We start from the raw sequence: 282,142 nt of genomic DNA on the forward strand, positions 1-282,142 counted from the left end.
CCCCGGCACAGCTCCAGCCCTGCTCCCCTGGGAACAGCCTCTCCCCCCCCCCCACCCCGCCCTCCTTCCCCCATGCAGACCCACCATGTACATCCACATCAGCCTCCAGACTTGGCTCCGGGCTTGAGATCTCGTGGACCTCGCTGTCTTGCTAACGAGTCTCCCCTGTGGCCTGGGAAATAAAGCCTCAGCTCCTCCAGAGGGTGGACCCCACAGCGCATGGGGAAAGAGCTTCTGGCGTCTGTGAAGGAGCCGCAGAAGCCGCCGCCCGAGAGAGCCGGCGGGAGAGGAAGAAAGCGGGGTCCGGACACCCCAGGGGTGGATCCACACCTGCAGTGGATGCCTGAGCCAGCAGAATCCTTTGGTGATTTAACTCCGTTGAAGTTGGGTTTTGTCATGGCAGGAATAGTCGCAAACCACACTGAAACACAAACTCCAAAAGGAGGGACGTTGTCAGTCCTGGTTGCCCCGTAACCCCGGCACCTATGTGGGAGGAGCATAGAGGAGGCAGAGGTGAGAGAGGCCCGCGGCCAGGAACAGGTGAGGGACAGCTGAGGGACACGTCGGGGGGAGAGGCAGCCTGAGCCACGAGCTGCCAGGCGTGGCCCCGCCTGGGCCACCAGGCAGCCCTGATGTACCCCGAGACCTGGCCCATCTCCAGCCCCCCAGATACACCTCCCAGTTCCCGGGCACCGGCCTGATAACGGGGCCTTCCAGACACTTCGCCACAGTGGAGCTCAAGTCAGAATCCGCATTTGAGGGCGATGCCTCGGGACATCTGCCTGAGCGGTCCGAGACGTTCCGCCACGATTTTACCACGAACGGCGTTCTTTGCCCGAACGGGCAGCTGGGGGAGCAGCCGAGCCTCCCTCCCGCCCCCGCTCAGCTCCTCGGCCTCTGCTGGGGTGTCGGGCACCACGCTCATCCGTCCCGGGGCTCCGCCACTGGCCCAGGTCGGGCAGCTCCCGTCCCTGACCCACTGCGCTGAGCTGAGGGGGCCCCAACACTTCAGGCTGAGACAGCCAGAGGCCCGTCCCGACCTGCTGGGGATGCGGGGGCCGGGGACCCACTGGGGTGGAGGACTGTGCCTGGCCCGGCCCTGCTCGCGCCCTTCTCCCCTCGGCTGCCCCTGCCCAATTCGGGCCCCAAGAGTCCTGCCTCCTGGTGGGTCCCTGGCCCCTGCCCTCTTCCCATTCCCGGCTGCTGTGCTCCAGGCTGCTGGAGGAAGCGCCCTCCTGACCCCCCCCCTCCCCTGCTCTGAAACCTTCAGTGGCTCCCACTGACCCCGGGATAGGGGCACCGGCTTGTCAGCCTGCAATCTGCAGCTCAGAGCCCTGCCCTGGGCCACAATCCATCCCACCTCCTGTCCGGTCCCTCTGGGGAACCAGCATGACCCCTTGGGGCGGTGGTGAGCTCACAGCTTCCTGGGCAGCACAGAGACTCTGGGGCCCTCCGAGGGCCACAAGCTCACAGTGTGGCCTCTGCCAGGTGCCCCCAGCCGCCCAAGGTTTAAGGGGGACCATCCACGAGTGATCTGGGTGGCTGCAGCTCGTGCAGGAGAACTCAGCCCCACAAGGACACCACCCCCCCCCCCACACACACACACACATGAGCACAAACACAGCACTGGAGTCTGCAGTTTCTCCCCTGACACAGTCAGTCCTTTGTTTACATTTTCAGACCCTTTCTTAAAAAAAAATTTTGAGGGGCGCCTGGGTGGCGCAGTCGGTTAAGCGCCCGACTTCAGCCAGGTCACGATCTCACGGTCCGTGAGTTCGAGCCCCGCGTCGGGCTCTGGGCTGATGGCTCATGATGGCTCAGAGCCTGGAGCCTGTTTCCGATTCTGTGTCTCCCTCTCTCTCTGCCCCTCCCCCGTTCATGCTCTGTCTCTCTCTGTCCCAAAAATAAATAAACGTTGAAAAAAAAAATTTTTTTTTTTTTTTAAATTTTTTTGAACGTTTATTTTTGAGAGAGAGAGAGAGGGAGAGAGCATGAGTGGGGGAGGGGCACAAAGAGAGGGAGACACAGAATCCGAGGCAGGCTCCAGGCTCTGAGCTGTCGGCACAGAGCCCGACGCGGGGCTCGAACCCATGGGCTGCGAGATCATGACCTGAGCCGAAGTCGGACACTTAACGGACCGAGCCACCCAGGCCCGGACATGCATTTCTTTTCTTTTTTTTTTTTTTTTTTCGGACATGCATTTCTTAAGTAACAAGACTCGAAAGTCAAAGCGCCTCCTCGATCCACGGGCTGGGGGACGGATGCTGTGCATCAGCGATGGACGCAACATTGCTCTCCATCCATCTCCATCAGAGCTCTCGGGCGCCCGGGGGCTTTGTCCACGGGCAGTAACTTTTTGGAAGAAATCTTTCTCTTTCTGAGCAGCAGGTCTCCACAGCGGGCTTCAGATATTCAGTAAACCGCGTTGTGAACAGACGCGCTGCCGTCCGGGCTTCGTGTTCCTTCGAAAGAACGGCCAGTGCGAGGAGCCGTCGGAGCGCACGCGACGTTTATCAAGGCCACCGTCTCTCACCCGGGTGGGGTTCGCGGGGGCCCGAAACAATCACAACGGTAACCTCGAAGAGCGCCGGCCACAGGTCACCGCAACGGATAAAACAATCGTGAGAACGTTTGAAATACTGGGGGAATCGGCCAAACGCGACACAGAGACACGAAGCGAGCCAATGGGGTTGGGAAATTGGTGCCGATTGACTTGCTCGGTGTGGGGTCGTCACGACCCTTCGAGCGGCAAAAGCCAGGCACCTGCAAAGCCCCACGAGGGGCGGCTGCGATGCTCCATCGGGTGGTTGCCTACCACACGCCAGGCCAACGCTTCCTCTGTGATGCTGCAGACAGCCCCCTGACGACGCTTTGGGGACACATTGGCGTGCAGACGGAGGCGAGCGATGGCGCAAGAGGGAACCGCGCTCAGCCTCCAGTCCCAGAAGGATGGCGGCTTCGAGAACAGTCCAGCCCCTCCCCCGGCTAGCGGCCCAGGGCGTGGGGTCTCGAGAGAGCCTCGCACGGTAACAAAAGTGACCACACTGCAAGTAGCCCTGATAAGACACTCCTCCTGCCACCCGCCCCGGGGGTACGAAAGCGTCAGGTTAGAAGCGAGAGGCAGGGTTTGGTTCTCTCTGTCCTCAGTTACCTTCCGCTTGACAGATCTCCGTGCTGTCACGGCAGAAACTGCCCCTTGGGGACAGGCGGTGCCCTAACGCGGTTCTCGGAGCTTCACAGCACAGGAGGCGGCTGCAGCCTCCCCAGCGCAGACTGCTGGCCCCGCGGTCAGACCCCGACCCCCGGCCCGTGCACTTGACCTCTCTGGCCGCCTCCTCCTCTGCAGGATGGAGGCTACTTGCCTCGGACAGTAAGTTGTGAAGGAGACACCCGCTGGAAAGCACTGGGCAGGGCTGGGAAATACGGGCCGTTGCTCCACAGGCACACGCGGCCGCCGGGAATGTGGCGAGGATAGCACAGGCCTCGTCACAGGTCTGGTGGGCGCGGAAAGGCTGCAGAAGGGCTCGGGACCTCCGCACGTCCCCACCTGGGGCCCCCCCAGAAGGCCCAGCGCTCAGAAGAGACCCAGAGATGTCCCTGTGGAGCCGGACGGCCTAGGTCAGCGCTCGGCAGGTGCCCACGGCACCGCCCGTCTCCCCCGACCAGAACCTAAGCCCGGTGCAGGAGCTGGTTCTGCAAAGTCCAGGACTCGGTGGGAGAGAAGACGCCGTTCCAGCCAAACCCTCTTCTTTCATGAGGAGGCTGCCGCTTCCGGGGGTCAAGGGGCTGAAATGGGGCAAGAGGGGCACGTGGGCGGCAGAGGCGCCAAGGCCGCGGGCGCAAAATTACCCACCTGCGCGCAATCTCGGGTGTAATTCCAGACTTTCACCACCAGATGGCGGGCAACGACCATTTTTGCTTTTCGCTCGCGGAACAATGTGCGTTATCTACGCTGCTGCGCGGGAGAGGACGCACAGACTTACACTGTCTTTCCGCGTGTGCCGGACACTAGTGCGAGTGTGTTTCTTTATTGACTCAGGCCTCGCAAACACCCTACGAGGTGTTAGTTGTGGCCATTTTACAGATGAAGCATCCAAGGCTGAGAGAGCCTGAGAAAGCTGCCTGAGGTCACCGGGCAGGGACTCATGGGAGCGGGACCAAACCCAGGCCTTGCGTCCCCAGTCTGCACTCTCCACCCGCTGCTGCTTCCCATTTGACCTCTATGATTTCTCGAGCGTTCAAGTTCATGCTCTAGCAAATTCTGTCCCTAGGATGCCAAGCTGTCGCTTGACATGCTAGGGGGCAAGCTTCGTGCACCAAAGGTAGGACCCCTGTGCTCCCCTGGCTCCCTCTCCCCTCCGGCCTCTTGCCTCCTCCCTCCATCCTCCTCCCTCCTCCTGGCTAGTGCTTATGGGCTCCTGGACTGGGAATGGGGGGGGGGGGGCAGGCCGTCTCAGACACTGGGCTGCAGCAGCAAAGGTCATTTTGGCGACCTGTGCATGGTTCTGGGGAGCTGGCGTGAGGCATGGTCAGTGCCCAGGAGGGTGAGCCCCCGGGAAGGAGGAGGAGTCCGGGAGTGCCCTGCGGTCGTGTGCTGCCCCCATCGCAAGAGCTCTTAGGTTTCCAGGAATTTCACAGGCTAGTTGGTAACACAGCCGTTATGAAAACTTAACAGTTACGCAAACTTAAACTGTATTAAAAAGAGAGCTAATAAATACTCAACATTTATCACTTCCTTCATATTTCGCCGCCACTCACTACGGTCTCTGCTCATCTGTAGGGCGGAAATACTAAGCAACGGTGTCCTACCGTGTGCCTTCCCCGCCCCACCCTCAGGGACCTCAGGTCCGTCCCCTGAAACTGGCCACACTGGCAGATTTACGTCAGGGAGACGGGTGGACGCGGCAGGTCGGGCTTTTTATCCGGAGCTCATCATTTTCCCGTTAGCACACGCTGCCTGGAGGCTCAGGCGGTGAGATGTGCCCTTCGAAAAGGTCTTGAGACCAGAGGGGTCAGGAGGAGACAGCCAAGGAGGCTGGGTGGGCTTAGCCGGGGCGCCGGGGGCAGGCTCTTCGGGAAATCGCCGGCTGACGCCCACACCTGGGGCCTCAGCCACCTCAGATCGGGTCCTCTCCCGCCACCAAGGCAGGCTGACAGCTGCTCTGCTGTCACACACCACACACGGGTCCCTGTCCGCTCTGGTGTCTGCTGCTTCAGCACCCCGGCCGGCAGCCTGGGAAAGGGGCCCTGGGCCGCCGTCCCCCCACCCCGGGCGCCAGCAGCCACATTTGGGGGCAAAGTCACGGAGAGGTCAGCGAACGCTTCCTCTTGTTACCCAGATGCTGGTGGGCAGCTCAGTGTGGGAGGCTAGGTCTCCGTCCACCCCCCCCCCCCAGGACACCAGTCAGGGGCCACACAGGTCAGGCACCCCACCCTGCCCGCAACCCGAGTCCTACCTTCGACCTCTTGACCCCGCTGTGACTCCTCTCTCAGCCTCAGATTCCTCCTATAAAATGAGAAGAGTGTGGTTTTTACATTTGTATTTGCTAATTTTGTGTTTTGGGGTTTTTTTGTTTGTTTTTGTTTTGGCCGGACAATGTTATCAGGAGTTCGAGACACATGGGGTGGCATTTGATGCTATGTGGCCGGGGGACCCCACAGTGCCTGGGTCCTGCCCCCTCGACCATGCTGGGCCTTCCCGGGAGGATGTCCTTGGGCCAAGGGCAAACAGGACACGGACAGCTACCGGTCCCTGGTGGCCAGTGTCTGCAGGGCCTTCCGGGGAGGCTGAGCAGAAGGGCGCTGCTCGGGCCAAGCACGTGCTGGCCTAGGATCTGGGGGCGGCCACCGCGTGGAACCGAGGGAACAAAGACACTTAGGGGCATTCGCTGGGTTCCCTTGTCCACCTGCCTCATGGAGGCCAGACATGACCCCTTCAAGAGAGAGCCGAGAGGGGGGAGGGGATGGCATCTTCCCGACTTTTGTCAGGTTGATTTTTGGACTTTTTTTTTTTTTTTTAAGAGAGAGAGAGCGTGAGCCGGGGCAGGTGGGAGGGGCAGAGAGAGAGTGGGAGAGAGAGGATCCCAGGCAGGTTCCACACTCAGCCCAGAACCCAACACGCGGGGCTTGAGCCACGACCCTGGGATCGTGAGCAAGCGGAAATCAAGAGTCAGACGCTTAACCGACTGAGCCACCCAGGCGCCCCGATTTTTAGACTGTTTTTTACAGCAGTTTTAGATTCACAGCAAAATTGAGCAAAAGTTACAGAAATTTTCCAGATAGCCCCGGTCTCCCCACGTGCACAGCCTCCCCTATTATCAGCATTCCCACCAGAGTGGGACGTTTGTTACCATTAATGAATCTACACTGATATCACCCAGAGCCCACAGTTTGCTCTTGCTTTCGTGCAGTCTATGGGTTTGGACACACGTACAATGACATGTATCCATCAGTATAGTATCATACAGAGTAGTGGCACCGCCTTAAAAATCCCCTGTCCCCTGCCCATTTACCCCTTTCCTCCCCCACCATCCCATGACAACTACTGATCTTTTTACTGTCTTCATAGTCTTTTCCCCTTTTCCAGAATGCCACAGTCGGAACAATGCAGGATACAGCCTTTTCAGATTTTTTTTTCACTTGGAAATATGCATTTAAGATTCCTTTACGTCTTTTCGTGGTTTGATAGCTCACTTCCTTTTAGCACTGAGTAACATTCCCTTGTGTAGTTGGACCACAGTTTATTTATCCAGTCACTTACGGAAGGAGATCTTGGTTGCTTCTAAGTTTGAGCAATTATGAATAAAGCTATTATAAAAATCTGGTGCAGATTTTGTGCAGATGTGAGTTTTCAACTCCTTTGGGTAAACGCCCAGGAGTGCAATGGCTGTATCATACGTGAGAGTATGTTTAGTTTTGTAAGAAGCCACCCAAGTGCCTTCCAGAGTGACTGCATGGTTCCACATTCCCACCAGTGATGGATGGGAGTCCCTGCAGCGCCACGGCCTCACCAGCACTCAGTGTTGTCAGCGTTCCAGATTTCAGCCATTCTAATGGGCGTGTGGTGGTATCTCCCTATTTTTGTAATCTGCATTTCCGTGCTGACATTGGATATGGAGCAGCTTCTCATACATTTATTTGCCATCTGTATATCTTCTCTGATAGGGTGTGTGTTAAGATCCTTGCGCCAATTTTTAAACTGGATTGTTTGCTTTTTTATTGTTGAGTTTCAAGAGTTCTTTTATATTTCGGATAATCCTTTATCAGATGTGTCTTTTGCAAATATATTCCCCCAGATTGTGGCTTGTCTTTTCATTCTCTTGAGAGTGTCTTTCACAGAGCAGAAATTTTTAGTTTTAATGAATCCAGCTCGTCAGTGATTTCTTTCATGGATCAAGCCTTTGATGTTATATCCAAAGTGCGATCAAACCCGAGATCATCTAGATTTTCTCCTATTCTATCTTCTAGTTTTATAGTTTTGCATTTTACATTTTGGTTCATGATCCATTTTGAGTTACATTTTGCGAAGAATGTAAGGTCTGTGTTTAGATTCATGTGTATGTCAATTGGTCGAGCACCATTTGTTGAAGACACTGTCTTTGCTCCGTTGTATCTACTTTGCTGCTTTGTCAAAGATCAGTAGACTATCTTCATGAGGGTCTATTTCTGGGCTCTCTATTCTGTTTTACTGACCTATTTGTCCATTCTTTTGCCAATACCACATTGTCTTGATTACTGTAGCTTTACAGAAAGTCTTGAAGTCAGATGGTGTCAGTCCTCCAACTCTGTTGTCTTTTGATATTGTCTTGACTATTCTGAGTCTTTTGCCTCTCCATAGAAACTTTAGAATCAGTTTTTCAATACCCACACAATAACCTGCATTGAATCCATATATCAAGTTAGGAAGAATCGACATCTTAAAAATATTGAATCTTTCTATCTATGAACATGGACTATCTCTCCATTTATTTAGTTCTTTTTTTTTTTAATTTCTGTCATCCGAGTTCTGTAGTTTTCTTCATATAGGTCTTGTACATATTTTGTTACTTATAAACTTAAGTATTTCATTTTGGGGGAGGTGCTAATGTAAATAGCATTATGCTTTTATCTTCAAATGCCACTTACTCACTGCTGGCATATAGGAAAGCAATTGACTTTTGTATATTAATCTTACATCCTACAATATTGCTATAATTGTCTATTAGTTCCAGTTTTTGTCAATTTTTTTATATATTCTGTATAGACAACCATGTCATCAGTGAACAAAGACAGCTTTATTTCTTCCTTCCCAATCTATATACCTTTTATCTCCTTTTCTTGTCTTATTGCATCATCCAGGACTTCCAGTACTATATTGAAAAGGAGTGGTGAGAAGAGGCATCCTTGCCTTGTTTCTGATCTTAGTGGGAAAGCTCCTAGCTTTTCACCTTTAAATATGATGTTGGCTCTAGGTTTTTTGTAGACATTCTTTATCAAGTTGAGGAAGTTCTTTCTCTATTCCTTGTTTACTGAGAGTTTTTATAAAGAATGAGTGTTGGATTTTATCCAATAATATTTATGCAAACTTTGAAATGATCATGTGATTTTTCTTCTTTAGCCTGTTGGTGTGATGGATTGCATTAGTTGATTTTCAAATGTTGAAACAGCCTTGCATACCTATGACAAATCCCACTTAGTTAGGGTCCGTAACTCTTTTTATACATTGTTGGATTTGATTCGCTAATATTTTTTGGAGGATTTTTATATCTATGTTCATGTGAGATATTGGTCTGTAGTTTCCTTATAACATCTTTGTCTGGTTTTGGCCTTCCCGTCATTCTAGTCTCATAGAATGAGTTAGGAAATAGTCCTTCTGTTTCCATATTCTGAAAGATAATGTGGAGAATTGGTATATTTTTTTCCTTAAATGTCTGGTAGAATTCATCAGTGAATTTATCTGGACTTGGGTTTTTGAAGGCTATTAATTATTGATTCAATCACTTTAATAGATATAGGCTAATTCAGATTGTCTATTTCTTCTTGTGTGAGTTTTGGCAGATTGTGTCTTTTGAGAAATAGGTCCATGTTTATAAAGGTTATCAAAGTTGTGAGCACAGAGCTAGTACCATTCCTTTGTCATTCTTTTAATGTCAATGGAATCTGTAGTGATGTCCCCTTTTTCATTTCTGATATTAGTAACTTGTCTTCTCTCTTTTTTTCTTGGTTAGTCTGAGTACTAGCTAGTGATCAATTTTATTAGTAGTTTTTTTTTCTCAAATTCTAAATATTTCACTCCTCTCTGTTCTCACTTGCATGATTTCTGAAGAGAAGCTGGATATATTTTTTAATTAAAGAATAATTGACATACAATATTGTATTAGTTTCAGGTATACAACATAGTGATTCAATATTCATATACATTACAAAACGATTCACCACAATAAGTCTAGTTACCATCTTTCACCATACAGGGTTGTTACAAAATTATTGACTGTATTCCCTATGCTGTACATTACAACCCCATGTTTTATTCAACTTGAGGATGTAAATCTCATCTTTGCTCCTCTATACATAATGTATTTTTTTCTTTGGCTTCTTTTAGGATTATTTTCTTTATCTTTGATTTTCTGTATTTTGAAAATAAAATGCCTAAGTGCAGCTTTGTGGGCAATTACCCTGTTTAGTACTCTCTCAGCTTCCTGGACCTGTGATTTGGGGTCTGACATTGACTGGGGGGAAATTCTCAGTCATTATTGTTTCAAATGTTCCTTCTGTTCCCGCCTGTCTCTTTCCTCTCCTTCTGACCTGCCCATTAACACTATGTCACACCTTTGTAGTTGTCCCACAGTCCTGGGATATTCTGTTCTATGTTTTTCAGTCCTTGTTCTCTTTGCTCTTCAGGTTTTCAGGTCTCTACTGAGATGTCCTGAAGCTCCGAGATTCTTTCCTCAGTCATGTCCAGTCTACAAATGAGCCCATCAAAGGCATCCTTCATTTCTCTTGCAGTGTGTTTGATCTCTCGCATTTCTTTTTGGTTCTTTCTCAGGGTTTCCATCTCTGCTTCCACGGCACACCTGTATCTGCACACTGTCTGCTTTATCCATGAAAGCCTGTAGCGTATTCATCATTGTTTTAAATTTCCTGCCTGAGAATTCCAACATCCCTGCCATACCCGAGTCTGGTTCTGATCTTTGCTCTATCTCTTCAAACTGTGTGTGTGGTTTTGTTTGGCTTTGTTTTCTTTGGCCTTTTAGTATGTCTTGCCACTTTTTAGTATGGCCTTTTTAGTATGGCCACTTTTCTTTGGCCTTTTTAGTATGTCTTGCTGGCAGGACATAATGCACTGGGTAAAAGGAACCTCTGTACGCAGACTCTAGCGATGTGGTGCAGTGTGGGCAGGAGAGAAGAGTTCTGTAGTCCCGCGAGTAGATCCTGGGTTTTTAGCGAGCCTGTGCCTCTGGACTGGGAGCTCCCTTAGGTGGACCGGGCTGGCCAGAGTGGGCTGGAGCTGGGTATTTCCCTGCCCCCAGGTCAGTCAGGCTCTGCTAAAGCCCCAGGGGTTTAGGCTCTGGGGAACTGGTTCCCCCTGAGGGCAGACGTTGTTGAGAAGAACAGAGTCATCTGGGGTACTTCACGATGCTTCCAGAAATGGGAGGGGAATTTTCTCTGCTATTCCCTGTGAGAACCTACAGGTGAAAACCCACAAAAGTGTGAGGGCCCTCTGGGACGGGTCCCCCTGGAGTTTTGACTCAGACCCGTCCACACTGAGCCTCCAGCAACGCCCAAGCTCCAGTCTTCCTACCTCAGCACTGGCTCCCCCAGAGGTTTCTGCTGGTGGATTCCTGTCCAGTAAGGGGTGGTTCTCTGTATCAGCTGTCAGCCTCCCCGACACCAGGGGCAGCAGTCTGTCCCATGACCTCACTTCTCTCACAGATCTAAGAGCGGCTGCTTTGCAGTTTATTCAACTGTTTAGTTGTTAGGACAGAGTGGCAACTTCAAGCTCCTTATATGCTGGGCCAGAAACCAGGACTATTCACCCACTTCCAAGGCATCCTGACTGCTCTTTGTCATGGAGTCAACTAGAGGTGTGGCCTCTCTGAAAGATCCTCTCTTGAAAGAATCCATTCCCACCATCTTATCCACACCCCCTGCCCCATATTCACCTTGGTATTCTTCTGGAACCACCGAAAGGTCCAATTCTGATGTCCCCAGAAAGCCTCTGAAGTGGATCAAAATAGGACACCCATTATCTTAACTCCAAACCACACCAAAACCAAACAACCCCAATCTTCTCTCCTGCTTTTCTCACTTCTCATTTCAATGATGCCCAGTGTTGGAGCCAGGCAAGCTCACAGAGCAGGCAGGGGACAGCCCGGCCAAAATTGTCCCAATGCCAAAACCATGCAAGACAAACCCCTGTGAAGCCCGTCCCACTAGTCAGTTACCATAAAGAAGTTAAAATTCAAAAATTCCCCACAGAAATTAAGTTCCCGTGGAATGAAGGCCTCCCCCACAATCTGGCACAGAGACAAATCTGTCAGGATCCACATGTGGTTCACTGAAGCCCCGCGGGGGCTGGGGCTGAGTCATCGTTCGCTAACCAGGTCATTTCAGGAGCAATTCTACAGGAGAAATTAATCCAACCTGAGTGCCCCAACGTGGTCAAGACAATAAGGATGGGCTCCCCCCCACACCCCAGACTCAGCCCAAGGGAAGGCAGGGTCTCCCCTCTGCCCTTCACAGGGCAGGGGAGGAACCGAGAGCCACCTGGGTGGAAACAGGAAGCCACCCGGGTGGAAACAGGAAGTCACCTGCGTGGAAACAGGAAGTCAGGAGAAGGGAACCCCTGGCTCTTTGGCGCCAAAATGCTAGTTGTTCTTAGTTCACACTTTGCCAGCTTAAAACGTGGTGGGGGGGGGGGGGGGGGATCTCCTACCAGGAAGCAAACTGTGGACACCTTTCTACTTGGTGCATTCTCACAGAGGACCCTCCTTCATGTGGCTGCTCCTTCCAGAAAACAGGATCCAAAACATCCCTTCTTCCTTCAAAGTTGGGGATTTTGTCCTTGTGGGGGCTACCTCATGAGTGATTTCACCTCAAGTCCTCTGAGGTGGGGGGTGTCTGCTGCTTTGATGCCCTGGCGTCTGTCCTCACAGCAACTAGACCCCACTGTACCCTCGCAGCCATGCCTGTGGTGAAGCCACTGGACTAAAAAGGAGGTGATAACCCACACACAATCTAGAACATTCCATCAGATCAGGAAGGGACACAGGACCCTGGACTTCAATTTACAGGAGTCTGAAACCATAGAACCACACTCAAGTGGCCTAAAGAAGCCCAGCTGAGATCCCTGCTAACCTCCCTGGAGCCCCAGTCAAGCTGCACCTGAAGCTGGATCTAGACTTTTCCAGCTTTTGTGAACAAATAGATTCCCTTTTCACTTAAGCAAGGCTGAGTCAGATTTTCTGTGGCTCAAACAACTAAAGAAGCCTTTCTCCTCCTAGAGTCCTCGGTGTTTTTTTATTTATAAAATAAACTATTTTTTTATAAAATAAAAAGTTTATTTTATTTTATTTATAAAATATTTATTTATAAAATATTTGTTTATTTATTTATTTATAAAATAAACTCTTTTATTTATAAAATAAACTCTTCTTATTTCCCCTTCAAAACCCCACCCCCACCCCCACACAGTGCCCCACATACATACATACCCACGACAAGAAAGTCTCCAAGGGAAGTTCTAGACCTCATGGTCCCTGAGCCAAAGGCCTGCTGTGCCCCTGTTCTGCCCTGGGCCTGGCGTTGCTGCCCCCTCCTCTTCTAGAATATTCCTTCATAGATGAGGCAGCCCCGAGGCAGAGTTCTCTTGCAGCCCAAACTCATCCTCGTTGGAAAGTGACCCCCTGTGTATTGGCTGCTCCTGCAACCTGGCTCATTCTGAGCTCCTGAATTTCCCTTGAATTTCTGGGGGCAACAGAAGTGTCCTCCGTCCCCGTCCTCTTCCTGCAGACCTGGGCTTCCCTACAGTTTCCCTTCACCCGCCGCTCAGGGTGTCTCCTTCTGCTCCTGTGCCGGCCACGTGGATGACAGGTTGGAGGGAACAGCCTTGCCCCTCTGTTCCCCATCTGTGTTTTGCCTGCAGGACCCATTGCTGCTTTTAACTCAGACCAAGTGCCCCCGGAGACACTGGTGTCCTGCACCCCGTGGCCGGATGACAGTTTGTGCGTGATCTGCTTTCCCACTTTCGCTTGGCCGTCTTCCCCTGGCCTCTCTTGGTGCACCTGATCTGAAGCTGACGGCTCCAGCTTTAAGCCTTTTTAATTCCCTCCCTCTGCCTTGGGTTCGCTAACGTTCCCTGACGTGTTCCTCTGCCTCACCCCAACAAGCGGACGAAGGGTCAATGCTGTCCTTTCCCTTTTCCTGGTCACTAGTCAAACACCGACCACCCCACTAGGGCTGCGCCCACAGCCCGCATCCCTGAAACTTACCCGAGACTAGTGACTCTTCAGTCAACAAATATTTATTGAGGGCCTACTGTGTGCGAGGCGCCGTGGTGGGCACCAGAACTGCATCTGTGAACAAGGCAGATAAGAAACCCCCACATGCATGGAACCATAGACAATAGACAGTAACCATAATTAACCCATTACCTATCTGATGTGTTAGGTGCTGTGACAAAAAGGAGGGAGGCAGGACTCAAGAGGGGACATGGGCCAGCAGCAGGTCTGGTTGGACAGCTGAGGTGGGGGCACGATTTTCAGGAGGTGGTATTTGCAGGAACAGAAGACCCTGCCTTGGGAGCCCTCGGACTATGGGGTGAGGGGCTGGAGGCCAGCGTGGCTGGAGCCCAGGGGGACAGAGTTCTTCAGGGGGGTTAAAGGATTTAGGGAGGTGCCTGGGTGGGTTAGTCGGTTAAGCATTCAATTCCAACTCAGGTTATAATCTCATGGTTTGTGCGTTCAAGCCCCATGTTGGGCTCTATGCTGACAGCTCAGGGCCTGGAGCCCGCTTCGAGTTCTGTGTCTCCCTCTCTCTGCCCCTCCTCGGCTCCCACTCTCTCTCTTTCTCTCTCAAAAATAAACATTAAAAAAAATTTTTTTGAGGATTTTGGCTTTTACTTGGAGTGAAGAGGGGAGCCACTGAAGGGTTTTGAGTACAAAAGTATGTGATCTGACTTGCGATTTAACAGAACCACCCCAACGGACAGGCAATGAGTACAGAGAGGCCAATGCGGGAGGGATCCAGAGCAGAGACCACAGAGGCAGGACCCCGGATTTCCTGGTGGCTCTCACAAGGGATTTGAGGAGGGAGAGGAGGCAAGGATGGGTGGGGGTTGGGGCCTGAGCACTGGAGGGGTGGAGTCGCCATCCATTGTCCTTCATTGTCAAAGAGGCAGGCTGCAGGAGAAATGGGGGGGGGGGTGCAGAAGACAGGGCTGAGTCTGGGGTGTGAAGTTTGGAACACCATCAGCCATAGCTGGAAGTGGACGCGAGCTGCAAATGTGGGCGTGGCTGCCTATAGGCGAGGCCTCCAAGGGGTGAGTGTAGATAAGTAAAGTCAGGGACCAAGGATTGAGGACGAGGAGGAGCTGAGAGCGAGGGGGGGGGGGGCATTGGTAGGAGCCGAGGACCCTCCTCAGAACGGCTCCATCCCCGGCTGGGGACGTGCACGAGCAGAAGGGGGGACTTAAATGAGAGGCACGTCCTGCGTGTTCGTGGGGGCCATAGGCCGCAGCCCCGGGTGGGACGGGGTGTGGGGATAAAAAGACAAGCCTCTGTGACAGTCAAGTTCACATACCTGAGCTCCGCCCTTATTGAATTGAGGTCTCCCTGCCCCCCTAGTCTGACCTGGGCCGACCGACCGCTCCCAGCCGCCACGCCCCACCGTCCCCGCTGTCCCCGCTGCCCTTGCCCAGCAGCAAGGCCGCCGCGGCGGGGTGACAGGGGGAGGACGACCCGCCCAGTGCGGAGCGCTGAACCGGCCCGGCCACCTGGGGTCACCGACACGGGGGGAGAGGCCAGCCCGGCAGCCCGGCAGCCCGGGACCTGTCCCTCCTCCCGGGACCTGCGGTGCCGGCCTCCTGCAGGTGGGAGCTGAGAGGCGGACTTTCCTGGCCACGCCCACCGGTCACGCCCACTCCCTGCCTCCCGTCCAATCAGCGTTGGTCCCCCCCAGGGCTCTGGAGGAGCGGGCGTCCAGACCCGTTTCCCCACGAACAGCGCAGGTCAGGCGGCCCCGCACACGCAAGCCGGGGGGCCCCCCGGGGCCCTCGCGCCTCTCTGGGAACATCGAGCCTGCTCAGCCCTTGAACCCACGCTGTGAGGTGGTGCTATCACTGCACAGAGAGGAGGAGACCAAGGCCCAGAGAGGTCGACTGTCGCAGGGCCCTTGAGTAGCAGGCGTGGCGGTCTCCGAGGCCGGGCTTGGTTTTTCTCGGCTCTTCTGGGTGCCCCGCTCCCGGCACAGGCGGTCTTCTGGGAAGCTCACGCTTGGTTTCGTCTAATTATTCGTTGTTTTATTTCATTTTTGCTGTTTCTATTGCGTTGTGTTATTCTGAGCACCAAGAGCTTGCAGCCGCTTCCTGTGCCTGAAGTTACCGCCCAGCCTGGGGACACCAGGGTGGGCCTGGGATAGGAGCCCCAGTGGGTCGGTTCTACTTGCCTCCTAATGGCTCACCAGTCGTTGGATTTCTGCCATCGGGACCTGTCCCTGAGCCCCACATTGGGTATAAAATACAACAGATAACAAGTGTAGGTCCCCAATCAAAATGATGCCAGCAACTCACGGGAAGGGGGGCTCTCACACCTGCAGGGAAGCTGCGGGGAGCCCCTCGGCCTGGTTCTCGGGACTTCCATGAACAAAGGGAGGGAGAGCAGACCCCAGGGCCCCAGGGGTCTTGTTAGGATCTTCATTAGCTGCCTCAGAGGAGGATCCAGAGGCCCTAACCTCCCCAGCATCCTTCCTCCAGAGTGATGGGCCTGGAATCCCAAAGACCATGTCCCTCTGGGGCTGCACACCCCTCCCTGGCCCTCAACGCACCCCTCAGAGGAGGAAATGTCCTGGCCCCCGCCTGCCCTCAGAGCCCAGTCTGGTCATCTGTGATCAGGAGCAAGGGAAGGGTCTTCGCTGGCACAGTCTCCTACCCGTGAAACTCACCTGGCCGTGCCCTTGAGCACACCGGTCCTCCCCCTCCCAGGCCTCCACCCGCTGCCCCTTACGGTCCTCAGCCCCAGGAAACCACACGTCTCCTCTCGCATTGCCTCCGTCCCCCTCCAGGCCCTTTTGAGCCCTTTTGAGCATTTTCTGCACTACTGTGTCCCCCCATAATTGGGCCCTCACTTACTATTTCCAGAAGAAAGAGGGAGGGGAGGAAGAGAGAAGGGCGGGGGCAAATGGATGAAGGAACCGAGGAGAACGAAAGCTAATCTGAGCGAGGTGTCCGGGGCCACAGGTGGGAGAAACTCCTCTGTTTGGGGAGCTGTGGCAGCCAGGACCTCTCACGGGGGAGCAGAAGCTGGGACCAGAAGCTTCCTTGTGTCTGGGACGGCCCCTCCCCCTCTGGCCCCCAGGGGCGCAGCGAGGGGGAGGGGCGGAGGGAGCAGGCCGGCTCAGCCAGGTGGCCCCACAGGTAGTCTCACAAGCCACCACGTTTCCTTCCCGCCTCTTTGAACAAGTCTGTGAGAAGACGCCGGGGATCCCCGGGCACCACTTCTGGGGCTGAGGAGCTTGGTTCTGGTCTCAGGTCGTCCGCCCACCGCCTCCTGGGTGGTGTTTGTGAGCCCCTTCCTCTACCCAGGACGGCCCAGGGCCGCGCTGTCCTCACGCTGCCACTGAACCCCTTTGAGCTGAGCTGCCTTGTAAACGCACAGGAGTGGGGGAAGGGAACGTGAAAAGTTAGCAGGAATCAGAGTACGCGTCCCATGGATCGCGTGTGAAATGGTGTCTGGGATTTTGGGGTTAAATCAAAGATATATTACAATTAATGTCACCTGTTTCTCTTTACTTTTTCAGTGTGACTGCTAGAACATTTTCAGTTACCTATGTGGCTCTCATTCTGTTTCTGCCAGATGGTGCTGGTCTGGAGAGTTCCAAGGCCTTCTGATGTGAGAGCTGTATGAGCTACGATACCCCCCCCCCCACACACACACACACACAGAGTGAGGAGAAACCTGATCTCGTTGGCTAGTAGTCTGATGAGTGAGGAAAGGTGATATTACGGTGGGAAGGGCCAGGCAGCCTGGGTGAGGCAGGGCTGTGAAGGAAGCTTCTGGAGGTTCTTGCTTGGACAGGATAGGGGAGAGGCTACCTGCTTTCCTCTCTTCCGGGTCTTCCAGAGCTCTCTGGAAAGCAAGGCGAGGGGCTGGGAATACCAGGAAGGGCTAGAGCAGAGAGAAGCATCCACTTCTGGGCAGGTCGTGGCCCTCAGTTCTTCTCATGGGGGGTCAAATGGTTTAACCTTCCAGAGAAGTTTCCCAAGAAAGTCACTTCCTTCCGTAAGTCCTAGAGCAGGGCCCTGTCTACCCACAGCCTGGCCAGTGCCAGCCTAACAGGGGCTGGAGGTCATGGCCTCTCAGCCCCAAGGTTCATTCATCCCAAAGGAGGCTGGTGGCCCAGCTTGACGGATGCAGGTCCCCAGGTCACCGTAACACGAGAGTGGTCTTTCCCTGGGATAAAGCGCAGTGCAGAGATTCAGGGGTCGGGGCCAGGTACCTGGGTGCGTGGGGGGGGATGTCGGCGAAACAGGACTGGCTGGGGACAGGGTCCAGGGAGAGAGCAGGGGCAGAGGGCCTCCCTAGCAGGAAGCTAATCAAGCCCTTCCCGGGGTCAGAGCAGGTGCCCTCCTGCCAAGCCAGCCCTGCAGACGCACCTTCCCACACACGCTGGCCACGATTTGTCCTCTCCACGCAAGTGTCGTGTGAGATTTTGGTCCTCCCCATCTGCCGCCCGGTGGCCGCTGCTGGGGAGCCTCCGGAGTGCCCGCCCCACCCCCTCCTCAGCTGGCCCCCAGGAGGCACCGTGCCAAGTAGGGGGAGGCGCGTGGAAGGTTGCCGGGCTCGGACGCGGAGGGAGCGGGGCTGGGCGTCAAGCCACCGGTGCAGGGCGCACCACGCTGTCCGAGGTCTGACTTCCCTGTCAGACCGTGGCGTCTGCCACCGCAGAGACGGGTCTGCCGTACTCACCCCCGGCCCCGCGGGGGCTCGGCAACGCTCCTTTCATCACAGAAGCAGCCGGGGCCCCGGGGCTGGTGGACAGGAACGGGCCCGCGCAGTCCCACACCCCCCGAGCGGGCCAGCCTGGGAGATGCTGCCGGGTGGCCGGGTGCAGAGAGAAGCTGGGAGGAACCGAGGGGGTGACTGCCATGTGGAGACAGGCTGCACAGCCCCCCGGAGCCCCTGATAGAAGGCACGACCGGGGCAATATTGCTGGGACTGTGCAGAGCTGGGACAAGCGGCCGCGTAGAAAGGAGTATGTCAGAAGGGCCCCTGGGCGGCTCAGCCGGCTGAGTGCTGGTCTCTTGATTCCGGCTCAGGTCATGATCCCAAGGTCAAGGGATCAAGCCTCCAGTCGGGCTCTGCACTGAGCATGGGGCCTGGTCAAGATTCTCTCTCTCTCTCTCTCTCTCTCTCTCCCCCCACCCCCGCCCTCTCTCCAGCTCGTGCTCGCCCTCTCTCTCTCTCTCTAAAATAAAAAATAAAGAGGGGCGCCTGGGTGGCGCAGTCGGTTAAGCGTCCGACTTCAGCCAGGTCACGATCTCGCGGTCCATGAGTTCGAGCCCTGCGTCGGGCTCTGGGCTGATGGCTCAGAGCCTGGAGCCTGTTTCCGATTCTGTGTCTCCCTCTCTCTCTGCCCCTCCCCCGTTCATGCTTTGTCTCTCTCTGTCCCAAAAATAAACGTTGAAAAAAAAAATAAATAAAGACATCAATCATATTGGAGAAGGGCCCACCATAATGACCTCATCTTAATTACATCTGCAAAGACCGTATTTCCAATAAGATCACATGCTGGGGTGCTGGGGGTTAGGACTTTCGCTCATAATTTTGGGGGGGGGGACACACTCAGCCCATTATGGACTGACTTGTGCCTCCCCAAGTTCATATGTTGGATCCCCAGCCCCCAAGGTGGCTATGTTTGGAGTTAGGGCCTTTAAGGAGGCCTTTAAGGATAAATGAGGTCATGAGAGTGAGGCCCTGATCCTATAGGGCCCATGTCCTACTAAAAAAATAAAAGAGACACCAGAGATCTCTTTTTCCACACACACACGGAGGAGGTGAGGTCACAGCAAGAGGGTGGTGTCTGCGAGCCGGGAAGAGAGTTCTCTCTGACAGCACCTTCCTCTCGGACTTCTGGCCTCCAGGGCTCTGAGAAAATCGCTCTGTTGTTGATGTCACCCAGTCTGTGGCGTTCTGCTCTGCCTCCCGAGCAGGTTAAAACAGAAACCATAACAGAGGCTTGTCTGTTAAATCGTCTGTTTCCAGCGACAGAATCTCAGCTTAAATCCCCTTAAGCAAAAAGAAAAACTGAACAGTCCGAGATCCGGTAACACAAGACCCAGGATTTCCTCTGGCTCTTTCTCTCTCTTCTGCGTGTGCCCCTCCTGGCTCCTCTCCCTTCCTGGTGGTTCTGTCCCGGGATAAGTCTCCTCAACGGCGCCTTCCATAGGAGGTCAGGCCCGAGGCACCGAGAGACTCAGGCTTCACGGCAACACCCTGGGGGAGGGCAGGGTTGTCCCCCTAGAACACAGGGACTGACGGTGAAGTGCAGAGCTCAAAAAACAAAAGATTGCAACAAGGATGACAAAGGGACCCCGGAGTGACAGAAAGAGCTCCCAATGCCAGCGGTGGATCAATCTGAACAACAAAGTAAATAGCCTCATATTGGATTATAACCCAAAGTGAAAAAAAAAAAAGAAAGATTCACAAGTTCACATCGACATAGATGATGGAATAAATAAACGAATGTGGGAAAAGAGACAGATGTCCCGTGCAGAAGAGTTCCAGATACTGGCTGCAGATGTTCCACATTGAAGGGGACGACTCCCCACACAAGTATGGGGCTTCAAGTGACTCCCTTCTGGAGGTGACAGTGTGGATGCAGCGAGGTAAGAGGTGATGCGGTTTTGTTTTGGTTTTTGGTTTTTTTTTTTTTTGGTCAGGAGAAACCTGACACACGTTGTCTCAGCCAAGTGCTCAAAGTCAGCGTCCACAGTGATGCGTCACGTTGATAGGACGTCCCTTGAAAGATGTGATGGAAATAAAACTTGACTTCTGTGCTCTCCTCCCCAGATCCCGTAACCCCAGCATAATCGCGAGAAAGACACCCGGGAAAAACGCAGTTGGGGGACGTCTTACGCAACATTCAACCAGTCGTCGTCAAAACGTCACGGTCAGAACAACAAGGAAAGTCTAAGAAACTGTCACCACCAAGAGAAGCCTAAAGAGACAAGATGACTGAATGTAATGTGGGTCCCGGAAGGTGTCCTGGAACAGGAAAAGGACAATAGGGAAAAACTAACGGAATCTGAATGAAGTATGGAATTTGGTCCATGATAATATATCAACACAGGCTCGATAAATTTGACAAATGTACCATAACATTAATAGCAAGGGACACCGCGTGGAGTATATAGGAACTCTCTGTACTATCTTCATAATAATTGAGTAGCTGTAAAAGTGTCCTCAAATAAAAGGTTTATTGAAAACTAAATAAAATTGGGAGGCACCTGGGTGGTTGAGTCAGTTAAGCTTCCAACTCTTGACTTCAGCTCAGGTCATGGTCTCATGATCTCATGCGTTGGGCTCCACACTGAGCGTGGAGCCTGCTTAAGATTCTCTCTCTGTCTCCCTCTTTCTCAAAATAAAATAAATAAGTAAACATTAATCCTGAATAAAATTGGAACCAGGTCCTGTAATGAATGGTTAATTCCATGTCAACTTGACTGGCCACATTAAACATTATTTCGTAGGGCGTCTGTGAGGGTGTTTCGGGATGAGACCAGCACTTGACTCAGTGGACTCAGTTCAGCAGATTGCTACCTGCCCCCAGTGTGGATGGGCACTGATGAAGCTGGACACATCGAGCCCCTACATTCTGATGAGTCTTTTGTACCAGTAGAAGGGGTCTCCCCACCCCGCAGCGGTATTGGCCTCTCCACCTATAGAGGTATCGGACTTTCCACCCGCATCCGAGGGGATTAACCAAATATTTTGACAGGTGCTCACGAAGCAGAAATTCTGTACTGAATGTTGCAGCTTGAGATGTTAGCAAGGGCCATCATGGTTTGGACGGTTAATGGGCTGAAACATGGGCCAAAACGTGGCCAAAAACACGAAGTTATTTGTGTCTCCTGTGAATGCTCACCGAAAGTGACCTCAGCACTGGAGAATTTTAATAAGCAAGTACCTAGCTTTTGATAATGAAGGGGTGGTCGTTTTCCCCAGCCACCTCTGTCATCACCAATGGGTTTGCGAACAGAGTGGCCGTGGTGGCAGGGACGGAGATGATGCATGGTCTGAGCAGCATGGACTTCCACTCACCAAAGCTGATCTGGCTACAGTCTGGCAGGGTGCCCAATCTGCCAGCAACAGAGACCAACGCTGAGCCCCCGGTATGGCACCATTTCCTGGGATGTTCAGCCAGCTGCTACCTGGTGGCAGGTTCATTAATTGGACCGCTTTCACTGTGGAAGAGGCAGAGTTTCATTCTTACTGGAAAAGATGTTTACTCTGGGTATGGATTTTCCTTCTTGGCACACATCGCTTTAGCCAAAACCACCATCTGTGGACTTACGAAATGCCTTCTCCACTGTCATGGTACTCCACGCATCATTGCTTCTGGTCAAGGAATTCCCTTCATAGCAAAAAAACGTGCTGCAATGGGCCCATGTTCATGGAATCCATTGGTCTTTCCATGTTCCCCACTATCCTGAGGCAGCCGGCTTGAGAGTGGGGTAGAAAGGCCCTGGGAATACTTAGTTACAAGGCAACTAGGTGGTCGTACCTCACAGGGTTGGAACAAGGCTCTCCAGAAGGTTGTCTGTGCTCTGAAGAGCACCCACTATATGGTGCCAGTTCTCCCATAGCCAGGATCCGCAGATCCGGGAATCACGGTGTAGAAGTGGGAATGGAACCACTCGCTATTACCCCTAGTGACCCACAAACAAAAGTTTTACTTCCTGTTGCCTCAACTTGATGTTCTGCTGGCCTAGAGGTCTTACTTCCAGAGGAAAGAATCCTTCCACCGGCAGACACCACAATGATCCTGTTGAACCGGAAGTGAAGTCTGCTATCCGGGCACTTTGGGCTCCTCATGCCTCTGAAACAGCAGGCAAGGAAGGGCGATATGGTGTTGGCTGGGGTGACTGATCCTGATCTCAAGGGGAAATGAGGCTACTCCTCCACAGCGGAGGGAGGGAAGAGTATGTTTGGAAAACAGGAGATCCCTAATGGTGTCTCCTAGTATCACATGCCCCGTGGTTAGTGTTCACGAGACTGCCACCACCCAATCCAGGCAAGACTACGAGTGGCCCAGACCCTTCAGGAATGAAGGTTTGGGTCACCCCACCATATAACAGACCATGACCAGCTAAGGTGCTTGCTAAGGCAAAGGGAATGAGAACGGGTAGTAGAAGGAAGTTGTTGTAAATACCAGCCATGACCACATGACCAGTTACAGAGGCAAGGACTGTGATTGCCATGAGTATTTCCTCCTTATTTTTCTATGAATGTGTATGTGTGCGTACGTGTGTTCTTTCCTCTCTTATTTCCTTGTCATGTAACATAAGACGTGTTGACTTTATATCATAGTATTTAAGTATTGTTAATTTTACATCATGGTATTTATGTCACAGAAGATCAAGGAGAAGTGTAAACATCACTCAAGGACTTTACCCCGTCTTCTGGGGAGGGAGTGGGAGTGTTTTCTGTTGTATGCACAATAGCTGTATCGCGTGGGCGGAGTCACGACCTTGTTCGTGTTTATTTGGAGATAAGTATGGTTTAGGAGATAGGTGCCAATTCGACAAAGGATAGACTTGTGAAGGTTAGTTTTATGTGTCAGCTTGCCTGACCATGGGGTGCCCAGATGAAACATTATTTCTGAGTGTCCTAAGAGGGTGTTTTGGGGTGAGATTAGCATCTGAATCAGTGGACTCAGTAAATTGCCCTCCATAATGTGGGTGCCCACCACTCGATCCATTGATGGCCTGAATAGAACAAAAGGTGGGAAAGGGAGGAATTTCTCCCTTTTCTCCCGCTTCTTTGAGCCGAGACATCTCCCCTCACCTCCTCTTGCCCTCAGACTGGGATTTATACCACTGGCTCGCCACGTTTTCAGGCCTTCAGACTCTGAACCACACCACCAGCTTTTCGGGGTCTCCAGCTTGCAGACAGCAAACCGTGGGGTTTCTCAGCCTCCAAAACTGTGCCAACCAATTCTTCATAATAAATCTCCCTTTATATCCATAAGTATCCTCTTGCTTCCATGTTGCTGGAGAACGCTGGGTGATTCAGCTCCTTGAAGTAATGTTGGGCCTTCGAGAAACGTGTCCCTACTAAACAAGCCTAAACTGCACACCGAAATAAATTCTGGATTCTGGATAGGTGGGGGATTCAAATATATATGTATATTAAATGAAACCATAAAAGTACTAAATGAAAAATGGTGGTGAATGTTTATATAATCTTGAAATCAAGAAGTTTTTCCTGAATATAACTCCAAAGGCAAAACCCATGAAAGATAGCTTTTTTTTTTTTTTTTTTTTAAGTAGGCTTCGCATCCAGCGTGGAGCCCCATCACACCCAGCGTGGAGCCCAACATGGGGCTTGAACTCACGGCGCTGAGATCAGGGCCTGAGCCGAGACCAAGAGTCAAACGCTCAACCGACGGAGCCACCCAGAAGCCCCAAAAAAGATAGCTTTGAGTACATGAGATGTAATCTCTGTATGGCTGATAAGAGAAAATAATACAGATGCTAATAAAAAAAAAAGCAAATAATTATCTCATATTCACTCTATTGAATAGAGTTGTTGTAAACAACTATTGTTGTAAACCTTTTATTAAATCATTCAGTCCCCATAATGAGCCTACAAAGTGTTAATACTAATCCTAGCTATAGATGAAAAAACCAAGACTCTGGTAGGTGAAGGAACGTACCCAAAGTCACACAGCTAGGAAGTGATAGGGCATTGTGGCCGCGCATGTGCTCTTAACCACAACAGAGGCCTACACCGGAAAACCTGAGAACATTTCTTGAACCAGATACAAAAAGCAAAGATGAATATCTTTATGACGGTAATACATATATGCGCTCTTACCAACGAGAAAAAGACAAACACCTCAATAGAAAAACAGGCAAAGGAAGTAATGAAAAAAGGCAATCCACACAGGAAATAATTCAGTCAATGCCTGTTAAAAAAAAAAAAAAATCAACCCCACCAGTTATCAAAGCGAGGCAAATTGAAACAAGGCACCTTTCTGCTCTATCCAACTGGCTCAGCTCCTAAAGAATTCACCTCCACCGGCAGTAAGCCTTGTAAAAGTCGGGTTCTTCTAGAAGCAGAGTCTGAAATGGAGTTAGTGAGTGATGGGGTGTTTATCAGGGACTGGCCTTAGAGTCAATACCTGTGGAAGGAAGGAGAGGGAAGGGCAGGTCAGAAGCGGAAGGAAAGTTTGAAACAGACCCAGCAATAGCTCCCACAGGGAGACCTGGAGCTGGGGTGCTATCCTGAGTTGGGCAGAGTTGGATGACTTTTACGCCCCCACATCGATATGTCACTGGAGGAGCCTGGCCCGGAGAAGGGAAACTGGCCATGACTTTGGGCAAGGAGGCCCTGCAGGGGCTCACAGCTGAAGGCACTCCCAGCAGCGGGGGTGACAGGTCTTGCCTGGAAGAGGAATCTGGGCAACTCATCACAGAGATACAGAAAAATACATATTAAGACCATTTAAATCTGCAACCCGTTTCTCTTTGCTCCATGACAGAAGTCAAAGGGGGGTTAGAGTTCTCATTCTAGGAAGAGCTGCATGCCTAACCCCCGCCCCCACCTCCGCCCCTCCTCTGACATCCCACCGGGTCTGCCTTGGAGACCATCAGGGCCTCTCCCAAGATGCCCTGTACCCATTGCTCTGCCCTTGGGAACAGCTTGTACGTGAGAGCCGATTGTTCAATTTCCAGGCATTCTGTAAGCTGGTTGTAAAACCACTAGTAGCTTGAAATGAGCCATCGTGGGAGGATTTATACCATGGAAATGGGCAAATGCTACAAGTTAGGCCAAAAGAGAGCCATTAACTGTGCATCCTTGTTCTCTTCATCCATCAAGGATGCCCAGGCTCCCAGGCCATCCCTGGGGACCTTACTCCCCAGGAGGTTCTGCCCCATCTTCCAGCCCTTCTCCACTCCCAAAGGCCTTCTCTGTGCCCTTGGAACTTAAGCACCATGAGCGAGAGCACCTCTCTCCTGCCAGTTCTCTCCATGGTCTTGCTCTGTCTGCAACCCAGATCTCTGTGGCTCCCTCTTGCTCCTTATGTTTACTTCCAGATTACCATTCCTCCCACCTGCCCCAAACCCTCCAGCTCCCAGTTGCGGCTGTCTACTAATCCCTAGTCCCTCTTGCTTGTTCCTAGATTTCCACTCCTGGCTCACTGTCACTCACCTTAAACCACTCCTGTCCTAATTCTTGGTGATTTGAATATCCACAGAGATGACCTTTCTATTCTTTGACCTCCACTCCCCCAATGACCTTGTCTTTCACGCTTCCTCAGCCACCCCTCCCCATGATCATTCTCTAGTTGTGCACTGTCCAGGCAGTGGCCACAAGCCCCTTGAAATGTTCCTGGCCCAAAATGAGATGTGCTGTCAGGCGAAATAGAGATTTCAAAGACTTAGCATAGAAAAACTATTTTAACTATCTCATTAATAATTTGGGAGGGGGGTTTCAATTAGTCTTAAGATTTTTTTTAACTTTTTTTCCAGCTTTATGGAGGTCTAATCGACAAATAAGAATTATATATATTCACAGGGTACAATGTGATGTTTTCACGTATGAGTACATTGTGAAATAATTACTACGATCAAGCTAATTAACATATCCATCACCTCACATAGCTCTGCGTGTGTGTGTGTGTGTGTGTGTGTGTGTGATGAATGAGAACATTTAAGATCTACTCTTAGCAAATTTCAAGTACACGGTGCAGTATTATTAACCATAATCAAGTCACCATGCTGTACATCAGAACTCTAGGACTTATTCATCCTGCATAACTGAAACTTTGTACCCTTTGACAAACATCCCTATTTCCCCCACCCTCCAGCCCCTGGTACCTACCAGTCTACTCTCTGCTTCTATGACTTCCACCCTCTCAGATTCCACAGGTAGGTGAGGTCATGCAGTAAGGCCTTTGGGTGCCTGGCTTATTTCACTCAGCATAACGTCCTCCGGGTTCATCCATGTTGTCGCGAATGAGAGAATTTCTTTCTTTTATATGGTTGAGTAATATTCCATTATATTTATATCCTATTTTCTCTATCCATTAATCCTTTGATGGGCACTTTATGTTGCAGCGAGCACGGGGGTGCGGATGTCTCTCTGAGATACGGAGCTCATTAACTTTGGACACACACGCGGAGGGCGATTGGCGGATCTTAAGGTGGTTCTATTTTTTAGTTTTTTGAGGAACCTCCATACTGTTTCCCACAGGGGCTGCACCAGTTTACATTCCCGCCAACGGTGTACAGGGTTGCCTTTCCTCCACATCCTCGCCAACCCTTGTATCTTTTGTCTTTTTGGCAATTCTAACTAGTGTCAGGTGGTATCTCATTATGGCTTTAATTTGCATTCCCCTGATGATTAGCGTTGTTGACCGTCATATACGTGTCCGCCATTTGTGTGTCTTCTTTTGGAAATGTCTGTTCATGTCCCTTGCCCGTTTTTCCAGCAGGTTATTTGGTTTGTTTGTTATATTGGACTGCTTGAGTTCCTTACCCATTTTGGATCGGAACCCTCATCAGATGAATGGCTTGCAAATGTTTCCTCCTGTGCTGTCGATTGTCCCTTTACTCTGTTGATGGTTTCCTTGGCTGGGCAGGAGATTTCAGCTCGATGCAACCCCCATTTATCTATTTTTTGCTTTTGTTGTCTGTGCTTTTGGGGCTCAAAAAAATATTGCCCAAACCAATGTCAAGAAGCTTCCCCCCTATGCCTTCTTCATTAATAATTCATAAAATTTAATTGCATATGGGAATGATTATCTCTGGGATGCATCGACTCAAATAAAATATATTGTTTAAATTCTTTTTGCCCACTTCTTTTTACTTTTTAAAAAAATTTTTTTTAATGTTTATTTACTTTTGAGAGAGACAGAGACAGAATGTGAGTGGGTTAGGGCCAGAGAGAGAGGGAGACACAGAATCCGAAGCAGGCTCCAGGCTCCGAGCTGTCAGCACAGAGCCCGACGCGGGGCTAGAACTCAAGAGCGGTGAGATCATGACCTGAGCCGAAGTCGGCCGCTCAACCGACCGAGCCCCCAGGCACCCCTCTTTTTACTTGTTTAACGTGGCTTCTAGAGAATGTTCAGCTGCCTGCGTGGCTCCCATGTGCACCTCCCACGGGATCTCCGTCAGACCACACTGCCCTAGACCTTGCCTTCTACCCACCCTGTGTTCCTCCCATAACCTCGGTTTCAAGCATGCCACCCCCGGACCGCCACCCCTCCTCTTCCCAACTCATGCCAACTAGTGCCCTCACGCCAACAACTTTCAAGCCCACCGAGATCTACAAGTCACCAGCTAGCCTCTCCAATCGTTCCTTCCCCTTCCACCTTCTGTCCTCGCTCCCCTTCTTCCCCAGCTGGAGTTCCATGGTCCTTCATCGCAGCCCTGTCTCATGTGCATCTTCGGGGTACTCCTCTCTCTCTCACTACACGGTGTGCACTTGGGAAAACCTCCGACCTGGTTAGTGATAATGCCATGCCCGCACCTGTTCGGCTGAACGAGGCTGAAGGAAAACTGGCAAACATGGTGACTGGTCTCGTTTTAGATCTCACGTGCAGAAATCGATTGCTCCCTCAGTGCAGATTGGCCACCCTACTACCTTTCCACTCCTTTCTCCCCCAGAGCCCGGCATCGCTTTCCCTGTTTCAAGTCATGGCGCTCAGCTGATGACTTATTTCCTCTTTCACCAAGACGGGGAAGTGTGCCAAGGAGAACGAGGGCAGGCTCCCACCACCTCCGCCCAGCCACCCACCCCGTCATACCCTGGCTGTGCCCCAACGCCGACCCCCCACTTACGAGCCAGCTCTCCCCACTTCAGCAACTTTCACCCACCCACCCCCCAATCCCCCTCTCTATTGGATAATGCCCATTATTTCCCATCTAAAAAACTCTTGATTTCTCCTTCCATTTCCCTGCTCTTTTCAGGAGTCTGAAAGTGTCAATCCTTGCTCTCTGCAATTCCTCTCTTCCTATTTTCCCTTGAACCCACTTCAGGCAGGCTTCTGCCTCTCACCAGTGCAAGGAAACTCTTCAATGGCTCCTCTGTTTCGCTGGGGACAAAAGCTAAAGTCCTTAGGATGCCCCCAAACCCTATATGATCCCTGCATGGTCTGGTCCCCTGTCACCATCGTCCACTAGCAGCCGCCATGCTATGGCAACAGCCAGGCCAACTATTTTACCGCCAAATTCAGAGGGCACCATCAGAATATGTGTGGACCAGATGACCCCTTCTTGCTGGCTACCAAAAAGGATCCAGAAATCCTACAGCCCACCCCCTACACTCCCACAATCTCCAGCAGAGGGTAGAGAACAGGGCCTGTAACAAATCTGATTGACCATGCATTTCAGCCTAAGAACCATGAGTTTGTCAAAGAACTGTTGGGATTTTTGTATTACATTAAGGCTACGACACTGCACTCTTTTTCTGCCCTTCTTATCACCCAACAGATGGTACCTCTCAAGAAATATCAGATTAAGTAGGAAGATAAAGAGGCTCTGTTTTCTTTGCACATCTGATGTATTTTGAGTGACTTTGTGACCCTGCTACATGCACACATATGCACAGAAAATAAAGATGACAAAATACAGACCAAAATGTTAACGGTGGTTATAAACGAGTAGTTTTTATTTTCTTCTTTATATTTTTGTTATCTTATGATTTTTTTAACATTTATTTATTATTGAGAGACAGAGCATGAGCATGGGAGGGGCAGAGGAGAGGAGACACAGAATCTGAAGCAGGCTCCAGGCTCCAAGCTGTCAGCACAGAGCCTGATGCAGGGCTCGAACTCACAAACCGTGAGATCGTGACCTGAGCCGAAGTCAGATGCTTAACTGACTGAGCCAACCAGGTGCCCCTGTTATTTTGTGATTTTTTTTACAGCGAACATAAGCCAACTTTACAATTGGAAGAGTATTTTCCATTTTCAAAGAAGATGGAGAAACGCCTGTATGTCTTATAGTTCATGAGTTTGAGCCCGACATCAGACTCTCTACTCTCAGCACAGAGCCTTCTTCAGATCCCATGCCTCCCTCTCTCTCTCTCTCTCTGCCCCTCCCCTGCTCTCTCGCTCTCTCTCTCTCTCTCTCTCAAAAATAAATAACATTAGGGGCGCCTGAGTGGCTCAGTCGGTTAAGCGTCCGACTTCAGCTCAGGTCACGATCTCGCCATCCATGAGTTCAAGCCCCGCATCGGGCTCTGGGCTGATGGCTCGGAGCCTGGAGCCTGCTTCCGATTCTGTGTCTCCCTCTCTCTCTGACCCTCCCCCATTCATGCTCTATCTCTCTGTCTCAAAAATAAATAAACGTTAAAAAAAATTTTTAATAAATAAATAAATAACATTAAAAAAAATTTTTTTAAGAAAATTGAAACTTTCACTCACAAACCAAATAAATAGACTAGATTCACCCTCTTTCCTGATGCAACCAAAATAAGTTGACCAAATATATGAAATAAAAGTTCTCAACTCATTGGGTATCAAGCAACAAAACATAATAATCTTTGAGAATGGGGAAATAAATGACATGAACCCCACAATTACCTAACATTACATCCTTGAGAGGATTTCCGAGCACAGCACAGAAAGGGGTACCCAGGTGGAATTTGGCAGACTTCTTGAGTTGAGGAGAGAGAGTGGAGAGTCCAGGGAGAACAAGACAGCTAGAACTCTTAGGGTAGACGATCAGAGGAAGGAGAGCTGCACAGAGACAGAACCTAGAGATCTGCAGAGCTCTCCTAGAATATTCTGCAGAGAACTGATCAGCCCATGCCCCTGAGAAAATGGAGGGGTGATGGCGAAAACCATCTGAAAGGATTAGAGGTGACAGTGCCTGGTATTCACATAGGGTTGAGGATAGTATATGTTCCAACTAACCAGACTGGAAAACTCATAATCCATAAGGCATCGGGTAAAGTACTCAGAAAGGCCTTGCCTCAGTAGTGGGAAATAGTCCTAGAATAAAAGCTATTATGTGCCCACTTAACATATCATAAAGCAAGCCCAGAGAGGCTCAAACTGTGTCTAAGCAACTTAATTGTATTCTAAAACCGAGTTCAAGAATATATAGAGCAACACAAAATGTCCAACACCCAACAAGATAAAATGGACAACACCTGATATCCAATCAAAAATTTCCACACGTAAGGGGTACCTGGGTGGCTTAGTCAGTTGGGTGTCCGACTTTGGCTCGGGTCATGATCTCACGATTCATGGGTTTGAGCCCCACATCAGGCTCTGTGCTGACAGCTCGGAGCCTGGAGCCTGCTTTGGATTCTGTGTCTCCCTCTCTCTGCCCTTCCCCCACTCATGCTTTGTGTCCCTCTGTCTCAAAAATAAATACACATAAAAAATTAAAGAAAAAGCACTATGTTGTGTGAAATGAAAAGAACACTGGATGAAATTAATGGCAGATTGACATTGAAGAAAAAAGATTAGTTAATTCAAAGACAGCACTAGAAACTCCCAAATAAGACACGAAGAGAAAAACAACACCAACAGCAACAACAAAATTAATGAGAAGAACGTCAGAAAGCTGTGAGACAACTTCAGGTGATCTAACTTACATATAATTAGAATCCCCAAGTAAGAGGAGAGAACGGTTCAGAAAAATTCAAAGAAATAATGGCCCAAGTCTGCCAACTGGTTGATAACTACAAACCTGCAGACCCAGGGGTCTCAACAAATCCAAAATCCAAAGAACAGGATAAAAACTCCATCGAGGCACATCATAATCAAATTGCTCAAAACCAGTAATAAAGAGAGAAATCTGAAAAGGAAGCAGAGGAAAACCAACACATCACGTACAGAAGGACAGAGAGAAGAAGGAAACAGAACAAATGCATGCACTGAAGGCAACAAAGCAACATCTTTCAAATACTGCAAGAAAAAAAACTGCCAACCTAGTCGATACCCAGCAAAAATAATTTGTTCATGAAAGCAAGATAAAGATAATCTCAGACATACACAAGCTTAAAGAATTTACTAATAGATGTGCACAATGCAGAATGTTAAAGGATGTTATTTACATAAAGGAAAATAAGGATCTCCACAAAGCAATGAAGAGCACTGGAAATGTTCACCGCATGAATTAATAGCTAAGTGCTTTTCTGATTATTTACGAGTCTTTATTTTTTTTTTATGTTTATTTATTCCTGAGACAGAGAGAGACAGAGCATGAGCGGGGGAGGGGGAGGGGCAGAGAGAGAGGGAGACGCTGTCAGCACAGAGCCCAATGCGGGGCTCGAACTTGTCACCGCGAGACCATGACCTGAGCCGAAGTCAGCTGCTCGACTGACTGAGCCACCCAGACGCCCCTATTTACGATTCTTTAAAATATAATTTATTATCTAAACAAAACAAAAATGAGGGTTGTGGGATTTATAGCATATATATAAATAGAATGTATGACAACAACAACATCAAGGCCATGAGGAGAGCTATGGAAGTATATTATTATACAGTTATTATACTTTAAGTGAATATACGTGACATAGTGTCACATGGAGATTAACTGTGATAAATTAAATATGTATACTGTAAGCCCTAAAGCAGCCACTAAAATAACAAAGCAAAGGCTCATAGCTAAAAAACCAACAAAGAATTAAAATAGAAACATAAAAACTACTCAGTTAAGGGACACCTGGGTGGCTCAGTCAGTTAAGTGTCTGACTCTTGATTTCAGCTCAGGTCATGAACTCATGGTTCATGGGGTCAAGCCCTGCATTGGGCTCTGCACTGGCGGTGCAGAGACTGCTTGGAATTCTTTCTCTCCCTTTCTCTCTGCCCCTCCCCTGCTCACGCACATGCTCACTCTCTCTCGCTCTCTTTCTCTCTTTCTCAAAAACAAATAAATAAGCATTTTAAAAAATTACTCAGTTAATAGAAGGCAGAGAAAGAGGAGAAACAAAGAATAGGTGGAAAAACAGAAAAACATAGCAAGATTGTAGACGTAAACCGAACCATACCAATAATCACACTATATGTAAATGGTCTAGACACCCTAATTTAAAGGCAGAGATGGATGGGTTGAATTAAAAAGCAACACCCAACTGTTTGTTGCCTACAAGAAATGCAGTTTAAATACAAAGAAATTATGGGACGCCTGGGTGGCTCAGTCGGTTAAGCATCCGACTTCGGCTCAGGTCATGATCTCACAGTCCGTGAGTTCGAGCCCCACATCGGGCTCTGTGCTGACAGCTCAGAGCCTGGAGCCTGCTTCCGATTCTGTGTCTCCCTCTCTCTCTGACCCTCCCCCATTCATGCTCTGTCTCTCTCTGTCTCAAAAATAAATAAACATTAAAAAGAATAAAAAAATACAAAGAAATTAATAGGCTAAAGATAAAAGGAAGAAAATACAGACACCATGCTAACACTGGTCAAAAGAAAACTGAAGTGGCTCTCTTAATATCGAAGCAAATTTCAGAGAAGTAGTATTTCCAGTGATAAAAGAGCTCATGTTCTAATGATAAAGGTGCGAGCTCATCAAAAGGACATTGATGCACGTAATAGCAGAGGTTCAAATACAACAAGAAAAACTGTTAGAATGGCAAGGAGAAATAGACAAGTACACAATTATAACTGGAGATTCCAATTCTTTTCCAATAATTGATAGAATAAGTGAACAGAAAATCAGCAAGAATACATCAGCCTTGAGCAACATTATCAACCAACTTGACCTAACTGACATTCATTGAGCATTTCACCCAACAGCCGGAAAAGTACACATTCGTTGCAAGAGTGCACAGAACATTTATCAGGATAACTCATATTCTTGGCCAGAAAACAAGTCTCGATAAGTTTTAAAAGGATTCATATAATTCAGAGTATGTGCTCTGGCTACAACGGAGTTAAATGACAAGTCAATAACAGAAAGATATCTGGAAAATCTCCAGTTATTTGGAAACTACATATACTTCTAAGTAACCATGGATCAAAGAAGAAGTCGAGGGGGAAATTAGAATGTTTTCTGAACTGAAGGAAAATGAAGACAGAATGTATGAGAATTTGGGGGAGATGTCATTCATTACGACTGATTGTGTTTCTCCAAAGTTCATAGGCCGAAGCCCTGACCCCCCAAAGTGGCCTATTTGGACATAGGGCCTTTAGGGAGGTGATTAAGGATAGACGAGGTCAGTGTGGAGCCCTAACCTGATAGGGCTGGTGTCCTTATAAGAAGAGGGAGAAACATCACAGATCTCTCTCTCCCTCCCTCCACACATACAGAAAAAAGGCCACGTGAGAACCCAGCACGTAGCTCGTTGCCTACAAGCCAGTAACAGAGATCTCCTCAGAAACCAACGCTGAAGTCACCTCGATCTGGGTTGTCTAGCCTCAGGACTGTGAGAAAATTAATTTCTGTTTTTAATCCACCCAGTCTGTGGTATCTTGTTATGAAAGTGAGCTGACAAATATACTATCAAAACCGTGCACATATTACAAATGTGCATATGTACACATATTACAAATATGCACAATATATACAAATTACAAATGTACAAATGTACCTAGGTACAAATGTAACCCAGAAGAAAGGAAATAATGATGATTAAAGTGGAAATCATCGAAATAGAAAACAGAGAAAAACAATAGATTAAAATCAATGAAACCAAAAGCTGATTATTTGAGAAGATCAGCGAAATGAATAAACCTCTCACAGGACTGATGAGAAGGGGGGGAAAAAAAGACACAAATTACCAAACTCAGGAACAAGAGAGGCGATATCACCAAAGACTCTGAAAATATTTTAAAAAATAGTAAAAGAATATTACGAACAAGTTTATGTCCACAAAATAGACAATTCGGATTAAATACACAAATGCCTTGCTTGACACAGACCACTAAAGTTGTCCAAAAAAGAAATCGATAACCTGAATAGATTCATTTATTATCTATTTAGCTATCTATTCTCCACTCTTCACCTAGCATTGATAGAAAAAAAAAAAAAAAAAAAAACCTTCCTTTAGAGAAAACCAGTGAATTCCACCAAGGAGGAGATAATACTCATTCTACAAAAATTCTTCCAGAAAAATGAAAAAGAGTGACTATTTCCCAACTTATATGAAACGAGTATGACCTTGATACAAAAATCAAAGGTATTGCCAAAAAGAAAGAAAGAAAGAAAGGAGCAGAGGAAGGAAGGAAGGTCATGATCTCACAGTCCATGAGTTCAAGCCCCACGTCGGGCTCTGTGCTGACAGCTCAGAGCCTGGAGCCTGCTTCCGATTCTGTGTCTCCTTCTCTCTCTCTGCCCCTCCCCCACTCATGCTCTGTCTGTCTCTCAAAAATAAATAAATGTTTAAAAAAAATGTTTGTCAACTGTAACAAATGGAATTCAACCACCTGCTGAAGAGGACAGTAGGTCCTGGCTAGGTGTGGCTCAGCCCAGAATACAAGATGAACCTCACTGTCACGATGCCAAGGGGAAGGAAGCAGACAATGAGTATACACTGTATGCTTCCATTTATGTGAAATTCTAGGAAATTCTATGTAAAATATAAAACGGGAAGCACATCGCTGGTTGCCTGGGGTAGGAGGAACAGAAGGACAAGGGAGGACTCCAAACATGAGGAAGCTCTGGGTAGCCCGATCTGTTTATCTTGACAATGGTAAAGGCTTCACGGGTGCGTGTTGATGTCAAAACTTAGTGAACTGGGAGCGCCTGGCTGGCTCAGCTGGGAGAGCATGCCACTTTGGGTCTTAGGGTCGTGAGTTGAAGCCCCAGGCTGGGTGTAGGGATTACTTAGTGAATTGTACACTTCATTTTTTTAATGTTAACTTATTTATTTTGAGAGAGAGAGAGAGAGAGAGAGAGAGAGAGAGAGAGAAAGAGCGTGAGCAGGGGAGGGGCAGAGAGCGGGGCCGGGTGGGGGGACAGAGAATCTTAAGCAAGCTCTGTGCTATCAGCACAGAGCCCGACGCGGGGCTCGAACTCACAAACCGTGAGATCATGACCTGAGCCAAAGCCAGACGCTTAACCGACTGAGCCACCCAGGCCCCCCTGTGAATTGTGCACTTTAAACATGTGGAGTTGTTTTGTGGACGAAATCACGGTAAAGCTGTTTGTAAACATAAGATGGAGAAACCCACAAGGGAACGTTTTCTCTTGTCCAAAACCTGCCTTCCCAACTACCTACCCGCCAAGGATGCCTGCCCTCCACCAGAGTTCCCAGGACTCTGGGGATGGGGCAGGAGGCACTTGGGGCCCAGCTACAATTTGGTTGAAAAAGCCAAAGTCACTTATATCTAAGAGGCCCTGAGGCTGACACCGCCCACAGCTGGGGCCAAACTCTTTTCTCCTTATACTTTGTGCATTTTTCTTCGGGAACTCCTGGTGGCTTTGCACCTCCTCCCAGGGACACTGATTTTGGTGTCACTCCAAAAGACCCCCATACCTGGGGTGCCTGGGTGGCTCAGTAGGTTAAGCATCTGGCTCTTGACTTCGGCTCAGGTCATGATCTCACGGTCTGTGGGTTCGAACCCTAGGTAGGGCTCTGTGCTGAGAGTGCAGAGCCTGCCTGGGATTCTCTGTCTCCGTCTCTCTCTGCCCCTTCCCTGCTCCTGTGCTCTCTCTCTCCTTCAAAATAAATAAATAAACTTAAAAAAACAAGGAGCCCATGGGGCGCCTGGGTGGCGCAGTCGGTTAAGCGTCCGACTTCAGCCAGGTCACGATCTCGCGGTCCGTGAGTTCGAGCCCCGCGTCGGGCTCTGGGCTGATGGCTCAGAGCCTGGAGCCTGTTTCCGATTCTGTGTCTCCCTCTCTCTCTGCCCCTCCCCCGTTCATGCTCTGTCTCTCTCTGTCCCAAAAAAATAAATAAACGTTGAAAAAAAAAAAAACAAAAACAAGGAGCCCACGCCTGGTTTTTGTGCTCTGGTGACGGGCCCGGGGCCTGTCAAAACTTGGTGCCCATTGGCATCAGAGGCAGGGGGCCTGTTGAAAAAAAGCTCTGCACTAAGCTCAGAAATCTGTGTTTTCATAAGGTCCCCCCGAGAGATTCTGTTTGCACACGCCTCGCTTGGGACCCAGGTGACCAAAACGGTGGTCACAGCTCGGTCCCTGAGTACAGTGTGGAAATAGACTCGGTTTCCCAGAATTTTTCCCCAACTGGAGACCTAGAGGGGGAGCCAGAGGAGGCCCCTGTCCAACAATAAAAGGAGGAACTGCTTCAGTGGAAGCATCTCGGGCATGAGCCACGGGCCAGGGGTGTGGAGGGTGCGGGAGGAAGACGGGCTTCCCGGAAGTGCCTCAGCACACAGCAGGGACCTTTCAGTTTTTACCTTTCAGATGGGAGACAAGGCCACCTGGCGACAGCAGAACCACCGTTCTCCCGCCTTCCTCGTTTACATGCTTTTGACACATGCACGAGGGAGCTACGGGCTGGAGCACACCCTTTGCCACCTGTGACACGAAAGGCGAGCAGCCTGGCAGAGACAAGAAGGCAGCGGATGGAGCAGTCCCCGGGCGGCAGCGACCCGCCAGTGGGTTCTCACCGCGGGGCCCGTGCCCCAGCCACCCTGCAGCGGGCTCCCTGACAGCGCAGGACGCCCCCACCGCCCGGCCCGCAGACCGGCCTCCCCGGAAGGTCATGCATCGGCCACGTGGACTCGGCCGCCTGCGGCCACCCATCACACGGGAAGGCGGTGGTGTCACAGAAGGACCTTGGACTCCGCCTCCGACGGTCTCGGCCTCAAATTCCAGTGTCATCATTTACAGGCACAAGGTGCATTCACTGAGAAGTTACACAGGTTCACTTGTGGGGCCCCTGCCCTACACCGCCCTCCCCCGGGCCCTGGACCTCACCTTGTAATAGGCATGTTCTCCCTTCGAGGACCTTCCCCAACTTAAAAGCTCTAGGACTCACAAAATCGGATCCACTCCTAAGAGGCTCCTGGGTCTACAGCATGGGGATAGTAATTACCAGCTTGCCACCTTGGAGGACTGTTCTAGGGAGAAACCAGAGGGCCCCGAGCGCTGGTGCCCAGTGGCATCACCGTGACCACAGGGACCTGCGTCCTCTGGGCTTCTCTGGGGAACCGGGGCTCTGGAGAGCGCGTCACCTTGCACGGGGACCTGTGCCAGCACCTCTTAGCAGCTTTGGGAGGCAAAGCGTTTCAATATTTGGATGCTGTGGTTCTCCGATTGGTGCCAGGATCCAAACAACAAGAATTCGGTTTGCGAAGGGAGAAGAGAAATCAGCCGATCTGTCATTTCACAGATTGTTCCTCTCAGGTAGACATGCCTGAGAATACCTGCTTAGCTAATGAACACCACATCCACATTGTCTCCGGGGCCTGGGCTCCGCGATGCCCCTCGTGTCCGTGCCACCCCACAGCCACCCATCGCAGAGCGCTGCTGCTAATGCCGTGGGGCAGGTGCGATCATGCATCTAATACGTGACATCACGCGTGAGCGCTAAGGCGCGTCCTGTGGAAACAACTGGACAAAATCGGCACGTTCATGTGGTCGGCCTGCATCCCACTGGCCCCGTTTCCACCTATTCCAGTGACTTATGGCAGCCTCACGAATCACCCCAACACTGAGCAGCTGAAGACAGCAGTAAGCACCTCACAATGGTGTTGGGTCATCTCCCCGGCGCGGGGCAGGGGACGGGGAGGGAGGCTGGGATCAGCTAGGCGGTTCTCGCTCGGGCTTCTCGGCGAGGCTGGGGTCTGGGGCCTGGGTTAGAGCCACCGGGAGCCTCCCTCCCTCGCACAGCTGGTCTCGCTGCAGCTGCTGCAAATGGGCTGAGGTCTCAGCTGGGGGTGCTCCTCGTGGGGAAGGCAGGAACTCGGGGAGCTCCGGGGGGAAACTGCCCATGGTCTCCTTAAGGGGCTGGACAGGGGTGTGGAGCGGGGTGGGGGTGAGAGGAGGCTGAAAAAGCCAGCGGGAGCCAGCTGCCCAGGGGCCTCAGAAGCCCAGCCGGGGGGTTAGCTTCGTCCTGAAGGCAGAGGCAGTTACTGAAGGGGTCTCGGTGGAGAACTGACACGAGCAGATTCGGGCTTTTGACGGGTGGTTCTGGCTGCAGGTGCGGTGGGACCGCAGGAGAAAGTGGCGGGTTTGGGGGAGGGCGCCGTGGGTACCCAGAAGCCGCAGGGGTTCTGGTTTGGGACCGTCGGATCCAATGTGTTGGAACACGCCCACAAGCTCCACCTGAAATGTAATTCCGCCGTGCCATAAAACGGATCTGAAAGGTCGTTTATTTTATTATTTGCTTTGAGATTCTTTGCAGGTAACACACTTCATGGAGTCTTGGCTGTAACTTGCTGACGGATTCCTGTGCCTCGTGTCTGTGAGGTTGGGGCAAGAGCGTGGGTGGAGACAGATTCATGTCTGTCAGGCCCTCATGCCCACACCCCCTCCACCAGCCTGCCCCTTAAACGGCTCTCCCTTGACCCTCTGACCGAGGCTTGTGTACCCAGTAGTGGGATAGCCTTTGGGGGAGGGGGGTCTGGAAGGAGACTTTGGGCTTGAGGGCAAGGAATCGTAGGCTCCCAGATACCCAAAGTGTGGTCTGGAAGGATGCGGCGTATGGGCTCCAGGCGGGCTTGTGTCCCTGGCCCTCCCAGCCAGGTAGGTCTGCTGGAGGTGCTGGGCCAGTGTGGAGCCCTCAAAAGCACAGGGCCCTGGGCGTGGGCCTCCAAATGCCCCCAATGCCGTCAGGTTTCAAGGTGGTAATGTTTCCCAGAGAATCCTTGTAAAGTAGGGAAATCTAACCCAGCAACCATTTTCAAGATAGCTTTGTGTTACCATGCAACGTAATCAACTCATGAAACTGACATCGTACCAACAGAGCCTATAGGTATTGCCTGGTCTCAGACTGCTGTGGAGGCCCCCAAAATACTCAGGCCCTGTGCCTAATGTTGTGGTGGCCTGGCTGGGACACCAGCTGGGAGGCGGGTGCAGTGAGCCCGGAGACGGGTGAGCCAGCCACGCTAGGGATTCACCAAATGGTGCCCACAACACTGCCTGCCTCTAAACCCCGTCGGCTTTCCTAATGGGTCACAAGCACTTTGCAGAGAAGATGCGATCCGTCATCCCCTTCTGTTTGCGGTCCCTGCCTGCTGATGGGTGGAGACAGGGAGGTAGGGCCACTTGGGCTCCCACCTGGGGCAGTGGAGGACAGGAGGCCTCTCCTGTCCGGATGCTACTCTGGACGCCGTTGGGCACATCCGGCTCTCTCTGAGCTTAGAATGCCCTTCCTGGAGGGACAGCTCCTGATTCCTTCCTCCCCGGAGCTCATCACACAGAAGTCCTCCTGTCCCTTATTCATCAGCTCCAGAAAAACCCCTCTCAGCCCTATTTGTGACTTTGAACTCTTCCTAGACTTGCCCTGCTTGGGATTCAGGGCGTGATCTTCTCATAAACTAACCCTCACCTCCACCTTTGGACGCCAAGTCAATCCCTCCCCACCTTTCCCCCACTTACCGTCACTGCCTGGGTTTCCTCCCCCACCCCCCACCCCAGCATTTAGAACCTGATTACACAGGAGTTGGTACCTGAAAGAAACCATTCCCACAGCCTCAGTTTCAACAGGAGCTCACCTCGAAGAAATCCTGGGGGTGTCATGTGGACCCCACTGCTGGAGCTTCCTCTCCACAAGGGCTCACGTGCCCTCGGGGCACAGCCTTCTCTCTGCTCTGCATTTCCACAACACTTACTGTCCCTCCGCCCCACGGTCGGTGGGAAAGTGTGGGATCCTGAAGCAACAGACTCTGATGTGAGCTCATCTCAATCATGTGGCCTGGACAAGCTGTTAACTCTCTGTGATGCCACAGCCACCAGGTCACCTCTCCTGCTGTTACCATCGAATTGTGTCCCCCTCCCCAAAAGAGCCATGCTGGAGTCTTAACATCCAGTACCTCAGAATGTGACCTTATTTGGCGATAGGGTATTTACTGACAGAGATGATCAAGTTAAAATGAGGTCATTAGGGTGGGTCCTAATCCGATAGGACTGGTGTCCTCATAAGAAGGAGAAGCTGGGACCCAGGTACCATGGACAGCGGGCAGCGGGAAGACACAGGGAGAAGACGGCCGCCCATAAACCAAGGAGAGAGGCCTGGGACCACCCTTCCCTCCTAGCCCTCCCACGGAGGTAGTCCTCTCTCTTTCTGCCCCTCCCCGGCTCACTTGCTCTCTTTCTCTTTCAAAATAAATAAATAAATACACTTTAAAAGGGGGGAGGGGCTCCTGGGTGGCTCACTCGCTTAAGCATCCGACTCTTGACTTCAGCTCAGGTCATGATCTCACAGTTCATGAGTTTGAGCCTCACGTTGACAGTGCGGAACCTGCTTGGGATTCTCTTTCTCCCTCTCTCTCTGCCCCTTCCCTGCTCTCTCTCTCTTTCTCTCTCTCTCTCTCAAATAAATAAATAAATAAATAAATTTTTTAAAAAATAAAGAAGGAGGCAGTCCTGCTGATATCTTGATTTCAGACCCCAGGCTCTGGAACCGTGAGCCGATACATTCCTGTTGTGTGAGACCCCCACTTTGTGGTACCTTGTTATGGCAGCATCGGAACACTAATACCCCTGCCCCGATGACCTCCCAGAATAGATAACCATGCACAGGTGCTGCGTAAAGGGCGAGTCCTGCCAATTCATTCATGTCCTGAGCCACCATGGAGCGCCTACTGTGTGCCGGGGATGGGGTCTGGGCGCCTGGGTCTGCAGGACCAACTCTGATGTCTGCGCGTTGCTTCCGCCACAAGAGTCCCTCTCCCAGCCACCTGTGGGGTCCATCTCAGTCCTCACAGCTCCCGGTTCGCCATTAAGCACAGAGTGGGTACTTAATAAACGCCGACGGAATTGACTTAGCATGGATTTGTAAGCGCTGCCGGTGATTGAACACGCAAGCCTGTGTGTGGCTGTGCTGAGTATGGATAGTCTTCAACAACAGCCAGAAAGATGAATCACAGTTTAGGTCCAAAATAGCCTCGTTCACTTCACACCGCAAAAGGCCCGCCTTGTTTTGTGGGGCATAGGATACTGAGCCCCAAGTGACAGTATCTCGTTTGCTCTCATGGCCTCACCCCACCTTGCAAGGGTGCAGACCATGGCTTCGGAGAGTGTTCTGAAGCGTGCTTATGTTTTCTTGGTGTAGCCAACTGCAGACCAAAGGCGTTTCATGCGATGCTTCATGCAGAATCTTTGGAAGTCATTTTAAACTGGCCTATTGAGAGCTCTGCTTTATTCTTCAACAAGAAGAAAGGAAAGGAAAGGAAAGGAAAGGAAAGGAAAGGAAAGGAAAGGAAAGGAGGGGAGGGGAGGGGAGGGGAGGGGAAGGGAGGGGAAGGGAAGGGAAGGGAGAGGAGAGGAAAGAAAGGGCAACACATTTGGGGACAAAACAGTCCTGCGTTTGTGTGCACGTTGGGTGACGCTGGGCAGAAGGGCTTTGCGCACGACAGGAACGAGAATGCCAAGTGCATAAATTAGAATGCCATCTTTTTCTGCAAACAGTGAATAATTATAGATGCCAAGTGTCGCGGGGAAGATCTGCTGGGCACATGGCCCCTCTTTCCCTTCATGCCACTTTTCTTGGCTCATCCAGGGCGCCAGGAAACCAGTGTGAATCAGCAGTTGGCCACAGCATGCTGACCCATAAGGAATAAATGAGGACGTGTTTTCAAGCACCAGGAGAAGGCACTCCCATATTCAATCCAAATCACATTTACTGGGGCGCCTGGGTGGCTCAGTCAGTTAAGCGGCTGATTTCGGCTCAGGTCATGATCTCACAGTCTGTGAGTTCGAGCCCCGCATCAGGCTCTGTGTTGACAGCTCGGAGCCTGGAGCCTGTTTCCGATTCTGTGTCTCCCTCTCTCTCTGCCCCTCCCCCGTTCATGCTCTGTCTCTCTCTGTCTCAAAGATAAATAAATGTTAAAAAAAAAATTAAAAAAAAAACAACAACAAAACACATTTACTGAGTGGCTAAAATACGCCAGGTCCCATGGGAATACTAGAAGGGTCTTTCATGCAAGGAGCGCACAACCTTGCCTGACAACCCAGTTCCACAACCGTTTATTGAGTGACTTCTGCATACCAAGCACGGTCGTCAATTGGGGGGTGGGGGTGGGGAGGCCAAGACAAATCTGCCATGATTCCTGCCCCCACGGGAGTTATATAGATTCACGAGGGAGAGAGATCCGTTGAAGAGTCACATTTTTCTTTTTCATTCTCTAAAGGATTCTCTTTGGTCTCCGAAAGAGGCACAATTATTATGCCCATTTTACAGATGTGGCAACTGTGGCATAGAGGTTCAGCTGCTTCCCTGAGGTGGGGGCTAGGAAATAGAGGGGTGGAGTGTGGCTCTGCATACCGGGCTGGAGTGGCGACCCCAGCCTAGGAGAGCCGAGAGATCCCAGGTAAGAGATGAGGGGTAGACAGGTAAACAGACCAGGAGAATGCAGGAGAGGGCTTAGAAAATGCTTCCCCAGAGGCGCTGAGAGGGTGTCCTTGAAACCCAGAGAAGAGAGTGAACTCCCAGAGGAGCCCGGGGGAGGAGGCAGGGGTGGGGTGGACTTTGGGCTGAGTTTGAAAACCAGGGAGGATTTCAACAGGTGAGGAGGCCGTAGAAGCACAGGGCAGGTGGAGGCAGGGGCAGACCCTGTGGGGTGGGGGCACGCTGCGAGATAGATTTATTTCGAGAGAGACAGAGACAGCATGAGGAGGGTAGGGGCACAGGGAGAGGGGGAGAGAGAGAGAGAGAGAGAGAGAGAGAGAGAGAGAGAGAGAGAGAATCCCAAGCAGGCTTCATGCTCAGTAGAGCCCAATGCGGGGCTCGATCCCATGACCTCGAGATCATGACATGAGCCCAGACCAAGAGTCAGACACTTCACCTCCTGAGCCACCCAGGCGCCCCAGAACTGCAGGTTTAGTGTGATCCCATTTATGTTAGTGAAAAAAAAAGAACATGTATACACACAAGAAAAAACTGGAAACGTACACAAAACATGGACAGCGGTCCTTAGAAGATGGGTTTGCAAATTCTTTGAACTTTTCTTTCTCTTGTTTACCTGAGCTTGCCAAAACCTGTGCGTTTAATATTTTTCTTTCGGAGTGAGTTGGATTTTGAGGAAAAAGGCACACCGCTGTAACCAGGCCTTCCCCACCACGTCAAAGCCGATCTGAGCAGCAGTCTGTGAAACCCTCACTGTATTACCATGCTGGTCAGTGTCACCTCAGCCGCGAGTGAGCCCCAAAATAATGAGGACATGAAATTACCCTTTCAATACCAGCAGCAATTTGTGATGGAAAAAATGGCCCACGTCAACTTTAAGTCCAGCCACGTAAAGTTCGCTGTGAAAGCTCCCAAGTAGCATTCCAGATTCTTCCACCCACGCTTGTACCCATCCACCCTTATTCTTCAGCCAGAGTGACCCTTTTATGGTCTAAGTCAGACTGCACTGCCCATGTCAAATTATGCCTCAGGGCCTTTGCACCAGTTGGTCTTTAGGCTGCAATGCTCTTTCCTGATAACTGACATGGCTGACTCCCTCGTTAGATCCCGATTCAAACTCTACCTTCTCAGAGAATCTCCCCCTCTCGTTGCAGGCCAAGTAGCCACCGTCCCCCACCAGGAACCCTGTAGAGTCTAACCTTGCACTGTCCATAGAACTCTCTGTGATCACGGGAATGTTCTGTATCTAACACTGTCCAATGCAGAAGCCACTGGAAACTGGCTACTGACTTCTTGAAATATGGCTAGGGTGACCGAATAATCGACTTACATTTTATTTCATTTTCATTAACTTAAATGTAAATGTCCATGTGGCAGGTGAGTGGCCCCTGTATCGGGCAGCACAGGCCAGCTCGTTACCCACCTTGTTTTGTTTTTGCTTTTTTTGTAGTTGTCAACATCCAAAATGATCTCACTCATGTGTTTGCTTACAAATGCATTGCCTGCTTTCCCCCACCAGGATGTCAGTTCTAGACAGGAAAGGGCTTGTCTGTCTTCTGCACCACTGTAATCCAACTCCAGATACGCACAGCAGTGCAGTGAATGATGAGAAAACACAAGCTTTCTTATTCTGATGGTTTGGCTCGATCTTGTACCAAACAACTATTGCCAAATGTGCTGTGTAACAAAAACATCCCAAAATTCGACGACCTAAATAAACATCCTTTCATCTTGCAGATCCGTGGGTCATGGAATGGTCAGCAGGTCCAGACCGGACTTGGAGCGTGCTCCCACATCTATGGCTGCCTAGGGGTGGCTCACGTATGTTCAGCTGGGATGGCGCTGCTCCAAGAGCCATCTTCCTCCAAGGACCAGCGGCTGGCCTGAGTAACTTCTTTCCCATGACAATGGCGGATGCAGCGGGAGCAAAGGGAAACACTCAAGGCCTGTTGAGGCTCAGGCCTGGGACTGAAATGCCTTCACTCCTGCCTCATCCTACTGGCCAGCGCAGATCCGGGGGAGACCCAAAGTCATAAGGCAGGGAAGCATGCTCTGCCCACAGTGGGAGAAGGGTATGTGTACGGGAGGAGTAAAGAACTGGGGCCATTAAAGCAATCTACCTGTATTACTATTCTAGCGGTCTGGGCTGCTATCAGAGAATACCATTGACTGAGAAGCTTAAACAACAAACATGTACTTTCATGGGTCTGGAAAGCTGGGAAACCCAAGATCAAGGCACCGGCAGGTCTGGTGTCTGGCCAGAGTCCTCTTCATGGTTTTCTGTGTCCTCACAGGCAGGGAAGGGAAGAGAAAACAACAGAGACAGAGACAGAGACAGAGACAGAGAGGAAGCAAGCTTTCCAGGGTCTCTGATAAAGGCACTAAGGCCATCACGAGGGCCCCATCACCCTCATGGCCTAATCACCTCTCAAAGCCTCCACCTCCAGATGCCATTATGTTGGGGATTAGAGTCTGAACATATGAATTTGGGAGGGGCCACACACCTCCTGCCCACAGCACTACCGTTAGGCACTGCGGTTGCAAGGACAGACAGTCAGACGAGCGCAAGGAACGAGGGGACACCGTGAAGATCCACAGAGGAGGGACTCACAGGGAAAGCCAAGGACAGAGGCTGTGGCAGGCCTGGCCTCAGGGAACCAGGCGCTAGGGGACAGGTGCCACTCTACACCAGCTCTGGGGCCTCTGCAGCTGCGATAAGTAAGAGGGATGACTCATTTTTTAGAAATACCAAATAAAAGCCGTGCTAGTTAACTACGCGTGCTAGTTAACAGTAGGCTTACAACCTGTTGGAAATACGTACGAACCCCGCCCCCCACAATGGAGTCCCAAACCCTTAGACACTTCACTTCCTGGTTCTTCTCCCCACCCCCGCCCCCCCCTCAACCCCCCACCCCCCACCTCACCCCCGCTCTGTTTCGTGGGCTTATTGTTGGGAGCTTATTTTCATGGGCTTTGCAATGAGCATATGCCAAAGAACAAATGGAGGAGGGACAGAAAGTCTCTTCGACACCTCAGGGAATGTACGTTTGTTCCAATCAGACTACTTCCTGTTTTACGTGGGCGTAGGCGACTTCCGGGTAGGGCTGTGACCTCTGTAGTGCTCAGCCAATGAGGAACCAGGGGAGGGACTTACCTCTGTAGTGCTCAGCCAGTGAGGAACCAGGGAAGGGACCTACCTCTGTAGTGCTCAGCCAGTGAAGAACCAGGGGAGGGACTTACCTCTGTAGTTCTCAGCCAGTGAGGAACCAGGGGAGGGACTTAAGTGCTCAGCCAGTGAGGAACCAGGGGAGGGCTTCACTCTAGGAGATAAATTGTCTGCTGTAACTGCCCCAGTGAGCCTGTCTACCAGACACTGGCTCTTGTGAGAACGTTGATTAAAGCCTCGATCCACTGTGTTCCCAGTGCTCCCAGTCTCCACATCCCTCCTTTGATTGGGTCTGTGGGCTCATTTCTCCCACAGCCATGACTGTTTCCAACATGTATGGAGGTTTCCAGTACCTGTTCCATCTGGCTTTCTTGCCCCCTAATCTCCGTATCTTCCCTCTTACCTCGGGACCCTGCCCACAAATCTCCAGTTTTTATTTAAATTAGCTTAGAGAGGTCCCTGTTCCTGCACTGAGGAAACCTGAGCACTATTGTGTGCCTGCCTGGGACAGAGCTCGTGCAGACAGGAAGACATAAAGCATGGAAAGACAGTCTAAACAGTCATATTTCTATCCTAATATGAATGAGTTATATGAATGAGTTACATACCCTTCTCATAGATCAGGTTTGCATTAGGGCTACACAGGCAGGAAAGAGAGGCACAAAGAGACATCAGGGTCGCCTAAAGAAAACTTACTCTTGCTTGAAAATTTTGACTCAGGCCAGCATGTGGAGTCATCATTTAAAAGCCGAGGTCATTGCTGGCTCCAGAAGCGTTACCTCGAGAAAGACACAATCACCTCAAGCAAATCAAAGGAAACATCAGACAACAAAAATTAGGAATGTTCAATTTTAAAATGGGAGGAGGAACTACACTCTTTAAGAATGCCAATATCAGGGCCTGAGTGGCTCAGTTGGTTGAGTGTCTGACTTCGGCCCAGGTCATGATCTCATGGCTTGTGAGTTCAAGCCCCGCATCAGGCTCTGTGCTGACAGCTCGGAGCCTGGAGCCTGCTTTGGATTCTGTGTCTCCCTCTCTCTGTGCTCCTCCCCTGCTCATGCTCTGTCTCTCTCTTCTCAAAAATAAATAAACGTTTAAAAAAATTTCTTAAAGAAACATTAAAAAATATATTAATAATTTCAAGATGATAATGTCTGACAATTAAAGCATAGGGCCAAACCAATTTGACAATAAACTTCATATATTGAAAAAAAATAAAAATAATAAAAATAAAAAAATAATAAAGCATAGGGCCTTCTGAGCATGGCCCAGGGTGGCCACACAGGTCACAGACCACACCCTGTGCTGGGAACTTTACATAAGCTATTTCTCATCTTACAAAGATCTTCGAGGGGGCATTTTTTTGTTTTCATTTTAATTCCAGTTAGTTAACATACAGTGTTATATTAGTTTCAGGGGTACGATATAGTGATTCAACACTTCTGTACATCACCGGGTGCTCATAAGGACAAGTGACCTCCTTCATCCCTGTCACCTATTTAGCCCATCCCCCTCCCAGCCTTCAAAGGGGCATTTTTACTGTCCACTGAGTTGATGAGGAAGCTGAGCCCCGAGGTGTGTAAGTGAACAAGACATAGCTAGGAGGGCTCAGTAAAGAATGAGTGGCTAAATACATGAATGGATGGGTGAATGAATGAATGAAAGTGGTTAGTGGCGAATGGCTCTGACTTCAAGGCCAGTGTGGTTTCAGTACACTATAAGTTCACTGAAGAACACCCCCGAGGATTCTAGAAGCCAGCTGGGCTGAGTTAGCAGAATCCTGGGTCTGACTGTTTTTCTGACCTGGCTTTACGTGCAGGTTATCACAGCTCTGAGAAACCACAGAAACTCAGCCCTGCAAACTTGCACAAGATGTGACAACACCAAGTGGCAGCACTTGGGACCCTCCGTACCAATTCTCTCGGTCTCCCATGAAGTCACAGCTGCCAGGGCCTGTAGACTTCCTTACCTCGGAACTTACCATATGAAAGGTCCGTCTGTCATTAGTCCCAAACCAGTCTACTGTGAGTCAGAACTCATGGTGTTATAAGCCTCCAGCACCTTCTATATCCTATTACACACTTTATACGGTGGCAACTTTTTAAATTTCTTTTTAATGTTCATATTTGAGAGAAATAGAGCACAAGCTGGGGAGGGGCAGAGAGGTGAAAACAGAATGTGAAGCAGCTCCAGGCTCCGAGCTGCGAGCTGTCAGCACAGAGCCCGATGTGGGGCTCGAACTCACAGACCGCGAGATCATGACCTGAGCCGAAGTTGGACTCAACTGACTGAGCCACCCAGGCACCCCCTGGTGGCAACTCTTCTCTACCTTCTGAGTGTAGGTTTGGTATCTGGAAAAGCCAAAAGTCCTTGTATGCCAAGCTGAGTAAAGTTGAGAATGTTGTCTAGATCTGCTTGTTTTTTCCTACATAAGAAGAAAATGTATATGGTAATAAAGTAATGGCTTCAGAGCTTATCCTTCCAAAAACATGTTCTAACACTCTTCTGAGGAAAGTGCATGGTTATAAAAGGTGCATAATCTTTGGACGTGAAGGACTAGTCCTCTGGGAGCAGGGAGGCGGGAATTCATTTAGAGGTAAAAGTCAAAACATTCATTCTAAAAAGACAGTCTCATTGAATCAGTAATCCAAAACCTCTCAACAAAGAAAAGCCCAGGACCAGATGTTTTCACTGGTGAATTCTACCAAACATTTGAAGAAGAATTAACACCGGTTAGTTCTTCCAAACTCTTCCAAAAAATTGCAGAGGAAAGAACACTTTCAAACTCATTCTGTGAAATGAGCATGATACCAAAGCCAGATAAACACTCTATAATAAAAGAAGATTATAGGCCAATATCCCTGACAAATATCAATGCAACAATCCTCCACAAAATACTAGCAAAAAGATTTCAACAGCACATTACAAAGATTATACACCATGACCAATTGGAATTTATTTCTGGAATGCAAAGATAGTTCAATGTATGAAAATCAATCAACATAATACATCACTTAACAGAATGTAAAGAAAAAAAACACATGGTCATCTCAATTGATGCAGAAAAAGCATTTGACAAAATTTAACACTCCTTCTTGATAAAAACAACAAACTAAGAATAGAAGGAAACTGCTTGACTATAATAATGGATGTGTGTGTGTGTGTGTGTGCGCGCGCGCCTAGGTAGCTCAGTCAGTTAAGTGTCTGCCTCCTGATTTTGGCTCAGGTCATGATCTCACGATACATGGGATCGAGCCCCGCATTGGGCTCTGCACTGTCAGATTCTTTCTCTCCCCCTCTCTCTGCCCCAACCCCACTCATGTTCTCTCTCTCTGTGTCTCAAAATAAATAAACATTTTCTAAAATGGCTGTTTACACAAAGCCAACGGTTCACTTTATACTCAATGGTGAACAACTGAAAGATTTTCCTTTAAGATCAGGAACAAGACCCGTATGACTGCTTTTACCACTTCTGTTCAACACAGCACTTCTTCCAGGGGGTCTGGGTGGCTCAGTCAGTTGAGTGTCCAAGTCTTGATTTCAGCTTAGGTCATGATCGAGCTGCCCCTCTCCCCTGCTTGTGCTCTCTCTCTCCAAAATAAAAAAAAAAATTTTTTTTAACGTTTTTATTTATTTTTGAGACAGAGAGAGACAGAGCATGAACGGGGGAGGGTCAGAGAGAGAGGGAGACACAGAATCGGAAGCAGGCTCCAGGCTCTGGGCCATCAGCCCAGAGCCCGACGTGGGGCTCGAACTCACGGACCGCGAGATCGTGACCTGGCTGAAGTCGGACACTTAACCGACTGCGCCACCCAGGCGCCCCCAAAAAAAAAAAATTTTTTTAATTAAAAAAAAAAATCTGTGAACTCACTCGAGTTCCAGAATATGCAAATCAACACATAAAAAATAAGTTGTTTATATGGACTAAAACTGAACGTTCCAAAAAGGAAGTTAAGAAAACAATTCCATTTACAATGGCATCAAGAAAAATAAAATACTTAAAATAAACTTAACCAAAGACGTAAAAGATTTGTACACTAGAGACTGCAAAACATTGCTGACAGAAATTAAAGGCAACACAAATCAATTGGGAAACATCCTGTGTTTGTGGGTTGGGAGGCTTAATGTTATTAAGATACCAAAACTACCCAAAGCCATCTACAGATTTAATGCAATCCCCATCAGAATCCCAATGGAATTTTTTGAAGAAATAGAAAAATTCATCTTAAAATTCATGTGGAATCTCAAGGGATCTTGAATAGTCAAAGTGACCTTGAAAAAGAAGAACAAAGTTGAGGCCTCACGCTTCCTTCTTGTTTCAAAACATTATGCAAAGCTGCAGTAATCAAAACAGGATGCTACTGTCATCAAGACAGGCTTAAAGGACGATGAACGGAACGAGGAGCCCCAAAATAAACCCTGGAATGGTTAAATGGCTTTCAACAAAGGTGCCAAGAACATTCATGGGGAATGGACAGTCTCTTGAAGAAATGGTTTTGGGAAAACTGGACATCCACGTGCAAAATGAAGCTGGACCCTCATCTCACATCGCATAGAAAAACTAACTCAAAATGGATCAAAGATCTAAACAGAAGAGTTAAAACCATAAAACTCTCAGAAAAAATACAGAAGAAAAACCTCTTGACATTGGAATTGTCAATGGTTCCTTGGACACGGCAGCAAGGACACAGGCAACAAAAGAAAAGATGAGGGACATCAAAATTTAAAACTTCTGTGCAGCATGGGAAGGCAGGCTGGGGCAGCCGCTCTGGAAAACAGCACACAGGGTCCTCAAAACACTAAAAATAGAACCACCCTATGGTCCAGCAATTGCACTACTAGGCATTTATCCAAGGGATACAGGTGTGCTGTTTCGAAGGGACACATGCACCCCCATGTTTATAGCAGCACTATCAACAATAGCCAAAGTACGGAAAGAGCCCAAATGTCCATTGATGGATGAATGGATAAAGAAGATGTGGTATATATATATATACAGCGGAGTATTACTCAGGAATCAAAAAGAATGAAATCTGGCCATTTGCAACTACGTGGATGGAACTGGAGGGTATTATGCTAAGCGAAATTAGTCAGAGAAAGACAAATATCATATGACTTCACTCATACCAGGACTTTAAGAGACAAAACTGATGAACATGAGGGAAGGGGAAAAAATAATATAAAAACAGGGAGGGGGACAAAACATCAGAGACTCATAAATATGGAGAACAAACAGAGGGTTGTTGGAGGGGTTGTGGGAGGGGGGATGGGTTAAATGGGTAAGGGGCACTAAGGAATGCACTCCTGAAATCACTGTTGCACCATATGCTAACTAATTTGGATGTAAATTTTTAAAAATAAAATTTAAATAAATAAATAAAGTGCTACTCCAGAAAAATCAATAAATAAAAATAAGAATAGCCAACAAGCATATGAAAAGATGCTCAATATCACTGAGAATTAGGGAAATGCAAATCAAAACCACACTGAGATATCACCTCTTACTAGTTAAGTTGGCTACCATCAAAAAAGAAAAAAACAGGGGCGTCTGGGCGGCTCAGTCGGTTAAGCATCCGACTCTTGATTTCAGCTCAGGTCATGATCTTGCGGTTCATGGAATCAAGCCCCACACTGACAGCATAGAGCCTGCTTGGGATTCTCTCTCTCTTCCTTTCTCTCTCTGCCCCTTCCCCGCTCACGGGTACACAAGCGCTCTCTCACGCTCTCTCAAAATAAATAAATAAACTTTTAAAAAGGAAAGAAAGAACAGGAAAAAAAAAAAAAACCAAGCGTTGATGAGGATTTGGAGAAACTGGAACCCTTGTGCGCTGTTGGTGGGAATGCAAAATGGTGTAGCCTCTCTGGTAACCAATATGTTTATTCAAATAATTAAAAACAAAATTGCCATGTGACCCAGCAATTCCACTTCTGGATACACCCCAATGAACTGCAAGCAGGGTCTCAAAGAGATATTTACACACCCAAGTTCATAGCAACACCGTTCACAATAGCCAAGAAGTAGAAGCCACCCAAGTGTTCATCAAACCATGGGGGATAAACAAAACGTGGTCTATCCATACAATGGAATGTTATTCAGCTTTAAAAAGGACGAAACCTTGTCACAGGCGGTAGCATGGATGAACCTTGAGGACTTTATGCTGAGTGAAACAAGCCAGACCCAGAAGGACAAGTTCTGTGTGATTCCACTTAACATTTAGGTACTTAGAGTCGTCAGAGCCACAGAGACAGAAGGTAGAGTGCTGGGTTCCAGGGCCGGCCGAAGAGGGGAATGGGAAGTGGTTTCCGTTTTGCAAGATGAACAAAGTCTGGATGTGCATGTGTGAATATACTTAACAGCACTAAACTGTACATTTCAGTGGTTAACGTAGCAAATTTCAAGTTCTGTGTACTTGGTAACAACTCCGAATTGTTTCTGGAAAGGTGGTGACATCACCTTTCAGCTCTAACGCGGACAGTGGTTTGCGCCGGTCTCCCAGGATGGGGTCGCTGCCTGGAAGGGAATTCTGTTCACTACATCAGCATGGTGTTCTCATCTTTCTAAGGCACGGTGGAGCTGTTCTCTCTCTGGGTTTTCTGTGGCAGAAAGAGGATGACATGTGTGGTGTGTGTGTGTGTGCGTGTGTGTGCGCGTGTGTGCGTGTGGTGCATTCAGCAAACTGTAGAGTTCCACCCAGATGGACAATTTCTTCTTAAATGAAGTTCTGGCTTTCGTACCCATCACCTTCTGCGGCGCTCACGGTAACCACGAAGGGGAAAGGGTGGGTTGTGTCATATCCGTTTTTACGTGGGTTTAGACCGGGGTTTCTCCACCTCGGCGCTGTTGACATTTGGGATGGGAGCGTGCTTTCTTGTGGAAGCTGCCCTGTGCGCTGGAGGGTGTTCAGGAGCCTCCCTGGCCTCTAATCACTAGGTGCAGGTCGCACCCTCCACCCAGCTGTGACAAACAAAACTGTCTAGACATTGCCAGGTGTCCCCTGGGGAACAAAATCACCCCTGTTTTAAGAACCATCTGTTTAGAGGGCTTGAGTGAGGTGGGGGAATAGGGACAGCTCCCAGAATATCAGCCCCAGCGTGTTTTGTTTGTTCGCTCCCTCTCGCTTGCTTGACCGCCGCATGCCTCTCTACGCACATCTTTCATTAGTTTATTTCCAGCTAGAACTTCGTGACGGGGCCATGTTTCCTGCCTGTTAAAACCAATAACCCACAACTTAGGACAAGAACTCAAACTCAACACTTGAGCGGCCTGCAGCTACTTATCAACACCTTGCCTTCCAGCAAGCTCTCTGCTCCCTGGCAGCCGCTGAACGTTCCCTCCTCTCTCCCAAACCTCCTAACCCGGGGTCTCTAATGCTCTTGTGGTATCCTTGTCTTCATCTCGGGTTATTTCCATCCTGCCTTATCTCTTTCGCTGGACTTGGGGATTTAAGAGGGAGAAAGAAAGGGACTGTATTTCACCCTAGTCACATGAAAATGAAATTATATTTTGTGTTGTTTCCCTTTTTAATACCTTGGATGTGAAATTCATTAAAATATTTAGAACGCTTTTTTTAGAACTTTCATAGATGGTTTTAGAACCACCCGTGAAACTTGATGGTTTCCAAACCTTCCTAGATGGTTCACCTTTTTGTGTCCCCGGGGGGAGGACCCCAGACACGCGCTGCAGGATTGGGTGGCTAGTGGGACCAGCTAGGGGGACAGACTGGCTCGTGGCACTTTTCAAAGCTCTTCAAGAGCCAAGCAAAAGGCTTTACTTCATTTAACAGAGCTCTCTGGGTGCCCTTGAGCCTAGAGGTGGTGTTTTGGGGGGTGTCGTTGGGTCCTTGAAACTGAATAGCGCTTCGCATCAAACCGTTGCCCATTCGGTGGCACCTACACTTACCAAGCGCCCGCCGTGCACCCGGCACCGTGGTCGGCACTCCACATGGGCACATACGTGGGTATTTCATTTCAATGCAAGCCAACTTATATTTACTCCCTATGGCTCCACGCCAAATCTGCAGGCAAATGTGTAGTGAGTGAATAAATAGGTCCAACTTCAATAAGAAATGAGTTCTTTAATGACGTGTCAGTGGAAATCAAGTCAGGAAAAGGGGTGGGGGGGTGAGTAAATGAGTTGAACTTCTACAGTGGGGAAGTGTCAGGGGTGGCCCTGAAGAAGTTACTATCCAGCCCAGGCCCTAGGCACCTCCCCCGACTACCCCGCCAGCAGAAGGTGGGGGAGGGCTGGTGACATGGACACATTGGAGGGGGTTGCCAGCATGTCCCAGGCTCTGGGGGAGGACGGCCAATGAGAGCAGCAGGAGGAAAGAGAACAGTCTGAGAGGCGGGGCTAGGCCACAGCAGCAGTGGGATCTGTGAACAAACGGTAGGCCCTGGGAAACACAGGGTGCCTAGGACGTGATTGCTGCCTCGGGAGGCTCAGCCGAAAATTCAAACGTACGAGACCACCTCGGTGCTCAGACGGCCCAGCGGGGCAGGACCGAAGCCGCCGGGGCTGGTGTCCAGCGAGCCAAGAGAAGGGGCTTTCTGGGTCGAGGAGATCAAAACTGCAGCATGGCAGACACGGCCGGGTTGGGACCGGCGTCAGAGGAGGACGTGAGGGCAGGGCCACTGTGTCATAGGCATCCTTGAAGATAAGAGCTTCTAAAAGTGGAGGTATGAAGGGGCAGCTCTGATTCTGAACCAAGGGCCTTCTCTCTGCCCTGCTTTTACGCACCCCTTCTGCTCTCCAGAGTGAAGCAGCAGGCCTCTCTGCGGGTCGATGGCTGGTGGCGGCAGGGCAGCCGGAAAACTAGATCCTCTGGGGCCCTCTCTGCTCCTCCAGAGAGACCTCAGGGGCCTAACTGAAGCAATCCATCCTCTGGGGAAGGCAGACGCGGGAAAAGCATTTCTAGGTTACTAAAGGCCATCGCAGAAACGTGTCCCAGAAGTGTCAGGGTCTGAAGAAGAGAGGTTTTTCTGTGATATGGGCAGCGCCCTGATGAACATAGAAGATGGGGGCACTCAGAAGAGGTAACCCCAGGCACACGTGCACACACACGCGCGCGCACACACACGAGGATGAAGGTGTACACAATCTCTGTATCTCATTGATAGCGGCTTTTGAATCCCTTTTTTTTTTTTTTTTTTTTTTTTTTGAGAGGGGCTACATCTATCTCTAGTGTTTCTGTAAATGCCACAGCAGCCAGGACACTGTGCCATACCTAGCGTCCCCTGTGACTGTCCCATAAACTAACTGCTGGCTGACATTGGTTGTGGGATGGCCCCCTAGTGGGGGCAAAGGAAACCCAGTTCAATGGCCAGGGAGGAACACGTGGGTCAGGCAACGGTGCTGATCCCAGTGCCTCTGGCCACTGTGATTTCAAGGTCACTAGGCAGCTTCCCGGGTGTCCCGCAAACTGAAACTGACCTGATGAATACCTAACCTGAAACATGTTGACACTCTATCCTGAATGTCAGGTCTGGATTTCCGTGCCAGCGAAGACACCTCTATCAGCGTGTTGCAGACACAGCTCAAACTCGGTGGGCCCCACGACTGCAACCGTGTTCCCTGGAAAACCGCTTCCCTGCTTGTGTCCCTTTCTTGCCACCGCCTTGTCCAAGCTACAAAAGGGGGCGTGAGCCTTACTGTGGCTCTCTCCTGCCTGCGCAAGTCTACCTCCGGGGTATTTGTGATCCTTCCTCCTGTTCTTGCCATGGAGACGCCTCACCAGCACACACCTTGGACCCCAGATCCCAGTTGCTCTCTGACCTCCTACCTTTACCCTTTACGCCCAACATTCCTGCCAGAGAGGTCTTCTGGGTGCACATGTTGAGTCTGTCACTCCCCAGTTTAACATCCTCCGGGGACCCCAAATCCCATTCAAAAAGAAGTCCAGCTCCTTGGCAAGGCTTACCAGAGTCTGAATCGGGAGACTCTTTCCTTCATTCCCATCTCTCGCCATGACAAAATACTCTGGTGAAGGGCTCTTGGGTGCTTCTGAGCCAGACTCTCGCGCCCCAGTCCCCGTAGACTTGCTGAGCGCCACATCCTTCTGACTGCTGGCTTTCTTCCATTTCTGCCTCAAGGACGTGGAGTGGGGGACAAGGGTAGTGCCTTGTTCACAGCGCAATCCCTTGCCCTGTGCTTTGCACACAGTGGGCGTCAAACATCCCTTGAGTGAATGAATGATGTGCAACACTGCACCAGGGGCTATGATCCAAGGATATCAGCAGCACAGACTTGTCTTGGAAAAGTCCCTCAGCTCCCTTAGAGCTCCATGGTCATAAACTAATAGTTTTAGAACTACTCCTGTTAGACATGGGTATATACTGGGTTTGTTAAATTGACAGCATGTTTATTTTTAAAAATGAAACGTTGGGGCGCCTGGATGGCTCAGTTGGTTAAGCGCCCGACTTGGGGACTTGGGCTCAGGTCATGAACTCACTGTTTGTGGGTTCCGGCCCCACATCCGGCCCTGTGCTGACAGCTCGGAGCCTGGAGGCTGCTGCGGATTCTGTGTCTCCCTCTCTCTCTGCCCTTCCCCCGCTCATGCTCCGTCTCTTTCAAAAATAAAATAAACATAAAATTTTTTTAATGAAACGTTATTAAATTAACGAGTGGCATTGTTCTACCCCCTCCCCCATGTTCTTTATTTGTTTGGATAAACTACTGACCCACTCAGAACCGTTTCTTCTGCACCACCAGCCGTTTGAGGCTGTGCCGTTTACCTGCAGCTATATTCGTCTGAAGGCGAAGGCGTACATTCAGACACCTGCAGGCAGAACTTAACTTTCAGGACCTCCCACGACACTCCTCACTTTAGATCTTTTTTTTTTTTTTTTCTTCCTCTTCTTTTAGCTTTCTCATCGCAGAGCAGAACAGAATAACCGAAAACGCTTTGCCTAGCAACTTTCAAGAGCGAAAACCGGGGCGTAAGAAAACGCAATGTGTCTAAGCGCCGGGTTAAGATCCAGCCCCTCCATCATGACGTGTGAGGCAACGCTTCTCACGCGTGCATCCGTTCACTCCCGGAGGCTTATTACCTAACGCTTTTCTGCAGGCTCCGTGCCTGTCATTAGTGCTCTCCACTGGTTTTTGCCACCAGACAGGCTGCGGAAGTAGTATGTTAACAAGCTAACCTTCTTCCTTCGCAAAACTCATCTCCCCAGAGCTGTTAGCGAGCTGAGACAAACCACGTGACCGCCCGGTCACAATGCAGCGGTCTCCTCACGTGGTTTAAGATCGGGCCAAATTGAAGAATAAAATAAAATCCCATTGGCGCAGCTGAAGCCTGACCAGTGGGGCGGGGCCGACACGGAAGGAGGAGGGAGGGCCTCGGGGGCGGGGCCTGGGACCTGGGGCGGGGCCCAGTGGGGCCCAGCGAAACTGCCGCTCGCGCGGCCCCGGGCCTCCTCGGCCGGCCCTGCGCTCCCGCGCGCTGGCGCCTTAGAGCCTGGGGAGCGCCGCGGGGGCGGCGAGGAGGCGAGGCCGAGAGGTTGCCGTTCACGCCAGGCCACGTCCCGCCGGCTGCAGAAGTTGTTGCCATCCGTTTCAAACGTGGCTTTTCCACGCCGGACTTGTCCCCTGCTCGCTCCGTCCTGCACCTGCGCCGCGTGTGCCGGCCAGTCGCCGCCGATGCAGCCCCACGCCCCCTCCCAGACTGGGCTCGGCTCACCCGACCGGCCCCTCGCCGCCGCCGCCGCCGAGGAGATCCCCGGGAGCCGGAGCGCTTCAGGGAACGAGGGGGTGGGACCGGTGCCGCGTGCAGGGGCGGGGCTGCGGGGGAAGAGCGTTAGAGGGCACGTGAGGGCGCCTCGACCAATGGCAGGACTCCTGGGGGCCAGCGGGGCGGGGACGTCGCGGGGGCGGGGCGGGGCGGGGCGGGAGCGGCGGGCCGGGCCGGGCCAGGCCGGCGGTGGGGGGGGGGGCTGAGGGGGTGACTGGGGGAGGGGTGGGGCGGGGCGGGCCGGGGGAGGGGCGGGGAGACGCCGCCGCCGCTGCCGCCGCCGCCGCCGCCGCCGCCGCCGCGGCTGCCGCAGCCTGTGGGAGCCTGGAAAAGGGGAAGTGCGAACGAGCGAGCGTCTCAGTCCCCGAGCGGCGGCGGCAGCGGCGGCGGCGGCGGCGGCGGGGGTCGCGACGGCCGGGGCGGGGACGCTGCTGCTGCTGCTGCTGCTGCTGCTGCTGCGGGGGGCAGGCGGCGGCGGCCCGCACCAGCCATGCCGAATAAAAACAAGAAGGAGAAAGTGAGTCCGGGCTCGGGCCGCCGGACCGGCCGGGGCGGGGAGGGCAAGGGGCAGCGCGGAAGGCGGGAGGGAACTGGCCGGGAGCGGGGTGCGGCGGGCTCCGGGCTCCGGCGGGCGCAGAAGCGCCGCTCCGGGGTGGGGGTGGGGGCGGGGGCGCCGGGGCCGCGGGGCCCAGGACGGGCGGGGGTCCCGACGAGCCAGGGCGGGCGGGCGGGCTTGCGGGGGCGCGACCGCCGTGAGGGCGGCGTGGGCGTCGGGCCCCAGGTGGCGCGCGCGGTGGGCGTGAGGGGGCAGGTGCGGCCGCGGAGGTGGTTGACCCAGCCTCGCAGACGCGCAGGAGGGACCCCCGGACCGGCGAAGGGGAGCGAATGGCTCTGGCTGGCTGTTGGTGAAGAGGGACGCTCTGGGGCTCTGAAATACTATTATTATCCTGGGTGGCGGCGGGGATGGCCGTGAGTGCGCTGCGTTGCATTTGGGAGTCGGGGGGGGGGGGGGTACGCTTCTGCTCCAGGTGGAGCTTGGTAGCGTCTCAGAGTCACCCCAGAAATCCCCGCTCAGGTGGGAGGCAAGAAAGGGATGCGGTGTGGCTCTGTCGAAACACGGAGAGCACCTTACATGTGGGTTTATCTATTTCTGCCTGAAGTTTTCAACGCCAAATACACATCAGGAAAACGAGGAGAGTCTGAACTGGGGGGTGGGGGTGTCGCATCGCAATATTCTATGGTAACTAAGTGACGTGAGGCAGAATTTCTTGGTGGTATTGATTAAAATTAGCGGAAGTTCTGGTTAAATGGTATAAATCGGGTTTTAAACTGCATTTGGGGTTGTCTGATGTTTGGCAGTCTAAAAATTGAGAAGTCTAATTGACTCTGCTTGATATTTCCCAGGAATCACCAAAAGCAGGGAAAAGTGGAAAAAGTTCCAAAGAAGGACAAGACCTAATAGAATCAGAGGTAACTGCTCTCAAATATTTCCTTTCTGTTTTGTCGTGAACACCTTTTAACTAAGGGCAGAAAAACAGCGTGGGCGAGAAAACACCAGGGTCTTCTAGAGTGTTTTCCTGCATGAGATTTTCTCTTAGTCTCCTTCGTAACCTGAAATTTTGGTTCTGTAGGTTTTACTGTTTCCGTCTGGGAAAATGTGGATGTGTTTCTGGAAGCTGTATCTGCAGCTGGTAGTTTAAGTTCATAACCCCCACCCCAAATCTAGCAGCTCTCACTGTTGTTCGGGCTCCATTTAGCTCTCAGATTCTCCCCTCCCGTCCTTCCCCAGCAACCTGGTCCCTCTCAGCGTCTCCTCCTCTTCCTTCCATCACCTTTCCTTTCTCTGACCAGGCCTGTGCCGCCCGTGTCCCACACGACCTCTCCTGTTGACGTCTGATTCCTTTAGCCTCTTTCTCCCAGAGCATCGGTACCATTCAGTTTATCTAGTTCGGGCATTTTTATACGACCTTCTCTCTTCTACTTGTGTTCTCTGTCTGCGTGGGCCAGTTGTGACGACTTCTGCTTCTCACCTGCGGGCTCATTGAGGAACAACCCAAATGCTCACGGAGGCCTGTGTCTACCTGGCGGGGTTGGGGTCATTCCTTTGACACCATTGAGAGCGTGTGCAGAGCCAGCACTCTGCCTGGTCTTGTCTTGCCTGCGACGAGTGCTTGGACTGGAGCACCCCAGGCTAAGGACCCAGGAGCTGACTCCACCCAGGCAGAGCTAACTGGCCCTTGTGGATCATTGGTGGCCGAGAAACTGCTTGATTCAGTGTCGCAGTCTCTAGAGCTGGGTCATCGAGGTCCCTGGTCTTATCACAGATGACATTAGTTTGTAAGTGTCAGCCCCCTTCCTGTAAGCCAAGTTAGAATGAGTTCAGTTCTGTCTGGAAAACAGTTAACTGGCAATTATCAGCAGTGGGCTTTTTTTTTTTTTTTTTAAGTCCCAGCGTTATCTTTTCCTTACAATTTGGTGCATCCTAAGCCTCCCTCCTCTTCAGCAGGTGGTTTATTCCAGCAAATCTGTCGCCTTCCCCAAAGCAAAAAGGAGAAATCCCAAAAAGTTTCTTAAATAGTTAGGGATTATTTATGCCAGCCTTTCCCTGCCCTTTGTTTATAGCCGACAATCAAGTTTTACTGTGGCATTCTTGCTTTTGACCTGCCTATTTCCGTGTCACTCTTTGGACTAAATTGATTTAAGTGCAGTGCAATCACTCTGCAAGGTGGATGCTTTTTCTATCATTTACGGAGCTTTTATTGCAGCCGCAAAGGCTTCTGGTGCTCCCCAAACCTTTCTTGCTCCCATACCTGTCTCTCTCACTGTTAGTGTGTCAGAGGACATCGGTGTGTATCACTCGTTTATTCCTGTTCGATCAGAAAGAACTGGTTAGAAGGGCGGATAATGTTAAGTTTGAACCTGAACCATCCCTCAGCAGCTCAAAGACAACCAGAACCACTAGTAAGTCAAATGCGTGTTTTTAAGGTGGACTGAGTTCCTAGACTGTCAGTTGCTTAAGACTCTTGAGGTGTGGCCTGCAGTGCCCGAGTGTGATGCCCCACTTGTCTTTTTGTATTTTTTCTAGTGCTACTAAGAGCTGGAGCCACAGAGCTTGAATTACCACCGACAAATACTGAAATGGTGGGCCCTTCACTCCTCATAAGGACACCAGAGGCAACATGGCACACTAATCACGACACTTGGGAGACCCCTGTGTCCGTTATTTTGCAGGAATGCAGATTGGGGCACTGCAGTGCACCTGAACTTTGCGTTGAGCCTGACTTTTTTTTTTTTTTTTTTTTTTTTTTTAATCGTTGCTTTCCCTCCTCCGTCTTCGTCTTCGTGTTGTGCCTTCACCTCTGGTTCCGCCCACTTACCAAACATGATTGACTCAGGCGCATTAAACCCTCATTCTTTTCCTCTCCTGTCAACGCTGCTCCGAACTTGAACGTTTTAACCTGAACGATTCAGATAGGACTGCCGTGCCGTGCCGCTTTTCAGACCTGTTCAGTGTCACGTCGCCTTCACGGCCAGGCCAGCCTGTGAACTCACCTGTGTTCGGGCAGCTACCGCAGTCAAGGCTTCACAGCCTGAGAGGCGGGCAGAACAGGCCGCCCGCCCAGAGCAGGGTAGCCAGGCTTGGGAAGTAATCCCGGCAGAGAAAACCTAAAAGAACTTGGCCTACTGTTGATTGACTTAATACACCACTGCGAGACTGGAAAGGGTCCTCATACTAAAATCCTGGCTGCCTGTAACCCAGCCTCATAGAAGACAGAGAAGCAAGTGACATACACTGCAGAACACTTTTGGGTTAAACAAAGGAACATTTGATGGCGTGGGGTCTTTAGGAAGGAAGATGAAGTCCCGCCTTAACAGATTGTAAGGGATAGAGCGGTGTAGGGGAAAGTATTTTAGCCTGGGGGTTATTAGATAGTAACACTGCTGACTCCTGGTTGCCATAAATGATGTCACCTGACTTCTGTGGCCCTGTTTCCTCACCCCTGAAAACACTTGGTGAGTTTCCAGCGTGGCCGTTTTTAACTCTGTGGGACAGATTAGGCATGACCCACAACTTCTCGAAAGAACTTTTCCCTGCGAGATGTATGGCAGAATATATCTTCCAATGTAACAAGATACCGTTAAAGGTTCTAACTGATGCTGTGCACATTTTGCTTTTTCTAGAAACTACTCCTTGAATGGTGTGTGTTGGTACTTTTGTTTTACTCGCTTTCAAATACGATGTTTAAGTTTGACTTCTCCACATGTGTCCTGGGAACCAGAGCTTCTGCCCAGTACCTACGGGTTTATTTCATGGCACACTTTGAAGGAGTGAGGCCGCAGATGGGCTCCCGGGGAACCGGAAGTTGGAGAACTCAGGAGATGGGCCGAGGGAACTCAGCTTGGAGCAGCCGTTCCCAGTGTGACCTTCAGAGCTGTGGAAACCTCACGAGGCACACTTGATGAATATCCAGAGTCTTAATAAATCGCTCAGAGGTTCTTAAAGTCCATTTTAGAAGACTGAGACCATGCCGTGGTAGTAGTTGTTGATAGTAGTTGCCTTAATTTGTACACTGCGTCCAAAGTTCTGTTTTCGCAAGTGTCTGTGCTCTTTGTAAAGTGACTTGTTTTAAGCATATTAAAGGTTGTTTCCGTGTTGTTCTCTGGCCGTGTATTTCGCATGTCCTGCTTCGGCTCAGTTTTGTTTGAAAGTCTCTACAGCATCGCTTATGTAATATGTGTTGCTGAAAAGAAAGCGCAACAGTCCTCTCTCCAACCTGTTAGCTTATTCTGACACCTTCTGCCTTTAGTAACAAGTCTTCTCTCTCTCTCATCTGTCCCTTTATATCCTCTCCCGCCCCCCTTGGTGTTGCAGAGACAGGGAGCCAGATATGCTGGGGTCCCGTAGGTGTAGCTGGGGGAGTCACGTCTTAGAAATTAAAACTGAAATTTCAAAAATATCGATTCATCTAATAGTAACAATACCCATTACACGGTAACGTAAATTCACATTTTTATGAAAAGTATCTTTTCAAGAAAATTTGACTTTCTAGTCCCTCGGCTGTGTTTTAACCCGAGTGCTGGAGGACAGTGAAAATAGTTTGTTGGTAGGTGTGCTTTCCGGGAAAGGCGGCTGTGATCATCACCCTTGCGAGGAGAGTCCCCAGCTCCTCCCCCGGAACATCAGAGCCACTGTCTGGGGGCCGAATTCTGAGCTTGAGCTGCAGCTGGGAGCCTCCGTGCCACATTCCCCATTGTTCTCCTCCCACTTTTTTTCCACACAACCCTAAACGGGACTCCAGTGACACTCAGGACCCAAAAGACTGGTACTTTATTTTTATTTTTATTCTTTTTTTGGAAATGCACATGCAACTATTAGTTCAGAGTGGGGTTCCCTACTTTTAATCGCCGCCCCTCGGCCCACTTCCCAAGCCACTCTGCAGCCCGTTTGCTTAGAGCCTGGTGTTCAGGAAAGAGAGGATCTGCAAAGCGGGTGATCAGCCGTGGGCTGGAGGGCATGTGAGTTAGGGGGAGGTGCCATGAGCTTCCCATCGCAGTGCCCACCTCTTCTCTGGGACCGAGTGACAAGCTGGACGCTCGGCAGACCCTGGGTGCCTCCACCCCACGCTCACCAGTGTTGACGGGTGGACCAGATGCTTCCCCGCGGGGCTGCCCTGTGCACCGTGGGATGTCCCCCAGCACCCTTGGCTTTCCCCACCAGGTGCTGCTAGCCCCGCACCCCCTCCACTTTTGACAACCAAAAGTTCCTCCAGACGTGGCCAGATGTCTCCTGGAGGGCGGAATGGCCCCTGGTGAGACCACTGCTCTAGAAAGACCCTCCCCAAAGGGTGAAGTGTGTATGTTTGCTCGTAAATCATGCCAAACACGTAGGCTTCCTTTAGAATGGCAATGCTCAAACCAAAGGAGCATCAGCACGCCTTTACAGTCCTAAAAATTACAATCCCCAAGAGCTTTTATTTAGGTCAGTTCTGGCCGATACTTTTATGAGAAATTAAAAGTGAAATGTTTAAAGTATTCATTAATTCATCTAATAGTAACACACCCGATACGTGTTAACGTAAGTAGCAGGTTTTTATGGGAAATAACTATCCACAAAAATTCACTGAGAAAAATGGCATCGCATCCTGCTTTTACAAATTTCTTTAATGTCTGGCTTAACAAGCTCACTGGCTCCTGGAGTCTGTTCCTGCATTCCGTCTGTTTTGATGTCACGTGTCTTGTGGCCTGTGAAAAAGTGACATAATGGTAGTTACAAAGGCAAATCGTGTCTTCGTATTCTCATAAAAGCACAGACCCCGGGAAGTGTCTATGGGACCTTCAGGGGTCCCCAGGCCTCACTTTGCGTGGTGCCCTTCCTATGCCCCTCACTGTCCGTCTGAGTCTCTTGGTCTTGTAAGTTCCCAGTCAGGCTCATTGACTCTGAACTTGAAGGGAAGCTGTCCTCACCCTCTTGGCCCGCATTTTTCCCATCTTTGACATTCGAGTAGCAATTATCGGCTCCACCGGTTATTTATCATTGACACTGACTTGTACGACGTTTGTGTACCCTGGTTTGCCTCCCTAACTAGATTAAGTACTCGAGGACAGCAACTTAACTTGATTCTCCCTTGTACTTGCCACATATGTGAGAACCTGGAGGCAAGAAATGTTTGTTTGTGGATTTTAAAAGTGCTCAGGAAGAAGGGGAGCTTCAAATCAATCAGCTTGCTGGGTTTTCCAGTTCGGTAAATTAGAGGGGAAAAATTGCTTCTCAAGAGGCTTGTTTCTTTATCATCTTTTGTTCCTCTAAGGAAATTTCAATGCAGAGAAATTTTCTCGCGGCATCATTTGTTTTAAATAAATAGCAGCGTCCTAAAGCAGAAGATTATGGTACTTAGGTCTTTTTCTAACGTCTTATGAAAGTTTTAAGAAGAGTTTTTTGTTTTGGGTTTTAGTTTTCTTTTATATAGCACCAGAGGCCAGGGGTAAGATGTATAGTCTCTGAGACCTTATGTTAATTAAAACAGTTCAGGGTAGGATTTCCTTTTATTTTTATTATTTTTTTTTTAACTTTTTTTTTTTTTAACGTTTATTTATTTTTGGGACAGAGAGAGACAGAGTATGAACGGGGGAGGGGCAGAGAGAGAGGGAGACACAGAATCGGAAACAGGCTCCAGGCTCTGAGCCATCAGCCCAGAGCCCGATGCAGGGCTCGAACTCACGGACCGGACCGCGAGATCGTGACCTGGCTGAAGTTGGACGCTTAACCCATTGCGCCACCCAGGCGCCCCTAGGATTTCCTTTTAAATAAGCTTTCCAATATGATCTTCTGTGCTTTGTATGTTTTATTTTGAGTTTATTTTGGTAATTTTTCTCAGTAGAACACACCTGCGTAGTTGACCCTTAAACAACATGGGGATTAGGGGTGCCAATACCCTCCCCCCCGAGACACACACACACAGTGAAAAATCTGTTGCATAACCATTGACTCCCCCAGAATTTACCTACTCATAGCCTACTGTTGACTGGAAGCCTTGCTGATCACATGAGCAGTCAATCAACACACATTTGGTATGTTACCGTTATTGTGTTCTAGATTCTTCTTTTTTTTTTTTTTAATGTTTGTTTACTTTTGAGAGAGAGACAGGCAGGTAAAGCAGCAGGTAGGAGCGGTCAGCACCCCTCTCCCTCTCCAGCAGAAACTCCATTACACGATAAGTAAGTAATTCCAGAAAGAGTTCGGCTGAATTACACGAAGCAATTGATAAAGTTTGCCGGGTCACGGCAGAAGCAGGGTGTCCGTGTTAAAGCAGTTGCGGGTGAGTGCAGGCCCGTAGCCCCGCGTGTAAGGGCGGAGAGCCTTCCGCCTGCATCTGCTGCGTGAGCCCGGCTGCCACCGGCGGGAATCACGTGATACGTCCCCAAGTCACAGGGAAAACTTCATGTGAAAGATGTCAGCTGTAAAAAGTCTCCCTAAAACATCGGGTGCCCGCTGAGGGGGGTCGGGGCTCAATGGCACCTGGCCCGGCGCCATCCGTACATCGTGGGCAGCCAAGATCTCCCGGGGCCCTGATCCCCGTCGGGTTTCAGAAGGGCCCCTGCGGGGAAGTGCTGCTGCCCACGCCCAGGCGGGGCGCTGTCATCTCCGTGTTCTCCACGTGGGGGAGCGAAGGCCAAGCCCAGAAACTGGGAGGGGGGAGGGGGAGTAATTAGTTTGAAGACCTTGGATTTTCCTTCGTCTTAAATATTTTATTAAGGTGAGACTTAGCCTGGCTCTAAAGGGATGGGAGCTGTGACCTCATGCTGTTTCTGCCCAGTGGCGACGTCACAGTACCCGGAGGGTGCTAGGCATTAGCCACATGTGGTTCTCTAAATTGCTGAAAATCAAATTAATTTAAAAATTCAGTTCCTCCATCACCCTAGCAGCACTTCGAGTGTGCGGGACCCGCACGTGGCTGGTAGCTACTCCATCGGACGGCAGATAAAGGACATTTCCTGCTTCACGGCAAGTTCTGATGGATAGAGTAGCCTTAGACCCTGCCAGTGTTTTCCAAAATAATTCCATTTGAGTGTGTGTATCTTACTTGACATTCGTCAGCTATTATCCTTTTTTTTTTTTTTTTTTTTTTTTATTTTACATTTTTATTCATTTTTAAGAGAGTGCTGCGGGGGAGGGAGGGACAGAGAGAGAGGGAGACACAGAACCCGAATCAGGCTCCAGGCTCCCTGCCGTCAGCACAGAGCCTGACGCAGGGCTGGAACCCACGAGCCACGAGATCATGACCTGAGCCGAAGTCGGTCGCTTAACCGACTGAGCCCCCCAGGGGCCCCATGTCGGCTATTACTCTTGATATAAAATGTCAAATGAGAAGGAAGTGGATGAAGGTAGGCAAAAGAGGAGAGTGGAAGAGAAGGGGATCGAGGGACGAGCAGAGGAGGCCTTGCCACCACTGCTCCGCGGCTGCCTGTGTTCTAGACCTGCGCCTGATACCCCCACGAGGCCGCGCGCTCCCCCGTAGGCTGGGCCTAGGGGAAACAACGTCCTTCTCATCTTCCTTTTCAGATCGTCTGTCTTTACTTGTTTTGGAGGTCAAAGCACACACGGTTAGCAAATAAAATAGCACAGAAACTACCCTCTCATTCCATCTGATCCACTTTCAGGAGCGGAGCTCTCTCCCCCGCTCTGCTGATTAGCCCCACGGTCCAGATCTTACAGGAACAAGTATTGCATGGCAGAGGGCGGGCTCTGGAGGAGGGCGCCCTGGCCGTGACGGGGGTGACCTTTCTCTCTCCCCAAGTTGTTTTCCTCCCTTCAGGCCATGCTCCTCCACCTCGTAGACCTCCCTCCGGGTGGCTCACTCATCCACAGTCACCCGGCAGGCGCAGCCTGAGACGCTCCTGAGTGCTGAGCGCCATCCTGGGTGCTGGGGGCGGGGGCAGCATGAGACACAGCAGGACACACGCACTCGGGCAGTTTGCTTTCAGCGAGTGCCAGGTGCGCTGGTGGTTGTAAGGGCACTGGCAGCGTTTGGTTCGAGTGCATCTCACACTTTGCAGAGTGGTGGTCCTGGGGCTCTCAACATCAGTAGCGCCCTCTGGTCACTGCGCTATCAAAACTGCACTTACGTGTTTCCAGAGGCTGCTTCACGTGGTCAGCAATGGTCTCACCAAGGAGATAATGTTAAAGGTGACACCTGAATGTGAAGAAGGAGCCAATAGTACAGAGATCCGGGAAGGGGCGTTCCAGCCAGAGGAAGTAGCTAGTGCAAAGGCCCTGAGGCAGCAGCGAGCTTGTGTGTCCACTGGAAAGAAGGCCAGTGTCTGTTCGGAAGGCTGAAGAGAAATGAGGGTGACTTGAGCAGGAGGGATAAAGTCAAAGAGATAGGCAAAGGCAAAGATCTTGTTGGCAGCCCGTGGCAGGATTTGATGGGAAGCCATTGAGGTGGTTTGAGCCAGGGAAGGGGGATGATCTAACTTAAGTTTGGTTTTTTTTTGTTTTTTTTTTTTAAGTTTATTTGTTTTGAGAGAGAGCGCATGCACGCCGGGCAGGGGCAGAGAGAGAGGGACGGGAGAATCCCCGGCAGGCTCCTCATGTCAGCACAGAGCCCGACACCAGGGTTGAACTCACGAACCATGAGGTCATGAGTTGAGCTGAAATCAAGGGTCAGATGCTTAACTGACTGAGCCACCCGGGCGCCCCTGACTTAAGTATTTAAAAAGCTCCCTGCTGTTGCTCTGCCATTGCTGGGTAGGAAACCGAAAGGCAAGAATTGGAACCAGGGACCCCTGGAAACATGCCCATCAGATGCCCGGTTTACACACAGGCAGGGGTGAGGCCCCAGCACAGCTGGCCATGGGCGCTGGACTCCGGTGGGCTTGTCAGCTGACCGCTCACTGGACAGGCCCAAGCTGAGAGCGTGCTCTTGTGGCTTCCAGCCCCGAAAGGCCGGAATGTAGAGAGCTTTGCTCTGAGCGGCGAGCTCCTACACTAGCAGCCTGAGTTTTTTCTACACAGTCTGGTTTCTCTGGAGACCACTTTTCTTGCCGCCATAAAAGCTAGAGGCTGACTGTCACAAACAGCAGGGTTGTCCCAGGACCACCTGTTGAAGAGACTGTTCTCCTGTTGAGAGGCCTTGGCTCCCAGTTCTGTCCCACTGATCTAAGTGGCTGTCCTTATGGTAGTACCATGCTCTTTAGATGAATATTCTTTTTTTTTTTTTTTAATTTTTGAGAGAGAAAGAGTACAAGCAGCAGAGGGGCAGAGAGAGAGAGTGAGGGAGACGGAGAATCCAAAGCAGGCTCCAGGCTCTGAGCTGTCAGCAGAGAGCCCGATGCGGGGCTCGAACTCACCACAACATCATGACCTGAGCTGAAATCAGGCGCTTAACCGACTGAGCCACCCAGGTGCCCCATAGATGACTATTCTTTGAAAAGATCTTAAAAGGCATGCAAATATGGGTTTCTTAGGCTGTGTATCCCATGGTGTCTGACACATAGTGGTGGTAGTTTGTCATAACATTGCAGAAGGGGAGAATTTGGGAAGATGCTGGAGGGTGGAATTGCTTGGCTGTGGGACACAAGGGAGGTGACGTCCGAAGTCCAGGGAGCGAGCAAGGTGCAAGTCTGCTTCCGCTGCTCCCTGCCTGATCCCAGGAGGTCGCCCTGCACCCTGGCTGGGGAAGGGCCCTGGTTCCGGCCCAGGACCGTATCTGGCTGTGATTAGCTTGGGGAGGGGGTTCCACACGCTGTCGGGGACGCCAGGAGAATTCTGTGGAGGGCGGTGCCCTCCCCCCCAGGTGCTGACCATTACATGTCCCTCTGGCTGCTGACGTTTGGAGCTGAGGAGAACGATGTGCTCAGAGCATCTCTGTTTCTCCAGGCCCCGCCTTTCTCTGTGGCTCAGGGATCCCTTCAGGCCACCCTCACCTCCTCAGGCCTCGCCTCCTTTCAGAATGCTTCTCACAGGGGACCTCATACGTCTGTGCACGGGGGGAGGCCATCAGATCTCTCCCTTCCAGCCGTCCTGTCCTGTGCATCCTCTGTTCTGTTGTCCCTGCACGTCAGGGCCCAGATCCTGCTCTTGGCTCAGCTGTCCCTCAGCCCGGCCTCCCCTCGGTGCTCTGCCCCCCGCAGGCACAGATCACGGTCAAGCCCCCCACCCCCGACAGCCCGATGTCTCTCCGGTGGCGCTTTTCCTCCCGGCCACCTCTCCAAAGCTGTTACGGACACTCCGGGCCTCCCCACCTGCCCTCACCGCCCTCAACAGCCTCCACCAGCCCCAAGGTGCTGAGGCCACCGCGTCGGACGGGTTGACCTCCTCCTTCCTGAAAGGCTTTCTTCCCCCAGCCCCATCCTGCCTCCTCCACCTCTTCCCACTCCGTGCTCCTCTGCTGGGCATCCTGGCTCATTCAGTGACTTCAGTGACCACGCAGATGGTGGCTTCCAAGTTCACATCCCAGCTCACGTGAGGTGTCCGAGGGCCGGCCGCGCAGCTGCACCGCCGGGCAGAGAGGGCAGCCAAGGGTGGGCAGGTGGCGGCCAGGACACCGAGGACAGGACTCAGCCGTTGTCCTCGGCAGAAAGAGAGCGTCTTGGGGGCACGAGGACAGGTGTCACCATGTCCTTTCAGACCCAGCATGCTCACGACCGGGCTTCCCCGCCCATTTCTCCTTCTCATCCCAGTGACCGGTGCCCCCAGCTGCTGGTCACCGTCCTGGGGTGGCTGACACCCCCGTGCACGGCCCAGATGACTAGCCTAGTCTGCCTTCTCCCCTCCTGCCCGGTCCACACTGCAGCCTGCGGAGCCTTTCCAACAGGAAGATGGGTTCGTGCTGTCGGCCCTTCCCCATCCCCTGCATGGCTTCGGGGTGCCCCGTCAGGTGAAGGTCAGACTCTGGGCTAGTCGGCTCTGTGGGCGCCCGCGGCCCCCAGCTGTCCACCCTGAGCCCTGCCCGAAGGCGGTCCCCTCATGACACGGCCTCAGGGGGCCTCCCTACCTGGTTGGTACGGGACACTGCAGTGTCCATGCCCTCCTGGAGTAGACATCCCGTGAGGGAGAAGACGAAACGGCCACCTTGTAATGGAGCCCGGCCAGGCGGGCAGCAGCCCACGTTGCCGACTGCACTGCACGAAGGCCTCAGGGAGCCGACTCAGGGTGGGGCAGTGGGAGGTGCGGGGCCGGCCGGAGCGAGAGCTGGTGACCCGAGCATGGGGCTCTTAGGCCACGTTAAGCCCACGGGCTGAGAGTCTTGGGAAGTGGCTGCGGCAGGTTGGCCTGGGTGGCAGAACCAGGGCCTCCTTCTAGAAGCTAACTCTGCCTGCCCCGAGGACAGTGCTCCGGGGCAGGGAGACCGGCAGGGCCCACAGCCAGGAGCCACGGCTCGGAGTCAGCAGGTCCGAGGGGGCCCTTCCTGCTCTCGCAGTCGTGAGAAGCCTCACGGGGCGTGTGTCCCGCACACAATGTCGGTGTGCGTGGAGTTCGTTCCGTTTTATGAGTTCACCCGGCGCCTGTGTGCCCGGCTCGTTGCAGGAGGTGCCAGCCCACTCCTGGCCCGGTGGTGGCAGCCACGTGCCCAGTTGTCCCCAGGGTCACCGTGTGTGCAGCACGGGATTCGGCCCGGTAAACAGGAGTTGTCACCTTTAACCTACTGGACGTATGTATAACTTAACGTTTAAAACAAGTACGTGGCTGAGGAGGAGCTGTTGGTGACGGTGGGGGGGCTGGGGGGGGTGGGGAGGTGGGGGCAGCTGCAGAGGCCGAGCCGAACCGTTTTAACCTGGGGAATCCCGGGGAGGAAGAGGGGTCTGGACGGGGTTTAAGGAAGACCCGGCTTTCGTGATCAGGTGGAAAGAGTGACCCGTCGAGGACAATGTCCAGGAAAGCCCACTGTGAGGAAGAAGCTGCTGACTGGGGGGGCGGGGCGCCCAGGCCCTCGCCCCCCGGTCTGAGTCCTACGTGCACAGGCATCCCGCATCCCGGAAAACGCTCCCCAAGGATTCTTCCGCGCCTTGTCTAAAAATACAGCTTCTCATGGGGTTGTGGGAGGGGGGATGGGCTAAATGGGTCAGGGGCATTAAGGAATCTACCCCTGAAATCGTTGTTTCACTATATGCTAATTTGGATGTAAATTTTTAAAAATAAAATTAAGAAAAAAATAGAATAGAAAAAATACAGCGTCTTGGGGCGCCTGCGTGGCTCAGTCGGTTAAGCGTCCAACGTCGGCCTGGGTCATGATCTCCCCGTTCTTGAGTTGAGCCCCACTTTGGGCTCTGTGCTGACAGCTCAGAGCCTGGAGCCTGCTTCGGATTCTGTGTCTCCCTCTCTCTCTCTGCCCCTCCCCTGCTCGTGCTCTGTCTCTCTCTCTCAAAAAGAAACATTAAAAAAATTTTTTAATGAAAAATAAATAAAAATAAAGCTGCTCTTAACTTCTTAGTAAAAATTCCATTCAAGAGCGAGAGCCGATCGTTGGACGCCTAAGTTGGCGTGAGCTCTCCCAGCCCAGTGTGATTGGAAGACCCTTAGTGGGCTCCTGCTTCCAGGGCGAGTTGGGTCGGCTTTTTACAGCCGCACACGGGCACCTCCGAGCTCCATCCCTTCGGGCAGACCGGAGGCTCGGGAGGGGTGAACAGGCTGCACAGAGAATCGTGACGGTCGATGGCCCGGTACGCCCCGGCACTGCTGCAGGGGGCCATGCACGTGCGTGCACCTTTGAGCTCCCCCCACCACCATGGGCCTGTGCAGGCGTAGGGACCCCCGGCTGTGCCGCACGCGCCCCCGTCACCCTCCAGCCTCCCCTCGGGTGTTTGCACAGCTGCTCCTGTCGTTGCACGCGTCCTGGGACGTCCCAGGTTGCCGCAGTGCAGTGTGGAGCTGCACGGAGGGGGTGGCGAGAGGGAGGAGCGCTTCCTGAGGCTCCAGGGACAGGTGCTTTCACGTGGCTCTCACACATCGCCGAGGGCGGAGTGGTGCGCAGGCAGAGGGGCGAGGTGCCTGCTCTGTGAGTTTCCTGTGGCTGCTGTGCCCATGACCACAGACTCCTTATCTTACACTACTGGAGGTCAGAAGTCTACAGTGGGGCCCACGTGAAGATGTCGGCGTGGCGGGTGCTTCTGGGAAGCCGAGAGGAGAATCTGCCTCCTGGCCTTTTCCAGCTTCTAGAGGCCTCGGGCGCTACTTGGCTCGTGGCGCCTTCCTCTGACTTCTTCCAGTGCCTCTGACGCTCTCACCTCTGCTTTGTCATCTGCTTCTGTTTTGCCTTGTCTTGTCTGGTAAAGCCCTGTGATGACTTGGGCCCCCACCCTGATAATCCAGGATCCTTACCTCATGGCATCTCCAAAGTCCCTTTTGCCAAGTAGGGAGACCTCCGGGTTCCAGGGATCGGGACGTGAACATCTTTGGAAGGTCACTGTCATCAGCCTGTATATATCCATCAGCCTGGATGGCAAATGCATAAGAGAAAGGTTTGAAACAGGAGAATCTCTAGAAACCCAGCATTACTAGGGGCGGGATAGGGCACGGACTCCAGCCACTGTAAGGAGGGACGTTTAGGGCAGAGTGGAGTAAAAACTGTCCCGGAGTAAAAAACTTGTGTATATTTTCCAGATTCTAATTGTGCTACAAGATACAACCGTTTGACGTATGCGTCTGTTTTTGTTTTGGAAACAGATTTCCGGTAGGAAAAACAACCTTCCTGCTACCCCGTCTACCGTATCCAACAAAATAAAAGTGCCCGCCGCTCAGCCCGTAGTGAGGAGGGACAAGCGGCAAAACTCTTCGAGGTTCAGCGCCAGCAACAACAGAGAGCTTCAGAAACTACCGTCTTTGAAAGGTAATTTTTATCATTTGCCTTTTAAAAGTTCGAGCGAGCCCATTCAGGGGAGGAGTAACGTTCTTGTGGTTTGCCAGCTGCTGCTTCCTCTGCTGCGTTGATAGTCCACTAGGGTCGTCTTGTGTGTTACGTTTCGTTTTGTTTTGTTTCCATTTAATGCCACTAACTGATCTACCCAAGGGGTACTTCAAACCCCAGAGCTGTTCAAGGTGAACGTCTCATGCGTAGTCCAGGTGTAATACACTAAGTGTCTTCGTGTGAGTCGTAGGCAGGCCGGCTGGCGTTCCCTGCGAGGACTTCTCTCCTGCATTTGTCGCCTTTGAACTCTAGCGATTCAGAAAGGAGGTGCTGCAAAGAGAGCACTCGTAAAAACTGCGGTGGGGCCTCCTCGTTTTCCTGGTCTCAGAGAAGCGAGAATTTAGCCATAATCCTTTGTGGGCTGTCTTCGTATGAATCGTTTGGGGCTTACTCTGCCCAGGGGGTTCTGCCAGGGAATGGTGCCCTTTGCTTTGAACTTCCCCCAAGATGGCATAGTCCCCCCTTTCCACCTAAAAGTGCTCCTCTAGGAGATGTTGAGGTCGAAGTAAAGAAAACCAAGGAAAATAGGGTAAGGACCCCAGAAGTCAAGTGCAAGCCTCTGAACACCTTTATATTTACTAAAATAGAAGACCGGTGTAGTAAACCATCAGACATTTTTCATGCCATACGTTGACAACAATGGGTCTTTTTACAAGACGTATGAACCCAGAGCACCCTTACAGGCATATTCTAGTGCCTTCCACGCTGCGGGGCGGATAGCAAGGGCTCACTGCACATGCGCCAGATACGTCGGGCAGGGGCAGGGATGGAGGGAGGGAAGAATGTAAGGATTCATCGATGCCTTTCCTGCCCCTCGCCTGCTAGGAATCTGGGCTGTCCGCTCACTGCAGCCTGCAGAGCGCGAATCTGGCTTAAATAACGTGTAGCTTCATCTTAGATAGTACGCATGCTAAGTCATTTTTGGGAGGGATGAATCCACAGGGCACAGGAGATTTTCAGGACAGTGGGACTACTCTGTATGATACATGGCATTTTGCATTTGTCCAAACCCACAGAATACACAGCCCAAGGAGTGAGCCCTGACGTGAACCGTGGTATTTAGTGAGTAATACTGTATCAGTATTGGCTCATCAGTTGTAACCAACGCACCCACACTAATGCACAATGTTCATAATAGGGGAAACAGGTGGGGGATAGTGTGAAACCTCTGCATTCAATGTTTCTGTAAGTCTCAAAGTTAAAGTCTAGTAATTAAAAAAAAAAAAGAAAAGAAAAAAGTGCTGCTGTTGCCATCTTCTGAGAACCCCCGGCTGTTGGATCTTTGAACTTTTAAGCCAGCCCTTTAAAATCCTTCACGACAGGGGCGCCTGGGTGGCGCAGTCGGTTAGGCGTCCGACTTCAGCCAGGTCACGATCTCGTGGTCTGTGAGTTCGAGCCCCGCATCAGGCTCTGGGCTGATGGCTCGGAGCCTGGAGCCTGTTTCCGATTCTGTGTCTCCCTCTCTCTCTGCCCCTCCCCCGTTCATGCTCTGTCTCTCTCTGTCCCAAAAATGAATAAACGTTGAAAAAAAAAAAATTAAAAAAAAAAAATCCTTCACGACAGTGTTACTGTCTTCTTCGGTTGGTGATCATTTGGATTTATCCACTAATTTATCGCTTTATTCTTCATTCTTGTTTGTATCTCAGACTTCTCTCCTGGGATCATCTTCCTTCTATTTGAATATGTCGTGTAGAATTTTCTTTCATGAGAGTCTACTGGTGGCAAAGTCTTTATTTATGTAGAAAATATCTTTATTCTGCCCCATTCTTGAAAGGTGTTCACTGAGTATTGAATTTCAGGTTATTTTCCTTCAGTACAATGAAGATCAGCATTTCACTGCCTTTGACTTCCATTAGGATTGAGAAACCAAAAAGGAATTGTGATTCTTGGCCACTTTTCTGATTTTTGTCTTTAACATTTGAGTTTTCAATAGTTCACTGCCGGGTGTCCAAACGTGGGTTTCTTTTTTCATCCGTCCTTTTGGGGATTCATCTTGCACCCCTATGTTATTGGACTTCCTCAGTGGTGGAAAGTTCTCAGCCGTTGTTTCTTCTACATTTATCTCTCTTTTTTCTGTGGCTTTAATCAAGACGTATTAGACTTTTTCATTACTGTCTTTCTTTTGATCTTCATCTGTATTTTTCAAATGTTTTGTGACTTACCATGTCCTATTCACGATGAGAGAGTCTCACGTTATCTATGGTGAAGGACCGGTTTTCTTTTTCTTAATTCTCAACCCCATCGTGGACTAATGCTTTCATAAAACACAGTAAAAGTAAATAACTATAAAAGCAAAATATCAAATGCAGCCTTTTTTGTTATTATAGCCAGTGGACCTAAAGTTGCCTCGCTAAAGTGCTACCAGAATCTTTAAACACCATGCCTCATTTCTGTTGCTCAGAATCTTCAGGTCTGCCTAGTATGTGCTGAACTCGCTTTGTTCAGCTTTTAACCTGAGATAAACTTCTTCGTTTATGGGAGTTATGTTTCTAACCTGCAGCATGACTTTTTCATACTTTCCGTTCTATCTCGGGTCACCCTCGTCGTTTCCGTGGGTGCGGTAAGCATAGCTCCTTTGTGGTCTGTGTCAGGTAATAACGTCATCTGAAGTCCTTGTCACATGTTGTTCGTGATGCCTTACTTTCTTGAGTACCTGACTATTTTCCACTGTGTGCTGGTCATTGTACTCAAGTATTTAAGATGAATTAAAACCTAAGACAAAAGTGCTTTCTTCCATAGGGATTTGGTTTTTCTGGTCTTTGCTGCTTTTGCCACACACCTGGGTCACCACCGGTGTGGGAGTGTTGTAAATCACAGCACTCATTTTTTATGACTTGTTAAATCCGTCAGGCTGGTTGTCCGGTAAAATATCCCACTTACTCCCTGTCGTTCTTGTACATAGAGACTTTTATTGGATGGAATGCCGCGTAACGCGGGAGATACTGGAGTTAGTGCCAGATACGCATTCGATCTGGTGACTGTCCTAAGTGATGCCACATTTTACAGTGTGTTAGGGTGCTGACAGGTTGACCTCTCCGTCAGACGATGACACTTCCCTCTGCATCTGCACTGTCCAGAAGTACTGGTGGTGATTTGCAAGGTATATGTTGGCATCCTGCCAGCGTCTGTTTGCCACCAACCGTATGCTAATGCTGTATACACCATGCGACCGTGCTTCTTAGGACAGCAGTGGCTCTAGAGACTTAACACGTAATCTGGCATTCTTCCTCAAGCAGAGCCGTCTCCTACCAACTGGAGATACTTGGTTACCTTGACGTATAGTTCCTACTGGAAGTCAGGACGGGCTTGATGTTCTGCCTTTTAGTTACCGATTGCCCTCAAACGGTGAAAACCTAAAGATTTTTTTCTGGTTTTCTCTTTTTTGAATATCGTTATGAACTTAGAGATCCCATTGATTTCAGTGTGCTTCAACCTACTAAAATTGTTATCCTTTCTGATGTGCAGATACATAATTTTAAGCATTGGGTATCCTTCGGGCTAACTCCCGTGTGTGTTTTTTGACATGGATGCATTTATTTTTGATTCCTTGACTTCTGAGACAGTAAGATGTCCCCCAGCCTCATTTCGTACCTTCCTTGTCCCAGACCTGGAATCGGCCATTTTCAGAGAGTCCTGATTTCTTTCAGTGGGGATTGGTTTTAGGGATCAAAATCTGGCTGCCGGGGGTGATTGTTGCTATTGGACTGCTGTTGCTTTTAAGTGCTGTCAGTGGAGGGAGTTGGTATATAAATACATGTATATTTTAGTCGTGCTTTCTTATTGACATTTTCAGTTCAACTCTAATAGTATGGTATTTTCACACATTTCTTGAATTTTCAATTTTATCTCTTTTACACTGAAAATCTTGGTTTCTAACATCGTTGACGTAATTATTGCTATATCCTATTAAAATCATTCACAGCAACAATACTGATATTATTACAAACAGTAGGCACTTTGAATTCGCTCATTTCATTGCAGAAAAAGCAGTTGTGTTTTTATTGGGATCTCATCACCTTTTTTAAATGTCCAGGAAGGATGGCATCTTTAGGAAATTTGCATCCTCTTACGTAAGAGTGTGCTCTGTGAAGGCCACTTTCATTTCCTTTTAGGTTTTTTAAAGTTCCCCTTTCTTATTAGGTTTGTACCTAGATATTCTATTATTGTTGCTATTGTGAGTGTCTTCTAAATAGTTGTTAATTATTTACGTGAAGGCTGTTGATTTCTGGGTCTTGCTTTCACATCCTGCTTTCTTGCTGAATTGTCTTACTGTTTGGGGTAGTTTTTCAGCTGATTCTTTTGGATGTTCCAGGTCCCTGATTAGATCTGCATGTGAAGATAACCTCACCTCTGGGGCAGGGCACCTGGCTGGCTCAGTCAGCATGCAGCTCTTGATCTCAGGGTCGTGAGTTCAAGCCCTACACTGGGCATAGAGCCTACTAAAAGGAAAAAAAAAAAAAAAAAGATAACCTCACCTTTTTGTTCCTAATTCTTATACCTCTAGTGTCTTCCTCTTGAGTTGGCTGAAAAGTCCCATAAGACGTTACATGTGGTGGTGCAGGTGGGCACGTCTGTCTTGTTCCTGACTTTAATGGAAATAGAAGCAGGATTTTTTTTCAATGTTTCTTTATTTAGAGAGAGAGGACGCACACAGGGGAGGGGCAGAGAGAAAGAGAGAGAGAGAGAATCCTAAGCAGGCTCACACTGTCAGCACAGAGCCCGACATGGGGCTCACTCACACGAACTGTGAGATCATGACCTGAGCTGAAATCGAGAGTCCGACGCTCAGCCAACTGAGGCGCCCAGGCATACCAAGGAAGTGGGATTTTTTAAAAACCATTTATTATTCTGCGGTGATCCTAGGTTTTCAGCCATTACAGGTTTTGCGCTGTAATATAAATTTTTCATTGTTCGCGTCTTTGAAACTTTTCTGAAGCTGGACGCAGAGAAGGGAGTCCATTGGATCGAAGCCTATGTGATACCGCCCAGATGCTGTGGCCCCAGACACGCTCTACCCAGAGCGGATGAGATGTCTGTCCCATTGCACCTTTTCAGTACTGGGGTCGTTTAAAATCTTGAGTCATTTGTTACGTGGAGAATAGTATTTCCTGTTTTTATTCATTTAACAGTGAGGCTGAATTTAGACTTCGGGCCTTTCCATTCAGAGATTTCCCTGACTTAGTCCCTTCCTTGACCATTTTTGGTCTGGAAGGTAAAAGTGTTCAGATGCCAAGTGAAGGGAGATGTTTTGACTGCCGTGTGGGAGGAGTAAATCCATCAAGCAGCTTGTAAGAGCCTGGGAGAAGTAGTCAAGTCCTAGAGAAGCAACTGGGACTTCACCGCAATTGAGACCTTGGGGCAGAAATTTTGAGTTGCTAAGGGCTTGGCCTTTTGTGAAAGAAGCTGTTACACTATTGTTGGGAGAATTTACGTTAAATCTTAAAACTTGGCTTTTGAACTGCAGTGAAAATCTTCTATTTCTTGCCTTCCTTGTGTGAAAATTCAATACTTCAGCCGTATTCAAAGCAGTTCAGTTTCTGATACAACTGAAAACTTTGCCATACAGGCGGGTCGCTTTTACTGCCTAGAGATGAACCGTGCGTGTATTTAGAGGGAGCTTGCCTCGTGGCCATTAGTCGAAGAACACGACCATGGAGCGTGAGAAGGTGCCAGAGTGCCTGCCCTAATTCTGGTGGGTTGAGAAACTGCCCCCATCAGTCCTGTCTCCTGCCACGTGCTTGGATTTCTGCGTCTGCTCCTGGTGGCCCACAGTAACAGAGGAGATGGCCCAGGCGCGGCGAGGCAGATGCCAGTTCGCAGCAAATATCTCCTGACCGTCTGGGTTGTCCGGAGCACGGGGAGGTGGTCAGGGAAATGACAATGACCAAAGGCGGCCCTGGCCCTCAGGGAGCCAGCCGACCCACAATCCACCACGCTTTTCGCACTCAGGCCCCGCGTGGCCACATTCCGTCAGCGGCTGGGCCGCAGACACGCCACCACGGCCACCCTCGCGCGTGACCGAGAGCTGGTGCCACGTCAGCCGGCCCGGCCCTTCTCAGACACCCCGCTGTCCGCCCTCCTCGGGCCACGGGCCTGGCTGTCGCTGCCGGGGTCAGTCTGGCCTCTGCCCCCTGTGCTCTGGCCACCCCCTCGGAGAAGAGCCTGGGAGTCTTTTTCCAGCTGTCACCTCCCACTTAGTCTGGCTCAGGCCTTCCCCGCCCGGGTTTCCCACAGCACCTCACACTCAGCTCACGACCAACGCGCACACACACACATACGTGCGCACACGCACACGCCATTCCCTGGGTGTTCCCATCCTCCGTCCGGTCCCTCGCGGCCCTAGACGCTGGCTCTCCTCCGTCTCTGCCTTCCCCAGAGGCAGCCACCGCGCCCCGCCGTGTCTTCCTGCTCCGTTGTGTCCTGAACCACCCTGGCCCAGGCCTCTGCCTTCTCTCTTTTTTTATTAATTGTGGCAAAATAGTCATAGCATGGTATTTGTCGTTTTAACCACTCACAAGTGACCCTCTCAGTGGCATTAAATATGCCCGTGGTGCTGTGCGCCCACACCTCCCTCTCCTCATCCCCGTCTGGACCTGCCCCTGCTCACCCGTGCCTCCCACCGCCCTCCCCCAGCCCCGCAACTGCCTTCTACTTCTGGCCCTAGGATTTCAACCCCTCCGGGAAGTGAATCATACAGAATTGGTCCTGCTGGGTCTGGCTTCTCTCTCTCAGCCTAGTGTCCTCAGGGGTCATCCACGTTGTAGCCTGTGACAGGGTTTCTCCTCCTATTTCTTGGGTTTGTTTTTTTGTTTGTTTTTTTAATTTTTTTTTTAACGTTTATTTATTTTTGAGACAGAGACAGAGCATGAACGGGGGAGGGGCAGAGAGAGAGGGAGACACAGAATCGGAAACAGGCTCCAGGCTCTGCGCCATCAGCCCAGAGCCCGACGCAGGGCTCGAACTCACGGACCGCGAGATCGTGACCTGAGCTGAAGTCGGACGCTTAACCGACTGAGCCACCCAGGTGCCCCTCTTGGGGTTTTTTTCTAAAGTTTATTTATTTTGAGGGAGAGAGAGAGAGAATCCCAAGCAGGCTCCATGCCGTCAGCACACAGCCCGACGCGGGGCTCGATCTCACGCGTCGTGAGATCATGACCTGAGCTGAAATCATCGGACCCTTACCCGACCGAGCCACCCAGGCTCAGTCTTCCTTTTCAAGGCTGAATATGTTCCGTCGAACGGCTAGACCACAGTTTGTGCGTCCATCTGTCCGCTGGTGGACACTCGGGTTGCAGAACACGCTGCACGTGTTAACTTCACTGTCCACCCGTGTTCCTCTCGTGCCGCGTGTCACCAAGGGCAGAGCTGTGCTGCTGCCCAGGCCAGCGTCTGCCAAGGATGCAGGAGACACACTTTACGGAAGGAACGGAAGGGCCTTCGAGCCCTCTGCCCGCTCCTTCCTCGCTTCTTCAGTTTCCAGAGAGCTGCGGTGACGTCCCCTCTCATGAGGAGACCAGTCCAGGCTCACACACACACACCCCAACTCCCCGCCGGCTCTTCCGTGTACAAGGAGGTTTGCTCTTAAGAGCTGACGTGAGAGCACCTTAATCTATCGTGCATGCTGGAGGCACCCGGGGTGGGTGTCCTGCCTTCTGTGACCACCTGTTCTGGCTCTAAAGGTTCCCGGCCCAGCTGTGGGGACAGTGACAGCAGGTGCTCGGGGTGAGCTTTCCCTGGGCTCCTCCACGTCCCCCTGCTGGCCGTGCCCGGGGACCAGCCCGTCCACGCTGTCCACTCACAGCACTCGCTCCCATGGACAGGGCGACCGGCGCCTGCCCCTTTGTCCTTGCTGTTGGCAAGCAGAAGTTCCCTGGCAACCTTTGAACACAGCTGAATGCTAGGTATCTTTGATCTGCCTAAGGAAAAAGTCTATTTTAAACTCTAAGTGAAGCCAACTGTTTTAGGTTAGCTCTCTTGCCCAACGAAACGTACATCATCCGCACTCCTACAGCTTCCAGTTAAAAAAAAAAAAAAAAAAAAAGATAGTGCCGGCCAGCACAACGGCCACGCCGTGCGACACCGCCGTGCTCGAGGTTCAAAAACAACTTGCTTTTCAATGAAAGAAAACTGCAAAACTTCTTGACTAAAATATGAGCATATTTAATTTGCCTGCAAAATTGCCTGGGAGATGAAAAATAAAACCTTAAGCTAAATTTAGAAATGAAAACTGGAAAGTTTTATTCAGAATTGCTAAAGCAGAAATAAAATCAGTGGGATGTATTTACAGGCAGTTTGTTTTTAAATAAAGACCAAAACAAAGCGACAGAGGGACCAGAGAATAAAAAGAGTAATTCGGGTTGTTGTTGTTTTTTTTAACCTTCATTTCTGTACCGCACAAAGATGTTTGCACTGGCATCTCTGATGGGAGGGCGCACAGAGGAGGGCTGTGTGCACCCAGAAAGGTGCCCTTCCCCCCCCCCCGGGGCTGTAGCAGCAGGGAGGGCGGGGTTGGGTGGTCGAGGGAGAGTTAGAGACCAGTAGGGAGGCCATCGTGGGGGGCATGGAGGGCAGGTCGACCGCTCACAGGTGCTGCAGGAGGGGGCAGCGGGAGACCCCGGATGGTGCCCCCGGGGGATGGGAAGTGTTACCATCCGGGCGGGCGACTAGATGGCATGCCCCTCCTAGTTATGTACTACAGGGAAGAGGTCCAAAGAGCAGGAAAGGGGTTTATAGGATCAGAACAGAATTGGTGTTACTGCTTGAGTCATCCGTCATTTGGGGTGTTCGCTGATGCACCTGCCGTTTGCCAGGCACCGTCCAGGGGCTGGCGGGGGGAGGGAGCCTGTGGCCCAGGGAGGGGGTAGGAAGGCTTCTGGAGCGGGGGTGGGCAGTGTCGCAGAGATCCCCTCTCGGCTCTGCTGCGCTGTCCTCCTGCAGCCCGGGGATCTTTCCGAAGCATTGTTGGTAAAGGCCATGATCTTGGAGTGCTGCGGTGTGCACGGCTTTCAGGCCGAATGGCTGGAGCCAGTCCCTCCCGAGCCCAGCACGTAGTCTACTCCGTCTGTGACATTGGCACCTCCTGACACCCGAGGAGGTAGAGGGTCACGTACACCCCCTTTTCCGGGTGAGATGAGAACCATCCTGGGGTAGTCAGGGTGGCGACAACTTGGTCGCGGTGCCAGGGGCGTGGCTGCATTCGGAGCCTCTCCTGGGCTGGTCTCCGCAGCGAAGATGGTGCTCCAGAGACAGGCTGAACCCTGGTAGTTGTAGTGAGCGTATAGATTCGGTGCAGAAGTGGCAGAGATGGTGGTAAAATTAACTAGTCCGTGACTCATTCTTTGAGACCGGGAGGGAGTCCACAGCCTCTAGTTTGTCGGTTCAGTTTGTCTTGCCTGATTTAGGCCAATTTTTGTTTGTGTGCTTTATGTACAGGAGCTCCTTTACACAGCACAAGGAAGAAACCTCCAGGATCGTATTTCCTGGGTGCTCATCACAGCCCATTCTCTGTTCTTAGCCTACAAGCCAACGAGCGGCATTCATTAAGGGTTTCCCCCTGTGCTAACTTAACCTATGCGTCTTTTTAAAAACCATCATGTTTAACATTTATCATAGTAGTATGTGCTTATTTCATCAATGCTGAGAGAGATACACTTCAGAAAGAAAAGCCACCCACTGTCGTAACACTCAACAGTGACTGTGGTTCATATTTTGGGAGTGTTTCATTTTATGATCATACTATTTCTGAAAAGTTATACACTCCCCTATTCACTTATTTTCATTTTACATATTTATAACTATTTTTGATGGATGTCTAATGTTTCATTGCGTGGCAAAATCCCTTTGATGTTAAGGTAGTTTCTAGTATCTTAGAATCACAAAAATGTGATGCTCTCAAAACAAGTTATTAGGAATTAACCAAGGAGATAAACTAGTACACTGAAAACAACAAGACGTTGCCAAAAGGCACTGATGACAACACAAGTAGATGGAAAGACCCCTGTGTTCATAGGTTGGAAGGCAGCATTGTTAGGACATCAGTACTGACCAAGGAGACCTACAGATTCAGTGCAATCCTTATCAAAATCCTAATCGTATTTTTCTCCAGAAAAAATCCATTCTAAAATTTGCGTGGAATCTGCAGGGACCCCCCCCAATGGCCAAAGCAGTCTTGAGAAAGGAGAACACACTTGGACGTCTTAAATTTCCTGATTTCAAAACTTTCTGCAAAGTAACCAGAACAGTGTGGTACCAGCATAAAGACAGGTATATTCACCAATATCGAGGAGACTGGAGAGCCTGGAGACCAACCCTCCCATAGATGGTTGAATGGTTTTCCCTATTGAGTGGGGAAAGGACAGTCTTTCCAACAAATGGCCCTAGATAAACTGGATATCCAAATGCAAAGAATGAAGTTAGACCCTTACCTCACACCATGCACAAAAGGTAACTCAAAGTGGATCAGAGACCTAAATAGAAGAGCTAAGACCATAAACCATTAGAGGAAAACATAGAGGAAAAGCTTCATGCCCTTGAACTTGCTACTGATTTCTTCTAAATGACGCCAGAAGCACAGGCAACAAAAATAAAAGTTAAGTTGGACTACATCAAAATTTAGTGGGGAATCTTTTGTGGTCGGTTCCACGCTGTCAAGTGCATTTTTTTTTTTCAACGTTTATTTATTTTTGGTACAGAGAGAGACAGAGCATGAACGGGGGAGGGGCAGAGAGAGAGGGAGACACAGAATCGGAAACAGGCTCCAGGCTCTGAGCCATCAGCCCAGAGCCTGACGCGGGGCTCGAACTCACGGACCGCGAGATCGTGACCTGGCTGAAGTCGGACGCTTAACCGACTGCGCCACCCAGGCGCCCCATGTCAAGTGCATTTTGAGCGTCGCACCCGGGAGGCTGGGCCCACAGGACACGATGGAGTTCTCGTGGGTCCTGAAACACAGGCTGCAGCAGGTCAGCGGCCACGGCAGCCTCCACGGCTATCTAGAATTTTCTTCAGGACAAATGATGTGAGGGTTGGTACGTTAGTGGGGGAGACAAATATGGAAACAAATACTCTGAGGACAACAATTGTTTTTTGGCCGTCACCAGTGGGTTACGTATACTACTGAAATGAACGGCCAGAACACATTTCGGGATGTGGACGGGTGTCTCCTGAATGGCATTGTTGGCCTCGCTCTGTGACCGATGATCCTCCAACAACAGAACCGCCTACTGCTCGTAAATTCATTTAGACAAACCATAAGTTGAATGTGAGCGGCGCTCTAGACAACGTACCTTATTCTGCCACTAGAAAGAAGATTCGAGAATGGGTCCCACGTTCAACACCTAACAAGTAAAGACCATGGAAAATAATTTAAACGTGTGTAATATGGGCTCTTCATGCAATTGCACGTTTACAGCTTACCATTAACTTGATTAAAATTGTTTGATGAAGCAAAAAATAAAATTTCTGTGCCTCAAAAAATAGTCAACAAAGTGAAAAGGCAACCCACAGGATGGGAAAAAAGTTGGAAATCGTTTATCTGATAAGAGATTAACATCCAAAATTCACAAAGAATCCCTCCAACTTAACAACAAGCAAACCCGATTTAAAAACGGAAAAAGGACTCGAATAGACAGATCTCCGGAAAAGATACACAAATGGTCAGTAAACACGTGAAAACATGATCATCACTAATCGTTAGGAAAACGCTAATCAGAATCACAGTGAGATACTAGTCCACATCTGTTAGTGTGGCTGCTGTCAAAGGAACAAAACAAACAACAGAAAATAACAAGTGCTGGTGAGGATGTGGAGAAACTGGAGCCCTCGTGCACTTTTGGTGGGAATGTAACAGGCTTGGTGCCGCTGCTGTGAGAAAAAGCATGGAGGTTCCTCAGAAAGTTAAATGCAGAAACACCGTAAGTTCCAGCAATCCCACTTCTGGGTGTGCACCCCAAGGAACTGAAAGCAGCGACTTAAGATAGATCCTTGCACACCCGCGTTGCAGCGGCTTTATTCACACTAGCCCGGAGGCAGAGGCAGCCCAGCGTGTCCATCCATGGATGGACGGGACGACACGCGGTCCGGTCACGCAGCGGAATATCATCCAGCCGTACAAAGGGGGGAGGCGCTGACGCCCGCCGCCACGTGGATGGACCTCAAGGACGTTACAGAGCGAAGTACGCCCATCACAGAAGGACACACGTGCATGATCCCGCTTGGAGGAGGTGCCTGGGGTAGTCAGAGTCACAGAGGCTAGGACGGGGGTGCCGGGGGTGGGGGCGGGAGTTAGTGTTTACTGCAGACAGTACCAGTTTTGCAGGATGAAGCTCTGTGGATGGACGGTGGCGATGGCTGCAAAACGGTGTAAATGTGCTTAAAACCACACGAGCTGAATGCCGGGAGTGAAAATGGTTAAGACGGTAAATTTCACATCATGTGCGTTTTAGCAGTTTTTTAAAAATTTTGACATGTGATGCGCACCCCGCTACGACATGTCTGGAATAGACACATCTCTAGAATAGATTCCCAGGGGCAAAATTACCTGAAGACTCTTGATCCATATTGCCAGGTTATTTTCCAAAAGGATCAAAACAGTGTATAGATTTGTTGGCAGGGTCACACCATGCCTCTACCAGTATTGAGTAGTTATCATTTTTTAAAATGATTCCTGATTTAATAGGCAAGGAAATACTTTTTCATACAATTATTGATCAGTTGTGGTTCTTTACAGCATCGAGGCCCTGGTTTTTTGTTTTGTTTTTTTAATAATTAACTGTAGTTGATTATTAACTCCCCGTGTTTATGGCATTTATATTTCCTCTGGTTTTTTGAGGGGAACATACAGAAATTTGTAAATTTTTTTTTTAATTTTTTTTTTAACGTTTATTTATTTTTGAGACAGAGAGAGACAGAGCATGAACGGGGGAGGGGCAGAGAGAGAGGGAGACACAGAATCTGAAACAGGCTCCAGGCTCTGAGCGGTCAGCACAGAGCCCGACGCGGGGCTCAAACTCACGGACCGCGAGATCATGACCTGAGCCGAAGTCGGACGCTTAACCGACTGAGCCACCCAGGCACCCCAGAAATTTGTAAATTTTTTAATGTGAACAGTATCCATTCAGGGTTTGCCCATTGTTTTTAAATGTCCTTTTTTAAATGTATTTTCTTTATTTTGAGCAAGAGAGTGGGCGTGTGTGGGGGAGGGGCAGAGAGAGAGAATCTTAAGCAGGCTCCACATTCAGCATGGAGCCTGACATGGCTCGATCCTACAACCCTGGGATCATGACCTAAGCTGAAATCAAGAGTCAGATGCTCAACCAACTGAGCCACCCAGGTGCCCCTAAATGTCCTTTTCTTTTCATATTCACTTCCTTTCTGAAAGCTTTGGGGGTTGGGGAGAGGGAAGGATTTGGGTTTGTTTCTTATTGAACTGACCTCAGATTTTATTTTATTTATGACAAGACTTAAACGGACTGATCCCCACATAGCCAACCCGTCATGCAGCTAATCTTCCCCTTCCCGCTGACTCGAGATTCATCTTTGTCACCGGATACACTGGGGTGTCTGTGCTTACTGCCTTGGGGGCTGTTGCCTCCGCCTCTCTGACCTCTTAGGCCCCCATCACACCAGCATTAATTCCCAAGCTTTACAGTGGGTAAGACTAGCCGTCCTCAGAAGTAATCTCATCCTCTTGCTTTTTATGTTTCAACTGTAGAATCGCTTCGTCAAGAAAAAATGTGTCAGAAAAATAGAGACCCAACCAAATGCTGACTGGAATTGCTTTAAACCTATAAATCAGCCTGGGGAAAAATTAACACCAGCATGTGTATAGTATTTAGGCTTCCGGCCCAGGACATGCCCTCTGGATACTTACTCAGGTGTTTTTTCCTCTCCCCGTATTACATACTTGTTTGCTTGTTCGTATTTAGGGTGTGTTTGCTTGGTGATTTCCAGATCACAGTCCTGGCGTTCTTTAAGGAATTACTTCATGTGTACCAGGCTTCAAAAGAGCATGGGGGGAAATCACTAATAGAGCTGAGATCCTTTGATCTGAGATCATTAAGAAAACTACATCAAGGAAATGTCTTCCCTTTTTCATTGACGTCTCATCTGTATACTTTATGTAAAGATTCTAGGAGTCTTTCCCCCTTATTTCTTCACTTTAGCTCATCAGCACCGTCTTGGGACGGGCACATTTCCCCTTCTCGTCTCATATTAAAGAAATTATTTAGCTCTCTTTTTTTAATTTTTTAAATTTATTTTGAGGGTCTGTGCATGTGCAGGGGAGGGGCAGGGAGAGAGAATCCCAAGCAGATTCCGTGCCGTCAGCGCAGAACCCCACTCAGGGCTCAGACCCATGAACCATGAGATCACGACCTGAGCCAAGATCGATTCGGACGCTTAACTGACCGAGCCCCCCAGGCGCCCCTGTCTGGTTTTAAAGTGCAGATCCGCAGGAAGCATCTGCTTCTGGACCCCTTTACCAAGCACACCTCGTTCCTAATTGCACACATGTCTGAGTTCATCCGGCATCGCTCCCTGGGTGAGAAGGTGGTGGTGATCCCGGGAGAGCCATCCCTCCGGTGATCTGACAACCCAGAGGGTCTGCAGTCAGAATTTAAATTCCACATTAACCTGACTCAAAGCACAGGCAGCTTTTGCTAAAGCGTGTCTGCTGTTCAGCAGCAGAGGAACCAGGCAGGTGTGCGGCTGTCTGCACAGGGGGTGAAGGCCTGGACCCATCGCTTGTTATAAATAATCGCATGGCCAGCTCTGGAGGCTAGCAGCATCCTTCAGCTCCAGGGAAGAGGGAGGCAGGGGTGGGATCTGATTTGCCTTTACTTACTTAGTTTTGTGATCGATATCGACGCACATTGTAAAGACTGCATTCTTGCTGGTGAGGGGGCCTTACTAAACACTCCCGGAGGATCATAGCTGTTCACTCACTCGTTGAAATGGACCGAGGGCCGGCCCACAGATGTAACTGCTAACCCCACCTGTGTCTCGGGGTTTCTTACTATTGTGAATTATGTTTAGGAACCAAAGGGCTTTTGCGTTCTTGTTCACAAGTGGGGCAGGTGGGCGGAGGGAGTTGTGCGAGAGGACATGGGTGTGGTTTGGACAGACTTGGTTGTGTGTGAAGAAGTGAGGAGGTTTTTTTTCAGTCGTACCTGCCAGAGATTTTTTTTTTAAGTTTATTTATTTTGAGAGAGAGAGTATGAGCAGGGGAGGGAGGCAGAGAGAGAGAGAGAGAGAGAGAGAGAGAGAACCCCAAGCAGGCTCCGTGCCACCAGCGCAGAACCCGACACCGGGCTCAAATTCACGAACCGTGAGATCATGACCTGAGTTGAAATCAAGAGCTGGACACTCTTGGTTGAGCCCCTGAGGCACCCCTGCCAGATATTTCTCTTATAGCTTGTTTTTACTTGGAGCTGGTAGTAATATTTCTTGTTGTTAGGGAATCATGTCTTCAGTCGCCTCATACTCCAGAGACGATGTCTTTCTCCTTGGAACAGCTTTTTACATTAACTCTTTTTGAAGCCAAGAAACTAAGATCTAAATAATAGCCTCTGAAATTAGTCCCATAAAAATAAGTGAAATATCCTTTTTAGTTAAAAATTTTTAAACTTGAATCTCTAAAAATATAAGGGGTGCCTGGGTGGCTCAGTCGGTTGAGCATCCAACTTTGGCTTAGGTCATGATTTCCAGGTTTGTGAGTTCGAGCCCCACGTGTGGAGGCTGCTCAGGAGTCTCTCTCTCTCTCTCTCTCTCTCTCTCTCTCTCTCTCTCTCTCTCTGCCCCTCTCCCACTTATCCTCCTGCATCCTCTCTCTCTCTCAAAATAATAAATTAACTTTAAAAAATTAAAAACTTAAAAGTACCTACTGTGTTGACCTCTTCAGCATACATAAATGGAGAGTGCATTTCATTTTCTGGCTTTCTCTTTTTAACCCCCTTAATTTGTAGCACTTCCTAGCTGTTCAATTTAAGGAGGCTTTCCTTGTCCATATGATTTTTTTTTCACTGAATTTTCCCAGTAAGAGAGCTCGATCTGGAGAGAAGCGGGCGTCCGGGGATCAGCTCGCCTCGTAACTTGGTAGGACAGGCTGAGCGCCAGCCCACACTGGCAACAGGGGGGTTGCATAATGTTGGCCCAGCCCCTGGCTGGAACATCACGGAGCCGGGTGCCGGCGCGGGAACCGTGGGCCGGAGCCGGGAGCGCCGGAGCGCGGGGAGCCGGGAGCAGAGGCGGCCGCGCACCTCTGACCCCCGGGGGCGGCGGGCACCGGGGCTCCCGCGCCCCCCTCCCCCGCCCCGCCCGCCCGCTCGCCCTCCCCGCTCGCAGAACGTCGGCCCCCGGGCCGGTGGGGCTGGCGGCCTCGGAGCCCGGCCCCGGGGGCCGAAGGTCCGCGGGGAGCGAGGCCGCGGGAGCCCGGAGCCGCGCCGGGTCCGCGCACACTGACAGCCGAGCAGGGCGCTCTCTCCAATTGCAGTTTTTTTAGTGTCATTTTAAGTTGCAGCTTCCGGCCAATCAGCGCGCGCCGAGCCCGCTGACATCACGGGGCGGCCAGTTCCCTCCAGCTGCAGAGCTTCAGTTTGTCTTTTTTTTTAAACTAAAATGGAGGCTGCTTTCTTGCCTTAAGGAGTACACTGCCTCTCCCGCTGGAGTCTAGATGTGGACATGTAATAAAGCGGGCAGCAGGATGGTGGTGGACGCGGCGAACTCCAACGGGCCCTTCCAGCCCGTGGCCCTGCTCCACATTCGGGGTAAGTTATTGTGTGTCTCGCCGAATCGGAACCTTCCGGGGCTAGTTAATAAATGGCTATTGTGCCTCGGATCAGAGGAGCAGGAAGTCCCCGCCGGCAGAGCCGCTGCGTCTGGCCGCCGACCCCGCGGGGGGCGAGAGGGGGGGGGGCTCGGCTGTGTCACCGCGGCTCCGTTCAGCGTCGCACCAACTACTCCCGGAATCCGAGTCTCGACCGAGGCCTGGCACGCAGAGTTCGAAGCTGGTTTTTCTGCCGTCTGCTGGCCCTCCCCTCCCCCTCCCCGAGCCGTGCTGATGTCAAAGGATGTGAAGTCACTGCCCGGGGAAGGTATTGGGTGGAGGTGGGAAGGAGAGGCGGGCGGCAGCGCGGGGCCAACTTGCCCGGCCGCGGAGTTGCCGCTGCCTCGGTGTTGCCGGGCGCTGCGAGGGGTTCTCGGGGGTTCGGCGTGGAGGGGGGGGGGCTCGGCTAAAATCAACACGAGCTGCAAATATGCAGCAGCGATCGCAGAAAGAACTTCCTTTGAAAGGGCTGTGTTCATTCTTGCGGTGCAGTGCAAGCCTCAGCGAGAAACCCGCTCGCTCATGCTTTGAGATGCCGAGATCTATTGTGGGGTCATAATTCCTGAGATGTTAGCAGGTCCGTGGGACAGTAGGAAATATTTTGCATTTCAACAGGCTCTGTGTTGACATTTGGCTTTAAGATTTAAAATGGCAACAAGTTTTCCGTGTGTACTGAGATCTCACTTTTAATAATTAGTGTGCTGCTTGTGGTTTACACAAAACTGGGGGGGGCCGAATTTAGCAGAAAAACACCATTACCATGGTAATTAATAATAATTTCATTAAAATAGAAGCATCAGGGTAGCAGTATACTTACTCTTAGTTGGCATTTTAAAACATTTGTTATATAAGTTTTTTTGTTCATAATTGAGAGAACAGAAAATGGATGTTAAGCTTTACCAGAACACTTTAAATTAAAATGTATATTGTCACAGCTACGCCCTAACAAAACAGTTGTAACTGTCACAGTCTCCTCCGGGGACCCGTGTCAAGAAAGGGTGGGGGCAATATTTCTAGGTGACTAATAGTCCGTATGACTAAAATGCTGGGCAAGATTTTTCAGATCCTAGGGTGTATCCAGGGCAGATAAACCGCACGAACACTCAATCGGTTGGAATAAAATGGGTGTTGCTTTTCTCTGCAAACCCTCTTTAATAAAGCCGGTGAAAATTCATACCCACAGCGCCCAACCTGTAGGTTGGGCTACACATTCATTGTTTTACAGCGTGTGCCCAGAAAAGAGCCAGTGTTGACCACAGACAGCATTTAGACACGTTAATACAGGAACCAAACGGGTAAAAACAAAACGTAGTTGTGTTTAGATTTAAGTTAGTCCTTTAAATACCGACTCATTAGCAGTAAGATAATTTTATTGCATCTAAAAGACGTTTTTTATAGTTTTAAGATACAAATAACAGATTTTTTTTGGTTTGTGAGCTTTTCCTGATTTTATTAGATACTTAATACTTAATATCCTAGTCATTTTCTGTACTGAGATAACTCTGAAATGGAATCATTTGATTTTATGTATTATACCACACTGATTTCTTTTTATTATTATTATTATTATTATTATTATTATTATTACTATTACTATTATTATTTTTATTCCTAGAGTTTATTATAGTCAGGTTGGATTTTTTGCTGTTGGTCAAATAGCTGGTTGGTTATTTTCTGATTGTGGGAGGAAAAGGTAGTGAAATGTATTAAGAGACCTGAGTTTTTAAGAAGGGATAACCTTTAGGGACCTAAAACTAACTTTTAATTCAAACAGTGGAATGATTTGTAATTTCAAAACTTGAAGAACACTTTGTTGACTCATAGTTTTTAGGGCAAGCATGTTCGTGTGCTGCTCAGCAAGATTTGTTTTACTTCTGCTGGTTTTCAGATTCTCCACCCCTTAAACATCCGATCAGCCGGTCTCTTGTGTGTAACCCGTGCTGAGGGTCAGGAAACGAGACAGAAAGGCACGGCCCCACCCCAGAGCCACCAGTTTTGTGGGAGACCCACGCAGGGGCCCTGGTGCAGGACGGATGCTGGGCCAGGGGCTGGCAGGAGGATGCTGGGGAGAGGTAGCCACCAGGAGGGGGTGGTGCCGAGGGCCGCTTCCCCTCTCTGGGTGCCCCTCTCCCCCTCCCCCCCATTCCCATTTAGGGAAGAGGGGTCTTCCACACAGAAAGGAAAATGACCTTCCAAGGTCACAAGACCCACATGTGGTCGGGCCAGAATCCAAATGCAGGCAGCTGTTTTGTTTTGTTTGTCATCGTTTTTTAAAAAACAAACTTATTTTAAAATAGAAATTTTGGGGGCGCCTGGGTGGCTCAGTCAGTGAAGCGTCCGACTTTGGCTCAGGTCATGATCTCACAGTTTGTGGGTTCGAGCCCCGCTTCGGGCTCTGTGCAGACAGCTCAGAGCCTGGAGCCTGCGTCGGGTTCTGTGTCTCCCTCTCTCTCTGCTCCTCCCCCTCTGACGCTCTGTCTCTCTCTCAAAATTAAAAAATAAACGTTGAAAAAAATTTCTTTAAATACAAATCTCGGCAGTTTGCAAACCTTTTGCCACAGGATTACGCGTGTGCTTTTTCCCAGTGCCTTATCGACATTCATCTGTCCCTGTGGCCTCTTGTATATGGCAGCTTTGTGCCCAGGGTTCATTTCTTCATTTATCTTACGAATATTTATCAGTTCCCCACCACCACATGCCAAGCAGGTCCCTAACTCAGAACCTGAAGCCAGCACTGTTCCAGCTTTGCGAGTTTACAGTCCCCTGCGGGGTGGGGCAGTCAAGTAAACAAATAAATCAACAGGATCCCAAACTGATTAGTAGTCCCAGTGGGTGTGATGGTTACCTTCTGTTAAGTAACCTGGAGTTTGCAATTAATACGGTGAATTCGCATACCCTAAAAAGTTCAAGTGGGCGAGGAACATATTATTGGAACTTATATAAACTTGTCTGTCTGTAGAAGGAGAGAGCGTCACCTGAACTTGATGGCTGTAAATTTAGCTCGATGACTTAAATCCTGTGCTTCCAGCGCCGTCCAAGAGGACTGCCCGCAAGCGGTGCCCTCCATGGTGGCCGCTGCCGTGGCCCCTGCCATGTGTTGGCTGTGGGGCGCTCCGGATGTGGCTCGTGCAACTCAGAAACTGGATTTTTAATGTCATTTCATTATCGTTCCCTCAGATTTAAATAGACTCTTGTGTCCAGCGTATTGAAAGCCCAGCTGTAGCCTGGGATCGGCACTTTCTCAGCGAAGGGCCGGACAGCACAGGTGCACCTCAGCGTCACTGCGGTTCCCTCCCAGACCGCTGCTGCCGTAAAGCTCTTGTGGCGTTCGGTCAAGTCAGATGAATTGTTTGGTTTTCCAGTGCACGTAAAAGTTACGTTGCTTTCAGGGCGCCTGGGTGGCTCGGTCTGTTAAGCGTCCGACTTCGGCTCAGGTCATGATCTCGCGGTCCGTGAGTTTGAGCCCCGCGTCGGGCTCTGTGCTGACCGCTCAGAGCCTGGAGCCTGTTTCAGATTCTGTGTCTCCCTCTCTCTCTGACCTTCCCCCGTTCATGCTCTGTCTCTCTCTGTCTCAAAAATAAAGAAACATTAAAAAAAAATTAAAGAAAATAAAGTTACGTTGCTTTTATGTTCTGTTACTGTCAGAAAAAACAACAGTGCGTGCTCGTGCGTTCGTTTGAAAGTACTTTGGTGCTTACACAAAACACTGCATCCAGGGATCCACCCCAAGTCCAAATCCTTTTTGGGATCTTTTCTTGGAATGGGGAATCTATAGCCCCAGAGTGTCTTTGGGCACATTTCCTCCAAAGGCTCATTTTCTTTCCTTCCAAAAGAACAGTAATACGAATACTGGAAAATGACAAAATTGAGGATGGAGCTACCAAACCAAAAAAAAAAAAAAAAAAACAAAAACCTTTATTTCTGAAAAGCGCTGACCATCACCTGAGGTTTCTGCAGATGATAATCACTGAGCACAATCACCAGAACAATTATAGTGATAAGAAGTTTGACGGACTGCACAAATCACCAGCGACAGAGTCAGCCGCGTGCTGAAATGGCACCCAGAGACCTGCCTAACACGGGGTGGCCACAAACCCTCAATTTGTAAAAATCACAGGATCTGTGAGGCGCAGTAAAACGAGGCGTGCCCGTAAATATTTCTGGCTGCGAAAGCAGCCATGGGCAGTAAGTAAGTGAATAGGCGTGTCTGTGCTCCAGTAAAGCTTTATTCGCATAAGCAGGTGGCGAGCCACATCTGGCCCACGGAACCTAGTTTGCCGACCCCTGTTGCAGACCATCCCTTGAGTTTCTCAATGGCCTGTTAGTGTGGTAAAACATGTGTCACTCCCAGAGCCAGGTTTGAGGCAGGAATAGCCAAGAAGATGTTCGTGGCCAGAGAGTCCGTCTTTGAAGGACTGAGAAGTAGCCGCGGCCTGTGGGGAGCTCAGGAGCAAATTATTCCTTCACGTAAACCCATTGTTCCTGGCAAGTTGAGGTCTGACTGCGGAAAAGTTTGTATTCTCACGAGTAAAATGTGCAGGGGCAGCATGGAAGTCTCCTTTCCTGCCCCGCTCTGTCCGGTGACTTAGCACGGCCAGAGACACCCGCGGCCGATGCAGGTGGCTGGCCAGGCGTCCAGCACTCCTGTGTCATGTGACAATACCCGGCAGTATCCACCTTCCCCACGGTGAGGCAGGAAAACGCTTCAGTGGTGACCAAAAATGAAAGACCCCTCAAAAGATCAGACCATGCACCTGTCTCTGGATGGTGTATCTGGCCAGCTCAGGGTTTTTGCTTCACAGACATCATGTGCCCTGTGCCTGTCGTTCTCTCTGAAGTGGCTTTTTAGAGCTTGCCTGCAGTGACCTGAGTGTGGAGTTGTTTCGTATTTGTGAGACCGTGTGGAAGGTAAGCACAGAGACAGCTCTCTTGGGGTGGTGGGGGAGGGAGGGGGATCTGCATCAAGGCTGCACACCTTTTGTTAATGAGTCTTCCCTTGAACTCGGGTGTGGCAAGAGCTTTCTGGTCACGACTCCTGCTTTGCAGCAGAAGCTAAACTCCCAGAAGGTTTTTCCCTAAAATATGTCGACGTTGAGAAAACAACGAAACATAAAGACAGGAGGTGGACAGTCAGGAAGAGTGTGCGTGTTTTTAAACCTCGGAAAGGGACAGACTCCTCACGGGCAGAGTGGTCTGGGTACCTCGTCCTTCTCGCCTGACTTCTGGTCGCACACGTCAGATCCGGCTGCCCAGTGGCTGTCTTCTGACCGTGCAGCACCTTCCCGGCACTTTCGTGAACACCCGACTGACCGGTTCCCGCCTGGGAGGTGAGCCGGACACGGGCTGGTGTCTCCCCTCCCCAAGGTCACCAGCCGGTAAGGCCGAGTCCAAGGCCCCTGTCCCTGGCACCAGCTGCACAGTCCCCAAGCTGTCGCCAGTGGCTGTCCCAGGAGCGGCAGTGTTTATGGAGCGCGTGAGGTCAGGGCCACATCCTCACGGAATCCGCCCAGCATCGTGCGTTCTAGAAGAGGGGACCCTCTCGCCCCAGGCCACGGAGAATGAAGGAGCCAGAGTCTGAGCTCAAGCTCGCTCCTCTGCCCCACGTCAGGGTGTCAAGAGACGAGTGTAAAGCTTGCACATCACGCGTACCTTCTGATTGTCCCTGTTTTCTGTAGTGTGATATCTTTGTGCGTCCGTCCCCTGACCTGCCGTCCCATTTCACCACCTCATCTGCCAGCTGTTGATCGGGGGCTTCGTTTTCTTACCTCCTCCGCGAAACCTCAGCACCCTGAGGAAGGTCACGGTCAATCGGGTATTTCTCATGACGTCCGGCGTCATCCCTAGGGTGTGAGCACTCAGCCAGTGTAGGTGGATTGGAAATAAAAAGTTGTCTCTCTGAAGGACCGTTCAGATGATACGTATTTGGTGCTCCATCGGTCAGATAGTACCTGTCAGGCTCATGAGAAGCTGTACGAGGTAACTGCCTAAAAGGGTGGACACAGGGAGCCACTCTGCTGGGCCCGGCTTCAGACTGAATCTCTTCCCCATCAGATGGGAATAGCACCCCTAAGGATATGGAGATACGGAGAACTCCAAAACAGGGGGCGTGGGGTGCCTAGGGGGCTCAGGTCATGATCCCACGGTCCGTGGGTTTGAGCCCCGCATCGGGCTCTGTGCTGACAGCTTGGGGCCTGGAGCTGCCTCAGATTCTGTGTCTCCCCTTCTCTCTGTGCCCCTCCCTCCCCTGCTTATGTTCTCTCTCCATCTCTCAAAAATGAATAAACATTAAAAAAAATTAAGTTAAATTAATAAAAAAAAAAAAAGGGCAATCAGTTTCTCTCATGAATGTACTTAAAGGAAAGTCATTTCTTTTTGATCCTGGAAAGACACTGGCTAGAGTCCATAAGGGCAGAGTATTATAGCAGGTAAAGTGTGGTTTGGGCCCTAGAATTGTTCATAAATCAAAAGCCCTTGTATTTAAAAAAACAAAAAAACAAAAACTAAAGGCACATAACAAATACAGTGAGTGAATCTCTAGATCAGGTCTTCGTTCTAAAACGAAACCAAATCAAATCTATACCAGACGTTCTTGGGGCGGTTGGAGAAGGTTGAGTGTGCAGTGATATGGGCTGCTGTGGAATTAACTGTTTTCTGGGTGCAGTAAGGGGGTGGTGATGTCATAAGGACTGTCCTTCCTCTTAGGGACCAGCGGTGGAATTATTTAGGTGTGCAGAGTGATGAGCTCTGCTGCCTTCTTGAGACAATAAAGGGAAAAATTACCGTAAAGCGAATACACTAAGATGGGAGCAGCTGGTGAATCTGGTTCCCTGCAGGTGTATATTGACCTGTGTAGGTTTAAACTTTTCCGTAGTGCTGGAGAGAAGTATCTTAAAGATGTTCTGCTACGGGGCACCTGGGTGGCGCAGTCGGTTAAGCGTCCGACTTCAGCCAGGTCACGATCTCGCGGTCCGTGAGTTCGGGCCCCGCGTCGGGCTCTGGGCTGATGGCTCAGAGCCTGGAGCCTGTTTCCGATTCTGTGTCTCCCTCTCTCTCTGCCCCTCCCCCGTTCATGCTCTGTCTCTCTCTGTCCCAAAAATAAATAAACGTTGAAAAAAAAAAAAAAATTTAAAAAAAAAAAAAAAAAAAAAAAAAAAAAAAAGATGTTCTGCTTTAGGGGGCGCCTGGGTGGCTCCGTCGGTTGAGCGTCTGACTTCAGCTCAGGCCATGATCTCACCGTTCATGAGCTGGAGCCCCGCGTCGGGCTCTGTGTGGACAGCTCGGAGCCTGGAGCCGGCTTCGGGTTCTGTGTCTCCCTCTCTCTCTCTCTGCCCCTCCCCGGCTTACACTCTGTCTCTCCGTCTCTCAAAAATAAATAAACATTAAAAAAAAAAAAAGATGTTCTGCTTTAGAAAAAAATGCACCAAGGAAACGTAATTATTCAGAAACTGTTTCCAAAATGGCGAGCTTTGGTCTTTTACGTTCAGGTCGGCCGTTCCCCTTTGTGCCGCTGCGGGCAGAGCGGTGTCTCTGGCGAAGTCATCAGGCGAGGGCCGGGCCGTCCCGGGCAGGGCAGCGTTGAGGCGCTGCGGCCAGCGCCCGGTGCCAGCGGGCACAGACGGTAACACCGCCTTCCCAAATGGTGTTTTTGGGGTTTACACCCTTTTTTGACGTTTATGGGCATCTTTATTGGTCTCTTAAAGTGTCGTAACAGCCTTTAAGGCACACTCTGAGATGAAACCAAGGTTCCTCTGAATGAGAGAGGTGGGGAGCTCGGTGCTCAAGGGTGGGGGATCCCTGCGTCCCACCCCCACCCCAGCACTGGCTGGGCAGAGCCGTCCCGGGCAAGCTGACTCACCCCGGGCCCGGAAATGGGAGCAAGATGCCCCGCCAGCCTGCGTTTCACGAGGGTAAACGGAGCGAGTGCACGTAAGTGCTGAAGGCGGTGCCTGCACATCGGAAGGCCCCCCACACGTGGTCCGCCTTGCCCACAGGGCGCTTCGGAGCCCAGCCTCTTAACCACGGCTTGGTTTTTTTCTTTTCTTCCACGGTAACCTCTGTCGGTTCATCTGGAAGCACATCTGTCTGTCTCCCTCCCCCACTTACCAAGCCTTTTCTCCTCTTGCAGTTTGCAGGCCATTTCACCGCCCCAGAGAAAGTAGCGTCATCAGTAATCCTGGAGTGTGTCCTGTGTCCTGCTTATATAGACCGCGTGTCATAAAGTGCCTAGTGAGACGACCACAGGCACCATCTCGGTGGCTCTCTGGTCCCTGTGCTCAGCCCTGCGGCTCTCTTGGGTCCAGACTGCTCGGTGAAACGGGAGATCAGCGTTTGCTTCCGCCCCTCCCCTCCTCGCTGTTCTTAAGGCTTTGGAAGGTCTTCCCAATTATGTTCAGGAAGAATGCTCTTTTCAGAGTTAGAGATACGTTATCTGTGATCGGTCCCAAGTAGGGTGACCCGGCTTCTCGTTCCCCTGCAGTTGTGTTCCAGTGCAAGTGCGGCTTGTGGCACTCCAGAAATTGCCTTGTTGTCAAATCCCATTACGTTAAATTCCACTGCGTTCCTGTGTGTGCTGGGAGTTTTTCATTGCGACAGCATGTGAACTCAGTGGGATCTCCACGATCTCCTTAGATCTTCTTGCTTTAAGTGTTGATGCTGAGGTGTTTGCCATAGAGCTTGAACCATTTAACACTGGCCCAGCGGGTTCTGTGGACGCTCCCTTGTCTTGGATGCCCGTGAACTTCCGTGCTCCTTTAGGATTTTTGTCTGCTGCTTGTGTTGTTCACGAGCAGTGTGTTCTGATTTCAGCGTTTTGACTCACGAAGTTGTAAGAACAGTAATGTTTCACTGTAGGGAATAAGCCCAATCCTTCCTCACTGCGGGTCCCTTATCCTCGGTGGGCATCAGGGACAACGAGGTGGGGAGGGTGTGTGCGTGCTTGTGTGTTTGCTTTTGCAGACGATTTGGGTACATACACAGCTAGCAGTTGGTCTTTTCACCTTTAAGTAGTAGACCCACCTGATCCAGGGTTAGCATTGGGGACCACGTTTTCTGAACTCTGAAACCGTGAAGGTGTCGTCCCTGCGCAGGGCAGCTGGCGTTCACAGACGTGGTCTGGGGGCTCCTGGAGTCCCAGTGATGCTTTCGAGGGATCTGCAAGGCCAGAACAGTCTTCCCAAGAGCACCAAGGACCCGTGTGTCTCCATCATGGTGTGGCGGTCTACCCTAATGGTGCAGCGGCAGTGGTGGGTGAGACCGCCCCTTCCACGCAGCAGGCCACGGTGTGCGTTCCGGCACGTGCACGCCAGCCTGACCTAGAAATGTCCTTGAGGAAGCCTGACATGGTTAGTTTTATTACCTTTCGACCTTGCCCCCTGCCTCATAATGTTTTGGGCGATGGAGTGTGGAGCTCTCAGAAAGCCCTCTGGCAGGCTCGCCTCAAACACTGAACTGTTGTGTGAGTTGCAAGCTGAACTAGCCACTTTTTTCAGGATCAGCGTTTTTACTCGAAGGAACAGAAGGCAGACAAACTGCCTTGAAAAGTGACGAAGCGAGCCCGTCGATTCAAGGGAAACAACAGTGATGCTATTTGTTCATGATAAAAATCAGAGTTGCGGACAAAAATTTGAATTTTGGGAAACTTGCATCTGCCAGCGTGAGCTCGACAACTCCCGGTGCTGAAGAGCCTGGTGCTGTTAACTAGCAGAGCTTCGTGGACGCGTCTGTGGAAGGTCTTCGGAGCCCCGCACACCGGCACGTTCCAAGCGAGCGAGAAATGATGCTGCCAGCACGTGTGGGCAGAAGGGACGGTCAAAGTGCAGGAAATACCACAGGGTTTTGACGTAAAATGTTCATCAGCACAGTTTCGATCTGTGTTGCAACTAATTTTTAAGAAACTACCTCTTGTTGAATGTTAGTGTAGAATCAAAGAAGAATATTTTGAAACATTTTTGAAAAAGCCATTGAATTGCCTCCTTTCTTCAAATAAACATGCCTGTGTGAGGCTTGGCCTTTTTTTTTTTTTTTTTTTTCCATGTACTTCAACCAAAACAACATATCGAACAAATTGAGTGCAGAAGCAGAAACGTGAATCTTCCTATCCTTTGCTAAGTCAGACATTAAAGACATCTGTGGAAATGTAAAACAGTTACATTTTTGCTAATTTTGAGGGGGGTAGGCGGGTGGTAAAGTTATTTTCATAATATTTAAGTTCACACAAAAATGAACCTTTATGGGGCGCCTGGGTGGCGCAGTCGGTTAAGCATCCGACTTCAGCCAGGTCATGATCTCGCGGTCCGTGAGTTCGAGCCCCGTGTCAGGCTCTGGGCTGATGGCTCAGAGCCTGGAGCCTGTTTCCGATTCTGTGTCTTCCTCTCTCTCTGCCCCTCCCCCGTTCATGCTCTGTCTCTCTCTGTCCCCCAAAAAAATAAATAAAACGTTGAAAAAAAAAATGAACCTTTAATTGTTTTAAACGAATGAATGAATAAATATGTGAAACCTTCTCTTACCTGCTGGGTATCAGTAGGTGTAACCCTTGCAATGCAAGCTCTCCACGGCCTTGCAGACCTTTAGAGTGCCCATGAGTCCTGACCACAAAAATTGGAGGCCACTGTCCTAGGAAGCCTCTATAGCTTGGGCTGGACGTGACCCTGACCCTATTTTTACCACGCCTCTGTATTTTTTTTCTTCCCCTCCCCCTCAAAAAATAAACGAAAATCCCAAATTACAGTCGGCCAATAATGTGACCAGGTCTCTCAGGCCACAGTGACAGGTGATACCTGTGCCCAGCTGCTGCACTGCTGGTGGTAAGGTCACCCTACGACCCAGAACCTCCCTTTCCGCCTTAGTCCCCTTCCTTCTGTCTTTTATTAATCTTTTTAAGAAATCCATATGTGAATATAGCCACTTAATTTTTTTTTTCCTTACAAATCTGAAATTCTCGCTGGCCTTATCCCCCTGAATCAGCCTCTTACCTTTCCTGTCATTTCTGAGTGAATTGCTTGGGTTTACTGTGTATCATCCCAGACTGTGTGTGTGTGCGTGCACGTGTGTGTGTGCGCGCGTGCACGCGCACGCTTGTGTGTGTGTTTTCACATAATATATATACTTATTTATTCACAGAAAGTATATAGTATTTAAAAAAATTTTTTTTAATGTTTATTTTTGAGAAAGAGAGCATGAGCAGGGGAGGGGCAGAGAGAGACACAGAATCGGAAGCAGGCTCCAGGCTCTGAGCGGTCAGCACAGAGCCCGATGCGGGGCTCGAACCCACGAACCGTGAGATCATGACCTGAGCCCAAGTTGGTCACTTAATCGACTGAGCCACGCAGGCACCCCTCGTTTCTTTATTTCTTAAGAAAAAGACTGACATGAGAGCAGTTTTAGAAATGTAAACGTTTTACAGGTTTTTACCATCTGGTTACTCTCTAAAATGACCTGACGCCCCGAGGTAACGTTACGTTATCTTGTGTCCTGTATCATACTGTATACGAGTACGTTGTGTGAACCGAGATGTGCTCCCCTGCATCTTTCTGCTAATTGGGCTCCAACTCTTGGACCAGGTGGGCCTCTGGGAGGAGCACCCGAGGAGCACCTGCCACATGCTGGGACCGGCCTGGGGGCCTTCACAGACACTTAACGCCCACAGCCTGGCGGAACAGAAGCTCCGTGTTCATTTTACAGGCGTCACAAACGATCCCGCCAGCGCACCTAACCAAACAGTGAGCGACAAGGCCACTAGAACTCAGGCCCCTTGTACGACACTGGGCTGCCAGAAACATGGATTTTTGTGTCTCCACTCTTGAGACCTGGTCCTGAGGAGACATTTTACTTCAGAAAGCATCGCTGGGGCTCCTGGCTGGCTCAGTCAGTTAAGCGTCCAACTCTTGGTTTCAGCCTGGGTTGTGATTTCGCAGTTGGTGGGATCGAGCCCCAAGTCGGGCTCTGCGCTGACAGCATGGAGCCTGCTTGGGATTCTCTCTCCCTCTCTCTCTCTCTCTCTCTCTCTCTCTCTCTCTCTCCCCCTCTCCCTCTCCCTCTCCCTCTCTCCCTCCCTCCCTCCTTCTCTGCCCCTACCCCACTCGTGCTGTCTCTGTGTCTCTCAAAATAAATAAATAAAAATTCAGAGAGCATCGCTGACCCTTCCGTGCCTGCTCTGAGAATGTTTCACTGGATGTTGGAAACACTGAGGTCTTGTTAATTCACTCACTGCCCCGTCCTCCCCATACACTTCTTCTGGAAGTCAGACCCAGTCCTCCCAGAGCCCCGAGCTCTGTGATCCAGGGTAAGGGACTGACGGTCACGTCCTGGGGTCCTTGACTAAGTCTCCATACCTTCCTGAACCTGCAAATGCCTTAGTTTAAAGATGCACTAGAGGGGCACCTGGCTGGCTCAGTCGGAAGTGCGTGGGGCTCTTGATCTCGGGTTCCTGAGTTCAAGCCCCATGTTGAATATAGAGATTACTTAAAAATGCATAAATAGATACCTACGTAGGTAGGTAGGTAGGTAGGTAGGAAGATACGGATGCTTTTGATTAAATTACGTATTTTCGAGGGCATTAAAAGGAAGGTGCTTAGATTCATGTTTGTCTGGTGTCCCTGAGGACAAAAGCACGTGATGCGAATGAGCAAGTCCCCCCTTTAATTTTGTCCCTAAGAGAAATGCTTTGCAGTAGGAAACTTGAGTGACTGCCCAATGAGTAAGGGTTCTTTCAAACTCTAATAAATCCAGAAACTTTTTCTCTTTGCAGTAAAGTCACAAATTATATTATATTGAAAAGGTATTAATCTTAAAGGTTAACTGAAATTGGTACTTCAAGCCAAATTGAAATGTCTTACCTCCTCTTTCCTTCCCCGCCCCCACACCCCTTCCTCCCCGAAAACACTCCTTTGTGGATTGTGTCCTTTGTTTTCCAGATGAGGCCTTCACAGGTTGACCCTGACCTCTGTAAGGCAAGCTTCCTTCGGGTTGACTTGTCTAATTCAGATATTACAACATCAGTAGCTATGAATCCTGCACTTTTTACTTCTAAGTTTGTGCATCGATGAAGTGCAAACGTGTATCAGAATCTTAATCTGGAAAATTTTTGCATTTAATTTTGATACGAGTTCTAATGACCTGTGTTGGAACCAAGACTGCCCTGCCTGCATAGGTTGGGAAAACACCTGGTGCCGGGTGTGTGTGTGTGTGTGTGTGTGTGTGTGTGTGTGTGTGTTTGAGCGCGTGTGTGCGTGCACGCATGCTTATTTAAAGCCGAATATCCTCTTCTAAAAACCAGTTCAGTCTATGGTCTTGTTATGGTCTGCTAGTGTCCGGGCTCAGTCATTTGCCTATTTGAGCAGGGCGGAGAGCCTCCTTTTGCGTGAAATATAAGCTAAACTTGGAGGCCCTCCCCCCCCCCCCCCCCCCGCCGATAACTTTCTGTAGTTCTCTTTTTGAAGTATTAAAAAAATAATAACAATGACAAAGGGAAGCTTAAGAAGCCTGTTCAGGAACACACTCTCTGGCAGAAAACAGGGCCTTCTCAGCCAGTTCGCAGCCTTAACCCTGGCGCCCGTAGAAACCGAAACACGCCGCCCACATCAATATTTACACCAGTCGGGGGCTTGCGGACGCGCAGCGGGGCCGCCCAGGAGCTGGTGCAGGCCACGTGGCCGCGGTCTGCGTGTGCTTTCTCGCCTGTCGTCTGGTGTCCCGGCGTTACCGTCACCCACTTGTTCCAGAGATTTTTCAGACTTGCGTAGCCGCAAGACCGAATTGTTTTGGGAGCCCGGTCTGCCGGGAGCAGCTCGGTACCCCCTCTGCAGCCGGCAGGCGCCCAGAGGGGAAGGCGTACCTGTTCTTGTTTGTCATTAGCACCCAGGAGACTTCCTGATCTTCAAAGGTCCTCACATGCATTCATTAGCCATCCTCTTTCCTGGGAGGCAGCAATCAGGTGGTGTCAGCCCCACCTTCCGGGGCCGTGGCTCGGGCGAGCGAGGTTCCCCGACTTGCCTGCCGTCCCACGAGGAGCTGGTCGGGGCTGGTGACAGACCGGATGAGCGCCTGGGTTTTCTGACTCACCGCTCTGGGCTCACACCCCTCGGAGTGTGCACCGGGACTGCTCTCGCTGGTCCCTTTATCACCGAGATCCATCTACGCGGTACTTTGTGCTCTCGGTTTCTCACGGTGGCGCGGGGTGCGGGGCCGCCGCGGGCCAGGCGAGCTGGGCTTTCGGCGTCTTCGAGAAAAGAGGTGCAGACTCTGGCTCCCGAAAGTGAGGCTGTGCCTCGGAAGTGTGCGGTTCTGAATGAAATCTGACTCGGGGGGGGGGGGCCTCAGATCGCGCCCACCTCCCCTTGCCCGCTTGTCCCCCAGCGCACATGGCCCGAAACTCCTGTGGGAGAAACGCCACCTGGTTTCCCTTTGGTTTCGGGACCCCGCCCCTCCCGAGAGACCTCCAGGTGACGTGGCATTTTCAACAAAGCCGACAAGAGTAGGCCAGTGCTAAACGTAGACTTACTACTGGTGTGCATTCCTCCCGAGTAATGCTTACAAGCGAGTGCGAAATTAGTGTTCTAGCGACAGTAGTTCGGCCTGAAGGTCTAGATGGGGAGAGGCCGGTTTTAGCTGAAAGCTTAGTATAGGCGTCTGTCCGAGGGGAAACAGTAGGAAAGACAGCGACTTCTTGGTGATGTATACAATTGAGGGGATGTTTACGTTGGAGGAGAAAAACAGTCTGTGGGGCTCCTGTTCCTCATTTTCATAAAGCCCCGCAAACGTTTCCTTCCTCATTCTTGGCTTTCAACTACCCCGTGTGTGTGCTCTCGTTGGCGGAAACATTGGCGGTCTGGCAAGCCCGCCCTTTGTCGTGCCGAATAAGGTTAAAGTTAAGACTAGAAATGTTTGGTTAAACGAGCTCATTTCAGAGGGAAGGAGAGCTTTTTGGAAGATACCAAACACAGAAAGAAGAATAAAACTGAGTTTTGACCTTCTGCCTTGCGGCCACCCAAAGCTTTGTTTCATTCCTTGGGCAAATATTTAGAGATCACGCCCTCGCTTGGCGGTACCGAAGGGGCATGTCTGCACCTGCTTGGGCCAGGCACACGGAGAGTCAAGAGGCCCTGTGGGCAGGGCCGGGCCTCCCGGGAGAAGTGACACCTGTAAGCCCACCGGTGGTCCCCACACAGTGTCGGGGGCCGAGAGATTGAGCGGCACAGCAGAGAACGTGTTAGGCTGGGGTGTGGCCATGTATGTGGGGAGAGAAATCTGAGAAGGGGGTCTACATCAATAGGATCACTTGCTGGACCGTAAGGTGGAGAGTGGCAGAGCGATGGAGTAAAAAGGCAGGACGGTCGCAGTGGTGTGGCCGCCACCCTTGTCATTACATGAGGGAGGGCAGGCTCAAGACGCGTTGCTGTGGTCCCATAGCGAAACTCGAAAGTTAGACCAAAAGTGATACCTTGGGTGGGGTGTGTGTGTGTGTGTGTGTACATACGTGTACCATGTGAACGTCTTAAGTTCAAAAAGTCAAGAAGAGGCGTCACGTTAGACGTGGGGGCCGTGTGCTGATGACTGACCTTCACGCTCCAAATCAGGGCTGCTATTTTTCTGTGTCTTTGAAGTTGCTGTTGTGCTTCTAGTCAGTTCACTGCCTCAAGGCCAAGATCATGCATTTGTGTCGAGACTCGGCCAGACTGTAACTCTGCTGGCCCCTGTCCTGTTGTGCACGCGCCCCGCCCTCGCCCAGCCCGTCGGCGTGCGCACCCTTGCTGGCGAGGGCGGCAGAGCGCGAGGATGCGGGCGGCGCGGGCAGGTCAGTCACCCCTGGGCTTCCCGGCCAGGGCCTCACTCACATTGTGTCGTGGTGGTTGACCTGACTGTTCCTTACTGTGTTTCGTTGGGTGAGTGAACCAGTTTTGCCGTATTTCGGACCTTGTCCCTGTGTCGCCGGCCCTGCTCCTTTCTTCGGTGTGACGCGGTAGGGCTGTCAAAGCCAGCGGTGCTTCAGACCAGATGCCCGCTGTCATCTTTCGCACACCGGGGTGGGGGCGGGGGGAGTTTGAGAAGGAAGTTGGGGAAGGTAGGGCCTGGCGGCTCCGGCTTTCCTGGTGGCACAAGACAGGAGGGGGAGGCCTCTGCAAAACGTCAAGGCGGAAGCAGCGAGGTGGGAGGTGCAAGGAGCGGAGAGGGACCCGAAGGGCACGGTGAAGGGTGGCAGCCATGACTTGGTCGCCGCAGAGCCTTTGTGTATCTGGACGGTGGTCCCTTGTCCCAGATGCACTCACAAGTACTTCCTCCCGGCCTGTCTGTTGTCCGTCCGCTTCCGCGAGGGCATCGTCGGGAGCACAGGAATCTCTCATTTGGGTGAAGTCCAGTTTATCTGATTTGTCTTGTGCCGCTTGTGGTTTTGGTGCTAAGATCTAAGAAGCCACCGCCGAATCCAAAGATCTCCTATGTTTTCTTCTAAGAGTTTTGTCATCTTGGTTGGTCTTTGATCCATTTTGAGTTAGTTTTTGCAGATGGTGTCAGGTGAGGGTCCAACTTCATTCTTTTTCAAGTAGACGTCCGATTTTCCCGGCATCGTTTGTTGAAAAGACTGTCCTTTCCCCCACTGAATGGACTTGGCACGCTCGTGAAAACTCACTGGGCCATAACGTGAGGGTTTATTTCTGGGCTCTCTTCCATTCCCCTGCTCTACGTGTCTGCAGCACAGCCTCGATTGCTGTAGCTTTTTGGGGAGGTTTAAAAGCAGGAAGCGTGAGGGGCGCCTGGGGGACTCGGTCAGTTAAGTGTCCGACTTCGGCTCGGGTCATGATCTCACGGTTTGCGAGTTCGAGCCCCACGTCGGGCTCGGTGCTGACAGCCTGGAGCCTGCTTCAGATTCTGTGTCTCCCTCTCTCTCTGCCCCTCCCCTGCTCATACTCCGTCTCTCTCTGTCTCTCAAAAATAAATGTTAAAAAAAAAATTTAAAGTCAGGAAGCGTGAGTCCTCCAGTTCTGTTCTTTTTCAGAACTGTTTTGTATTCAGGGTCGCCTGTGTTTCCATGTAAATCTCAGAACCAGTTTGTTCCCACTCCTGCCCTCTCCGCAGCTCTGTCTGGGCTAGAGTCGGGTAGATCAGGCTAGTGCAGCCCAGATTCTCCCTGGCAGTACCTCTGAGCCTGAGCGGGGAGAGCCCACTCCTGTCGGGAGTCTGGGGCCTGGGCCCGACTCATGACTCAGTCCACCGAGGTGTTTAAGTTTCCGAAGGCTCCGGTTTTGTTCTAAAAAGCTACTTGAATTTTGTATTCTATTTCATACTTATTATAGTTGACGTAAAAGCGGTTAGCGTGATTTAACTGTGTTATAAAACTGATACTCCAGGACATGTGCCATGTTTATCCTGTGGCTTTCTCCACCCCCCAGAACACACACCCCAGTTTAGAAGGCCAAGCTGGGGAGAGCCTGCCCGTCAGAGCTCTCCTTTTATTTGTAAACGTCGTCGGTTTGGCTGCGTGCTGTGTAACCTCTCCGGACCGAAGGCTGGCCTCCGTCCACACTGAGTGCAGCGGCACTCCCTCCCTGATTTGCATTACGTTGGTGTCTCCTGCGAAGCCGCCATTCTTTTCTGTTGATTCTTGAGCTGGATTTAGATCTTGTCAGTCTTAGCCATCGAAAAGATTTCATTCTTAAGAGGAGGAAATCCATTTCCCTTTTGGGGGTGGGGGGGTGGGGGGGACTCCCTTTGGCCAGAGGGCTCACGTCCTTAGTTTACCTACGTTCAGATGTACGGAGGATGGTGGTCCAGGATCAGTCATTTCCAAAGGCCTTTGCTGCCCTGTGCCAAGCAAGGCGTTTACCTGTCCAAGGCAAAAATCGAGGTGATGTCGAGTGGGTTTTTTATAAAGCTGGATTTATTAAGTTTACAGGACTGTCCTTCATTCCAAGATTGTCCTTTGTGCTCTGAAAATGTCTTTTCTGTGATTCTTTTTGTAATGTTCTTATTTGTCAGGGTGGTACGCCAGTGTTGTCCACTGGCAAGATTCGTAGTGAAATTTTACTGGTCTGTGAAACCCTAACTCCAGAACATCATTTGAAGCCACAAATCTCAGATTTGTACCTGGTTTACATTTGGAATTGCCACATAATATTAAGCAATTTGTGCAACTTAAATGCTCGTTTTTTATATTTCTTTTATATGAAATGTCCAGACTGGGCAAATCCACAGGGGCGGAAAGCAGGGTAGAGGTTGCCGGGGCCGGGGGGAGGGGAATGAGGCAGGATTACTGGAATGAAAACGTGTGGAAAGTGGGGTGACTGCCCAACACTGAGAACTCTACAGGCCGGGTTGAGTTGTGTGCTTTAAAACGGTTAATCGGTCCGTCGCTTACACAGAACACCCAGTGCTCACGTGATGAATCACTAAATTCTACTCCTGAAACCATTATTACACTGTATGTTCGCTAACTTGGATTTAAATTAAACAATCAATCAATAATCAATCAGCAAAAAAATAAATGGTTAATTGGATGCCATGTGATTTCACCCCCAGCTTTTAAAAGCCCATCATCCTCGAAATGGGAACCCTCATGCACCGTTGGTGGGGATGGAAACTGGGGCAGCCGCTCTGGAAAACAGTGTGGAGGTTCCTCAAAAAATTAAAAATAGAACTACGTATGACCCAGCAATCGCACTGCTAGGAATTTATTCAAAGGGTGCAGGAGTGCTGATGCACAGGGGCACTGGTACCCCAGTGTTTATAGCAGCACTATCAACGATAGCCTAATTAGGGAAAGAGCCTAAATGTCCACCAACTGACGAATGGATAAAGAAGATGTGGTTTATGTATACAATGGAATACTGCTTGGCAATGAGAAAGAATAAAATCTGGACATTTGCAGCAACGTGGACGGAACTGGAAGGTATTCTGCTGAGTGAAATAAGTCATTCAGGGAAGGCAGATACCATATGTTTTCATTCATATGTGGATCTTGAGAAACTTAACAGAAGACCATGGGGGGAGGGAAGGGGAAAAAAATAGTTACAGAGGGAGGGAGACAAACCACAAGAGACTCTTGAATACTGAGAACAAACAGGGTTGGTGGGGGGCAGGGGAGAGGGGGAAATGGGTGATGGGCGTTGAGGAGGGCACCTGTTGGGACAAGCACCGGGTGTTGTATGGAAGCCAAGTTGACAATAAATTGTACTCATTAAAAAAATAAAGATCTGATACCTGAAAAAAATAAAAGCCCATCCTCATTGGTGTCGATACATGGAAGGCCAGAGGGTGGGAGGGGTGTCTATCCAGGTTCTGTGATTCCAGCTGAGCACGGGATCCGCGCATTGGCGCGTGTACACACGGTTTATTTGTGTCTCCGAGCATAATCATCAGAGGCTGACGAGGTAGACAAACCTCCTGCTTTGGGACGGCAGAAAGGTTTGTTCTAACACTGCCCTGAGACTCCAAGGTCATCTTTATTGTCACCTCAGAAACAGCCTGCAAAAGCTGAAGTTTTGAAACCCCCTTCGGGAGAATCCAGTTAAGTGTCTCGTGTTGCTCTGTTTAGTTGCTGTGCTCTCAGTGGTGACTGGGACGCCGGCCACCATGCTGACAGCAGGCAGTTGACTTGTGTCCCATAAAGCTTGAAAGGGGAGCATGAGGCTTGGCCTCCCCTCCAAAAAAAAGAAAGGAGGGGAGAAGGAAAGCCCTACATTATTTGTAAGTGAGGAAGAATCCTTGTTATGAATCTAAGTATAGTACTGTTTTAAGACTTTCTCTGCTTGCTGCTTCCAGAAGGAAATTCCGCACAGCCAGGAACTGCTGGGCTAGGGCCCCCCTGCCCTGGGGGATCTGGGGCAACCCCAACACTCACTGCTGTTCCGGTGTCTTCTTTCCCGAAAGAAAGCCTGTCGCCTGAACCTCTGTTAAAATACTGACTGTGCTTTACTTGGAACAGAACAGCTGATCTCATCTAATGTGCCAGAAAGTGGGATTTTTTTTTCAGGGAAGATGATTTTTCCACTGAACTTTGACTTTGTGAATGTCTGTGCTTTGTTGGCATGTCAGTGGTTTTCCGTTCATGGAGCCTGATGACAGAGGGACGATCCCGGGCACCTAAGTTCTGCGGGGGGGGGGGGGGGGGGTGGCTCCGCATGGCGACAGCTCCTCCCCCGCGGCACCCTTGCAGGGACCTGCGGACGGCATTGTTGCAGGCGTTGTGTCCTCGCTGCGGTGCTCCCAGAAGCCCAGCGCTGCCTTGACGTCCACGGTGACAGAAGCGGAGAGATGTCGGGGGCTGTTTGTGGTCTGCCCTCGAGGGGCGCTCCTGCCTCGGATGCTGGACCCCACTTGGCTGTGTCGGAGCCGCAAAGGCCATGAGCACCCGCCTTAGGCCTGTCGTTGATGCAGAAGGTCTGGTCACTCCGCTCTCTGCCCCAGAGTGTAACCCCTCTGCATGCCACGTGTTCTCTCCCGCTACTTCGGGGCTCCGTCCCCGCCGTCCGCAGGACAGAGGGCTTCCAAATCCATTCATTCACATTTTACACCCCCTGTAATGCTTCTCTCCACGAAACCTCCCATTGTCACTGGTGGAAGCACGTGGAACTCGAGAGCCACAGGCCACTCTCTCAGCGTGAGGCCAGGGACGACACTGACAAGGGACAATCGAGCCCAGAACTGTAAACAGATCCTCAGTGTAGCTTTGAAAGTTCTGACCTGATTCGGTCCTGCTTTGAGGCCGACGAGAGCCGCGGGTTGGCCCAGATCCGAGTAACCCAGAGCTGCAGAAAATCCACCCGCGTCCTGGGTCAGGGCCGGGGTCTGAGAGGGAGGCGGGCAGTGGGCTCTGTGCCCCGAGCACACGTCCTGGCAGATACCCGGCAAAGGTGTGTAGTCGAAACGTAACCTAATCGTGTTATTCTGTTAAAACAAACCCGATTTCTTCTGAGTTGGGTCAGGTTATAGCTGTCGTACCAGATGCTGTGTTCAGAGGTGTAATTGGAAAATTCAAGTCCGTAAAGCAGGTACATGAGGATAAGAAAGCCTGCCCTCGGGGGGTTTGCTGTAGAAGGAAGATGAGAAGAGAACGTGAACCTCTAGGCTGGCAGGTCAAATGAAAGCGTCGCTAGAGCCACGGGAGCCGTGGGGAGAGGGGAGCGAGCCGCTGACCAAGTGACAGGGATGGGGGTCGGGAGTGCGGGGGGCCTGGCGGAGCAGACCGCGTGGAGGGTGAAGGGAGGGCCGGGGGTGGCAGGTGGGTGTATGGCCGTCCTGCTCTTGACGTATTCACCCAGCACACACTTCTGAGCACTTCTGTGCCCGTGCCCATTGCACACCAGTGAAGTACGTAAAGGCCAGCAGTCCATGTACAGATAACTGTGCTCCGCGTTGTGCAGGAAGAACACCGCGCTCCACGTTGGGCAAGAGATGTGCGGCGGCCGTGGTTCTGTTCGTCTTGCCACAGACGAAATAGGGACCTTCTTGCTGGTATCTGTGATGTCTTGACGGAGAAGACGCGCTTGCAGATTTCTTAGGGTGCTATTTATATTCTGGCTACTTCCAAAAAAAGACGGTGATGTGGCCTAAAGTATTAGAAAATATGCAGCAGCCTGTTCAGGGAAAAAGGGACTAGAAGCCACCGTGGAAGGCTAGTCCCCTTTCTGAGTGGAGCTGTTCAGCAGTTTCGGAAGAATTTTCTATGACTCTTTTTAAGCTTCCTTCTGGTTCGTGCTGCCAAAACCCTTGCGAGGCGCACGAGGGGAGGTGCTCACCTTCCTGTCCCGTGTGTAAGACAGAACGCACCTCCTGATACGGAGAAGTAGCTGAGGCTGTGTACACGGGTTGAAGTGGAGTTTAATTTGTGCAAGGACAGTCTCATTGTCACGGCGGTATCAGGATGGGACTTTGAAGGCAGACCTCAAAAGAACTAACTACTTGGTAGCTGGGGCCGACGGGGAGGCCCTCACCCGGGTCCTCAGCAGTTTCCCGTTGTAGAACCAGAGCCTGGCAGGAGGTCCGTGCAGACCAGGAGGCATCGTCCCGCCGGCTGGCCTCCCAGTGACAGCAACAACAGCGAGGACAGAATGACCTCCTTGCCCCTCGTTCAGGACAGCAGGTGGAGGCCTCAAAGCCTGCGCTGTACAGAGCAGTGATAGTCAACTCGGAAATCCATAAATAAGGTGAAATGAAATTTTGTCCTTTATGTTTTGCCCTTTATGCTGTGGGGCGGCCCCAGTCCCTCCGAGTGTGGCGGGTCCACGCCGCCGGTGGCACAAGAGATGATTTCAAGTGGTGCAGCATTGCCCGTCGCTTCCACATAGGTAGCGTGTCAAATCCGTGATTTCCTGGGTGCTTATCGCTCCGGACAGAGCCTAGTCAAAAGTATGTCCACTTAAAGAAAAGCACCAAGTGGGAGCACGACTCTGCATGGATGTGGCCAAATCGAGAAGGCGGCCGTGAGGCCCAAGCCCGGGGAGGCGTGCAGTGGGCCCCCTCCAAGCTCACCACAAAACTGTAACGTGGAGCCCTCCGGTCTCTCCCGTTTGGTTTCGAGCACAGTGACCCTGGTGGACTGGACCTTGGAGGCCGCAGGGTGGCCTCCATCCTGGCCCAGGCCTTGTTGTGTGCCCCCACGCCCCAGGCTCTGCTGTCACAGCCCCCCGGGGCCCACACTCATGGATAATAGCCCTGTGTATCCCAACTCCCGCTCGGTGGTAAAGCTCCAGTGAGTTACGTAACCTGATGAGTAACTGTTTCTTCACTTGCAAAGTGGGAATAATAAATCTCCCTTGCAGAAGCGCCACGGGCATTCGGTGACGGCAGGAATGAGTGCATTTGGCACCGAGTCTGGGGCAAAGTGACATCGGTTGTGTCCGAGTGATGGTGATTAGATCTGCCCCACTCTTCCCCATGTTTGCCAATCCAGATTCCACTTGGGGAAAACCGATGGATGGTAGCTTCAGTGTTCAGGAGAAAGGCTTCATCCTGACCAAAGCCTCATCCCTGGGTCGGAAGTGTTTACTCCTGGCCCAGGTACCACAAGAACCTTCAGCCTAGGTGGCCTCTGTGGCCGGGTGGGGGGGCCAGCAGGCACCGCGGATACTGGCCAGATGGGGTGTTTATTTGCACGAGCAAGGACGTGAGCTCCCGTCTAAGAAGACTCAGCCCTTGTGGTGGTGAGGAGTCTTGGCCAGCTCTGTCTGATGGGAGCAGGTGTGTTTTGAGGAGATGGGGTCACGGCAGGTCAGCCGGGAGATTTCTAGACTGTGTAGGGATGACGGAGTTACCTAAAAGGAGTCATTGAATTACGTGGTTTGATAATTCTTCAGGAACTACTCCCTGGCTAGCCCACTGTCCTTCATTTTGCACCCATTCCTGGCTCTGATCACTGAGCCCGGAAGAGCCTTCCCTCGTGTTCCATTCAGATTCTTCTGGAAAGCCCACGGTGGGATGAAGTAAGAGGGCCTGGGTTTGGGTTCCATCTCCTCCGACCAATTGGCAAGTCTGTTAACTGTTCCAAGATGGAATTTTCTCATGGGGTTGTTCTAAGAATCAGGCATCATAATGTTTGTAAATATGCGGTCTAAAACATCAAAGTACTATAAATATGGTTCTGTTTTAAGTTTCTCCCTCACGTGGCCGGAAGTGCTTTGGTTTTGACCTGTCTTCATTGAATCCAAAGTTTAAAAACGGCCTCTTCCTCGCGTCTGACTCTTGATCTCGGCTCAAGTCTTGATCTCAGGGTCATGAGTTCAAGCCCAGCATTGGGATCCTCGTTGGACGTGGAGCCTGCTTTAAAAAGGGGGGGTGGGGCGCTCTTCCTCTGATTGGCCAAACACGGTCCAGTCCAGGCAGTTACAGCACACGGGAAGGGTCACCTTGAGGGTCTGAGCAGCGGCGGGTGCCTGCCCACCTGCCTCCAGGGCCTGTCTGTGGAACGAGGGCCCTTGCTGGCCCAGGACTCCCGTGTGCGTGCCCCACGCACAGGGCTTGCAAGTGAGGGCGGAAGCAGTGACAAGCAGCGACACTGAGCCCAGTGTCCATCTAGACGAGAAGCAGTCTTCCCCAAAACAGGAGAGGAAGGGAGGTCGTGACAGTATATGGTCCCCAGCTTAGGGCCACCCGTCATTGAGTCTTCCTGTCCAGCTCAGGCAGCTGTTCCGGGAAGAGAACTCTCTTCCCAGACTCAGTGTCCTGCACGTGCAACTTCAGAGGCCCCGTCCTGGCGTGCAAGGTCCTGTAGTGCAGGCTTGACTAAGCTCGAGGGCCGTCCAGGTGCTTGGGGGCATTTGTACAGAGAACGTATGCGTTCAGATGGCAGTTTGTTCTCATGGGGAATCTGGATGGCGTTAGAGTGACTCTGTATTACACGCTGGGAAAACCAGAAACGAGCCCTCTAATTGACCATTATTACGACCCTTTCCTCTCCTAAGATGACTGCCAAAAAGCTGCGAGAAAAAGTCCTCAAATCTTGGAGATTCACTTCCTTAACTTCAGCTCGCCTGTGAGCACATGACAAAGAAAACCTCCGAGAACGGCGGGTCTGGCAGGATCTGCCGTTTTGCTTTCCTCTCTCGCCAGACTCCTGAAGAAGCATTTTACTTTTAGGCGTGCGTTCGAAGCACATGCACAGTAAGGAAAAAATGCAGCCCCCGTCTTTTGACTCCAGCCTGGCTGGTGGCCTTGGAAACCGCACCTCCCAGTGCAGAGAGTGTGACGCCTTGGCCCGAGTCTTGTGAGGAAGAGTGTCTGGAAGTCGTGGCAGATGACCGTGTTCCGTAGCCAAGGAGGTGGGGGGCGGGGGCCTGCAGGGACAGCCTGAGGTCTGGGCACTGGCCAAGAGCTTGGAGGTGCATCACACCAAGGAACTGACACCGTCTGAACTCCTCAGTGGCTTACAACTTGGGGCACATTGTACACTCTGCGAGTATCCAAGAGACTTGAGTAGGGGAAAAATGTGATGACTTGGATATTTGGTGGGGAATAACATTACTAAGTCAGATCTGGAGTTAAGGCAAACCCCCAGACGTTTAAGTTTATGTAGAAGGTTCCTTTGTGTGTCCTACCCTCCCATCTGTGCCACGGACCACTGGGGAACTTGGCCCTCTGTGTCAAACTTATGTGTACTAAGCACCGGTGATTTTAATCCACGGGGTTTTTGGTTTGGTTTCGTTTGGTTTTGATTGAGGAGCGTAAGTCCTTAGGATATTTTCGTTAGGGTTCTGACATCTCCGGGGGCACGGACGCAGTCTTTATCTGGAGCAGGAGCCGTGAGACCCTGCTTCTTCCGGAATGGGAGGGTTGGAAGGGCCGCTGGCCAGCTGGACGGGCCCAGTGTGGAGGCCGGAGCTGTCCCCTCACCGGGGTGCTGCTTGTGTCCCAGAGGCCACCGAGGGGCTCTGAAACCACACCGCCCTGGCTCAGACACCAACCCTGCCCCTTTGACCTCTGTGCGGACGCTCTCGCTTGTTGTTTGTGTCATGGGAAGAATACTAGACCCTCGGTGTGGTGCTGCGAGGGTCCGGAGGCTTGGGAGAGTTCTGACGATACGTTGGTACGTGGCGAGAACTCAGTAGTGGTGAGCTCTTCTGTGTCCCTTAAAAGTGAACACAGCGTAGAAAGTTAGTAAGATAAAATACAGTGGGGGGATTCGATTTTCAAAATTGTTTGAGGAAATTCTTCAATCCCCAAGCCAGAACAAGAAGCTGAGGCTTCCGGCAAAAAGCAACTAAAATGCTGTGTGCCCGCAAGGCCACAAAGCTGAGCTGCGGGCGGGGAGCTGTGCCCCACAGCTGTGGCAGAGAGAGCGGGCCCCCGGGCGCGACCACAGGCGCGGGCAGAGGCTTCCCTGCCACACTCGCCCTTCCCGCTCCAGGCCTGCCGACGTCCAGGCTGAGCCCCAGCACCTAGGATGGCACACACACTTAAGGCTGGTGGTGTCAGGGACGCTGTTCAGTCATTAGTGCCCGTGGGTTCTTTTGTTATTTTGGAAGTTTATATCTCAAGTACCTAAAGACAGTTCTTTTTCAAAATGCTATTTAAACTGAACAAACTGCCTTAAACATAATATCTCAATGCTGAACATCCGGCTGGGGTATTGCATACATCTTTCTAGGCCGACAAAATTTAAAGATTTTTATCTTTTTTTTTTATTTTTTTTTTTAACATTTATTTATTTTTTGAGAGACAAAGGGAGACACAGAATCCAAAGCAGGCTCCAGGCTCTGAGCTGTCAGCACAGAGCCCGACGCAGGGCTTGAACCCACAAACTGCTGAGGCATGACCTGAGCCAAAGTCAGATGCTTAACCGACTGAGCCACCCAGGTGCCCCAAAGATTTTTATCTTTAATTTTTTAATTTTCATAATTTTAAAAGTTACGTTTATATGTACATTATAGGCACTATTATATATATGTTATATGCATGCATATTATATGTGTTTATATACGTGCATATATATAATATGTACTTACATACATATATGCACATATGTGCATATATATACATATATTATATATATAATATAATACATATTATATATTATATATATTATTAGATGTAATCGATGAAACAAACATGGGTCTTCTAACTTTGGCTTTAAATCCTAAAATGAGATGGATAAAATATAATAAGGTATTAAAAAGAAGTAGAGAGTAAGGGATATGTTACGCAGATGCGAAAGCAGGGAGCGTGTTGCTCATAGCGGGTGAAGCCGAGTTCAAGGCAGAAAAGAGTCCTTGAGACGGGATTGCTTCACCAGGCCGGAACACGGGGTCTGCAGATGGCAGGAGCGATGTGGGTGTCGGTGGCCCAGATGACATAGCCTCCAGAGCCAGAGGGACTGTAAGACAGAATGGAGGAGGCGAGTGGTGGGGAGACCCGCCCAGACCCCCCCACCCTAGAGGACCAGGGGTGACCGCGTAGTGACGACGAGCCAGGAGAGGCTTTGGAGACCAGTGGTCACGAAGCTGAGTTTAGCATTACCCTAGGTCACCCAGAAAGCCTCTGCTGCTTCCAGAAAGTTGAAGTAAGTAGAAACCATAGACTGTCATCACGATGCAATAAAAACGGGAATAAATGCAGAGGTAGAAACCAGGCCGCCCTCGGAGGCCCGCGGGGCAGAGGGCGCGTTGCTCCTGGCCCGGACCCAGCTGGTACTTCCGTGTTGGTGCCGTCGGCTCCTCCGCTGCCTGGGGTTCCCTCCGTGGACGGGCCTCCCCGTCCAGCCCATCACTGGGGGTGGTTCTTTCCTAAAATTGTTTTGTCTGTTGGCTTTTTTGAGTTGGGGTTTGCTTGCTCGTCTCCCCCACTTGGGGGACGGTGCCACGAGAGCAGGGACCTTACCCGTCCCGTGGAAAGCATCCGCTCGGTGGCCGGGTCACTGTCCACACTAGGACTTGGAGCGGTGCCATCCCGCGAATGCCGCCTGGTGGTCGTGGTGACCGAGCTGTGGCAGCTGCCCTGCGACCTTCCATCTGCTGCCTCACTCAGTCCACACCGTCACCCCAGAGGGAGGGACCGTCGTCATCGTCATCCCCAACATGCCAGCCGGCCAGCAAACGTGGGCTCGGCAGACCGCCCCGGAGCTGGCGGAAGGCCGAGCTGAGGGTCCGTGGAGGCCGCCTGGCGGGGGCCTGAGCCCTCGTGGACGGAAGCACCCGGCCTCCTGTGGGTGTCGAGTCTGCGTGCAGCTGTGGTTGTTACCCAAGAACGAGGAGAGACGATGGACACGCCGAAAAGCCAGGAAAGGACCAAAGTGAATTCAGCAACTGCTGTGGTCCATAAAGACGAAAGCAGGAATGAACGAACCGGACGCTGGAAACAAGGAGGACACCCAGGGCAGGTGCTGGAGGAGAGGAAGGCAGGGGAGAGCCTGGTGAACAAGAGAAGAAGCAGGGTCCCCGCAGGAGTGGCTCCGAGGGACGTTCGCAGCCGCACCTCAGTGCATCCCAGGGCCGCCCCCGATAAAATTCAGCTTTCCTTGGCCATTTGCTCAATGAAAGCTGTCAAAATAATCCCGAATGTACAGCAAGCTGAAGGCCAGGGTAAAGCATTTCCCTTCTCAGCGATCAGCACATCCGCTCTGTCCTGTCTGGCACTTGTATGCTTATGTTCAGGGCCCGGGGCTCCTTTCTGCCTCTTTCCCCCCAATGTTGGTCCCACCTTCTCTAAGGGAAGGGAGACCCCAGAGGCAGGGCCCATCCCTTTGGGTTGCTGTCATCTTTTCTTCTTGGTCCTATAACCTCTCACTATTTTTCTAGCTCACTGTCGCCCGTTAAACAGATTTTTTGTACATTTTTTTCTCCAGCTTTCCTTGCTTCAGTGGGAGGTCGGCCGTTAACGCGCTCTGCGGTTCCCAGAAGCAAAGTCCCCACTGGGACAGGAGCCAGCCCTGGGCTCTCCAGAGGAGAGACCTGTAGGGAGACCGACGGGCTTGTGGTCACAGGCTAAGTACCTTCCCACCAACCTCCCTGTTCGGGGCCCCTCACGCCCCTGCTTCGTGGTGCCTGTGACCATCCTTGCCCAGGCCTCAGGGGTTCGCTGGCACCTGCCAGGTTGCTTCTCCACCGTCCCGTGGCCACGCCGCCGGCCTGCCGTCCCTCTCCTCCCAGGCGTCCGGCCAGCTTCCCTCCAGCTTAGCGGTCCTATTGTCTTGAAGGTGTAAGGCTTGCAAAGAATTCACCATCTTTTTAGTGAGGTTTTAGGAGGAATAAAACTAGATCGGTGCGTTCCATTGTCCATCTATAATCATCATAAATTAGAGCATTATTTGTAATATTGTCTTAAAGGAAAACCATGAGCAGACTGGCTCAGTTTATGGAATTCTAGCACACGTGAGTAAAAGTGCAAACAGAAGTGGTCTTGGTCCAGTTACTGATGTACAGGACACACTCAACACAGGGTCGAGTGAGGTAGAAACAGCAGCGTGTGAAGCATGGTTCTCGGTCGTGCGTCCTACAGAATGTGTGCACGGGGAGGCCCCCAGGTGGACGTGCCTCAGGATGCCAGAAGCTCATATCTGAATTTTCCTTTCTTAGGTTTGGACTTTTTTTTATGGTTAACATCTATCGTTTTTCTGAAAACAGAATCCTTTAGAAATACGTAACACATCATAGGCTAGCAATTGAATACTGAGCTCAAATTTCATTTAAAGACCAGTGGTCAGGGCGCCTGGGTGGCTCAGTCGGTTGGGCGGCCGACGTCGGCTCAGGTCATGATCTCGCAGTCCGTGAGTTCGAGCCCCTCGTCAGGCTCTGTGCTGAGAGCTCAGAGCCTGGAGCCTGTTTCGGATTCTGTGTCTCCCTCTCTCTCCGACCCTCCCCTGTTCATGCTCTGTCTCTCTCTGTCTCAAAAATAAATAAACGTTAAAAAAAAATAATAAAGACCAGTGGTCAATTGGATCCAGAGAGAAAGACCTCACATATAGGTTCAAGCCCTTGGCTTGCTTTTTTTTTTTTTTAATGTTTGTTTATTTTGAGAGAGAAAGAGTGGGCGAGAGGGGCAGAGAGCGAGAGGGAGAGAATCCCAGGCAGGTTCCGCACTGTCAGCACAGAGCCTGACGTGGGGCTCGATCCCACAAACCACGAGACCATGACCTGGTCCAAAATCACAAGCTGGACGCCCAAACGACTGAGCCACCCAGATACCTTGGATCCTTGGCTTTCTATAGGCTCCTCCTTACAGTACTCACTGGTAAGTTGCTCTCCTGGATTTAAAAAAAAAAAAAATCACACCGTTCTGTGTAGACCCCGTTTCTGTCTAGAGACTCTGGTATGTCCCCTTTTCCTCCCTCTTGGAACTGCTGCTGACACTCTGGTCTTGGAGAGGAGAGTCCTTTCACAACCTCGTAGAGCCAGGAGGAACCCTGTTTCCCAGATGTGGAAACTGAGCCCCCAAAATCTCAGGAAGGTGCCACAACTGTCTCACAGCAGTTAGTCCACCGCCCAGGTCTTGCTGCCTCCCGTTTTTTTTCTCTTCTCGCCCATGTGAGCCTACAGCACCTACCACCCAAAAACCGGGCCCACCTTGGTCCTTTATAAATCTATCGCTCAAGGGATATTTTCCCATTCAAATCTAATTGTGCCACAAATTGATAGTACTGAGATGTCCCTGAGCTCGTCTGAGAGCGTGGCTCCTCTGTGACCTAGCCGCACATGTGTCATAATCGGATTTGAGGCTCACTCAGCCCCTTGCAGGCAGCATTTAAGTAGCTGCTCTGGGGCTGCGCTGTTCTAAGAGCCAGAACAGCAGAGCACAATCACTGTGCCCAGTTTGCCAGGACACCGTGTAATTGAATTCTGCACAGCCAGACGCCATCAGATTCGGATTCCGCCTTTTGTCAGGTACAAATTTAGTTGCTGAGTGCAGTGCATTAGTGGTCTGCTTGGAAATGCCTGGAGAGGATGAAAAACGTTGCTTCCGTAACAGACATTTTTTAAGGATAGGAGCATAAACAAGATTGAGTGACAGAAGCTAACTGCACCTCATTAGCAAAAACAAAAACCAGTGACACGGATTAAGGACAGACTCTATTTCAGGCCTTGCTCTGAGCACATGACGTGTGTTCACAACAATCCAGTGCATTGTTGGGCAGTTATCCCCATTTTCCAGTTGAGGAAAGTGAGGCCCTGAAGTCACTAAGGTAGTTACAGGTGGAGCTGAGATTCCAACCCAGGCATTGCCTGCTCGCTTTCTGCCAAGCGAAGGGCTCCAAGTTCAAAGCAAGGTGACGACCTCAGAGTGCCACGAGCATAAGTTGTTTCGATCTAACTGTAAAACAGGGAACATAAACAAGTCGTCTTTGGAAGTACTTTGTACGGAAACGCCGGCTTTCGAGGACCGGGTCAGGAGGTTTGCCCGCATGGCTCCCGCTCGGATCACCAAGTCCCTCCACGGCTCCGGCTCGCTTGGGGTCGCATCCCACCTGCGTCCTGCACAAGCTCTGGGAGCACAAGCTCTGGGAGACCAGCATTTCCGAGGGCGGCTCCATCAACGTGGTGTTGGCTTTGTAATGGAATCTTGTAGTTGCAAACAGAGCGGTTGAGGGTAAAGGTCGCTGGGAGACAGGAGGGGGAAGTTCCTGCCAAGCAGGGACCCTTGGGGGCCGGCTGGGGACATCGCCCCACGCCCTGCAGGTGTTGCTGGCGTGCCGCTGTCCCCGCAGCCCGCCCAGGTCAGTCGTGGAAGAGCGCCTTCCACCTGTGCTGTCCCGTCACGCTCCGCCCGGCCTGCCTCAAAGACCATGAGCTTGCAGCTCCCCTGCTGAACTTGTGTGTGCTTCTCGGCACGGAAGGTTCTTGGATCCTGGTTGGAAGGCTCTTCTTCCCAGGTCCCGGCACAGCCAAGCGGATCTTACCCAGCACATTTTGCCCCTTGGACGGAAGTACGTGCACGTGATTCGAAGCGTCGTCTCCGTTTCCCATGCAACGTGGGATCAAAGCTGTGGAAGAGGAGCGGCTAGTTGTCTTCAATCCACAGCAAGCACTCGAGTGTTTCCTGTTTGAACTGGCAATAGAAACATCAAATATTCGGGCGGCACGTCCTTCTCCAAGGGACAAATGAGCCTTGTGGTCGACTCTTTGGACGACGCACTCCGTGTATTTAGAGTGTGTGCGGTTCGGGGAGCGTGATGCGATCGGGACCTTTCATAAAGCAGCAGGCGGTGTGCCTGGGCCACTTGCCTCGCCTTAAAAAGGAGAACGGGGTCACCCGACTGGGTCAGGCAGAGGAGCGTGCGACTCTTGATTCCGGGGTCGTGAACTCAAGCCCATGTCGGGTGTAGAGATTACTAAAAAAAATAATAATAAGTAAACATTAAAAAAAAAAGCAAGGAGAGCGAGGGTGTGGAGCACTGCAGGTCGGTCGCCTCGCTTCGCGGTTGGCTTTGTGTGGCTGCTGAGCCGCCGCTGGAGCGTTTCCTGGAGAAACGGGAGAAGCTGGCTCTCGGCCCCCGGCTGTGTGCTTTGTCCCAGGACCCATCTAGACTCGCGCTGGCCCACCCGCGGCATCGCTTGTGCCCGGGGCGCGGGGGAGGGGTGTGCTGTGGAGCCGTGTGTCACCGCTAATTACCCCTGCCCCCTTGCTGTCTCGGGGCCCACGTCTGAGGAGGCGCGGGCGTGGGAGGACCTGGGACCGGGCCCACAGCTGGTCACGCCTGGCGGGCACAGGTGGACAGACCTGGCATGGGCCTGCCTTCCCTCCTTAGCAGCCTTCCAGCTTCTCTGTCTCACTGTCTCCAGGCTCCGAGTTTAAAATCCTTCTCTTCACAGTTTGCGGATTACTTGAGACGGTAACACGACAGGCGTCAGCGGTGTAGAGGTTTCCATCTAGTTTACGCCTCCGACTGCTCTCTCGCCCCCCACGCTGGGTAGCCTGGCCAGCCCGGGCCGAGGGTCGCCCTGCACAGAAGCGTGCAAGTCCCAGGTTAACAACATCTGGAGTTTGGTCCTGTCAGTGTCCTTCGCTCGCGCGGCCCATTCGTGGGGCGCCTGTTACCGGGGGTGCGGCGGAGGCGGGGGTGGCTGTGCCCTCTCAGCACCCCCGTTCCTCCCCGGACAGCCGCCCGATTGCAGTGACGAGGCCGCGTCTGTGCCAGAGCCCATCAGAAAGCCCCCAGGGAAGGCCCGTCCGGTCCCCAGGAGGGCGTCAGCCGCTCCCCCCGCCACTGGGGTGCCACTGGCCCTTGGGGACAGGAAGAGCTGCCACCCACCTTTGTTGGCTGGTAGCCCTAATACTGCCAGCCTTCTGGCAGATGTCGGCTGATGGCCCGGCGAGGTGAGGACCGGAACCCAGAACAGGGAAGGACGAGCGCTAATTAGCACATGCTGCTCCTAGAGGGGAGGAGTCATGGGCATGCGCAGAGATGAGGACGGCAGCTCCTGGCGGTGGGACTTGAGGGGTCCGGCACCTCTTTCTATGCATCACCCCCTGGGGGTGGACATGCGCGCACACACGCGCACTCACGCACGTGTCCCCGATTTCACAGTTTCCCGTATGTGAGTCCCAGGGCTTGCTCTCGGCACGTCCCGGCACACAGCCCTCCAGGCTTATCTGTTGTGTTCTCCGTTGCCCTTTCCTGCAGCAGCTCTGGGCCAGACATGCGCGCAGAGCCCAGAATTCATCAGGAGGGGGTGCTCGTGGTCAGAAAGAACCATTCTTATCTATTTGAGACACAGAGAAAGGAAGGAGAGAACATAAAATCAAAACTGAAAACGAATCTGTACCTGTTTTCACTGTGTCCTTCTCACGGCTCTACCCTGCTCTGTCTGCCGGTAAACACATTAGAAGTTCTAGAATCTTCCTTTGGCAGTCTGTGTGTCAAATGTAAGAAGAGCAGTGACTCTTCCTGAAACGATGCCTGCCCGTGTGCTTTCGATAAACACGCTACTGTGTTGCTGGAGCTCTTGGTCACTGGATGCGGTGATATTATTCAGTATTTCGTCAGGAGTGCTGGTCTGCATGGAAGACGAAAGGACATAACCAGAGGTGCTGAACATTTACTAATCTGTACTAATGGTAATTGCCAAACTTCATTCCCCAACAAAGGACTTGAGAACTAAATTCTTAAGCAGGGAATATGGCCTGGTGTCAATAAAACGCAGCTTTGGATTGATCTCCATATCCCTAGGAGTTTGACTTGGCTTCATCTTGGCCAAAAAAAAGAAAGAAAAAAAAAAACAAACAAACAGGCTTCCAATTCAGCTTGTGTCTCTTAAATTCCTTGTATGTATTACCAGGAGGTGGGGACACATTCCTGAATACACATGTGTGTCCACAGGTGGCTTTAGAAGCTTCGGGAACACAAGGCTTGGAATGACGTCATGACTTCGCCTTGTTCTTACCATGGTAAAGTCTACGCGAGAAGTCACTTTGTCTCCCGTGTGACTTCCTTCACTGAAAAATGGACTTGCCTTAATTAGGAGCGTTCCTGAGGAAACAGGTCTCTCCTGGCCTCTGTCTTATCTCGGCCGGGCCTGCTGCTTTGGGCCGTCCTTACCTCACCGCCTTCCCCACTGCTCCGTGGAGGCTGCCAGCTCTGGGAGGCTAAGAGCATGAATGGACCACACCCTGGCTCCAGCCACTGCTTTCGAAAGGAGTTATGCTCTGATTTCGTGAAAAGGGGTGGTGGATTGGGGGTCGCTGGTGGAACCCCTTCTCCGTGTGCATAGGGGGAGAGAGGATTTCAGATGTCTGAGGAGGAGCTCGTCGGGTTAATGGGGGACACCTGGCGATGGGCTTTAACCAGACCTGCTGTCCTGAGTGGACTTTCACCCCAGACTTGACCCCGAGGTCAGCACATCTGCTCCTTCGGGAGGGAGGGGCATAAACCTGGTGAATGTGTGTAACAAAGCTGAATAAACTGCAGAACTGGGTTTTGAAAGGGAACATTCATGATGGGTTTTGAGCAAAGATGGTCTCTTAGCAAAACTTGTTTAAAGCAAAAGTATGACTGTAGAAGCTGCTGGCCAGTCTTGTGTCCCCAGATTCATCCAAATCGGTTTCACAGGCGGTGTTTTCATCTTGTCTGAGTCCCAGAATCCTGCCCAGAGAGACTGGGAGAAGGGTGGTCTCGGCATACTCAAAACAGGAAGGAGCGCTCAGTGCCTCTCGGTCGATTTTCGTGGAAGGACCACCAGCACAAGACAGGGGTGGGCGGGCAGGCAGCACCCAGCGTTGTCGAACAAATGGACACTCTTAGCGTAGAGACGTGGTTCTTCAAAGCCCTGTCTGCTTCCAGTTACCGGTGGTGACTTCCACTCCTTTGTGGGAGGTGGTGTGGACGGGGGTGGCGTGCACATTGGCTGTATTTGAACAAAGTAACACCCGTTGAGAAGCCTGGCCATGGGCTCGGTGCGTAGGGTGAAACTAAGCCGCCATGTCTCATCCACACTAAGACACCACTGATTATAGGTCAAGCGTGTTGTAAGGATTCCCAAGAAGGAAAGGAAAAACCATCAAGTGAAAGCCACAGCTTGATTTGGGGACGTCGGTACGGAAAACGTATACACTAGAAAAGGTAGACCATGATGCTGGCACTTTGACTTCGGGAAAGATTTATTATAACTTTGAAAATAATCAAGGTAGGAGTGCATTGAGAGGATTAACTCAGTTTTGAAATGGGGCAGGTGCTAAGGGGCAGGGTTCAGAGGCCCCCTCCGCGGAAGTGAACGTGTCATCCAGCTGCATCTGTCTGTCACCCTTGCGAGCTGTGAGAGTGGGGACTTCTAGAGTAGGAGATGCCCCGTTAGCGGAAACGGCCCTGAGGAGCCAGAGCGTGGCGTCAGGATCGCGTCACAAGAGACGCGCAGGTTCTAGACTGGACTCAGCTCTTGTCTTGTGACGTGGGTCTTCCCGCTTCTGGCATTTTCGTTTCAGTCCCTCTGTCACTCGTGAAGAGACTGTTCTCATTCCCAGATCGGACTCTGTCGCTCACCTGCGACAACGCTCTGTGATTGAAATCTGTCTGCTTACAGTCATTTCAAGGGTTTCTGCCAAAGTACCTCTGAGAATCCAAAGTGCTGAAATGCCTGTTCTCGGCAGTTTCTCCAAAGACCTTGGTTTTGTCTTAAAAATTTATGTAGACTTTGCATTCTACTCGGATACACGTGGCATTATTTTAACATGAATATGTCTTAAATTAAGGCACCTCTCAGTTAAATGACCTGAGTGTGTTTCCCTCAATTGCTGTGTCCATTCGCTGAACATTTGAGGTCCCCCATGTGCTTGTCCAGTTTTAGATACTGAGGAGAACGTGCTGAACAAGACAGAGGCCTTCCTCTGTGAAACTTGTGATTAAGGATCCAGTGTGATTAATTGAGGGTTTATAAAACGTAAGCGTTCTGCTCACTTAAGATTCTTCTGGGGAGGGCGCCTGGGTGGCTCAGTTGGTTGAGCATCCGACCTCAGCTCAGGTCATGATCCCACAGTTCGCAGGTTCGAGCCCCACGTCGGGCTCTGTGCTGACAGCTCGGAGCCCGGAGCCTGCTTCGGATTCTGTGTCTCCCTCTCTCTCTGCCCCTCCCCTGTTCATGCGTGCGCTCTCTCTCTCTCTCTCTCTCTCTCTCAAAAGTAAATATAAACATTAAAAAAAATTTTTTTTAAAGATTCTTTTCAGGGAAAATGGATTTTCCGGGCAAGTGCACCCCGTTTAATTTGTCCTGTCCTTCAAGGCCCTCTGATCGGAGAAGTGGGCACACAGAGAGCCACTCCTCCCCACTGAGAGTGGCCTCAGGTCCAGAGGCACCCCTCACGTGTTTTCCTCATTTTTCTTTTAGATCACATATCAGGTCTTAACTTACATTTGTGTCATCAAAGCCTAGTTCAGCGCCTGGCATGTATGATGTAATGATACAGGCCCCAGAGTCAAGGTTGGGGCCTACTCGGAGACCTTAGTTTCTGTGTCCTGATTGCCTCATATCAAATGTTTCAGATCTGATAAACAAGTCGTGCTACCATTTTTCTGTGACACATTTGGGATCATAATTGCTGATCATTGGGAAAAGGAAAGGAAGAAACGATATAAATAGAAAAAAACAGAGAGGTCACTTAGAACTTCATTTTGATTGGGAAGTTTTTTCAATTAAAAAGAAATCTGTTCAGAACTTAAGTTCTTCAACGTAAATACTGGGTACGTTAGACAATGTGTTGGGATTGTGTGTGTGTGTGTGTGTGTGTGTGTGTGTGTTCCAGTCCCAGGTAGATCAACATTAATTTAGAGGTTGTCAGCGTTGGTTCATCTAAAGCCGCCGTGGAAGAGACTGCGATGTGTCTGTACCCCAGGAGTACTTGTGCGGGGCAGCTCTGTGGGGCCCATCCTGGTGACAGTGGCTGCCTTTGGGAGGAAGGATGGAGGCAGAGGATGGTTATGAAGGAAGGAGACTCATCTCCCTGTGTTCTGAGGTGTTTTTGAGGGTTGTTTCTGCTATATGCACTTAGTCTGTAGCCTTTTTAGTTTGAAATACAATTCCTATACAGAAGCACATAAAACAAGGAGCCGCCTGGGTGGCTCAGTCAGTTAAGTGTCCGACGTCAACTCAGGCCATGATCTCACCGTCCGTGAGTTCGAGCCCCGCGTCAGGCTCTGTGCTGATGGCTCGGAGCCTGGAGCCTGCTTCGGATTCTGTGTCTCCCTCTCTCTCTGTCCCTCCCCCGCTTGTGCTCTGTCTCTCAAAAGTAAATAAAAATGTAAAAAAAAAAATTTTTTTAAAGAAGCACATAAAACCAAGTGCGATGAAGAAGTATAAAAGCAAATAACCACCACCCAGACCAGGCGCCCACAGCCTCCTGTAGGTCCTGAATGGGTTGAGGGATGCCTGTTTCTATACCCTATAAACATGAAATCATACCGAATAAGTCCTTTTTATCTCAGCTCATTCACCCAACAGTGTTTTGTAAGATGTATTCAGATCGTATAGGGCCCATTTGTCTCTGTGGTTTCAGAATATTGTAGAATATCCGCTGCCGGTGAACATTCAGGTTGTTTCCAGTTTGGGCTATTGGTGCTGATGGGAGCATTCTCTTACCCTGTTGTGCTGCACCTGCATGAGGTTCGTAGGGTAAGTGCCCAACAATGCAGGTCCCAGCTCCCGGGGCAAGAGTCCACTGGCTATATATATTCAAATAGTTCCCTACTCTGTGGCCTGCCTTTTTTTATTCTTGGTGGAAAAATTTTGAATTTTATATGTTCGGTTTATCAATCTTTTAGTGATCGTTATTTTTTATGTCTTAAGTTTTCTTGGACCCAAGTAAGTAAAATCAGAAATGAAAGAGAAGTAACAACCAACACCACAGAAATACAAAAGATTATAAGATAAAGACTACTAGAAAAAATTGTATGCCGATAAATTAGACAACCTAGAAGAAATGAGTAAATTACTAAAAACATGCAGTCTTCCAGAGCTGAATATAGAATAAATAGAAAATCTGAATATATTAGTAATTGTTAGTAATGAAAGTGGTAAACAAACAAAAATTACCCGCCCCCAAAAATACTAGCAAAAAATAAAAGTCCAGGACCAGATGAATTCATGGATGAATTCTTCCAAAAAGTTAAAAAGTTAATGGCTTTTTCCCCAAATTATTCCAAAAAATAGAGTAAGAAAGCTTCTCATACATTCTACTAGGCCAGCATTATCCTGGTACCAAAACAAGACAAAGACACCAGTAAAGAAGGAAACCACAGGCCAATATCCCTGATGAACATAGATGCAAAAGTCTTTGGCAAAGTATTAGTAAACCACGTACAACACCGCCTTAAAGGGATCATTACTGTGATCAAGTGGGATTTATTCCAGGGATACAGGCATGGTTCAACATTTGCAAGTCAACGTGATACACCACATCAACAAAACAGAGGATAAAAATCCTATGATTATCTCGGGGCGCCTGGGTGGCTCAGTCAGTTGAGCATCCGACCTGGGCTCAGGTCATGATCTCAACAGCTTGTGAGTTTGAGCCCCGCATCAGGGTCTGTGCTGACAGCTCAGAGCCTGGAGCCCACTTCAGATTCTGTGTCTCCCTTTCTCTCTGCCCCTAACCCACTCACATTCTGTCTCTCTCTCTAAAATAAACATAAAAAAAAAAAATTAAAAGAAAAATTCTGTGATTATCTCAATAGATGCAGAAAAAGCCTTTGACAAAATTCAACATCTATTCATGATAAAAACTCTCAACAAAGTGGGTTTAGAGGCAACATACTTCAACATAATAAAAAAAAAAAACACAAAAATAAACCCCATTGTAACATCATACTCGATGAAAAACTGAGAGCTTTTCCTCCAAAAGACAGGATGTCCACCCTTGCCACTTTTATTCAACATAGCACTGAAAGTCTTAGCCATAGCAATCAGACGAGAAAAAGAAACAAGAGGCTTAACGCTGGAAGGAGCGTGTTAACTGTCACAGTTTGCAGATGACATGTTACTATACCTAGAAAACCTTAAAGACCCCACCAAAAAAACTATTACAAGTGATCACTAAATTCAATGAAGTCCCAGCATTCAAAACTAATACCCAGAAGTTGGTTACATTTCTATACACTAATAGTGACACAACAGGAAGAGAAATTAAGAAAAATTCCATTCAAAAATACACCAAAAAGAGGGGCGCCTGGGTGGCTTAGTCAGTTGAGCATCTGACTCTTGTTTTCAGCTTGGGTCATGATCCTGGGGTCATGGGATCGAGCCCTGTATCGGGCTCCATGCTGGGTGTGGAGCCTGCCTGAGATTCATTCATTCACTCATTCATTCATTCTCTCTCTCTCTCACCCTCCCTTCCCTCCCCCTTTGCCCTCTGCCTCTCTGCTCTCTCCCTCTCCTGCTTCTGCACACTCCTGCTCTTAAAAAAAAAAAAAAAGAAAAGAAAAGAAAAGAAAAGAAAAGAAAAGAAAGAAAACACCAAAAAGAATAAAATACCTAGAATAAATTTAAACTTAACCAAGGAAGTGAAAGACCTATACTCTGAAAACTGTAAAACGCTGATGAAAGAAATTGAAGATGACCAAATGGAAAGATATACCATGCTTATGGATTGGAAAAATTAATATTGTTAAAATGTTTATACTACCCAAAGCAATCTACGGATTCGGTGCAATCCCTGAGTACCAATAGCATTTTTCACAGAACTAGAATAAATAATACTAAAATTTGTAGGGAATCACAAAAGACCCTGAATAGCCAAAGCAGTCTTGAGAAAGAAAAACAAAGCTGGAGGTATCACAATTCCAGATTTCAAGTTACACCACAAAACTGTAGTCATCAAAACAGTATGGTGCTGGCACAGAAATCGACACGCAGGTCGATGGAACACAATAGCGATCCCAGAAATACACCCATGCTTTTCTGGTCAATCTGTGATGAGGCAGGAATATATAATGGGGAAAGGACAATCTCTTCAATAAATGGTGTGGGTAAAACTGGACAGCTACGTGCAAAAACACAAAACTGAAGTGGATTAAAGGCCTAAATGTGAGACCTGAAATCATAAAACTGCTAGAAGAGAACCCAGACAGTAATTTCTTTATTGGTCACAGCAACATTTTTCTAGATATGTCTCCTAAGGAAAGGGAATCAGAAGCAAAAAATAAACTGTTGGGACCGCACCAAAATAAAAAGCTTTCACACAGCAAAGGAAACAGTCAGCAAAACAAAAAGGCAACCTACTGAATGGACGAAGATATTTGCAAATTATATTTCCTGTAAGGGGTTAATATACAAAGTATATAAAGAGATTATACAACTCCACATCAAATAACAATCATCATCATCATCATCAATTACAAAATGGGCAGAGGTCCCGAATAGACATTTTTCCAAAGACGTACAGATGGCCAACAGGCACATGAAAAGATGCTCAGCATCACCCATCAGGGAAATGCAAATCCAAAGCACGATGAGATACCACCTCACACCTGTCAGAATGGCTAGAGTCAAAAAGAAATAACAAGCGTTGGCAAGGATGTGGAGAGAAAGGAACTCTTGCGTACTGCTGGCGGGAATATAAATTGGCATAGCCACTGTGGAAATCAATATAGAGATCCCTAAAAAAAAAAAAAAAGTGTGATCTGTTATCCCACTAGTAAGTATTTACCCAAAGAAAATGAAAACGCTAATTCAAAACGATATGTGCACCTCTGCATTTATTGCAACATTATTTACAATGACCAAGATTTGGAAGCAACCCAAGTATGCACTGATAGATGAATGGATAAGGAAGGTGTGTGTATATATATACCTGTACATATATATACATGCACACGTACAGACAGTGGAATACTACTCAACCATAAAAAGGGATGAGATCTTGCCCTCTGCAACAACATGGATGGAGCTAGAGAGTATAACGCTAAGTGAAATAAGTCAGACAGAAAAAGACAAATACCATATGTTTTCCCCTATATTTGGATTCTCGAAAACCAAATGAACGAACAGCTGGGCGAACTTACGGTTGCTAGAGGGGAAGAGGTGGGGGGTATGGACAAAACGGGTGGAGGGGAGATGGACGTACAGGCTCCCAGTTGTGGAATGAATATGCCACGGGAATCAAAGATACGGCCCAGGGAATATCGTCAGTGGCATATGCTGTGTTGGCTGGTGACCGACGGTGGCTACACTCGTGGTGAGCACAGCGTCAGGTATAGAGTTGTTGAACCACTGGATCGTGCACCTGAAGCTAACGTCACATTGTGTGTCAACCAAACTCAAATTTAAAAAAAAAGTCCTTTTCCACTTCTTTCTTGACGTAAGATATTCTTCTGTATTATTTTCTAAAAGCATTGGGGTTTTGTGTTTCAAATTTAATTCATAACCCACTAGGAGCTTTTACATATATACAATATATATATTATATATATATAACGTGACCCAGTTTCTTCTTCCCTTCTTCCTTCCTTCCTTCCTCCCTCCCCTATTTCCTCTCCCTGGGTACCTAGTTGTCCCAGTGCCATGTATTTAAATTTTAAAGACTGACTTTTCTTCACTATTCTGCAGTACAGTTCTGTCATAAATCAAGAATCCGTATATGCCCACGCCTGCCCGTGGGCTCTGTTCTCTGTGGCTTGGCCGTTTTCATTAATGAAGCTTCACAGTAAGTCTGCATTTCCAGAACAGTGAGTTACCCCACCCTGTTAAAGACCTTCTCCAAGAGGGTCTTGGTTTGTGTTGACCCCTTACGTTTCCTTTGCATTTTAGGATCCGCTTGCCCAGTTCCACGAGTCCCTGATGGGATGTGGATTGGGGCAGCGCCAAATCTCTAAGTCAGCTTCTTCGTCTGGGCAATGTTATGTTCAGACTCCTGGTGGCTCCCTCAGGCCCAGCGGGATCTGGTGGGAGCTTTCCTCCAGGCTGGGAGAGGTGAAGGGAGCTGCTCTCGCCACATCCTGGCAGGTGGCTCAGGCAAGAAAAAGAACACCGTCGGTCTTTGCAGATGAAAGGATGGCATACACAGAAAACCAAAGGGATTTACAGATAACTTTATTAGAATTAATGGAGTTAATTAGAAGAGTTAAGCAAAGTAGCTAGATACAGAAGTAATCCCCCAAAACATTTTTTGTGTGTCACAGCAGCAGTTAGAAAAATTAAATCTTTTTAAAGATACCATTTACAGGGGCATCAGAACCTAACAAATACCAAAGAGTAAATCTAAAAAATGTGCAGCACATTGTAAGAGAAAATTATAAAACTTTATTGAAAGACATTTAGGGAAAACTTGAGTGAGTGGAGAAATATTCCATGTCCGTGGATTGGAAGTCTCATTATCGCACAGGCTTCCATTTTTCCCAAATTGATAAAGGGAATTTAAAGGGTCATTAATAGGGCATCTGGAGGGCTGAGTCGGTTGAACATCCGACTTCAGCTCAGGTCGTGACCTCGCGGTTCGTGAGTTCAAGCCCCGCGTCCGGCTGTGCCGACAGCTCAGAGCTTGGAGCCTGCTTCAGATTCTGTGTCTCCCTCTCTCTCTTCCCCTTCCCTATCTGTTCTTGCTCTCTCTCTTTTTCCATCTCTCTCTCTCTCTCTCAAAAATATTTACAAAAACATAAAGGGCCATGAATAATCAGCATGGAACAGAGCAAGGTGAAAGAACTTAGTTTGACAGTTACTGAGCCTTATTTTAAGGCTGTAGGAGCTAGGACTTGGATGTTGGTGCTGGGAGAGGCATCAGTGCAGCAGAACGTTCCAGGCCTGCAGACAGGGGATCGAGGACAGAGGGGACGCAGGCAGCAGTGGGAAGGATGGGTCATTTCAGAAATGGCACATAAACTTCCTTTTTCAAAAACAAAAGAGTAATGCTGAACTTTTGTTTTCTAGTGGGGGGACCCTGCCATCTGCCTCACTTTGTCATATAAGAAATAGAGCTCAGTGGAATTTAGCCCACGTTAATGAAGAAGCACACATTTACTCCATAGTGTTAGTAACTGAATCCAACTTTATTCCCGCTCACCTTGTACCAAGAATAGATACATCGGAAGGACAAGATGACATTGTAGCTCAAGGTTTGGCTGTCTCCTCTTAGCGAGATTGCTTGTTTGTTCCCATTGTGAATGAGCTATCTCTTGTCTGTGGGCTCACAACTTCGTATTTTCTTAGGCCCTCTTGGGACCTGCGCACCATGCCTTTGAGAAGGCGCCGTGGGAGCTCACGGAGGGGCTGTGGTTACACTGTGGTCTCTCTCCTTGGAAATCAAGCCGCTTCAGCTGCTTAGCAAACATTCCACGAGTGACCACAAAGTAGTTGACCGCCCGTGAGCATGAACCTTTGCGGGAAGGGAATCTCTTGAGGTGACATTCTCCAGGCTCATAGTTTTAGCAGTCTCTTTATTTTCTCTTTATTTCGTTCGAGTCATGGTTATTTGGAAAAAGCCATTTCCTATGTACCAGAGGGCCTGGTTCTCCTGTCTTTTTGCACCTGTCGTGCCGCAAGTTGGTTCTTTATTGTATCTTGAAGTGTTTTCTTTTCACCGCCAACACTTGTCGTGTAGAAGTGGGCTTGGCTGTGTAATCATTTTTCTGTCCACCAACAGCTCGCATGATGCCTCCTCGCATATAGCTACAGCTCAGTGATGCAGCCTCACCATATCCCATGATTCGTGGTTCAAGCGTGTCATGTCCCCACTCTGCCCCTTCTGAGGGGTACAGACTGAGGCACACAGAGGCTTGCAGCACCTGTGAAGTTGGCTGTGATACAATTAGTGGCTTAGGAAGGACTTTTTAAAGCCTGCCGTGGCTCCTTGCTGCCTGGCGGTGGTCTGCAGACCTGACCACACGTGCCGGCGGCCAAGCAGTCTCAGGCACACGCCCCCACCGTGTGTCCATTTGCAGGTTACGTGTTGGCTCGGCTTACATGTTATTCTCTGCAGAAGAAGGAAGGGTGAATACCTAGAAGTTCTGTGGATACCACCTTGGGCACTCCTGGGGCTCGGCCCCACTTTGAAGGTCAGGATCGGGGCAACGAGCCCATTCCCTATGGCTCCTCTGGTGTCGTGGATACAGGAACGCTGCCCTCCGTCCTGGTGGGGACCGAGAGCATTAATGGGGTGCCCTCACCCTACTCTGATGGTATAACCTTCCTTGAGCATCCCTGTCAGTTATAAATTACAGGCTTCCTTTCAGTAAGTCTGTTTTTAAAAGGACGACACAGTCATACCTCCGCCTTGTTTGCTCTGTTTCCCACGCCACGGATTAGTGTCTTCCCAGCTCCTAGTGTGTCCCTACATTTTGCTTCTAGGTATCATTCAGGGTTTACCTTGAAATAATTGGGAAGGGTCCCAAGTTTACAATAATAGACTCATGAGGACCCTGGCGGGGGTGGGGGGAGCGGGGGGGGGCTGCTGAAAGGTTTATACAGACCCAGGGTACCTGGTGTGTGGTTTTATCTGTGTAGAAGAATGTAATAGCTCCTAAGTTAAGAAATAATAAACCAAAAACCATAAGATACCTAGGAATAAATATAAGCAAAGAGGTGAAAAATCTATACGCTGAGAACTATAGAAAGTTTATGAAAGAAATTGAAAAAGACACAAAAAAAATGGAAAAAGATTCCATGCTCCTGGATAGGAAGAACAAACATTGTTAAAATGTCGATACTACCCAAAGCAATCTACATATTCAATGCAATCCCTGTCAAAATAACACCAGCATTCTTCACAGAGCTAGAACAAACAATCCTAACATTTGTGTGGAACAGAAAGACCCCGAATAGCCAAGGCAATCTTGAAAACGAAAACCAAAACTGGAAGCATCACAGTCCTACTCCAAGACGTATTACAAAGCTGTCGTCGTCAAGACAGTATGGTACTGGCACAAGAACAGACACTCAGATCAATGGAACAGAATAGAGAACCCAGAAATGGACCCACAGACGTATGGCCAACTAAACTTTGACAAAGCAGGAATATCCAATGGAATAAAGACAGTCTCCTCAGCAAGTGGTGCTGGGAAAACTGGACAGCGACATGCAGAAAAATGAACCTGGACCACTTTCTGGACCACACCAGACACAAAAGTAAACTCGAAATGGATGAAAGACCTAAACGTAAGACAGGAAGCCATCAAAATCAACACTTCATCGACACATTCTGAAACACTTGTGTCGGTGTTATTAGTCTGTATGCAATTTAAAATTAAAGTGAGCCACTGTCCCTCATGGGCAAAATTCAAAGTCCATTTTTTTTTTTTTTTTTTTTATTCTGCTTCGTGGAGGTAACGTAAGGTTTGGGTCAAGTCCAGCGTCGTGGTTTATTACTTAAGAGTCGGGCGGCCTTGAATACTGAATACAGAAGTGTAAGGTACCCACAGTGCCAGGCCTGGTTAGTTTGGTAACATTTGGTTCACATTACAGGGATGATCAGAAGAGTAGAGTCAAGAACAGGTTCAAGTCTGTCACACCTCTTTTCCTTCTTTCAAGATTAGCAATGCTAATTTAGAAGTTTGGTTTGGGGGGATTTTTTTTTTTTTTTTTTTTTTTTTTTTTTACTCTTTAAACCATGAAATTGTAAAAGCCAAATGAGGTTTTAGGAAATAGAGTTCATGAGATTAAATTTTTTTTAATATTTATTTATTTTTGAGATTGAGACAGAGCATGAGTGGGGGAGGGGCAGAGAGAGAGGGAGACACAGAATCCGAAGCAGGCTCCAGGCTCTGAGCTGTCAGCACAGAGCCCAACGCAGGGCTCAAACTCAAGAACGGTGAACTCCTGACCTGAGCCGAAGTCGGACGCTCAACCGACTGAGCCACCCGGACGCCCCAAGAGTTCATGCGATTATCATCATGACAGACTCTTTTACAAACTATAAATGAAAATAGTACAGTAACAACTTAACTGTCTGGAACCCTGGAAGAATTGACATAAATGCCAGAAGGCTGAGGTTTTACTGTCTTTTAGAAGAATTTTAGATAGAAAACTTTAGATCTGTTTTACTCTGCTCTTCCTCCTCAATCAGAATAAATTTGTTTTAGTGGTTTTGGTGATAACCTTGTCTTTATTCTGAATGTCAGTTCTCATTACTGTGTTAAAGGAGTGAATGATGCTTTCAGATGCTTTGGAGGTATGTGACACCTAATGACACCACCCTGGAGGACCCCAGGCGTGCCCTTGCTCTCGAGGATACTATGCTGCCATATCTGGATCTGCCGCTTAATGGCGTGGTGGCCTGAGGCTGTTGGAGCTCTCGGTGTCTGGGTCCTCATGTGTCTCTTGGGGTAAACACAGCCTTCTTCGTTTTCTCCAGCGTCAAGAGCATGAGAATCCCAGATAGGTTCCAAATATACAAGCCGTGACTACAAAATGAACTCATTGAGGTGATCCTAGCAGACCGGAGGATGAACCAAGCTGTAGAGTTAATTGAGTGAGGATTGAAGTCAAGCAAGGAGGTAATTCAGAAAAGGAAACCTTTTCACTGGGAGACGTTGGGCCCAAACACCATAGCGGTCGTCACTCGTTGAAAATGATTCAACAGACAGACACCTACTACCCAGAATGTTTATGAATCAAATTCTGGTTCCGCAAGCCTCGTTACTGGGCGTTAGGGGTGCACGGAGAACTAGAAAACGTAGTCACCTGGCCCGTGCGTTCGGGGAGCATGTGGGGGGAAGCATGAGATACTAGGCAGGATAGCTGAGATGCGGGAAGCAATAGCTAGCGCACAGCGCCCGGCTCGGAGCGCGGCCCGCGGCTGACTAGGTTGGCAGAGCCCTGAGCAGGAAGCGGGCAGCTAGTGGCAGGAACGAGGAGGAGCCGGGAGGACACTCGGGGCGAAGAGGGTGAGGGTGTGAGCACTGAGACAGGAAAGCCCGAGGGCCCGGAGGTGCACCCTGGGCGCAGGTGGGGGTGGGGTCTCAGCTCTGGGCCCGGGACCCCTTCACACTCCTAAACGTTATGTAGGACCCCCGACGAGCTTTTGAATTTTTTTTTTTTTCAACGTTTATTTATTTTTGGGACAGAGAGAGACAGAGCATGAACGGGGGAGGGGCAGAGAGAGAGGGAGACACAGAATCGGAAACAGGCTCCAGGCTCTGAGCCATCAGCCCAGAGCCCGACGCGGGGCTCGAACTCACAGACCGCGAGATCGTGACCTGGCTGAAGTCGGACGCTTAACCGACTGCGCCACCCAGGCGCCCCCCGACGAGCTTTTGTGTATGTGGGTTTAGCTACCGATATTGACCATGTTCCAAATGAAAGCAGAAAAGATAAAGTGTATATTTATTAATTCATATAAAAATAACAAAACCATGTGCTCGCTTTGGCAGCACGTATCCTAAAATTAAAAATAATAAACCTCGGGGCGCCAGAGTGGCTCAGTCGGTGAAGCGTCTAAGTTTGGCTCAGGTCACGATCTCGAGATCCTTGAGTTCGACCCGGCGTCGGGCTCTGTGCTGACAGCCCAGAGCCTGGAGCCTGCTTCTGATTTTGTGTCTCCCTCTCTGTCTGCCCCTCCTCTGCTCGTGCTCTGTGCCTCTCTATCTCTCAAAAATAAGTAAACATCAAAAAAATAATAATACAGTAAGCCTAGCGCATGTTAACAGAAATAACGTCTTTATGAGCAAAGCCCTATTTTATGAAAGAAAAACAAATTAAGTGAGAGAGTGGCATTGTTTTCTCTTTGTGCACATCTCCCTCCTGCCTGGCTTCTCCTGTCTGCTTCTGCATTCAGTGTGTCGCCATGTGTCTTAGTTGAAATGTATGAAGACACATGTTTGGGGAAGCTGGGGACGAGTTCCTTAATATCCTTTGCACGTAGTTCCAGAATTTTCTTTGATATTACACCAAAACCTAAACAGGCAGTTTCTTGAAGGAATCTGTGATGGGGAATCTGAAACCATATAATGAGCTGAGCATACACTTTATTCCATTAAAATCCAGCGAAAGGACTTGCACTTTGAGTGCCCTGGAAGGACCTTGTAATGCCATTTATCGATCACTTTGAAGATACTGGTTCACTGAGTTTTGCAGACCTTCTGAGACACTTTGCAAATGTCGGACACATTTCAGTATGTATATCGAGAAACCTCACTCACTAGCGCCACCCCCAAAGCTCATCTTCACCCCAGGGAAGCCATCAAGCTCACGCTGGCAGATAGCTTTCCAGACGTTCCAGAATCCCGGAAAATCGTCCCGAGCTCTGCCACTTCCCAGCCCTAAGGTGGCCCTCCAGACTGGTCTCTTCCCTCTGTTGTGTCACCGTACAGATAACCTGAAGAAAACACGTGTCCGTACGGAGAAAGCTTGTAGGATGGTCCCTGCCCAGGCAGGGCACCCACTGTGTAAAGGCGAGTGCTACGACTTAGGACTCTGCACTGTTTCTGTGCTGCCGTCACCACTAAGATCACCAGGCGTCGTGTCTGGTGTGAGTTGACCGGAGCCCAGAGTAAGGGACGAAAGGTGTTTTGTGGAGCGCCAGAGCGGTGACTCCGTGTGTTTGCAGCCGCTCGTTCTGACAAGCCTCAAACTGGTGGCACTTGCTCCGTGTTTGCAGGAAGCCAGGGGACACCCGTGTGCCCTCCCCCCGTCACCCTCTTCACCTCGCCCTACCTGCGTCCGCGGGTGTCGCTGGCGTGGGCGTCCGTGCCCCTCGCCCCAGACTGGGGCCTGCGGTCTGGCTCTCGTTCCGTGGCCCGGCACGGTGCCAGCGTGTGGTGACAGCCAGCAGCCAGGCGGTCGTTGCCGAATGAGGGAACGCATCCAGAGGGCGTATTCTGAACAGTAACCTCGATGTGGTTTCGGAGAGTAGACGGTATAGAAACGTTCTCATAAGCGCATGAGCTGAGCCGTTGACGGGCTGTCGTTTTTCTGTTTGGGGAATGTCTGACCTCTCTTCACCCCCACCCTGTCCCTTCCCTCGAGTCTCTATTAATTCAAAATAAAAATAGTAGAAGGCTTAGAAGCGTTTCACAGTGATTGTGGGTTAAGCATCTTTGCGATCAATATACTTTGCTTTCTGCTTTTCAGATGTTCCTCCTGCTGATCAAGAGAAGCTTTTTATCCAGAAGTTGCGTCAGTGTTGTGTCCTCTTTGACTTTGTTTCCGATCCACTGAGTGACCTAAAGTGGAAGGAAGTAAAACGAGCTGCTTTAAGTGAAATGGTAGAATATATCACCCATAACCGGAATGTGATCACAGAGCCTATTTACCCGGAAGTAGTCCATATGGTAAGTGGTTACAGTCTGACCAGTGCGTCCCGACCCTGAGTGACACACAGGGCTCTGGCGTCCTTAGCACAAGCCGAGACGTTTGAGCCTAACACACTCCCCACAAAGAAGTCCTCTTGTTGCGACATTTGTACTTGAAGAATGGAAGTCTTCGTAATGTGTCCTGTGTTGTAACGATAACAGTTGAGGGAACTGGGTACCTTCCAGGGCCAGTCGAAGTGTCCTGTGTGTTAACTCCCACGAGTACCCTATGGGCCACATACATCAGAGCCCTCATTTGAGCGTACTATCTCACCCTCTTTGATGTAATAGTGCTCACTATAATTTAGAAGTAAACATGTTGTCCATACTTGTGCAGGAAAACTTTAATGATGGGGCAGAGTTAAAACAGTGATGGGACCGGGGCGCCTGGGTGGCTCAGTCATTTGAGCGTCCAACTTCGGCTCGGGTCATGATCTCACGGTTCGTGGGTTTGAGCCCCATGTTGGGCTCTGTGCTGACCGCTCGGAGCCTGGAGTCTGCTTCGGATTCTGTGTCCCTCTCTCGCTCTGCCCCTCCCCGACTCGTGCTCTGTCTCTCGCTCTCAAGAATAAATAAGCATTAAAAAAAAAAAAAAAAAAAAAAAAGTAGTGATGGGACCGAGCTGGTGTCGGGACAGTCTGCCCTGAGTGGCCATCTCGAGATGGCCTCTGTGGTCCTGCGGTTAGTTCATTGTTGGTTTCATTCAGGCCCAAATCTCCGTTCTCTGGTCACCTGCTTCACAGCCTGTTTCTAGGCCCTTTGCAGGATCCCGTTTCACACTTGTGTTGTTTGACACTGAACTTGTTTTCTGTTGAGTGTTTTTTTGAATTGTTGGTGTCTCATCCACCTCTGAAATTAGTACTCCCTGGTTCTAAGGGAGTCCTTGTTGCTTAATATAAAATGTTATATCCTGATTTTCACTGAACTCCTCCTTAAGTTACTGATTTTTTCCCCCAAAGCTACATGTTTCAGAAGTGACTAATCTTATGACCTAAACTATGTTTATTTCTCACTTTAGTGTGTTTGCTTTGGAAAAGATATTCGAAAGCAATGTTCGTTTTTGTGCTTTTCATAACCTGTTGTGTCAGAAGTCGCTATCAACTTATTTTAACTTGTTGTTAACTCTTTTAAAGTTGAAAATTTACCAAGGTGTGGTCAGCCCGAGGCTGTGAGGTTCCTTCCCATCACTCATGAGGAGTGCCCTGACCTTTTCCTGTTCAGACGAAAGAAAATGGAAGTCTCGTTTTTTCTCTCCTTACTTTCAAGCCTCATTTACTTTGGAAGGCCTCCCAAAATGCCAAAATCTCAAAGAAACAACCTAACGTTTTCCCTAACACCTTCGTAATTTTGTCATTCACTTTATAATCCTCCTGGAACTTTGTTTTTTTATAGTTCAGGAGAGGGATATAACTTTATTTTCTTATAAAATGACAGAAAAATCATTTGCCTGTACATCATGTGTTGAATATTCCCTTTTCTCCATTGATTTTAAATGCTTCTTTATTGCATATCAAATTTATTTTATCTTTAAATTAAATTCGGGGTGCCTGGGTGGCTCAGTCAGTTAAGCACCTGACCTTGGCTCAGGTCATGATCTCACGGTTCATGACTTCGAGCCCCACATCGGGCTCTCTGCTGTCAGTGCAGAGCCTGCTTCGGGTCCTCTGTCTCCCTCTGTCTCTGCCCCTCCCCTGCTTGTATGCACGCACATGCTCTCTCTCACTCACTCACTCAATAATGAATAAACATTTTTAAATTATTTTTTAAAATAATAAATTAAATCCATTTGTTAATACATATTAAATTTATAAGCACATCAATTTGTTACATATTAAATCACATGGTTGGAAGGTTTTTCCATTTTTTTTTTTTTTTTTTTTTTATGTTTGCTTATTTTGAGAGAGAGGGGGAGCATGGGAGGGACAGAGAGAGAAGGAGAGAGATCCCAAGCAGGCCCCACAGTGTCAGCACAGAGCCCGACCCGGGGCTCATTTTCAAGAACCATTCTCAAGAACCTGAGCTGAGATCAAGAGTCAGACACAAATTACTGAGCCCCCCCCCCGCCCCAGGCACCCCAGGTTTTTCCATTTTTAAGGAGGGAGGAGGAAGAATGCAGAACGTGAGGCTTAGGTCAGCCTGGTTTGGGTCAGAGGCCTGGCTCTGAACCGGGTCCCCTCCCCTGTTCAAATCAGGCCCCCTTGTGTTTACGGTGCACGTTACCTGGACGCCTGGGGGGCCCCGTGGGCTAAGCTCAGGTTATGATCCCATGGTTCATGGTGGGATCGAGTCCCTCGTTGGGCTCCACGCCATTAGTGCAGAGCCTGCTTGGGATTCTCTCTCCCTTTCCTTCTGCCCCTTCCCTATTCCTGCTTGCGCTCGCTCTCTCTTTCTCCCTCTCTTTCTCCAAATAAATAAGTAAACATTAAAAAATAAAAAGAAGTGTACATTACCACAACTGCTCAGGATGCTTAAAGCCCCGGAACTCTTGTTTAGATTAAATTATCGTTACTTCTCTCCCTGTTGATAATTGTGTCCTAACTGGGTTCTCTTCCCGCCCTCTTCACTTTGTCCCCCACCCCAAAAGTCAGGCCGGTCTTTGGAGTGTTGGACAGTTGACCCCCTAAAGTACTTACAGATACTTACTGAGCATCCATTATGGGCCAGGAACTTTTTTAGGTGAGGAAATAGACTGGTGAACAGTATTTCTGCCTTCTCCAAGCCTCCCTCTTCGTGGGACAGGCAGAAGGAAGAAAGCATGTAGCCAGGATGGTAGTTGATGGTGGTTTCTTGCCCTCTCAGAAGTGGAGACTGAGTGCCAGACTCACGCGGTCAATAGAAGGCCTCCACCCCCAGCAGTGCCTAGACCCAGCAGAGCAGGTGGAAGAAATGTGGGTCCCTTCCTGGTTCCACCGGATGCCACGTGCTTTGCTGACCCCTGAAGCAGCACTTAGCCAGCCCCCTTGAGTATCGCCTGGTGTGTGTGTGGTCACAGTACCTTTAAAGATGTGAATTTCCACTTACTTTGAAGAATCCAAAGCTCTGTAGATGCTATACTCCTTATGCTACTGCTTTTTTTTTAATGCTCATTTATTTATTTTGAGCGAGCGCACTTGAGCAGGGGAGAGGGAGAGAGAGAATCTCAAGCAGACTGCATGTTCAGCATGGAGCCCAGCGTAGGGCTTAATGCCACGACCTTGAACCCCTGACCTGAGCTGATACGAACAGTCGGGTGCTCGACCAACTGAGCCACGCAGGCGGCCCCTTATGCTACTTCTTTTAAATGTGGTGCCTGTTGGGGACGCCCGGGGGGCTCAGTCGTTTGGGCGTCCAACTTCAGCTCAGGTCATGATCTCACAGTGTGAGTTCAAGCCCCACATTGGGCTCCTCGAAGACAGTGTGGAGCCTGCTTTAGATTCTCCCCGCCCCCCCATCTGCCCCTCCCCCACTCACATGCACGCACTCTTTCTCTCTCTCAAAATAAATGAATAAACTTTAAAAATATGTATTTGCCCGTTAGATTGGACTGCTATATAGTTTCTGAACAAATGCATTGAGAAGTCATTCATATACGTGCAGTTCACTCATTTAAAATATACAATCCTGGGGCGCCTGGGTGGCGCAGTCGGTTGAGCGTCCGACTTCAGCCAGGTCACGATCTCGCGGTCTGTGAGTTCGAGCCCCGCGTCAGGCTCTGGGCTGATGGCTCAGAGCCTGGAGCCTGTTTCCGATTCTGTGTCTCCCTCTCTCTCTGCCCCTCCCCCGTTCATGCTCTGTCTCTCTCTGTCCCAAAAATAAATAAACGTTGAAAAAAAAAAAATTTTAAATATACAATCCTGGGGCACCAGGGTGGCTCAGTCAGTTAAGCACCCAACTTTAGCTCAGGTCATAATCTCACTGGTCCTGAGTTTGAGCCCCGCGTCGGGCTTTGTGCTTGACAGCTCGGAGCCTGGATGGAACCTGCTTCAGATTCTGTCCCTGTCACTCTGCCCCTCCCCTGCTCTCTCTCTCAAATATAAAAGAAAATATAAATACATACATACATCCTTAATAAAATACACAATCCATGGTTTTTAATATATTCACAGTACTGTGCAGCCTTCGTCACATCTAATTGTTTATAACATTTTCATCCCTCTAAAAATAAACCCCAAGCCCATTAACAGTCACTGCCCGTCCTCCCTGACCTATCACCCCCAACCTCCGGCAGCCCTTTATTGCCTTTCTGTCTCTCGAGAGTTGCCTACCCTGGACATTTCCTGCCAACAGGGATTATATGATGCGTGGCCTTCCTTCACTGGCATAATGGCTTCGAGGTTCATCCGTGTTGTGGCCTGCATCGCTTATTATTTGTGTTGCCAAATAATATTTCATGCTATGGACGCGTACCACATTTTTATTTATCCATTCATCCATGGATGGGCCTTTGGGTTGTTTCCGCTACTTGGCGGTGACGAGCGACGCTGCCGTGAACACTCCCGTACGAGCTGCGGTGTGCGTGTGTGTGCTCGTTTCCCTGGAGTATTTACCTGGGAGCGGAGCTGCTGGGTCCCGTGTTAACTGGGTGTTTAACATTTGGAAGACCCGCCAGACTGTCTTCCAAAACGTCTGCCCCCGGATGCACCCCCACCAGCAGGGCGCGAGGGCTCCGGCCCCCCCCCCCCCCCCGTGTTGTCCACACTTGCTACTGTCTGTCTGTTGGATGCTAGCCATCGGGGTGGGGGTGTGGTGAGATCTCGCTGTGGCTTTGATTTGCATTTCCCCAGTGAGCATCTTTTCATGTGTGCTGTCTGCTTTTACACATCATGGACTTCAGTCCTAGCGTGAAACAGAGTGTTATGGGTCATCCAGCCCGTTTGTTTTCAGATTGAAAAAACTCCTGAGAATGAGGGTGAAGGGGAACCGGGCCCACAGGGGGGCTCCTGGCGTCTAGAGTCTCAGGCCTAAAGCTCGTTATCTCTTCATTTCAGTCTTATTTTAAATCTAACCAACCATCTGTTTGTTTGTTCTTTCGATTAAATTCTCTAGTTAATCTGTTTTCCACGCATTGGCATTTTGTTCTGATAGTCAGTACACTGATAGAAAAACCACCATTTTCACAGACACCCGTTTTTACTTTAAGTGACTCAGAGACAAACTGGTGATTCGAATGAACGTTAGCAAGCATGTCTCAAAAAGTAAACAGAATGAGAATGTCGCTTAAAGGAAAATAAGTGAGAGTGTTTGTTGTCAATGCAGAGTTTGAGCTTTGGGGCAAAAGTTTGAATTTTGAAAACTTTGTATCCACTCAGTGTGCGCATCAGCCCCCCGGGGCCCCGGGCTCTCCTGCTTAGATCAGCGACGCTGTGAACAGGTGGGAGTTTTAGTACGTGCGGCGAAATGAGTCCCCACCCCGAGATCTCCATGACCCGCTGAACCGGTGTTTTCCCCATGACCGACAAGTGACGTTCCGTAATCGTTGCTGGGCCAGAGAGCCATTCAAAGTGCAAGAGGCACCGTTGGGTTTTAACGTAGAGACCACCTCACCGCTAAGAGAAACCAGCATTTGTCAGTTGGGTGTAGCTTCAAAGAAGCCCACGGTTCTCTGAAAAGGACCTATTAATTATCCTCCCTTCTCCAGCCGCACCACGTAAGAGACATTTACTTCCTGTATTTCAACCAAACCAACATTCAGAGCATAGAAGCAGACATGAGAACCCAGCCGTTTTCTATCAAGCCGGACAGTAAAGAGAGTAGCAAAAATGTAAAAAAAAAATGCCGCTCTTCTCGCTACATTTGTGTTTGTTTTGCAAAATACAGTTTGACCCCCGAACAACACAGGTTTGAACTGGGAAGGTCCAGTTATACCCGGATTTTTTTTTTTTAATATAAATACAGTACAGTACCATAAGTGTATTTTCTCTTCCTTATGATTTTTTTTTAGCATTTTCTTTTCTCTAGCTCACTGTATTTTAAGAATATATATGCTACATATAAAACACGAAATGTGTGTTAATTGATGTTTATGTCATCAGTAGGGCTTCCAGTCAACAGTAAGCAATGAGTAGTTAAGTTCTGGGGGGAGTCGGAAGTCATACGCAGATTTTCGACCGCGCGGTGGATTGATCCCTCTAGCCCCTGCATTGTTCAAGGGTCACCTGTATTTTCTGTAACATGAGATTTAATGAAATAACTAACATTGTTACAGAAAATTATTTAAATATTCAAATAGCATTTGTATTGACACGGTGGGCTTATTTTTTTCCTTTTTTTAAGTTTATTTATTTTGAGAGAAACAGAGACAGCTTGAGTGAGGGAGGGACAAAGAGGGAGGGAGATAGAGAATCCCACGCAGGTTCCATACTGTCAGCATGGAGCCCGATGAAGGGTTTGAACCCACGAACCATGAGATCATGACCTGAGCCGAAACCAAGAGGCAGACACTTAACCGACTGAGCCATCCACACACCCCTGGGCTTAGTATTTTTTAATGGATTCATGTTTTTTTTAATGTTTCTGGTTTAATTTCTAACGCAGTTGACATCAGAAATGACTCATAAGCCAAAGCTCTTTGGGGTCCTCGGTAACATTTAGAAATTTAAGGGGGTCTGAAAACCAGAGGGTGAGAACCACTCTTCCAGAAGCACACTGTTCCAAGGCAGCAGCATCAGCACCGCCTGGGTGCTTGTTAGAGATGTTGCTTCTGGGCCACCTGAGTGGCTCTGACTTCGTCTCAGGTCATGATCTCATGGTTCATGAGTTTGAGGCCCACGTGGGGCTCTGTGCTGTCAGCACAGAGACCATTTCAAATCCTCTCTCTCTCTCTCTCTCTCCCCCCCCCTCCCCCACTTGTTCTCTGTCTCTCTCAAATTTAAAAAAAAATTTTTTGACGTTCATTTTTTGAGAGACAGAGCACAAGCAGGGGAGGGACAGAGAGAGAGGGAGACATAGAATCCAAAGCAGGCTCCAGGCTCTGAGCTGTCAGCACAGAGCCCGACGTGGGGCTCGAACTCAGACTGCAAGATAGTGACCTGAGCCGAAGTAGGACACTTAACGGATGGAGCCACCCAGGCGCCCAAGATACTGTTCTTTCTTTCTTTCTTTCTTTCTTTCTTTCTTTCTTTCTTTCTTTCTTTCTTTCTTTCTTATTTATTTAGAGACAGAGACAGATCACAAGAGGGGGATGGGCAGAGAGGAGACACAGAATCTGAAGCAGGCTCCAGGCTCTGAGCTGTCAGCACAGAGCCCAACACGGGGCTCGAACTCAGACTGCAAGTTCGTGACCTGAGCCGAAGTCAGACGCTTATCTGACGGAGCCACCCAGGTGCCCAAGGTCCTTTTTTTTTTTTTTATTAATTAATTTATTTATTTAGAGACAGAGAGAGACAGATCACAAGAGGGGGATGGGCAGAGAGAGGAGACCCAGAATCTGAAGCAGGCTTCAGGCTCTGAGCCATCAGCACAGAGCCCAATGCAGGGCTTGAACTCACAAACCATGAAATCGTGACCTGCGCCGAAGTCAGACGCTTAACTGACGGAGCCACCCAGGCATCCCAAAATAAATAAACTTAAAACAACAGTAAGAAACTTTGTATACGTGGTGTGATGGTGATGCTCTTCTTACCAGGACGTTGGCTAGGTTTCCAGGGAAAATGAGCCCATCACGTCATTGTCCTCTCTACTGCTTGTAAATGACCAGATAGTGCTTTACAAGTCATTTCTTTGATGCTTAGGGTTCAAGTCAGCATTTTCCATTAAGGGCAAAGCAATTCTTCTTGGGTCCCTATGAGGGGTTTACTGCCCACAGACCCAGGGTGATTGTCCTGTACTCACATGAGAGTTGACGTTCTTCTCTGTTTTCACATCTGATGCTTACAGTGTGTTCTGGAAAGTACTACGTGTTGTGAGGGTGAAGATGCTTTGGAAATGGGAGAGGAATGCACGTTTTGGTTAAAGAAGATAGTATATTAAGCAGGAAAGCTTCAAAGAGTCTACAGATTTCTTTCAAGTGAGGATTTAAATCATGCATTCCCCTTTCGGCTTCGTTGTTTTTGTTTAGCCAGTCACAGGAGCATGGGTTAGAGAAGCAAACATCAGCAGGGAACTTTAAACATATTAAAACGTGTGGTGCTTTCTGAAATCCAGAGAGGGACTTTTCTAGTTTCAGTGTCAGTAATATCAATATCTGCTTTGAGATTTGTTCTTACTATTTTTGGAGAATCCTCCTTGGCTTAATGTTTTCAAACCATCAAAGAAACGCACGTTTGTTTTCTAATCGAAATACGTACCAGTTAATATTTCTTCTTACTCCACACCTCCCCAGTTCTACCCATACCCATACCCATTTCTAGCCAACCGGTGTATGTTTATTATTTCTTCAGAAGCCTTCTGAGAACTCTGGGGGATGACAAATGTGTTTATTATCCTGATTGTATGATGGTTTCCCAGATGTATGCATATGATAAACATGTCAGATTATAGGGGCACCTGGGTGGTTCAGTCAGTTAAGTGTCCAACTTCACCTCAGGTCTTGATCTCACGGTTCGTGGGTTCAAGCCCCGCATCAGGCTCTTGGCTGTCAGCATAGAGCTTGCTTCAGATTCTCTGCTCCCCCCCACCCCACCCCCAAAAATAAAAACATTTTTTAAAATATCAGATTGTACACTTTAAACACATACCATTAATTGTATCTCGATTATACCCCAGTAAAGCTGGGCGTTTCTAAAGCTCCTAAGTGGAAGAGGATTTCTTTTGATCTAGGGGCACAGTGGAGAAACTCCTGAGATGCTAAGGACGTTGTGAACCGAGGTTTGGGAACTTACGGGCAAGGAGTATCCTTTCATCGCATGTTTGAAAATTAATTCTTGGGGCGCCTGGGTGGCGCAGTCGGTTAAGCGTCCGACTTCAGCCAGGTCACGATCTCGCAGTCCGGGAGTTCGAGCCCCGCGTCGGGCTCTGGGCTGATGGCTCGGAGCCTGGAGCCTGTTTCCGATTCTGTGTCTCCCTCTCTCTCTGCCCCTCCCCCGTTCATGCTCTGTCTCTCTCTGTCCCAAAAATAAAATAAAACGTTGAAAAAAAAAAAAATTAATTCTTAATTTACATACAGCAAAGTTCAGTCTTTTTAGTGAACAGACACATACATATGACCATGTAATCACCACCACGATCAAAATCGAGAGCAGTTTCATTACCCTCCCAAAAAATTAGTTTGCTACTCCTTTGTATAGTCAAGACTTCTCCCCTGTTGTCCCTAGCCACCACTGATCAGTCCGCAGCTCTCCCATATCGTCTTTTCCAGAAGGTCACGTAGGTGGGCTCATACGGTCTGTAGCCTTTTGAATCCAGCTTCCTTCATTCTGCATAATGTGTTCGAGGTCCCCCCCAGCGGTTTGTTCCCGTTAGCTGCTCAGTGGTATCTCACTACATAGACGTACCACGGTTTATCCATTCCCCAGTTGAGGGGCATGTGGGACAATCGAACTGCTGTTAAGTATTCATGTGCAAGTTTTGGACATAGGTTTTCACTTAACTCGGGTAAACAGGCAGGACTCCTGGGTCATGTCGTATGTTTAACTTCCTAAATCACTTTCCGTGCCAGCAGGGTGTAAGGATTGGGGTTGCTCTGAGTCCTTGTCAACACCGGGGTCCTCAATCCTTTAACCTCATTTTGGCTTTTTTTTTTTTTTTTAATTTTCAAGTAATCCCTCCACCCCACGTGGGGCTCGAACCCACAATGCTGAGATCAAGAGTCACCTGTTTTACTGACTGAGCCAGCCAGGTGCCCCTCTCATTTTGGCTTTGATTTGCATTTACCTAGTGACTAATGATGCTGAACATTTTTTCCTGTGCTTGTTCATCATTTGTAGATCTTCCTTGCTGAAGTGTCTATTCAGATCATTTGCCCATGTTTTAATTGGGTTGTTTGTTTCCTTATTATTGAGCTGGAGGCTTCTTTACATATTCTACATACAAACCTTTGCCAGTCTACCTTCTTTAATCTATGGCTTGTGTTTTTATTTTAACCCAGTGTCTTTTACAGAGTTTTAATTTAGATGAAGTCTGACTTATGATTTCTTTTGGTATCATATCTGAGAAGTCTTTGCCTAACCCAAGCTCACAAAGATATTTCTCTTAAAATGTTTATGGTTTTATAGGGTTTTTTTAATGTTTATTTACTTTGGGAGGGGAGGGGTAGAGAGAGGGAGAGAGAGAATCCCAAGCAGGCTCCGTGCTGTCAGCGTGTGAGATCATGACCTGAGCCGAAATCAAGAGTCGGATGCTTAACCGACCGAGCCACCCAGGCACCCCTGTGGTTTTATAGCTGTATATTTTATATTTAGGTCTGTGATTCATTTTGGCTGAGGTTCATTTTGTAGCATATGGCGGTCCAACTATTCCAGTTACTGAAAGGACTAACCATTCTTTGAAATGGTTAATTTCTTTTGCATCCTTGTCATAAGTCAGTTGACCATATTTGTGAGCCTGTTTCTGGACTCTGTTCTGTTCCATTGATTAGGGATCTTCTCGCCGATACCACACTGTCTTCATTACTGTCATGTCACTTCATAGTAAATTTTGACATCAGGTAGTGCGAATGCTTCGATCCTGTTTTTCTTTCTCAAAGCTGTTTGCCTATCTAGTTATTTTACTTTTCCATACAAATTTTAGAATCAGTTTGGTTTTATCTACAAACTATCCTTCAGGGGTTTCGATTGGAATTGCACTACTCTGTGGATTCGGGGAGAGCTGATATCTTACCCATAGTCCGTGAACACAGTATGTCTCCATTTTGGCATTGTTTTGTGGCTTTCAGCATGTGTTTTTTTAGGCTCATAAATATTTCATCTTTTGGTGCTGTGGTAATCAGGGCTGTTTATTTTCTAATTGCTTGTTGTCTTTTTCTTACGGTTCTGTCAAGTTTTATATCGTGTCATTCAGTGCATAGATATTAGTATTACTTATTGGTTGACTCCTTCATCATTATGGAATGATCCTCTTTATCCCTGGTCATCTTAATTGCTCCGAAAACCACTTTGATGTTAATATAGCCACTTCTGCTCTCTCTTGACTCATGTGAACCTGGAATGTCTTTTTCCTTACTTTTACTTGTGACCAATTTGTGTTTTTATATTTAAAGCAGGCTTGTTGCTGACAGTAAGGAGCTGAGGGTTACTTTATTCAGGCAGAGGTCTGCGCCTTTTGATTGATGAGGGTATGCAAGCGACTTGCTTTCAGTGTGAGTATTGATGTTGTTGGGTTTCAGTCTCCTGCGGAATGTGCACATTCCTGGGGTAACATCTGCACCCTACCATGAGAGCAGGCTTGAGCTAACCTCCCAAATGAGCAAATGCACAGGTTTTCTCTTAAGATTGCCACTAGGATTTTTATCATTCACCTAACCTTATTTGGGTTCATCAAAAATCCAGTTAGAATTATGTTTAAGATTGCATTCAGTGTGCAGGTTGCCTTGTGGAGAAGTTATCTTTGTAATAGGACGTCACCCCACACCAGGGAAGGGAAGATTCCTTCATTTGTTTGAATATTCTTCTGTGCCCTTTATTAGGGTTTATGCTCTCTCCATTGGGGCCTTGTGACTGGGCAGTGAGTTCCTAGTGACCAAGGGGTCACTACTGGGACTGTGTTCCTGGGCTCCTCCTGTTAATTACATTCCCTAATTATGTCACTGTTCGTGGAGAAGGTGTTCATGTTAGTTTCCCATTTGTATTTTTGGTTTTTGTATCATACCCAGCTGCAGTGGTCTATTCTGTTGCCTGTTGGCTTTTTCAGATTTGATGTAACATTTCCAAACACAATGTTCCATTTTTTAAAAATGCTGGGGCGCCTGGGTGGCTCAGTCGGCTGGGCGGCTGACTTCAGCTCAGGTCATGATCTCTTGGTTTGTGAGTTCAAGCCCCACATCGGGCTCTGTGCTGACAGCTTGGAGCCTGGAGCCTGCTTCAAATTCTGTGACTCCTCTCTCTCTGCCCCTTCCCCATTTGCGCTCTGTCTCTGTCTTTCAAAAATGAATAAATGTTAAAAAAAAAAAAAAATGCTGACAGCTGCCTGGGTGGCTCAGTCAGTTGAACATCCAAGTTTGGCTCAGGTCATGATCTCACGGTTTATGGGTTCGAGCCCCATGTCGGGCTCCATGCTGACAGCTCGGAGCCTGGAGCCTCTTCAGATTCTGTGTCTCCCTCTCTGCCCTTGCCCTGTTTGTTCTCCCTCCCTCCCTTCCTCCCTATCTCTCTCTCTATCTCTCTCTCTCTCTCTCTCAGGAAATAAAATAAACGTTGGGGAAAAAACTTCCCGCTTTTCCCCTCACCCCGCCAGCCCCAGAATGCATCTGTTTCTGTTGTGGGAGGAAGAGCATCTAGACAAACGGAGATTTGGCCTTTGGTGGACTCAACCTTTATAAATCCCGTTCACGTGAATAGAACAATAAACAACATAGTGGAACAGCCTTTGTGGTCGAGAAGGAAGGACTGAATAATCAACCTTTCTTTCCTCATTGTCTCTGAAATCAGACTCTCGGTGCTGTTCGTAGGAGTGTCCCTTCCTGTTGTCAGCCTTAGTATGTTCTGCTGTACCTCAGTTACGTCAGGGCATGAACATTCTATTAGTTCACCCATTGGTCGCGAGTACTACAGATCCAGAAAGGCGTCAGGATGCTGCGGAATCTCAGCAGTTTCCCGTAAGGTTACTTCCCAAGCCAGTTTGGTTTGCATCTAATTCCATAAATGCAGCCCTCTGGAGGGGAGCACCCACAGGGGTGATTTTAAACACCGAAAGCGGGAGTGTCGAGAGAGCAGGTGCTTCCTCGTATTACAGGGTCAGTCCCACCCCGCACGGTGAGCGCCCACGTGCGCAGAAACTGCACATGCGCGTTACTGTCCCATTTCACACGGGCCCGGTGCCGAGAGAAGATTCACTCACTTTCAACACGTGAGAAAACCGAGGCGTGGGCAGGTTTTTCCATGTGCAGGGCCTGCTTCTGAGTCAGAAGGCAGCCTTGCCAGCCTGTCTACGTAGTCTGATCCTGGCTGGGTCCGCACCTCGGGGCGCACACTCACTCGGTGCGTGAGAATGCATCTGGTCCACATCTTCCCGTGGGTTTTTGTGGCACGAGGACGATGAAGACCGCCTCGCGTGGTGCCCAGACCGAACCCCGTCCAGACACGCAGACGTCAGCACACGGCGCTCCGCTCCCTTGACCCTGAAGCTTTTGTGCAAAGAAGTTTTGAAACCCAAGAGTAATGTGAGGTGGCCTGCCGCTTGCCTTCTGCTCTTTTCCAGATGTTCGTTTTAGTACATTTAGCCTTTTCTAGAGACGAGCATTGAATTAATGGAGCGTCATGTGGTAGGAAAGGTGAGTAGAAGTTACGGCGTGAGATTTTTTTGCCTTGTGAAGGAAAGAACTTACGCCAATTAGAGTTGGCCACTAATAAAACTTCCCGGATCGGGGATGGTTGTCCTTCAGGGATACTGAAATGAGGACTTCTGCGTTAAAAGCAAGTTGGTCCAGCAGCCCCGCAGACTCCTGACTCCACGTCTGGGATTTGGTGACATGGTGCGCCTGGCTTCACCCGGGAACACAGTCCTTAGCGTCACTTCCGGTAGAATAGAGCCAGTTGACTAAGAATCGTAACTAGCCAGGTGTGTCCGTCGGAGGTCGATCAGAGAAACTACCAGTAGGATAGAGAACCTGAGAGACGGATTTCCAGGACCTCCCTCGGGCAGGAGCTGATGCTGCCCCCCAGGGGGTTTCTTCTTCCCCAGGAAAACCCAAAGCTCCGCTCCTCAGGCTTGCCGGCCGAGTGGACGAGGCCCCCCGTGTCCTCAAGGGTGATCTGTGCTCAGTCTGAGACTGTAGATGTTGGCCGCAGATACCTTCCCGGTGACGCCCAGATTAGTGTTCGACGATGGGGGGAGTGGGGGGGGCTCCCACCCTGGCTGTGGTCTGTCAGGCCCTGCTCTCCTGGCCCTGGTTAGTCTCTCTGGGGGCTGGCCGCTGAGGAACGTGAGGGGGGCCTGGCTGGGCCCGAGCGGCTCCCCTGTACCCGCATGGCAGTCCCGTCCCGTGTGGGACTCAGGCTTCTCCGGCGAGTCTCCAAGGGAGGCAGGCACATCGCGTGTCCCCTGACTTCTTGGCCGCCCGGGGACACCACGTGGGCTCTGCCCTCCTGTGCTCAGCCTGCGGCTCTCCCCCCACCTCGCTCTCTTCAAGCATCCCCAGTCTCTGGGTGACTGTGGGAGCCCCCAGCCATTTGGCTTTGAGGGAGAGCGTAGAAAACCCAGCTCATGAATGCCACACTCCCTTACGGGCCCCAGATCCCAACTGACTCTACTCTCCACGCTTCCCTAGCCCGGGAAGGAAGGGGCAAAGGGCTGGGGGTCCCAGGGCTGGTCTGCTGCCCTCTGCAAGCCCCAGGGGAGCGGGACCCACCAGGGTGTGGCCTTCCCTTGGTGTGGGAGTCCCTCGAGTCTGCCTGCCCGCTTCTGTGGGCTTCGGGGTCAGCATGCTGGAAGAGTCCCTCACTGCCCCATCCCCTGGGGGCCGGTGACGGGGGACATGCCCCGTCCACCTGGCGGCACCTGTCACAGCCTCTGTTCCTTAGTCCCCTGTTGTTTGGGAGGTCTCTTCGGGACCCTGTCCCCAGGTTCCCAGGTTTACTTTCTACTTACATTTTAGGAGTATTTTCTCTTTTTTTACTAAGGGTTTTTTTTTTTTTACTTGTTTCTGGATTTCCAACCATTTTTCTGTTCCTTCCACTCCTGCACCGTCTCAGCCCCATTGCTCTGACTCTTTGCACCTACTCCTCATCTCAGACAACAGAGACAACAAACGTTTCATGCTCGGGGCTTTTGTAGCTGATGGCTTGAAGAGGGGGTGTTTTCCTTCATGAAACATGATGTTGAGGCTCAGAGTTCAGGGTCAGTAAAGACGGGAGGAAGCGCAGCGGATGACCTGGGGTTCTAGCTCCGTCTCTCTGAGACTGGATGCCTAGACGGCAAGCTTGCCCTGGACTGCCCACAAGGGCGTCCTGCACGCCATCATGAAGCTGGGTCTTAACCTTGTGTGGCCGGTGTTTGGATTTTGTGCTTTGAGGGGTGGGGAGGGGCAGAGGTCTTGCTCTGCTCGTCTGTGAGAGCCAGTCACCGGAGCCCAGTTCTGCAACCGGCATATGGCGGGTTCAGAGATTCCGTCAGGTAACTAATCGTATCTAAATTACTATAAAGAAAGAGTGGGTTATAAATCGATGATACAGAAAAACCAAACATTTTATATCACCGATTTGTCCGTGTATGTTGTGCTTAATTTAGAGATTAACCATGTGGGCATTAAAGTGTACCTGTGCTCCAGAGAATTCTAGACTTCATGTAGAAACGTCTGTCATAAAACACTGACTTTTATGAAGCTGGAAATAAACGGAGCAGGGGTGGGAGTCCGGGGTAAAGGACAATATAAAGAAAAACAGGCAGTGAGTTGCATGAGGGGTTCATTCAAAGTCATTTCTTGGAGAGTCCACGCAGAGTAAGACCATGACCGTGTAGCCCTGGGCCCTCTGCTGGCTGTCCTCTGTGGCTCGCAGGGGCCCCCTGGGGCAGGCTCACACGAGGGGCCGGTGCTCCATTGCCGGTCGTTCAGTCTCCGCTGTTCCCTTCATAATCTCACCCTTCCTTCCCAGCACGATGCCTGCCTCCTCGCTTTGCACCCACGGTGGAGACCTTGACCTCCCCTCTGCCCACCGGCACCGGTTGGTGGTAGCTGCCCGTGAGTTTGGCGGCTCAGAGTGAGGCAGGAGTCTCGGGGTGGCCACCTGCCCACGGCCACGTTTCCTGCCGCAGTTTTGACCCAAAATCTCGTTGGGGATCCACACTGCTTCTCGATCTTGAGAATAAGGACGAGCCCAACCACCACCGGAAGCAGCAACTGTTAGCATTAAATATTTTTCTGTACATGTTTTTTTAATGTTTTCTGTAAACGTTCTTTCAACTGTTATCTGTAAATATTTTTAATGCCCTGGTTATAATTCTAGAATATGTGGATTTCAGTTTGCAGTTAACATGTTTCGAACGTTACCACCTTCCTCCAATCCTACGGGAGCAGAATTTGACCCCGAGGAGGACGAGCCAACGTTAGAGGCGGCCTGGCCTCATCTACAGGTACTGAACTCTGGGAGCGCCCCCGACACTGGGGCAGGAGTTGAATGTGTGTGTCCGTGAGGTTTTCCTCTAAAGCAAGTGCACTGGCCCTAAGGCCTCACCCCAGCTGGGGGCAGGTGCCCCTGTGGTTTGTAAACCTGTGCATACAAGGAAGGCATTTCAGCAGAAGTGAGAACAGCGAATGGCGTTTTTGTTTGTTTGAACACTTTACCCCAACTCCAAAGATACGGAGTTGTCTGTATGTCTGCAGTGGAAATGACTGCTTGGTTGATAGCCATGGAATTGAAGCCCTTTGCAGACACTTCCTGTTTACGGTACCTAGATTCAGCGCACCCCAGAGCTCACCCGCTGACTGACACCTTTTTCTAACACATTTGTAAGGCAGAAAGTTGGTCGTTGATGAGGCTGGACGCCTGAGAAGGCACAGAGCCCAGCACGAGCAGAGTTATGTGCAGGCCGTGTGCCAGGTCAGGGTCTGGGTCGTCCGCAGGAAGGGAGACGGAAAGGTGGAAGCTAGGAACGAGCTAGATGGGGAACAGATCACAAAGGGGGGCTGTCTCGGTGGCAGAACATCCCGCCAAGGCAGGTGGGATTGCTGTGTAACCACAACAGCAGGCAACCCTCTGATGCAGGGGAGGGACCTCCCAGCCGTGGGTGACTGCGTCTGGGACCCGCTCGCCAAACCGTCCCAGCTTCCAGTCCGTCCGGCTCTGCCCAGGACACGTGTAGGTGGCAGGATGTAGATCCCACCGGCTGTGGCTGCTACGCACTGTGGTCTCTGACCAGCGTCGGTTAAGCATTGGTGACATCGGCCATGGGTACCATTTTGCTTAAATGCCACTTAAGGGTATAGTCTGTGGTTCTTAGCTAAATAAAATAATTACTGTCGTCAGTTATAACTTGATTAAGCCATGTAATTTGGCATTAATTCTGTAGATAATGTGGCTTTATTTTTTAAGGCTAATATTTTCAGGCAGATATTCAACTCATGGGTGTCTTTGATCTCCATCTCATAAAATACCATGTTATTTGATTCATTGTTGTTGTTTTTTTCCTTCTAGCTTGTTTATGAATTTTTCTTAAGATTTTTAGAGTCTCCAGATTTCCAACCTAATATAGCGAAGAAATATATTGATCAGAAATTTGTATTGCAGGTAGGTACAAATTAGCTGAATCTACAAAAGCCGTAATCTACCGAGCGGGAATCCTGAGCCACTAAGTGTCTTTTTCTTCTTGAAGCTTTTAGAGCTCTTTGACAGTGAAGATCCTCGAGAGAGAGACTTTCTTAAAACTACCCTTCACAGAATCTATGGAAAATTCTTAGGCTTAAGAGCTTACATCAGAAAACAGATAAATAATATATTTTATAGGTAAGTTGACGTGTGGGTAACAGCTCTCTTTTTGCATGATGATGCTCGCATCCACACCTAATGCTCCCCTCACCCCATCCTTCCGTTTGGCAGGTGACTGGGGAGTGGGGGCGGCCTCCCTTCCCCCCCACCCCTCCTTCTCTGCCTGCTCCCCTCCCTCACCCACCCCCAGCACCTCCCCACTCGGCCTTCCTGTGTTTCTGTTTCCACTTAACCTGGGTGCGGGTCCGTCCGGAACCTGTCCAGAGCCAACGGTCCGTCCTTCTGCCTGTGTGTTACTCCACCCTCCCCGTGCATCTCGGAGAGGCAGGAATGAGGAGTAAAGCAGAGATCCTTAGAAACTCCTAAGATGGAGAATTGTACCAGAGGCCTGGGGACCCGCGTGTACCCGGGGCAGGAGAGGCCCTGCTGGCCACGGCAGGTGCAGGTGGGCCCGGCCGTCCCTAGGCCTGCACGACCACAGACGCTACCCTGCCTGGGTTTACCTGGGGGAGGGCACAGCCCCGAGGCTCTTGAAAGAATGTTCCATGACATTGCAAGTCCCACCCCCACCCTGGCCCCTGCCTCTCGTTGGTTCTTACCGTCTGAACACCCCTCCACCTGCCTGCCGACATCCCCGTGTTTCTGCTGCTGCGTGAGCCACACGGGCCCCTGGTGATTGGGCATGAGCCCCGGGCGAGGCCCGTGTGCGCGTCCAAGCCGCCCTTCCATCCTCCTCATTTGTGTCTCTGCTCACCTCCGGCTCCTTCCACACTAGCGCCTCGGTGGCCTTTGTTGACCCTCCTGGAACATTCTTTCCACCTGCCCTTCTCCACAGCCTCCCAAGGCCTCCGGACACAGCCCCCCACCAGGACGCACCGCAGCCCCTGGCTTGGCCAACAGGCCTCCCCATAGGCAGGGGGTGTGTGGGCCGAACACCGCACGCTTTCAGGGCCAGCTTCACGCCCAGCCCGTGGTGGCGTCAGATGAATGTTGATGGGTGAGAGAGTTAATGTGGTTTCTTACCCATCCCTGGAAAGCTTACCGAATGAGTGGTGTATTCTAAGACTTTGGGCGTCCCTGACTCCAGGATGGGTCCCAGTGGTGACAGATCCTAGCGGTGACAGGCTCCGTGGGCAGGCCCCTCTGTGAGGTAAGAAAGCAGGCAGGTTTCACACAGTCTGGCCACAGTGCCAGAGTGAAGGTGACGTACAGGCCCTTGCCCGGAGCGCCACAGAGGACGGCGGGTCCCTTCTTAGACACCATGACCCAGCAAGGGAGAAGGAGAGGGGCCCTGAGACACATGGAGACACTGGATGTGGGAAGTGAGATCCCACCGTGGAGACCAGCAGGCTCTGGGGATTCCAGGGCCCGTCCCTGTCCCGTGCCCAGCCCGGCCCTGGTGTGCCCCCACCCCACCCTTGGTCACCGGGGTCTGTGGCTGTCTCTTCACACTTGATACGACAGTCCGGTATCAGAGCTCCCGGTGTGTGTGGTCTTCCTTTGAGCTCCTTCCAAGGTCCCTACATCCCAGGACCGGCACCGACTGCGGTCAGAGAATGCCATCGCAGTTCCTAAATGTCACGTTCCCAGCTCACGTTTCTTGGCATCATGCTTCCTCTTGAACAGGATCATTATGTGGCTGATGTACTTATCTATCAAGATGTTATGTACATCGTTTAAACAACGAAGAACAGGGACAGTTTAAATTCTGATCTTTTAGGCCTAAAATTAAAGGTCCACCTAAAGTGAGGTTTTTTCTTTAAAACATAGGTTTTGTTCAGATAGCAGAATCACAAATCAACACTTGTGTTAAAAGGTCTCATACCACGGGGCACCTGGGTGGCTCGGTCGGTTGGGCGTCCGACTTTGGCTCGGGTCACAATCTCACGGTTTGTGGGTTCAGGCCCCACGTCGGGGTCTGTGCTGACAGCTCGGAGCCTAGAGTGTGCTTCAGATTCTGCATCTCCTTCTCCCTCAGCCCCTCCCCCACTTGTGCTCTGTCTCTCTCTCTCTCTCTCTGTCTCTCTCTCTCTCAAAAATAAATAAATGTAAAAAAATTTTTTTTTTTAAAAAGGTCTCATACCTTAAAGAACCTCAATATAATAAATAAAATATTTAAATAGATTACTATTCCAAAGTTATGCACATAATTCAATTCTGAGTGCTCTGTGCTAGAGTGTGGCACTTTTGTGTTTCAGCGGTCTTCTCTGTAACTATCATATTTTTTTTTAATTTATTTATTCTCACAGTTCTGTAATCGGAACTGGGCCCCGTGGGCAGGTCTGGTGCTGCACACGGCCTGCGGTGGGCTGGCCAGTCCGGGTGGCTCGGGGCAGGGCTGCAGCCGGCCTCCAGGAGGGAAGAAGCCTCTGCGAGGCTCGGCCAGGAAGTGAAGCACATTCACCCTGCCTTCTGTGTCGATCTGACCAACTCACAGGATGACAGATGCACAGAGAGGGGGACAGGTCCCACCTGTTCGTGTGCGGCTCAGAGCACGTCCTGCGGGGGGGAAGTTCCGTTTCGGAGACGGTCTCTGATAAGCAGGTCCTGGCTCAGCTTCTAGAGAGTCCTGATTCCTTTTTAGTTGGACAAGTGAGAAACGCTGGCCTGTTCCGCATGCGTCTTTATGGCTCTCTTCCCATCTGCAACTTCCTCTCTTTCCTGACTGGAAGAATAAGAAGGAGAATTGTACTAATTTTCTCGTTTTTATACCTCCTTCAGTTCAGGTTGAAATAATTAGCAACGAAGGCTTTATCAGTAAGAATATAGCAATGTTGACTCAGGAGAACAAAACGGATTGTAGCTGAAGGCCGTCCTTGTTCACGCGTGTCGGCCAGTGTGGCTGGATCCCGCGCGACTCTGAGGGTTCGGCCCCTCTTCCCAAGGCCCAGAGCCCAGCTCTGGGGTCTCTGGGCACCTCGTGCAGCCCACTGCTCCCCCAGCCCCCAGCTCGCCAACGAGGGCGCTCAGGTGACAAAGCTACGACGTGGCACCTGTAAACCCAGAAAACAAGCAGAACACAAGGGAGCGTCCGGTCGAGTTCTGTAAATTAAAGTGCTTGTCCGTGGACATGCACCACGGAGGGCAGGACTCCCTGGGGACATCCTCCAGTCTCTAGGCAGGTGGGGGGAGGGAGGGGACATGAGGGACGTGTCCAGCAGCGGCTCGAACGCGTCACCTGCAATATGACCGCAGTGCCCGTTTCCTGCCGCCCAGGTCGCCCCGGGCCGTCTGGGTAAATCCCCACCTCACCTCGGTGCTGTGGCCACACTCGTGTCCGTGGCACCATGGTTCTCTGCTCAGGTGCCGCCGCCAGCCTGCATGAGGCGCTCACCCCCACCGCCACGTGAACCCCTTGCCCACCTGCGGCCCACCCCGCTCCAGTTCCCAGACCCCCGCGCTCGCCCTGCCTTCCCTTCCACGCCGTTTAACCTCCCGCAGGGCCCCGGTCAGGCCCCACAGCCTTGAAGAAACCTGGTCGTTTGAAAACGTAGAAATCTTCAGGCCCACCCCCTGGAAATCTCTCCCATCTTGTGGGTATCTGACCTGTTCTTTACCTTGACAGCCCCGTTCCGCTTGTTTCCAACAAGGACGAGATTTCAGAGTCAGGTTTCTGTAATCATCACAAACTCTTATTTTAGGCTTGGAGCTGCCTCTAAACTTCATTGTCGAGTGAGAGGCAGAAACCTTTCTCAGACACCACTCCTACCAAACAGGCGCACGGCGAGGCGTGGGCAGGAGTGAGCTCCTGGCTTCTGGGGAAATCCTCTGGCGGTGGGGACACGTTGGCCTCCTTGGTGTCCCCAGCCTTTTACCACACGTGTTTCAGGCATGGGACAGATGCTCTAGCACCGGGGACATGGTGACAAAAAGTCCTCGCCTGTCCTCAGGCTGATGTGGGCACAGCAGAAGAGGCTTCTCAGAGGACGCAGATCAGCTGCCCACATCGGGGTTCCAGAATGTGGTGCTTGGAGCAGCGTGGGGGCCGAGCAGGGTGTCTGTGAGGACATAGGTGAGACGGCCCAGTGGGAAGGAAGGAGATTCTGCCCTTGCACAGACTGGCCTAACTCTCAGAGGCTTTAAAATTGAGCAAGGCATCAAGTCAGGCTGGCACGAAGCAAAGAAATCAGGCTAAGGGACGGAGAGGGATGTACGCATGGTCAGGAGGACAGCAGTGGCTCATTGTCACACACGGGTGGCTGGAAGGCGAGTGCTCACAGCACAGACCTTTCGACCTTTCTCTGTGATTGAAAACTCCCAAAATAAAATGTTGGGGGCGGAAATTGCACAGTCGCGTCGGGAAGGGTGAGCCGCCCCCAGGACAGTTTTCCAGGAGGCGTGCCTGCCACCAGGCATCTGTGTGACACTCCCCCCAAGTGCATCATTTCCTCGTTCAGAGGATTGTCGTCTTTCCAGCTATTACCTCAGTGTCTCATTCTAAATGGCAAACTGCTTTTTCTAGGTTTATTTATGAAACAGAGCATCACAACGGCATAGCAGAATTACTGGAAATCCTGGGGAGGTGAGTGCTGTGCTCCTGGCAGTGACGTGGAATTTATTCCAGAATGATCCAGTTCACGGAGTCGAGCAGCCCTCTCCAGAGCGAGGCAATTGAAACCATTTCCAAAGGAACCAAGACCTCGCTTGATGGAAGGGGTGGGTGAGGTCTTGGGTTAGAGCCCCCCAGACAAGAAGCCTTCTTGTGTACACGGCTCCGTGCACAGATTCTGTTCCACATACCTCCTTGAAGATGGCTAAGAGGGTTTACGTTTTGACATTTAGAACGGATCATTTATTATACCTTGGGGGTATTGAGTAAATGCTAACATTTCTAATTGCTTTCATTTTATAAATTTTTCATATGTATACTTGTAACATTAACGTTTCAGAAATTTCACCGTCTTCACCCAAGTAGAGTTCTTGCTTGCTACCATTTTTTTTTTCATCAGTGACCTACAGATTTTATATTAGACCTCCAACCCACTGTTTCCCAAAGAGAGTGCCTTGGGGTTCCACAGCCAAATAAACTTGGAAGTGCTCTCCCGGCACCTTCCCTGGGGACTCAGCTGCATTAGCAGCTGAAGGTCCTGTGGGGAGGGGTCCTCTGCGCTTGTGTTTAATCTGATGATCCCCAAAGCCTTCGGAACACAAGAAACCTGTCTCAGGGAACACTGTCGGCTTCCAGTCGATCTGTGCTCCAGTCGCACTGAGAAGACGGTGCTCGCTATTTTAGATCTAACTTGAAAAAACCGTCAGTCCTTGTGGAGAATTCTGCTTTGACCTGCGTCAGCACACTGGGCGGGTTTCTCTCGCTCAGGAGAGCGTAGCGAGCGGTCCAGGGGCCCTTCCTAGTTGTACGACCTCCCTTAACCACTCTCGGCTGCTGTTTCCTTAGCAACGTGGAGGTTGATCCCCTCACAGGGCTGTCGCGAGGACGGCGCGCTGTGTGAGATGTCCAGCGCGGCCGGGCACGGCGTGCGCACAGGCCTCCACGCTCCCAGCAGCTGGGATCGCTGATTTTATCCCCCTGGAAGAGTTGTTTGGTCTTGTGGGCCTCCCCCATGTGAAGGAGCAGGTCGTCACTAATGCCCTCTTCAGACAGACCCTGCCTCCTGGATGGCACGGAACAGTCTAGAACTCGCTTGACTGCTCTGTGGCCCTACCACGTGTCTGTGCTTCCCTAATAATAAAACCAGATAAATAGTAAATAATGAAGCCTGCTTGCCCAACTGGGCACCAGTAGATAAGCTACTTGACATCAGAGACCAAAACTTCAGTTTATTTTATTTTTTTTAAGTTTATTTATTTTTGAGACAGAGAGAGACAGAGCACGAACGGGGGAGGGGCAGAGAGAGAGGGAGACACAGAATCGGAAGCAGGCTCCAGGCTCTGAGCCATCAGCCCAGAGCCCGACGCGGGGCTCGAACTCACGGACCGCGAGATCGTGACCTGAGCTGAAGTCGGACGCTTAACCGACTGAGCCGCCCAGGCGCCCCCAAAACTTCAGTTTAAAGACTAGGATCAAGACCCCCTTTCTCTGCAGGAGGGAGCAGCTTTCTGGCTGATTCTTAACCAGCTCCCGTTCTGCACACACAGACTCACTTCTGCCAGCATTAGGGTAATGAACCCGAATTTCTCGGGGGAAGCGTGACTTCCTAAAAGTGGGTGAAGGCCAAGGGAAGGTGCCAGCTGTGGAGCTGGAGTCCCACTTGAGCTGCCCGGCCTCCAGGCCTGTCGAAAGAAGCCAGTGTCGCCCCCAGGGACTCCTGTTCTGGGTAACGCCCCACAAACCGGAATTTTAGAATTATCTTCTAGTTACTAACAAAGATAAAAATGACTATGCTTCTTGGAAGGTATTTCATTTTCTTTTTAATTTCTGCTAATGTCCGCCTCTTTTGTGAAACGTACATTTCGCTTACCGATAGTTGTGCTGAAAGTCAAGGCTTTTTTTTTAACCTGGAATTTGTGAGTATTCAGACTTGGAATACATTCTGTTTTCGCAGCATAATTAATGGATTTGCCTTACCACTGAAAGAAGAGCACAAGATTTTCTTATTGAAGGTGTTGCTACCTTTGCACAAAGTGAAATCTCTGAGCGTCTATCATCCACAGGTAAGGGTGCTCCGCAGCATTATGTCGGTGGGGGCGTGCTCTAGCCGGGTGTCTCCATGTGAGCGGCAGTGAGCTCGGACACAGAACCCCAGCCGTTCCCTGGGGGTGCACTCACGTCGCCTTGCAGATGTCGTTTCTGGTGATAATTGAGAGGATACGGGGGGGGGGAGGGGGGGCGGCGCCTGGGTGGCTCAATCGGTTGGGCGTCCGACTGCAGCTCAGGTCACGATCTCGCAGTTCATGCGTTCGAGTCCCGCATCGGGCTCTGTGCCGACAGCTCGGAGCCTGGAGCCTGCTTCGGGTTCTGTGTCTCAGTCTCTCTGTCCGTCCCCAGCTCATGCTCTGTCTCTCTCTGTCTCTCTCTCTGTCTCAAAAATAAACATTAAAAAATAAATCAATCAAATTTGGTTCCTTAAGGAAAAGTCTCTCTGCAGCCAGTGAAATGGCCTACGAAAATGTGAGTTTTTTAACTAAGCTGTGGGCTTTTTACAGTTTGCAGAAATCCACTTACAGTTTCACTGAAAATTTGGTCAGTAAGTGTTGATACCCGGTTAGCTGGCTGCACTTTGCCAGAAGAGGAGGTTTTTCCCTCACTTTTGCCCCCGTGAATCCTGTGTAGACAAGTGCTGAGGGTCGGGGACAGGCCACGTGCCTGTTCACCAGCAGCTCTGAGTGGCTCTGGCAGCCAGTGGGCACCTCTGTCCCTCACGTTGGGAGCGGCTTGGGATGAATCACAGAAAGCCTATTCTTGACTTGATTCTAATGACGTCGTCTTCCTGGGAAGTATTTTACTTTGAGGCATTTTTTTTCCTTCTCTTTGCTGTTAACTGGTGATACTATCTTTATATCCAACCAGACCATGGTCCTGTTAATTGTTTTTTTTTTAATTAAGTTTATTTATTTTTGAGAGAGAGCAAGGGACAGTGAAGGAGGGGCAGAGAGAAAGAGAGAGAGAGAATCCCCAGCAGGCCCCACACTGTCAGTGCAGAGCTGGACACGGGGCTCGAACTCACGAACCATGAGATCATGACCGGAGCCCAAACCAAGAATCAGACACTCAGCCCACCGAGCCTCCCGGGCGCCCCCTGTTAACTGTTCTATAGAAGAGGGATTAACAGTTCCGAGGTTGAAGATGGAAGCAGATTTTAATTTGGTTTTTCCCAGCTCTTAGGTCACTTGTTCATTACAGTCTCCAAAAAGACCAGGAGAAAAATCCCCATCAACCCCGGGCTTACCTGTTGGTGTTAGTCCAGAAGGCTGTCTCCTGATTTTTTTCGCTTTCTGCTGCACCTGGTCCCCGACAGCCCCCGTCAGAGCCCCGGCAGGGCCTGTGGAGGGGAGCCCGTGCCCGCCCGGCGGGCGCCACCTGGAGGGACGGGGGCAGCACGTGGCAGCGGGAGACGCGGCATTGCCGGGTCACAGCACGGGGTTGACGCTTCCTCTCCTCCTTTCCAGCTGGCGTACTGCGTCGTGCAGTTCTTGGAGAAGGACAGCACGCTCACCGAACCGGTGAGTACCTTCCCCGGCCGGGCGGTGACGTCACGTGTGGGCGGTGGCGTCACGTGCGGGCTTCCCTGAGTGTAGGTACCGAGGTAGGTCCGCGGGCCACAGAGCCGTCCAGACCGCTTTTCACCGCAAGTCACCCTGCCAACAGACGCACCGATTTCCTGCACGTGCTGTGTGCTTTCAGACTGTCGTGATTTTACTTACAAGTTCCGTTACTGCGGTGTTTATTGTACGCGATCGGATTGCCGTCCTCTCTGTGCGGGGCTTGACTCCTTCGAACGTGACACGCTTGAGCGGTCGTGGTCGCTGGGTCTCGTGCCGGACTGTGTGAGCTCTTGGTTTAACCACGCTCGTAACCGGCTTGGGTCAGACCACCCGCAGTGAGTTCTCGAAACGCTTGTGCCAAAGAGCCTTACGGCCTGAGAAGTTCCTTCCGCCTTGAGGGTAGCGACTCCGTGTTCGCTGAGTCGACCGTGACAGGTTGCTGCCACTGAGCGTTCAGATCTCCCAATTTCTTGGCGTGTGATCTTTCTTAGAAATGAAAAGCGGTTGTGGCCCAGATTAACAAAGTCGAGTGTGTTGGGTGCCAGGCTAAGCATTTGAATGTGCTTTTTTTAACAGTTTTATCGAGATATAATTCACATGCCACACAATTCACCTACTTAAAGTGTACTATTCAGTGGCTTTTTGGTATATTATGCTATCGATTATTGTACGTGGTGAAGCATATACAACATGAAATTTGCCATTTTCAGTGCACGAGGGGCATGAATTACATCCCAGGGCCACACAGCTGTCACCACTGTTCCCAGAACTTTGTCATCACATTGCCCCAGACAGAAACTCTGTCCCCCCCCACCCCCCCCCCACCCCGGACACCGACTCCTGCTTCCCCCCTGCCCGCCCCCTGGTGACCTCTCACCTGCCTCTGTCTCTACGAGTTTGCCTCCTCGGGGCACCTCAGATGGGTGGCATCGCGTAGGACGTCCTCAGGGCTCATGCAGGCCGTGCCTGTGTCGGAACTCCATCCCCGGGTGTGGCCGTGCACTCTCCCTTTCTCCCTTGTGTGGTGTTCATCTGCTCCTCTGTCCGTGGACGCTGGGCTTGCTTCCATCCCTTGTGATAATGCGAGCCGTGTGGCTGTGAACGTGGCCGTACAGGTGTCTGTGCAAGTCCCTGCTCTCGGTCCCGCTGGGCGTGCAATTCAGAGTGCAGTTGCTGGATCAGGCGGGAATCCCGTGTTTAGCCTCGTGAGGGGCCACCAGACTGTCCTCCGCAGCAGCCACGTGGGGTGTCAGGGTCCCACTTTCTCCGTCGTCACTTGTTGTCCCTTCTTTTATTCTAGCACCCAGTGAGTGCATGGTGGTGTCTCTCGGTGGCTTTTTGACTTGCATTCCCCTCTTGACAGGAGACGTTGGGCATCTCTTCCAGCGCCTGTTGGCCACCCGTGGGTCTCGGACAAACGTCTTTCGATCCCACCGCCCATTTTTTATTAACTGGTTGTTTTTTATCGTTGAGTAACAAAAGTAAGAAGTACTGAGTGCCAGTTTCAGTGTTTGAATATTCTTTTCAAAGTTACTGGTGGAATAAGAAAGGCAAATGTCATCATTCCGGCATCTTCTCTGTCCCCTTGGCCATCTTTCACAGTGGTCCCATGAGGCTGTGTTTTATAGTGGAAATGCATGAGGAATCCTTAATGCTCTGTTTGCAAGTTACATGGGCTCCTGATCTCTGCTTTTTCTGAGCTTCTAAACTCCAAACGTGGACACCATGTGTCACCCACCAACTCAGGAAAAGCCCTTGACATCACCCCCCAACGCCTGCCCAGCTCCCCTTCCCGGGGCCCCCGCACGCCTCCGCCCCAGCTCTGAGATTCTGGAAGCCCCCAAGGAAAGGCACCAAACTCACCAGACTTCAGTGTCAAACCAGGAGTGTTTCCCCCTCTTAGACTAGGGTATCCGCCTTGAGAGAAAACTTGGGAAGCACCAGGGATAAAGCCTCTTCTCCAGTGGTGCCCTGTGCTCAGTTCCTCTGAGTTTGAAGGACGTCTCCAAACTAAAGGGTGAGAACCAGGGGTGCCTGGGTGACTCAGTCGGTTGAGCGTCCGACTCCAGCTCAGATCATGGTCTCGCAGTTGGTGAGTTCAAGCCCCGTGTCGGGCTCTGTGCTGACGGCATGGAGCCTGCTTCAGATTCGGTGTCTCCTTCTTTTTCTGCCCCTTCCCCTGTTTGTGCTCTCTCTCTTTCTCTGTCAAAAAAGAGTAGACATTAAAAAAAATGAAGGGTGAGAACCGTTGCTGGAAAAAGTAATATGGGAACAGATGCTAACACATGCCTTTTCCTTTTCTGACTCTTCACTGTGTATGTTTCTCATACTCTCTGGGGGCTAAAGAATCCACCCGGTCTTGGCTGCATTTACCCCACGCCAGGCCTTTGGTGTGGCGCCCCGGACCCCGGCCGGGTCCGTCGCAGCCCAGGTCCCAGTCCTGCTTCAGCAGGCCTCCATTCTCCTGCGCCCGAGAGTAGGGTGAAGGCTGACAGGGCTCGTGTTTAGTTCCCACTGGCCGAGCTGGTAGAACCTCGCAGGAGTGAGAGCCCTCGACTGCAGCTGACGGACGGCGGGCTGGCTGCGATTGGGCCCTGACATCTCGGGCACAGAGAAGCTTCGGGCCCCCACATGCCGCAGGATCGCCACCCAGCATCACTTTGTTCCTGGATTCCCTACAGCGCAGACAACATAATGCTGTCTCTCGGCCACAGAAAGCAGATTTAGTTTTCTTCACGTTGAAAACATTCAGACCCTCGCCTTAGTGAGCGCCTTCCTTTGAAATTCACATATTATGAAAATACAAAGGCTGATCTGTCTTACTTCAGCACTGAAAGTTTGTTGGTAATAAAAAGAACGGGTAAACTCTTGTGAAGGAGCGTGTCCACTCAGCAGCACTAAGAAGGACACAGCACACACATGGGTCTCAGGGTCCTGGACCCAAGGCGCCCCTGAAGCTAGTGCGGCCAAGGTCAGGAATGTTTAAAGTATGATACGTTTAAAAGACCTGTATTGCTCCCATTTAAGGTCTGTAATTAATCTTTCTACTTGTAAACTGTGTATGGTGCTGAAAAGCTTTCTGGGCACGTTGAACACGTACACTGTTGTAAGAACGGGAGCTCGGCAGGTCGTGGACAGAAGTAAAATCATGTTGTTTTCATGCACCTGTTGCTTTAGGCTACTCGACTTTTACTACAGGGTCTGGCGGGAACTCTTTTTCCCCGGTATTCAGGGGAGGGGGCTCCCCAGGCACCAGGCCAGAGCCACTAGCATGGACGCCCGGGCTCGCCTGCCCTCCCCAGCCCTGTCCGGAGAGCAGCAGCCTGTTGAGTTTCCGAAGGAAAGTTCGGCGCGTGACGTGCAGAGAGCCACTTTTGCCTAGATCAGCATTTCCAGGCAGGCCCCTCTTCGCCAAAGCGCTGCCAGCCTCCAAAGCCATGGGTACCAGCCATAGGTTGTTCCCAGTAGTGTGAAAAGTAGGTCCAGCGTGGGGCTCTGATTCCGGAAACAAACCTTTTCCAGAGACATTGAGTAGCTAAACCAGGTGTGTTCTGTGTCCCGCGTATCACTGTATTTTTCCTAATAAAGCTCCATTTGACAAATGTCAAGGAAGAGTGGCTTTGCGAAGTGAGTGACACCTGCTGTGTTCTTAACAGTGGCTCCCCGACTGCTGGTAGATAGCAGGTGCTCAGTAAATGTTCCCTGAGTGATTTTGAGCAACAAGTAGGAGAAAAAAATCATTAAATCATCGATTTTTTTTTTTAAGGAATTATTTTTAGAGACCATCATGCTATAAATGTTTAGATCAGACCTCAGCACTAGGAGGACTTTCTTATAAATTTTGGGGTTTTATAAAATGTAATACCATAAAAGATTACCCAGGAGCCTGAATGCCAAAAGCATTAACAGAGCTGTCCTAGCCGGACGTTGTTCGAAGGCCCGCCGTGTTTTTAGCCACGGTAGCGAGCAGCTGGCCTGCCGAGCTCTGCAGGGGTGTCTGCACAGCCGGTGGAAGCCACCAGCCTCCCCGGACGGGCTGACGTTCGCAGTGATTGTCACGGCCGTCCTGATGCCAGGGGCTGGGCCAGCGGTTCCCGAAATGGCCGTGACCGGCAAAGGGCTGCTTGAGAGTGACCGGTTGCTGTCGTACATGGGCAAGCGTGCACGTGTACTTGTGTGCAAATGTTGTGGGTCCTTGTACTATTTTAGAATTAAGATGGCTCGCCTCTAGAAATGCGTATTCTTAATCCTCACCGAGTCAAATCTGATACTTTGGGTGGACGATCTTTACTGGTGTGGTTGCAGGAGGAAATTTGGAAACTAAAGGAGGGAGGTGAAGAAAGGTGGCCCCACAGAAACTCCTTCTACCCGTCTGACTTGGGCAAGGAACACAAGGTCCAGTCCCCGCAAACGAGGAAGCTGCCACCATCCGGCTCAACGTGCCTCGAGGGGGCGGGCCACACGGATGCTCCCTGGCGGGGTCCCATCTGAGGCCGCGCTGCCGTGCTGTCCGCAGGCCAGCGCTCAGATGCAAGGTCCTCGCGGCCCCTGGAGGCAGTTACCAGCCCGAGGTCACTGGTCACGCACACAGGAGACAGCAGGGCCCTACCCCGGGTCCCTCCGCAGCCCTGCGTGGCGTGAGCTGGTAACAGCGCCAACTTACTCCATGTCTCTCTCCTTTGATACATTTTAGCACAGTTTAGTTAGCACAGTCGAAACACCACGTGTACACACGTAGTACATATGTTTACGTATAAATACGCGTGAAAGATCGATTGGAGATAAACAGATTGTGCATACGCATGTGTATCACCAACACTCTCAGAACTGGCCGCTTGTGCACCGAACGAATACACGAGCTCATGTGCTCCCTGTTTCTCCATCGTTCTTTCTCTCTCAACCCTCCGAACTGCTTGTTTTTTAACCTATTTATTACTAAAAGGACCTACTCCCGTGGCGGTCCAAGAGAGAGGGTCACAGAAATTAAAGTTGCATTTCTTAAGCAAATAAGTTTGACCTGTTTCTCTAGTTATAAAAAAAAAAAAAAAAAAAGTGCTAATTTACTGAATTGCTGTTCCTCCTGTAAGGAACAGAGCAGCACCTTCTTGTGATGCTCTGCTTGCGGGGGGGACACCCTCATGAAAAACAGAACGCTTAACTCACAGATGCCGGGCATCACGGACGTCACGCCGTGTGTTGTCTCTTCGGTAGGTGGTGATGGCCCTTCTCAAATATTGGCCAAAGACGCACAGTCCGAAAGAAGTCATGTTCTTAAATGAGTTAGAAGAGATCTTAGACGTAATCGAACCATCGGAATTTGTGAAGGTCATGGAACCCCTCTTCCGGCAGCTGGCCAAGTGTGTGTCCAGCCCACACTTCCAGGTACGCAGGGCGGGGGGAAGGGCCTCATGTCCGCGTCTGCGTCAGAGGTGACAGGCTTCGGGGTATCGTAGGTCATACTCGGCTTCTCGCGTAATTGGGAGGGAAACTCCCAGCCTAGCTGTACTTCGGAATAAGATGCTAGGACCTTAGTTCTGTCAAACGCACCCCAGCATCTCGACCCCCTCCCTGAAAACATGTTTCTCGCCAAGAGTGATTAGTCCTGGCCCCTCTGTGAACCTGTCTTTATGTTCAGTGTGCCCCAAATGCGTAAAACCCTGCCGTCCACAGCTGAGGGGTGGGCACTTGTAGGTGACATAAAACTCGGCCCCCACAAGCACTTTGTTGCCAACACACACACGTTCTGACTTTTGTCCCCCACCCAATCCTGTTTGAGGGGCACCCCAGTCACATCCTGCTTTCCTCGGCCCCTTGTGCAGCCTTCCGGGCCTCATTCCGAGGTCGTCCTCGGGGCCCGTGCTTAGCCTGTCTGCCTCCATTGGACGTACTGGCTTGTATCACCGGCTCACCGTGAGCAAGGCGGCCCCGCCCACAGGGGGCCACATGCCCCCCCCCCCCCCCGTTCCCGTGCCCTTGCTCACTGGCTGTCTCCACTGGGCTCCTCCTGGCCCTCCTCCAGCCACCGCACCCCCGCCTCCGCACCACCTGACACCTGCCCTTCCTCCATCAGGGCCCTCCTGGGGATGCATTCTGCCCCACACATGTCCCCTTCCTAGCTGCTGCGTGCCCCCCGACGTACCCCTTCTAGTAAATTCATTCTCCCCTCATTGGTCTTCCCCCCCCAGAACGGAAGCTCCACTCCCCCTGCTCACCGCTGACACCTCAGAGCCCCGCGCTGGGTAGGGGTCGGCGGAAGGCGTGAGGAAGGAAGGCAGTTGGCCTGTGTCCTCAGCGGTAGCCCAGGGTCCAGCGTGTGTGTTGAGTGAGTGGAGGAAAGAGTGACCGTCTTCCTGCTGTACAAGAAGTCCTCTCCCTTTGGTTGAGGGCTCTTCAGGGTTACGGTCTGGAGCGTCGGGGGTTTGTGGAGATGATTCTCTAACCCAGTGTAATTCATTGCCTGTTCACAGAGTCGTGGGGAGGGCATTGCTGGATGTTTGTCGCCATGGTCACAACAGCTGTGCCCTCCGTCTTCCAGGTGGCGGAGCGAGCGCTGTATTACTGGAACAATGAGTACATCATGAGTCTAATCAGCGACAACGCGGCCAAGATCCTTCCCATCATGTTCCCGTCCTTGTACCGCAACTCCAAGACCCACTGGAACAAGTGAGCGAGCCGGCTGCCGCCCGCGGGGCCCTGGAAAACTTGGCAAATCTTGCTGATGCCTCAGCCCAATTGGGATCAAAATCTGAGTCTGAGATAGCAGTTAAAAACCAAAACGTAGATTTGTTTGTTTGTTTGTTTGTCTGTTGGGCTTACAGTGAAGTAGGAGCGGGACTGTATCTGTGGCCTTGTCTTCGCCTCCTCGCCCCCATTTCACGCCAACACGGAGGCAGGTTTGTTGGGGCAGCGCCTTCCTGGCCTTGCCGTAGGGACCCCTCCCAAGGAGCTGACGGCGGCCGCGAAGCCTCACAGGGCGCAGTCCCCGCGGGAGCACGGGAGCCACCCTTAGCCTCGGCCACACTCTCTGGGGACCCCTCCAAGAGAGCACGGGCCACCCGCCTGTGCAAGGGCCGAGCAGGGACTAGAAACACAACCTCGGGAGTCTCGGATTTGCTTCTCTCTCCCTTGTCCTGCCCCTTTAGCAAGGATAGAGACACTGGGCAGCGGTCTTCTGACACCTTGAAGGGAACAGTCAGTGCGGGTTCCCGACTGGTGCTCGTGTCGCTTACCGTTTACGTGACTACGGGCCCCAGGGCTTTGCTGTCGCCTCCTTCTCTCCTTTCGGCCCTTTTTCTATACGATAGTCGTTCAATCAGATCTGAAAGCAGGGGGCAGAGCCTCCATACCCAGTGCCTCCCCCTTGTTTACAGGCGAGGAGAGCGGGACTCGGGGCGGTGGCCGGTGGCGGTCGGGCCACACTCGCGAGCTGGCGGTCCGGCTCGCAGGGTCTCGCGCACACCCTCCCACCGGTCCCGGCTCACGTCCTCGCCCCCTCTCGTTAGGCCACAGTTTCCTCATCTGAGAAATAGAGAATGTTGGCATCCGCCTTGGTGATTTGTGTTGATTCATCAAGAAAATCAGTGCTCACGTGCAGAAAGCACTTGCAGCCACCGTCACCTCCTTGTGAAGTTCATGGAGGTGAGGCTGATAGATGTAGGGTCCCAGGCACCTAACCGGTATCCGGTGAACGTTCGCCGTGGGCACGCGGCTGTAGGGGTCGCAGCCCCATCCGCCGGGTCCTGGGTGTGTACGGCCCAGCAGACCCCGCCTCAGTATATCGACTTTCAGCAACCTTTTCTATGTAACGTGCATTTCTCGTTGCGCTCAGCAGGTGACGGAGCGTAGCCCTCGTCCCTGTGTGTCATTTAGTGTGACAGGAGAGTCAGCAGTGACCGCTGACCGGCTGCAAAGCCCTGCCGGTTGCAAAGAAAGAAGGGTTATTTCAGGTGTTTCCAAATGCGAGTTGGGTATCATGAAGTGAGTTAAGAAGTAGCTGTGAATCCTGCAACAACCACAAAAGCAGCAGCAGCAGCAGCAGTCACGGTTTGAGGCTTAAGTTTTTCTGCCGTTGCTCACAACGCTGTGGGTTGACCAGGCTCTGCTGGGCAGTTCTTGGTTTGGGGAGGTTTTTTTGGTCTTAATTTTTCTTTTTTTTAATTATTTTTGAGAGAGAGAGAGAAAGCACAAGCAGGGGAGGGGCAGAGAGAGAGGGAGACACAGACTCTGAAACAGGCTCCAGGCTCTGAGCTGCCAGCACAGGGCCCGATGTGGGGCTCGAACCCACAAACTGTGAGATCATGACCTGAGCCGAAGGAAGTCGGACGCTTAACTAACAGCCACCCAGGTGCCCCAGGGCAGTTCTGCTGACCTCACCGCGGTCCCCTTGTGGCTGTCGTCTGATGGCAAGGGGGACTGGCGTCCTCTCCGGACCCCACTGGGTCTCAGAGCAGCGGGGCCTCCCCCCTCTCATGGGTGTCAGAGCCGGGAAGTTAAGTGCCATTAAGCTATCCTATGGTAATTTTATATTCCGTCTTCCAGAGCTCTGTTTTGGCATGATTAAAAACTTTTCTGTTCTTAATTAATAAGATTAAAAGGAAACTGACGTTTATGGGAAATAAAGGGTTTCCGTTATTGTCCCCGACACATCCCAGTGGGTTTTAATTACGTATACATTCTCAAATGTTTGTTTCTAAGAGAGAAAGGGCGTGAGTGGGGGAGGGACAGAGAGAGAAAATCCAAGCAGGCCCCTGCTGCCAGCACAGAGCCCGACACGGGGCTCAAACTCACACACGGTGAGATCAGGACCTGAGCCGAGATGAAGAGTCGGACGCTTAACCGACGGAGCCACCTAGACGCTCCTGAACTGTATTTTTTCAAGTTTCAACATTTTTTTATTCTGTTTCCAAGGAAGGTGGTTTTTGGCCGCCGTCAGCCAGGACACCGCACCGAGAGGCCTCGGGGCCGGCTGCTCCGTGAGGGGCCGAGTGGCCGCCGCACGGGCTGGGAGCCCTGGGAGCCGTCGGGCCGAGCGGGGAGGAGGAGGGCTGTGGCCGCGCAGGGTGAGGCGGGGAGGGGTGGAGGGACAGGTGGCGTGTTCGGAGCCTGAACAGGAAGTTCTGCTTACAGGACGATACACGGCCTGATCTACAACGCACTGAAGCTCTTCATGGAGATGAACCAGAAACTGTTTGACGACTGTACCCAGCAGTTCAAAGCGGAGAAGCTGAAGTAAGTTGCCCCCTTCCAAAGCTGCTCCCTCGAGGACTTTTTCCTCAGCCCTGAATAGACCTCTTCCGTTGTTTGTCCGGAAAAGCTCATCAAGTCTCTAAAGCAAAGTCAAGTCTCTCATACTTGGAAAACAAATGAAAATGTGTCGTGTTAGCTCATCTTCAGAGAACTTCTCTGTCCCCCGTTCCCCCCCCCCCCCCCGCAGTGCTGCCAGTTCAGTCGTCTCTGCAAAATGTGTGTGCGGACCTAACTTTCAGAATTTTTGCTTTTCTCGGGGAACACGTAAAGGCTGTGAGGTATAGTGATTTTTTAGGTTCACAAGGCAGGAATTTGGATTCTGTCCCATCAGATTTCTGCGAGAGAGCAAGTGCCTCTGTCAACAGAGTTCTCTTGGGCCCCTTCTGGAGCCTGGCCCGTGTCCTTCACAGAGCCAGGGCCCCACTCTCACGCTTGAAGGGTGTCAGAGTCCGGCGTGGCTCTGGGCAGATTTTATTCTTTGCTTCTCTGCCACTAGAAGCTGGCTAAGACAGAGAAACGTTGAACGAGTGTAGTTCAAATTACAGGATATTTATGAACAGCCGTCGCATTCATTCTGTAGACGGTATGTACATGTTTCCCTGCACGCCAGACCCTGTTTTAGGCTCCGGCAACACAACAGGGCACGAAACAAAAATCCGTGCCCTCGCGGGTAGTGTGGAGAGGGAAGACAGCAAAACACACAGGAGGACGGCGTGTGCAGGGTGTGAGGTGAGGGTCCGCAGAGCAGGGAAGGCGCACGGGCACACGTGCACAGGCCGTCTTCCGGGCCCCCTCCCGGCTGAGCGCGGTGTTCAGACGCGCCACCGGCCCTTCAGAGGGCAAGTATCTTAGCTTTCTGAAAAGGACCTTGCAGCACATTTTCCAGATTTAAAAAAAAAAAAAAAAAAAAAGTTGGGTCCAGGTGGTTAAGTGATTCGCCAAAGGTCATGTGACTCACTGGTGGGGGAATCTGACAGGAACCAGGTCTGAGGACCGTCCCTTCTTAAAGCCGCCCTTGTTGGGACGTCGGCTCTTAACCTCAGTGCCTTTACGCTGTGGAATGGTCTCACCTGTCATGGCTCTGTGAGCTTTTCTTCAAAATTATATAGGTCTTCTGGAGAAGCAGCGAAACCAGGAAGGACAGAGACCTGAGATGTACTCGTATAAGTCTTCCTAAGAACCCACATGCCTCCACGTGTTAAAATTCTAGCACATCTAGTCGTTAAACCTTCTCCCCTGAGTCTGGCTTGTGTTTTGCATTTCGTTTTCCGTGTTAACCTATATTGTGATCACCACTGTGAAGAATGTGGAGTAGAAACCAGAAAGTGACAGAGGGAAGCAGGTGATTGTGTTGCTGGCCTTGTCATTGTTTCCTCTCTCGAATGTGATCCCTCTCTCTAACGCCAATGACATTTTACTATTTTTCAGAGAGAAGCTAAAAATGAAAGAACGAGAAGAAGCGTGGGTTAAAATAGAAAATCTAGCCAAAGCAAACCCCCAGGTACTAAAAAGAGTAACGTGAAAACGTCTAGGGTATCTCTTGAATGTTTTTATGAGCTAGGAATGTGGCTGCATCACGGGCAGGGAGGGGGTCGGCTTCACTAACCTTGTATGTGGAAACGTCTGCAATAAAAATACTTCTCAACTTTCGTACAAGTAACTTATTTTGCCCCACCAAGTTTTTACCACAGAATTGACCCTTTTTTTCCTCTGCTTTTTCAATAAGATCTAAATCTTAACCAATATACTGTGGTAAAAAGAAAGCCAGGACACAACGTCTATTTTGGGCCCAGATTAGGATTTGCTTTCTCCTCACCAACGTCATAGATGCTGTAGCTCAAACGATACGTCCCTTTCTTTTTAATATCGAAGTCAGTCCGAAAGAAAGGAACATAGATTTGAAATCGATGAGGTACGACGTCCGTGTCCTCTTTTCGTAAAACCAGGTTCCTATACGCTGAGCCTTTTAATCGTTAAAAATTGCCTGACGTCTGCGTGTTAGCAACTAACCCTCTCTCCCGTCCTCGCTAGAAGGTTCCAGCGCGCTCTGGCAGGTGCGCGCACGCGGCGTGTCTCCCGGAGCAGGCAATGCGGTGGCCCGCACGGCGCCCGCCCTGGGGCTCCGGGGGCGGCTGGGGGTTCTGGGTTGTGTGGTCTTTGGTGTTACGCACGCTGGTCTGGGTGACTGGAGCGCTACCTCACGGGCGGGCCCTCTGGTCACCACGGGGCCGCTTTCCTGAAGATCGTCTGTGCGCCTCTCCACCACAGTAACAGCCCGCTGGCGGTCCTCAGGCTCCCAGAAAAGCTTGTACCTGACAAGAACCCCTCGGTACCCTCAAAATCCCAAAAGGCTCGTTGAGGTGAAGCTAGGTTCCAAGCCATCTGTTTCCTTGGGCCAGAGGCGGGCGTAAATCATTTACTAAGTCGGTTGTGCGGGATTCGTGGCTCTCTGACATCTCATAAAAAACAGCACGCGATCACGAAGCTAAAAGTGTGTGTTGATGTAATGTATCAATCGTGTTCCCTTTGATAAAACCGCATTCGAGAGACTTACACCTCAGGAAAGCCGAATGACGTTAAGCGAGGCCTTCCTTCCGCCCTGGAACTACCCCCCACGGCCTTTCCCTAACACGACCGATTCTGTGCTCTGCCACAGAACTGCTCTGTCCACCTGCTGGAACAGAAGGGATGTTGAACGCGAGGCTGGAATACTGACGTTTGTTCCACAACACCGTGAAAGCCCGGATCCGGGGCAGGTGGAGGTGGAGGGGCCCTGCCTGACGGCCCCGTGCAAAGGGCAGCCAGCCGGGCGTCCCGGTCAGGATCGCCAGACACCCCACCACACCCGCACCCAAAACCCACACCTGAAACCAATCAGAAAGGCTGATTTTTAGCTGTGTCGCCTGGAACATAGAAATAACCTCATGGGAAACCGCATCAAGCTTCCACGTGACAAACGACAAAGAGCGGGTTGGCTGTGTAACAAACGTGGCCTCGTTTCGCTGCTGTGCTGTCACAGGTGTGCCTTCCGAAACCGAACTTGCTCTCATTTCCCTTTTCCCGAGCTTCTGAGTTTTCTTACGTGACACGTTTCCTCCTCTGGGCCACTCTCTGCTGTGTCCCAGGCAGGCGACACTGTAAGCGCCCTGGGCTGCACCTGCGGGGAATGTGGCGTTCTGGGCGCTGTGTTGACCATCTCCCCGTTGAAACCGTATGTGACCCGAGCCCCGTGAGTCTGTCTGTCTGCATACAGCAGTCCCCGATGCAGCGTCTCCAAAAGGAAAATGCTTCACGAGCTAATGTCTCAGAGCTGAAAAGCGGGGCCTCGGGACTTGACTCTCACTTGAGAGAGAGGGCGTCTTGTCTAAATCCTAGTCTCTGCTCGCTGTCTGCAACAGCGATGACAAAAGGTAATAACCCAGTGGACGAAACATCCTGCTTCCCGTTTCCGCCATGAAAGCAGTCGGGTCTTTCAGGCTTTGGCTCAGCATCTCAAATCTGCCTTTTTGAGGAACCGATTTAATAGCTTCTTTTTAGGGCGCATCCCCAGCAGGGCACTGTCTGCTCACTGACCTGTATCTGGAGGTCTCCCCATCTGTCCTGGGCTGGGGGGTCTACGGCGGCTCCTTTGGGGGGGGTCTTAATGTCCCGCATCATTTAGGTTTTTTTTAAGTCACGAAATACTGAGGATTTCTAACGTAAATGTGTTTTCCGACTCCGCCAAAGAGGCCAAGTCACAGGTGACTGCTTATTTCCGCCTGACTTTGGCGGGATTCGTGTGCAAGGGAGACAGGCACTCGTGTGAAATCGGGTGCCACCTGCTTCCCTCTGAGAGACGGGCCCCTCGGGGCGACGTGTGTGTTCCTTCACCCTGCCGTGACCCCAGCCTCAGCAGAGGTTTTTACTCCTCGTAAGAATCCTCTCCTGCGGTGGCCGCCGTGTGGCACTTTCGTTGCTGAGACCAGCCTGTAGCATTCTTGTTCCCACCTCTCTTTGCCCTGAGCTCCAGAGAGGACTAGGGGCCCCGCACGGCTCTCCCACTCCCACATGGAGTGCGCCCTGCTTTTCCCTCAGAGCAGCCAGAAGCTGAAATGCTGGTTAAAAAGCAACCCCTGTGCCTCCTCGTGAGAGTCATGGTTCCTCGTGCTGCTCTGAGCCCCTGAGGTGCTGTGCCCAGGCAGCCACTGCACTTGGCAGATGGGCACCAGCCGGGTGTCCTGAGTCACGGGACTTTCCCCACATACCAAGACGAGAACAGGACACAGCTTCAAGGAGCTTAGGATCTGTGAGGGGAGCCAGATGGAAGCAAAGAGAATTCATTTCAGATGGTCAGATTATGACCCATGAGATGCTGGAGAGGAAGCCAGGAGGTCTGCTTCCTGCCTCTGACGGGGACGCATAAAGACACCCTGTGGCGGTGGCACAGCCACGGCCGAGGTGTCCCCAGAAGGAGGGCTGAGCTCCTTGGAGGGGAAGTCTCAAAGGGGACCTCCCCAGCCTGAATTTGGGGGAAGGTCCTCGAGGCAGAGAGAGCAGAGTCAGGAATCCGAGTTGTTTGGCACAGGTGGACTGTTGGCTGTGGAGGAGGGGCTGGGTTGGTCTGAACGAGGGACGAAGCTGGAGACGGAACAAATGTCGATTTTATCCCCAAAATGGATGCAGGTGTTAGTGTCTTAAGGAGAGAAGTGGTGTCGTCAGACTTGCATTCCAGAAAGTTCTTTGTGGCAGCCAGGAGGATGGTGTACTGGGAGGGGCCCGCCCTGGGGGCTCTCGTAGAAGTATGTGGCTGCGGCTGGGTTGACAGGAATGGTGGGGCGGAGGGCCGTGTCTGAGGGCCCAACAGCGCTGTGAACAGAGGCCAGGCAGGGAGACCCCCAGGGAGCGGGGAGCCATCGGGAGGGGCAGGGAGGCAGGAGGGGAACCGGAGCAGTCTCGGGGCGGTTGTGTTCCATCCGTTGGGCCCGTCGTGTCCGGAGAGGCCGGGAGGGTAAAACCCGATGACTGGCTTAGCAGCCAAGAGCTCCCCCACCCCGACATCTGTGGTACCATTGGAGGGGCTGTGGGGAGGGAGTGGGGGTGCGGGCAGCTCCCTCAGTCCCTCCCGTCGGCCCAGTGACGTGTTTGTTGCCAAGCGTGACAGGCTTGCGGGGCACCTGCTTGCGGCTCCCCCACCCCCGTGTCTTCCTCCCCTGCCCTCCCCCTCACAGACAAAGGGGACACGTAGCTCACTGTCACCATCACAGCAGCCCTCTGCCGTGACCTTACCCCGCGTCCTACTCAGAGACAGAGACGCCCGTGGCCAGAAACGAGTCTGCGGCTCCCAGAGCCCAAGGACGGTGGGTCCCAGGGCCGCCCGGACCCGAAGGCACACCAGCCCTTCCCTCCATGCCCGGCCCCGGGGTCGCAGCGTGCAACCCAGCCGTCCCAGCCGGCTGACGGAGTTCCGGCTAGAGAGCAGAGATGCCGAGGGTATGGACACGGGGGTGGGACTGATAAGGCGGTTCCAGTGAGTTAGAGAGTGGGGTGAAGGGGTGAGGCCGGCAGGTGCGTGCGGCCGGGGTGGTGAGCGGGGCTGTCGGCATGGAGCGGTCCAGGTGGGCACGTGGACTCCGGCCCGGGGACCGGGGAAGGCTCTGGAAGGGAGGCTGCAGCCTGCGTCGCGCTCCTTGGCCGGTGCCCCGCGGGCCGAGGAGAATGAAAGGGCTCTGGTTTGTGAGGCCCCGCAGGTGCGGGCCGGAGGGGGACCCCGGGGAGGGCGCCGGCGGGGAGACGTGCCCCCCCCCCCCCCCAGGATGAGGCCCTTGGCATCCGGAGCCTGAGCGCGAACAGAGAGGGGCTCCCAGCTTTGCGTTGCAGCATGCGGTGTGTGGTGAAGCGAACACCGTGAGCCTCCCGGTGGCAATGGGGACGGACGGGCCTCTGTCTGAAGATGTGCAGACGCTGAGAGAGACCGTGAGCGGACAGGCCCGCCAGGTAACAGCGCGCAGAGCTGAGCCAGGGTGCGCCCGCGCTAGTTTGTTTAAGAAACACTTGTAGGAGGTGACGGGATCCAGGCCAGCGCCTTCGGTGTGAGCCCAGCGAGAGACTCCGTGTCGGGAAGCTCAGGGACAGTCGCTGCTCCATGCGTCCTAACGACCAAAGTACCGGACGGAATCTTTGAGCGTTTTGATTATTTGCCTCGTTTATGTTAACAGTAATGATCTCAGCCCTTAACTGTCCTTCAGATGTCACCCTGGGCGAAAATCAGACCTTTGGCAGTGGTGTCTCTCCATGCTCTTCCCTCTGCACTGTCCCACGTGCTATGGTGCCGGGGCGTCCCCTGCCACGCCCCCACGGCCCCAGGACACTGGGCAGAGAGCCTCATTCTCCTCCCCTTTGCACTGCCTCCCGGGGCCGCTCAGGAGCCAGGGACACCTGCAGGCCGGGATTGTTGTCAGGACCACCTCACGCCACGCCTGTGCTCAGGTGGTTTGTTTCCATGGTGGCAGAAATACGTGTTCAGATCACCACCGATCCAGAGACAGACGTTTCTTACTAAACCGGGAGGATGTACCGTGTGGGCTCCGAAGAGGGTCATGTGCCAAGTCCCTGCCTGCGTGAGGAGCCTGTCGCCTGCTGAGTTTCTCTGAACGTGCCTACCTGTCTTCAGTTCCTGGGACCCAACACAGTCCTGCCTGGATCGGGGCGCGGGGGGACGTGGGCCTCGCTGACTCTGCAACTTGAATCCCCGGGGGCCAGCTTCACAAGTCCTGGTGACACCCAGCGCTACGATGCCAAAGCCTGAGAGGTCACGCGGGCCAGCCGTGTTGGGCACCGGATACAGGTGGATGCAGCGTCGTCAGTGCTTGGAACCCACTGAAGCAGAGAGGGTGCTAGTAAGATTCCATTCCCCACCTGCTCGGATGGGGTCAAGCGTTGGCAAGAGCACGGGACCTCCGCCGTCCAGGCTGCACGGGGCTGCCGAGCCCTCGAAGCGTGGCCACCTACACCGAGCTGTTGTGCTGTCAGCCTACAGCACGGGAGCTCCCAGGCTCGGTATGAAGAAAAGAATGCAAAAACCGCTCATTCGTAATTTTCCGTTGTTGCGATGGTAATAGCATCTGGGGTATATCGGGCCGAATAAAAAATACTTTTAAAATTAATTTCATCTATTGCCCTTTACTTTTTTAATGTGGCTACTAGAAAACTTGGAGTTCCATACTTGGAACACGTTATTTTTCCATTGGGTAGCACTGGTCCAGACTCCTTTTTTCACAGAGCTGCCCGAAGAGGGCGACCCCACTGACCAAGTCCATGCCGCTTCCTGCCCAGCCAGCCCCTAGCCTTCGCTGAAGATCAAACCTTGAAAATACAGAGGAGAAACGCAGAACACTCCTAGTAAATGTAATCCAGGTAGATTCCATAATTTCCTTACAATTAATATTCTTAGCAATGAACAAAGTGAAGAAAAAAATTATATTTTTCTCTTCACTGGCTCTGGGGGGTGTTAATTTTCCTACTTCATTTTTTTTTTTTTTTTTTTTTTAACCGGGACAGGGTCATTTTTTAAACTACCGTTTCGGTTTTACGGCTCACAGTATGCTAAAGCCATGAGAGCTTGCCCATCACTTGCAGACTCAGAGAAAATCAGATCAGTGTCCCTCCTACCAGGACGTTGCCCAAGAGTCTGTGACCACATTCGTTTTTAAGTCATGTAGACCATGCGGAGTTGGAAAGGAAATGGGCCGAAAGGAAATTGTGCATTAAATAGTTTGGCTTTGGAGGCTTTTGGGTTTGTTCAGTTTTCTGTTTTGGAGGGTTTTGTTTTTTTTGTTTTTGTTTTTTTTTTTTGGTACACCCTTTGGTCCAGGGAGAGAATGACGTGTCCAGAATGTAATGGAGGTGTACGTTATGGTCCTATTTATGATTTAAGGTGACTCTAAGGGATCAAGTATTTGTTCAAGAATGCAAACCAAAAGAGCATTCTAATGTTGAGTGAAAAACTGCCTCTTAGAGTTACCCTAGTATTTGTGGGCCCGCCAGTCCCGAGAACACCTTCCACATGGTGGACGCACCCCCCTTTCCTTAGCACAGGGCACAGCTCCTTCCCAGGGGAGCACCTTCCACATAACATGAAGGGATCGCTGTCTAATCACCTACCCACTTAGTGCTGAGTTTCCTAGAGAACTCTTGTATCCTGACTCTTGAAATGAGATGAAGTAAGGTTTTCTATGTATTCGACAGTTCTACAAAAATTATTTGCCCGCCCCTGCCTCTTAGATTTCTATGATCATGTTCCTGGGTCAGAAGACTGATGCCATTAAAATACCACTTCTCCCCAAATTAACGTGATCTCAGTCAGACTCCCAGCACACTTTTTATTTTTTTTAATGACATGTGGATTCCAAAATTCATATGGAAACACAGAGGACCCAGAGTAGCCAAAACAACTTTGAAAAAGAATAAAACTGGAAGATTAATACCACCCAATTTGAAGACTTCTTACCGATTTCAACAGTTCAGTGGAATCCACCCCTCCCCCAATCTCAAACTATCCTGATGAATATATTTATAGTGCAGGCTCTTAGGTATAATATTTGATACGATAGACTCTTACGAATTTGAAAAATGTTGGAGTCATATTCCTGAAACTCTCAAAAACTCTGCTGTTAAAGCAAGGAGAAGATACCTAGATGCAGGAAAGTTATGTGCACGATTCGGAGAGCGAATAACAGCTGAAAATTAAAATCTGAATATTTTCAGTGCGCTTCTAATTTTGTGTTTGGCTGATTTTATTTTTTGCAAAATAAGTCCACCCTTACGTAAAACGATTTGAACGTCAGCCAGAACGGGAGGCGTAGGAGGTGGATGGCAGGACTGTACCAGGGGAGGGAAGGAAGTCCTCCGGGAGGGGGGGCAGTGCTTGGTTGGAATTTTCTAGAGAAATTCAAATTCTGTGTTGACCTGTGAGAACCATGGTTTGTTTTGTTTTTGAGAAACTTGAATAACCCTACCTAGAACATCCGAAGAAAAATAGTAAATCGCGTGTTTATGACATTTCTACCAGAGAGGTTTAAAATGTTCACGATCCTCATTGTTAAGTCAGTTGGGAGAAAAGCAGCGTCAACCACGCAAAGAAAGAAGGTGTAGACAGACGAAAGGTGGGAAGCGAAGGTACAACTTAACACGTAGAGTGTGTTTAAGGCTCGTGTCCTCGGGCGAAGCCCTGACAAACTGACGTTGGACATGAAGTATTTTCCCGCTTCCCCCTGTCATTCCAGCCTGTGGTGGGAAGGACCGAGGGGGTCCCTCGAGAAGCCCTGACTCGTTGTGTCCTCAGTGGCGTCGTAAACACGCGCACCGTCGTGTGTCCGCGAGGCCTGCTCTGCTACCACTTAACTGTATGAACTTGGCCTTTCAGACCTGCGGACGCGCCGCCGACAGAGGCCCGGCCTCCAGCCCTTCCTTGCTCTCCCCCCACCCCCACCCCGCCATCCCCTCTGCTCGTGCTCCCTCCTCCTTCCCTGCCTGCTGTGCTTCTGGTCTTTTCCCCCTCGCGGTCCGTGAAGATCACGCTCTGCCCTACCCGCCAGGCTAAGATGCCCACGCAGAAAGGCCCAGACGTGCCCGGCACCCTTGCCGACCCTTCGGGTGCTCGGGGCTCGTGTCTGTTCTCTCCGCTTGCCCGCACTGGTTCCAGTTCCGAGGTTTTCACCGGTGGCTTTTTCTGTCGAAAAGTTGCTTCTCTGGAATGAAGGCCTGTGTCGGCAGTGATTAAATATTTCCAGGACGTCAAAGTGTTGGTTTCGTTTGGCCTCGCTTAGGCTTTGTTTTACAGCTGCACGTGGAAGGGACACAAAATCCAGGGTAGAATTTTCCCTCTTGAGTGTCTTGTGGGCCAAAAGCAAACGTGCGTCGGCACCGTGACTGACAGTCCTCGGGGCGCGTGCCCTCACGGCCTCCTGATGCGGGCGGCTCTCCAGAAACCATCTCTGGCTAGTTTTCAGGGGGAGAACTCAAAATCCCCACCTTTACCATCACTGAGTGTTAATTTCCAAGTAACATTTCTAGAAATATTCCTAACATGTCGCACAACGTTCCCTCCGAACCCTGACGGTGTTGCCGTTTCCGTAGATAAATTTGCAGAAAATCTCCCCAGGAAATGTTAGCTCTGCAAAAGATGGGAACTTTTCACGTATGACTTCTCCGCAGGCTCTGGAATTGTTCTTAAAAGCCAGGAAAAGTCTCCTTTCTGTCTGCTGAGGGTAGACATCCAGGAACTGTGAGAGGCTGTGGTTATGTCCTTCCTGTCAGACGACTGACTTCCCTCGAATTTTCTCCGATAAGGCATTAGTTCTCTACCGCAAAGAGAATGTGTTCTCTTTAAACTCTGTCTTCTTTTTGATGGAGACGCGAAGCAGAAAGGCTTGGTTCTGGTTAAAGTGTGCAACTAATTGGCAGTCTTCTGGTGGATATATGGCGTTGAGATGCCTTAGTTGGCTCGTTTCGTTTCAGAAGTACTGGCAGTAATGCGGTAGCTCTGCGTCAAAACTGAGTGATTTGTGGAATTGCTATTCATGGAGATGTGGGCGCTTTCGGTGCAAACTGCCCAGATCAGGCCCCCCACCCCGCTTTCTTTGCAGATTCACGATGCGCTAAAGCCTCGTGGAAAACCAGGAATCTTTTTTTAAAAATGTTTAAGTGAAGGGGCGCCTGGGGGGCTCAGTCAGTTAAGCATCCGACTTTGGCTCAGGTCATAATCCCGTGGTTCATGGGTTCGAGCCCCGCGTCGGGCTCTGTGCTGACAGCTCGGAGCCGGGAGCCTGCTTCGGATTCTGTGTCTCCCTTTCTCTCTGCCCCTTCCCCACTCATGCTCTGTCTCTCTCTCTCACAAAAATAAATAAGCGTTAAAAGAAATAAATAAATACGATTAAGTAAAACCTAAAAACTGAACTTGAGGAAGAGGACGAGGTAGAGAAGGGGGTCTTTTATTTCTTATTCTTAATATTGGGAAATTTTACGTGAATAATTAAAATACTGTTTTTCTAAGTCCTAGAGGGCTTGTCCCCACGAGCGACCCATTTAGCACCTCTTCCCTTGAAGACCTTTTTCCAAATTTGACAGAAGTTTGAGACCTTTGCTTGACTCCAAATCCAGCGTTAATGTGTTTCTCTTCCATTCGCTTTATCCACCTCCAAAGGAAATTTCCACTTTCTGAACGGCTTCGGTAGCGGGCATCGGCATAAAAATGCCTTTCGTCCCCTTTGATGAAGTAGGAGGTTTTTGATAGCGATGAGATTTGCTGAAACCAGTGGATTTGCAAGACAGAGGGGTGTGGAGTGCTGGGTGCAGAGCCATACTTTTTAGACCGGATTGCCAGCCCATCACCCTGGTGGTTAGGTCGTCTCCAACGGCCCAGGCCGTGGGGGGTGAGGCCCGCGCCGCAGAGTTCTCAGGGCAGCCCTGGAGCGTGCGTGCTGGGCTCCCGGCCCACGGCTGCCCTCTGACCCCTGCGTGGCCTCGTTGGTCGCCAACGTCCCTGCATTTTTGATTCCAGGCCCAGAAAGATCTGAAGAAGGACCGGCCCCTCGTGCGCCGCAAGTCTGAGCTGCCTCAGGACCTCCACACCAAGAACGCCTTGGAGGCTCACTGCAGAGCTGACCAGCTGGTCTCCCAGGACGGGCGCTAGTCCCCCGGAGGACCGCGTCGGGCTGGGGACACCTGCTCTCTCCTGGAGTCTGTAGAAAATACATCCCTTGTGTGCCATACAAATCAGTTACACTCAGAGTCCGAGCTTTTCTTCCACCCCGTTCGTTCTGTAGGCAGCGACACACTCTGCCTCAGCTCGAGATTAGGAGTTCAAACAATGGTGGCTTCCCCGATGCGTCCGTGGAGCCCGAGGGCCACCGGCCGCGTCCCCGGCGCGTCGTCTCGGCCCCCGCACGGCCCCCGTAAGACGGCTTCCCCAAATCAGAGCTAAGGAGAGCACCCTACACATCTTCACGTTCGGCCCAGAAGGAATCTGCGATCGTTTACCATAAGTGGTTCTGTGATCGTGTGGATGTGCTTCAGATCAGAGGAACACTCGAAACAGAAGCGCGTCGCGTATTCTTGAAGACTCTACAACCTCTTCGACTGTTTCCACGTGACTGTTGCGCCAGTAGTCAGTCGTTTTCTCTCCTTGCTCTCTCTCTCTTTTTTTCCCTTTTCATCTCGGTGAAGTGGTCCTTTGCTGTCATCATTCTAACACAACTTACTGGGAAAAGTGACATGACAATCCTCGGCCACTGTGTTTTCCTGAGGTGTTTCTTTACTTTGCCTGATGACCCGTGTGTGTGTTACTCTCGTGTACAGCTAAAGCCATACTTCCAAGCCCGCGGCCCAGCACCAGGGACTCCACGAGTGAGCTCGTAGGAGAAACGTGTTTTTAGAAAACACCTTTCTCCGTCCACCTTGACCGGAATTGGAATTTTTAAAACGATGTGTCCCCTTTTTCCTTTTTCTTTGCATTTTTTTGTCCCTACTGACACACGGTTGCCCTTTAACGAGGCTCTTGAATGAATAAAATTCTCATCTCTAAAAATTGATTTGATACATTTTGTAGAAAGTTAGAACGAGACCCTCTCGAGCTCGGCCAGTCCGGCCCCCGCCTCTGGGCATAAAGTAACAAAAATGCCACCAAACACCACCGTCCGTGCCGGGCGCTGCCCTGACATCCGCTGGGTGCCAGACGCGGGCCCGAGGGCTCGGACGGGCAGCCGCCAGGGCTGCGGTGAGTCCCTCCCAGCCGACCAGAGCACGCGGTATAAACACCTCATCGGGAAAAGACACTGTCTGAGTTTCCATGGGTCTTCAAATGCTGCTATAGATCCACAGATTTCCCTGCATGTTCTGAGCTTTCTGTTTGAATGGAACCGCACGAGGAGAAAAACCCTTCACCCGGGGTGCGTCTGCTCCGTATTTCTCTCAGGGTGGCCAGTATTTTGACTTCCTTATCCTGCTTGAAAGCTATTTGAGATGTGTACTGCTATCCCGAGCAAGTGATTCAGTTTCCTTGGTCTGTGGCATAAGATGATACAAGTTCATGTTAAATGTCGCTGATGCACAGAAGATAAGATGTGGCTTCTGTCAGGCTGTCTGTTCCGACTCGAGGTCGTGGGCATCCGCTGACACGTTGTGGGAAGCGGACCTGGGCCCCGGGCAGCTGTGACGCCTGCTGCTCCCGGGGTCGCCTCCGTCCCTCCGTCCGCAACGTCTGTGTCCCCGTGTGCCGGAGGAAGGTTGCAGAGGGGGGTGGCAGGGTGGGCCCCGTGTTCGGAGCAAGGGCTCACTGAAAAAAACTGCCCCAGCTGGAAGCAGGAAGGGCCACCTTGGGAGAAGAAACGCTTCCTGAGAAACTTGACAAGTACCTATCAATTGTACCATTATGAAATGTATCCTTTAAACACAAAAAGTTTAGATGCCTTCTCCTTTTGAGGGAAAAAGGGTGCTTTTTATTGTATAAAGCAGCGTCTTATGTATTTTGATATACCATTGTTTGAACTTCCGTCTTTAGCTGATAGATCCTCAGATATCCTTGATTTTGGATGTTCAGTATGTGTGCGAGAGAGAGGGTCCTGGGAAGGCCCCCCCCTCTGCCCTCGGTAAAAAGCGAAATATCCTTGTCTGGGTGACTGCATAAAGCTCAGCCTGTAAAAACACCTTTTCTGTCGAGCTTTTATCTCTGCTCTTTATTGAAGACAAACATTCACCAAAAAGGGGGGGAAAAAAAAAGTTTTGAGAGAAACTAATTTTCTTTGACGAGAGTATTATTTCATATTTTGGCCTATTAAAGTTTTCCTAGTTAGTAATCAGATTCCCTGTGCTAATTGTTCGACTTCTATAAGATACACCATTTATTATATTATATAGATACACCGTTTATTCTGCACCAAACTGATTTCAAAAGTACGACATCGAGAACAAACTGGTGACTGTTTTTCTTCATAAAGTCCTGCATTCGGCATCTTCACTGTTTCCAGACTATCTGTACATCAGAAATGTCACTATTCCGAGTGTCTTTTTAGTGTGGCTTTAGTATGGCTTCCTTTTAATATTGTACATACATTGTATCTTTGTTTTATGGTAATAAGTAATAAAAATGTAGACTTCATATTTTGTACAAAATGTCCTATGTACAGAATAAAAAAAAGTTCATAGAAACAGCAAAAATAGGTAAGTGGCACAATTATTTTTCTTTAGAAGATATCTGTAACTTTACGCTTTAGTGAAATGTTAAGTACCTACATATTTTTTAACATTTTGTAATTCAGAACTTTTTGTTTCGACATTGTTTATGAAGAGGAAACTTCATACACTCGCCATTTAATATGCTCTTTTATCTAATTTTAAAAAACTCTAAAAATGGTGTATTATATGGACTAAATAAAGAACATGTGAATTTTACTGCTCATCATGAAACTAAATTTAGCCACGGTGTCGGGCCAGCTGGTCCTGGTCACTATCGAGTTTCCCTCCGGGCTAGGCAGCCATGCCTGGGACACCGACCGGGGGATGGGCAGTGTGGACAGAGTCCCTCACTCCAGCCGGGCGTGTGCTGGGCCCTCCTGGGCTCGTCCCGTGGGCTCATCCTTCACTTCCCTAGGGGAGAAAGCAATGGTGCCTTTCTCCACCAGCTCTCCTCTCCTCTCCCGAGTAGGCACATGTGAGTCAGAACACGGTTTCTAGAAATGGAATCATTTGAGCCCAAATCGTGATGTTTAAAAGGATTCTGGAAAAAAGAAATTAATGTCTTGCAAACAGAATCGCTGAGAATCTGAATTTGGGGTCCCCCCCCCTCTTCTTCACGGGGATCTTCACCGACCCCACCAGTGCTGTTGATGAAAAGTCAACCAAAGACGCAGAGTCGAGTTACTTCCTCACGTCGTTGCCACGAACCGCCCATGCCCTTGGCTGTGCTGGGTGACATTCCAGCCGGCGGGTGGGGCTCACTAGTTCCCTCTCTCTCTCTGTCCCAAGTCTTGTGACACCCTCACCAGTAAAAGCCCAGGAGGTGCCGCCCTGGGCCCGGGGGTGTATTGGAGGGGCCCAGCCCCCCCGCGGCGCATGGTCCTTGCACATGGTAACTCCATGGGGAAGTTTGGGGAACCGCGCGTACCCCACTTCACCCCGGGCAGGTACGCTGGTCAGAGGACACCTTAAACGTGGCGCAGCAAGGAGCTCGCTGGGCCCTGGGACCAGGTGGTGGACCGGGGGAAGCCAAGGGTAGCACCCTGGGGCGCAGGAGCCCCTGGGAGAGCCCAGTAAATGGATGCTTGCCCTGGTCTGAGTCCAGCGTCGTGCCGCCCTTCTCGCACGCCAGCGGGGGCCCCGGCTGTGTCTCCTTCCCCGAGAACCGGAACCTTCGTGCTGTCGGGGGCTGCCCGACGCTGTGTTCCTTTACTTCTCATGGCCCGGCAAAGCATCTGCCCGTGTTCATCCTCGCCGACCGGTGAGGACACGGGCTCGCAGAGGTCAGGTCACCTGCCCAAGGTCACACGAGTACTCAGTGGAGCGAGGTTCCAGCCCACGCAGTGTGGCCCCGGGGTCCGTCGCCCCCCCTGAGGAACGCCTGAGTCCTACAGGTGAACACAAGAGGGCCACTGCCTGACGGTGACTTCACCTTCTGGAACTGGAGGGACCCGGAAGCCATCCAGCCCGGTGGCCCCTTCACGTACACACTTCAGAGCCCACTGTTTTTACATAGATCTAAAGTTTGCAATATTCGAACTACTTAAAACTCAAACGTGTCATACCAACTGTCAGCCCTTCGGGGACCCCCCCCCCAACTCATTAGCTTCTGTCCTCATCAACTTTATGATGTTACTATATGAACCCGTAAATCTATCAAAACATCAGCTCTTTAATATTTGTGGTTCTATGTAAGATTTCACTTGGGGGGGGGGGGCGGTGGAGAATGGATTCCATCATCAAAAAGTTTGAAATCCACTAAGATTAACTCTTTTAGGGAAGGAAATCGAAGGGGGAGAGTTGCTCTCCAGACTGTTCATAGCTGAGCGTTTCCCCACTCTGGCTCACTCTTGAGTGAGCTTTCTGCTTTTTACAGAAGTTTTCTGTAAATTCCACAGCACTTTTCGGTAGTGGAGGAAAGAATCTTTTTTTTTTTTTTTTTTTTTTTTTTTTTGAGAGTGTGTGTGAGCAGGGGAGGGGCAGAGAGAGGAAGAGAAAGAGTCCTACACTCAGCATGGAGCCCGACGCTGGGCTTGATCTCATGACCGTGAGTGAGATCATGATCTGAGCCGAAATCAGGGGTCGGATGCTTAACCCACTGAGCCACCCAAGGCGCCCGTCTTCTCATCACCCCCAGTTCGGGGTAGACGTGGCTTAGTTTACCCCTGTGGGGCTTTTAGAGACAGTTCCATAAATACAAGCTGGAGCCGAACTCAGCTTTGTGGTTTATTTTATAGGACGACGTATATAACATGACTAATCGATCACAGGTTTCTGACCCATCTTTCTCCACTTTTATTGACATGTAATTGACATGCAGCCCAGTGTCCGTTCCAGGTGCACCAACGACCTGACTTACATACGGTGCTGCGAAATGAAGTTTCTCGTGAATGCCGGCCTCCTCGTTTAGTTACCCCAAAGAAAATCTCCTGGATTCCTGAACTAAGAACAGCCAGTAAGAAACACTTTGTGAACACTCAGCGGTGCGGGAGGAGGAACAGCCGCGGGGTAGTGGGCGTCTCAGCTGCGGGAAGCCCCCCACCGGCCCCGGGAATCAGACACGTACAGGGAATCGCTTTTCCCCAGCGGGTCTGTGTCCCAGCGGCGTCTAATAGAGGCACTCGGGCTCTGCCTGTCTCACGCGCACGCACACCCCAGCGTGCTCCCGCCAGCTCTGTGCAGAATCAGGATATGAATTCGAGCGGGCATTGGGAATACACGGTAACACTGAGAGGTCAGCCTAAGGTTACCTGTCCGTCTCCGGCAGACTCTTCATCTCTGCCTCCAAAACGCATCTTCTAGAAATCTGCCTCAAACTCGGTGTAAATTTCAGGACCCCTTGTAACCGGTGACGGCAAGGGGTTAGTCCCCTGCCCCTTTCCTTGGGGTTTCCTCCTGGGGCCCCAGGTTCCACTCCTAACACCAGGTAGATGAGCAGAGCATTGAGGAAGCTGTTCAGCACCCACGTAATGAGGCCGTGTTGAGACCTTGCTGAAAATGGGTTCCCTGATGGGTAAGTCAGCCCAGAGTGAACGCACTGCCTGAGGCCGGAGACCAGAGCGGGGCCATCTCCTGAAAAACCAGAGTGTGGGGCAGCGCTGAGCCCTCGCGATCCAGGCCCACCCCCAAGGCCACGTTCACTGGCTGCTCTTGAGCTGAAAAGGGAGCGATGTCGATAATAAGCCTTACTACTCGCTGAGTCGTTTTCTTTCGTTCGACGTTGCCAGAATGCAGAGGACCGTGTGGTGGCAGTTTCCTCTAGGAACGCCGGAGGCTGCTGCTTCCGGGGCCGTATCCTCGTGAGTTTCAAGAAGACCAGGGCAAGAAGCCCGCCACGTGGCCTGACGCCACGAGAAGAGAGTGGGAGCGGGTGGGTGTCGACCTGCCGGGCGGGCTGAGGAACTTTGGGGGGAAGGGCCGGGGTCACACTGGGGACAGTGGGGTACACAGGTTAAAATCAACAGGCAAAGCTGTGTAGGGCGGGGCCGTAGTGGGAGAGGCCAGGCTCAGAGCTCGGGTGTCCTTCCCCCGAGGTCGCTCCCCCCAGCGGCACTGCCTACGTGGTGCAAACCAGGGAGCCTCAATATCCAGACTGTTGGGTTTTTTTTTTTTTTCCTTAGGTCTACGCGTTTTGAGAGAAGAGAGAGAGCATGAGCGGGGGAGGGGCAGAGAGAGAGGGAGGCACAGAATCCGAAGCAGGCTCCGGGCTCCGAGCCTTCGGCCCAGAGCCTGACGCGGGGCTCGAACCCACGAACCGTGAGATCGTGACCTGAGCTCACCTAGGCGCCCCGCTGTTGCATGAGGGTGACTCACATTGATGTGGCTGACCTTTGTGCCCAGCGCCCCCAGAGGTGCAGCCCGCAAGCCACGCCCCCATCGCACTGTTAGCGTGGACCAGCCAGCATGGCCCAAGGCCCCCCGGGGGCGACAGACACTCCCCAGGCGGGGCTTAGGGAGCAGAGGCCAAACCTCTCCTTGGGCACCGTGAGCCCCTCACCGCACGGAGGTCCTTGCAGACGAGGGCAGGCGGGTTCACTTGCCGGCCGAGGCCACGGCGCGCAAGGGCACCGGCGGGAGCCCGACCTGCAGGGCCCCTGACTCAGCCCTTCCCACGGCACAGCCGCGTGCAGACGGGGAAGGGGCCCGCTGGCTCCGTCAGGAGACCTGCTGTCCAGTTAACCCGTTTGAGAAGGCAGAGGACTCCAGCGAGCAGACCGCCAGCCTGACGACAGAAGGAAACAGACCCCAAGACGTCTGGGCCGCTCCCAACGACTCTGGGAGGGCGGCGCTCAATACCGTGGAATGGCTAAGAGGTGGCCTGATTTCAGTGTCAACGTTAAGTAAACGTGGGAAACATACCTCCCAACACACACGCATCTCTCCACTGTACCTAGCGACGTGAGGGCCCCGGCAAAGTCCCCAGAGTGCAGGAATCTCAGGCAAGAGAAACCTCATTCACTCATTCATTCATTCACTGCATAATGAACACTGTAGGCCCCGTGTCCAAACTAAAAAGTCGTCGAGACGGTAACTCACGTCCGCTCTCACCAGCGTTTTCTCCAGCCTGGAGATCGGCATGGCTTCGTCTCAGAGCCAGAGCGACATCCGTGGGGAGACCCAGGACGTCAGAGACTCGGGCGAGCCTAGAGCAGAGTCTGTCCAGGGCCCACATCGCCCAACTCCCGGCCCCAGGCTCGTGCCCACGCCTAAATCTCCGCCTAAGTGACCCTGGGCCCAGTGTCCTCTCTGTTGACAGGCACGGGTCCCCACCACCAGCCTGCACACTAGTCCTGGGTGTGAGAACGCACTTCCGCGTCCTCACCGAGGTATGAGAAGCGGCCAAGGGAGCCGGTTCCTTGGAAAATGGACTGCATTCACGCCCTGTCCTTATCCGACCTGCCCTGCCTCCACTTTTGGCACTAAAATACAGCTTCGTGAAATGGCAAATGGGGATAGCAGTTCCTTTTAGAATTCCGCACTCGAAAACAGTTGGCAATCCTGTGTCCCCCCCGCCCCCCCCCAGGTAGTTTTAGTAATATGACAATACTGATCGGCCTCCTGACCCATGAAATCCAGAATTCTAGGAATCCTGGTCTAAGTGGACTCGGAGAAAGGAAAGCCTTTGACTGGAGAGTGCTGGAACGCAGCGGGCGGGACGTATTTAAGGGTTTCCGAGTTGTGTATTTATGCAGTCCGCTATGCTGCCTGTCACTGCATCGTTTCCAGCCTGTGGATTTTTTTTCCAATGTCTCTAGGAAACGCATATTCAAAAGACTTGTTTGAGATAGGTGGTGAGCCTCTTTGGGAAACGTTTTTACTTTGTGAAGTAAAAGTTTAGGTACTTCCCGATTAGAAAATTTTTCCTGTTTTGGGGCGCCTGGGTGGCTCAGCCCGATAAGCGGCCGACTTCGGCTCAGGTCATGATCTCGCGGTCCGTGAGTTCGAGCCCCGCGTCGGGCTCTGGGCCCACGGCTCAGAGCCTGGAGTCTGCTTGGGATTCTGTGTCTCCCTCTCTCTCCGCCCCTCCCCTGCTCGCTCTCTCTCGCTCTCTCTCTGTCAATAATAAATAAACACTAAAAAGAAGAAAAGAATTCACTACAGAGGGGTTGATAAGATCAGAGGTGGCATGTGATACTTGAGTCCCCCAGGTGGGATGTGAGCTGGGGGCAGGGGTCACGCGCAGAACGACCAGCGGCTCCGAGGCGCGGAACCCCCCACCGCCGCCGCCGGGACCAGGCGTCTGGACACGCGCGCGGAGCGTTGCCAAGACCCGGCGAGGCCCCGAGCGCCCGTACGCGCCGAGGGGCTAGGGGGCTGGGCCGCAGCAGCAACGGGAGAGACGCGGTGGCCAGGCAAGAACACCGAGGGTTCCTGGTCCTGAAGACGTGGCCTGCCGGGCACCGTGCGCGGCACTGACGCGTGTTATCGCCTCCGTGGATCTTCGCACCGAGGCTGGGAGGCAGTCGGGGGGCTGGAAACTCGGAGGCACAGGTGGCTCGCCGGGCTCGTGTGTGCACCTGTCGTCAGCGAGTGGCAAAGCTAAGGAAGCCTAACCCGGAGCTGTAGGAGTCCGAACACGGCTGTCGCCTGTCGCCCACCGCCCGCGACCTGGTTGTTCCTGGGACGCGGGTAAGAATCCAGGAAAGAGAAGCAATTTCTAATGTGGGCGGCAGGCAGCTAGAAGCCGGTGGTCCCTTCAACATAATGCATCCGGCTCAGTCACTCGACAGACGTTGCTTTTCTCGAGCAAGGTAGGCCATCCTCCGCACCCCGCCACCTCGCAGAAGAGACGGGGGTTGAAGAGCTCACCGAATGCGGTACCGAGCACATGTGGGGGTGGGAGGCACCCGGCCAGCCCACCTGGAGCCAGGCGTTCCCAGAGGGATGCATCTCCTGACCCGATCCAACAAGTAGCACCAGGGCCAGGGGAGAGGCCCCTTCGCGGCTGGAAAGCGTGGGGGCAGAGAAAGGGGGTGTGGGACCCCCTGGGCTGGCACGGCATCTGTGCCCAGGGGCCCGTCCACCACGCGTGCCGGGTGTGAAGTTCCGGGCAGGGCAGGGCAGGGCAGAGCCAAGGGGCAGGGAGCGAGAGCAGGGCCGTCACCCTGTGGTCACCTGGCCGTAAGCACGGCCGAGGCACAGCCATCGACAGCAGACTGTTTACTGTGCACCTGCTCTGCGCTCCTGGAACTTATTTCCTGGTGGGAAAAGGCAGACGAGAAGAGACTATCGGAGAGCAGAAGAGTCTCACAGTCCCAGAGCGGGGCCACCCTCCTCTGATGGGGGTCGGGCGGCCTCCCTGGGGGTGGGGTGTCTCAGGGGGGGCCGCAACAGCACGGATCTCGAGAGCCTGGGGGCAGGGGTGGAGGGCGTCCCGGCGGCGGAGACAGGCGTAAGTCCAGGGCGTTTCGGTAACAGTGGAGACAACCGGACCCCGTGCCTGGCTGCCCAAAGAGAGTCCTGGGAAGGGGTGGGACGCTTTCTCGTGTGTTCGCTGAGCGGTCACAGACCTCGGCAGCAGCCCGCCCTGCTGGCCACGGGGTCAAGGCCGAAGACCACGGAAACGGGCCCAGCTGACTTCAGCGGACGTCTCGTGTTACACACGACGGAGAGACACGTCCAAGATTCCCAAGAAAACGTGAGGCAAGCATGGTTGTTCGGTTTCTGTTTCTGTTTTTGTCTTTAGCCAGTGAAACTGCTCATCGGCTCTAAAGGGCACAGAAAAATTTAATTTAATTATGGGTACGCAACAGCTCCTTCCCAGGAGCCCTTCCTGACGAGTGTCGTGCAGAACAAGCTTCAGAAAACCACAAGATCGTCAGAGGACTTTCCGCTTTGGTCAGTGAGGGGGGCCTCGGATGTACTCAGGTGTGGAACTTAGACCAAGGACAGAGCTCTGGGGGACCGAACACTAAGTCAGCGTCGCACTCTGGCCTCCTGCACCCGGCAGAAAATGGAACAAAATGGGAGAGTGAGTGGACGGGAGTGTGAGCTCAGCGGCTCCCCTGCGGGTGTCAGCTGGGATAAATGGTTAGGTGGTGACAATGAGGGGGAGGGGAGAGTGGCTACTGGCTAGTTTCCGAGAATCCACAGACTGCGTCTAAGGAAGGAGGGGACAGGGTTATCACGTGAATATATTGCTATAAAGACCACCGAAACAAGGACACGAGCCTTCCTAAATACCAAACGATGCACGGAAGCAGTTCGCAGAGGGGAAGACGTCTCTCACACACGAAACAGCAAATAGAACATAAAGCATCATGACACCTGAAAACGTGTCACTGCTAACGAAACAGTCTAAGGTTAACTCCTCTGTTGAAACGGAAAAATATGTATTGTTCAGATTGGCTAAAAAAAAAAAAAAAAAAAAGGCCATTCTGTGCTATAGTCTACATTTTGTGTTTATCTGAGGCTTGTTCGATAATCGAATTCTATTCTGGGCACAGCACCACCCCTAAAACGACGTGATCCAATGGAAGGATGGGCAAAGATATGTCAAGTAAGACAAATTAAAAGAAAACAAAGGTCGCTAGGAATGCAAGCTGGTGCAGCCACTCTGGAAAACAGCATGGAGGTTCCTCAAAAAACTAAAAATAGAACTACCCTACCACCCAGCAATTGCACTACTAGGCATTTATCCAAGGGATACAGGTGTGCTGTTTCGAAGGGACACATGCACCCCCATGTTTATAGCAGCCCTATCGACAATAGCCAAAGTCTGGAAAGAGCCCAAATGTCCACCTATGGATGAATGGATAAAGAAGATGTGGTGTATATATATATATATATATATATATATACACACACACACACACACACCATGGAGTATTACTCGGCAATCAAAAAGAATGAAAACTTGCCATTTGCAACGACGCGGATGGAACTGGAAGGTATTATGCTAAGTGAAATTAGTCAGAGAAAGACAAAAATCATATGACTTCACTCATGAGAACTTTAAGAGACAAAACCGATGAACATGAGGGAAGGAAAACAAAAATAATATAAAAACAGGGAGGGGGACAGAACATCAGAGACTCATAAATATGGAGAACAAACTGAGGGTTCCTGGAGGGGTTGTGGGAGGGGGGATGGGCTAAATGGGTCAGGGGCACTAAGGAACCTACTCCTGAAATCATTGTTGCACTAGATGCTAACTAATTTGGATGTAAATTTAAAAAAAATTAAATTAAAAAATTTAAAAATGTGAAAATAAAAAAAAAGAAAACAAAGGTCGCAATTTTGATATTAAGGTATACTTCAGGCCCAAAATATTATACAAGACACAAGAGGACATTTTATAATATTCACGATGAAGAAAGAGCACTGATCAATATCTGTGCTCCAACGTTTCGTATGGAAATGAAAGCAGAAACTCATAGGTGCACGCTGATAACAGGAGACTTCAATCTCTCTCTCAGATTCAAACATCAAATAAAAAGTTAAAAAATAAAATAAAGTTAGAAATAAAGTAGATCTAGGGGCGCCTGGGTGGCTCAGTCGGTTGGGCGGCCGACTTCGGCTCAGGTCATGATCTCGCGCTCCGTGAGTTCGAGCCCCGCGTAGGGCTCTGTGCTGACAGCTCAGAGCCTGGAGCCTGTTTCGGATTCTGTGTCTCCCTCTCTCTGATCCTCCCCCGTTCATGCTGTGTCTCTCTCTGTCTCAAAAATAAATAAACGTTAAAAAAAAATTAAAAAAAAAAGAAAGAAAGTAGATCTAAATAAAATGAAAAGGTGGATCCCACAGATGGACATTAAATTCTAGTCTTTAAATCAGAGAACACATCTTTTCAACTTCACCTGCAACATTTTTGAAAACTGACCACAAAAAAAGAAAAGAAAACTGATCACATACTGAGCCACAAAAATCTGAAATTTCAAAACAGAATAATACAACAGCACTCTGTGACAAAACTGGAAATTAAGAACAAAAATTCCCCCAAACGTCTTTCCGCCTTGAAATGTTTAAGCCACTAAACAACTCTGAGATCAAGAGAGAAATGCAGAATCAATGCAGCATTTCAAAAAAAAAAAAAAAAAAAAAAAGTAGTAGTAACAAAACCATGACCTGTCAGAATCCATGAGATACAGCCAATGTTGTACTCAGAGATAGATTCCTAGCACTCAAAACCCATATCAAAAGTGTTCAAGTAAGTTAAATGTCAACATAAAAAGCTGCAAAAGAACGAGGTAGTATTTTTAAAAGCAGAAAGTAAAAGGATGTCCTACATCATCAGTTATCAGGGAAGTATCAGTTAAAATCATTATAAGCTGTTGCTATACAGCAATAGTGCGCACAGTGAATGACTATAATTAAAATCCTGACAATATCAAGTGTGGAACAACAGGAGGTCTCATGAAGCCTTACATCAGAATGTTTATAGCAGCTTTGCAGTGGTCAAAAATTGAAACAAAATATCCATCAACTGTGAATGGATGAACAAGTTGGATACATCCATACAGTGGAATATTCCTCAGCAATTAAAAAAAAAAAAAATGGGGCTCCTGGGTGGCGCAGTCGGTTAAGCGTCCGACTTCAGCCAGGTCACGATCTCGCGGTCCGGGAGTTTGAGCCCCGCGTCAGGCTCTGGGCTGATGGCTCAGAGCCTGGAGCCTGTTTCCGATTCTGTGTCTCCCTCTCTCTCTGCCCCTCCCCCGTTCATGCTGTGTCTCTCTCTGTCCCAAAAATAAATAAACGTTGAAAAAAAAAAATGAATGAACCACTGATACATTCAATGTGGATGAATCTCAAAAATGTTATTCTAAGTGAAAAGATACCGATACAAAAGGCTACATGATGTTTGATTCCATTTTACGTGATGTTTCGGGGCAGGGGAGCTCTAGAAATCTGCGGTTGCCAGGAGCTGGGGTAAGAGAAAGAGCCACCACAGAAGGGCACAAGGCAGCTTTTGGGGGGTGACAGGGAAACTCAGTATCTGAATTGAAGTGGTCACCACACAACTGTATGCATTTGTCATAACTCCTAGAACAGTATATTTTAAAGAATAGAATCTTGCCATATTTAAACTATATCCCAATAAGCCTGCCTTAAATAAATCAGCAAAAAAAAATTTTTTTAATAATAAAAAACTAATATTAGGTCCAAGGACCCGATGGTACACCAAGGGTTGGTCTGAAAAGAAAGCAGAGTGTAACAACAACAACAAAATTCGAATCATTCCAAAAGCAATAATTCGTTAAGAAAAATTTTTGAATAGAATTTTTTCAAAAGTAGCAATTAAGAAAGAAAAAGAGTGGAAATTTAGTGAATTAAGTTTGAAACCAGAAAAAAGAAAAATTGATAAATTATTTTCTTTTTTAAGTTTATTTATTTTGAGGGGGAGGGGCACAAGTGGGGGAGGGGCAGAGAGAAGGAGAGACAGAATCCCAAGCAGGCAAGAATCCCAATCACCAAGCACAGAGCTGAGGTGGGGCTTGAACCCACGAACTGTGAGATCATGCCCTGAGCTGAGATCAAGAGTCGGGTGCTTAGCCAACTGTGTTGCCCAGGTGCCCCCGATTAATTGCCTTTTTAAAAAATCAAAAGGTAAATAAGTCACTAGCCAATTTGGTTTTTTTTTTATTTTATTATTTTATTTTTTTATTCTGGGGGGATGGGCAGGGAGCAGGGGTCTTCCAGTAAGGACTGAAAAACCTGCTAGACAAATTCTAAGAGATGTAACACTCAACTTGGGGTTTTTTAATGGCATGGGTGAACTCCTAAACATCCAAAATAAATAATGACAGAAGAAAAGTAACCATCAATTCAGAAGACATTTTTTAAAACATGAGACTAATTTGCATAACAATAGGAAAATAAATTTGAAATGGATAATTTTCTAGGAAAATATAACCCAAACTGACTCCAGACAAGATAGAAACTCTAAATCAGGAGTTAGTGAAAAAAAGTTTTTGAAGAACCTTTCCTTAATAAGAGAACCGTGCTGTGTTAATCAGGGTTTTCCAGAAATACAGAACCAATAGGATGGATGGATAGATAGATAGATAGATAGATAGAGGATAGATAGGTAGATAGATGATAGATACATACATACATACATACATACATAGCTAGGGGATAGATAGAGGATAGATAGATAGATAGATGATATAGATAGATAGATAGATAGATAGATAGATAGAGGATAGATAAGTAGATAGATGATAGATAGAGGATAGATAGATAGATAGATGATAGATTAGATGGATAGATAGATAAATAGATAGATGGTAGATAGATAGATAGATAGATAGATAGATAGATAATTAAGGAATTGGCTCATGTGATTACGGAGGCTGGCAAAGCCAAAATCTACAGGGTAGGCCGGCATGCTACAGATCCAGAGAAGAGCCGGTGTTGCAGTCCAAGTCTGAAGGCCATCTGCTGACAGAATTCCCTCTTGTTTGAGGGAGGTCAGACTTTTGACCTATTCTGGCCTTCGACTGATTGGATAAGGCCCACCCATATTCGGGAGTGCAATCTGCTTTTACTCAAAGTCTACCAATTTAAATGTTAATCTCATCCAAAAACACCCTTACTGAAACATCCCGAATAAGTCTTGACCATATATCTGGGCACCATGGCCCAGACAAGTTGACATAGAAAATTAACCATCACAAGTCCACCCCGTGTCAACTTGGCACCCACATGCTTCTCCTTAATCCATACTTAATCTCCAAATGAGGAACAAAAACAAGGTCATAATTCTACCACATGATACAACTATCCTGCAAACACCCTACCAGAAACTAGGATGTGCTCAAAGAATGAATGTTAAAAAAGAATGTTAAGGGGCGCCTGGGTGGCGCAGTCGGTTAAGCGTCCGGCTTCAGCCAGGTCACAATCTCGCGGTCCGTGAGTTCGAGCCCCGCGTCAGGCTCTGGGCTGATGGCTCAGAACCTGGAGCCTGTTTCCGATTCTGTGTCTTCCTCTCTCTGCCCCTCCCCCGTTCATACTCTGTCTCTCTCTGTCCCAAAAATAAATAAACGTTGAAAAAAAAAAAGAATGTTAAAAGTACACAGGAGCCAATTTGTAGGAACCCTCACGATTCAAATCTAGAATAATTTGAGCATGAAATGTTGTCACGTAACAACTATCCAAGATATATATTTGGGTGAAACAAGGGAGTTCCAAAACAGTATACACAGTAGAATCCTATTACGTGCATCCACACATATACATATATATAGTATCCTAAAATCTAATATATGCTACATACCATGTACTATATATAATGTTAGTATGTGAGAAAACTAGATAAGTATCCCAAGGACTTAGGTATGTCTGGAGAATTCTGGAACATTTGCACTGATTTTACAAATCCTTTATATTTCCTTTTGTATTTTTTTAATGTTTATTTTTGAGAGAGAGAGAGAGAGAGAGAGAGAGACAGAGCGCGAGCAGGGGAGGGGCAGAGAGAGAGGGAGACACAGAATCCGAAGCAGGCTCCAGGCTCCGAGCTGTCAGCAGAGCCCGATGCGGGGCTCGACCTCACAAACAGCAAGGTCATGACCTGAGCCGAAGTCGGAGGCTTAACCGACTGAGCCACCCAGGCGCGCCATACATTCCCTTTTTTAAAAATTGTGTCTAACGCCTGAGTGCAGCATCTGAAATCAGCCAGGTCCAGCTTGCCTGCAGGCTGTGAGCTGACTTACAATCTCCCTTCTCACCACCAGAGCACAGGAGCCAGGCCACCTCACCACCATCCGGAACGTCTGCTTTGAGCCTCCGCCTGCTCGGCTCTTTTTATGTTACCCCTTGTCTGACTGCCCTGTAAACTGAACACTCTGTGCTCCTAGACTTGCCCTCCCAGCATCACGCATTCTAAAGGCCTTTTAATGAAAATAAACTGTGGGATGAGAGGAACAAACATTATGTAGTCGGTTACATTTCTCCAGCCTGACAGCCACGGGCTCCTCAAAGCTGGAAGAGGGGAAGCAGCAGAAACGACACGTGCTGAGCGCCTACAACAAGCTGGACTGTCCCTTGGCACACAGCATCCAATCGAACTCTCACAGGTTGGTGTTGGGAGTCCCCATTTTTCAGATGAGAACACTGAGGTCCTGAGAGATTATGTGATTTACGCAAACTCACTAGCTAGTCAAAGGTAGAGTCGGAATCCAAAGGGAGGTCAGTGGGGTCCTAAGGTCTTGCTTTGCCCTCTGTGACACCCTCACTTGTCCCCAGATTTATGGATGAAGCAACTAAAACCCCTGGGCATTGGTGGCAGACCCTCAGAACTCAGGTGTGCAGGTGAGCAGGTGTCCAGAACATGCCCTAGTTAATGCTTCCTCAGCCTTCAAGTCTGGTATGTGCCCAGCCATGACCAGTGCAGTGTCACCTAGCATCAATCTATGCCTGGTATCTCCATCAGAGAGGCAGAACCTGAGACCTAGGGAACTGGGTGAGCTGGCCAAGGTCACACAGCAGTACCACCGAGGGCCTGAATCTAGGGACGGCTCTCTGGCCTGGGCAGGCCTCTGGGTCCTGCTATCCCCTTGAAACCCTGCTCCTCTGTCCTCCGTGTCCCTTTGTGTTTCTCTCTCTCTCTCTCTCTCTCTCTCTCTCTCTCTCTCTCCTGCCTCCCTTCCTTCCCTTCATCTTTCTCTGTCCTCACTATAACCACTTACAAATTCTCATCCACCTGAAGTGTTGCTGAATTTGAGACAGAGGTGGGAGGACCTTAAAGATGGGAATACAGCCCCCGCACTTTACAGATGGACAAACTGAAACCCAGAAAGTCTCCCCCACGTGTTCAGATTTCAACTCCAGCCTTTGCTCAGCTGTTTCCTTTCCTGCCTGCCCACCTCCCTCCTGCCCTTGCACACCTCCCATGAACAGCCGTCTGGCTCTTGCTTGCAGCCAGAGGGGGCTTCCAAAATCACTCACTTGATCAGTCTACACTCTGCCTAACAACCCTCCAAGGATCAAAACGCTGGCCTTGCTACCTTCTCTACTCTCCTCCTATGACGAGCTAAATCTTACCCACGATGAGCCTTCCAACTTGCCACTCCCTGCTCTCTCCCTGACTTGATTATTAGCTATTTATCCTTCAATCTCAGATCTCCCTGGGGCCCAATCCTGAGGCACTCACAGAGTCTCCCTCGTCCCCAACTTCACTGTCTGCCCGAGTAGACCACGAGCCTGGACCTGTCCTGTTCACCACTGTGCCTCCAGTCTCTGGCGCTGTGCTGCACACCTCCCCGAGCCAGTTCACGGCCCAAAGTTTAACGGCAAGGTGAAAAAAAAATGTCCCAGCAGAGGAAAGGAGATGATCCCAGCAGGGAGAAGTGCCGTCAGAAGTTGTGTGCAGGTCATGTACCCCAATGTTTATAGCAGTGCTCTCAACGATAGCCAAATCATGGAGAGCCTAAATGTCCATCCACTGATGAATAAAGAAGATGTGGCTTATATATACCATGGAATACTACTTGGCAATGAGAAAGAATGAAATCTGCCCATTTGCAGCAACACGGATGGAACTGGAGGGTGTTATGCTGAGTGAAATAAATCAGGCAGAGAAGACAGATGCCATATGTTTTCACTCATAGGTGGATCTTGAGAAACTTAACAGAAGACCGTGGGGTGGAGGAGGGAAACAGAGAGAGGGAGGGAGGCAAACCATAAGAGACTCTTAAATATACAGAACAAACAGGGTTGATGGGGGGGGGGGGCTCAGGAGCGAGGGGAAAATGGGTGATGGACATTGAGGAGGGCACTTGTTGGGATGAGCACTGGGTGTTGCAAGCGATGAACGACGAAAATCTACTCCTAAAGTCAAGAGCACGCTGTATACACCGTATGTTAGCCAACTTGACTATAAATTATATTGTTTAAAAAAGTTGCGTGCAGGTATAGGAAGCAGGCCTGTGGGACTAGCCTGAGGTGCGAGCAGAGGGTACTTGGGGGAAATGAGGTCAGGAGATTCTCTTTATGTAATAAGCACCCCTGAACGCCATGGCAGGCCCTGTGCCCACAGAGCACACAGGCGGGCGCTGCTGGGCCCTGATGGTCCTGTGCGGAGCCACTCCTCTGGGGTTTCTCCACATCTGAGTCTGATGGACGTCCTCACCGCCACCCCCAACAACACGAGCACCGACACCGCCTAATGTGCATATAATTCGAAGGGGTCACGGCCCCCAGGAGCCCAGCCAAGGACCACGGCTGACGTATCCCTAGTCTGGCTGGAACGACAAAAATCAAACGAGTGCCGGGAGCACAAGTCAGGCCATGACGACCCTGAGGAAGGAACGGAAGCCGGAGGGACAAGATGTCAGAGGCAGGGAAGTGACAACGGTGGTTGGCCCCTGGGGCCACGTTAAGAAATCTGTCCCAGGCTCCCGAAACGGGACAGAGGTGCGGAGGCGAGCAAAGATTTCAGGGCGAGGAGCGCCCTAATCTCACGGCCCGCTCGGGAAAATGACGCAAGCGCCACGCGAGGCCACCGTCGAACGCTACAGCTCCACTCCTGCCCGGTGCACTGTGGGCGTCAGGGGCCGCAGCCCGACGCCAGGTCTCGCGGGAGGGCGAGATTCACGCGGATCACAGAGATTGGGCGGGGAGGGGCGGCCGAGGCTTCCGTCCTCGAGCAAAGTCCCGCCCCCTGGCCGGGATGGGCCAATCCCAAGGCCTCCCCGTTCTGGCCTCAGGGATTGGTCCTGGGGCTCACGTGACAGAGCGGGCTGGGGGCACGTGACCGAGCGGACTCTCGGACACGTGACCGCCGCGGCGGCCTTCTTGGTTTATCTGTGGCGGGAGAGAGCTGGGGACCTAGACCGGGGACCGCAATTGGGGACGGCGGAGCTCCGAGGCTTCCCGCCGGTGCCGGCCTCCGCCCTCGTCCTGTGCAGACGGGCCGGCCACCTGCCTGCTGGGCCTTCGGAGTGAGCTGGGCGGCCTCGGTGCCCTCGCCTGTGAGATGGCCCCAGGGTTGTCCAGGGAACAGCGTTGCCGGAGGCCTATGGGAGGCAGCGGGGACGTGCACGGCCGTGTGAAGCAGGGCGATGGCCTGAAGGACCAACCGGGAGTCCCGAAAAGCTGACCGTGGGTGAGGTTGTTGAGCAGAGCAGAGCCCCTGCCCTCGGCTGACTTCCGCCAAGGGTTGTGTGACGGGCCCCTTGGCTTTCGTTGCAGACGATTGAGCAAGATACGGCTGGGTGAGTTTGCAGATCTGATTGGCCTTATTCGGCAATTCCGAGCGGGACAGCGTCCCATCCCGCCAGTGGCAAGGAGCTCTGAGGCGCTGTAGAAAACGGGAGGCTCTCGTAGACCGAAGTGGGCCAGAAAAAGGAAATTTCTAGCAAAGGGTGGCTTCTTTTCAAGCCAGGTCACCTTCCTCTAGCGAGAGACAGGCGTCTGTCAGCCAGATAACCTCACTAGTGCTAACCAGGTAGTTCTAGATGACTAGTTAAATTAGGTCCCGTTCCCAGGAGGGGCTGAAACCGCAGTTAGGTTAGGTATGAAGCCTTGGATCGCTGACGAAGGTTTAGCACAAGTGACTCCCATTTGGGGCCTTTTGTTCCTTTTTTAACGTTGCTGAAACTTTACAACAGCAGTGTCCGTAGTGTACTTGAGGCCGGTAGTCGGGGACAGATTGCTGAGGCCTCACGGCCTGGAAGTGGAGGAGCCAAAGCTGAACCTAGACATCAGCCCGACCAACCTGCAGACCCTCAACCAGGTGGCTTTTGCACCCTGAGAAGTGAGCCAACGGGACCACCCTCTCTCCATGCCCTTGGGAGTCACCCAAACCTTGAGGACGCTCCCTTTGGTCACTGCTGTTCGCTCAAGATACTGATGACCCTTGGAGGGCGGGGCCTGGTGCTTCCCAGTCTCCCCTCCTGACTGGGGCAGAACCAGCTGGCATCTCGAGCCCTTTACACGAGGGACAGGAGGGCCTCAGGCAGAGCCGGGAAGAAGAGAAGCAGTGGGAGGGAGGGGCCTGGAAGCCGGAACTGGAAGGAGGGCGGGAGAAATGTGCCAGGACCCCAGGAGAACCACCCGCAGCTTGATCCATTCGGTTCGACAAGAATCCGTCAAACACCCGCTCGCTCCAGGCGCTGAGGATCTAGCATTAAACAGAAAAGGTAGACATCCTCGCCCTCCTCGAACTTCCCTTCCAGTGCAGGAGAGAGACCATAAACAGAGTAAACGTTCACACCGTGTTCGAAGTGATGCAGGCTACTGGGAAAAACCAAAACTGAGAAGGGGTCTAAGAGGTGGGGACAACTTTACACAAGGGGCAGGGTAGGCCTTACTGAGAAGGTGACTTGGAAGGAAGTGAGGGAAGAACATCCAGGCAGACGGCGCCGTGTGTGCAAGGGACCCGCGGTGGGAGGGAACCTGCAGCGGAGTGTGGCTTTGAGGAGTAGGCAGGCATCAGAGAGGTAACAGGTGGCCACAAAAAGGGCTTGGAATTTTATTTTATTTTATTTTATTTTTTTCGACGTTTATTTATTTTTGGGACAGAGAGAGACAGAGCATGAACTGGGGAGGGGCAGAGAGAGAGGGAGACACAGAATCGGAAACAGGCTCCAGGCTCTGAGCCATCAGCCCAGAGCCCGACGCGGGGCTCGAACTCCCGGACCGCGAGATCGTGACCTGGCTGAAGTCAGACGCTTAACCGACTGCGCCACACAGGCGCCCCATGGGCTTGGAATTTTAACTGAGATGAGGCCGTGGAAGGGTTTTAAGACAGGCTCCGCTCCCCACATGAGCTTCTTTGCTGTTCTTGCCAGCTTCCCTCCAGAGGCAGGAAGGCATTATGCCTTCTGTCCCCAAAACCACATTGGCGTCTCTGTCATCTTTGCCCAGGACGGGCAGCAACCCTGTTCTTCCACTTGATTCTCCTGTCCCTGACCCCCACTCTAGGCTGTGGAATCTTCATGGGGAAAACCTGGCCCTGACCAGTTTGTCTCCCTCTGCATCGTTCATTGCCCAGGTATCTGAGCTCCGAGGCTGCCACACAGGGTACGCACATGCTAAGGTAGCCGGTGGGAGCGAAAAGTCCACACGGTGTGTCCTAACACCCAGAGCTGGGCTCTCAGAGGGTCAACAATGATGTGGGAGGCCTATGCAGCACCTCCAGAAGGGGGTCGGCTTTCGTCCTGGGGACCCCACCTGTCACTTGTGTCCCCAGCCTTGAAGTGGGACTATATTTCCATCATTAGCCCCCGTGTCTAGAAAACTGGACATTCCCAGGTCTCAAAAAGCTTGTGGCCTGGGATGGAGCACCTGGGTGGCTCAGTCAGTGAAGCATCCCGACTCTCGGTTTGGGCTCAGGTCATGATCTCATGGTTTCATGAGTTCAAGTCCCGCATCAGGCTCTGCACTGACAGTGCAGACCGTGTTTGGAATTCTCTCTCTCTCCCTCTCTTTCTTTCTGCCCCTTCCCCTGCTCATGCTGCCTCTGTCTCTCAGAATAAGTCAACGAACCTTAAAAAAGAAAACAAAGCTTGTGGTCTGGGAGCATAATTAAGGCGCTGGAACCATGGGCCCAGAGGTACAGTGTTCACAGCACAGGGAGGCCTGCAGCTGGGCAGACTGTGTGGCCACTTCTCGCGGCCTTTCCCCGACTCCCACAGCCACCCACCAGCAGCGTCAGGATGTCTGGTCCCCAAGAGGAGGGGCTCGCTGGCGGATTCGGTCATCACAGTATCCCTTGCCTGACTGTCTCTTTTATTTTCAAGTCAGGTGCTTTCACAAGAGTATCTGGGAAACACAGTGGGAGCATTTTTATTTTATTTATTTACTTTTTAAAGTAAGGCTCCACACCCAACATGGGGTTCGAGCTCATGACCCTGAGATCAAGAGTCGGATGCTGTACCGACCTAGCCAGCCAGGTGCCCCGATACGTTATTGTTTACTAAAGCCCATAATTCGGATTTTCTTAGTTTTTCTTGGTGTCCTTTTTTGGTGCCAGGATCCCATCAAGGGCACCGCATCACATGAAGTTGTGCACCTCGCTTTCTTCTGAAGCTGCAGTATTGAGAGAAGGCTAAAGCAGCACAAAACTGCCGACCTTTTCCTTGGCTTTAAGTCTGAGTAAACACTAGGGCTGGGGCTGCATTTGGGTTTTGGTGTTCTGCCTGACAGGTGTCAGCTGAGTGGGGCTCTTGGGTCCTTTGCAAAAGGAAGGGCACTGAGGAGAAGCCCCACACCCCAGACTGTCCCCTCTCAGAACCGCCCCTCGGGCTGGGGGTGATGGGGAGTTATGGTTTAATGGGTTGCAGATTTCTGTTTGGGATGATGGAGACATTCTGGACATGGATGGTAGTGATTGAGGGCTGCACAAATTTACAGATTTCCTTAGTGCCCCTGATTGCACACTTAAAAATGGTTCAGATGGTAAGTTTTATGTATTTTCACCACAATTGGTTTTATGTCTTTTTAACGTTTATTTGAGAGAGCGTGTGTGCATGCACAGGGGAGGGGCAGAGAAAGAGGAAGAGTGAGAATCCCAAGCAGGTTCTGGGCTGTCCGTGAAGAGCCCAGTGCGGGGCTTGATCCCATGACCTCAAGATCACGACCTGAGCCAGTATCAAGAGGCGGACGCTTAAGCCACCGAGCCACCCAGGCGCCCCCACGATTTGTTTTAAAGCTGAAGAAACCAAGGTGCAATTTAAATAAGACTTCTGCTCCTTGCTTTTCGGTAAAGGAAACCTGTGTGTTTCACCACAGAATGAAGCTGTCCCTTGAAGGCCTTCTGTTCCCCAAGTCGGCTTCCTCCGCAGACCTGGGACCTGCCATCGGTGCGGATGGGGCTCTGGCACCGTCACCTTTACTGTTACCGCTAATGGCGGCAGTAGGACAGCCTGTGATTGATCGCTCCCTGTGCCGGCAGCCTTGCCACTTGACCTCACACAGCCCCAGGGGCGGTTCTGCTCACGGGCCTCATTTACGGAAGGCGACGTCAGCACAGAGGTTAAGGGACCCACCCGCGGTCACACAGCTGGTGGCAGCAGTGCCAGGATGCTGCGTGAGCCGGGCCTTTCTCGCCACCCACTGCGGGGCCAGTGAGGCAGCCCAAACTGCAAAGCCATCCTCCTAGCAGACGTGTCCTTCGACGGGGGGCGGGGGGGAGTGAGGCTGGTGTGTGGCCGCAGAATACTCCCTCTGGTCAAAACAAGGACTGGCAAGAGGGACTGGCTGCCTTCCGTAAAAGCAAAACAAACGATGCGGTGCCTGGGTGGCTCAGGCAATTGAGCTTCCGACGTCGGCTCAGGTCGTGATCTCAAGGTTTGGCCCAGAGCCTGGAGCCTGCTTCGATTCTGTGACTCCCTCTCTCTGCCCCTCCCCCATTGCGCTGGCTCTCTCAAAAATAAACAAACATTTTAAAAAACCCTGCGATAACGGCCATGTTTATCAAACACGTGGCTCCCGTTCTAGATAGTGCTCTCCAACTATCCCCATAGATCTCTAGCCCCACGGGGGCTGGGTATTGATGTTCCACCAAAAGAGTCCCATAGCCAAGTAGCTTGGGAAATGTTGCACCTGCCCCTGTCCCCAGAGATTCAAAGGACTTCCTAGAGGCTCTGAAAAGTCCTGTCATGAAGAAACAGGTTAAGCTTTGTCTAGCCCAGCGATTCCTGAACTTAGTTGACCCCCGCCATCCATTTCGATAGGAGACCCATTGACAGGGGTGCCTGGCTGGCTCAGTCTGTAGAGCATAGAGCATGCAACTCTTGGTCTCAGGGTGGTGAGTGCAAGCCCCGCATTGGGCGTGGCACCTACTTAAAAAACAAACATTGACAGCCTCCAAGTTGCTATGCACAGACAGCTCCCTGTGCCTTGATGGGTGATGTGGCTCTCAGTACAGGGTCTTGCTTTTGTCTTCACTCTAGGTGAGGAATGGAAGTGCAGGGTCCTCTTCGTACTCAATTTAGAGATAAATACTAGGGGTGTGCCTGGGTGGCTCAGTCGGTTAAGCGTCCGACTTTGGCTCAGGTCATGATCTCGCGGTTCGTGAGTTCAAGCCTCGCATCAGGCTCTGTGCTGACGGTTCAGAGCCTGGAGCCTGTTTCAGATTCTGTGTCTCCCCACCCCACCCCCCTCTCCCACTCATACTCTGTCTCTCTCTCTCTAACATAAATAAACACTAAGAAAAAAAAAAAAGAAGATAAATACTAGGGACTCCTAGCTGGCTCAGTTGGGACAGCATGTGACTCTTGGTCTCAGGGTTGTGAGTTTGAGCCTCACACTGGGTGTAGAGATTACTTAAAACCTTCATTCATACATACATACATACATACATACATACTAGAGTGTTCAATATAGAGAAACAGCAATTGATGTCAAACTTAAAGCCTGACTGGCAATGCCAGGAAATGCCAGCATCTACTGTGATAAAATAACATTTTCTGATAAACCATTTTAGGTCCTGTCACTTTCAGGGTGCAGAAGGGTTTTGTCTTGTCCATAAAAATGTTGACGTGTTCCCCTCCACCCATGGCGAAAGTGAGCATTGCGCTGAAGTTAAGCAAAGTCCTAACCTAACAGGACAGTAGGTGTCCTGTGCTTTACATCTCACCAGACCCAGCACATTCTGCTGGAAATTTTGGGTTGTCTCTGTAAAATGTTTACATTTATTCTTTGGAGTAAAGTAGGAGCTTCTTTCTTAAAAGTGAACACTAGTGGGGCACCTGCGTGGCTCAGTCAGTTAAGCATCTGACTCTTGATTTCAGTTCAGGTCATGGTCTTGCTCTGATGGGATCGAGTCCCACATCGGGCTCTGTGCTGACAGCACAGAGCCCGCTTGGGATTCTCTGTCTCTCTCTCTCTCTGCCCCTCCCCCGCTCATGTACACACTCTCTAAAAATAAATAAACTAAAAAAACCCAAAGTGAACACTTAAATGCTTGACCTGAGCAGGTTTTTGGATGGACGTGTGTGGTTGTGTTCGACCAGCAATAGGCTTCTCTCAGCAGGAAGGAAGGAGATTCAGCCTCTGCCCATCCCGCAATCCTAGAATGAAAGATCTTATGGAAATAAATGAAACTGAATAATAGGCACCTGAGCCTCTTCAGTTTCTGGCTTAGCACTGCCCTGCCTGGCAAGGAGGGAAAGTTGTCTAGGGCAGCAGGCAGCCGCTGAACCGGACATGGAGAGGACCAGGACCAGGAGCCCTCGAGTTTTGGGAGCATCTGGGGCTGGGACCTGCAGTTACGCTGAGCAGCCGCTAGGTGTCAGGACACCTGGTTTGTGCTCCCTCTGGCAGGCAGGCTGACTGTATCCCGTTTCTGGGAGGATGCTCAGAGATCCCTGAGCACCCTCTGAGATCGCCGTTTGCACCAAGATCACCATTTATAGATGGAAAATTGAAGCTCAGAGCAGGCACTGGTCAACAGCTCCCCTGTGCTTGGTGCTACACTGGGGACAGGAGAAATGACAGAACAGGACCCAGCCCACGCACTTCTGGTGGTTATAAATCTCTAGGCACAGGAGCACCTGGGTGGCTCAGTCGGTTCAGCATCTGACTCTTGATTTCAGCTCAGGTCATGATCTCACGGTTCGGTTCGTGAGTTCGGGCCCCAAGTCGGGCCCCATGCTGGCTCTCTCTCAAAATAAATAATTAAAAAAAAAAAGTCTCTAGGCACAAGCAGTATCCGAGTTTGAACCCCTGCTTCACATCTTGGTACCTATGAGATCTTAAGCAAGTTACCTCTGCCTCAGCCTGCTATCTTCACATCTTCAAACCAGTAGTAATAACCTATCCCGTCAGTGCTGTGAGTGTGGCCATTAGAACAGGCCAGCTCGTCATGGTGGTGGCACAGCCCCAGTCATCACAGGCATGACTCTCCAGCCACGGACTCAGGTGTGTGGGCAGTGCCACTGCCTCCATTTTCCGTGACAGCCTGATTTCTGCCCCAAGCGCCCATTCCACGATTCCATGGGCACTATCACGGCCATCAGTTTCAGATCTTGCCCCCTTCCTACGTCAAGACTCCTGCAGGGTTAGGGCCCTGTGGGGGGAGCCTGCTGCCACTGGTTATCTGCCCATACCGGTTATTGCAGCCCCCCAGTCCCACGCCTCGGCACTGTCCCCAGCCTCACCGGGCATGTGGCCCTCTTGGGCCAGCCTGCCTGGCATCCTGTCACCTGGGTGCCAGACCCCTCCTGCATTGCTCTGTGGCGACTGGAGGCAGCAGGCCCGGGACCCCCTCACCTGCCTCTGCTCACCCCAGACCAGGGTGGTCTCCCTGTGGTCCAAGATGCTTCATCAACCCGGCTTCTCCAGGACACTGGCCCAGAAGGGACACATCAGTTCTGCCTTCCTCCTCCATCCCCCTTTGTTGTCCGAAGGGCTTGGGCTTTGGGGGGTGAGGGGGAAACAAAGTGCAAAAGACCCACAGGCACCTTCTGCTTCCATCCTGGGACTACAGGTCCGGGGCCAGCTCCTCCTTGAATGGAGACAAGGAACGGCAAGGTGGGAAGGGGGGTTGGAAATGTCATTGTAGTCAGCCCCTGCTCCGCATGGTTCCAACATGCAGAAACTTTAGTTACCACGGTCTAGGAAAACACCATCAGTCCCTCAACAACACAGTTCAGGTGTCAGTGACCCTGTGTGTATTAACTGAGTCGCCGCACCAGGTAGAGACTGCCTGAGCTCGCCAGCCTGCAAATCACTACGTAAACAACAGCCGCGCCTCCTGATCAGTGACCATCTGATCTTCCCAAGCCCGTGGGTGACCGGTCACCGCGTGTTACTCAGCGCCCAGACACCAGCCAAGTCGGGAGCCGTGCCACCTTCGCTGATGGACACACTGGCTACTCTGCGGAAACGCGTCACCGAAGCCGGGAGTCGACCGACAGAGGTGAGAAGGTGGCAAGGACGGGAAGTGGGGACACTGGAGGCAAATCCGGGTGTAGCAGCGACGGGGCCAGAAGAAAGAGCTGCGGCCAGAGGGGCCCGGTGAGGCCGACTTGATGAGAAGGACGATGTCCCCCCGGAAGTGATGCATAGTTTATTTACTTTCTATTTTTTTAATGTTTTATTTTATTTTTTGAGAGGCAGAATGAGAGTGCGAGCAGGGGAGGGGCAGAGAGAGAAGGAGACACAGAATCCGAAGCAGGCTCCAGGCTCCCAGCCGTCAGCACAGAGCCCGACGCGGGGCTCGAAGCCCCAAACGCAAGGTCATGACCTGAGCCGAAGTCAGAGCCACCCAGGCACCCCAAATACACATAGTTTAAAATCTACGACCTTGACCACTTCCAAGCGCATGGTTCTGTGGCATCAGGTGCTGTACGAGCAGGGACGGCTCCGTGAACTTGTGTGTGGACACCGTTGCAGAGATGCTCATCTCCTCGAGGCCGTTCTGATTTGAGTATCTGTGCTGCTTTCGAACAAAGAAAGAAGCTCGTTCATTGTCGATGCTTCTGAAAGTTAGAGTGTCCCCAGCAAAGATTAGCTTTACCGTTTCTGTTTGCCTGCATAGTTCTAACCAATGGGAAAGTTTTTCATGTTTGGGAGATCATGGAAGTCACACTTTTACCACTGATTTTTGTTTCTCTCCCCATGTCCACTTAAACAGTGTTATTGAGGGGCGCCTAAGGGGCTCGGTCGGCTAAGTGCCCAACTTCAGCTCAGGTCATGGTCTCACGGTTTGTGAGTTCGAGCCCCACGTCGGGCTCTGTGCTGACAGCCTGGAGCCTGCTTTGGATATGTCTGTCTGTCTCTCTGCCCCTTTCCTGCTCACGCTCTCTCTCTGTCTCTCAAAAATGAATAAACGTTAAAAAAATTTTTTTTGAAAATGTTATTGGGATGCCTAGGTGGCTCAGTTGGTTCAGTGTCCGACTCTTGATTTCCACTCAGGTCATGATCTCATGGTTCATGACATTGAGCCCTGGTCAGGCTCTGTGCTGACAGCACACAGCCTGCTTGGGATCCTCTCTCTCTGCACGCCACCCCCCCCCCCAATAAATAAATAAACTTTTAAAGAAAATAAAAGCAGTTTTCATTGAGATAAAATTCACATAACGTCAATTCACCAAAATTCGGTGGTTTCTAGTGGATTCACAATACCCTACAATTGTCAAGATTGCTTTGCAAGATTTCCGCTCGCAGAATCACCTTTAGTGCCCCATGCCTCCCTCCCGGCCCCCGGTGGCTGTTGGCAACCTTTTGCGTCCTTGCTTGTAGATCCATCACTCCAATCTCCACCTCCGTCCTCACATGGCGCTCTCCCTGTGTGGGTCGTGTGTCTGGGTCCACATTTCCCTCTTCTTGTAAGGACACCAGTCACTGGATTTAGGGCGTGCTCTCATCCAGAATGACCTCATCTCAACTTGATGACATCTGCAAAGACCCAATATCCAAGCAAGGTCACATTCACAAGCACCAGGCATTAGGACTTCAACACGTCTTTTGGGAAACACACTTCAACCCACAACAGGTGGCCTCCCAAATCCCCAGATAGCCCATCAAGTGACTCTTTGTGAGGATGCGTCTAGAACTTTGCATTTGTGCCCCCTCTTCCCAAAGTCTTGAGGAAACGAAGGGATGCATCACGGCTCCATTTCGATCATGAGACAAACTGCAAAGGCCTGAATTAGACTGGGGGTTGACGTGTGGGTGTGACACGTGGGCACTTAGTGTACGTTTGTAAGATCACAGAAATCAGCTGTGACAGTTTCTTTACAATTAGGCTTTGATGTGCATGTAACTTAGTTGCTGAGTGATATTTTTTTTTTAATTTCTGCCCTTTTAGAATCACCTGGTAATTCATCTGGAGTGAATAGAAGTACTCTGTTTACTTACTTATGCCCCAGATGTTTATTCCACACCCACAGCAAGCAAGACACAGTTCCAAGCACAGACACACTAAGATTTGCCATTACCAAGAGAAAACCCTTGACCTCATGGAATCACATTCTAATTAGGGGCACAGACCATGAGTGAGGAGCACAGATAGTACTGTGCAGAGAAGCATGCCCTGAAGAAAATAAAGGGGCGAGTGGTGGGGAAGGTGGTCAAAGAGGGCCCTTCTGAAGGGTCATGCTTGAGCAGAAGGCTGATGAAGAGAAGGAGTGAGCCCTTTAAGACTCTGGAGGAAGAGCATTCCAGAACAAGGGAAAGACCCTCAGGCCGAGGCATGCCTGGTGTCATCAGGGACAACAGAAGGTCAGCACACCAAGGCGGCTAGAGATAGCAGATGAGTCTGAAGGGCAGGCCAAGGACCAGATCACTCAGAGCCTAAGTGGGCAAGCCCAGGACGGTTCTCCCTCTAAGCGGGATGTGAAGCCACAGAGAACTGGCCACTCTGACCTATGTTTAGAAAGATGTCCCCCAAGGGCCTGCAGGCAGCTCTTCAGCCGCCCAGGGGAGGGCCGGAGGGGTTTGACCGAGAGCCCATAGCGCCACGGTGCAGCAGGAAGGCAGAGGTCAGATTTGGGAGATGATTTGGCGAGAATGGCAGAGTTGGCTGTCGGGCCAGATGGAGACTTGCGGGAATATGAGAGGCACCAAGGGACACTCGGGCAGAGGGGTGAGGGAGCGGTGTTTGCTGAGATAAGGGGCTTTGGGGAAGGAAGAGTTCCGTTCTGAACAAAGAACAGGTAGGAAAACAGAAACACATAGCAAGATGGTGACTTAATCCAGCCATGTCGATAATCACCCCAAAGGAAGAACAGAGATTAGCCAATAGGGTTTTTAAAAAGCAAAAACCAGGGGCGCCTGGGTGGCTCAGTCGGTTGGGTGTCTGACTTCGGCTCAGGTCGCGATCTTGCAGTCTGTGAGTTTGAGCCCTGCATGGGGCTCTGTGCTGACAGCTCAGAACCTGGAGCTTGCTTCAGATTCTGTCTCTGTCTCTCTCTGCCCCTCCCCTGCTCTTACTGTGTCTCTCTTAAAAGTAAAATAAAAACATAAAAAATTAAACAGCTATGTGCTTCCTATAAGAAACCCACTTTTTTTTTTAATGTTTATTTTTGAGAGACAGAGAGAGAGACAGCGTGAGTGGGAGAGGGGCAGAGAGAGAGGGGGACAGAGAATCCGAAGTGGGCTCTTTGGTGGAAGAGTGAGCCCGATATGGGGGCTTGAACCATGAGATCACTGAGGAGCCGCGAACTGTGAGATCATGACCTGAGCCCAAATCAGACGTTCAATGGATTGAGCCACCGAGGTGCCCCAAGAAACCCACTTCAAATGCAAAGGCCCCAATAGGTTAAAAGTAAGGGATGGGAAAAAACAGGTGATGTCAACACTGACCAAAGGAAACCCAAAGTGGCTATGCTAAAGTCAAAGTAAATTACAGGGTAGGTAACACTTCTAGGATTAGAGGGACATTTCAAAATGATAAAGGGATCAGTTCATGAAAAGGACCCAACAATGCTAGATGTTCATGCATGTAATAACAGAGCTTCAAATTCATGAAGCAAAAAACAGATTGAGCGGCAAGAAGAAAGACAAAAGCACAACTGTAATCCGACATTTCAGCACCTCTCTTAGGAATGGGTAGAACAACTACATAGAAAATCAGTAAGGGAGCACCTGGGTGGCTCAGTTGGTTGAGCGTCCGACTCTGGCTCAGGTCGTGGTCTCACGGTTCGTGGGTTCAAGCCCCACGTCGGGCTCTGTGCTGACAGCTCGGAGCCTGGAGCCTGCTTCGGATTCTGTGTCTCCCCCTCTCTCTACCCTTCCCCACTCGCTCTCTCCCTCTCTCTATCAAAAATAAATAATCATTTAAAAATGTTAAAAAGAGGGGCACCTGGGTGGCTCAGTCGGTTGAGCGTCCGACTTCAGCTCAGGTCATGATGTCACAGTTTGTGGGCTCGAGCCCCACATCAGGCTCTGTGCTGACCACTTGCTCAGAGCCTGGAGCCTGCTTCAGATTCTGTGTCTCCTTCTCTCTCTGCCCCTCCCTGACTCATGCTTTGTCTCCCTCTGTTTCTCAAAAATAAATAAATGTAAAAAAAAATTTTTTTAATAAAAATTAAAAAAAAAAATCAGTAAAGATGTAGAAGACCCGAACAACACTTTCAACCAACCTGGCCTAATTGGTATTTCCTAGAACACGCCAACAGGAGCAAAATGGAGCTTCTAAGGTTGGGAGTTATCACTGTATAGATGTGTTGAATGTCATGGGGTTAGGGGAGGTCACTTGGGGAGCTTTGTTAGGACACAAAAGTAGTTTGAAGACAGCATTGGGCCACTCCAACCTTTAAGGATGCGGAAGAGGAGAGGGGTCCAGCAAAGGAGACTGAGAAGGAGCCTAGTGTTGGAGGAGGGCCAGGTAAAGGAAACATTCAGAGGGGAGAGGGCCCTGCTGTATCCAAGCTGCCCAGCAGTCCAGCAAGATGAGAACCGAGGACTGATCACTGGATTTGGCCACGCAGAGGCCTTTGGTGACCTGGACAGCAGCACTTGCCCAGGGATGTCGGGGAGCTCTTGATCATTATGTCAAGGCAGGGTGAGCCGCAGCCCCACCCATGCTTATTTTCAAGGCATTTTGCTGGAGCCAAAAGATGGAGAGGTGCGGGCAGGCAACGTGGCAGGATTGTCTTTCTTTTTAAGGCAGGGATGCATTGGAGGAGGTTGGGCACCACTGGGAAGGATCAAGGCAGGAGAGGGCGAGCGTTTGGGAGCCAGAGAATTCAGAAGTGATATCCGTGAGAAAGGATGGGGTCCAGGGCGCGCAGGGAGCCATGGCCTTGGTCTGGGGACACAGGTCTTAGGTGAGGAAAGGGGTGGGGTACCTCTGGAGAAGAGCACCCAGGGGAGCATCAGGGGTCTCAGACGACCTCTAGGCAGGAGTGACCCCTAATCTGCCCTTAGACACAAAGTTCTCTAACCTTCCCAGTGGGCGGCGGGATGCAGGCCAGGCCACAGGCTGGCATTCGCCTCTGGTCACTGCCATTACTCGTTCTGTAGCAAAGGGCAAGTGACCCGGGTGACCTTGGGAATGTGAACCCGGTGGCGCCCCCAGGACCAGGGCGCGGGGACTGGGGAGGGGCCTCCTTGCGCGCGCGCGTGTGTCCGCCTCCGCGCCACTAGGGGGCACCAAGAGACCGTTTGCTGGGTCTGGGCGCTGCCCACCCCCCCCCTCCCCCCCCACGCCCCGGGACCGCGACTCAGCCGGCTCCCGGCCTCACCTTGAGGCCCCCTGGACCGAACCCGGGCGGAAAGGGAGCGGGTGCTGGGGCCAGCTCATCCAAAAGCGCCCTGTAGCCTCCCCCTCCCCGGTGAGCGAAGGGCGGTGCAGTCTGCGCTGGCCGCGGAACGGCGGGGCCCGCCTGGGTTAAAGCAGCTGGAAGGTCAAAATCCAAAATGTGCCCTGTGGACCGGCGGCTGCTGCCATCGCCAGCACCCGGTTCCCGGGGGTAAGCGTTGGTCCCACAGCCATTAACCAAGCACCCACGTTGGGCCGGGCCCTGCTGCATTCCGAGCACATGGAACGAACGAACGAATGAATGAATGGGCAAGCCCTATATGGTATTTTGGGAGAGGAGGGGCGATCCCAGGCGCAGGGCCTGCAGGTACTGAGCCAGCGGGGCTTCCGCTGAGGGGCTCGGTGCCACCCCAGGGTCGGGAGAAGGAGAGAGGAGAGAGGCAGGGTAGGGATGGTACTGAGCCCCCAGCTGGGACTCGAGGAGACACCCAGTGCAGTACTTTAAAGAGAGGGATGGGGAATGGACACGATCTCCTCCGTGTAGACAGTTCATCCCCAATTTCTGATAAAATACAAGTCGCCTAGCAGCCACAGTCATCCCCCATCAACTTGGAACGAATTCTCTTTCCAACAGCTCCCCCGCCCTTCTGTGCCCACTGCCAATTGAAAGCAGCTTCTGCTGCAGTAGGACAGGGGGAAACTGAGCCGCCTAAGGGAGCAAGTGGTGGGAGAAGCCAGGCTTGGGGGGAGGACCCCCGCCGCCAATCCAAGGGCAGCTTGGAATTTGGTGGGGGCGGTGGGGGTGGGGCAGAGTCTGGTGCCAGCAGGCCAAAAGGGCACGGTTACAAGAAATCTCCTCCCCTTGCAGCCCTGGGGGCGGCCCAGGGGTTAAGGAATTTAGAGTGCTTAGCCCCTGGGTACAGTAAGCACTCAATCAACATTGACCATTCTTATTACATATTAAACACAGCAAACATCTTTATAAAACAGAAATGCCAGCACTTTGGGTCAATGTATGAATCTTTTTTCAGAGTCTTTCAATTTCCATCCTCTTGGAAATAACAAACACTTTTAATTTTGAACCTATCTGCAAATCCGAAGCCCACTGCTCCGTTGCCCTGGCTCTGGGCCAGGTTGCAGATGTTTGAGTGTCTCGGATGCCCAAGTGGCTGCGTCTCCTGGGGTCTTTTGAATGGTGCTGACTCACCGTGCACGCTGCAAGCAGCCTCACTCCGTCTGCCAGGTCGCTGCTGGATTTCTGGGTCTCAGGTGGTGTGTGGTCAATTCAGAGTTCGCTAACCTGCACCTGACAGATTTCCCTCTTCATTCCTGTTCCTACCCCAAAGGACATAGGGGTGGGGGTGGGGGTGCTCAGCAGAGTGCTTAGCATTGAGCGAGCATTCAGTGTTAGCTGTTGGTGACATTGTTATTATTCGTTACCATTATGATCACAGAACAAACTCGTTGCAGTTAGTTGTTTTGTATTTTTCTTGGAAAGTTATCTATATCTGTGTGGGCATATCACACAAGGGTAGACTGATGGAGGGCAGGAGGATGGGGTACTGCTCTGTCCCCTCTTCCATGAGCTCCTTAGAGACAAGAATCATCTGATTAGTTTCCATGTTCCAGCAGCCTCTGGGGCTTGGCATTGGGTAATTGAGCAAGGATAAGCATATTGTATGTTTCCCAGTTTTCCAAAGATGATTTGGGGGAATCAAATCATCCTATCATCATCCTACCAATCAGGATTCAGCTCTGTGACTGTGCACTCGGATATAAAAATAACACCTTTGGCTTCCCTTCCTCCACCCAATTTAAGAAGCAAGTTATGAGTTTGAACTTTCAAAGGCCAATTAATGCTCCTTAAAAGAAACTGTCATCTCTAAACCAAGAGAGTGGGCAGCCTGGACTCTGGCCCTTGTCATCTCCGTGTAAGGGAGGAGATCCAGGTGGATGCGAGTTGGGGGGGAGCTTTAGCCAGCAGACATTTCAGCCCCTGCCTTATGAGGACCCAGATGCTGAGTCCCATGGAATGACAGTGCCACCCCGCTGCTAGCAGAGCAGCTCTGTTCTACACAGATGCTGTCACATAGCTCATCACAGCATCCTGGAGGGAATTATTTTGTTATTAGCAGCCAGGACCCATACCAGCTTGGCTTTATCCCATCGTTCAGATGTCATCTCCTGGCTTTACCTTACATTGCCTCTGCAGCCAGGGCTCCAGCCGCAACCTTCATTCAGGCTCCTCTGTCTTTGTAGAGGCTAGTTCCTCTGCGGGGAATATCCCCTTCCCAACCGCCCCTTTCCAGCCTAGCAATGTGGCACGCCCCTCGTCTCGTGCCCCTCTGAAAACGTTCTCCCTCTCTCCGTGCAGATCTAACAACACATGTCATGACAGTATTTTAGCACTTAACACATTGTAGTCATTCATCCGTTCAACGCGAGGACGTAGGTTAAATGCTTAGAGCAATGTCGATCACCGGCTAACTGCTAAAAAAAAAAAAAAAGTTAGCTCTCGTCATTAACACCATTTACTCAATATTTATGGAGCGTCTCAGGCTCTGTGCTGTTCAGCCACAGCACCGAACAAGAGAGATACAGTCCCTGACCACCCCATACCGCCCACGAGCCAAGCCAAGTTCCCATCTTCAGGGTCTGCGATGCGGGAAACGCGGGACGCGCCCAGCATGGGGACTACAGATCCCAGAAGGCTGCGCGGCGGCGTCGCCGGGGCCCGCCCGCGCGCATGCGCAACGTCGTGACGCCAGGGCGGCGAGCGGGCGCTAGTGGCTGAGGCGGCGGGTCGCGGGCGGGGCGGACCGGCGGGCGGCGGCCTTTAGGGCGGAGCCGGCGTCCGCTCCCCTCAGTCGGCCGCGGCTAGCGGACGGTCGGGTTCCGGTGCCCGTTTCTCTCGCTCGCCGGCTCGGCGCTCGCTCTCGTGTGGAGCTGCGGCCGCCTGCCCAGCGCTCCCTGCGGGTCCCGAGCGCGGCGCCATGTCAGAGCCGGGCGGCGGCGGCGGCGAGGACGGCTCGGCCGGCTTGGAGGTGTCGGCCGTGCAGAACGTGGCCGACGTATCGGTGCTGCAGAAGCACCTGCGCAAGCTGGTGCCTCTGCTGCTGGAGGATGGCGGCGAGGCGCCGGCCGCGCTCGAGGCGGCGCTGGAGGAGAAGAGCGCCCTGGAGCAGATGCGCAAGTTCCTGTCCGACCCGCAAGTCCACACGGTCCTGGTGGAGCGCTCCACGCTCAAAGGTGCGGGGCCGGGCGTTGGGGCCCGGGTCGGGGTCCGGGGGGAGGGTCGCGGCCGGGGCGGGAGCGGCCTCGGGGCTGCAGACGCCCCGCGGGATGGGGCCCAGAGGCCGCCCGGCGAGGCCGGCGCCACACCCCCTGCCAGGCGGGAGTGGCGGGGGTGCCCCCTTCCGGGTCGCGGGGAACGACGAGGGTGCTCCCTGTCTAGCCGTCACCCAAAACAATGGGATCGCTTTGTCTGCTCGGGCCTCAAGATGGCCGAGTTGGGTGGAGACAGCGTCTCCCGGGCTGAGCGCGGGCGGAGGCCGCATCCCGGCCTCCAATGTCACATGAGCTTTTCGGTTTCGATTTGTGGCCGCGCCAGGCCGGCCTCGGGAGGGATGTGTCAGGGGCAGACCCGCGGAGCCGTGCGCAGCCTGGGGGTAGGGGTCAGAGCTGGGCGGAGGGGGGAGGGGGGGAGCCCTGGCGGGCGGGCGTCCCGGCCCTGCCCTGTCGGAGCCAGATGCTGAGGCCCACGCAGTGACAGGGCCGGCCCGGGCCCGGCGCGGAGCATCCCTGTTCAGGGTGGATGCGCGCTCCCAGGGCTGCCTCTCGGTCCGCACAGCGTCCCTGCCGCCTGGGCGTATTGCCCCATTTCACACGCCAGCAAACAGGCTCAGGCGAAGTGACGCGCCCAAAGTCACCAGCTGACTCCCCTGCCTGGACTAGACTCAGCATCTCGGTGGCCAGGACACTGCTGGGTCTCTCTAATCACACCCTTGGGTCACTGTAATACTTAGGTGATCCTTAATGACCCTGTAACATTTGAGTCTAGTTTGCAGGTTTTTTTTTTTTAAAGAGAGACTCACTTGGGGACAGGGAGCAAAAGGCTTGCACATTCCAGCAGTCTCCTCAAATAGGGACCTTCCCAAAGGCGGCTAGGTTCATCTTGAGAATCGAGCTTGTCTTCAGGGAGAGCTTCTGGACTCACTAGGACCCCTAAGATCTGGCGGCACAGTTTGGGTGTGGCGTCGCCCGTCTGGGAACTCGGGGGTGGCCGGGTACATTTAACCTTGGTACTGAGGGGCTGGCCACCGTGTGAAAATGTTTGCCGGGCGGCTCTGTATTGTCCCAAGACCCGCTGTCCGGGCTGTCAAGAACAGAACTCGCTACCTGTCTCCCGATCCCCCCCCACCCCCCCCCACCCCCCCGCGCCCATGCTAATGTTTATTTCTGATAGTTTGTTTCTTTCAAAGGCTATTCTGGGTACTTGAGAGAGGCTTCATTGTAGCTTCTGCTTGGGTGGGAGGGTGGGAGGGTCAGAGTGTGTGAAAGAATATGTTTTAGATTCACGTGCAGTGTTCAAAGCAGAGGAGCCATTCGGAGGTATTTTTAGACTATTAATGTTGTTTAGGGTTTTCTGTTATGTTTAGGGTTATGTTTCCAGCATGGAAACCACTAGTGTTAAAAAAAAAAAAAAAAATTCATCCACCTACTCTTTTTCAGGAAGAGTGTGTATTTAGTCATGATAGAAAATTTAAAGTGTACGGATAAAGAAAAAATCACCCGGAGTCCTTCGACCCAGATATAACGACTGTCAGCATTTTGGAATCTTTCTGGTCATTTTTCAATGAATATACATTATTTTATTAAAGTGTGTCTTAACTTGTGTTAAATTACTGTATTTTGAGTAGTTTGACCTTGACCAATTCTTGATCGTATTTTCATTGCACAGTTTATGTATGAAAAGTGGTGATTTCTACGTTGGGTCTCCGTTTCTTTTTATGGAAAAAAATAGTTTTTGCTTCTAGATTGGCTTTTCTCAAACGTTGGAACCAAACTTTGCTAAAATTATTGGGAAGCCCTATTTCTGTAGTATGCTTTCTTGCGCAGATCGTCTGTTTTCTCAATGGCATATTTTCATATTTCAGTCCAAGCATCCAAATCTTGGCTCCATAATGACTTGCACTTTTCAGCGTTGACTAAGGAATGAGGGTGTCTAAAATTGAAATCCTACCTCATTACTGTATGTATAAAAATAAAAAATACTTCCAATAATTCAACCTGTCTCTAATTTATTTTTCACTTAAAAAATTTAAAGAGAGAGTATATGGTCCCGTCAGTCTTATTAGCATCCTGACTAAACTAGCATAAGGTATTTAGACATCAGTACAGACCCGGGCACTTGATAAGGAGGGCTGTCTTCCGGGTGATTTTTGAGTCAGCATCAGCCTTTGTACATTTAATCAAATGTGAGCATCCAGTACTTAGTTGCAGTGAAAAAGTAGGTTTGCTTTATAGTGTGGAAAGCAGATCTGAATTGTTTAAACTGAGTAAAGACCATCAACAAGAATGAAGTCCTGATGTAGTGAACAGGGAAATTGCTTTCATTATTCCCTTTTTTTATTCCCCCTTTTTATAGAAAGAATTTTCCAAACACTTGTAATTGAATATAGACGCATTTATTTTTATTTCTTTTTTTTTATGTTTTTTTTTTTTTTTTTTTTTTTTTTTTTTTTTTTTTAGAGAGAGAGAGAACACATGCCTGAGTGGAGGAAGAGCAGAGGGAGGGGGAGAGGCAGAATCCCAGGCAGGTTCCAAGATGTCAGTGCAGAGCCTGATGCGGGTGGAGCTCCCAAACCCTGAGATCATGACCTGAGCCGAAGTTAGATGCTTAACCGACTGAGCCACCCAGGCGCTCCAGAAGCATTTTTATATGAAGATATCTATTTTTTTTAACTACCCCAGCTAGCTATAAACTTTTCTGCTGGAGTACAGTATTCCTTAAGGTGTAGAGTAAAGGTTGTGAATTTAGCAGTTTATTTTGCTGCGAAAGGATTGGAGAATTGGTGGGAAGAGGAATATCAAATTACAGCTCCTGATCCGAAAAACAGAAACCTCTTGTCTGTAATTCCTGGCCTGTAGGAAATTGCTTTCTTCCTTGCGTACTTCTTAATTTTTTTTTTTTTCAACGTTTATTTATTTTTTGGGGGACAGAGAGAGACAGAGCATGAACGGGGGAGGGGCAGAGAGAGAGGGAGACACAGAATCAGAAACAGGCTCCAGGCTCTGAGCCATCAGCCCAGAGCCCGACGCGGGGCTCGAACTCACAGACTGCGAGATCGTGACCTGGCTGAAGTCGGACGCTTAACCGACTGCGCCACCCAGGCGCCCCTTCCTCGCGTACTTCTAAAATTAGAGCCAGAAAGGTGCTCATCACTTAATAGGCATTTTATAGATTTAATGATGTTCTGTAGCAGTTTTCACCTGAAGTGCGTTTTTGGTTGAGCGGTAAAGGTAGAAGCAGGTGGGGGGCGCTCCAGCCTGCTGCTGGTGGTGCCAGGATTGTGTGCGGGCTCCAGCTTGTTGGTGGCCAGGCTCGGATCTGGTACTGTGGGTTTTGGGTTTTGTTTACACCCAGGTGTCTGAGCCTTGGAGCTTTAAGACTGAGAACAGTGGCTGCCTTTGGTCCCTGCTCCTAAGGTTGGGGTTCCAGTTTATCCTAAAAGACGTAATTTAGGGCTTTTGCATCTTCGTTAGTGCAGAGATGGCTAGGAACAAGAATGTGAAAGAAAGCTGGAACTTTTTGCAGTACTCGTCTTCTTAGAGGTATGGCAGTGTGGAAGGTTTTCATGGGGAATGTTTTTGCGGATTTTAAAAATTATTTTTCTGTGGACTTAATTTCCCTAAAGGATGAAGAAATGATGGCTAAAAAGTATTCATTTCTGGCCTTTGCTTATTCCTCCAAATGGTAAAGTAAAATGGTTAAGAAATTAACAGAAAGGATTTTCTGGGACACGACACTGTCTTGTCCCTCAGCCTGGGTTCCTGCTGTCCTGGGCTGTCATGCTGTAGGTGTGCACCCTTTGTAGGACAAACCAGTCTGCAGCCAAGATAAGTTTCAATTCAGTGTAGCATAGGAAATGACATCATGTGCAGCATGGGGACAAACCGTCATCACTTCTTCTTAAAAAGTAAAGATGGAGGGAAAGTCTGTTTGCCAGCATCATGGAGTGTTACGTGGGATCCGCCCCTCCCTTCACATTTCAGTTTTTGTTTATTCTTTTTTATTTTATTTTGAAAGAGACAGAGAGCGTGCAGGGGAGGGGCAGAGAGAATGAGACAGAGAGAGAATGAGAATCCCGAGCAGGCACCGCACTGTCAGCGCAGAGCCTGATGCAGAACTTGAACCCAGAAGCCTCGAGATCATGACCTGAGCCAAAACCAAGACTCAGGATGCCCGACCGACTGAGCCACCCAGGCGCCCCTCCCTTTACATTTCTAACGGTGTTCCGAATGGAAGTCTTCAGGTTCGAGAGAAAACTCAGACTTTCCCACCATGCCCTGAGCCTCACACCATAGCATGGTGTGGTCGTGGCAAAGAAGTCACAGCCCCTGAGAAGGAGGACGAAGGGGTGATGGATGTTGAGGTGACAGGAAAAAGCATCAGCCGCTGGAAAGGGGGAGCTGAAGCAAACATGTGAGAGAAAAGGGGGAGAACGTGTGATAGTGATCAATCCAAATAATGTGGTGCTTGTCTGTTGTGGATTTTAAGAGGAAAAGAAGATGAAAGATAAGCAGAACCAGGAACATGTAACAAGTAGCCTGGTAGTTTGAGCCAAGGAAAACAGCCGCTCTCTCTGCTGGATGGGAGGAGGCTTGCCCTGTGGCTGGGGGAAGGTGGGAGGGCAGGGAGAATTGAGGGAGTGACCACGGACCCATGGAGTGTGGCAGCCTCGCCTGTCCCTTTACCAGTTTGCTGTGCTCCTTTTCCTTTGTGAAACATACCCGGTCCCCCTAGGAGAGGAAGGGTGAGTCTTAAGATAATCGAGTGCACGTCTTTTTATATTCGTTAAATGAGACATAATGCTCACCTAATCACAGTGTAATGATACAAATCACTCTTGGTTTGAACTACATTAAACCAGTCTTTCAGGGGGCGCCTGGGTGGCGCAGTCGGTTAAGCGTCCGACTTCAGCCAGGTCACGATCTCGCGGTCCGGGAGTTCGAGCCCCGAACTCTGGGCTGATGGCTCGGAGCCTGGAGCCTGTTTCCGATTCTGTGTCTCCCTCTCTCTCTGCACCTCCCCCATTCATGCTCTGTCTCTCTCTGTCCCAAAAATGAATAAACGTTGAAAAAAAAAATTTAAAAAAAACCAGTCTTTCAGTAGAAATATACACAGATTAGTGCTAATTGATGTTTTAAACATCTCTACAACTCAGAAGTTAACCCGAGACACGTGCACAGGTCACTAAATATGTACTAATGCAGCTTGTAGCAAAGGAACTCATGTAGCAAAGCTCAGCACTTCTGTATTGGTACTTTGATTCTTGGAATGTATTAGCAGGCAGTACAGTGTTGGGCCATCGTGTATTAACCAGTAACTTCCCCGGCATTAGGAAACTGATTCAAACTTTACCGAAAGCAGTATTGCCTGCTAAAATATGCAGATTATGTTTGTAGGTAAGCTTCTAAATATAGCAGGATTAATAGCTTCTTTGTTGTTAAGAATTAACTATCCATGATCTTTCTCTCCTCGTCTGAACAATTTTAAAAAATGTTTCTGCAGAAGTAGAGTGTCAAACTATTATTATTTGGAAGATGTAATAATTTACAGGGAGGCAAAAAGGTTAATTATTTGTTGGCAGTTTATTGAACAATGATATAAGTTCTTTCTACTAAGAATCGGGCATTTGATCTCTATGGAGAATAAGCATTAAAAAACGAATCCAAAATGTCTTCTATGATTTCCATAAATTATTATCATCAAGAGAAGCCAGGGTTTTAACAAAGCAGTAGAGGGTGCCTATCGGATACCCTTGTGTGAGGTCGGGGTCTTTGGGCGTGCCTTCCTGAGCTCAGGCGGGGTTCTGTCGCATTGCGGTAGCCCTGGTGTGGGGCTGGGAGCTGGGCGTTCCCAGCAGTGTCGTGGCGGAGCTGGGCCGTGACTCATCGCCTGGCGTGGTGCCCGCTTCCTTTAACCCTGTCTGCGTTAGGAAGTACAGGCAGTGTGGCCAGATGCTGCATCCAGCTGACACGTTTTCTGTGTGATTTTATTTTGTATAGATGTGAATCTTGTATCGGAGAAAGAAATTATTCAAAGTTGCGTGTTTAGTGATGTCAATAATTTCCTTTGATTTTTAATTACTTTTATTTTCTAGATATTGTTGGAATGCTGTTTTGATGATATATATTTTATATAAATCCTAGAACAGCGTTCAAAAAATTGAGAGAGGAAGTATTTCATAATCCTACCATCCTGACAATTATTTTAGTTTGAGAGTATTTACTTATGCTCTGTTTCATGGGTTGGATTTTAGAGACGGCAATCATATGTGTGGTTGGTTTCAGGCCGTATGATCTATCCTATCTTGTGGTATATCCATATTTTGGTAGTTAAACCAGATTGATTTGTTTAGTTTCTTTTTTTTCCCCCTAAGTTAGTCAGGTTAAAAAACAGGAATTACCTGGCGAACAAGACTGTTTTGCCACCTCCTCTCCCTTCCTAAAATTATACTAAAAGTAATGTTTTGGAAGTTATTGTCTTCTTGACAGATACGCTGATATTTTTTATTTTCTAATATAAACTTTGTATTTGTTTCACCTTAAAGCTAATGAAGTAAACAGTTTTTGCTCAGACCCTGTATACCCAGATTTTCAGTTTTTGGTGCTTAAAGAACCTGTATAGACCTCCTAATACCCCACCCTCTCCCCTTCTGCTGTCCGTTGCATTTATTTTTTATTGTTCTACATTTCAGTTCCAGTGTAGTTAACGTACAGTGTTATCAGGTATACGATACAGTGATTCAGCAATTCTGTGCATTATTCTGTGTTTATAATAAGTGTACTCTTAATCCCCTTCACATATTTCCACCCCCTACTCTGCCCATTTTACATGTTGAATTTGAAACCCAGAGGAAGAGGGGCGCCTGGGTGGCTCGGTCGGTTAAGCATCCGACTTCAGCTCAGGTCATGATCTCACGGTTTGTGAGTTCGAGCCCCGCGTTGGGCTCTGTGCTGACAGCTCAGAGCCTGGAGCCTGCTTCGGAATCTGTGACTCCCCCTCTCTCTCTCTGTCCCCTCCCCAGCTCATGCTCATGCTCTGTCTCTCAGAAAACAAATAAATGTTAAAAACAATTTTTGTTAATAAAAAAAAGAAACCCAGAGGAAGAAACATGACTTTTCGAAGATCACTTAGCTAACTCTGCTGCCTTTGCTATTACATCGTGACTTCAAAGTAAAGGTGAACTGCATACATCATGTTAATCCTTAGGTAGTAACTTTGCTAATGCCGCTACTCCACACATTCCCTGTCCTTGGCATTTGCTTAGGCAGTTCCGTGTGGCTGCAAAGATGATTCACCTGGAGCATTTAGGCAACGAGTGCATTAGTACTAGATCTAGAGGTTTGGATTATTTCTAATTCTTACAAGTTTTAAGTTTTCTTTTTTTTAAGTTTATTTATTTTGAGGCCGAGAGAAGGGGAGGAACAGAGAGAAAGGGAGAGACAGAGTCGCAAGCAGGCTCCGCACTGGGCCTCGAACTCACCAACCTTGAGATCATGGCCTGAGCAGAGACCAAGAGTCAGACACTTAACTGACTGAGCCACCCAGGCACCCCACAAATTTTAGTTTCTCAATTGTGGTTTTTAAATTATTTAGACATTTTGTTTACATGCATCTTGAGCTATCTTAACTATTCCATTAAGCTTGAATTCCAGTAAGTTTGTTTGTTTGTTTATGTTTATTTTTGAGAGAGAGTGCTCTAACAGGGGAGGGGCATAGAGAGGAGGGTTACAGAGGATCTGAAGTGGGCTTTGCACTGACAGCAGTGAGCCCAGGTGACGTGGGGCTTGAACTCATGAACCATGAGATCATGACCTGAGCCAAAGTTGGACATTCAACCGACTGAGCCACCCAGACGCCCCCCCCCCCCCTTCCAGTACACTTTTCAAAATGGCCTCGCTGCATAATGAGCCTCCTGGGTGGCTCAGTTGGTTGAGCATCAACTCTTGATTTCGGCTCAGGCCATGATCTCATGGTTGGTGGGACTGAGCCCCTCGTTGGGCTGCATGCTGACAGCACGGAGCCTGCTTGGAACTTTCTCTCTCTCTCCCTCTCTCTGCTCCTCCCTTGCTCTCTATCAAAAATAAATAAATACATACATCAAAAAATAAAAATAAAATGACTGCTGTGCTTAGTGTTTGCAGAGCCGAGTCTAGCATGGCCCCTGCCCACAAGAGCTCACAGTAGGGGAGTAAGATGCATCCATACATCAGCCCCGGAGCAGGCTCTGAAAAGTGGTATCTGAGCAGAGGGGAGGCTGGGTGAATGCCTCTCGGTGACCCTGGGGATGTTCCTTCATAATGGTTTTCTTGACGGGTGTTTGCCCTGGGTGGGGCTTGATGAGGGACTGGGCAGGCCGTGGACTGGGGATGACCCCTGGTTTGGAATCACAAACTTCTGAGTTCTCCGGACAGGTGTCTGAGGGCAATTTACTTAAATTTCTTACTTGGAAAGCATGGGTAATAATAGTCATGCCAACCCTTACGGGGTTGTCATGAGGGTTAGATGTGTGACGTACCTAAACTATTTGATAAAACACCTGTCATGTAGTGAGTGTTGGGTTATGAATGGAGTGCACAGAGTGGAGAGCTCCTTCTGTGTTGGGAGTGCAAGGGTGAGACTGCTAGGAGGGGTGGTGAGCTATCTTACCAGGGCCAGACCCTGCGCTGGTACCTCCAACACCCCAGGTGTGCCAGTGCCTGCTGGACTTAACAGAAAAAGGAGTAGAGGTACGGGGAGTTCACCACCTTGCCCAGGATTGCACAGCAAAGTGCCTGGGTCAGGATTTGGAAAAAAATGGGGAGGAAGGAAAAAGTCATGTGGGTGTTTCAGTGTCAGGTTGCAGTAGGGTGAGGCTAATCATTCTCTAAGCTTTTGATAAATTAAAAATTGGTAATGGTGACTTGAATTGATACAATATTTATTATGATTTGTAGAGGATGTTGGTGATGAAGGCGAAGAAGAAAAAGAATTCATTTCCTATAATATCAACATAGACATTCATTATGGAGTTAAGTCCAATAGGTGAGTAAAGTGAATACACTGTTGTCTTGTATTATAAGCTTGTGAGACGTGAATATAGATCTTAACTGACTTAGACGAAGACATTAAGAAAACACTCAAGATTTCTGCTCTTTAAATCAGTATCTTTGAGTTCACGGATTGAAATTCAGAGGATTTCCAAGTCAGTATAAACTCTAAAATATTTTTATTTTAATTGCTATGTCATGGCATCCATTTTAGTATTGAGCCATAAATGTATTTAATGTATATAATAACAATTCTGAGATTATATCTGCATTTTCATTATTATAAATAACTAGGAAACACCTAGTAAAGATTCTTAGGTGGAGGTCTGATTTTTCTTAGTATAAAGAAAGAAAGCATTACCGGTCGAGATGCAGTGTGTCCTTAAAATCTTTAATGCATGTGACCAGATCTTTCCAATCTTCTGGAAGAGCGGTGCCAATTTACACTCCAGTAGACATATCCAAATTTAAATATGTAAATGCTTAATTTATACTGTATTTGCTTTTTAAACCTTTTTATTTTTAATAATTTCAAGCTTACAAGAGTTGCATGAATTATATATAGTTGATATCAGATATCAGTTGTTAACATCGCCCCGTTTGCACTATTGTTTTCTTTCCTGAACCATTTGAGAGTTAGTTATAGACAACCTGCTCCTTTATTCCTAAATACTTCAGTGTATGTCTTAAGAACAAGGATATTCCTATTCATAGCCTCCATACAAGTTTTAAATTCATGAAGTACGGGTACAATAGTATTCTTGATGTACTGTGTATATTCAAATTGTCTCAATAATGTCCCTTCTAGTAACTTCCTTGATCCAGAATCTAACTCTGTGTCTTTCGTGACATTGACATTTTTGATAAGCACAGACTAGTGGTGATTAGATTTCGGTTTGTACATTGTTGGCAGGGATGCTATTAAGACGTCTTCCTTTTCAGTGTGTCACCGCAGGAAACTTCAGTGACTTTTTAGAATAATATAAAGTGTTACATATAAAGTACTGGCTTGGGAACAGAAAACTCAAATGCTATTTTTTTGAACTATTAATTTAACTACCTTTGAGCACCTGTTATGTGTAAGATATGGCAGTAGGTACACAGAGAAAACTTGGTTCCCAAGAAGCTTGTGGTCTTTTGGGAGGAGGATTGGCTTGGCAGACACACAACTGACTGTACTGCTGGGCGAAATCTTAGAAGTGCAGAATACCATGAAACAAGGAGATTGGAGAGAGTGATTCTGGTTAGGGGAGACCCCAAAGTGTTGTAATGCTGGAATTGGGTTTTGAGGTTTCCTTGGAATTTCAGCAGCTGAATGTAGATTTCTTAAGCAAAGCCACAGAGGTGCGTAATGTTTAGAGAACGGGACATCTGTTCTCGGTGGTGTCTTGGGTGAGGAAGAGGGTACATAACGAGGTAGAACTGGAAGAGTTGGTTTAGGCCAGGTCGTGCGCGGCCCAGAATGCCCTCTTGTCACTTTAACCTGTGGGTGGCTTCTGTTTATTCAAGCCGACATGTGACTTAGTGCCATAAACGAATGGTACAAGTTAGCATAAGATCAGAGTTAATTATGTCGTGGCTTGTAACTTGCAGTTGCTACGGAGGTTCGTTTGCGTGAGGCCAAGATTATGAACTCAACCCTTACATATGGGACAGATTGACTTTGCCTGGTTTCATGGTCACATGCCAAAACCTTAATCTTGATTCGATCGATTGTTCTCACATAAGCGAGTAAAGAAAGATAAGCAATGTATTTCAGTGTCAGAAAAGCGACCGTCTGATCTATTCTTACTGTGATTTTTAAATTACAACATTCAAATGAATTTTTAATTTGTGTGCGATACAGAAAGGGTGACAGTTACCAAAACTATTTAGGAGTGAGGCTCTTTGTTCTAATTTCTTCTTTTGCTTCCTTTTAGCTTGGCATTCATTAAACGCACTCCAGTGATTGATGCAGACAAACCAGTGTCTTCTCAGCTTCGGGTCCTCACACTCAGTGAAGACTCACCGTATGAAACCTTGCATTCTTTCATTAGCAATGCGGTGGCTCCTTTCTTTAAGTCCTATATCAGAGAGTCTGGCAAGGCAGACAGGTAAAAACCATTTTTCCTTTGTTGGTTTGAATGTCCTATTTCCCTGAGTGTTCTCAGGAGACCATGAGAGATAATGTAAAATTCGGGACTTGGGAAGGCAAGGCTAATATTCCAAAAGGACATAAATCTCTTGCTTTAATAAGATGCATATTATTAATGTTTGACAGACTTAAAATAATAGGGTCTCTTTGGAGACCAACAGCACACTAAGTTTGGAGTCTTTGTTAACTTTTTTAGGGATGGTGATAAAATGGCTCCCTCAGTTGAAAAAAAGATTGCAGAACTTGAAATGGGGCTCCTTCACTTGCAGCAGAATATTGAAATTCCAGAGATCAGCCTGCCAATTCATCCCATTATTACAAATGTTGCAAAACAGTGTTATGAACGTGGAGAAAAGCCAAAAGTTACAGACTTTGGAGATAAGGTCGAAGACCCAACTTTTCTCAATCAATTACAATCAGGAGTTAACCGCTGGATCCGAGAAATTCAGAAAGTAAGAGCACGGTGTTGGATGTATTATGTAAAGTACTTCACTCTTTTTTAATGTCTCTCAGAAACTGGCCTGCATTTTTGTCATTGAGGTAAAGTCTCTGATGATGTTAGCGGTGCTCCCCTTTGTCCTGGGAATGCCCAACCGAGGGCTAACGTTGGCCCAGGTAGAACGGTCAGGGTACAGTGTGGTTATTTAAATGTTCGCCCTGAGAGAGCGTTGATTTCAGCTCTCTTATACCTTTGCTTTCAAGTTAAGCCACTTACAATTGACGGAAGAAAATCTACTTGAAATACAAAAATTAAATGGTAATGCATGAGTTTAATTAGTGATATTTTTCTACTTTTATTTAAAAACAGTGAATACTCTTGAATGTTATTTATCTTTAAAGGTGACCAAACTTGATAGAGACCCTGCCTCAGGAACAGCCTTGCAGGAAATCAGTTTTTGGTTGAACTTGGAACGTGCACTGTACCGCATACAGGAGAAACGAGAGAGCCCAGAAGTCCTACTTACTCTGGATATCTTGAAACACGGCAAGCGTTTCCATGCCACTGTCAGTTTTGACACTGACACAGGTAAACGCTGGAACTAATGATGTGATCAGTAAGAGATTGATCTGGCTTTTGTGAGACCATACTGATAATTTCAGCGAAAATCAATGAATGGACCATCTTCCCTGTTTCCTCTCTTGTATCTCGTCTCCTTTTCCCCCAGTTCTGGGTAATGACAGTAATTTTCCCACATACCTTCCTGCCCCTTCAGGAGTCGTGAGAACATGTGCCAATTTCTAGACCTGAGTGTAGAGAGCCTTGGGAGTTTCCCTCCTGCTTCTCAATTACTTGGTTTCTTGAGTGAGCAGTACTTTTTTAGCATAAAGTCAAGTGTGCTTTTGACAATTCGGGCTGGGGGACGGTTGACATTAAGCGGAAGTTGTTTGGCCACAGGGCTGTGGAAGGAGAGCTGGTTGGGGCTTTCTCTTCCTCTTTTACCTGCCCCTTTTCCCTGTTCAGCCTTCCTCCCTGTTCTGAAAAGTGGCCAAGACGAGTTTAGTTTTCTGAATGGACAGCAGTGTGAGTGACATTGTCTTGGCACACTCTGGGCACTCAACTGTTTGAATGACCGGGCATGTTTGGGCATTTCTCTCCAGCTCTGCCCACCAGGGAATGTTAGAGCAAGGAGTCAGGGCTGCGGTATTTGTCGTGTTCTTTTCCTTCCCCTCCAAAAAAAGGCGTGCTGCCCACATTTGAAATGTTAGAGGAGGTTCTAGGTAGAAACCTTCTAGTTGCTTTGGTCCCATTGCACATGTTACCTGAGCATTCAGTAATGCTGAAGGTTATGCCTTGAAATTTAGATATACCTCTGAAACTTTTACTTCTTCCCTTTTTTTTTTTTTTTTTAAATCTTAATGTTAGAAGAGTCAGAAAGTAGACTAGGACCCAGGTGTTTCTATGATTCTGTGTCCGTAACACACTCCCTTCACTTGAGCTGTGGGTGTAACGTTTTCATTTTAGTGTTCCTAAGGATGATAACACTGTAGTTCTTCTAACCTTAATGTTATTCATAGAACATTTCGATGGTATAGAAAGCAAGGAAAGAAATCACCCACGGCCTTTAACGTATGCATGAGTTGACTGATGTTCTTAAAAAAGCAACAGCGAGACCGTCCGTTAATTAACAGAGGATCATCCTGTTAATAACATGTTCCTTTTTTTCAAATATAAATTGTTTCGGTGTCACTGAATCTTCAGCAACATGAAAGTGTTCTGTCGTGAGGCTGTATTTCAGTTTCCTTACCCAGTAGTAAGCTGTAAGCAGTTGCCTCTTCGTTGTATCACTTTCTTTAAATTAAGATGTGATTGACATAGAGCATTACGTTATACCTATGTTCCCTTACATGCAAACCATTAACTGTTTCTTGGTCAATCCAGGTCTAAAACAGGCTTTGGAGACTGTGAATGACTATAACCCCCTGATGAAGGATTTTCCTCTGAACGACTTACTGTCTGCCACTGAGCTGGACAAAATAAGGCAGGCTCTCGTTGCCATTTTCACCCATCTGAGAAAGATCCGAAACACAAAATACCCCATTCAGAGGGCACTGCGTTTGGTGGAAGCAATTTCAAGAGACTTGAGTTCTCAGTTACTCAAAGTATTGGGCACCAGAAAATTGATGCATGTTGCTTATGAGGAATTTGAAAAAGTAAGTTTCAATATATCAGAAAACCAGCCTCAGGCACCGAGATGAAAACACAGCTGTAATAACAAGCCTCCTTTCTAAAATTATATCCTAGGTTATGGTCGCATGCTTTGAAGTCTTTCAGACTTGGGATGATGAATACGAGAAGCTTCAGGTGTTACTGAGAGACATCGTCAAAAGGAAAAGGGAAGAAAATCTAAAGATGGTGTGGCGAATCAACCCTGCCCACAGGAAGCTTCAGGCCCGCCTTGACCAGATGAGGAAATTTCGACGCCAGCACGAACAGCTGAGAGCTGTCATTGTCAGGGTCCTGAGGCCACAGGTATGCGTCGCATTTTAAAACTGCATCCATGGGTGGTTTTTAGAACCCCTTCTTTCTTTTTCTTAGAATGCTAATGAACTACTGCTCCCTCTGATTCGCACCAGGTGCCTGCGTAGTTCCCTCTGCATCCTGTCCCTGTCCTGTCAGTGATGTAGGGTTTCTGTACCTTCAGTCTTACTACTCTTCCCGTTCTTCCCTCCCTGCAAAATGCGTGAATTCCAGAGCCAGACTTCCTGGGTTTTAAATCCTAATTCCACCGTTTAACGAGCTGTATGACTTGGACGTGTTTTTTAACCCTTTTCCCAGATTCCTCATTTGCAAAATGTAGATAATGATTGCATATGCCTGAGATTTACTTACCTATTTATTTTAATTTTTTATAATTTATTTTTTAAGTACTCTCTACACCCAGCGTGGGGTTCAGACGTTTACAACCCTGAGATCAAGAGTTGCACGCTCTTCTGACTGAGCCAGCTGGGCCTTCCTATACCTGAGATTTATTAAAAGAATTAAATGACTCCTTTTCTTTGGACGTGCTTTTTTTGTCTTCTCAATTCACCTTTCTTTTTTCTTCAACAATTTCTTTCCTTTAAAAAATCCAGTCCAGATGGGGCGCCTGGATGGCTCAGTCGGTAAAGCGTCTGACTTCCGCTCTGGTCATGATTTCACGGTTCGTGAGTTCGAGCCCCGTGTCGGGCTCTGTGCTGACAGCCCGGAGCCTGGAACCTGCTTCAGATCCTGTGTCTCCCTCTCTCTCTCTGCCCCTCCCCTGCTCATGCTCTGTCTCTCTCTCTCAAAAATAAACATTAAAAACCAGTTTAAAAAATCCAGTGCAGGGGCGCCTGGGTGGCGCAGTCGGTTAAGCGTCCGACTTCAGCCAGGTCACGATCTCGCGGTCCGTGAGTTCGAGCCCCACGTCGGGCTCTGGGCTGATGGCTCAGAGCCTGGAGCCTGTTTCCGATTCTGTGTCTCCCTCTCTCTCTGCCCCTCCCCGGTTCATGCTCTGTCTCTCTCTGTCCCAAAAATAAATAAACGTTGAAAAAAAAAAATTAAAAAAAAAAAAAAAATCCAGTGCAGAAAGAGAGTGTGGACTGATCCACACTTGACACTTGAACACCATGGGGGTTAAGGGTGCCAACTCCCTGTGTATTCTCGAAAATCTACGTGTAGCTTTTGTCTCCCTAAAAAGTTAACTGTTGGGGCGCCTGGCTGGCTCAGTCAGCGGAGCATAGAACTCTTCATCTCAGGGTTGTTAATGCAAGCCCCACAGTGGGTGCAGAGATTACTTAAAACTGAAGTCTTCAAAAACAACAACAAGAGCAAAAAACTACTGATAGCTTACTATTGATCAGAAGCCTTACTGATAACAAAAAGGGCTGATTAACATATTTTGTATATCATATATGTTACATACTGTTTTCTTATAGTAAAGTAAGCTAGAGGAAAAAGATGTTATTAAGAAAGCCATAACAGGGGCGCCTGGGTGGCGCAGTCGGTTAAGCGACCGACTTCAGCCAGGTCACGATCTCGCGGTCCGTGAGTTCGAGCCCCGCGTCGGGCTCTGGGCTGATGGCTCAGAGCCTGGAGCCTGTTTCCGATTCTGTGTCTCCCTCTCTCTCTGCCCCTCCCCCGTTCATGCTCTGTCTCTCTCTGTCCCAAAAAAATAAATAAACGTTGAAAAAAAAAAAAAAAGAAAGCCATAACACAAAGAAAATATACTGTGCTGGATTGAAAAAAACCGTGTGGGGGCACCTGGGTGGCTCAGTTGCTTGAGCTTCCGACTGTGGCTCAGGTCATGATCGCATGGTTTGTAAGTTTAAGCCCCACATTGGGCTCTGTGCCAATAGCTCAGAGCCTGGAGCCTGCTTCACATTCTGTGTCTCCCTCTCTCTCTCTCTCTTTCTCTGTACCTACCCCGCTCATACTCTGTCTCTGTCTCTGTCTCTCTCTCTCTCAAAAATAAATATTAAAAAAGTTATTTAAAAAAAAAAAAACACGTGTAAATGAACCCGCAGTTCAAACCTGTGTTTTCAAGGGCCAACTATATGCAGACGGGATTGAGAAGTTAGCCAATACATGTCAAAGCCAATATATAGCCAATGTTATAGACTCTAGGTGGGCACATCTGGGTGTTCAGTCTGTCATTCTTTCAGCCCTCTTGCAGTTGAAAAATTTTTGTAGTGAAATGGTGGGTGATTCAGTCTAGAAACCATGGCATCCAGGAAGCTTTATTCACTGCATTAGGAGTGCCTGCTATTTGGGGTACATTTGTTTTGTTTTTTAATGAACATCTTTTTTTTAACGTTTTTTAATTTATTTTTGAGAGTGGGGGAGGGGCAGAAAGGGGGACAGAGGATCCGAAGCGGGCTCTGCGCTGACAGCAGAGAGCCCAACGCAGGGCTTGAACTCACGAACCACAAGATCATGACCTGAGCCAAAAACGGACGCTCAACCGACCGAGCTACACAGATACCCCTGGGTACATTGTTAATAATGAATCCTCAGCATCTTTTTGCTTAGTGCTCACTTACTGATGTGTGTGCTGGTTTTAAGTGTTAGCCCCTTATTTTACATGTGAGAGATTTGGTTCTAGTACTGATTCCTTCTAGCCTAGGTCTGTTGTTGTTGTTTCTAAATTCGAGTTAGTTAACATAGAGTGTAATAACGATTTCAGGAATAGAATTTAGTGATCCATCACTTACATAGAACACCCAGTGCTCATCCTAACAGGTGCCCTCCTTAATACCCATCGCCCATTTAGCCCATCCCCCGACCCACCTCCCCTCCAGCAACCCTCAGTTTGCTCTCTGTATTTAAGGGTCTCTTATGGTTTGCCTCCCTCTCTGTTTTTGTCTTATTTTTCCTTTCCTTCCCCTGTGTTCATCTGTTTTTGTTTCTGAAGTTCCACATATGAGTGAAATCATACGATATTTAACTTTCCTCTGACTTATTTTGCTTAGGATAATACACGGTAGCTCCATCCACATTGCATATGGAGGCAATTCATTATTTTTTATGTCTGAGTAGTACTCTGTTACATATATATGTATATATATTTATATAAGAATGTGGTATATATATATAAGAATGCGGTATGTATATATATACATATATGTATATATATACATACCACATTGTGGTATGTATATACCAATGTGGTATGTATATATATACATATATGTATATATATATATACACATACCACATTCTTATTCATCAGTCGATGGACATTGGGCTCTTTCCATAATTTGGTTATTGTTGATAGTGCTGCTCTAAACATGGGGGTGCATGTGCCCTGTCAAATTAACCTTTTTGTATCCTTTGCATAAATACCTAGTAGTGGAGTTGCTGGGTCATAAGGTAGTTCTATTTTAGTTTTTGAGGGACCTCCACACTGTTTTCCAGAGCGGCTGCACCAGTTTGCATTCCCACCAGCAGCACAAAAGTGTTCCCCTTTCTCTGCATCCTCGCCAACGTCTGTTGTTGCCTGAGTTGTTAATGTTAGCCATTCTGACAGGGGTGAGGTGGTATCTCAGTGTGGTTTTGATTTGTATTTCCCTGATGATGAGTGATGTTGAGCATCTTTTCATGTGTCTGTTAACCATCTGGATGTCTTTGGAAAAGTGTCTATTCATGTCTTTTGCCCATTTCTTCATTGGATTGTTTATTTTTTGGGTGTTGAGTTTGATAAGTTCTTTACAGATTTTGGATACTAATCCTTTACCTCATATGTCATTTGCAGATATCTTCTCCCAATTTGTCAGTTGCCTTTAGTTTTGTTGCTTACTTTGCTGTGCAGAAGCTTTTTATGTTGATGAGGTCCTAGTAGTTCATTTTTGCCTTTGTTTCCCTTGCCTCCAGAGACATGTCTAGTAAGAAGTTGCTGCAGCTGAGGCCAAAACAGGCAGTTGTTGCCTGTTTTCTTCTCTAGGATTGTGATGGCTTCTTGTCTTACATTTAGGTCTTTCATCCATTTTGAGTTTATTTTCATGTATGGTATAAGAAAGTGGTCCAGGTTCATTCTTCTGCTTGTCACTGTCCAATTTTCCCAACACCATTTGCTGAAGAGACTGTCTTTTTTCCATTGGGTATTCTTTCCTGCTTTGTCAAAGATTGGCCATATGTTTGTGGGTCCATTTCTGGGTTCTCTATTCTGTTCCATTGATCTGAGTGTCTGTTTTTGTGCCAGTACCATACTGTCGTGATGATTACAGCTTTATAATACAACCTAGGGTATGGAACTGTGATGCCTCCAGCTTTGGTTTTCTTTTTCAGGATTGCTTTGGCTGTTCAAGGTCTTTCCTAATTCCATACAAATTTTAGTATTGTTGCAGCGCCTGGGTGGGCTCAGTTGGTTAAGCGTCTGACTTTGGCTCAGGTCACAATCTCGTGGTTTGTGAGTTTGAGCCCCACATCGGGCCCTGTGCTGACAGCTCAGAGCCTGGAGCCTGGTTTGGATTCTGTGTCTCCCACTCTCTCTTTGCCCCTCCCCTGCTCATGCTCTGTCTCTCTCCGTCTCTCAAAAATAAATAAAAATAAATAAATGTTTAAAAAAAATTTTTTTTGGATTGTTCTAGCTCTATGAAGAATGCTGATGTTATTTTGATAGAGATTGCATTGAATGTGTAGATTGCTTTGGGTAGTGTTGACATTTTAATATTTGTTCTTCTGATCCATAAGCATGGAATGTTTTGCCATTTCTTTGTATCTTCTTCAATTTCTCTCATAAGCTTTGTATAGTTTTCAGTGTACAGATCTTTTACCTCTTTGGTTAGGTTTATTCCGGTTTATTTTATGGTTTTTGGTGCAATCATAAATAGGATCAATTCCTTGAATTCTCTTTCTGCTTTCTGCTACTTCATTATTGGTGTATAGAAATGCAACTGATTTCTGTATGTTGATTTTATATTCTGTGACTTTGCTGAATTTATGTATCAGTTCTAGCAGTTTTTTGGTGGAATCTTTTGGATTTTGCACATAGAATGTCATGTTGTCTGCCAGTAGTGAAAGTCTGACTTCTTCCTTACCGATTTGGTTGCCTTTTATTTCTTTTTGTTGTGTGATTGCTAAGGCTAGGACATCCAACACTGTGTTGAACAAAAGTGATGAGAGTGGATAGCCTGGGGTCTCTTAACCCTTTTTTCCCATGTACTTCTTAGCGTACATATTTTAAGAAGTCATTTACATTTTCTTTTTATTTGTAAGTCATGTGGTACATACCCTTTATATCAGTAAAATTAATGATAAACTTACATGTGCATGAATACGTTCTCAGAATGTTTTTATTGGAGTGTTGAGTAGTCTCTTCACATTTAATGTTGTCATTGATATGGTTGGATTCAGAGCTGCCATTTGCTATTTGTTTCCTGCTTATCTCACTTTTTGCTCCTCTATTTCTCTGCCCACTCCTCTTGTGTTATTTTTAGTATATTATTTTAATTCTTCTATAGACTCGTAGCTTTATTTCTTTGAATTTTCTTTCTTGGTGATACTATAGGGATTACAGTATACATCTTTATCATGGTATGTATACACTCTTACTTCCAGTAAACTATAGGAATCTCATACCGTTATAGCTCTGTTTCTTCCTTGTCGCGTATATTATATCTTTATGTGCTATAAACCCAACAATACAGTGTTATAAGTTTTGTTTTATTTTCTATTTTTTTAATGTTTACACTTTTGAGAGAGAGAGAGAGAGAGAGAGAGAAAACATGAGTGGGGGAGGAGCAGAGAGAGAGGGAGACAGAATCTGAAGTAGGCTCCAGGCTCTGAGCTGGCAGCACAGAGCTCAAAGTGGGGCTGGAACTCTCAAGCCGTGAGATTATAACCTGAGCCAAAGTCGGATGCTCAACCGACTGAGCCACCCGGCACTCCATAAGTTTTGTTTTAAACAGTCACATTCGTTTTAGAAAAATTAGAAGAAGAAAAGTAATACATATAATCTTTTACATTTGTGCACATATTATCATTGGTCTAGTTCCCTTCATTCATTCATGGACCTGAGTTACTGTCTGGTGTCTCTTCCCTTTAGTTTAAAGGAATTCTCATAGTATTTCTTGTTCCATAGGTCTGCCGGGAACAGATCCCCTCATTTTTTTGTCGATCAGGAAAAATATTTCATTTTCATACTTGAAGGATAGTGTCTCTGGATATAAAATTCTCAGTTGACAGCAGTTGTAAATCTCCCCAGACTGTCCATTCTTAATAGTGCTCCCCGAGGGTCTCCATAATTTATTACGCCGGCCCTTCTCAGGCTCTCCCATTTTCCGAATCTCCCCTTGAAACATTGCTGTTCTGCTCCCACCGCAAAGTGCAGAGTGCAGGTTTTCGCCGCCTGAGCTGGGGATGGGAACACCTCCGGGCAAGAAGGCCAACAGCAGTTATTTATCTGACTTGGTAGCCCTTTGTCATGAGAAAACACATCTGTTTTCTGCCTTTGTTGGCTGCCTTTGGTTTTTCTCCATTGTCCTGAGAAAACTACTTTTAATAATTTTGTTCAGTTTTTGCCCTCATACTACCATTACTAGGAATACTTAGAATGTTTTTAAACGCAGAAAATAAAATGTATGAGTTTACAAAGGAACAATTACCAATAAATTAGAAATTTATTAATTAAATTAATAAAATCTAGTAATCTGTGTGCTCCTCCATGAACACTGAAAATAGCAAGATCTAGTGAGGGGCCATATTAATACCATAATTTTGAAGTGATGAGCATAAGCAGGATTTCAAGATATAGGGGCACCTGGGTGGCTCAGTGGATTGGGCATCTGACCTCGGTGCAGGTCATGATCCCACAGCTCATGAGTTTGAGCCCCACGTTGGGCTCTGTGCTGACAGCTCAGAACCTGGAGCCTGCCTCGGATTCTGTGTCTCCTTTTTTTCTGCCCCTCCCCTGCTCGTACTTTGTCTCTCTCTCTTTCAAAAATAAACATTAAAAAAAAAAGATAGGTACACACATAATGAAGAAGCGCTTTATTGGTGACAAAGCCACAGAACCTCAAGGGACTATGTGTGACTGTTGTGTGTATTCATAATTATAGGAAATGCTAAATTTTAGTTAGGGGTTAGTGAAAATAATGATGATAATTTCCCCCAAATTCCCAGCCCATCTGAATTTCATCCAAGACATCTGTGGACCCAGATGAAGACCCCCACCTGGCTTTATAATTCTGTGGGAGTGTGGGCAGGAGATACGTGTGGAAGTCTGACACCTGACGTAAAGCTCACGCCCTGTTCTGCTCTCTAGGGGGGGCTTCAGGGAGTGGAATGGGGGATTCTTCTCTCTTACTGAGCGTTTATCTATCTATCCCTCTGCTGAGGTATTTACCCACGAATTATAATTAAAGTTTTAAGAATCAAAAGGAAGGGGCACCTAGGTGACTCAGTCAGTTAAGCGTCCAACTTTTGATCTCAGCTCATATCATGATCTCAGTTTGTGAGATCAAGCCTCGCATCAGGCTCTGCGTGGACAGTGCGGAGCCTGCTTGGGATTCTCTCTGTCTCTCTGTCTCTCTCTTTCTGCCTCTCCCCTCCTTATACGTGTGCGCGCGCGCGCTCTCTCTCTCTCTCCCTCTCTCCCTCCCTCCCTCCCTCTAAATAAATAAACCTGGAAAATCATTAAAAAAAAAAAAAGAATCAAAAACAAAGACTATGTTGGACACCAAGGTTGCACATAGCTCTCCTCTGAATTCCCGAGCTTTTCAGTGCAGTTTTAATTGTAGACAAAACACCGAAGAGGCACATACTCAAAGCCCGGGTTTTAACATGTTATTTTAGCTTCTCAGGCACCAAAACTACATTGTCGGTAGATCTTTATGGGCAGAGTTAGAATATACTCTGTGGTATTTTTCGTGGTCTTGTTGAGTTGTGGTTCTAAAGCATTTGGCTAAAAGTTAAAAACTTACAGAGCGGACTGGCTGCACTCCGGGTGCACAGCCAGATGGCAGTCTTTGTGGCGTCAACCTTTCTGTCACGAGTCCTCCTCTTTCAGGTCACGGCAGTCGCACAGCAGAACCAAGGAGAGGTCCCCGAGCCTCAGGACATGAAAGTGGCGGAGGTTCTCTTTGATGCCGCAGACGCGAATGCTATTGAGGAGGTCAACCTCGCGTACGAGAACGTCAAGGAAGTGGACGGGCTAGACGTCTCCAAGGAAGGCACGGAAGCTTGGGAGGCCGCCATGAAGAGATACGATGAGCGGATCGACAGGGTGGAGACCCGGATCACCGCTCGCCTTAGGGATCAGCTTGGCACAGCCAAGAACGCTAACGAGATGTTCAGGATTTTCTCCAGGTTCAACGCGCTGTTCGTCAGGCCTCACATCCGTGGGGCCATCCGCGAGTACCAGACCCAGCTAATCCAGCGCGTGAAAGACGACATTGAGTCTCTCCACGACAAGTTCAAGGTCCAGTACCCACAGAGTCAGGCGTGTAAGATGAGCCATGTGCGTGACCTGCCCCCGGTGTCGGGCTCCATCATCTGGGCGAAGCAGATCGACCGCCAGCTGAGCGCCTACATGAAGCGCGTGGAGGACGTGCTGGGCAAGGGCTGGGAGAACCACGTGGAGGGCCAGAAGCTGAAGCAGGATGGGGACAGCTTCCGCATGAAGCTCAACACTCAGGAGATCTTCGACGACTGGGCCCGGAAGGTGCAGCAGCGCAACCTGGGCGTCTCGGGGCGCATCTTCACCATCGAAAGCACCCGGGTCCGCGGCCGAACTGGAAACGTCCTTAAGCTGAAAGTTAACTTCCTTCCTGAGATCATCACGCTTTCAAAGGAAGTTCGAAATCTCAAGTGGCTTGGTTTCCGAGTCCCGCTGGCGATTGTGAACAAGGCCCATCAAGCAAACCAGCTCTACCCATTTGCCATCTCGCTGATCGAGAGCGTCCGCACCTACGAGCGGACCTGTGAGAAGGTGGAGGAGCGCAACACCATTTCCCTTCTGGTGGCCGGCTTGAAGAAGGAGGTGCAGGCTCTGATCGCAGAGGGCATCGCGCTGGTGTGGGAATCCTACAAGCTCGACCCCTACGTGCAGCGCTTGGCGGAGACCGTCTTCAACTTCCAGGAAAAGGTGTGTTGATCTCCTGTTCCCTGGGAATGAACTGAACGCGGAGACAGCTCACTCGGTTCGCCTGGTAGCTCTCCCACAGGAGGCCTTCCCGACGGCTGTGGCATTGGGCCGTGTGAGCTGAAGGGGAGAGGAAGCCCTTTTACTTTGCTGTTTGATGGTGCTCTGGGAAGGCCGTTAGGTAACTGCGTTTAGAAACCAGCGGAGAGATGAAGAACACGGGAGTCTGACGGAGCAAACTGAGAGCTTTACTACTGATACAGCTACGGGGAAAATGGGGCTCTGGCCGTCAGTCCCCCTAGACCTAGACTTGCTTCCCAGACCCTAGCATAGCCAGATCGTCGTAAGCCGTCTGGCCTACAGGCTGGCGCTTGCGACAGAGAAGGCACTGAGTGGAGCAGACTTCTCATTCAGAGGTCACCCTTCCTGTGAGCAGGAGGGAGTGAGGGGGAGACTTGATAATTTCCATACGTTTTCCTTCCCTCTGTGGAAACACAGGACTGGGAATAAGTGTTCTTACACCAACAGGTAGGATTAGCTATTCATGGAAAGAACTCCTTTACCGTGAATATTTGTTCATTGAGAAGAATGTACACAAACATAAAGGAATAGAGTGAATGGCTGTTTTAAATAATAAATGTGCCTTCCTTTAGGTGGATGACCTGCTAATAATAGAAGAAAAAATCGACCTGGAAGTCCGTTCCCTGGAGACTTGCATGTATGATCACAGGACTTTCTCAGAGATCTTGAACAGAGTTCAGAAAGCCGTGGACGACTTAAACCTGCACTCCTATTCCAACTTGCCCATCTGGGTCAATAAGCTTGACATGGAGGTGAGGGATGGGAGTGTTATCCTGGTTTTCATTCTTCTACTAGCAATGTAAGGGTGGACCCTATTTTGTAAGTTCATTAGTGACTGCGAAGTATTTTTCCATAGAAATTACCATCAGTGGTCCAGTTTCCCCTCCAGAAATCCCATTTAGGTAATGACAGAGCCGAGCTGTGTGGTTCTAGCAATACTCCTGTCCATTCCAAGTTGAGGTGTTGAGGTGGGGGGATTCTTTTTATCTTCTGAATACCTGACAGCTTCCTGCCTGCCCTTCCCTGCTCACCTGATAAAGGTCGTCTTCCCTGGCTTTCCCCTCCAGGCATCCTTCTCTGACACTCTGCCCCTCTCGACCACCCAATTTAAATGCCTGGGGGTGCCTGGCTGGCTCAGTCAGTAGGGTATGCAACTCTTGATCTCTGGGTCATGAGTTCAAGTCCCATGTTGGGCCTAGAGCTTACTTTAAAAAAAGAAAAAGAAAAGAAAAGGAAATGCCCAGTAACCACCTCTTAATCCTCTCGTAGAGGATTGGGGCTCACTCCTGTAGGGGTCTGCGGGGAGGTTAAAGTGCACATGTGTTTGAAACATACTTAACACCACATGTGGCTTTCTCATTGCTGGACATCAGAGAGCATCCGTGGAGAATCCCGGGAAGTGGGATATTTCATGACAGAGCTGCTCCATGGGCGGTGGTGGCTAGGCAGCTCTGAAGCACCTTAGTTATCCATTTTAAAGAGAAAGCCTGTGACCCACAAAGGTGCAGTGTATCCACACGTGGAACACTGGCGGGGAAAATTAACAAAACCCGCTCTTCTGAATCTACTGAAAGTCTCGGGCTTTGTCACAGCTGCCCTTCCAGCATTCCCAGGATGGTTTTGTGGCCCAAGACGGACTCTGCACAAAGATGTATAGGTGTCCCGTTCGTGGGAAATTTACTTCTCTCGTTCTCGATCAAGCGAGACTTTTTTCTTCGCTTGTTAAAAGAAGATGGTCACCTGTATGTGGTGACTTTGCCACGTACATAAATATGAAATCGTTATGTTCATCTGAAGCTAATAGAATGTTATATGTCAATCATATCTCCACTTCGTAAAAGAGAAAATGGTTTATTCTCCACATTATAGATTGCTAGTTTTATCTCTGAGGCTACCAGGAAACTACTTTTGTTTTATAAATTTTCTAGTACGTTGAGGGAACAGCAAGAGTGTGACTACATCCGCTGCATTTGTGTCCATCTCCTTGTCCCTGACAAATCAGAGGGTTGGTGGTTAGGTTAGCCCCCAGTTGGAGGTCAGGGTCTCTGAGTCTGGGAGAGGCACAGGATGGGGAGGGGGGGATCAGGCTGCGATGAAGGGTGTGGTAGCAACTGTCATCCTCGACCTGAAGCATCGGCTTTCTATCTGACATGCTTGCCGACCTGCCTTTTGGAAGGACACTGTTTTCTGACACTACTTTCCCTGTAGATTGAAAGAATACTGGGCGTTCGCCTACAAGCTGGCCTGAGAGCTTGGACCCAGGTGCTTCTTGGACAAGCTGAAGATAAAGCAGAAGTTGACATGGATACAGACGCACCACAAGTTAGTCACAAGCCTGGTGGGGAGCCAAAGATTAAAGTGAGTATTTCCCATGGCGTCCAATTTGCTGGTAAATCGAACAGAAGGTTCTCCCCCTTGAAAAGTACCAATGAGAAAGCCACTTTACAGTGGAGAAACCTGACAGATACCACCCCACCCTCTGTGCTCTTTGTCCCCACACCTCCCAGACTTGTTCTAATCATGAGAAAAGGTCAGACATCCCTTACAGAACACCTCACCAGTACCCTTCCAAAGTGTCAAGGTCGTGGGAGAAAGACAAGGAGGAACAGAGGTGTCACAGGTTGGAAGGGGTTAAGGCATGTGACGAGTAACTATGTTGTGGGGTCCTGGGAGATCTGACTGAAGTCAGGATTTTAGTTAGTGTTGTATCAATGTTAATTTCCTGGTTTTGGTAATTGTGACGTGTTAGATGTTAACATTACAGAGAGTTGGTCAAGAGTGCATGAAAACTCTTCATACTTTCTTTGCAACTCTCCTGGAAGTCTAAAATAATTTCAAAAACAGACATTTTTTTTTTTAAATGGGAAATAAATTTTAGAAAAAAATCTACACTTGGGGGTGCCTGGGAGGCTCAGTCGGTTAAGCTTCTGACTTGGCTCAGGTCATGATCTCATGGTTCGTTGGGTTTGAGCCCTGCGTTGGGCTCTGTGCTGACAGCTCAGAGCCTGGAGCCTGCTTGGGATTTTGTGTCTCCCTCTCTCTCTGCCCCTCCCCCCACTCACGCTTTCTCTCTCTCTCTTTAAAAAATAAACATCAAAAAAAATTTTTTTAATGGAGATCGGAAAAAAACTACACTGGAAAAAAATCTCTACTTTCCAGGCATACATGCAAGAAACCATTTCAACTGTAACCTAGTACAAGGAAAATTCAGACTCTGACACTAAAATGCCACTGTTTTCACACAATCTTCTCAGTCATGGAAGAGTGCACCAGCACGGTGGCCTCCAACCAGGACAGCAGTCTTGGTCCCCAAGCCCCCCATTTCCCATTTGAGTGAAGGAGTGGCCAGCTGGAACCCAGCAAGCTGTCTAGAAAAGTGTGTTAATTCAAGCTCTGCTAGTGGGTCCTGTCTACTAATCTGGGCATCAGTTACAAAAGTGTCTGCCTTACAGTAGTTCATTAAGCCATACATTTGTTTTAGGTAGTTTATTGCATTTGTGTTCAATTTACCAGTAAGACTACCTCACAAAACAGAGGTCTAAAAGAACTAAAGGTAAAAACTTTGATGTGGGAGAAACAATTGGCTGCTTTTTTCCTACCCAGACGTTACCTTCTCTTTTTTTTTTTCCTCTTAATGCTTGAAAAATGTTTTCGGTTTTGAATATTGCACATTTATTCCCAAAGCATACTTTTTAAAATACAGAGATGCAGACAAGCAAATGGGTCTGTGTAAGCCAGAGCAGTTACCCAGTGGAGGTGGAGGTGGAAATCTTGCTCAGCTTAAAGCAGACACTGGCAGGTGGCACAGACTCACCTTGACTCCTAAACCTACACCCGTGCCGCATGTCTGACAGCTAATGCCAGTCTCGTGTGGCTGCATCAGTGACACAGGGTTGTGAGGTCCTGAGGTCATTATGTCCAGAGATCACCACGCATATTAAAGCAGATGGTGCCGTTGAGCACCCATTGTGTGTTCAGCACCTACGCACAGAGGATCCAGGAAGCGCCTAAGCAGTGCCTGCCCTCTGGCTTCTTATCCTCTGGGGAGGGCCGTGCACCCCACACATGGGCTACAGCAGACCATGACGTCCATTAAAGTAACAGACCCGTGGTTCAGACTGAAGTAGGTTCATAATTCAGAGGGAGAAAAATATTCTGCATCAAAACTACTTTTTTTACTTTGAGAAAGTACTTTCTTTCAAGAAAATTCATTTAAAATTATTCTAATGCTTTGTATGACAAAAATAACTAAGCTATAATCCGTATACTTTTTACCCAATTTTGAATTTAAACTTTCCTAGCACCTGATTGTACTTGAGGGAATTACTGAGCGACGATCATGTACGTGTATATCTGGTACCGTTTGATTGAAGGTGGCCCCTGGAGGCGTTCGGTAATTTACTGTTACATCAGTGCCATGCTTCGGTATTAGATTTTTAATCCAGAAATGATCACCCTTCTTGTGAATACTGATTCTGGCGGCACAAATGCATGAAAGCCTATTATTGAAATAGATATTTGAGTAAGAAATGAAATCTTCCCTTTACAGAATGTCGTTCATGAGCTAAGGATAACCAATCAGGTCATCTATTTGAACCCGCCCATCGAAGAGTGCAGGTACAAGCTGTACCAGGAAATGTTTGCCTGGAAGATGGTTGTGCTGTCTCTGCCCAGGATCCAGAGTCAGAGGTACCAGGTGAGCCTTCCGGGGACTCGCACCACATGGCCTCTGCCCAGGCCTCCCTAGGGCCCTGGGGCGCCACCTCTCCTCCATATCCCTGGAAATGGTGCTCTCCATATGTCTTTCAAGACTCCCGACTTGGGACTCTAGTCTAAGGGAAAGCTAGAGGAAGGCTTATGTGACTTGGCATTTTTCCCCCGTGGCTGCTTTCCCAAATCATTGCATCTGCAGTTCTGATTTCGGTAGTCTCTCAGAAATTCCCCCCACGAACCCGTCTTTTAATTCCTCTTTCTCCCCACCCCCACTTTTTAATATAGAAGTTTGTAGATACACACAAAAGTAGAGGGAATCTCATGAGTTCACATCAGCCTGCTTTGTTTATCATGTGGCCAATTTAAATTTTTATTCCTTTTCCTCCTCCTTCTCCCCACCAGACTATTTTAAAACAAATCCCGGATATAGTCTTTAATAAGAGTATCAATAATAATAATGTGCTTTTGGAGCAAAAGGAAAACTGAAAAGACTGTTTAGTCCCTGGTCTGAGCAACATTACTTCTAAACAAGACTGGTGGTTTTCAAATAAGCAGATTTCCATAACCTCTGTTGTAACAGGCTCTTCTAGAAAGTCTCAGCTTTGAATGTAAGCAGCATAGGCTCAGTTCTGAGGTGTTTTTGTGGTAGCAACCCCCCTGTAGACTCAGCCTTGGTGGTGACCAGCTAATCCGAACCGAGCTATGAACACTGGTTCCTTTCGCTCTGGGAGTGTGCAGACTGCAGGATATTTCTCGTCAGGTGTCTGTTCACACTGCTGTCCTGTTGTCTCCACACTGAACCAAACAGAAGCCAGCCCCTCTTACGCTGGAGCCCGTGCCCCTGCTCTGTGGCCCAGCTCCCCTTCCCTCTGCTGAGCCTCCTGTCACCCTCTAGCCACCTTACTTCTCAGCTCCCCCTGGTGAAAACACAGAGAACTCGTCTGCACACCTGCTCCGGGTCCAGCCCCTCAGGCATCAGGGTCACAGGCGTTTCCCTGCTGTTATGGCAGGCTTCTCAGCCCTTGAGAAGTGTCAGTGGCAGGATGTGATGGTGTGCAACCCCCCCCCCCCCCCCCACTGCCCGCTTGATATGCTTGTTCCGCTTGGCTATCCTGGTTTTCCTCCCACCTCACTGGCCAGTGTCCTCTGTGGCTCTTCCTTGGCTCTCTCTCTTCTGGCTCCTATTGTTTGAGTACACTCTCCATCCCCAGCACCTGTCTCACCTGGTCCATTGCCGGCCAGATGGGACAACTGGGCTCATACCTCCAGCCCGGCCTTTATCCTGAGCTCTAGACCCATCTCCCCAGCCCGCCCCCCGGGCATCTCCACAAGACTGATGGGTGCGAAAACTGAGTGTGTGTCTGACCCCCTCCCTCAGACTAGCTGCCACCCCCACTCCTTTTCTCTGCCTTCAGCCTGCTCAGGGCCAAGCTGAGGTGTTACCCTTGCCTCCCACTGTTTCCATCTGCAGAATTAACCCTGATCTTCTTTTTCCCACATCCACTGATCCCACTGGTCCAAGGTACCATCATCCCTCACTTGGATTCTTAAAGTTCCCTTCTGACAGGTCTCTGTCTGCCTTTGCCCCCTGCTAAAATCTGTTTTCAACACAGCAGCCAAAGTCTTAGGTTTTATGTCAGTCCCAACACTTCTTCCCAGAGCCTGTTGATGGCTTCTCGTGTCACTCCCCATGAAAGCCCATGTCCCATGGCAGAGTGCTGGGCCCCACGTAATATGCTGCTCGTTGCTTCTCTGACTTGAGTGCCAGTATCTCCCTCGCTGGCTCTGTTCCAGACACACTGGCCTCTTGCTCTCTTCACATTCTAGGCAGGCTCCTGCCCCTGGGCCTTTGCACTTGCTGACCTCCCTGCTCAGAACCCCCAGTAGCAACATACTGACATGGCTCACTCCCTCCCTCTCCTGGTCCTGCTCAGTGAGGCCTTCCCTGACCTTCTCCAACCCCACACTCCCAGCCCTCCTCTTTCCTGCTTTATATCTCCATAGTACTTCTCACGTGCTGAGAAGTATCTCTCCTCCCACAGAGTGTAAGCCCATGTGAGCAGAGTTTTTTGTCTGTTTCTTGTGCCCACAGCAGTGCCTGGCACATAGCCAGCACTCAGATCATTGAAACGATGCATGTGTCATCGCTTCCATCATCCAAGTCGGTGTAAATATTTGGTCATGGAAATCTCCATTCTTTGGACATTGCCTTTAATGTTCTGCTCTCAGATGAGAGAGAGGTCTCAAAGTGCTCTGTAGCGGTTTTTGGATTTTCTAACTTGTGCTTGATCTGATGTCCCTTCACTGGGTGATGAGTTGAGGAGGCCTCTGATTTCTTGTGGCTGGGGTAAGCAGATGTTCCAAAGGCCATTTGTATAGCGGGCTCTTCCTTCGGTTCATTTGAATTCAGTGAAAGGTGGCTCTGAGATGAACATCTTTGTACACACTGCTTGTGTTTCTTCTGGTTCTGCTTGCTTAGGTGGGTGTTCATTACGAATTGACTGAAGAAGAGAAATTCTACCGGAATGCTTTAACGCGGATGCCTGATGGCCCCGTTGCCCTGGAAGAGTCCTACTCTGCGGTCATGGGCATCGTGACTGAGGTCGAGCAGTACGTCAAGGTGAGAAGCTCCCCGTCTCATTGAAATACATTGTGGAGTGTGTTTAGACATAGTGAATATGAGGCCTGATGAACACAGGAGCCGAAATCGATGTAATGTGTGTCTAATATGATGTAATTGATGACACTTGCTTATTTTAAAGCAGCCAGTGAATGGTAGGACAGATCTTACAGAATATTAACTATTATTTTAGATAGCAATAAATGTTACTCCTTTTTAATATAAAAATTCGGAGGATTGGAAGTGAATTTTTCTGACAGTATTGACAAGTGAGACGTGAACCTAATGCGTGTGAACATTCTGTAAGAGGCCCAGCTGTGCTATTTGACCCTCCTGTCCACCTGCAGGTCTGGCTTCAGTACCAGTGCCTGTGGGACATGCAAGCCGAAAACATCTACAACAGACTCGGAGAAGATCTCAACAAATGGCAGGCTCTCCTGGTGCAAATACGGAAGGCCCGAGGAACTTTTGACAACGCGGAAACCAAGAAGGAGTTTGGGCCAGTAGTCATAGATTACGGCAAGGTGAGCTCCGCCCCCCCGGGGCAGGGGGTGGAGGTCGCTGTTAAGGCAGCGTCTGTGGGTGACGAGGACGCGTGGAGGTGTAAACACCCCGGCGCGAGGGACTGACGATCTGCTGTCCTGGGCTCGTTCACCCACAGGTGCAGTCCAAGGTGAACTTGAAGTACGACTCTTGGCATAAGGAGGTTCTCAGCAAATTTGGGCAGATGCTCGGGTCAAACATGACAGAATTCCATTCCCAGATCTCGAAGGTGAGGAGGCGGGATCCTGGCCGTGTCGCGAGTCTGCCGGCACATCCTCGGCTCCGTGTTGAATTCCTGTGCTCTCTCCACACAGTCACGGCAGGAGTTGGAGCAGCACTCGGTGGACACGGCCAGCACCTCGGACGCGGTGACCTTCATCACCTACGTGCAGTCTTTGAAACGAAAGATAAAACAGTTTGAGAAGCAAGTTGAGGTGAGCTCCGTGAACAGTTAAAATTCTCATCGTCACCTCGTGAGGCAGGTTTCAGAAATTAGGTGCCTACAGGCCACCACCATCTCCCTGACAGCCACCTGATGGGCTGCTTGAGGGCAGGCACTGGCATCCTGGGGATCCGCGTTTTAAACAGCTCTCGAGGTTTGAGGTCCACTGTGTTTTGCCTCTTAAAATCTTTTACTTTAGTGGTTGTTCTTCGAGTCCGCAAACTTGCGTTCTGTTTATAATTTGGAAGGAGGGGGTGAACCACAGCCCAGCGTGCCTTCGATCCTGTCCGGGCCCCCCGGCTGCAGGCGGGCCTGGGCCCTGCTGCTCCCTGAGCGCCGTGCTCTCAGCGTGGAAGGTTCCTGGAGAAGAGCAGACGTTGTTGTGTGTTCTGTAGCCACACGCTGTCTTCCCTTTACGTGGGAGTCTGACGACAGTCTCTGTGATTCTAGAACTAAAACCACCTGTGTTCTGACTCGCGCAGCTCTACCGCAATGGCCAGCGCCTGCTGGAGAAGCAGAGGTTCCAGTTCCCGCCCTCCTGGCTCTACATCGACAACATAGAGGGTGAGTGGGGGGCCTTCAACGACATCATGCGGCGGAAGGACTCTGCCATTCAGCAGCAGGTGGCAAACCTGCAGATGAAGATCGTGCAGGAGGACCGGGCCGTGGAGAGCCGCACCACCGACCTGCTGACGGACTGGGAGAAGACCAAGCCTGTCACGGTGAGTCCCGCCAGCGTCACAGTTTGCCCTGAGCCCACAGCGTGATTCGGTGTCTTTTCGCCCGAACTTAAAAAGGCTTCGCTGTGGATTAGCTTTCCCACTAATGAGGACTTCTCCTTTTTGTAACTCAAACTTGCCCACGGTGTCTTTGAAAAGTGAAAGCCAACGGAGATCTCTTCTTACCCAGAAACCCCTCATGACGAGCATGTAAATCATGAGGTGGTTTTTAAAAAGTTTTTTGTTCCTAAGCTATCCTTTTCTTGAGCACTAACTGTTCTGTGCAGTGGGGATGGAGCAGTGAACAGGAAGGACAGGAGCCCCCATCCCCATGGAGTCACATTCCAGTGGGAGACGCAGGGAGAAACGAGCAAGGAAAACGCGTGTTCGAGTCAGGTGGTGAGAGGTGCCGTGGGGAAGGGCGAGAGCTGGGAGAGAGAGCGGTGTTGGGTGTGCTGCCGGGAGGGGAAGGGGTGGGGGGTGGTAAGACCTGAGGGAGGGAGGGCAGATGGTGAGGGAGGACTTCCGGCAGAGGTGACGTCGAGTGCGAGGCTCGAGCAAGTACATAACAGCATACCTGGTTTTCCAGGGCAGAATTCAGTGTCATTTATTTATACATAGAAACGTAGGCAGGAAAGAGAAGGGGGAAGGTGGTCATGGGACTTTGAATGTCAATCTGGTTTTCTAGTTTGGGTGTCACTGATCCACACCAGGGCTGGTGACAGGTCTAGCCTCCCACCATCTACTCCGTAGAGCTCTGTGCTGCCTCAGCCCTGGCTGTGATGCTGCATCCAAAGGTCCTGTTTTGTGTTCAGTTTTGGTTCAAGGGCCTGTGTTTTTTTTGTGTGTTTGTTTTTTTACATGAGTCTTGAACTTGTTTTATTATTTTTTTTTAATATAATTTATCATCAAATTGGTTTCCATACAACACCCAGTGCTCATCCCAACAGGTGCCCTCCTCAATGCCCATCACCCACTTTCCCCTCTCCCCCAACCCCCCATCAATGCTGTTTGTTTTCAGTATTTAAGAATCTCTTATGGCTTGCCTCCCTCCCTCTCTGTAACTGTTTTTTCCCCTTCCCCTCCCCCATGGTCTTCTGTTACGTTTCTCAAGATCTACATATGAGTGAAAACATGAGGTATCTGTCTTTCTCTGTATGACTTATTTCACGTAGCATAATACTCTCTAGTTCCATCCATGTTGCTGCAAATGGCCATATTTCATTCTTTTTCATTGCCAAGTAGTATTCCATGATATATATAAACCACATCTTCTTTATCCATTCGTCAGTTGATGGACATTTAGGCTCTTTCCATAATTAGGCTATTGTTGAAAGTGCTGCTATAAACATTGGGATACATGTGCCCCTATGAATCAGCACTCCTGTATCCTTTGGGTAAATTCCTAGTAGTGCTATTGCTGGGTCGTAGGGTAGTTTTATTTTTAATTTTTTGAGGAACCTCCACACTGTTTTCCAGAGCGGCTGCCCCAGTTTGCATTCCCACCCAACAGTGCAAGAGGGTTCCCGTTTCTCCACATCCTCTCCAGCATCTATAGTCTCCTAATTTGTTCATTTTAGCCACTCTGACCGGTATGAGGTGGTATCTCAGCGTGGTTTTGATTTGTATTTCCCTGATGAGGAGTGACATTGAGCATCTTTTCATGTGTCTGTTTGCTATCTGGATGTCTTCTTTGGACAAGTGTCTGTTCATGTCTTCTGCCCATTTCTTCACTGGATTATTTGTTTTTCAGGTGTGGAGTTTGGTGAGTTCTTTATAGATTTTGGATACTAGGCCTTTATCTGATATTATCATTTGCAAATATCTTTTCCCATTCTGTCGATTGCCTTTTAGTTTTGTTGATTGTTTCCTTTGCAGTGCAGAAGCTTTTTATCTTGATGAGGTCCCAGTAGTTCATTTTTGCTTTTAATTCCCTTGCCTTTGGAGATGTGTCAAGTGAGAAATTGCTACAACTGAGGTCAAAGAGGTTGTTGCCAGCTTTCTCCTCTAGGGTTTTGATGGTTTCCTGTCTCACATTCAGGTCCTTCATCCATTTTGAGTTTATTTTTGTGTATGGTGTAAGAAAGCGGTCTGGTTTCATTCTTCTGCATGTTGCTGTCCAGTTCTCCCAGCACCATTTGCTAAAGAGACTCTCTTTTTTCCATTGGATGCCCTTTCCTGCTTTGTCAAACATTAGTTGGCCAGATTAGTGGGTCCAATTCTGGGTTCTCTATTCTATTCCATTGGTCTACGTGTCTGTGTTTGTGCCAATACCATGCTGTCTTGATGATTACAGCTTTGTAGTAGAGGCTAAAGTCTGAGATTGTGATGCCTCCTGCTTTGGTTTTTTCTTCAAATATTACTTTGGCTATTCGGGGTCTTTTGTGGTTCCATACAAATTTTAGGATTGTTTGGTCTAGCTTTGAGAAGAATGCTGGTGCAATTTTGATTGGGATTGCATTGAATGTGTAGATAGCTTTGGGTAGTATTGACATTTTAACAATATTTTTCCAATCCATGAGCACAGAATGTTTCTCCATTTCTTTGTGTCTTCTTCAATTTCCTTCATAAGCTTTCTATAGTTTTCAGCATGCAGATCTTTTACATCTTTGGTTAGGTTTCCTCCTAGGTATTTTATGGTTCTTGGTGCAATTGTGAATGGGATCAGTTTCTTTATTTTTCTGTTGCTTCATCATTGGTGTATAAGAATGCAACCAATTTCTGTACATTGATTTTGTACCCTACGACTTTGCTGAATTCATGTGTCCGTTCTAACAGACTGTTTGTGGAGTCTATCAGATTTTCCGTGTAGAGTATCATGTCATCTGGGAAAAGTGCAAGTTTGACTTCGTCTTTGCCAATTTTGATGCCTTTGATTTCGCTTTGTTGTCTGGTTGCTGATGCTAGGGCTTCCAACACTATGTTGAACAACAGTGGTGAGAGTGGACATCCCTGTCGTGTTCCTGATTTCAGAGGGAAAGTTCTGTTTTTCCCCATTGAAGATGATATTAGCTGTGGGCTTTTCTTAAGTGGCTTTTATGATGTTTAAGTATGTTCCTTCTATCCCTCCTTTCTTGAGGGTTTTTATCAAGAAAGGATGCTGTATTTTGTCAAATGCTTTTTCTGAATCTATTGACAGGATCATATGGTTCTTTTCTTTCATTAACGTGATGTATCACGTTGATTGATTTGCAAATATTGAACCAGCCCTGCAGTCCAGGAATGAGTCTCACTTGATCATGGTGAATAATTCTTTTTGTATGCTGTTGAATTCAATTTGCTAGTATCTTGTTGAGAATTTTTGCATCCATATTCATCAGGGATATTGGCCTGTAGTTCTCTTTTTCTGCTGGGTCTCTGTCTGGTTTCGGAATCAAAGTAAATCTGGCTTCATAGAATGAGTCTGGAAGTTTTCCTTCCCTTTCTGTTTTTTGGAACAGCTTGAGAAGGATAGGTATTATCTCTGCTTTAAATGTCTGGTAGAATTCCCCAGGGAAGCCTGCTGGTCCTGGAGTCTTACTTGTTGGGAGATTTTTGATAACTGATTGGATGTCTTCCCTAGTTATGGGTCTGTTCAAATTTTCTATTTCTTCCCGTTTGAGTTTTGGTAGTGTATGGGTGTTTGGGAATTTGTCCATTTCTTCCAGGTTGTCCAGTTTGTTGGTGTATAATTTTTCATAGTATTCCCTGATAATTGCTTGTATTTCTGAGGGATTGGTTGTGATAAATCCATTTTCATTTGTGATTTTATCTATTTGAGTCATCTCCCTTTTTGAGAAGCCTGGCTAGAGGTTTATCAATTTTATTTTTTCAAAAAACCAACTCTTGGTTTCATCGATCTATTCTACTGTTTTTGGATTCTATGTTATTTATTTCTGCTCTGCTCTTTATTATTTTTCCTTCTGCTGGGTTTGGGGTGTCTTTGGTGTTCTGCTTCTGGTTCCTTTAGGTGTGCTGTTAGATTTTGTATTTGGGATTTTTCTTGTTTCTTGAGATAGGCTTGGATTGCAATGTATTTTCCTCTCAGGACTGCCTTCGCTGCATCCCAAAGCATTTGGATTGTTGTATTTTCATTTTCATTTGTTTCCATATATTTTTTTAATTTTTTCTCTAATTGCCTGGTTGACCCATTCATTCTTGAGTAGGATGTTCTTTTACCTCCATGCTTTCAGAGGTTTTCCAGACTTTTTCCTGTGGTTGCTTTCAAGTTTCATAGCATTGTGATCTGAAAGTGTGTATGGTACAATCTCAATTCTTTTATATTTTTGAGGGCTGTTTTATGACCCAGTGTGTGATCTATCTTGGAGAATGTTCCATGTGCACAGGAGAAGAGAGTATATTCTGCTGCTTTGGGATGTGGAGTTCTAAATATATCTGTCAAGTCCATCTGGTCCAATGTATCGTTCAGGGCCATTGTTTCTTTACTGGTTCTCTGTCTAGATGATGTGTCCATTGTTGTAAGTGGAGTATTAAAGTCCCCTGCAATTACCACGTTCTTATCAATAAGGTTGCTTATGTTTGTGATTGTTTTATATATTTGGGGGCTCCCATATTCGGCGCATAGACATTTACAATTATTAGCTCTTCCTGATGGATAGACTGTGTAATTATTATATAATGCCCTTCTTCATCTCTTGTTACAGCCTTTAATTTTTTTTTTTTAATTTTTTTTTTCAACGTTTATTTATTTTTGGGACAGAGAGAGACAGAGCATGAACAGGGGAGGGGCAGAGAGAGAGGGAGACACAGAATCGGAAACAGGCTCCAGGCTCTGAGCCATCAGCCCAGAGCCCGACGCGGGGCTCGAACTCACGGACCGCGAGATCGTGACCTGGCTGAAGTCGGACGCTTAACCGACTGCGCCACCCAGGCGCCCCGTTACAGCCTTTAATTGAAAGTCTAGTTTGTTGCTTTCTTTTGACTTCCAGTAACATGATAGATAGTTCTCCATCCCCTCACTTTCAATCTGAAGGTGTCCTCAGGTCTAAAATGAGTCTCTTGTAGACAGCAAATAGATGGGTCTTGTTTTTTTTATCCATTCTGATACCCTGTGTCTTTTGATTGGAGCATTTAGTGCATTTACATTCAGTGGTGTTATTGAAAGATACGGGTTTAGAGTCATCATGTTATCTGTAGGTTTCATGCTTGTAGTGATGTCTCTGGTACTTTGTGGTCCTTGCAACATGTCACTCACAGAGTCCCTCTTAGGACCTCTTGTGGGCCTGGGTTAGTGGTGATGAATTCCTTCAGTTTTTGTTTGTTTGGGAAGACCTTTATCTCTCCTTCTATCCTGAATGACAGACTTGGTGGATAAAGTATTCTTGGCTGCATATTTTTCCTGTTCATCACATTGAAGATTCCGTGCCATTCCTGTCTGGCCTGCCAGGTTTCAGTAGATAGGTCTGCTACTACCCTTATGTGTCTATCTTTGTGTGTTAAGGCCCGTTTATCCCTAGCTGCTTTCAGAATTCTCTCTTTATCCTTGTATTTTGCCAGTTTCACTATATGTCGTGCAGAAGTTCGATTCAAGTTACATCTGAAGGGAGTTCTCTGTGCCTCTTGGATTTCAATGCCTGTTTCCATTCTCCAGATTGGGGAAGTTCTCTGCTATGATTTGTTTAAGTACATCTTGAGCGCCTTTCTCTCTCTTCTTCTGGAATTCCTATGATACGGATATTGTTCCGTTTGAATCACTTAGTTCTCTAATTCTCCCCTCATGATCCTGGATTTTTTTTATCTTTTTCTCAGCTTCCTCTTTTCCCATAATTTTATCTTCTAATTCACCTATTCTCTTCTCTGTCTCTTCAGTCCACAGTGTGACCACCTCCATTTTATTTTGCACCTCATTTATAGCATTTTTTAATTCATCATGACTATTTTTTAGTCCCTTGATCTCTGCAGCAGTAGATTCTCTGTCTTTTATGTTTTTTTCAAGCCCAGCAATTAATTTTATGCCTGTTATTGTAAATTCTTGTTCAGTTATGTTGCTTCTATCTGTTTTGACCAATTCTTTAGCTGTCACTTCTTTCTGGAATTTCTTTTGAGGAGAATTCTTCCGTTTTGTCATTTTGGCTAGTTTTCTGTCCCTTATGAGTTTTAAAAGCTTGTTTTGTGCTCTGCACCTGTGAGCACTACAATACTAAAGTCATACACTGTCCAGGGCCTGGAAGGACTCCTGTTTTAAGGGGATCTTCTCTGTCACTAATCCTGGCACTGTAGCTCAGGCAGAATGCTAGCTTCAGCAGGGGAGTGAGTATTGATCAACAGGCGAGATTCTGATCACCAAAATTTGAATATGTTTTCTTGCCATTTTTTGCTAGTAATGTGTTCTAGTTTAAATTTTTGATGATATTTTATATAGTCATTCTCAAGTTACTAAAATTAAGAGTAAGCCAGTAGTACTTTTTTTTTTTTTTTTTTTTTTTTAATTTTTTTTTCAACGTTTATTCATTCTTGGGACAGAGAGAGACAGAGCATGAACGGGGGAGGGGCAGAGAGAGAGGGAGACACAGAATCGGAAACAGGCTCCAGGCTCTGAGCCATCAGCCCAGAGCCCGACGCGGGGCTCGAACTCCCGGACCGCGAGATCGCGACCTGGCTGAAGTCGGACGCCCAACCGACTGCGCCACCCAGGCGCCCCATGAGTAAGCCAGTAGTACTTTAATGGTCAACTGGAGGCCGTTTCCCTGAGGACTACTTGATTTCTCATTCTTGTCTGCGGAACTGATGTAACAGCTGTGTGCCTCGGGAGTGCGTGGCCAGCAGCCTCCCGAGAGCCATGTCCCCTCGGGTCGGGAGCGTCCTGCTCCAGGCCCCAGTCTGTCCTGACTCCTCTCTTCCCGTCTCCCAAGGCACTCGGTGAGACAGTGACTAAACGGAGAGGTGCTCCACCTTTCTCCTTCATACCTTTATTGACGTCAAACATGGAAGTAGAAGTTAACACTCAGTGATGTACATGAACTGTAAGTGTACATCTTGCTCAAGATTTACATGTGTGGACATGTTCAGGGAATCACAGATTTCCAGACTCCCAGCAGGTGCTTTCCACCATTTCAGAGCCAAAGCACGCACCTGTCCTGGGACCTCGCCCTGCAATTGTGCACTTTGACTGCTTTCAGGGCAATCTCCGCCCAGAGGAGGCGCTTCAGGCTCTCACCATATACGAAGGAAAGTTCGGCAGGCTGAAGGACGACCGGGAGAAGTGTGCGAAGGCCAAGGAGGCGCTGGAGTTGACCGACACGGGGCTGCTCAGCGGCAGTGAAGAGCGCGTCCAGGTGCGGACCGCGGGGGTGGGGCTCCTCGTCCCGAGTCTGCCCTTGACCAGGGCCGCGTCAGGGGCTCTGCCAGAGCCGCGGTGGTTTCTGCATCCATGGTCTCACTGTTCTACTGTCGTGATTTCAGGTGGCCTTAGAAGAACTGCAGGACCTCAAAGGCGTTTGGTCGGAACTTTCCAAGGTCTGGGAGCAGATTGATCAGATGAAGGAGCAGCCGTGGGTTTCCGTCCAGCCTCGAAAGGTACACCTAAAGGAGACGTGGTGTGTGTCCTCATATGCTGACGGTCGTAGACCACTCAGGAGCTTCGCAGGCAGGGAACTGTATTGTGCATCCTCAGAATGTCACATGATGGTCATTTAGGATTTATCTGGACTGATGTAAAATTTGTTTGGAAACCATTTTTTTAAGTTTTGTTTTTATTTTTGAGAAAGATACAAGGAATGAGCGGGGGAGGGACAGAGAGAGAAGGAGGAAGAATTGCAAGCAGGCTCTACCCTGTCGGCTCCACCCGATGCGGGGCTCGAACTCATGAACTGTGAGATCGTGACCTGAGCCACAGTCAGAGTCACACTTCATTTCCTGAGCCACCCGGGCACCCCCAGAAAACATTTTTTAAGATATTTCACCATTTAAAGAAATGTCGGCAAACTAAATATCATTTTGTGTTCCTCTTGACAGCTTCGACAAAATTTAGATGGCCTCCTGAACCAGCTGAAAAACTTCCCTGCCCGATTACGGCAGTACGCATCCTATGAGTTTGTCCAGAGGCTTCTGAAAGGCTACCTGAAGGTAGTGGTTCGGTGCTGGGGTCGTGGGTGTCTGTTAGGAACACAGCTGCACGGTAACCTTGCTTCCTCTCTCCGCAGATAAACATGCTGGTGATTGAACTGAAGTCCGAAGCACTCAAAGATCGCCATTGGAAGCAGCTGATGAAAAGACTTCATGTCAACTGGGTTGTTTCTGAGCTAACCCTTGGCCAAATCTGGGATGTTGACTTGCAGAAAAATGAAGCTATTGTCAAGGATGTGCTGCTTGTGGCACAAGGGGAGATGGCTTTGGAAGAATTTTTGAAGCAGGTGAGTAAATAGACTGATAGCCCCATTTATGTCACATTTCAGGCTGTGAGGTCAGTTTGAGCTGTGTAAAAACAAGAGCTTCATCTGCGGTCCTTTTGTCCCCATAGCACTTGGTTGCTTGTATACCTGGCAAACACCCACATACTAATAAGGTGCCCCTTTTTGGTTTTAATTCAGATAAGAGAAGTATGGAATACTTACGAGTTAGACTTGGTTAACTACCAGAACAAGTGTCGCTTGATCCGAGGTTGGGATGACCTCTTCAACAAGGTCAAAGAGCACATCAACAGTGTCTCCGCCATGAAGCTCTCTCCGTACTACAAGGTACCCTTGTTGGGCAGGCTTTCCCTCTCTGATCAGGCTTTCCCCTGCACTTTCTCTGTAATACTTTTGACTGGCAGTTACCAGAAGCCTGTTTTTTAAAGCATGAGTCAAATAACTTGACATAACCTGCAGTTTTTTTTTTACTAAGTTTTGGCCTATCTATGAGTGAATCGCTTAGCAGCTGGGCTCTGCTTCCCATCTGCCTGCTAGGTTTTTGAAGAGGATGCCCTGAGCTGGGAAGATAAGCTGAATCGGATCATGGCTCTCTTTGACGTGTGGATTGACGTGCAGAGGCGGTGGGTGTACCTGGAAGGCATCTTCACGGGCAGCGCGGATATCAAGCACCTGCTGCCGGTGGAGACCCAGCGGTTCCAGAGGTATGGCCTCCAGCCTGGGTGCAAAGGAGCTGAGGGGTAGGTATGACTGGTGACCCTTCTTCACGTAAAGGCTAACGACACTTTTGATTTGATTCGTAGTATCAGCACGGAGTTTTTGGCTCTGATGAAAAAGGTATCCAAGTCTCCCCTTGTAATGGATGTTCTGAATATCCAGGGGGTACAGAGGTCTCTGGAGAGACTGGCAGACCTGCTAGGAAAGATCCAGAAAGCATTGGGAGAATACCTGGAAAGAGAGCGATCCTCTTTCCCCAGGTAAGATGATTGCTTTGACTTGCACTGAAGTCGAGTCCAAGTTCAGGAGCCTCCCCTCTCCCCTGTGGGTCTGTGTGTTAGTCACTTTGACATCAGAAGTTTTGTTACTAGTAACAAAATGAATGTTACTCCCTTTCCGCACATTTATTCCTTTTTTTAAAAAAATGTTTATTTTAGAGCATGTGTGTGTGAGAGTGAAAGGGCGGGGGGAGGAGCAGAGAGAGAGATGGAGACACAGAATCTGAAGCAGGCTCCAGGCTCTGAACTGCCAGCACAGAGCCCCACGCGGGGCTCGGACACAACGGACTGAGTCACCCAGGCGCCCGTATTCCTAATTATAATGTTAAATAATTCCTCACTTTCTGTCTTGTGTTTGTTTATTAAGCTTCATTGAAACTATTATCCACCCTTCTAGGCCGTTTGCATCTCTTAAAAGTTTAGCTCTGATTGTTTTCCAAACGGCATTTCTTCCTTTCTGAATAGTTTGCTTACTGTAAATTGAACAGGCTTTTATTTATTTTGTTTGTCTTGAGAGAGAGAGAGCAAGGAAAGGAAACAGAATCCCAAGCAGGTTCCTTGCTGTCAGCCCGGAGCCCGATGGAGGGCTCAGTATTACGAATGGTGAGATCATGACCTGAGCCAAAATCAAGAGCTGATACTCAAGCTACCTAGGTGCCCCTTGAACAGGCTTTAAAAAAATACATTCATGAAGTAAGATGAATGGCATGAAGTGCATGGAATCCCTCTTCAGTAGCTTGTTCAACAAACGTGTGTCCTTTGCTGAGGGCTGGAGGAAACTCGGATGTGACGTAGTTTAGATTGGAGATTGTCCATCAGCATCCAAGTCTAGTTTCCCTTCCTGCAATTTGAAGTTCCACTTTGATTCACCTTATTTATGTGTATGTGACATTTTACAACTTGAATGCTATTTTAATTTTAGGTTCTATTTTGTGGGTGATGAAGATTTGCTTGAAATCATTGGAAACAGTAAGAATGTAGCTAAGTTACAGAAACATTTCAAGAAAATGTTTGCTGGCGTTTCGAGCATCATCCTAAACGAGGATAACTCTGTCGTCTTGGGCATTTCCTCCCGTGAAGGAGAGGAGGTAGTGAAGTTTATGATTGTAACTTAGAATGCTTCTCTCCTGCCTTTGTACATCTTAATTCTTGTATCATATGTGTTTTAGGTTATGTTTAAAACTCCTGTGTCGATCACTGAACATCCCAAAATCAACGAGTGGCTCACGCTGGTAGAAAAGGAGATGAGAGTCACACTGGCTAAACTGCTGGCTGAGTCTGTTACAGAAGTTGAGATTTTTGGTAAAGCAACTTCGATTGACCCAAATACCTACATCACTTGGATTGATAAGTACCAGGTAACGTGTAGTAGAAGTGGGCCAGCGGAGAGGCGGATGCACCGGCTGGTCTCCAAAACGATCCTTTGGGTCTCGTGTCTCCTGTCTTCCAGGCCCAGCTTGTGGTTTTGTCAGCCCAGATAGCCTGGTCTGAAAACGTGGAGACGGCTCTGAGCAGCATCGGCGGAAGCGGTGACGCGGCACCCTTGCACTCCGTGCTGAGCAACGTGGAGGTCACCCTCAACGTGTTGGCCGACTCGGTCCTCATGGAGCAGCCACCGCTGCGGAGGCGGAAGCTGGAGCACTTGGTTAGTCCCGCGCCTGCCTGACTCACTCCTCACCGGTTAGGCCCTGCCTTCAGTGCAAGCGGTCAGCGGAGGTCACGCCTGGGAGCACTCTTACTGGTGGTAGGGAGAGAAGGAGGTGGTGCATTTGTGAGCTCTCTGGTGTGGGTATCGCTCTGTTCTGTTGAAAGGTAGCCTTGGGGGAGCAGGGGAGTTATGTGTACACATCCCGGGGAAGGGGAGGCGGGGAGTCTTGACCAGGATTTTTGCCTTTGCTTGTCAGCCCGTTCCCAGAGAGGCGCCCGGGTGTGCCTGCACCGCTGTTGCCCCCAGCCTGTAGGGGACAGACTGGGGACAGAGACAGCTGTTCTCCTGACGCATTTCATGCTAGTTAGGTCTTCGCTTGACGTTGGGTGTTTTTGTTTGTTGGTGGTTTGGTTTTGCTGCAGCTCTTGATTCTGTGTAATTTCATTGTGGGAATGACAGTGCTGTTTTTGGAAGGGAATTTGGATTTGGAATATTCACTGAAAGCTATTGCAGCTGGATCTTGAATCTCAAAAGTCTGCTAAATGATCACGTGCCCAGGAAATGCAGTGTCCTTGCACTACTCCAGTTCATGACAAAGTCTTAATAAGTGACTCTGTGTTCAGATTACAGAGTTGGTTCACCAGAGGGACGTTACACGCTCCTTGATCAAAAGCAAGATCGACAATGCCAAATCTTTCGAATGGCTCAGCCAGATGCGCTTTTACTTCGACCCTAAGCAAACCGATGTGCTACAGCAGTTGTCGATCCAAATGGCAAACGCCAAATTTAACTATGGCTTTGAGTACCTGGGTGTTCAGGACAAGCTGGTCCAGACACCCCTCACCGACCGCTGCTATTTGACCATGACACAAGCCTTGGAGGCCAGGCTGGGGGGGTCCCCTTTCGGTAAGTTACTCCACAGACCCGGACAAATGGAGAGAGTAAATGCAGTTTGTGAAGATTAAATCAACGATTTTAAATGTATTTCTTAATTACGTAGCTCATACGTTCTAGAACCTCAGATTTGTCTGCAGTTGTTACACGTCCTTTGATTTTGTGAACAAGCTGGGTAAGGCTAACGATACCTCCCGGTGGACTCAAGTACTCAGTCACTCTTCTTCAAACAATAGGGCCAGCCGGGACTGGGAAGACAGAGTCCGTCAAAGCTCTTGGCCATCAGCTTGGACGCTTTGTTTTGGTCTTCAACTGCGATGAAACCTTTGATTTCCAGGTGAGAAGATTTCTGAGTCCACCTAAAATCTAACAGCCTGAGAGGTCGGCTGGGGAGTACCACGCCTGGACCCCTCTCAGGGCTCCTGGCCTCACGGCTGGGCACGGCCCGTCTGGCCTTCTGAGTCCCAGGGATGGTGCGGTTTTGAGTGGGGTGTCCGACATACCTGCTTTGGTGTTGACTTGAGCTGCATTGTTTCTGGAAGAGACGGTTAGTGTCTATGTGTGGGAATAAGTAACTATGATGGAAAAGATTTTTTTTTTAATTTTTTTTTTTTTTTTAACGTTTATTTATTTTTGAGACAGAGACAGAGCGTGAACAGGGGAGGGTCAGAGAGAGGGAGACACAGAATCTGAAACAGGCTCCAGGCTCTGAGCTGTCAGCACAGAGCCTGACGCAGGGCTCGAACTCACGGACCATGAGATCATGACCTGAGCCAAAGTCGGCCGCTTAACCGACTGAGCCACCCAGGCGCCCCGGAAAAGATTTTTTTTTTTTTTTTAATTTTTTTTTTTTTTCAACGTTTATTTATTTTTGGGACAGAGAGAGACAGAGCATGAACGGGGGAGGGGCAGAGAGAGAGGGAGACACAGAATCGGAAACAGGCTCCAGGCTCTGAGCCATCAGCCCAGAGCCCGACGCGGGGCTCGAACTCACGGACCGCGAGATCGTGACCTGGCTGAGGTCGGACGCTTAACCGACTGCGCCACCCAGGCGCCCCGGGAAAAGATTTTTTTAATCAACAAAAAGGGGCAGAATAAAAACAGCTCTATCTTTGGAATCGGCACAGGAGGAGAAAAGGTGTGATGCCCTACGTCTGTACACAGACAATCGCCATTGTTAGTGAAGCACTTCTGTGTGCAGGCCCCGCACCTCCCGTGTGAACCTGATGTCACGCTCACAGCCACCCGGGGGGGCGGTGGTAGCCCAAGGTCCCGCCAGATCAGGGCCGTGGAGCCCGCCCGAAGCAGGTGGTTTGAGCTCCTGTCTTTGTTCGGTTTCAGGCGATGGGACGGATCTTTGTGGGGCTCTGCCAGGTGGGTGCGTGGGGCTGCTTTGACGAGTTCAACCGCCTGGAGGAGCGGATGCTGTCAGCCGTGTCGCAGCAGGTGCAGTGCATTCAGGAAGCGCTGCGCGAGCACTCCAACCCCAACTGCGATAAGAGTGAGACTTCCCTTTTCCTCTGCACATTACTTAGCGGCTGTGGAAGGAGAGTCCACGGGGGCTGGGTCACACCTCTGTGATTAGAAACGAGTGAGAGTTTCACTTCGCTCCCAGGACTCACTATTGCAGGCAGGGCGGTGGGGCCCAGGATAACACTGCACGAGCAGTTTGCATTCTCCGGACCAGAGCGGCCCAAAGCCCTAGCTGTCCTTCCCCCAGTGAGTGAGAGTCCCTGTGCTCCGTCCCTCTCTGTCCGCCCGCACTGAGTGTTGGGCCTGTGAGGGCTCTCCCTGCTCCCCCTGCACGGCCACAGAGCCAGCCTTGCTGCCACCTGTTGGCAGAGTGTTGTCACAGGGAGCTTTAGGAACACGCCCTCTGTCACCATAGGATGACCTTCTGAGAGACTTGAGGACTGCTTCCCCTGCCTCGGGCCACACGAAGCCGGGCATGCCCGGCGGAGGCAGGGTGCGTGCTGGAGGAAGCGATGACACCTGTGGCGGACAGGGCACATGCAATTAATTTGCGGGGTCACTTTTGTTCCGCGACAATAGGAACTTGTCTTCCCAAAGGCCCTGTAGGCCTCCTCAGTGGAAAAGGAGTGTCCGAGAAAGCAGTACCTGTGTGCTCAGTGTTCTCTCCAAGGAATAAAGTTCAGCTGTGGGTGGTGGTGGTTTTGGTCAGTCCCCTGAAAGGGCAGTCTTTGTGATCAGAGCCAGTCAGCTGTGTGGCACGGATACGTTTTTATATCTGCACCTACCATCGCGCCGCATTTCTATCCCTGCGTCGATCTTGTAACACACAGTAATGCACGACAGACTATGCGCTCCCCGCCCCTGGTGACGTGTCCCACGTTCCCAGAGCTCTCGTGTAGGTGAGGTGTATGAAGGTGGCCGACGTGCTGGTAGGAGGGCCAGAGAGGGGCTCCCCTGCGGTCCCGGCCTTTGGGCTTTAGAGGCCAACGGGGAAACAGGTGCTTTGTCTGGGATTTTAGGGAGATTTTAGTGTCGCTCTCGAACATCACGAGTCTCAACCCTGTTCTCTGATTTTCAGCCTCTGCCCCCATTACTTGTGAGCTGCTCAACAAACAGGTGAAAGTGAGCCCAGACATGGCCATCTTCATCACCATGAACCCCGGCTACGCAGGCAGGTCCAACCTTCCCGACAATCTGAAGAAGCTCTTCCGGAGCTTGGCCATGACCAAGCCCGACCGGCAGCTCATCGCCCAGGTCATGCTGTACTCACAGGGCTTCCGCACCGCCGAGGTCCTCGCCAACAAAATCGTCCCGTTCTTCAAGTGAGTACCCCAGACTTACCCGTTGCCGTGTCAGTAGCGTGTGCAAGACATGCCCTTGAAGGGTCATTTCTGCAGTCGTGGCATGTCTTCCCAGGTGTCTGTGTCTGATTCTCGATGTTTGCTTATGTGGCTGTTGAGAGTGGACTGTTCCAAGGTGGACCTCTTCCCTTGCAGACTGTGTGACGAGCAGCTCTCCTCTCAGAGCCACTATGACTTTGGCCTTCGAGCTTTGAAGAGTGTGCTGGTCAGTGCGGGAAACGTGAAGAGGGAGAGAATTCAGAAGATCAAGAGGGAGAAAGAAGAGCGAGGGGAAGCAGTTGATGAAGGAGAAATTGCAGAAAACCTACCTGAACAGGAGGTTTGTACACGTGTCGTTTGAATCACTCACACCGTAAACACTAGTGTCCAAGTTCACCCTTTCAGCCTCCCAGCCGTGGCCTGAGAGTTCTGTTGTGACTCACATGTGCTGGGATGGGTGAGTGGAAGATACTGATATTGGTGCGGTGAACTGAGTGAGGACCACGGGAGCGTGCTGAGTCGCTCTGTCACCGACAGCCACGTCTTCCGTACCTTCTGGGGATATGGCAGTGGCCGTGCGAGCCAGGCTCCCCGCCACTCAGGGCTCGGTCCTTTTGTCGCCGTTAGATTCTGATACAGAGCGTCTGCGAGACGATGGTGCCCAAGCTGGTGGCAGAAGACATCCCGCTGCTCTTCAGCCTCCTGTCAGACGTGTTCCCCGGAGTCCAGTACCACCGGGGCGAAATGACCGCGCTTCGAGAAGAGCTGAAGAAGGTGTGCCAGGAAATGTACCTGACGTACGGAGACGGAGAAGAAGTCGGCGGAATGTGGGTCGAGAAGGTAACTGGCCCCCACACGCTATGCAGACACAGCAGCCGCAGCCACTAGGAGAAGCCACACTTAATAGAGCCCTGACCACGAGGGCCAGGGAGGCACATCCCCTGGTTTATGAAGATTTGACTTGAGGCTTTTTTCTTAACTTTGACATAGACCTAACAATTTAGCTGAAAACCTCACTTACGTAGTGTGGTTCGTTCTCTGGAAATGCTGACTGAATGTGCGATCGTAACAGAAAGTATTTACACCGATAAAAGTTCTACTTACAAGACTTCCCAACATCGTAGATTAACAACATAAATCTGCTAATCGGCAGATGGTTTATAGTCCTTAGTGGCATTCTCCGTTTCATTCTTGTGGGAGATTAAAAAGTATATTATCACACAAGCTGCCTGCTGAGCGCGAGCAATGCTGTGCTGGGTCACACAGATGGCTCATCTGTTGGGTCTCTGCCCTCTCTAGAAGGGATCTTCTGTGCCTCTTCTGAGGCAGGTTGGTAGTCACCCCCTCTTCCACTGGCTCCCAGCCTTCCCGGCTTAACAAAGAACTCCCCACAATTTAGTTAAAACTTGTCTTGAAATGTTTTTTGTAGGTGCGGCCCATGTAATGTCTGCTTTAAAAACTCGAGTGCAGCACTTGCTTGCCTTTAGCACGTCTCCTGTTTGCTGCCACGAAGAAGGGCTGAAGAACCTTCTCGTTCTTTCTCTGGAGTGGTCAGGATGTGATGTCTTTGGCTCTGCAGGTCCTCCAGCTCTACCAGATCACCCAGATCAACCACGGCCTGATGATGGTGGGCCCCTCGGGAAGTGGGAAGAGCATGGCTTGGCGCGTTCTCCTGAAGGCTTTGGAGAGGCTCGAGGGCGTGGAGGGCGTGGCCCACATCATCGACCCCAAAGCCATCAGCAAAGACCACCTTTATGGAACCCTGGACCCCAACACCAGAGAATGGACGGATGGGCTGTTCACACATGTCCTGAGAAAGTGAGTTAACCTTGATTCCAGCGAGTGGGACCTGGGTGCTTTGTCCTTCTGTTAACAGCAGGTGTTACTTTTCCAACCAAAGACTGAATGAGTGAAAATGCCACTGCGGAGACTGTTGCAGAGTGAGCGTTTCTAATCTCAAAAAGCTGTTTCAAAATCCTTCCAAACCAGGATCATAGACAACGTGAGGGGCGAGCTACAAAAGCGCCAGTGGATTGTCTTCGATGGCGACGTGGACCCCGAGTGGGTGGAGAACTTGAACTCGGTGCTGGATGACAACAAGCTTCTGACTCTGCCAAATGGCGAGCGTCTCAGCCTTCCGCCCAATGTAAGTGGCCTTTCGTGGGGTATCAGACCAAATATCCTGTGTGCTCTAGAGGGCGGGTTCCAGGTTCCACAGTGTAGTGGTCGGTTGTGTAAATAGTTTTCAAAGTTGACTGAGTCTCCTTGTGCTAGATTTTTCCATTCCCATGGCCAGTGGGAAATACTTTCATAGAACTTACAAAAACTTTGTACTGTTGCTGAATGTTAACCATGCTCCGTGATTCTCAGTTGATGCTCCAAACCCAGCGTTACGGGGTTGTCAGTAGGATTTGTGAAGTTCTCAAACATCTGGGAAGTGGTAAAATGAGTAATGTAGATATGGAAGCTTTCCAGGCTATCCCTTGGAAACGAGCATTTGGTCCAGGTCCTGGACACATCACTGGATAGATCAGGAAACGTGGGTGGGCCTGGCATGGATTTGCATCCTACTGAAGGTCCTGCAGGAAAAAAACAGACAGAAGCCCTTGCTGTCCTGGGGCGTACGGTCTGATGTGGAAAACAGACCCTCAAGGTAAACAGTGTCGAGTGCTCAGGAGAAGATGAGCTGGAAGGCAGTGGTTGGTGCTGGCGAGAGCCGGAGGGTACGTGGTCAGGGATGGTGACGTGGAGGCATCACCTAGAAGAGTTTGGCATGTGAGGGAGCCGGTCCCGTGGGCCTCCAGATAGCGGGGGGTTTGGCTGGGGTATGAGGAGCGAGGGGAGAAAAGGTGGCTGGACCAGAGAGGAAAGGGGCCAGATCAGGTTGGGCCCAGGGCAGTGTAAAGACTGGCACTCGCCCGTTGGGTGAGTCGGGAGCCCTGGGAGTCTGGATCACATCCCTGACTGTCGGGTGGAGGGTAGATGAAGAGGACGTGTGGGAGCAAGGGGACCATCTAGAGGCTGCGAGGTGGCCCAGGCACAGCCGTGGGGCAGGCCGGGCGAGCTGGCTGCACGGGAGCTGCTGAGTTGTGGTGTCATTTAAAGTTCATGCTGACGGGACTCGCCGAGGGACCGGCGGTGGGCGTGAGAAAAAGGGGGCGGTCGCTTCACAGGAGCACCTGGTGATCATGAACCTGTGAGCCAGCAATAGTGGTTGTCGTCACTTGAGAAGCCAAGCCAGTGATGCCTAGTGCCAGTCTGGAAATGTGCGCTTAGCTCCGCCTGTGTCTTGACATGTCAGGTCTCTCTGTTGCAACTCGTTAGGCAGTAGATCCTGACTGTTGTTGGAACGAGACTGCTCTCCTGTGAGGCGTGTCAGCACTGAGGTTAGGGCTCTGGAATCAGATCGTCGGCTTTGAATATCAGCTCCACTTACCAGCAGTGGGACCTGGGTGAGGTACCCAGCCCCTTCTGTGGAACAGGGACACTGCGCCTGGCTCCAGGGATGGGTGTGAGGGTCGGTGGGTCCAGGCAGGGAGCGTGTCGCCGTGCCCGGCCCAGGGTAAGGCTAGCGCACATCCCCAGCTGATGCCCCCTCCAGCGGAGCTGTTTCTTGTGTCCACCAAGGGCTGGTCCTGTGGGCTCACCTGCTCTTCTGCCCACCACACACACTTCCTACCCAGGTCCTTGTGGAGGGCCTTTGGTAGGTGCTGTAGTGATGACAGCCGTAGACGGCTTTGCTTTTTGAAGTAAGTGCAGAGAAACTAGATTTAATTTAATCGCTCTTTCGATGTGTGTATAGGTAAAAGAATTTTAACATCCCAGTTTCTATCAAACCTACAAAATTAAACCTGCTCTGTGTTTTCTCTTCAAGGTCCGAATAATGTTTGAAGTACAGGACTTGAAATACGCCACTCTGGCCACGGTGTCCCGCTGCGGCATGGTCTGGTTTAGTGAGGACGTTCTCAGCACAGACATGATCTTCAACAACTTCCTGGCCAGGCTGCGTAGCATCCCGCTGGACGAAGGGGAGGACGAGGCCCAGCGCCGGCGCAAGGGCAAAGAGGACGAGGGGGAGGAGGCGGCTTCCCCAATGCTGCAGGTACGAGGGCCGTCACCGCTCTGCCAAGTACAGCCGCAGATCTGCAGCTGGCGGGGGGGCGGGGGCTTCCCGCACAGTGAGGTCAGGTGTTCCACCCCCGAGGGTCTAGAAGCCGGGGGGGGGGGGGGGGGGGCGTGGTGCTGCTCATCCGTGGAAGCTGGGCCCTCAGCGTTGTCGTATGGCAGTGCCTAACGAAGCAGTATCAGCTGCCGAAGTGAAGACCCGTTTAGGAAACTTTAAAGAGTTCTTTTAGTTACCTGACTTTTCTCTGCAAATTGAGGAACAGCTGCCTTTTTCCATTACAGTGATGGACTAAGGATTGATCATTGAAGGTTATCCAGAAAAGTGTGTGTGTGTGTTTACAGGTCACGTGACTCTCTTCCGGGCCTAGGTTAGACTATATGAAAATCTCCGGGGTTTTCTCCAAATGACAGACGTCATCTACTGCTTCTTGCAGATCCAAAGGGACGCGGCCACAATCATGCAGCCGTACTTCACGTCCAACGGTCTGGTCACCAAGGCCCTGGAGCACGCCTTCAAGCTGGAGCACATCATGGACCTGACCCGCCTCCGCTGCCTGGGCTCGCTCTTCTCCATGCTGCACCAGGCCTGCCGCAACGTGGCCCAGTACAACGCCAACCACCCCGACTTCCCCATGCAGATCGAGCAGCTGGAGCGCTACGTTCAGGTCAGCGAGCACCTGCATCGCAGGAGAGTGGGGCTCGGCGGGGGCTGGGGCACGGATGGCCTCTGTGTCTGCGAACCTCCTGAAACAACGTGCCTGCTTGGGTGTGTTCTCTTCCCTGGGAACAGGGTCAGGCTTTCATGGGGGCCGAGAAAGGTGCAAGCATGTCCATGATCCAAGAACACTGGGAACCACTCTTTTCGAGGTTAATGTTGCCATAAATGTCTTCATTGTTGAAATTTTATTTAAAAACGGATCCCGTTCTCTCTTTAAATAGCGATATTTGGTTTATGCCATACTCTGGTCCTTGTCTGGAGATAGTCGGCTGAAAATGAGAGCAGAGCTGGGTGAATACATCAGAAGAATCACAACGGTGCCGTTGCCCGCTGCACCCAACATACCGATTATTGATTATGAAGTAAGTGCATGAAGGAGTGGCCTCCCTGCCTTGGCCTTGACATGTTGGTGTAATTCGTCCTGGAGACACCTCACCATGAGCTTAATCTTTATTTCCTTTTTTTTTTTCTTTATTTGTTTTGAGAGAGAGCGCACGCATGAGTGGGGGAGGGGTAGAGACGGGGAGAGAGAGAATCCCAATCAGGCTGTGCACTGTCGGCACAGACCTCGCGACCTGTGAGATCGTGACCTGAGCCGAAACTGAGAGTTGGACACTTAACTGACTGAGCCACCCAGATGCCCCATTAATCTTTCCGTTTCATCAAAGGATATTGTCCTTTGCTTTATGTGGTATAAGGAGAGCAGTTCTGGTTTACATGAAAGTGAGCAAGTCTCTAAGTGAGGTGTGTGGCTCCCGGAGTGACCCGCACCCCTTCTCTGGGTGCAGGTGTCCATCAGCGGAGAATGGTCGCCATGGCAGGCCAAGGTGCCTCAGATTGAAGTGGAGACACACAAGGTGGCGGCCCCTGACGTCGTCGTGCCGACTCTGGACACCGTCCGCCACGAAGCCCTCTTGTACACCTGGCTGGCTGAGCACAAGCCACTGGTCCTGTGCGGGCCCCCCGGGTCTGGCAAGACCATGACCCTCTTCAGCGCCCTCCGGGCCTTGCCCGACATGGAGGTAAAGCGGCTGGGAGGTGGGCAGCAGGCCTTTCGGTGCTCACGTACGGGATGGCGCTTGTAACAGTCGATTTGCCTCTTCTGTCTAAAGGTTGTGGGTCTTAACTTCTCGAGTGCTACCACTCCAGAGCTCCTGCTGAAGACCTTTGACCACTACTGCGAGTACAGACGCACCCCTAACGGTGTGGTTTTGGCCCCGGTTCAACTTGGAAAGTGGCTGGTGCTATTCTGTGATGAGATCAACTTGCCAGACATGGATAAATACGGGACACAGAGGGTCATATCCTTCATCAGACAGGTTTGTGTACATCCACAAGTCCCCACTGACCTCGTTCACATTTGCCATTAATGTGCTGACCCTCCCGCTTTCCCTCAGATGGTGGAGCATGGAGGCTTTTACCGAACCTCAGATCAAACGTGGGTGAAGCTGGAGAGGATCCAGTTTGTCGGGGCTTGTAATCCACCCACGGATCCTGGAAGAAAACCCCTCTCTCATAGGTAACACACAGCTCCGTAGACAGCACTGGCCTCACACACACACCTGTTCCAAGATTGTTTTAAACGTAGCACAGCAGAAATCTGGTTTTGGTCGTAAAAAGGTAACAAAATGCTGATTATCGTAGGGTGGCCCCTGGGCTCCTTGTGCCGTGCTGCAATACTGGAAAACACACTCAAAAATAAAAGCACTGACTCTCTGGGTGGTAACGAGCTAACTGCCCCAGACCTGTCTGTGGGGCCACGATGAGGCTGTTATCAGCCTGCATCATTTTCCCATTTGGAGTTGGCTCTTTGTTTCAAAGTTTTTTGCACCTACTGTTAGTGTCGGCGCCCAGGCCCCAGCAGTTTGTGCGTGATCTGCGCGAATGGGGACGTGACGCCTGTGTGGGTGGATCGGGAAGCAGCCCTGGGTCTGGGCCCGGGCCAGGGCACTCTCCGCTCAGGCACACTGCTGATCAGCTGGGAAGTCTGAGCCGGCCGTCCTCACGCAGATTCTTGCGCCACGTGCCGGTCGTGTATGTGGATTACCCGGGACCCGCCTCCCTGACGCAGATCTACGGCACCTTCAACCGGGCCATGCTGCGGCTCATCCCGTCCCTGCGCACGTACGCGGAGCCACTCACCGCCGCCATGGTGGAGTTCTACACCATGTCTCAGGTACGCGGGGTCGGGCGCTGCTAAAAGATGGAGCTTTATTTAGAGCTCTTGTTGAGCCGGGACTTCCCAGAGCCTGTCCTCAAATCATTCTACCAGGTACCACGACTGCAGACGTTTCCCTTTTTTTCTTGTTGCCCTTGTCTGCACACGTCACATACAGTATTTTTTACAAAATCGGTACTGTACTCCTCAGTTTCTCAAAGACACGGACACTTGTTATTACAGCACAACCATGGGTGTGCGTGTGGTTATTTATAATGATGATGTGTTGTCAAACTGCTCTCCGGGCAGCTGGACCACTGACGTGGCCGCCAGCATCGTCTCCATCCGCCACCCTCATTACCGCTTTCAAACCGCCTGGTGAGAGGAAGCGGTTCTCCTGCTTGGGACTCGCGCATCTGGGATGCCTTCCGGTTCCGGTGCCTCCCGGGGCACTGAGAGCTGCTGGCCACCCCCCACCCCCGACCAGGCACAGCCGCCCCGCTCCTCCCCGATTGCCTGCACGTCCAGTAGTGTCCAGAAGTGTCCAGTACCCTTCCTGGTATTTAGTTTGCTTTTCGTTCTGTGGAACTGCAACTTTTCCTGCGGAATTTTTAACATCATCAAGTGTAAATCTTTTTTTTTCTTTGTTCCTACTTTTAAAATCATGCTTAGGAAGGCTTTCCCTGAACTTAGGAATTACATGCTTTAAAGTCTTTTCAGAAGAGCATTGTTGTAGTTTCGTTAAATAGAATTAATTTTAACATAAAAGTCAGCAACTTGGATGGAACTTTGTTCCAGATAGTTGTCCAGTGGTTCCAACGTTGTCTACTAATTCATCCTTAAATTTTCTAGAGTTTAGGTTGTCTGTTTTGAATATAAAAATGTTACACAGCACTTGATCTCTTAACCACTTTTCATGTGTTTTAAGGGATTTATACATACCTCCCACTTTTCTGAACCTGCAGGAGAGATTCACTCAGGACACACAGCCCCACTATATCTACTCACCCCGTGAGATGACGAGGTGGGTACGAGGGATCTTTGAGGCCCTGAGACCTCTGGAAACCCTGCCTGTGGAAGGCCTCATTCGGATTTGGGCACACGAAGCCCTCCGTCTCTTCCAAGACAGGTAAGGCCAAGGATGCGGTTAGCTCCTTGCTCCGCCTACACTGATGCTTATGGCCCTCCGAGTTAGGCTCTGTGCAAGGCTGGCCTGCCCAAGTTTGAGCTGGCCTCTGTTGGTGGTGGAAGGGGGCAGAGGCAGCAAGGGCAGCCTTAGCGTCTGAGCACAGCCACCCCCAGCATGATGGGTGTCAGGGCTCAGGGACTGCCCACCACTAGTAAGGGTAGGTAGGTAGGGGGCGAGGCACTTCCATTAAGCTCGGTAACTGTCATGCCTGTGCCCCATAACCTTGTCCAAGCTGGAGTTTTCTGGCGAATTTAAACGCTTTCTAGGGGCACCTGGCTGACTCAGTCGGTAGAGCGTGCAACTCTTGATCTTGGGGTCATGAGTTCAAGTCCCACACTGGGCATAGAGATTCCTTTAAAAAAAAAAAAAAAAAAAAAGGGTAGGAGCCCCTGGGTGGCTCAGTCGGTTGGACATCCGACTTCGGCTCAAGTCATGATCTTGCAGTCCGTGGGTTCGAGCCCTGTGTCGGGCTCTGTGCTGACAGCTCGGAGCCTGAAGCCTGCTTCAGATTCCGTGTCTCCCTCTCTCTTCTCTCCTGCTTGTGTTCTGTCTACCAAAAATAAACATTTAAAAAAAAAAAACACCACCATTAGATGCCTTCTAGCGACTCCCTGGCAGGTGGTTTCCATAACCAGCTCTCCTCACCCTTGAACTTTATTCACATCAAAGGGTTTGCAGCTCTGTCTCTTTATCTGTTGGCCTCTTTTCTCAGGTCTTGCCTTGTAGATTCTGAGTTTTGGGACGAGCTGCTCATGACTGTAGTGATCAGTGTGGACCATGAAAAGTTTTGTGGTTTGAGTCCCAGGAAACACCACAGTGGAAAGTTGAGTCTTTACCTCTTGAGGGATCTTGAAAATGACTGACGTTTTTAAGCCAGAATCAACTTCTTGCATTCTTTGTAGTCCAGACAGTCTTCATTTTACAGTAAATTCTTAATTTTCCTAGTTTCTGCCCTGTTAATTTTTTTGTTTTAATATTTTGTGTATTTTAGCATAGTTTTTCAGGCTCATTTTAGGTTGGTGAGGAAAAGTTAAATTTGTGTTACTTTAGTTCTAAACTTCTAAAAATCAATTCTTGGCTCAGTCGGTTAAGCATCCGACTTTGGCTCAGGTCATGATCTCACGGTTCGTGGGTTTGGGCCCCACATCGGGCTCTGTACTGACAGCTCAGAGCCTGGAGCCTGCTTCGGATTCTGTGTCTCCCTCTCTCTGCCCGTCCCCTGCTTGCGCTCTGTCTCTCTCTCAAAAATAAATAAAAACCATTTTAAAAACATTTTTTAATAATTCTTAATTAATTTACTATTTAACACAGCACCACAGTTTCCTTTCTTTGGGGGAATGTTCTGCCTGTGAATCGGGCTGCTCAGAACAGTGCAGGAGGTCAGGCCTCTTGTGGCCGGGCAGGTCCCCTCGCTCACAGGGTAAGTGTGAGGTGGCCGTACGCAGAGGACATAGTCCCTCTGGCCGCTCGCAGTCCCAGGTTTATGTGGTTGGTCAGTTAATGTTACTCCTGGGAGAACCCAGGGCAGATGGCTCCCTCCAGACCGAGGGTATGGACTTGTGTGTCCAGCGGCTGCACCTCCAGACCAGTGAGTCCTGCCTCCGGGCAGCTCTTCTCACCCGAGCTCACGAGGAGTCTCAGAACTTGCTTCATCGTAGGTCTCTGGCTCTCACACCGGGCTTCTGGGAGTCCACTGAGTCACACAGCAGCCCCGCCCCAGAGCCCAGTGCACGGCATGAGCGAAGCAAGTGGGGGAGGGGAGCAAGGAACATCCTGTTAGCTTCTTTTTATTTAAAACAAAACAGAACAAGAAAAACTTCTAACCCTCTCTTTTTTAATAATGAAGAAATTTGATGGGGGCTGTGCCTGGGTGGCTCAGTCGGTTAAGTGTCGACTTCAGCTCAGGTCTTGATCTCACGCCTCATGAGTTCAAGCCCTGCGTTGGGGGCTCTGCGCTGACAGCCTGGAGCCTGTTTCAGATTCTGTGTCTCCCTCTCTCTCTCTCTCTCTCTCTCTGCCCCTTCCTGCTTGTGCTTTTTGTCTCTCTCTGTCTCAAAAATAAATGTTAAAAAAAAAATTTTTTTTAAATAATGAAGGAATTTGACCTATAATTTCACAGATTTCCCAAAATGCCAGAGATAAAGTTGTATTAAATTCCGATTGGCTGCATTAACTATGTGATCCGCACCTGGTAGCCTGAGTGCATCACACATTCAGCTTCTCAGGAGGTGCTTGTCACCCCCCCGCCCCTCCCCGGCCCATCCATGTGGACTCATTCAGTCTTACCTGCTTCGTCATGGTTTCCTTTATAAGCCCTGGGTCTCTGGCACCACGTGTGTTGGCTGTCCCCCTGTTCCCCTGTGACCCTGGGAACTTTGTATTAGGCAAGCGTAGAAACTAGAATCACGTTGGCATGTTGTAAATCGATGTGATTAAACACTTTTAGAGGAATTTTTTTTTACTTGTTTTTTAAGTAATCTCTACACCCAACATGGCACTCACCCTCATGACCCCCCCATTAAGGGTCGCATGTTCTAACTGAGCCAGCCAGGCGCCCCCTAGAGGAATCTTTTTAATGTAACGGTGCTATAGGTTTGAGGGGTTTTATGTTTAGTAACATTTTGGATCGTTTAAGCTGTCTGAAGTTCAGATTCTTAGGTTTTTCCATTGGGAGAAAAATGAAAACTTGCGGTAAAGGCTAACTGTAGCCCTTGGAGTTGCCCGCAGCCCCAACAAAACAGGGTGTTCTGTCAGCACAGCTCCTGTTTGCATTGATACACACACGGCTCTTCTTTGACAGACTCGTGGAGGACGAGGAGAGGCGCTGGACAGACGAGAACATCGATATGGTTGCTCTGAAGCACTTTCCCAACATAGACAAAGAGAAGGCGATGAGCCGGCCCATCTTGTACAGCAACTGGCTGTCAAAGGTAACAAGTTGCCATTTCAGAAATACTTCCTTCTGCCCTTTCAGTTAGAATTCTCTTCTTGTCAAACAGACCTTTTTCCCAAAGTACCCTGTAAGCAAATCATTGGTTCCAGGCACGATGCTGATAACTTACGGTAGACTGTCCCCGGAGTGTGCCGGGGCTGGCGGGCCGGCCGTGTGTTTCTTATCCCATGAGATGGTTGCTGCCAGAGCCATGCAGTCCCACCCGTCAGGGGCCAGGCTTCGGCGTGTTTGCAGCAAAAGGAGTCTTCCCCTTTGCTTTCACTTCCCTCACACTCCAGAAATGAGCCAATTGTGAATAATCCATGTAAAAACATTTCCTATACTGTTATACTATACAAAGTTGACGCTTCTAGAATAGTTGTGAACTGTTCTTTTTCTGAAAGAGAGTAGGATTTTTAGTAAGGTGTAGTTTCAATGTGCGTTCCATTCAGCAGGTAGTTCAGGCACAGGGATGAGGAAAATCTTGTAGAGAGCGCACAGCCCAATGGGGGAGAGAGACCGATGGAAACAGCTCCGTCTGGAGAGATCTCAGTAGAGCTGACCCTGATATTGGCTCTTAGGCTTTGTACACCTTTGTCAAGAAGGGCTTGCCAGGCAGTGGGCCTGACAGAAGCAAAGGCACAGAAGTAAGAAATAGCAAGACAGGTTTGGTGTTGCTAGAATTTTCCATGTGTTTCTGGATTCCAGATACTAATCATTCTCATTTATAGGCACCATCTTCTCCCAGTGGCTCATCTGTCGCTGTCTTTATGGTGTCTTCTGACAAGCACATGTTGTCAGAGTTCTGTCATTTAAACCCATAATCCGTGTGTGTGTGTGTGTGGAGTGAGCTACAGGTCTGTTTCCAGTTTTCCCCTGGGACGTCCTGACCCAGCGCTATTTGTTGGATGATCCCTTACTTGGCAGAATCTGTCATTATGGGTTCCCTGCCTGCACAGGTCTGTTTCAGAGGCTCTGTCCTACTCTGTTGCTTGTTTGTCTCTCCTGTGCTCAAAACTGCATGACCTTGATAGATAATGATGATGAAGTCTGATAGGATAGGCCTTCACACCTGGTTCTTCTTTAGGGCGATCTTGACCTGACCGTCCTTGGCCCTTTCCTCTTGCAAATGAAGTTTAGAATTGGCTTGTCAAGTTGTGCTAAAACCACCCCACTGTCCACCACTGAGATTGTTTGTGGCTGGGATTGTACTCACTTTCTCTGTCAAGTTGGATGGAGCTGACGTTTTTACAGCAGTTCACTTATCTCTGCACGGTCATGGTTTCTGTCTTCTTCATTTATTCAGGCCTTCTATGAGGTCTTTCAGGGACGTTCAGTTTTCTCTACAAAGATTTCCCCTGGTTTTAGGTCGAGTCCCAGCTAACTTACATTTTTGTTGCTGTGTTGTAAGTGATACCTTCTCGTATATTTTAACGGTTTTTTGGTACCTGGAATTCTAATTGACTGGTATAATACAGAAGATGATTTCTCTTAGTAATTGGGTCTTAATTCTTTTTTTCTAGGATTACATTCCAGTAGACCAGGAAGAATTGAGAGATTACGTCAAGGCTAGGCTGAAAGTCTTCTATGAAGAAGAACTTGATGTTCCTCTGGTCCTGTTCAATGAAGTGTTAGACCACGTGCTCAGGATCGACCGGTGGGCTTTTTGTTGTTACAGCCTCTCTGCTCACCCACGCCACTGTTCACGTAGTGGTAGGGGATCCTCCCAGCCGACCTCCCCTCACCTCCACCTCTGCCTTCTCAGCTAAGCAACCCCCCTCCCTTCTAAGTCCCGCTTCTCCGTCCCTTACCTGCCTCCCGCACACTCGCTCAGCTCCTGCTAACAGTCTGTTCCTGCCATGATTGACCCCTCTTGTTAGATTCTGCCTTGTGCCACCTGGGTGTCTGGAGGATAGGACCATGTCCCCCGCTAGGCCTGGCAAATAGCAGTCGCTCAACCAGTGGTTGACTTACCAATTTAAGTTAAAATACCTTAGAGATGTTGTAGGTTAACTCCTGAGAGAGTTTAGGACCTGAGTGTCAAAAGGAGAACAGAGCCTAAAACCCTTTTATCTTTTCTGATGCTGTCAGGATATTCCGCCAGCCTCAAGGCCACTTGCTTCTGATCGGTGTCAGTGGAGCAGGAAAAACCACCCTGTCCCGTTTTGTGGCCTGGATGAATGGTTTGAGTGTGTACCAGATTAAGGTGGGTCTGGTCGATGCCTCTTACTCCCAGCGACAGTTTCCCGACTCACGCACACGGCTCCCTGGATGAGATTGGACCTAACCTGTCGACTGCTTCCGCAGGTGCACAGAAAGTACACCGGGGAAGACTTCGATGAAGATCTTCGGACGGTGCTGAGGCGTTCCGGCTGTAAGAACGAAAAGATAGCATTTATAATGGATGAATCCAACGTGTTAGATTCTGGATTCCTGGAGCGAATGAATACCCTTCTGGCCAACGGGGAGGTACGTGCCACATTGCGTGGTGTTGGGTGGTGGTGTCAGCTCCCCAGGGCCGGTCAGTCGTAACGCCCTCTCGTCTGTTAGGTCCCTGGCCTCTTTGAAGGAGATGAGTACGCCACTCTGATGACCCAGTGCAAAGAGGGGGCCCAGAAGGAGGGCCTGATGCTGGACTCGCACGAGGAACTGTACAAATGGTTCACCAGCCAGGTCATCCGCAACCTCCACGTCGTCTTCACCATGAACCCGTCCTCGGAGGGGCTCAAGGACCGCGCGGCCACCTCCCCGGCACTTTTCAACAGGTGGGCCGACGCGTGCTCGGCTCTGGGTTACTCTGGGTTACAACAGCCGATTTCTTCTCAAGGGACAGACCTGGCTCTTGGGAGCTATTTGAGACGTGGGCGTCTTTTGCAGGTGTGTGTTGAACTGGTTTGGGGACTGGTCCACTGAAGCACTG

At 49.8% G+C, this 282,142-nt stretch overlaps 2 protein-coding genes, 4 long non-coding RNA genes, 2 other non-coding genes and 1 pseudogene across 12 annotated transcripts in view; 5 read left to right on the plus strand and 4 right to left on the minus strand.

Moving 5' to 3' along the window:
* Nucleotides 1–18,900: 18,900 nt before the first annotated feature.
* On the plus strand, nucleotides 18,901–20,703 carry LOC123582351. Its single transcript, XR_006704340.1, has 2 exons — nucleotides 18,901–20,080; nucleotides 20,265–20,703. It is a non-coding gene; the product is annotated as an uncharacterized LOC123582351 (long non-coding RNA).
* Nucleotides 20,704–54,078: 33,375 nt separating this feature from the next.
* LOC123584336 lies at nucleotides 54,079–57,695 on the minus strand. Of its 2 annotated transcripts, none has more exons than XR_006705356.1 (2): nucleotides 56,755–57,695; nucleotides 54,079–56,102 (listed from the first exon to the last, which is right to left on the minus strand). It is a non-coding gene; the product is annotated as an uncharacterized LOC123584336 (long non-coding RNA). The 2 variants fall into 2 exon arrangements; XR_006705357.1 differs by lacking the exon at nucleotides 56,755–57,695 and adding an exon at nucleotides 56,472–56,515.
* Nucleotides 57,696–58,010: 315 nt separating this feature from the next.
* PPP2R5C (protein phosphatase 2 regulatory subunit B'gamma) lies at nucleotides 58,011–188,414 on the plus strand. Of its 4 annotated transcripts, none has more exons than XM_045452125.1 (15): nucleotides 58,011–58,269; nucleotides 59,157–59,222; nucleotides 72,916–73,078; nucleotides 138,869–139,068; nucleotides 155,119–155,229; nucleotides 156,291–156,383; nucleotides 156,469–156,599; nucleotides 161,044–161,103; nucleotides 163,085–163,193; nucleotides 164,649–164,702; nucleotides 169,956–170,126; nucleotides 171,280–171,407; nucleotides 173,871–173,972; nucleotides 175,419–175,491; nucleotides 185,527–188,414. In XM_045452125.1, the coding sequence occupies exons 1-15, from the start codon at nucleotides 58,243–58,245 to the stop codon at nucleotides 185,656–185,658; spliced, it is 1,620 nt and encodes a 539-aa protein (XP_045308081.1). In that variant the 5' UTR covers nucleotides 58,011–58,242; the 3' UTR covers nucleotides 185,659–188,414. The 4 variants fall into 4 exon arrangements, with proteins under 4 accessions (XP_045308081.1, XP_045308082.1, XP_045308083.1 ...); XM_045452126.1 differs by lacking the exon at nucleotides 58,011–58,269 and adding an exon at nucleotides 58,703–58,721; XM_045452128.1 differs by lacking the exons at nucleotides 58,011–58,269; nucleotides 59,157–59,222; nucleotides 72,916–73,078 and adding exons at nucleotides 89,698–89,919; nucleotides 179,847–179,963.
* Nucleotides 84,036–84,819, plus strand: LOC123584335 (annotated as a pseudogene).
* Nucleotides 100,008–100,805, minus strand: LOC123584338. Its single transcript, XR_006705358.1, has 2 exons — nucleotides 100,432–100,805; nucleotides 100,008–100,202 (listed from the first exon to the last, which is right to left on the minus strand). It is a non-coding gene; the product is annotated as an uncharacterized LOC123584338 (long non-coding RNA).
* A 10,907-nt stretch (nucleotides 188,415–199,321) lies between the features above and the next one.
* Nucleotides 199,322–199,381, minus strand: LOC123584570. Its single transcript, XR_006705528.1, has one exon. It is a non-coding gene; the product is annotated as a U7 small nuclear RNA (small nuclear RNA).
* Nucleotides 199,382–213,626: 14,245 nt separating this feature from the next.
* LOC123584341 lies at nucleotides 213,627–218,065 on the minus strand. Its single transcript, XR_006705364.1, has 2 exons — nucleotides 217,775–218,065; nucleotides 213,627–213,983 (listed from the first exon to the last, which is right to left on the minus strand). It is a non-coding gene; the product is annotated as an uncharacterized LOC123584341 (long non-coding RNA).
* TRNAQ-CUG lies at nucleotides 216,172–216,256 on the plus strand. Its single transcript has one exon. It is a non-coding gene; the product is annotated as a tRNA-Gln (tRNA).
* A 2,492-nt stretch (nucleotides 218,066–220,557) lies between the features above and the next one.
* The window catches only part of DYNC1H1 (dynein cytoplasmic 1 heavy chain 1), a 78,725-nt gene continuing 17,140 nt past the window's right edge, over nucleotides 220,558–282,142 (plus strand). Inside the window, exons 1-48 of the mRNA XM_045452129.1 lie at nucleotides 220,558–221,040; nucleotides 230,017–230,104; nucleotides 232,029–232,202; nucleotides 232,440–232,695; nucleotides 233,084–233,270; nucleotides 234,624–234,895; nucleotides 234,987–235,214; nucleotides 243,211–244,287; nucleotides 244,938–245,117; nucleotides 246,574–246,723; nucleotides 248,915–249,061; nucleotides 251,558–251,698; nucleotides 252,046–252,222; nucleotides 252,360–252,470; nucleotides 252,556–252,675; nucleotides 253,166–253,405; nucleotides 260,521–260,676; nucleotides 260,804–260,917; nucleotides 261,356–261,466; nucleotides 261,544–261,753; nucleotides 261,931–262,077; nucleotides 262,288–262,454; nucleotides 262,554–262,727; nucleotides 263,668–263,833; nucleotides 263,915–264,103; nucleotides 264,196–264,390; nucleotides 265,017–265,299; nucleotides 265,524–265,624; nucleotides 266,629–266,788; nucleotides 267,839–268,082; nucleotides 268,257–268,440; nucleotides 268,728–268,940; nucleotides 269,680–269,918; nucleotides 270,090–270,246; nucleotides 271,975–272,202; nucleotides 272,660–272,890; nucleotides 273,165–273,305; nucleotides 273,732–273,965; nucleotides 274,056–274,262; nucleotides 274,341–274,462; nucleotides 274,954–275,119; nucleotides 276,067–276,230; nucleotides 279,091–279,220; nucleotides 280,746–280,879; nucleotides 281,314–281,428; nucleotides 281,530–281,691; nucleotides 281,773–281,987; nucleotides 282,100–282,142. The exon at nucleotides 282,100–282,142 is cut by the window's right edge and continues 162 nt beyond it. Coding sequence (XP_045308085.1) covers nucleotides 220,785–221,040; nucleotides 230,017–230,104; nucleotides 232,029–232,202; nucleotides 232,440–232,695; nucleotides 233,084–233,270; nucleotides 234,624–234,895; nucleotides 234,987–235,214; nucleotides 243,211–244,287; nucleotides 244,938–245,117; nucleotides 246,574–246,723; nucleotides 248,915–249,061; nucleotides 251,558–251,698; nucleotides 252,046–252,222; nucleotides 252,360–252,470; nucleotides 252,556–252,675; nucleotides 253,166–253,405; nucleotides 260,521–260,676; nucleotides 260,804–260,917; nucleotides 261,356–261,466; nucleotides 261,544–261,753; nucleotides 261,931–262,077; nucleotides 262,288–262,454; nucleotides 262,554–262,727; nucleotides 263,668–263,833; nucleotides 263,915–264,103; nucleotides 264,196–264,390; nucleotides 265,017–265,299; nucleotides 265,524–265,624; nucleotides 266,629–266,788; nucleotides 267,839–268,082; nucleotides 268,257–268,440; nucleotides 268,728–268,940; nucleotides 269,680–269,918; nucleotides 270,090–270,246; nucleotides 271,975–272,202; nucleotides 272,660–272,890; nucleotides 273,165–273,305; nucleotides 273,732–273,965; nucleotides 274,056–274,262; nucleotides 274,341–274,462; nucleotides 274,954–275,119; nucleotides 276,067–276,230; nucleotides 279,091–279,220; nucleotides 280,746–280,879; nucleotides 281,314–281,428; nucleotides 281,530–281,691; nucleotides 281,773–281,987; nucleotides 282,100–282,142 — 9,306 coding nt within the window. The 5' untranslated portion in view covers nucleotides 220,558–220,784. The remainder of the gene's footprint in view (nucleotides 221,041–230,016; nucleotides 230,105–232,028; nucleotides 232,203–232,439; nucleotides 232,696–233,083; nucleotides 233,271–234,623; nucleotides 234,896–234,986; nucleotides 235,215–243,210; nucleotides 244,288–244,937; nucleotides 245,118–246,573; nucleotides 246,724–248,914; nucleotides 249,062–251,557; nucleotides 251,699–252,045; nucleotides 252,223–252,359; nucleotides 252,471–252,555; nucleotides 252,676–253,165; nucleotides 253,406–260,520; nucleotides 260,677–260,803; nucleotides 260,918–261,355; nucleotides 261,467–261,543; nucleotides 261,754–261,930; nucleotides 262,078–262,287; nucleotides 262,455–262,553; nucleotides 262,728–263,667; nucleotides 263,834–263,914; nucleotides 264,104–264,195; nucleotides 264,391–265,016; nucleotides 265,300–265,523; nucleotides 265,625–266,628; nucleotides 266,789–267,838; nucleotides 268,083–268,256; nucleotides 268,441–268,727; nucleotides 268,941–269,679; nucleotides 269,919–270,089; nucleotides 270,247–271,974; nucleotides 272,203–272,659; nucleotides 272,891–273,164; nucleotides 273,306–273,731; nucleotides 273,966–274,055; nucleotides 274,263–274,340; nucleotides 274,463–274,953; nucleotides 275,120–276,066; nucleotides 276,231–279,090; nucleotides 279,221–280,745; nucleotides 280,880–281,313; nucleotides 281,429–281,529; nucleotides 281,692–281,772; nucleotides 281,988–282,099) is intronic.

The sequence above is a fragment of the Leopardus geoffroyi genome, chromosome B3 (assembly GCF_018350155.1).
Source record: "Leopardus geoffroyi isolate Oge1 chromosome B3, O.geoffroyi_Oge1_pat1.0, whole genome shotgun sequence".
NCBI classification, from domain to species: Eukaryota; Metazoa; Chordata; class Mammalia; order Carnivora; family Felidae; genus Leopardus; species Leopardus geoffroyi.

Coding starts and splice junctions, on each gene's coding strand:
- PPP2R5C (XM_045452125.1), top strand. CDS start 58,243: ATGCCGAATAAAAACAAGAAGGAGAAA. Junction 58,270..59,156: donor ATAAAAACAAGAAGGAGAAA/GTGAGTCCGGGC, acceptor GATATTTCCCAG/GAATCACCAAAAGCAGGGAA. Junction 161,104..163,084: donor TTACTGGAAATCCTGGGGAG/GTGAGTGCTGTG, acceptor CTGTTTTCGCAG/CATAATTAATGGATTTGCCT.